The 288,358-nt window shown below is 33.4% G+C and overlaps 1 protein-coding gene across 2 annotated transcripts; it reads right to left on the reverse strand.

The window, feature by feature from the left end:
* Nucleotides 1–22,339: 22,339 nt before the first annotated feature.
* Nucleotides 22,340–186,518, reverse strand: HCRTR2 (hypocretin receptor 2). 2 transcript variants are annotated; one of them, XM_031964706.1, is made up of 8 exons: nt 185,864–186,518; nt 72,952–73,130; nt 65,312–65,555; nt 50,793–50,908; nt 38,020–38,243; nt 33,275–33,396; nt 26,689–26,914; nt 22,340–25,321 (listed from the first exon to the last, which is right to left on the reverse strand). In XM_031964706.1, the coding sequence occupies exons 1-8, from the start codon at nt 186,084–186,086 to the stop codon at nt 25,267–25,269; spliced, it is 1,389 nt and encodes a 462-aa protein (XP_031820566.1). In that variant the 5' UTR covers nt 186,087–186,518; the 3' UTR covers nt 22,340–25,266. The 2 variants fall into 2 exon arrangements, with proteins under 2 accessions (XP_031820566.1, XP_031820567.1); XM_031964707.1 differs by lacking the exon at nt 22,340–25,321 and having other exon boundaries at nt 25,921–26,914.
* Nucleotides 186,519–288,358: the final 101,840 nt, after the last annotated feature.

Consider the following 288,358-nt stretch of genomic DNA (forward strand, 5'->3'; position numbering starts at 1 on the left):
TACCAAGGTTAACCTTTTTTCTTGTTCAAGAAATCTCAATTCATATTTTCTCCTTCAAAGAATTTACCTATCCCATAATCTCTATTCTTACTTGCCAAATCCATTAGCATTTTTTGAGTTCTCATTCTGTTCAACCTCTATGCAGTCTTTAGCACTGTTGATTACTCTTCCTTGCTAGTCCCTTCTCTCTATTTAGAACACCACTTTCTCTTGATTCTTTTCCTATCTATTTGACCATAACTTCTTTGTCTTTTTTGCTGAATCCTCTGGTAGATCATGCCCTCTAACATTAGCTCCCACACAGGATTCTATTCTGGGTTCTCTTCTCTTCTCACTCCAAACTATTTCACTTGGTGATCTCATTAACTTTTATGTTGATTGTTGCCAATTTTACCTATTTTGTCTCAATCTTTCTGTAGACTTTCAATATTGTAGCTCCAATTGCCTTTCAAACATCTCATACTGGATATCTAGTTGACACATTAAACTCATGTCAAAAGCAGATTTCATTATCTTTTCCCTTTACCTTCTCCCCTTCCTACCTTCCTTATCACTATAGAGGGGAATGCAACTCCCAGTCCCTTAATCTTGTAACCTAGAACCCATGCTAAACTCCTTACTATCTCACTCACAATTTCCAATGTGTTGCCAATGCCTATTGGTTTTACCTCTGTGACTTTTCTATACATGTTCCCTTTTTTTTCTCTGCTACTTCTATCTCTCTAGTTGAGGTCTTCATCACTTTCTGCCTGAATTACTTCAATAGCCTGATATTGGATCTGCCCATTACAAACCTTTCTCTTCTTCACCTTAATCTCCATTCTTCCATTAAAGTGATTTTCCTAAAGTTCAGGTTTAATCAATTCATCTTCCTACTCAATAAATTTCAGGACTTCTCTTTTGCTTCTAGTATAAAATACAAAATTCATTATTTGGAATTCTGAGCCCTCTATAATATAGCCCCCTTCTAAAATTTCATGGATTCTTGCACCTTACTTCTTCAAAGTAACTCTTGGATATTGTAACACTGGTGTTCTAGCTGTTCTTCATAAGAGAACACTCTGTTGGTTCTGGATATTTTCTCTGGTTATTCCCCTGAAACACATACTTTTCTTCATTCTGGTTTCTTACCTTCTTACTTCTTTTGCCTCTTCTTGTACTTAGTGCAGTACCATGCATAGAACAGGCACTTGATAAAGGTTTATTGATTAATTGATTAATAGTCCAAACATGAGAAGACGAAAAAATGCTCTAGGTTGGTGGTAATAACAGAGTAGAGGAGATATTGGAATGGTAAAATTAGCAAGACAATAACATTTTGAATATGAGTAGTAGTGGTGGTGGTAGTGGTATGAGAAACAATGAAAAGTCAAGTATCACATCTAGCCTAGAAGCTGGGAAGATGATGGTAATTTTGATAACATATTAGAATGCAAATATATGTGTATGTGTATTTATGCATATACACATATAGAAAAAGAGGGAGAAAGGGGGAAGGAAGAAGAGAAAGAGAGAGAGAAGAAGAAGAAGAAAAAGGAGGAGAAGGAAGAAGAAGAGGAGGAGGAGGAGAGAAGGAGGAAGGGAGGGAGGGAGAGAGAGGGAGAAAAGTTCCCCAATTTTGGATAAATTTTCATATAGGAAGATGGAAATGAGGCCAGATAGTATCTCTTTAAATATCTATTTCTATCTTTATCTAGAAAAATAATTCATTTCTATCCCTACTCTATTCCAATCAGTATTAATTAATTTTTTTTGTTTTTTGTTTTTTTGTTGTTTTTTTTTTTTTTTTTATTAACAGAATCCATGCCTGGGTAATTTTTTTTTACAACATTATCCCTTGCACTCACTTCTGTTCCGATTTTTCCCTCCCACCCTCCACCCCTTCCCCTAGATGGCAAGCAGTCCTATATATGTTGAATATGTCCTAGTATATCCTAGATACAATGTATGTGTGCAGATCCAAACAGTTTTCTTGTTGCACAGGTAGAATTGGATTCAGAAGGTAGAAGTAACCCGGGAAGAAAAACAAAAATGCAAACAGTTACATTCATTTCCCAGTGTTTTTTTTTTTTTTTCCCTTTGGGTGTAGCTGCTTCTGTCCATCATTGATCAATTGAAACTGAATTAGGTCTCTTTGTCAAAGAAATCCACTTCCATCAGATTACATCTTCATACAGTATCGTTGTTGACGTATATAATGATCTCTTGGTTCTGCTCATTTCACTTAGCATCAGTTCATGTAATTCTCTCCAAGCTTCTCTGTATTCATTTTGCTGGTCATTTCTTACAGAACAATAATATTCCATAACATTCATATACCACAATTTACCCAACCATTCTCCAATTGATGGGCAGCCACTCAGTTTCCAGCTTCTAGCCACTACAAACAGGGCTGCCACAAACATTTTGGCACATACAGGTCCCTTTCCCTTCTTTAGTATCTCTTTGGGGTATAAGCCCAGTAGAAACACTGCTGGATCAAAGGGTATGCACAGTTTGATAACTTTTTGGGCATAATTCCAGATTGCTCTCCAGAATGGTTGGATTCGTTCACAGCTCCACCAACAATGTATCAGTGTCCCAGTTTTCCCACATCCCCTCCAACACTCATCATTATTTTTTCCTGTCATCTTAGCCAATCTGACAGGTGTGTAGTGGTATCTCAGAGTTGTCTTAATTTGCATTTCTCTGATTAATAATGATTTGGAACACTCTTTCATATGAGTGGTAATGATTTCAATTTCATCATCTGAAAATTGTCTGTTCATATCCTTTGACCATTTATCAATTGGAGAATGGCTTGGTTTCTTATAAATTAGAGTCAGCTCTCTATATATTTTGGAAATGAGGACTTTATCAGAACCTTTAACTGTGAAGATGTTTTCCCAGTTTGTTGCGTCCCTTCTAATCTTGTTTACATTAGTTTTGTTTGTACAGAAGCTTTTTAATTTGATGTAATCAAAATTTTCTATTTTGTGATCAATAATGGTCTCTAGTTCGTCTTTAGTCACAAATTTCTTCCTCTTCCACAAGTCTGAAAGATAAACTATCCTATGTTCCTCCAATTTGTTTATGATCTCGTTCTTTATGTCTAAATCATGGATCCATTTTGATCTTATCTTGGTATACAGTGTTAAGTGTGGGTCCATGCCTAATTTCTGCCGGTGTTAATTAATTTGATAGAATCATCATAGTTCTATATGTAAGATCCCATAATTGTGAGTTGTAGATTCTAAGTTCATTTGCTTAACTATAGGAAGTTTACTAAAGACCCTTTACTCTTGTTTTGCCTTGTCATGGTGACAGCATGACAGAGCTGACAACTACATGGAAAGTCCTCCAATAATATTTTTATACCTCTGGACTAATCACTTGTCCAATAGTAATGGGTGACCATTTTAGACCACTTTGGTGACTATGATAGCTTCACCTAACTTGTGACCCTCTTGGTCACAAGTTATTTTGACTTATGTATTGCATATTAACCAATGAAATATCCATTCTATATTTAGCATAACTGTAACCTTATAAAAGTTCAGCTCTAAGGGGAGGTGGCATCTCAGAGCATGAGGTAGATCTGAAGTCCACTTCATTAGAGAGAACCATGGCCCCTTTAATAAAGTGCCATTGGCTCAGATTTCTGCCCTAGGCTCTCTTATTGTAGGTGGGATAATTTTAAGCCCTACACAATACACATATGTGTAAATATAGTTTGTATATGTGTGTTAATGTATGTATATACTCTAAACTAGGTATCACACTTGATTCTTTACTATCTCTCTCTCCTCTCTCCTTTTCACATATTGAATCTATGCCAAGATTTGCTAGTTTTACCTTTGCAATGTCTCCGCTTTCTCCTTTGACTTTACACATGTGCATGCAAATATATATGCACATATACAACACACACACACACACACACACACATATATATATATATATATATATATATATATACACACACACACATACACATTCAGAGAATCAGTTCCACTATAATGTACTTTGAATGTTCAAATTTGTCCCAACTTGATTGATATATTAGGGAACATTCTGAGCAAAATTCAGATTTTGATTTTGTTTACTTCTGTTCAAGAAACACATATTGCAGGAAAAAATGCACCACTTCATAGTAACTCATGCATTGAAACTTTTCCTTTAAAAAAAAAAAAAATATATATATATATATATATATATATATATATATATTTATGGGGCAGCTAGGTGCAGCAGTGGATAGAGTGAATGTGTACATGTATATGTATATATAATGTTCCCTCTTTAACCCATTCCTGATTTAAGTTTTCAGAACCACCAATCCTCCTCCCCCATCTAATTCCTCCAGTTTTTCAATCTATAGCCTAATTACGATATTTACCTTTTCCCATAGGGTTTTACTTTTTAAGGGTTACATAATAGCTCTACCCCAATCTTTCTTTTGAAATATCCATTTAGTAATGACAATCTTATACATATGCTTTACATTTCTACATAGAAAACATAAACAGTTTATTCTAATTGAGTCCCTTCAAATTAATCTTTGATGCTTTCCTACTATTTCTCTGAAATCTTATAAGCCAAAATTCCAGGTCTTTTTGCAACAAAATCCTGAAAGCCTGACAATTCACTTAATGTCCATTTTTAAGGGGATCGTGCTTAATTTTGCTTTGTATGATATTTTTGGACGCAAACTTGTTTTTACTCTTCAATATATAGTGTTCCATGACCTAAGATCTTTTTAAAATAGTGGCTGCTAAGCTATATTTGGGTTCTTTCTCCTTTATCTGCTCATTTTTAAAAAATAAGATCTTGTTAGTGTAATTACCTCTAGAACTCTAGATGGGGATAGGGTAAGGGATGAAGCCTCTGGCTTCATTTCAATTCTTCCTTCTAGTATGGAACCTAAAACCAAGAATTTTATCCTTCTATAAGTGGTTGCAGTCAGCAACCTCCTGCCCCCACAGCTTATGTATTTATTCAGAATTTGCTGGTTCCTTATTGTAATGTTCTTCTCTAAAATATAATATTCTCTGTGAGCAGGTTTCTTGAAGGACTTCTGGGAGCAGCCTTTGTTTCAGTTCAGAGGAATAACCACCTCAAATGCAGCCAGGAGTTAAGGTCCAAACCCTTTATTTTCTCTTTCAAGTATTGTCTCCTTCCTTGGGCCTGGTTACCTTTCTTAGAAGCCTATCTCTCTTCTTGGTTCTGAGAGCTCTTGCCGCTAGTCCTTTGCCTCTGCCAGCTACAACCTCTAGCTCCCTCCGAATGTCTCCAGTCAGCACAAAGGTGGAAAAGGGAATGAATCTGTCTCCTCCTCCCAGAGTGGGCTTGTCCTTTCTGAATTCTAAATGTCCCAGACTGAATCCTGGTTGAGGCTCCTAGCTTATATATGCTCTCTTAAAGGTGTGAATCTTGTAGAACTCTAATAAGTACTAACCAGAGAACTGTTAAGTACCAAGCTAAATTAGATAACTGACTTAGCACCTTGTAAGATTTCTAACACCTTATCATCAAGTACCATGTTGCAGCAGCATAGTTGGGCCTGGAATTCCTTATCATTAGAAGTTCCCTCAATATTCCTGATTCAGACCTTTGACTTCTCATACTGTCCAGAAGGTAAATGTTTCTGTGGTTGGGGCTGAAGGTACCTCCTAACCCAGTTAGCCCCAGGATTCTGCTTGTTGTTTCAGTGGATATAGTGTGGAAGTGTTTTCACTTTACATTAGCCAAACTTCCAAACTGGAATCTTTCTACAAATCTTCTCCAGTTGTCCCAGGAGGATCATTGTTCTGACCCAGCTATTATTTACTGTTTCACCCCTCCAAATTCACCATGAGGTCTAATTTTGTTTTGTTTGGAGGGAGGAATCTGAAGAGTTTGGAATTTTCTGACCTATTCTGCCATCTTCCCAAAATCCTCTTCAAATCCTTCAAAATCCACTTCCCTATGAAAACTTCATGTCTTTATTAAGGTAAAATGTCATATACATTTTATATTTTTTGATGAAATAGGGAGTACAAAGGGTGAAGGGCGAATCCTAAGCATATCATATCCATCCATTCTCTGTAAGAGGTAACTAGGTGGCTTAGTGAAGAGATCTGGCCAAGAGTTAAAAACATTTGTGTTAAAATCCAGCCTTAGATACTTGCTAATTATGTGATTATGGGCAAATCTCTTAACCTCTGTTTGCCTTAATCCATGGAAGAAGGAAATGACAAATCATTCCAGCATTTTTGTCAAAAATGAAAAACAAAAACAAAAAAATGTGTGATTACCAAGTTAGTTGCACATAACTAAATAACTGAACAATATGCCCTATACTTTTACCTTGGCCCCAAGAGCCAGCTGCAGACTTGAGCATGCAGCTACTATTATGATATTTGTTATTTCTTATAAAATTTACGTAACTACCATTTTTATTAAGTTGCTCTCATTTTTTATGTCATTGATGAAATTTTTTAGTATTGTGGCCCTGGTTGTTGTCCTTCATTTTTGAAGAGGACCAAAATGATATCACTATGTTAGAATTGAGTTACAGTATGTCCAATTGTGACTGTTCAGACGAACATGAGCTTCAAATGCTCTGTCACTGTTCAGACACAAATAGTCCATATTAATATTTGGAGTAGTTTCTATAATTTTGTGCATCTCATATTTCCTTTGGGCTAATTCAATTTTGCTTTGCTCACAGAACATGGAAGGTTCTCTGATGAGAGCATGCCATTCTGGAGGTCCTGTGCCAGTATCTCCTATATAAGTCAATCAATTCTAAGTTTATTCTTCATAAACTCTTTGATTTTTATTACATTATTTTGCATAGCTCAGAGCTCCTTGGGAATGCATATGTAACATTATAGCAGATTCTCTCTCTGTATATGTGTATATTTATGTACATGTATACATATATATGTATTAGTGCATACATATATACACATACACTCTTCATAAACTGTATTTGCAATATAAACACATTCTATATACTAAATTTGGCATATCTATATATGCATAGATATTTCTTATTGCATATATAATGAGAGAAATGATTATAATTAATAAATTATTGGATAAATATCTAATTTTTCCTCAAAATGTACCCCACATAGATTCATTTATCTAAGTGGAACTGGGGTTCCCAGTTCCCAAACAGGGAACCTTAAAAAGAATTTAATCTAAGACAAATTCTGGTCCATTTATTCCAATATGGTAGGTTTAAGGAGCAGGATAGATCCATTGTTGACTGCCCAAGATTGGGGGTTATTTGGACTTAAATAACATAATCAAAGTCCATTCCCCATTCTCTTATTAGAATAGGTTTGCCTCTCATTATAATATTTATTCTCTCATTACTTGCCAACCAATCAGAGTCCATTGCCATCCTCAGGAATAACCACTCTTCCAAGGAAAAAAAACACTAAATGGGTTCTATGAGGAGGTTTTGGAATTTAAAATTATCATTGATCCTTTTTTTTTATTATTAATTATTGCTTGGGGGAATCTTCTTTCTCTCTATCTCAATAAGTAATAGTTTAAGCTTTGTTTTTCATATTAAAGCTTTGTTGAAATCTCTTCAAAGATTTATTATCTCAAAAGTTCCTTCAAAGAATGACTCATATCTATTTAAAAGCAGAAATAGCTTTTAAATTATATATGAATTATTATGAATTGATTTTAAATTTATCAATCTAACATTCTATAGAATAATTTAGCTAGGGAAGGGGTTTATAGAGAACAAAATATGAGTTGCAGGGGCATAATAGGAAATCTATCAATTTCACAAAGTTCCCTTTGTTTTGTTTTTGGAAGTGTTGTCTCTAGCCTGTGCATAGAAAGATTGACAGGTCATCTTCAGCCTGAAGAATATGACTGGAACTAAGAATCAAGAAATGAGCTCATTTTTTGCAAAAGACCATAGAATAGAGTGTTGTCTCATCTCTACTTGCTGGTTATTTTGACATCCTTCAGGTCTTAATAAAATCTCTCTTTGTACAGGAAGCTTTTCTCAACCCCCCTCAAGAAATCCTAAAGGTCTTCCCCTCTCAGATTCATTCATTCATTTACTTATTTATTTAGATTTTGGGGGGACTAGTTGAAAGAGTAGATTTTTTGCCTCAATTACTTCCTAACTTTCATCCCTGAATGAGTACAGCCTTAGTCAAACTGCGACCTATTGAAGACCTTAGTTTAAAAAGACCAAGTCTCCCATTTCTTCTAGGGCTATCTCCAATTGTCTTGATCTACATTGTGCCCCTGGACCCACATGGCTCTGGAGGGGAAAGTGAGGCCCTCCCTCACTTAAATCCAATTCATTTGCATGTCATGGCATCACTTCATTTTATATATATATATATATATATGTATTTGCATCTTGTCTTTCTCTTGCACTAGCTTGTTAGCTTCTAGAAAACTTGAGAGTTAATCCAATGCCATTTTATAGGTGGAGAAACTAAGACTGAGAAAGAATAAATGACCCCCTTGCAGTTCCTTTCAAAGGATACTCCTTATGCTAAACTTTCATTGTTATTGGCACTTTTCTTGCCTAGAATTATATCCTTCTTCATCTCTAACTTCTATCTTTCTGACATCCTTCAGGTCCCAGCTAAAATCCTGCCTTCTGTGGAAATCCTTTCCTGATTTCCCTCAATGTCACAATCTTCCTTCCAAATTATCTTGTATGTACTTTGTTTATATATAGTTATTTACATGCTGTCTTTCATATCAAACTCTGAGCTTCTTGAGAGCACTGTCTTGTCTTTCTGTGCATATTCAGAGCAGGATCTATGCATTATAAGTGCTTAATAGATACTAGTTGACTGGACTTGCTCACAGACACACATGTAGTCAGTGGCAGCAACAAGAATCAAACATAAGTACTATAAATGAATACAGTACCTACATCCTAGAAAATTAACTCCATGAATCCATTTCTTCATTTGGGAAAGAGAAATAATCCCAAAGCAGTTGTAAGGTTCACATGTAACCATGTAACAAAAAATGTTTGGAATAGATAAAAGTTTTACAAAAATATAAAATTTAAAAAGGGTAATGTATAAACATACAATTAGAATCTGGAGAATTTTTGAATGTATCTGTATTCCTAATTAATTTTTCAAGAATCTGGGAAACAAAATATGTACATTTTTTATCAATGATCTGTTAATTTGTCAATATGTGAACTTTTTCCACCAAAGCTCAGAGAGTTTAAGTGTCATTTAGCTAAATTCTATAGTGGAATGTGTATCTTGGGGAAATTTTGCGGTGACTCTCCTTTAAACCTATTTTTTCTCTTCGTCTTGAACACTTGTTCAGACATCAAGTATAATATTTTAACCACCTTGTTTCTACCATGTTCTTATTTAATTAAAAACATACTTCTTCCTTTGACAATTGGATAGGAGACAATTATTTAGCTTATAATTTTCTGAACAAATTTTATTTTTTAAAAAAATTACATTTTTCAATTAAATAAATAATTTATTCATATGGAGTTCACAATATGGACTATATACTTTTGGATATTGCATAGTAAAATTTAAAAAATCATGCTTGAAGAAAACACATGATTTGAATATACATAGCTTACATATTTATAAAATCAGCATTCTTTTTAAACAGTATTTATTGTCTTGGGTTTATAAAATATACACTGGGACATGTCTCCAAAGTCACATTAAAGAATTTAATTCCCCTTAAAGAATAATGTTTAAAAAATGCATCCAAGTTGCAGTTGGAACTCATATTTTAAATTCAAATGCTTGTAATCTTGTATTTTGACAATTTCACAATAGATATAACTACAATTTAAATTTTTAGGGGCTTGGCCATATACACGAATATTTTATTTACTATTCCAAGTTAAATAAGACCACATACAAATCTCTATTCTCAAACATTCTGCTTTATACTTATGCCAAAAAACAAAAAGGGCCATATTAACCAAAGGGAAGACCAATTAGTAAATCATTACATCAGGCCATGTGTACTTTTCCATTGTGAAAAATAACTTAGTTTAAATAACTATGCTGCCCCTTAATGATAAATATCATTATATGAAACTGTTGACTGTGCCTTGATTCTTGCTTCAAAATTCTTGTGAATTTTGTGGAAATTCAAATTAAATGACTAATGAGATAAAGGAGAGCCCTTTTCTAAAGAAAGAAGTAAATATATGGTTTTCTTTCTTTTTTGAGTGAGAATCATGGTATGAACATGTGAATTAATTTATATAAATAATTTCATTGTAGAAACTCCCTCCAAGGATGTAGACCAGGATTCCTTATTTTATAACAAGTACTGTTTTGCTTGTTTATATCCCCAGAACTTAGCACAATCTTTAGTCTACAGTAATAATATGCCCAGTAAATGCTTGTTGATTGATTCATTGATGTCTTATATAACTTGTAGTCTTAGAGATTATTTGAGGTTCTACTGAGAGATTAAATGACTTTCACATGGCCATGCCCTTAACATGTGTCAGGAAAAGGACATATCCAATTTACATTGTCCCCAGTACATTGGAGGCACAATAAATACTTTTTGAATTAAATTAAAATGAAATTCTTGACTCTAAAATCAACTTTCTCCATGAATGGATAAGCAGAACATGATAAACTGAATGTACAAATTATTCTTGCCTTTTGTGGATATTAATACTTATTTTGTCTTTAATTATGAAATGCATATTATATTCATATTCACAACAATATCCAATATTAATTATATGTATTCATTTGTTGCAATGTCTTACTTTGTTAGGCAGAAATTTCTAGCAGAGCTATTCTCTGTATTGTACTAATGTTGAATAAATATTACAGATTCAGGATTTTTCAGTAAAAGCTTTTTTAGTAATGGTGATGATGATGGTTCAGGGTTCTGTAAGTTCTTAATACATTGTCTATATAAAATAAGTCAAAGTTCTCTATACTACATTGTGAGCATTTAATTATATGGATTATATATTTTGGTATATTAATCACCTGGTAGACTATAAGTTTCATGCAAGTTAGAATCATTCTTTATAAAAACTTTCCTAGCACCTAGAAGAGAATTCTGATCAGAGGTTAATAACTTTTTCTCATCTTGTTCTTGCTCAATACATTGTGTTCCATTTCTGTTTTCAATCACTCACATAGTCTACATATCTGATAATATTGGAGCTCACATAGGATAAGAACAGTGTGATAGTATTGGTCATAGTATATTTTCAGTAGTTTATGACAGAAAATTCATAATCTGTTTCAAACTGAATTATATACATCAGATGAATATCCACATGCCCAGGAACACAACACATTTAATCACATAGATACATGTTTGTGTTTCACATCATTATGCTGCTCACTAACATTGTAACTAGAGCAGAGTGAATGAGTCTTTGCTCTAGACACCAACTTTAAAGGTTCTACAGAACATTTGACACCTTCATTTGCTAGAAACAATAGTTTAGCACCTAGTAAGTAATAACAAGTTTCATTAGAAAACTACAAAGTGACCCTCCCTGCCTCTTCACAGCCTGCCTAGGATTTGTCTTCTCTGCATAGAGTGGATCCCTACCACCACCTCCACTTTCAACTGAAGTTTGTTCTGGGTGAAAAAAAGAATCTCTGATTATAGGTCTGGTTGATATTTTGCCTCCATTCCTATTTTTATTACAAGAAGTCTCACCTTTCCCATAGAAAAGCTAACTCTTATTTTTCTCATGTGTCTTCTATAGACAATGTGCAAGTCACATGGAATGCCAAAGAAAAAATACCACATCTATTGTTCTCTGTTCCATTTGTGATATTTGGAGAATAAGAACCCCATTTCAGCTCTATAACAGAATCTTAATGCTTAAAAACATTTTTTGTTGTTTTTTTTCTTTTCTTATTTTTTAGATTAATCTACAATATTCTCCATTTGATAACTCTAATGTATGTACAACAGGATTTACAAAAACAGAATTGACAGTGATTTGCTTTATACAATTTACAGTAGTTTTCCCTTAAATAACAAGCTTCCCTACTGCATTTTAAATGTGATATGGTTTACACAATTTCAGTTTACATGCAAATTTACAGAAACACACCTAATATGTAAAGCAAGAACATGGTCACTACAATAACATCTTCAAGGGCATGAAAATATTACCACACATTGAAAACATTATTATCATTGGATCTGCCTATCTTGGCTCTAAGCAAATTGAGTCAGAAGACGAACCTGGAGTTCTCTAATTCTTAGGAATACTGGAGGTTAACAGGATGATTTCAGAAAGGCCTGGAGAGACTTACACGAACTGATGCTAAGTGAAATGAGCAGGACCAGGAGATCATTATATACTTCAACAACAATACTAGATGATGACCAGTCCTGATGGATCAGGCCATCCTCAACAACGAGATCAACCAAATCATTTCCAATGGAGCAGTAATGAACTGAACTAGCTATACCCAGAAAAGAACTCTGGGAGATGACTAAAACCATTACATTGAATTCCCAGTCCCTATATTTATGCACACCTGCATCTTTGATTTCCTTCACAAGCTAATTGTACAATAATTCAGAGTCTGATTCTTTTTGTACAGCAAAATAATGTTTTGGTCATGTATACTTATTGTGTATCTAAGTTATATTTTAATATATTTAACATCTACTGGTCATCCTGCCATTTAGGGAGGGTGGGGGGGTAAGAGGTGAAAAATTGGAACAAGAGGTTTGGCAATTGTTAATGCTTAAAGTTACCATTATTATCCTTAAAGTAAAAGGCTATTAAATAAAAAATAAAAAAAAAAAAAAAAACAAAGCAGTAGGTCCCCAATACGAAGCTCATCATTGTGAACCCAGCCAACTGCAGACTCATCAAGGGACTGGACAAAAAGAATTCGAAATTGCAAATTGTTCTGGAGATTGTTACCAAAACTACAAGTAGCCCATATTTTCCATCAAAATACCCATGGAATTGAGTGGGAGTCAGTAGACTCCACACTAGTCCCTGATAAAGACACTGGAAACCGTAAAAGACTCAGTTGGAGGCTACCATCTGAAGAAGAACCAAGTTGGCACTGGAGCTTGGATTTTTTTTTTTTTTTGCATCTGTTAAATTTCAGTGCCTAAGTACAAAGTCCCAATTGCCCCATCTTGTTTATACCTTTAGATAAGAGTTGTATATACCATCGGTGATCTGGTTAAATAAATATGCTATTTTATCTTCAAAAAAAAAAAAAAAAAAAAAAAAAAAAAAAAAAAAAAGGAATACTGGAGGTTAAACACTTTACTTGCATAACCATTCATTTCTATTTTTAAGATCTAACTTAGTGAACTTTATTAAATTGAACAGTTTGAATCAATATCTGACTAGATAGTGAGATATATGAAGTTGATACTGGTTACACTTGCTAGGTCTTTTCAGGGTGACAATACTCTATTTTTAAAAATGAATACATTTGTGTTTCCCCAGTGGGAAGACCTTGATCCATTACCCAGATGGGTAAGGCAAATTAGTGTTACTAGATGAAGGAATATTCTAGAAGGGGGAAGTCCTCATCAATTAATTTATGATGGTGGCTGTTCAGACTATAATAAGAAGGTATTGGCTGGCACCATCTCTCCAGGTAGATTTCAGGTGGGGAGGTTGCATTAGAAACAAATGAAGGAAAAAAAGATAACATCAGAATTTTCCAATGAGTTTTCTGGGAGGAAAGAAGTGTGGGAAAAATATTTTTAATAAAGTATACTGAGTAATAAGAGTGAAGACGGATGAAAAGGAAGATTGTTAGAAATAAAAACAGCTACCTCTCTGTTCTGATACTTGACCTATTATTTTTATGTCATATTTGAGTTTCTGGATAAAGTCATAAAATATATTCTTAAATTAAAGTATGGAAATTTGTTTACCTTTTCAAATAATGGTAAATTATAGGGTCATTATGTTATTATTATCAAGCCTGTCTTGAACATAATTTAGTTTTGATAGATCATGGGAAGTTTTAGAAAACCAGCATATCTCTCTCTCTCTCTCTCTCTCCCCATATGTACCCCCAAAAATATGTGCATGTGTATGCACATATATACACATACACATGTATATATAAAGATGAAAATTTTCAAACCAGAGTTAGCCTGAATGTATAATTGCAAAAATTTACTATCAGCTGCCTTTTTGGGAAGGAAATTGATGTCATAAATTTTTTGGATTCCAAAAGGATCATTATGGATTCTTTTGCTTAGAAGATTCTTTGCTCTATAAGAATAGAGGGATTAATGCCAATATGATTTTTTGGATTGCACCTCATGTCTTATTTTCCTGACCCATCTTTATGAGCCAAACATTACAAATCAAACATTTAAGATGCATTACTATAGATATGTAAATACTGTATGTCCATACTTATTTTATATACATATGAATGCATATATGTGTCTGTGTGTGTGTGTATATATATATATATATATATATATATATATATACAAATCACATTTCAGATGGAGAGGGGTAATAGAAAAGTTATCTCTACAGTTTTGCAGTTTAGAGATCACCTGGGCCATTGAGACATTAAGTAACTTTCCCAAGGTTATATAGCTAGGAGAATTAAAAGTGTGATCTGAATTCACACTTTTCCTACTTCTAAGGCCATCTCCCTATCCACTATGAATTGCCTTTGTAAAACCCTAAATAATCTTAAAAAGATGGCAACCCTCACTTGCTTACTCCAATATCTCATGATCTTTCTTCTGGCTTGACTCTACCACTCAACTGTAATTGTTCTCTGAGTAGTTACCAGTGATCTCTTAGTCTCTTAATCTGATAACTTTTTTCTCAGTCCTCATCATGCATGGTTTGTTTAGAATTTTCAAGAACTTTGACCATTCTCTTTCTTTAGCTTTTAGCTTTTCTTTATTGTAGAATGACTATCATCTCAAGGTCTGACCATCTTTCCCTTTTCAGAAATAATACTCCACTTCTGATTGTCCTTGGTTCTAATAGACTTGCCTCATCTAGCTGGGAACTGCTTCACCATTTTATTTCCTGCAGTGTTCTCTTAGTGCCTGTATTGGTGCTCTTACCTCCTTTATTTTCCAGTTATAAGATTATTTAGGATGGAGCCTGCCCTGCTACCATACACATGTATTCCCAATGTTCAAAATAGGGTCTGGCAAATATAACCTCATTCTTTTTTTCTATCTTTCTTCATTTCCTTCCTTTTTCTTTCTTTTTTTTCCTTCTTTCCTTCTTTTTTCCTTTTCCTTACTTCCTTCTCTTTCTTCCTTTTCTTTCTTTTCTTCCTTTTCCTTACTTCTTTTTCTTCCTTTTCTTTCTTTCTTTCTTTCTTTCTTTCTTTCTTTCTTTCTTTCTTTCTTTCTTTCTTTCTCTTTCCTTCCTTCCTTCCTTCCTTCCTTCCTTCCTTCCTTCCTTCCTTCCTTCTTCCTTCTTTCTTTCTTTCTTTCTTTCTTTCTTTCTTTCTTTCTTTCTTTCTTTCTTTCTTTCTTTCTTTCTTTCTTTCTTTCTTTTTTCTTTTCCTGACGGTTTCTTCTCCTTATGCTTTACTAAAAATGGGTCTAGTTCCAGCTTCTAATTCTGTGTGTTCAGATCTGGATCTTCAACTCTCTTTATATATTATCTGTCTTGGTAATCCCATTTCCTCTGATGGATCCAATTGTAATTTTCACATGATATATGACTCCTAAAGCAATGTATCCACCACTAATCTTTCTCTTGAGTACTGTATTGCATTTCTGATTCTTGGAAACGTTTACTTGGATATCCTGATGATATCTCAAACTCAATATGTCATGTAATTATCAAATCAAGTAAATAATAATTTATTAATCACGTATGTGTTAGGAACTATATTAAGCTATGGAAACATACTGTAAGCAAAAAGAAAGTACCTGCACTCAAAGAGTTTATATTCTAATACAAAAAACCCAACAACATATATTAGGGAACTGTAAAGAGTTGGAAAAGAGGTTGTTAGAGAAGTTAGGGAAAATATGTATAAGGAGAAATGATAGCAAAATCCAGAAGGTAGAGAATGACTGTCCTAATTCCTTCCTTAAAATTGAAATTATGAAAACAACAAACCTACTGGCAAAAGGGGGCTTTTGGGGAAGAGAGTTAAGATAACTGAGATAACTGTGGTGAAGTTCAGAGAGGGAAGGATCATTGGTCACATATTCAAAACACTAAGAACAAATTGTTTTCTTTAATATTAGACTCAAGAATTATTCTTTTCTTGTTCCCCCAAGTTTCTACTCCTCAAAACTCTTGTATTCATTTTGTACATATTCTGTGTATCTATTCACTTATAGGTGTATATTTTGTCTCCTCCCATTAGAATATAAGCTCCTTGATGGAAAAAGCTATTTCATTTTGGTCTCTATCCTAAGCAATTATCACAGTGTTTGGCAAATGCTTGATAAATACTTAATGGCTGCTTCTTTTCTGCACTATTTCCATGTCTAATCTATCCTATTTATATTGTTTGGCACCCCCTTCCAAGTCACATAAATTTGTATCTCATAATTATATAACTCCAAAATATTCCTTAACTGTTCCTTCTCTATATATAAACAATCAGGATACTTATTCTTATCAATTCTATCTTAACATCTTTAATATTTATCCCTTTTGTTTCACATTGACATCTAAAGTCCAGGTCCTGATAATCTTTTACTTAGAACTATCACAACAATTGTTTTTATTGCCAGGTGTCTTCTTATTCTTATGTGGTAGAAATCTTAAATATTATTTTAACTTAGAATTCAATTCATAAATGCTTTCATCTCTGCTGATGTTAGAACTTAAATAAAGCATGAACAAGATTTCACAAATGTTAAAGCAATATATAAATGGCAAGGGGCATTCCCTCTGTCCCCACTCCAAGTTAGACCAATCAATCTTCCTTATGTTTCTCATACATATAACTCTACCTCTCATTTGTATTTTTTGTGCTATCTATTCTTTGGGCCTGAATGCTCTTCCTCCTCATCTCTGCATCATAGAATCAATTTTAGAATTAAGATACAAATTAAGTGCCATATTTTTATTTATTTTCCCATCCTCCTGAATGTTAGTAATCCCCTCCTATACTATGTTATTAGATATTGTATTTAACTACTTTGTAAATATTCAGACTAATTCTCTTTCTTAGTCTCTCTCTCTCTCTCTTTCTTTCTCTCTCTCTCTCTCTCTCTCTCTCTCTCTCTCTCTCTCTCCCTCCCCTTTTTCTATTTCTCTTTCTCCTTGTTGTTTCCTTAATGGAATGTAAGCATTTTGCTAAGAGGGGTTGTTTCATTTCATAGATTTGAATCCCCAATACCTATCACATACTATTAATGGATTATTGATTGATTAATTGATTGCTTTGGAATATGGGATTGTTAAACTTATATATTTGAAATTCCTGAATGCTAAGCATGGTGTCCAGAGCATAGTAGGTCTTTAACAAGTTATTCTTGATTACAATCACCATTATTGTTAATGTTTGAAGTTGTGGGAAATGAAAAGCCTGATCTAGGTTTTAAACCAGATGATCAAAAATTATTTCAAATACTGTGCCAAGAGAAAAAAGACAAGAAATGATGGAGGGATTTGGGGGCTTTTTAGCCAGTAGGCCCAAGCTAAATATGTTATTAATTCCCTTTAGGAATAAAATAATGAAAATTATAGAAACAAAAGCAGCCATTTCAATTTTATTAAAACCAGATTGCAGTCTGTTGGCAGTTCTAGGAAAAGAAGCAGGTAGGTTAGGAGTTTGGACTAGCAAACAAAAGGGTGAAATAGAATTCTAATAAAAAGAGCATGGGGTAACCACTTGAAAATACACATTGGACCAAAATAGACATAGGGTATAGTCAAACCTATGCTTTATATTACATGACTTAAGGAATCAGTAAATTTCTAAGTGTAGAAAATATTGAGCCAACTGGACCTTAAGTGAAAAGTGAAAATTGCACATAGCCTTTGTAATGACAAATGGCAAATCTATGCATAGGCCCTGTGCAGGAATTAGTTATGATCAAAGAGATACAGGCCTAGTTGAGCCAATATCCAGAGCCCAAAATGAAAGCAGACAGAGAACGATAGAGCCAGTAATATCTGCCCAATAATTGCACAGAAATTTCCTGAGGCTATAAGAAAAGGAGATGTCTACAATGGGGAACTTCAGGAGCAGAAGGGGAAAAATAGATAAAAAAAATTTCAGTCATGGTATATAAGAGATTAACAGACATATTATGAAGGGAATCTAACTCCCAGAAGCAGGAATAAGGGAAGAAAAGATAATATACAGTCTGAGATAAGGCTGGATCAAAAGGGAGTAATAAACGAAGAGCCAACAATAGAGAGAAAAGAGATCTCAAAGGCTAAATTATAATGCACAAAACTGGTGAAAAATACAATTTAAAGTAAAAACAAGAAATAAAAATAGAAAAAAAATATCCAGAAAGCTAAAGATGCAGTCTCTGAGGAGTTAAAAGACAAAAAATTAATTATTATTTTAGTAGAATAAAATGATTAAATATGAAAAGGGAAATTAATTTCTCATGAAGAGATTGTGAAGTCATATGAGGTTTGATTTATATTTGCCATGCAAAACATGGATGTTCAAAATGTGAAATTTAGTGTTTACTTCAAGGATTCAGAAGTAAGTGAATGAATGGATATAAAAACAATTATTAAGTACTTTATAAGTTTTAAGAATATAAATACAAAAAAAAAAAGAGATAGTCTCTGCCCTCAGTGAGGTTACATTATTAGGAAGATAAACAACATACAAAAGGAAGTGGGGTTTAGGAAGATAAATTTTGTTTGGAAAGTCAAAGACATGGTGAGTCAGATAAATTAAGGAGTAGGGGAGTAAACTGACATACCCCATCCAGAAACATTGACAGAATTGGTTTAATCCCAATTTCAGAACTGGAAAGGGAAGGATACCAAGGCAGTTGATGAAGTCTTCAATTAGCTGGAAGTAGAGGACAAAATGAAGCATGATTGTAACTTTCCTGAAACAGTGGACTGGGGCAGAAATTAAGAAATAGGACCCCAGAGCAGTTTCATATATGATAAAATTGAAACTTGTAGAATTAGGAATTGGATAAAATTAATTTGTTATGAATATGTATGCACCAGGAAATATGAGGGGAAATTAAAACTATAATATCTTTACTTTTATAAGAAGTAAAAGAATTGGAAGTAACCAAAAAAAAAATGATCTATGAAAGTAAATATGTAGAATTAATCTGTGAGAACACAAAAAAGGAGGATTCCTACTTGGATATAAAACAGACTGATATATATTCATAAAAATGGTTGTGAAATGTACTGTGAAATTGACTAATTTTCTGATCATGCTATGATAACAGATGAAATTAACTTCTGACAGGAAATTTGTCAGAGGCTTATGAAAGAAGTTCAAATTCCTTTGAGATCAGGAAGGAATTTAAAGATATAACTAAAAGAAAGATAAAAAAGTAAACTTTTGTTCCCATTTAAAAAAAAAAAAACATGTTTAAATGTTCTCTGAAGAAAGATATCAATTAAAGGAATAATTAAAAGTCTTTAAAGGCAACCAACTCCAATTCTTCAATAAAGTATAGATATTTTTTCCCCTGAGGCAATTGGGGTTAAGTGACTTGCCAGGGTCACACAGCTAGAAAGTGTTAAGTGTCTGAGCTCAGATTTGAACTCAGGTCCTTCTGACTTCAGGGCTGCTGCTCAATCCACTGTGCCACCTAGTTGCTTCCAATGTAGAAATTTTTAATAAAGCAAAGATGAAGAAATTTTAATAGAAATAGTACGCACAAAACAGAAATTTGTAAAGAAGCTCTAATATTTAGGACAAAATTAAAATCTCAGGCAGACTCAACTACCTAGTCCATATGATGAGAGAAGAAATGAAAAAAAACACTCCCTAGGGATCAGAATGAAAAATAAAAAGGAAGAATCTATAAAATTATTGACCAACTAAAATCTCTCTCTCTCTATATATATATATAGGCAGATAGATATAAATATAGATATCTATCTATCTATATCTATATATTAGGATAGGTGGGGGCACAAGAGATATAACGAGAATAAATAAAACTCCCTGTCTTGAAGGAGTGTATAATCTAACAAAGAGAAGTAATATATAGTTATATAAGCATATGCAAAATATATCTATAGAGTATGGATTGGGCTCATCTTTTTATGAATATAAGGGATTTCTAGAAGCATATATTCCCTCTATCAATGGATTTTTTCCATTTTTTCTACAATTTGCCATTTTAAAGAATTCCCTATACCACTGAGGGTATTATTTCTCTATTGCTTGCCTTGAGTCACACAGGTTACATGGAACAGAGACAATATTTGAACCCAATTCATTTTGGTTTTGAGGCTGCTATCATCTGTAGCATGCTTCATTTCATATGCAAAACATATAAAGAATATTGAAGGAAACATTAACTTCTGGAAGGTCAAAAAAAGCTTCCTGTAGAAGGTGGCACTTGAGCATATACTTAAGGGAACATAGACAGAGGATTTAAGAGACATAGATGAAGAAGAAGCAGTACATTATAGGTATGGGTCCAGATAGTACAAAGGCACAGAAATAGGAAATGAATCACTATATATGAGGAACAATGAGGGGGTAAGTATGGCCAGACCATAGGCTATGTAGCATAGAATTACTCATAAGAAGATTAGAAAGGTAGAATGGCATCATAATATTAAAACTTTAAATGCCAAAAATAGAATAGCTTATTGGTTATTCTAGGTGCAACATGGAGTCTTTATAGTTTATTCAAGGGGGAAAATGACATTGGATGCAATTTGCAATTAGGAAAATCATGTTAGTAGCTTTATGAAGGTTGCACTGAAGTGTGGAAAGACTTGAAATAGTCCAAATTGAAAGAGATGCTTCAAAGATGGAAAAAAAAATCAAAATCTGACAACTAATCTATTAGACATATAGAATGAGAATGAGGAATCAAGTATGAAATTGAAGTTGTGAGCCTGGTTGACTGGTAAGATTATCCTTGACAGAAATAGGGAGGTTTGGAAAAGGGGTAGATTTGGAGAAAATACAATGAGTTCTCTTTTCAGACATATTAAGTTTGAGATCTTTTGGAAATACATTTAAATTTTCGAAAAGACATTTGTTGATATATGATAATGGTTCAAGAAAGAACTAGAGCTAGTTATGTCTATGACATTCATGCTGTGGAGATCAGCTCTTAAATGAGTTGATGGTATTATCAAGGTATTGTGGAGAGAAAAGGGAAGAGTGTCAAGAAATAGAACTTTGGAAAATAATCAGAATTAAGGAGCATAATATGCTCCTTATGATGATGACCCAGCCATTATCTTGGAAAGATTGGTCAGACATGTAGGAGAAGAATCAAGAAAGAGGTGTCATGAACAACCCAAAAATTGAGAAAGTGGTTGTGGTAGACTCAGAGCACCTTTTCTAGACTGTACTTCTGCCCTTGTTACATTCTATCTTGTATCACATTATATTTCTCCATCTAAATTATAAGATGCTTTTAAGGAAGGTTATGATTTTTTAAAAATCTGGATATCCCCAGATATAGCAAACAGTTTTGAAAATATTAGATATTAAGCATTAAATAAATTGTGAAATAGATTCAATGTATGTATAAATAAGTCATGGGACTATTTAGAGAGCAAGAATGAATATGAAGAAGAGAAAAAAGACTTTGGATTAATGGTAGGAGAAGGAATAAAAAGTTGAAGTAGCAGAAGGAAAGTTACATTAGCTTTTTAATTTGTCTCCTCACTTCCATGTTCTCATCTCTTAAAGCCATCTCTTCACCCTTGACAAATTGATATTTCTAAAGCACATTGAAAGAAGATAACAAATGGGGAAGAAGAGAACCAAAGTATATCTAAAAAAAATTTACTACTTTTTGTGCCAGTTTTTGGCTCTGCTTCTTTCTATGCTTTTCAGGGCTAAGATTCTATGGCTCTTTCTAGGTTATTACTATAGTAATTATTATTGTTCTCAGTCCTGAAAAGGGCAAGGAAAGTCATAAAGAACACCAATAATGAAAATTGTAAATTCGTTGAACTTTAGCTTATGGCTAATCAAATTCTTTTAGTATGACAGCAATATAGAACACTCCTTTTTATCATTTTTGAAAACTTTGGATTTAAATTTTAAAAATAAGGTTTCAAATATTTGGTATGTTGATGAAGGAACTATTTGTATTTTTACAAACTGAATCCATGTCTATGGGGAAAACTACACATCAAATTGCTAAAAACTAGTTACAGGAAAACAAAATATTTAATTTTGTTTTCCCTGTCTTTTAGCTTTTTTATGGATATAATTTAATTTAATTATTTTATGTTTGCATTTTTCATGATTTTTATATTTGATTATTTGTGTTATTTGTGACTCAGTATTTATCCTTACTTTTTCATTGTAACAATCATTACAAAAGGAATAAATAATTCAACCTCTCTCCAATCTATGTCATCTGCAATGCCACAGTTCCACAAAAATACAAGAGGAAAAGAGGTAAAGATAAAGGGGGAGAGAGAAAGAGAGAGAGTGAGAGAGAAAGTGCTCAATCACTAAATATTCTGCTTGAGGCACTAATTTTATCCTGTTACTCAGATGTGACCCTAATTATGAATGTTCTTATAATATAATCAACAACAATAATCATTTTATACTACACTAAGGAGACTAGGAAATGTGATTATGGAGATCTAAATCTATTTTTTTACTTTAAAATTATGTATATTAAAAATTGTTGTTATAATCCCATTGGTTTTAATGGCTTTCCTTTTGTGAAATTGTCCAGGTCAGGAATAAGGACTTAAAATTTAGAAATTAATTTTGTTCAATATGTGCCAAAGCATGATAACATGCATGTGGGATACAAAAAAAAATTTAAGGATATATCATTCATACCTCAAAATAGAACTTTCCTGTTATTGTAAAAGGCAACACCATCCTCTCATTCCCTTAAGCTCCCGACATAGACTCCCTGATAGATTCTCAACTCCCCACCATCTTTGCCTCCCAATTTGTTGCTAAAACTTGTTGATTTCATCTTTTCAGCCTCTCTCAAATACGTCTCCTTCTTTCATCTGATATTGTCACTGCTTTAGTGTAGGCCCTCATCACCTTACAGCTAAGTTATTACAATAACCTGCTTGGATCTGCCTGCCTCAAGTCTTTCCCCATTCTAATCTATCTTCCATTCAATCTCCAAAATAAATTTCCTAAATCATAAGTCTTACTACATCAATAAACTCTAATGGCTGCTCATCATCTCCAGGATCACATACAAATGCATTCAAAGACACTCAACCTATTTTCTTTTAACCTTTCAATCATTTTATACCTTAATCCCTATCACATACTCTTGGTTTCAGTGACAATGGCCTTCTTGTGTTTCTATCTACAGGCACTCAATCTATCTTGGCTCTGGGCATTTTCACTGGATACCCTTCATGCCTGGAAGTAATTGGAATACTCTTCATGTACTCTTTCATTTCCATGTCCTCTCTTTCCTGGCTTCCTTTAAGTACCTGAAATCTTTCCAACCCCTCTTAATTCTAGTCTTTTCCTTGTATGTATTTGTTTGTATGACATGTACACATCTATTGTGAAATGCTTGAAGGCAGTCTATTTTTTTGTGCTTTTTTTTTGTATCCTCAGTGCATATCTCAATGCCTTTCATATGGTTGATGCTTAATTAATATTTATTAATTGACTAAAAGCAGCTATTATGACCTAAGCCATATGAGGAAAATGTATTTGTGGTATTACATGAAGGATAGTAGGGCTAATCTACCCTTCTCTTTATTTTTAATAAGAGTAGTTTTTAAAACCAATGTTTATATTTATGATACTATTTTTTAAGGTTTTGGTTCTGCATCTTCTGCATACATACATACACATATAGATATGTACATACATACATGTGCTATACACACAAATATATGCCAGTTAAGCATAGTCTCCACATCTCACTGTCTTTCTATGTTCTCCTATGTCTCTCTTTTTTCCCCTCTGGAACTCCATGAATCACTATCTCAAAACTAGCTGTTGTTAAACTCAGTGGTTCTAGTCTATTATTTGAGAATGAAATTATAAGAATACCAAAAGAATAAAAAGTAAAAGAAAAAATGGCATCTTGAATTGAAGATTTTCTAAAATATAGAAATTGATATGAAGTGGCAATTTCTACTGGAACAGAACCCAGCACAACTATTTTTGAGTACTTATATTAAATATGATGAATTTTTTTTTCACTATAGCTGTATGAAAACAGTGCCAGTTAAAAACCAGATTCATTAAAATTTTTAGGGTTTTTAAATTCTCTTTCTGCCTCAGACATTTAAGAATTTCTTTTAATATATCTCAATTGTGTTTTGAAAGCAAGTTTTGCTTCATTTTTGTACCAAGGTTTAAATAATAACATATATTAGGAATGAAATATAATTGATATGCCTATGATGCCTTTACAATTAGCTCAATTTTTTAAAAAAAAGTTATTTAATATCCAAAAAGCCTTCTGAGCCTTGGAGACTTTAAAAGTCATTTTCCTTAGAAACAGGAAGTCATCTTTTGCCAAGAATAAATGAATTAAAATGTTTAAATCCCAGTTTGGGAAGAAACTTAGAAACAAAGAGTGTCAACTGAATTCTAAAATGGTCAAAATTCACCTAGCTACACTTACCAACACAATGGCAAATTCCTTTCAATTTTTTTTTATTATTATGACAGGAAAGGAGGAATAAGAAGATGTACAGTGTATAAAGTAGAACACATTGACAAGACATTCCTTTCTTTAATAAGTCTTCTCATTTTGTGTCTTTAGCACATAATGATGTAAGTAGTTGACTGTTTTGTTCCATAGGATTGGCAGGGTTTCTGGACACCTGTTTCCTTACCATTTGTCCTGTTATGGTAATCATACCAAATTCAGTCATGTTGGAAGAATTCCTTAATCCATGTGTTGAGAGCTATGTACTGTGGTATATAATTCTATTCCCAGATTTTCTTGTATGTGAGTTCTCTGCCAGTCTTTTGAAAATCTGTCTCCTTCCACAAAACTCAGTCTCTCAGTAAATATAAAAAAGGAAATATTTGGGATTGATAGCTCTAGGAATCTTTTGTCAAATTACCCATAAAGTGGCACGGAGGGGTTTTGGTCCAATCTTTTCCATATTGCACTTATATGGCAGTCTCTGGAAGAATGGCTATTGATTTGAATGAGAAAACAGTTGAGATTGCACATTGGTTCACATCTCAGTGTCTTTCCTCAGGATTCCAACCAGGTTGACAGGAGTGAAGGTGGTGTCCCTTGCTGTAGATACCTGTATAGTAAAAGACTTTGTTTCATATAGATCATGGAAAAGTCACTAGAATGGTATTATCATTTAGGACAAAAGAAGTTCAGGTTCCTGCTTTTATTCTTAATTCTTACTCTTTATGTGTAAGTTGTAAGAATCATACAAAGTACACAAATACTAGCAGAAGATAAAACGTGGAGAGAACTTGATTTACAGATGTTAAACTCATATTTCAATCTGCTAACATTTAACATGTGGTAGAAATTGGAAACAAACTTAAAAATATAAAAAAAACTGCTTTACAAATTCTCAGTAAGAGGGCATATCTTATTCCCAAATACAACATTAGAGAACTGTGATTTTTTTTCAAGTTTTCAGAAATAGATGTATTCTTTAAAAACTAGAGAACTAATAAGGAACTCTTAGTTATTTCAGATTCTAAACTCCACATTCTAATATCACTTTCTCTTCCTAGTTAGATACAAAGAGATATTTCAAGGGAAACTTGAAATAACAGGTAAAGTTCTAATATTCAGAGCATTCATAAAATGAATGATGAAATGAATTGGCAAATGAAAACAAATTATGTTCAATTTTTATGTAAAATAAAAATCAACTGTTGAATTTCAACTTTCATTGTTGTTGTTATTGTTTTGTATGAGATAGGGCAGAGTTGTTGAGGGGCAGCTTTTGTTTTCATTGGTGAAGAAGAAAACTCTTAATGTGGAAACGTTCTATACCAAAATTATTACCAAAATTATTGGGCTTCTCATCTGTACTTATAGCTTTCTAGGGATAAGAGAATGATAAATGGTTATATGACTTCATCAAATTCACCCACCTTATGTGTGATAGAGACAGGAATTTAAGTCAGATATCATATTATTTTAATAGAATTATTTTTTTATTCAGATAGTCCTTTGGAAATCTCATTTCTTATGTTTGAAGTTTAATTTTAAATTATCAAATACATCTGAAGCAGTTAAATAGGATAAATGTTACTTTCTGAAGTGAAATAAATCACTTAACATCCTCACTTTTGAAAGTAAAAGATTAAAAGTATTAGACAATTTAAGGTGAATAAATAAATATAGAAATTATTCATTTAATTTATCCTGCATCTGAAATATCATTAAGTAATAACTCTTTGACTTGTAAGCAAATTGTTGACATTAATGTTTTCAACAATGGTTTCAAAATATATTAATTATCATTAAAATGATAACTTTCTGAAACCTGGAAATATAAATAGGAATCAACTTTGTTAACTCTGAGTTGAAAGCTGTACATTTATGTTGGGCTCATACTCTTGCTTTACCTTTGGATGATCAGATTTCAATGCACATAGACTTTTTATTAAGCTATCCTTGATGTAGGAATAAATATTCTACCAGTTGTGAAGTGGTCCAGCTCCATTTGCTGCTGGGAGTGTGCTTATGCTCGTCAGTACAACATGTTCTGAAAGTTTCGATACATTATCAAAGCTACTGAATTGGGTGGTCAAGGATTTCCGGCTCTCTGTGCTTGTCCGTCCTCGGGCAAGTCTTTCATCCTGGCGAGGGTTAACTCCAAGGCAACAACAAGAAAATGCTGCTTTAAATTCCTCTCGAAATTTTCCTGGCAATTCAGTCAGAAAGAAAGGAAAAGGAATTATGTGCAAATATATTTCAACAAAACATGAATACAGTAAATAGAAGTAGGTGATTTGAGCCAAGTAAAGGTTAAAGTATAACATTGTGTTAGTATCATCAAAACAGGAAAAGGAAATTGAATTTAATAAAATCTTAAAAATTGTGTATTTTTTATTTGTGAATATATATATACTTTCATTTAGATATATGAGGTATGACTAAAAAGGAATGATATTGATTTTTGTATAGACTCATCTCTCTACTTTCTAGTCACACACACAGATGTTATGTATATATATTTGTTTTTTTCCTCCATGCACACATACATGTTATAGAACTAGAAGTCTTTGATGGAAATATTTTTAAAGGTACCTATCCCAATGACTTTATTTAAGAAATAAGGAAATTGATATCTTATGAACAAAGATAAAGAGAAAGAAGTCTCAATAATTATGAAGTAACAAGAAAAAACTAAATATACAATCCTGAAATAAAAATTGTTGAAATGTTTAAAAAGATATTTTTTCCTTTTTTTTTTGGTTTAAATCTCTGAAATGTCAGTCAATTTGATTGAATACTTATCATCCACTCTGGCTTAGTCCTAATATAACCCTCAGTGCTTCACCTAGTAGGTTCACCCAACAGTGCCTTCTCCTCTAGGCTTAACTTCTGAATATCCTTTCTCCAGCCATGTATAGACATGGACTTAGGCACATCTTCCAACTTGATAGAAAATAAAATATTTTGTATATAGAATAACAATAATATAATGTATAATATAACATGTATATGTATAATATGTAATAACAAGCTGAAATGTGAAAAAGTCATTTTGCCATTGTTCCAGGACAAATGTCAGACTGAGAAAAGACCTTAGAGCTCATCTAGTCAGTATAATATAACATATATATGTGTAATATGTAATAACAAGCTGAAATGTGAAAAAGTCATTTTGCCATTGTTCCAGGACAAATAAAATAATTATAGAATGTCAGACTCAGAAGACCTTAGAGCTCATCTGGTCAAGTCTCCACATAAGTAAACTGAAGCCCTGGGATATCGGATGACTTGTTTAAGGTTATTCAATTATACAAAGGCAGAGTTTCTTGAGTCTAGCTCGGTGTTATTTTCAATATATCAAGTTACTCTAGTTAAGACATCTCTTCTCCTTTCTGCAATACAATGATAGTAAAACAAAAGAGATTGATCAGTGATATCCATTAAAAAATCAATTGTTCATCTTTTCCTAAATTTTATAGCATAAATTTTGAAATGGTGATATATCAGAAAGAATGTAGAATTTTGAGTCAGAGATCTAATGTTTCAATTTCACCTCTGGTTCTTCTCTTTTCTAACTCTAATTTCTCTGTTGACCTCTCCTTTCCAACTGCCCATAGGTTATTTTGAACTACATATCTTAAAGAGATCTTAAACTCAGTATATCCAAAATTGAACAAATTTATCTTTCTTTCCAAACCCTTCTCTCTTCCTAACTTCCCTCACTATAAATTGTGCCATCATTCTTGCAATCAATCACACATGCTCACAATCTAAACTTTATCCTTGAGTTTCAACTCTTACATCAAATCTGACGTGAAGGTCTATTGACTTTTAATGTCATAACATCACTCGTATCCTCTCCCTTTTCTCCTTTTCCACTAATATTATACCTATATCACCTCTCACTGAGACTATTAAACTAGCCTACTGTTTGGTCTCTCTCATGAAAAATTCACTCCATTCCATTTATTCTCTAATTAGTTGTTAAAATAATCTTTCTAAAGTGCTAGTCTGACTTCTCTCACCCCTCTTCTCAATAAACTCTTGCATCTCTTTATTACCTGTAGGATTAACTGTAGAATCCTCTGGTAGATTCATTTATTTTCAATACACATTACTTTATGAATTATGTTGGGAAGGAAAAATCAGAGCAAAAAGGAAAAAACATGGGAGAGATAAAAAAACAGAAAAAAAAAAAAAGAAGTGAACATAGCATATGCAGTCTCCTCAGTTCTTTTTCTGGATACAGATGGCATTTTCTGTCCATAGTTTATTGGGATTGGTTTGTATATCTGAACCACTAAGGAGAACCAAGTCTTTTATAGTTGATTACCACACATTTTTGCTGTTATTATGTACAATGTATTCCTGGTTTTGCTTGTTTCACTCAGATTCAGTTCATGTAAATCTTTCCAGGCCTTTCTAAAATCATCTTATTCATCATTTTTTATAGAACAATAATATTCCATTATCTTCATATGCCCCAACTTATTCAACCATTCCCCAATTGATGGACATCTACTCATTTTCCAATTCTTTGTTACCACAAAAAGAGCTGCTAAAAACATTTTTGCCCACATGGGTCCTTTTCACTCCTTTAAAATTTCCTTGGGATACAGGCCTAGTAATGTCAATACTGGGTATGCACAATTTTATAGCCCTTTGGACATAGTTCAAAAATGCTCTCCAGACTGGTTGCATTATTTCACAGTTCCACCAACAATGCATTAGTGCCCCAGTTTTCCCATATTCTCTCCAACATTTATCATTATTTTTTCCTGTCATTTTAGCCAATTTGAGAGGTTTGTAGGGGTACCTCAGAGTTACTTTAATTTTCATTTCTCTAATCAATAATGATTTAGAGCATTTTTTCATATAATCATAGATGACTTTAATTTCATCATCTGAAAATTGTTCATATCCTTTGGCCATTTATCAGTTGGGGAATGACAGTTCTTTATATATTTTAGAAATGAGACCTTTCTCAGAAACACTGGTTGGAAAGATTTTTCCCCCAGTTTTATATTTCCCTTTTAATCTTGTTTCTGTTGGTTTTGTTTGTGCAAAAAATTTTTAATTTGATGTAATCAAAGTTGTTCATTTTGCCTTTTATAATGTTCTCTTGTTCTTCTTTGGTTATAAATTCCTCCCTTCTTCAAAGATGTATATGATAGGTAAATTATACCTTACTTTCCTAATTTGTTTATAGTATCACCTTTATGCCCAAAATATGTACCTATTTTGACCTTATTTTGGTATGGAGATTATAAGCCTCTCATAACACTTTCCCTCCATTTTTTCAATCTACTTTCACTTCTTCCTTTCTATATATTCTGCAATTCAAGGACACTGCTTCCTAGCTGTTTCTTGAATAAGACATTCCTTCTCCTCACTCCAAGCATTTCATTGGCTATGCTTCATTGTTGGAATACTCTCCCTCCTTATCTCTCTCTTTTGGCTTTCCTATCTTAAATCCCAGCTAAAACCTCACTTTCTACAAGAAACCTTTCCTTATATCCCCCTAACCCATTTTTTGATTCTCTCTTATTTATCATCTATACATCTTGATTATACATAATTTTTTGAATGTTGTCTCCCCCACAGAGAGTTTCTTGAGGATAGGGGGTCTTTTTTTCCCTATCTCTGCATACCACACAGTGGCTATCACAAAGTAGGTGTTTAGCAAATGCTTTTTGATTGCATGATTTATTGATGTTTTCTACTTTTGTAACCTTTGGCAAATCACTTAATTTTTATGGGATTTAGTTTATTCATTTATAAAATGATAGGTCTGGGTCAATCAGCCTTAGAGGTCTCTTCTCGCTTTGGATCCATGACTTATCAAGATAAATAACTGCTGTCCATATATGCACATATGAAAATTTCTGTTAAATTCTATTAAAATATAAAATTAAAATATTATAATTTATTATAATTAAATTAAATTATATTAAAATCAAATTTTGACCAGTATTTGGTGCATTGAAAATATTTTTACTTAAAATATTCTTTCATTTTTTTTTTCATTCCCACTAATCCACTTCAAATCTGATATCAAATTCCAGGCAATAGCTTTACATATGTAAGTAAAGTGTGTGTGTGTGTGTGTGTGTGTGTGTATGTTTTAAGGAGGAAGATACTATGACTTTATATCATCAATTTTAAGTTTCTGCTCATTTTCTTTCTTTTCCGTAGTCATTCCTTTGCCATACTATTGTTTGCTTCTATCTCCCTACTATTTCTGGTATATGTTCCTTTCTCTCTACACCCAAATAAGTTCGTTGATCTTGGCTTTTACTATGTCACTCCTGAATGATTGCAATAGCCTAGTGGTCAATCCTTCTATTTCAAGTTTCTATTCACTTCATGCCATCCCCTACTTGGCTACAAAAATTATTTTTCTTAAAGCTCATGTCTACTCATAATATGCCCTTACCTAGCAAGTACCAGTTACTCCCTATAACTTCCAAGATCAATTATAACATTCTCTGTTTGATTTTTAAGGTCTCCTCATAACCTGACCCCTTTCTACCTAAGATTTCTTACTGTCTTCCACTCTTTGATGATCCAGTGAATCTGGTCTCCTTGCTGTTCCTCCTTCTACCGACTTGAAGTTCTTCCCCATTCCTGAAAAGGCCTCTCTTCTTACCTTTTTCTTTGGGTTTCACTGGATTGTGACTAAGACTTTAAGACTAAATTAAAATCCAATATTTTTTTTCCTAGAAGTTCTTTGTGGGTCACCTCCCTCATACATTGTTAGTCTTTTCCTTTTCACTTTATCTTCCATTTACACTATACTCTATCTCTAGATTTTTTTTTTCTCCATCCTCTCTCCCCATTCTAATGGGAGGTCTTTTAGGGCATGGCTTATGATGTTGCTTTTCTAGGATATCTGCTCATAACAGAGTTTATGGCTTATTGATTGACTGATAAGTACCTGGAAAAAAAATACTAGACCTGTGATTTCACAGACATAGAGAATTTTCAAATGTAGAAATTCCCTTTACAATGTCGTTTGACCTTTCTTTACAACTTATAGCCTTGTCTAAACTTCTAAGTTTAATTTCTTGCAGTTAAATTTCTTGCCTTCAATTATAGAGACAATGTTTATCAGAGGCAAGACTTGAGCTAGAGGAGAAAATGGCTCCCATGTCTTTGGCCAAGAAAACCTCAACTGGGGTCACATAGGGTCAGATGTGACAGGTAACAAGCAATTAAAGACTTGAACCTAGCACTTCCTGTCTCCAAGGAAAGTTATAGGCATTTTATTAACATTTGATAAATGAATTAGCTTTAAAAATGTTCAAAATTGCAATTCAAATTAATATAAGATGTAACCATATATAAACTATTGACTTTTAAGCTTAATTTTTAATTTCAAGTAATAGAAATTCATATAAAATAATTTTATTTTTCTACTTAAGTCATATATAATTTCTATTCCTTGAATTAAATCTTTATAGGAGCCTGTCATTGTCTTTACGAGTCATACAAGTTAGATTGCCCAACAGAACTACTAGTGAAGAGAAATATAAATGAAACAAAATATTTTTCCCGGAAATATGGGAGAAGGAAGTAAAAATGAATTAAAAGTAATCTTGTGGCAATTATACAGGTTATTTCAAAAGTTTTACTGGAATTTTAAGCTTAGCTTAGTATATATAATTTCTATAGAGCTATCTTGAATTGTAATTTCAAATATTTTTTTTATCAATCTATTCTGCAAATTTTTATTAAATGGCTATAGATGTCTTTGGAGTCAGGAAGCCAGGTTCAAGTTTTACCTCTGACAAACATTGGTTCTGTAAGTGAAAGTGAGTAATTTAGCCACTAAGTACTTTATGCAAATTTCTTTACTAAATTTAACTAAAACTAAGCTTAAATGTGCAGTAAAGGGACCGCTGCATTATACAATGGACAGAGTATTAACCCTGGAGTCAGGATGATTTGATTTCAAATCAGACACTTGACACTTACTAGCTGTGTGACCTTGGGCATGTCACTTTACCCTGATTGCTTCACCTTCAGCCCTTGCCACCCCCACACAAAATGCAGTAAGAGTTGTAGGAGACCCTGTATATTTTTTTCCAGACACTTGAATGTTTTGTTTTCAAGTAAAAAGCCACATATATTTCTGTAAATAACAGGGTTTTACTCTTAGGTAAGATTCGTGGATTTCTTTAGCATTTTGCTTCAAACATATTGTACTTTTATTTATTAGTACTTACTAAATTCAATGCTATTAGGGATGCTGAGTAAATATATTAAAACAATATATAAATTGATAAATTTCCCACAGTTTATACTTTTTGGCATTTCATGCCACTTCCACAGGGAAAAAAAATTACAAATAAAAGGATTTACTGCATTTCAATTTGGATAGAATATGCATTTTCTGTCACTAGGGAGGAAATACAAAGTAAGGGAAGCCAGGATGAACTGATCTCATTGTGTGGCGACTGGATTGGTCTGGCTTTTCAGAGCCAGCCTCAAAAACCTCCTTTTCATTACAGGCTACATGCTGGCGAGAACTTGGATTTCATAGGTGGAGCAATGGAAAACTTACCACTGAGAAAGTTATAAATAATTGGGTTTGCAGCACTGTTGGCATAGACAAGCCAATGTGAGAATGTAAACCAGGCATACACAGTCTCTCTGTCTTCTGTATAGGAGAACATCCCAAACACCCTGCAAAAAGGAAGGGAAAAAAATTATAGAATCTTTTGATTAGATTAAAAAAAAGGTTTTTCAAGACAGAAGGCCATAATTAACAGAGAGCAGAACTTGAAGTCTGAAAGAATGGTGTACAAATGCAAATTTAGTCATACTTATTGGCTGAGTGACCCTGAGCAAGTCACTTCCTCTCTGTTTTGATTTCCTCATCTGAAAAATGGGGATAATAATAGCATCTATCATTCACAAGTATTATAAAGATCAAATGCTATATTGCTTATAAAACCCTTATCATATATCTGACTCAGAAATATTAGCTGCTATAAAAAATGTTAGCTATTTTATTTTTATTATGAGTAAATTCAAAGGTAAAGATTAAAAGATTTATGAAATACTGTGATTAAAAGCCTAATGCAGATATAGAATATCTCTGACTTAATTCATCCCATTCCTAAATATCTTAGGACAAAATTCAAATGGCTCTTCATTTCACCTTGGACTGTACTTCTTTGCCCTGTATAATAACATCATGCTCTTTCCTATTCTAGAACTCTACTTTTCAGTCTTTGTTTTTGTGTTGTCTCTCCATAGTAGATTGTAAGCTTCTTGAAGTTGAGGAGTCTTTCTATTTATATTTTTTTATATTTGCATGTTGCATCATATTTGCTTACTTCAGTGTCTGGCACATACATAATAGATACTATGAGAGAGAGAGAGAGAGAGAGAGAGAGAGAGAGAGAGAGAGACAGAGACAGAGACAGAGAGACAGAGAGAAATGCCTGGGGTTGGTAATGGACTGGAAATGACCAATAAGGGGCAATGAAGAGTCAAAAACAACAAATACCAAGGTTTTGATCCTATTGTATCAGATAAGCAGCAGTGCTACTAGTAGAAATGGTGTGTTTCCTGCTCATTTCCTCCTATAATGAAGACCAAGTATTGAGAGAAAGAAAAACTCACTTTGAGACATGTTGAGTACAGAGGGGGTTGACAATTTCATGTATTTGTCATCTGACTGGTCAATTTGTGGCTTATCCCTGAATAAACAAAGCTTTTACTAGGTTTTGAAAATAATGTATTTAAAAAAGTTTATTATTACTGGTAAAAGTCAATCAACCAATCAATAATTCTTTAATGAATGTATGCTAAGAGCCAGGCAATGCTAATACTCTGAAGATGAGGTCTTACTCCATTTCTTCATTCCTACTTCCAATTCACCCTTAACTCCTCCTCCCCCAATTCTGACTTTATCACCAGTTGTGTAATCCTGTGAACAATTTCTTTGTGTCACAGATCTAGAGATGGGAGAGAGTTCAGAGACTTTCTAATTGAATACTTCTGTTTTATAGATGAAGGAGTAGAGGCCCATAATGGGGATCATTGATCCAAACATAGGACCTTGGAAATTATAGAGACCAACTTCCTCCTTTGAGAATCAGAGGATCATGGTTATACAGAGAGTAAGCATGGGAGCTGGGATATGAACCAAACACTTTAACTTTGGATTCGTTTTTCTTTCCCCAACATCCTGTACCTCACTCTAGCTTTCTTTTAAATAAATATGATTTTTCTAATATCTATTCTCTAGCATACCTACCTATAGGAAAATAGAGTAAAACAAAGACATCAGTATGAAATAAATGTGATTAACTGTAGAACAGTTCAGAACAGGAGTTCTGAATTTGGAGTTTACAAATTTTTTAAAAATTGAAACTATTTCAATAAAATTTGTTTCCTTTATTATCATAATATTTTATTTTATGCATTTAAAACATTATTCTGAAAAAAAAAGTCCATAACCTTCATCTGATTACCAAAGGGATTCTTGACACAAAAAAATGTTTAGTATGCCTGCCTTAAAGTGTGCTATAACTATATTGATCTGGGATGTCATGTCGTTATCAATAAACATATGATTAATTAGAAAGCTAAAAGGAATTTTTAAAGGCTATTGAGTTCAACCTCTTCCTTTTATAGATAAGGAAATAAGTGGTTTGAACAAGGGTCCTACAACTAATAACTATAGTAGGGTCAATGTGAGCTCAGGTTATGCTGACTCCAAGACCAGGCTCTACCTACTATACAATATTGTCTTCAGCAGTGAGAGTTAAGAAAAAGATTTCACTGAAGAAGTAGGATTTGAAGCCTTTTGGAAAGAATAATAATTTGCCTGGCTAGATCGAAAGGTATTTTTTCCAGGCATTAAAACACATAAGTTTGTATGGGGGTGGGGGGTGGGGAAATGGGAAAATCATATTTTTAAGTAAATGGACATAGAAAGGAGAATTGTTCAAGTTTAACAACTTTAAAAAAGTTAAAAATAAAGAAAAAATGTAGAAAAGAGCAAGATGATGGAAAATCTGATAAGGATAACATATTTTGATTTCAGGTGGAGGGAAAACAGTCAAGTGAATGGAAGATTCTGAAAATCAAGAGGACGAGAGAAAGATTACCAGTATTTGGAATGGACAAAAGGCACAAGTGTTAAGAAGTAGAAAATCCAGAGAGTTAACATGCAGGAAGAGAACGCCAGAGTGTAGTAAAGATTAATTTTAGTTCAATTAGAGTAAATCCTTAAAAATGGAAGCCACCTTACAATACATAAATGAATTTGCAGAGGTAAAACCAGACAGCCAGACAGATTGGAGTGCCTCCAAGGCAGATAGCAATACAAAAGAAAACAAGAACAAGTCTCTTATTTATTCTGTGTGTGTGTTCTTGGCAAAGTGTTTCAATGTCACAATTGATAATAGGAATGAGGGAACTTTCACCTCCTCCTGTTAAAGTTTTATATAAACTTTATCTCTTTATCTCTAGGGTACCACCACTTCCATACCACATCTTTTAAGGCTATCTATGCTATTAAGTGATAATTCTGAATACGAGTTCATTTCCTTCTCCTTCTCTTTTACTGCAAACATCATTAAATAATCAAAACCAAGAAATGATTTTCAAGCCAAAGGAGAGCTAAAGAACTTGCAGCTGGTTATACCACCTTTGGCTTGTCTGATTCCAGCCAAAGCGATCTTTTTTACTCTTTCTCTCCCTCTCTCCAGGGTCCCCAGCTGTGGAGAATCTGATATTGACTCTGAGTCAAAGGAAAGTGAGAGCAACAACTCTCACTTTAGCTTTAGGAATATTGTAAACAGGATTAGAATTGCCTGGGGATTGGTATAACAGTTAGGATAATTCTCAGTAATTTTGGCTGGTCACCAAACTCAGGTACAGCTGCCTACAACTTGGAGTTTGCGGGTGCCACTGCTCTCTTAAGTCCATCTGCAAACCATCCTACTTGCCAGATTTTCAACTGAATTGTGATGTCTTGTAAATGTTATATTTTCTCTTGCTACAAAATCCTTTATTAATAATCAATTTAAGAATTATTCATTTGCTTTTAAAAAGTGAAATCTTCTTTGCTTTTTGAACAAATATAATATTCTAAACCTATCTTGGTTTGAGTTCCTTTTAAAAATTCTCAAATCCACATTCCACTCCAATTCAATGAAATAACTTTGAAGTGTTCTTAACTTTCTGTAAGTATGGATCCTTTCTGTAGTTTAGCAAAGCCTGTAGAGTCCTCCATAAAATAATGTTTTAAAGTGCATATAATTCATAGTATTGTAAAGGAAAGATATTTTATTTAATTACCATTATCAAAATGCACAGGAAGAACAAAAAAAAATGCAAACAAAAAAAAATTTAAGGAACTGGGATTAAGAATCCTTGCATATAAATTCAACCCTGACTGGATCCCTGCTAATATGAAAAGGAAACAAAAACAAAATTATTCTAATTGAAAATAAAGTTTCAGATTTTAAAGTCTATTTTCATGTTGAATCTTTTCTTGCTTCCTCGAAGGCTTAACAATTAATTAAGATATTTGAAAGCACTCATTTTATTTGTCATCAAGAAGGGGATATAAATTGACAAAGGTATATTTCAAGAGTTTCTCAAAAACATCAGTTAATTTGTTGTTGGCCATTGGTTCAATTTTATTTTGGGGGGCATAAAAGTCAGATTGACTTATTTCTGTATCCCAAACCTTTGAAGTATAAGGTGAGTTTTAATTTGAGGAGAGAATGCCATTTATATGTCCAAATATCTTGCAGTTGTTCAGTCGTGTCCAGCTCTTCATGACCCCATATAAAGATTTCATGACAAAGATACTGGAGTGGTTTGTCACTTCTCCCAGTTCATCTTATAGATGAGAAACTGAGACAATGGGATTTAAGGAACATGCCCACAGTCACACAGCTAATAATTGTCTAGGGCCAAATTTGAATTCAGGAAGATGTCATTTTGACTCAAGTCCCAAAGCTCTATCTATGGTACCATCTCTCTGCCAATTGCCTTGAAGCTTCTCAAAATACTAAGATGATTCTAAGAAGTTACAATTTAGAGCTAGAAATCATTTATTCCAAAGCATTCATGTTACAAGTGAAGAAACGTAGGCTACATATGAGTGATTTCTCTGAAGTCACACAGCAAGTTAGTGGCAGACCTGGGGTATAGCTCATCTGTCTTCTCAGTCTATATTCTTTCCACTACACTCCCCTTTCTCCCTTTACGCAAACTAACCCTTTTATTTCTGTTAAGAGATCCATATTCTTTAGTATTTGATTTTCCAGTCAAGGTTACCTCTTTAACATGTTGAGGATACTAATCGGAAGATAACAAATGGCAAACACCAAAAGGACCACCATTAACATCCGTGCTGTTTTCCTCCTAGCTCTAATTTGTTTGATTTCTGCAGTCACAGCACTAATTCGAGATTTAGTCTGCTGGCCTGGCCCTCCCCGGGTGTGGGTAGCAGGATAAAGAGGCTTCCATCTTCTCTGAACCACTGAAGAGGTCCCAGGGATCTGGAAGATGAAGAAGAATTTTATTATTGTAACAGTTTGCTTTAAAAAATATCTCAATTTTGGAGAAATGACTATAAAAAAGAGTAGTGAGGAGGGCTAGAATGGCTAGACTTGTTACACTAAGGTGCCTAAAATCATGGAGGGTCCTGCAAGACCATCTAGCTTAATGTCCTAGTTTTACAATGACTTACTCGAAGTCTTACAGGAAGTGGCATGAACCCAGACCAAATGAGATAACAATTGTAAAATGTTTCTCACTGTACCTAGCACATAGTAAGCACTAAATAAATATTAATTGCTATTATTATTATCATTATTATTTTCATTATCATATCATGCTGAATAGTTATATATATACAAATTGGATTCTCTAAAATAAAATAAACATATTTTGTACAGATGAAATAGTAAAAATATTCCCCCAAATGTTTTTGCTTATTCAGATGAAGCAACAGGATGGACTTAGAATGTAATGCCTTTAAAGGCAGGAGTATTTCATGTTTTTTTTTTTTTTTAAAAGTTAGTTAGAGTATATATTATCATTGTTTGGATATATAGATTAATAGAGAAATAGAAGCACTGTTGTCATTTTCATGGAATATGGTATCCCATTTGGGTTTTCTCTGCAAAGATATTGGAGTAGATTGCCATTTTCTTCTCTAGCTCACTGTAAAATGGACAGATGGGATTAAGTTACTTGCCTAGATTCACAGAGCTACTAAATATCTGAGATAAAATGTGAATTCAGTCTTCCTGACTCCAGGCTTGGCACTCTACCCACTATATATCTAACTGTTCATTATCTAAATAATATGATTTGAAGGGTATAGAGAAGACCTTACTATCTTAAAATTTATCTCCACTTCAGTTTTAACTTGGCCTTCTGTGGTCCTTATTGAAAATTTCACTTTTTCAGGAAGAGAAAAAATAAAAAGAAGTATTTCATATTCAAGTATTGGTGGCTTTATAGGATTTTTTTTATTTTAACTTGAACTTAAGGATAGAGTTCCTTTGATAGAAATAATACAGTGGGAAAGAAGAATTTCTTAGAAAGAAACAGAGGATAATGAGGGATTAAATATGAACTTCACACTCAACTGTGCCCAAGTAAATAAAAAATTCAAAACTTTTTTAGGGGAAGGAGGGCAAATGTATGTTTCACTTTTTTTGCTTATTTGTTTAAAAAATAAAAGTAGCTAATTTAGACTTTGTCTCTTGGAGGCATGTAGATTGCCTAGTGAATAGAATACTAGATTTGGAGTCAAACGGATCTGATTTCAGATCTGACTTCAGATAGTTAATAGCTATTTGATCCTGGACAAATCACTAAACTTCTGATTGCCTCAGTTTCCTAATCTTTAAACTAGACATAATAAGACCTACTTTCTAGACTTTCATGAAAATAAAATGAGATAATATTTGTAAAGCACTACATAAACTCTGAATTGCTATTTAAATATTAGCTCAGCATAAAGATCTGCTTATCTAACTTCAATCTATCTGTCAATCTAGCTCTTTATCTTTACATATATATCTACATATGTGCATATATTTGCTCATATCTATCTAGCTAACATTTTATATAATGCCTTAAAGTTTGTCAAGCACTATACTTATATTATCTATACATATATTTTTCATAAATTGTATTTATTGGACTAGAATATCAACTCAAATGTATAAGCATAAAATGAAACCTCATTTACAATCACAAACCTAACCTGAATGTACTTTTCCATGGATTAACACTGCCACCTGCTGCCAGATATAGCAATTTTACTCAAATCTCTTCGTTTTCATTAGTAAGGGCTCCTTATTCTGAAGATGGGACAACCTTTTGAAAAAAATAAAGTATTACAACTATTCTGATCTCTTTCTGTTATTATATGGGTATTGCTTACTAAATTGAATTAGAAACCAATTTAGTCATAAGTATCTTTAGAACACACATAACCACATAGAAGATCCCATGTGGTTTTCCACTAACATTTGAAATAATTGATATCAATAGCAATAATATGTAATTTGTACTTTTCCATTCCATTTCAAAGTTATTTGATAATACCAGGAAGTTGATCCAAATACAATATTTTCTTAATGATGAACTTGGGAGGACATGTAAACACTTTCTGTTTTTTTTTTTTTTTCAAACAACATCAGCACCAGCAGACAGAACATCTTTCTATTCAGCTGGTTCAGCTGTTTCCTTTATTTTTGTAGTACTCCTGAATAGAATACTATATCTTTTTGGTCTCCAGGTTATGGGAATGGTTAGTTGGAGGGTTCATACAAATCAGGTTCCTAATACTTTCTGTACCGAGACACCTTGAACTTGTATATGTCCTTTGATGGGAATAGACTATTCATTCTTCCAGATGTTAGAGAGGCAGACAAGTGGGACTGGATGAGTGCTTGTTATTTGAGAATTGTACCATCCATCACATCCACCCTCTATAAATTAAAAATGCTATCATATACAAACTCTTTGCTGCGTTGGAGCTGACTTCCTTTTTTAAGGCAGCTTCAGTATCTGACTCATATCCTACTTTTTAAATCCCCTTGCTTTTGCCTTATCATTACAGAGCTCATCTTCTAATGAATAGCACACAGGCTTGTTGAGAGTAGAGGCAATTTCACTTTTTTGCTCACATTTATTCATATTTAACACCTTAGCACAGCTCTAGCTAGCTCAGATGACCTTATTAAATTTTCACTGTGAGCATATACCCTTCAGCAATCAGCTATCACTCCAAATCAAGGCTTGATTCATTGTTTTGTTGATTGTTTAGACTTGTGTTAATCATATAGATTAAAAATTAAAGTGTGTGTGCATGCATTTCTCTCATCTGCACTCCCAAATCAGTTATTAAACATTTCCCAGCACACCTCTATATTGTTTTATAAATATTACTTGAGCTCTGTGGGAGTGCAATAGAAGACAAAGGAAATGAAATCAACATCTAACTAGAGACCTGATGATTGTAAACAAAAACAACTGCAACAAAATTGGCATTTACATAACACTTTAAGGTTTGCAGATTGTCTTATTTCCATTATCTCCTGGAGCCTCAATCTACCCCTTAGTGTAGGTGTTTAGTAGAGATTTGTCGATTGATTGGTTATGGAATCACAGTATTTAATTATTTAATAAGTTGTAATGATCATCTATTAGAAAACTTTATTTTACAAATGAGGAAACTGAGTCTCATAAAAGTTCAGTGAATTGTACAAGTTCACCAAGTAAAATTTGGGTTACATCTTAGGTCATCAAACTCCAAGTCCATTGTCCTTTCAATTCAATGATTGCTATTCACAATGAATAGATTTTCTACAAAATTTATTTTATGATATATCCTCTCAGGCTTACACAGCATCCACACTTGTCATACCTCTCAAAAATTCATTCTGTAGACACTGCTCTTGATAAAATCATAATATCTGAAACATTCAATACACAATTTGGTACAGTCTTATCACTGCCTGGCTATTCCTCCCCTCTCCCCTTTCTTGCATATTATATCTGTGCTATACTATGGATTCCTACTTCATAATAAACTACTACAGAATTGTCTTCTCCAACAATTAGATGGTCCCATATGTCTTAATGCTTCTAGTAAAAAGTCTTAATGCTTCTAGTAAAAAAGGCACTTATTGTTCTGATCTGCCATTCTTAATGTTTAGATAGCTTCTGGTACTTTCTTCCCTTCTGTAACTGTGAAACTAATAAAGTACTGGAAAATGATGAATTTGGTTATAGCTCAAGCAATGAAAGGAAAACTTATAATTTAACTCACTTTAACCATAAGGGTTTATTCATGACAAAAGATCTCCCAAATTTTTTCTTTCAAACACTTCTTTTAGTTTTTATTCTTATTTCTTTGACACCTAATAACTTGTTGTTCTAAATTGCTAATTTTTGGGGGGAGGGATTGAAGCATGCAGTTTTCATCTTTTGTTTCTTTTACATGGTTTTCCCTTTTTGTTTTGACTTTTTTCTTTTTTATTATTATTATAACTTTTTATTGACAGAACCCATGCCTGGTAATTTTTTTTTACAACATTATCCCTTGCACTCACTTCTGTTCTGACTTTTCCCCTCCCTCCTTTTACCCCCTCCCCCAGATGGCAAGCAGTCCTATACATGTTGAATATGTCACCGTATATCCTAGGTACAATATATGTGTGCAGAAACAAACAGTTCTCTTGTTGCACAGTAAATTGCTAATTTTTAAAGTAAATATTATTTAGTTTTTTGTATCCATATCACAAATACAAAGCCTAAAGCCTGACATATATTAGAGACTTAAATGCTTGTTAACTGATTTTTCTATTAACTAAAAAGGATATTGAGATCTGATGCTGAGCAAAACAAGCAGAACCAGAAATACATTGCACACAGCAACAGCAAGATGGCACAATGATCAATTATGGCAGACTTGGTTCTTCTTAACATTTGGATTTTGTTATCCTGGAATAAATTATAACATCTACATAGCCCAGAATGACTTCAATAAGACCTATTGGAATGTTTTGAAGAAAAGTATTCTGTGAAATGAAGTTCTTATGGAAAAGATTTTCCATCAGACACAACTGGTAGAAATAAATTTGAAAATTACTTTTCATGTCCAACTGTTAATTTTTATAATGTTCTGGTTAGTTTTCTGGAGGTCTTTTGGCCCAGCCTTTGTTATCTCCTTCACAGTCTTGTCTCCTTTCCTGGAGCTCGGGCTAGCTTTCTGGAGGTCCTCTGGAATGTGTCTTGGTTTCTGTGGTGAGGCAGGAGGATCACTATGATGGTCTCTGTCTTGAAGTCTCCCTGAGTCCAGGAGCTTGTGCTCTAGCCTCCAGTTCTCTGTCTTCCCCCAGTCTGTTCCAGTCCCCTCCATCTCCCTCTAGGTCTGACTCTGGCCTCTTAAATACTCTATTAAACTTAAATCCATTCATCATACTGAGTATAAACCAGTCATATTACTAGAGAACCATTATTTGTTGTAAGATTAATTCAATCATATGAACTAGAGAACTATTAATCATGCTAAACTAGATAACCATTGTCTTATCAATTCCAGTGAGTCAACACCTTGTTTAAATTAATCATACAGAGTTTCAGCCCTCTAAAGATTTTCATAAATAGATTTGGAGAACATTATATGTGCCACAGACAACATCAATTGAGCCAACAAATGGCCCCTATCATTTTTCCAGAATGAATGAATTATGTGGAATCCAAATCATGCCTTCATTTACAATTTTCTGATCACATTTTTTAAACTAGGATTTTAATAATCTTTTTCTGGTCTAAACATCAGATCTAATTATTAGAAACACCCAACAACAAGAAAAACAATGACAATAGCAACAACAACAACAATAGTAGTAGTCCCTATTTTTTTAGGTTCTTTCAATTCCCCAGATTCCAGGTCCCATGTTCCATGTCCCACTTTCTTCTCCATTTATGATAAAAATTGGATGTATATATTTGTATAGCATGAATGCAAGCATTAATAAGTATATTTATGTTTGAGCATAAGCATGCTAGAATTTATGGAAGCTTCTTTGATAAGAAAGAATATTATGAGAATTCTTATATAACACATTATAATCATTCAGTTGATAAAGTATTCAAAAATAGATTAAAATAAAAAAATTAATGAAGAGGCTTTGGGGATATAGGAACACTTCTAACTCACACAGAGCAAGTGCTCACAAGGTAATCTGAACAAGTTATACAAGGAAACTCTTAAGGTCTTTCTTAAAAATTTTAGAATTGATTTATGATATGGGAGACACTGGTACAGGAGCACTCAATATGGTATGCCCTTATTAGAGAAGGTGTTATGCTCTATAAACAAAACAGAATTGAATTAACTCAGAAGAAACACAAGATGTGCAAAGTTTAAAAAGCCACCCTGAATGTTCATAGGGATTATTTATGTCTGACCTGAGGTAAAACATCCTAAGCTTGTATTGATCTGATCAGCCATAGTCAGACATATTGTAACTTTCTAAAAATGATGTCCTAATTTCCAGTTCTACCAGCAATATACTTGTTTGGTTGATTGTTGTCCTTTTATTCTCAAAGAGGACCAAAATGACATCACTATGTCCGAGTCAAATTAATGTGTCCAACTGGCTGACCAAATGACAAAATGAACTTGGAATGCTTTGCCATATGTTGGACACAAATAGTCCCCATGAACATTCAGGGTGGCTTCTCTAACTGTACATCTTATATGTCTTCTGAGCTAATTAAATTCTGTTTTGCTCATAGAGCACATTATGATAAGAGCACATCATGCTAGGTAGTCCTGTATATGATGTCTCCCATGTAGGCAACCAATTTTGTGAGAATGACTAAAATGCTGGGCTGCTCATAGACTTATCCTATCCAAGCTGAATATTCATTTTCAACAAAGGCAATGGTGGTTCCAAGGCAAAAAGACTACCAGAAGAATTAATGTCAACAGATTAGAGTACTTCTCTGAGAGGTCACAGTTTGTTGCTAACTTGGAGAATAAGTTGAGCCAATTTATGGCTCAGTTGGCAACAGTGGAACAACAAAAAAGTGAACAGCTTTCAGAGTTTTGGTGTACAGCTTTAGTTCATCTGGGTCAGAACATTCACAATCATCTAGACTGATTGATGAAAATGATGGGGTAATTCTGAAGCTAATAAGTGAAAAATAATAACTCCACAGGGTGTACCAGCAGGATAATTCATTCATCTCTAAGAAGGTATGAAAAGTACAATACAAATGGTATGTAAGTTCAGAGGGAAGGCACTTGAGGCTAGGGGGCGAATTGTGCTGAATATAGAGAGCATTGCTTGCGAAAGATTTTCAGAAAGTAGAATTAAAGAGTAAGTGATAACATATATTGTATCTAAGATATACTTTAACATGTTTAACATGTATGAGACTGCCTGTCATCTAGCGGAGGGGGTGGAGGAAGGGAAGGGAACAGTTGGAACAGAAGTGAGTCCAAGGGACAATGTTGCAAAAATTACCCATGCATATGTTCTGTCAATAAAAAGTATAATAAAATAAATAAATACATAAAAATAAAATTGAAAAAAAATAGTAAGTGATAAGGAGAAAGTGATAAGGGTGGAGATGGGGGAAGGGAACAAAACAGAATGAAATACATAGTCCTCTGTTCTCTGTAGATATTGAAGGTTGTATATATTAGCTGATGTCACTGTATTGCTCATTTTTGTTTAATTTTCCCTCCTACTTTACAAAGAAGCATTCATTGATGGAGGAGTCATTATACTGGGAGGATATGATTAAATATAAATTAAAACTAGTTTCCCAAAAAGATTTGGTTCTAAAGAGTAGTCACCTAATTCTGAAATATATAAGAATATTATGAATCAGATGGTAATTAAAATTAGATAAAATATTGATAAGAGTTTAAAATACAAAGGTTAATAGATAATTTTTCTCAAAATGATAACTCAAAGTGCTATTTGTGATGTTTCTAGGTGGAGAGCTAAGAGGTTCTCAAATTCTCAAGGAAAGGAGGATGTACGTTTCAATTTCTGTAGCCTTAGTTATTTTCAGTCATTTATAATCCTCAGTTTCTAGGAACTTTCAAAGACATTGATGTTGAATTAGATGAATGTAGAAAGTATTAGTCATTTCTGATATTTAGACTTAAAGTTCAAACCAGGACATATAATTTAAACCTTAGGTTTTTTGTTTGTTTTTTAATGTGATCATAAAGTTGGAAATGAAAACATAGACTCAATCCCATATGTTCAGTGTTTTTAGACAAATTGGATAGGCCAGCCATTTGTTGGCTTAGTTGATGTTGCCTATGGCACACATAATGTTCTCCAAATCTGTTTATGGGAAGTAACAGTTGGACATGAAAAGTAAGTTCTCAAATGAGTATCTACCAAATCACCCATTTGGGATTAATTTACCTGATTATGGTCATTAAGCAGGACTTTGCTGAAGTTGGAATTTGCTGTTCCAGTCTCTTTTGTGAAAGTACTTGGTTTCACATCCTAGATACTTTACATTGAATCCCCAAATTATTTTTTGTTTAAAAAAATTGAATTGGGTGAAGGACATTCACTAAGAGATTTTATTGAAGATTCTTTTTTTAAACTGAAAATATGCATCATATAGGTACATATATGTATGTTTATACATACACATATGTATGTGTATGTGTCATTTAAAGATATTTCTGTGCTAACTTTCATATTGAAAAGGAATTAAATGGTGCTTGGTATTTCTGAGTATAATTGATTTTCACTTTTATTGAGCATCTATTATCTGAAAATACTGCCAACATTATAAATATAAAAGATGATATTATGCCTTTATCTTATCATCCTACTCAGGGCTTCTTTATACATGAACCTCCAAAAGCTGAGATATACCTAACATGTATCAGAGTTGGATATTATAATAATAATCAAAAAAAGTTTGACAAAGAATATCAGGCTGAATTTTTTTTAAAAATGAACATTTTAAGATGCAAATCTAAGGGCCAATTAATTTCACCAGTGTGAGAAAGGGGGTTGTATGACTACATAGTTTTTGGTCATAAAATATATGAGGCTTTTAAAAGACTGCATCAATATAATTTAAAATTTTGATGGGAATGGCCGAAAGGCTAATGAAATTTCAAGTAATATTAAGAGAGTCGTAATCGGGATGTTATTTTCAATCCTGGATACCATATTTTTGAAAGTGTTATTATAGTGAAGAGCTTCTATAATAGGACCACCAGGATGTAGAGCCTAGAGTTCATGCTTTTGGTAATTGGTTGATGGCATCTTGTTGAGTTAAACAGACTTGAATTGAGAATATATAGACCCCAAAAGAAGAGATTTAATGAATAGATGATAGCTGTCTTCAGCAGAGGAATATATATGGGAGGAGTGTGATGTGGAAGAGGGAAATGATTAGTTTTTCTTGATCCCACCCAGACTATAGAAAAAGGAATAATGGATTGTAAATATGAACATTACTCATGTCATCAGAGATAACTTCCAAATAATTAACTCTATCCAAAGGGATGGACTGTCTTAGGAAATGGTGTGTTCCCCTTCAATAAAAGACTTTAAACAAAGGCTGAAGGCAATATATTAGGTATATGGTACAGGGAATTTTTATTAAGAATTAAGTGAATGAGCTGGCCTTGACAATTACTTTCAACTCCTACAATTATGTGACTTGATTAATAATTTAGCCCTGAAAAATCAATGTGCTGAAGTTTAAAGAGAGTGAACTTTGATATCAGTGGAGCTATGTCTGAATGTTGGCTGGGTTTTTTGGAGTTTTTTTGAGAATCAGTTTACTTATTTTCAAATTGAAAGTTGCTTTAGTTGAAATGCACAATTTCAGAACTTTTTTTCCATAGCAATTTCCTGAAATTCTGCATGTCCCTTCAAAATCATTTCAATTCAATATATATTGTTATATTAATGTTAAGTATATTATTATCCTATATTATTTATTATTAACTTATATGATAGATATAATATTATTATAAAATCCAATTAGGATAAAAGGTAGGATGATATATTCTCCCCAAACCTTTTTTTCCCCCTGGGGAAAAAATTCTTTTTATTTTGTCATCAAATATATTTGGGGCTCTTACTGATACATATCAATCCATCACTTATTTATGATTTAATTCATTTTTTAATTAAAGCTTTTTATTTTCAAAACATGCATAGATAATTTTCAACATTCACTCTTGCAAAACATGAATTCCAAAATTTCTTTCCCTCTCTTCCTCCCATTCCCTCCCTTAAAATGGCAAGTAATCCTATGTATGTTGAACATGTGTAATTCTTTTATACATATTTCCACAATTATCATGCTAAACAAGAAAGATAAGATCAAAAAGGGGAAAAATGAGAAAGAGAACAAAATGCAAGCAAATAACTACAAACAAATGAAAATACTATGTTGTGATCTACACTTAGAACCTACAGTCTCTCTCAGTGTCCAGATGACTCTCTTCATCCTAAGACCATTGGGAGTGACCTGAATCACTTTGCACCTTGCTGTTGAAAAAAGCCACACCCATCAGAATTGATCTTTCTGTTGCTGTGTACAATGTTCTCTTAGTTCTACTCACTTCCCTTAGCATCAGTTTATGTTAATCTCTCCAGGCCTCTCTAAAATCATCCTACTGATCTTATAGAATAACAATATTCTATAACACTCATGTACCAAAACTTATTCAGCCATTCTCCACTCTGTTTCCAGTTCCTAGCCACTACAAAAAAGACTGCTACAAATATTTTTTGTGCATGTGAGTCCATTTCCCTTTTTTATGATCTCTTTGGGATACAGGCCCAGTAGAGACTCTGCTGCATCAGAGGTTATGCATAGTTTGATAGCCCTTTGAGCATAATTCTAAATTGCTCTCCAGAATGGTTGAATTAGTTCCAACAATATATTAGTGTCCCACTTTTCCCACATCCTCCCCAAAATGCATCATTTTCTTTTCCTATGATCTTAGTCAATTTGAGAGTGGTATCTAGGAGTTGTCTTAATCTGTATTTCTCTGATCAATAGTGATTTAGAACATTTTTCATATGACTATAAATGGTTTTAATTTCTTCATCTGAAAATTTTCTATTTAGAACCTTTGACCATTTATATGATTTAATTCATGAACCTTAATTAGTAGCTGAATATTCTCCTTCTCTTGACTTTAGGCTAAAATATAAATTTCTCTGGCTTATAAAACCCTATTGAATCCAGTCTACTTTTCAGAATAATTATACATTGTTCCTCAGACTATTGTATTGTTGCAGCCCTACTCTCTGCTGTAGCCCAAACACGCCAGTTTACTTGTCTCTTCTCTCTTAGATGACTTCCTATTTCAGTAATGGGCTTTTTCCTTATCTAGTCCCACAGAATTGCTAGATTCCTGCAAAGACCAGTTGCAATGTTTTTTTATTCAGAACTTTGATCCTGATCCCCTGCCCTCATGAAAACTATTGTGCACTTAATTTTCTATGCATATGCTATTTTCCTCTAAATAAGATAAGAATCTTGAGTACAGGAATATTTTTTTTTTATTTTCTCATTGCCTGACATATATTAGGCACTAAATAAATGCTTAGGGAATTGAACTAAATTAGTCCTCTAATTAAATTAGTCCTCTAAGGTAGGTGCTACTAATATCTACTTTTTTATAGATATGAAAACTACAATCCAGAGATATTTTGCATCTTTTCTGAGGTCACACAGCTAGTAGGCATCTAAAGCAGGATTCAACATCAGGTCTTTATGACTTCAGATTTATCTTATCTGTCACCTTTAATGAAGGCATTCCTCCAATATTCTATCATGCTACAAGGATGACCATGGAGTCTCAAATGGTTTACTCATGCTACACAAGCTCTACAATTCTTACCATTGTGTAAAGGTATCTTGGACAAAACTGGAAATAAGTTCAGTGGCCCAGGAATGTTGGTTTTGGATTCAGGAAGCTATACTGCTTCTTATATTTATTAGGTTTGTAACTATAGGCAAGCCACATAATTTTTTTTTCAGATCCATATTTTCTCATCCTTAAAATGGAGAAAATAATAGCATCAATCTCATTGGTTTATGAAGACCAAATGAGATAGCTTATGTATAACACTTTGCAAAATTTAAAGGACTATGGTAAATATTGTTTTTATTATTGCTATTATTATTAAGCATATGTAAAACATTTTACAAAGCCTTAAGATACTATTTAAGTGCTCTTGTCATTATTATTGTGGTTGTTATTTCAACCTAAAAATCAATTCAGTAAATTCAGAGGCTCTCAAAAAGATGGGGCACAATACAATATATATTTTTCCTGAACATAGTAATTTATGATGTAATTTAATCATAATCTATGATTATATAGATCTAGAAATGGAAATAACCTCAGAGGTCATCTAGTTTAAATCCCTCATTTACAGATAAGGAAACTGAAGCCCAGGAAGTTATATAATTGGCTCACTAATATAAAAGTAGTGTCAAATGTAGGAGCTAAATCCAGATATTCTGACTCAAAACTCAATGTTTTTTCCAATGTATCATCTTGCTCCCAATTATCTTAGATATAGTATCTTACAACAGGTTGACTATGATCCACAGGATTGAAAGAAGTGCCACACTTAATTATATAAGACACAGTTTAAACATATTTCATTTAAACTTTAATTCATATGCTTATTTATACTTCAGTGCATCAAAAGAGCTGTAATTTCTCCAATATGAGTGCTTTCTCCAACATGCAAACTACATCTCCAACTATTCCTTGACCTGTTTTGGCCAATGTTGCTCTCATAAGTGAAGTCAAGTCGCCAAGAAAATACAATTATGTCTCGAGCTTTGAACCCACTATGACAGTACACAGACTAGATTTCTTAAATATAAATACTAATAAAGCAATCAATAAAATTTAGTTCAATTAGTATTAGCTAATATGTCAACTTTTTATTAAAGCTTGTCATTATCTGCCTTGCATTGTTGAAATTTGAATTTATGTATATTCTTAACAGATCAAATATAAATCAACTGAAATTGCTTACCTGGCGGCACCATAGTTTTCGGAATATTTGTAAATAGGCCAACACCATGAGACATAAAGGTGCCATATATGTCACCAGGAAAAAACATGTGTGGTACATCTTGGGATAAATTTCACCTGAAATTTAAAACACACACACACACACATATATATATATATATAGATAGATAGATAGATAGATAGATAGATATAGATATACATATATATATATTAAAAGTTGAAATTTACCATATTTTAAAATAGTGCTAATTTTTATGTCTTAGAAATGCATACATAGTATCTTTGGGTTCTTCACTGGAAATATTATGTTGCCAGAATGGGAGAAAAATCAGCCTACTCATAAACACATGCATACATGCATGCACACACATATACATATTTAAGGGTTTTTGTTTCTAAATACATATATTCCCATGTGGTCCTTGATATAGTCCTATAAGTAAGTGCTTCTATCAACTCCTTTTGTACGGGAGAATTAAGGTTTAGAGATTAAATGACTCCCCTAGGGTCACGCAGCTAGTAAGTGTCTGAGGCAAGATTCAAAATCAGGTCTTTATGACTCCTGTTTTAGTGTTCTATCAACTCAGCTATCCATTACATAGAGCTTAAAACATTTTAAATTAGAATTATAGTTTTCTGCTAAACGTAGTTTTCCAATAACTTATCATGGCATAAAGATGACCTTGGTGACTGCTCGGCTTAATGTGGATAAGTATCACAGGCTTAAAATTGCCCCAAGACTTTTGGACATTAAGTATATGAATATTATAGATATTCCAAATATAAAAGTCAAATGTTATTTTTTTTTCAAATAAGAACTATCAGCAAGTCATGAATGCCATTAATGCTACTGCTTCTCTTCCCAGAGGCAATATCTAATGTAGCAAAGTGCTTTTGCCTTGATTACATACAGTTATTACAGGGCAGTATGGCTCAGCATTTTCATTTATGAAAGCCTTTGTTTAACCTTTGGGAGAAGTAGAAACTACATTGCAGTTCCTGAATTTTGCTAATGGTGCCTTCTAATATCACATATTAACCAAGTTCCTTTATTGTCTTGGTGTTTGATAAAATGTATTTAACCTTTATAAGCTATTTTTAAAAAAAATTGTTGTAGTTTATTATTATTTTTTTCAGTTATATCTGATTCTTCATGACCTCATTTGGGGGTTTTCTTGGCAAAGATACCAGAATGGTTTGCCATTTTCTTCTCCACATCAATTTAGAGATGAAGGAACTGAGGCAAATAAGGTTAAGTGATTCCCTGGGATCATGAAGCTAATAATTATCTGAGATTGGGCTTGAGCTCATGAAGCTGAGTCTTCCTGAGTCTTTTCTATCTACTGTACCACCCAGATGCACTATTTTATTAAAATATGTATGCTTATATCACATATTTTTCTATTAAATTTATCATTTATAAAAGATAATAAATGATAATTTGCATAATAGCTTTTACTTATATTTTCCTAAATTCATATTTTTAGGATTAAATACATCCTCCACAAATAAAATTTTCTATTAGCTATATTTGTTGCAACTGACAACATATTATAAAGCACACAAAAAAAATCATCAGATGGAAATTATAGCTTGACTCCAGAATATTTGGTCTTGAACTTATACACCAGTAGCTATAGGATCATAGAATGGTAAAATGGGTAGAAAGTTTGAATATGGAATCAGATAATCTGAGTTTTAATCCTTGAATCTACTATTTATTACTTGTATAACCTTAGATGAGATATTTCTCCAATTTGATACTCAATTTCCTCATCTATATGATGAGGAGCTTGAACAGACTGACCTCTGAAATTCCTTCCAGTCCTCTATCTCTGATTCTAAGTCACTTTATCTCTCAGGTCAGAGCCCATGTTTTCTTACTGATAAAATGAGGGTAGTGGGTTAGATAAATATATCTTAATTGCTTGAGTGTGTGGATGGTTTGTGTAATTCAGTGAGTAGTAAATCCTAATGTTAAATGATTCTCCCCAGATCCCTCCCTACCTTTACTTTCTGTCATATTTGGCCTTTTATGATATAGGCAATGGGGGAAATGTCTGTTGTTTGGCTACTATTAGGGAAAAAGGCTAGCACTACATTATTGATTTTTCATACTTTAATGGAAGAAATGCCAATACTTTTATGTTTAATTCATCTCCCTTCTTCTGTTTCCAACCTTCACTTTGCTGTTTTTGTTGTCATCATTTTGTTGTTGTTGTTATTAACCTAATATAGGATTTATTTATTTGGATTTTTTTGGTTGGTTGGTTTGTTTATTTCTGTATAATTATGATGGGGAAGAACAGCAAACATACTTCTTGGAGGGCTGAAAAAGTCATTAGAATACTTTTTTAAAAAATCATTATGTAGGTAGAATCTACCTAGTTTGTCATTTCTTGCTGGGATTCAGGTCTATTTTAAGTTTATTTAATAAAACTGTTCACTTTTGAAAAGAAGGAAAAAAAAAGTAGTAGGAGCCAGGCAGCTAAGATAGTGAGGGCAAAGGCTGGGAGCAAACAGCTTTCTCTTTGAAGTCCTACAGCCTGAGAACATTTGGTGGGCCAATTTCAAAAGAACTCTTACAGTGACCCTGGCACTCCCCAAGCACCTAAACAGCTTTCAACTTTTATATGTCTAGGGGAGGGTCATAGGCGAGTTTTCACATAAAAATAAAGCTTTGAAGCAGATATCTCTGAAGTCCTAGGGTCTACATCAGCCTTAAAAAGACTGAAAGGAAGGAGGTGGGTGTGATAAGGTTGTTATGGTCATAGCCACTAAAATGTTTATAAGAATTCAAAATTGTAGAATTGCAACACAATGCACTGACATTTCATTTGAGGGTTAAGATGATTATATAAAAAACGTTGTAATAATGGGAATTAGAAAATTGTCTGTTGGGTCCATTCATGTGAAAGTATCTTAAAAAGGATTTATTGTAATAGCAAGTGATTTTATATATATATATATATATATATATGGTGATTATCTATATATATATAGTGATTATATTTGTACATACACACATATTCTACATAATCATGTTTAAAAAGCTAGATAGGCAGTGAAGTGATCATCTGCTATTTAAAAATAACCTTAACTAGAAAACAGGGGAAAGAAATTAAATGTTAATATGCAAATAGATGAAGAATTTTTTTGACTTCTATGATCAATCAATTGGAACATGTAAATATGGACCCCATCCTAGCATTCCAATGGCAGCCACTAGTCAGTTTCACTTCCAATTGAACATACCTATTCTTTACCTTATCTCCCCCTCCCTCCCATGTTCTTCTATCCCAATTTCTCCTAGTACAATGACAGGTTTTCAATGATCGATTCCCCTTCTTCACAGTCATTGGGCCACCTCCACACACAATTATCTAAATCTAAATCCCCTCACCCACTGAAAGAGCAGTCCAGGTACTACTGAGAAATTGTCCTGCTCCTCATAATGCCCCTACTACTCCTGCTGGGAAGTGACTGGTAAGAATTCTGTCCCACACTGCACTTTTTTTGTTTGTTTTCAATACCATAAAATGAATTACATAAAATGAGGAATATAGATGGACTGTGTCTACCCTAGCTTCTGTCTGCCAACCCATCTATCTTTTAAAATTCCCTATTTATATTCAGAGAGCATTATCCCTCCAGAAACAGAGGTTTACAATCTGAGTCTTATCCTCTACTTATTCATTCTCTCTCACTCTCCAACTTCCATATATTTACCAAATCTAGTAATTTAATTTTCTACATTATCCTTCATATCTTCCCACTCATCCCTACTTCCTACACACACTTCTCTTCACACTATTTGGCCATTACCCTATGGCCGCTTTTTTTTTTTAACTTCTTACTTGCATTTTTGTAATGTTCTAATAGTTGATCTCCATTCCTCACTCAAACTCCATATATCTTCCAAAGCAAATTTACTGAAATGCATATGTGACCATATTGTTGGATAATGACTTTCCCTGCCTTTATTCTCTGCAGTACTCTGGCACTGTCATCTTAATTACCAATGTAAGCTAAGTATGTCTGAATATTGGGATCTACTCTACCATACTACAATTAGGACTTCTGGTCCTTTCCATGTGCCCTTCAGATGAATTTAAGTACTTACACTTGTAAAGCAGATGAACAATCAATATTGCAAATACATTGTGTTTATTATAAAATCGATATAAAATATACAATATGGTATACAATAAAATATCTATATGGTGATTCATGGCTTCAGTGACAGAAGCTATATTTTGGAAAGGATACATTGATTTGATTTAATTCAAATAAGAAACCTTGAGTAAATAAAATTTATAATGTTCAGTCAATATCATAATTCAATACTAAAAACATTAGTACTCTTATTTTCTTAAAACTTTGTTGCTATCTGAATATACATATTATAGACATAGGACATGCACAGTTTAGGAAGTCCATTGAAAGTTTATAGGTTTATGGGTTTATAGGAACTTAATTAAATTTTTAAAACTAATTTTATATCTTCAAATTTTTATCTAAACTCCTCTCAATAAACATCAAAATTGTATTCTCTTTTTAGTTATATTCTGAGGGTAGTATTTATAAGTTATTGAAGTGACTATAAGAAAGGAACTTTTGGAGACATTTTGGAACATTCATAAATTCTATTGCATAACTAAGATCCCATTTAATCTTGATTGCTTATTATAATAGAGGCAACTAGGTAAGACAGTGGATAGGGCAACAGACTTGGAATCAGGAAGACTCATTTTCCTGAGTTTAAATATGGCTTCAGACACTTAACAACTGTGTAACCATGGTAAGTCACTTAACCTTGTCTGCTTCAGTTTCTTATCTGTAAAATGAACTGGAAAAGGAAATGGCAAAGCATTTCAGTATCTTTGCTATGAAAACCTCAAATGTGGTCATAGAAAGTCGGACATGACTGAAACAATTGAACAGCAGCAACAAAAGATTTTTCCTTCCTCTCGATGTTAAGTACTCTGTATCTCTCTTGTGTTTAGTGTGATATAATTATTATACAGTTATCATGTTCATATCATACTGCTCCTACTAGATTGCAAATTCACTGAGATCAGAGATCATGTCCTATGTCAGAATGCTATAATATGTAATGAAAAGACCATTGCTCTTGAATTCATAAGTCTGTATTTGAGCTGATCCCTGATCTTTTTGATGCACAAGACTTTGGGCTTACCACTCTCTGAATCTACACGTCCTATACTTTTGTAAGCTCATACACAGCTCCCTAGCTAGATGGAACTTTAAAATCCAGCTGGGCAACTGAGATCCAGAAAAATGAAAAAGTATTGCCAAAGGTCACACAAATAGTGTCAGAGCAAGGATTTGAACTTGATTCTCAAGCTCCAGATCAAGTATTTTTTTGAATTTTGTCACAAGGCCAGCTATTAAGAGGCAATGATATTTATATTTATATGTGATTTTTTTCATAGCAATATTGTGAGAAATGAATCAGATAAAATCTAGGAAGTTCTCCTCTTGGAGATAAGATAGTAGAGTGAGCAATAAATTGCCATAACTCTCCCATGTTCACCTCTAAACCAACATAAAATCCCAGAAAAGCAGAATCATAAAAAAGATAGAATAAAACAATCTTTTAGTCCAAGAAACTTGGAAGATGAGTAGAAACGGTCTGTCTCACTCAAGTAAAAGAAGCATTCCTATAAACTAGCAGCAAATTCCACCTCAACAAACATGAAAGTCTCATGCCATCATGTGGTGGAACAGGCAAATACCAACACAAGGACTGCCTCCCCATCCTGTGCCTAAGGGAATGAGCAGACTCCAGCTCCAAGAACTCTCTTCAGCATAGCCCCCCTGGGCAGACAGGAAGCCGCCAGTCATAAGGAGGCCTAACCAAACAGGCAGCAGCCAGTGCAGGGACCCTGCTACATACATCAGTTTATCACTGAGCAAACAGAAGCCTTTAGAGGCTAGGCCACAACATGCTTCAGTATAGCCCTGGGAAAATATAGAAACACCAGGCTCAGCATGTGCCAGACACTAGCACCAGGACACTGAGTTAGTACCAGTTAAGCTGCCAGACATGTATGACCTCCAGTAATGTCAGCCAACCCTTCCACAAACCCCCTCAGTATAGCACCAGATATGTGAGACTCTTGTGGATCTCAGGGCAACACTGGTGCAGCATCAGGTAAATAGCCAGGGTCTTCAGAATCTGGCACAACAATTACAAGACAATGCCCTTTCTACCTAGATCAGAGTTCAAATTTGAAAGAAAGAAAAAAGTAAAAAAAAAAAAAATGAGCTAACAATAATAATAATAATAATAATAAGAAGAAGAAGAAGAAGAAGAAGAAGAAGAAGAAGAAGAAGAAAAAGAAGAAAAGAATCTCACCGCAGAAAGTTCTGATAATAGGGAAGGTAAAGACATAAACTAAGAAGAGGACAATAATGTCAAAACACCTATGGGCAAGATTCCAAGGAGAAATGGGAAGTGATCTGAAGCCTAGAAAGAACTTATAAAAGAATTCAAAAAGGAATTTAAAAATCATAGAAGAGAAGTAGAAAAAATTGCAAAAAGAATTGAAAGTGATGCAAGAAAATTATGAAAAAAAGTTGACATGTTGGGAAAAGAAAATATATTTATATATTTATAAAAAAGAAAATAAAATGTCATTAAATTTATTTTTGTTTGTAAAATGTTTGTAAAAGAGGATAAAATGCAAAGACACAAGAGATCCATTATAGTAGAGGGAAAGATGGAAGGTTGGGGATTGGGCATTGTGTGAATCTTCTTCATATCAGTATTGTTTCAAAAAGGGAATAATATAGAGAATCAGTTGAATATAGAAATCTGTCTTCTCTGACAGAAAAGTGAAAATGGTAGGAGATTAAGTAAGAGGAACATAGAGCTGACAGAATAGAGAACAGACCAGGGGAAGTGGTAAAAAAAAGAAAAAGAAAAAGAAAAAGATTGTTGAGGAAGGGAAAGATGAAAGTAGAGAGGAGAAATATGTAAAAAAAAATAGAATAGAGGCAAATACACAGGTAGTAATCATGACTGTGGATGTGAATGGGATGAACCCTCCCGTAAAAAGGAAGAAGAAAGCACAGTGGATCAAAAAACAGAATCCCACAAACCAGAAGGAGACACAAAATAAAGCTAAGGGACTAGAGCATAATCTATTATGCTTTAGCTGAAGAAAAAAAGGAGGGGTACCAATTCTGATATTAGACAAAACAAAAACAAAAACAGATGCAATTAAAAGAGAAAAGAAAGGAAACTATATCTTACTAAAAGATACCAGAGACAATAAAGCAATATCAGTACTAAACATAGCATGCACCAAATTGTATAGCATCTGAACTCATAAAAGAAAAGTTAAGTGAATTATAGTTTCATGACCAAAAAAAGAGATAGAAAGTATTATGAAATATAAAATAGATAATTTTGAATACATTAAATTAAACAGTTTTTGCAGACAAAAACAATGCAACCAAGATTAGAAGAAAAGCAGAAATATGGGAAACAATCTTTACAAAAAGTATCTCTGATAAAAGACTCATTTCTCATAAATTTATAAGAATATAAACCATCTCCCAACTAATAAATTGTCAAAGGATATGAATAAGCAGTTTTCAGATGAAAAAATAAATGCTATCTATAGGTATATGAGAAGGTGCCCTAAATCACTTTTAATTAGAGAAATGCATATTGAAACAACTCTCTGGTACCAGGGTTTGATAGCTCAGTTTGATAGCTACCACCTCTCAGAATGACTAAATATAGCAAAAAAAAAAAAAGATAACTATTGGAGATGATATGGGAAAACTGGGATACTAATGCATTCTTGGTGAAGTTGTTAACTGATCCAACCATTACAGAGAACAATTTTGAACTATGTTCAAAGGTCAACCAAAATGTGCATAACCTTTGATCCAGTAGCCCCACTACTAACTAAGTCTATAACCCAAAGAGATCATTAAAAAAGGGGAAAAAGATTTATATGTGCCAAAATATCTATAGAAGCCCCTTTTTGAGTGGTAAAATATTGGAAATTGGCAGGATGCCCATCCATTCAGGAATGGTTGAACAAGCTGTGGTACATGAATGTAGTGGAATATTATTGCATAATGAGAAATCATGAACAGAAGATTTCAGAAAAACATGGAATATGAATTTGATGCAAAGTGAAATGAACAGAACTAGGAAAGCATTGTACACAGCATCAGCAACACTGTGTGATGATCAGCCATGAATGATTCAGCTCTTCTCAGCAACATACTGATCTAAGACATACAAAGGATTGACTCATGAAGGAAAATGCTATTCACATGCAGAAAAATAACTGATGGATTCTTAATGAAGTGAAGCATAATTTATTCATTTTATTCTCTTTTTTGCATTTGTTCCTTTTAAATTTGTTTCTTCTTTCACAACTGTAATATAGAAATGTTTTTAAAAATAGCCTATATAACCTTTAAGTTTGATAATCACCTATTATTTTCAGAAGGAGAAGGGAAGGAGAAGAAAATTTGGAACTCAAAATCTCATAAAAATGAATGCTAAAAATTGTCTTGACACATAACTAGGAAAATAAAATACTATTAATAAAAGATAAATCTATAAAGCTCTTAGTACAATATCTGGCACAAGGTGGGTGCCAGAGGAAGGTGTTTTCTTCTTCTGTCTTCCAGTCTCCATGAAGACAGGAACAATATCTTATTTAAATTGCTTCCCTAGCAACTTGCAGTACTCTGTGTTCATTAATTCCTAAATGTTTGTGTGTTGGGTAGAATCTAATACTCATAAATACTTAGGATAATATATGATATGTGGTAGTCTTTTATCAAGTGCTTTTTGAATGAACAAATCTTGAATTATGTAAGAAAGTGTATTCATCCCCATAGGATTTGGAAATGACATGTAACTATACAACAATTTGCTACTGTTCTAATTTATAATCAATCCACAGATATTAATGGATCTCTTATTATCTGCAAGGCACTTTATCGATAGCATAAAGAAATATCTGATAATTAGTAGAATCCTTCAATAAAATGAGTAACAGTGTCCTGTGAAACATTCTCAATAAACAATTGGATTTAATATTTGAAAAGTCCATTTTATAACCGATATTAAATTTGATTTTGTAAAAGCATTATTTAGCTTTATACTATTTTAATTCTTGCTTTTAAAAAAAATTCTTGCTTTTTCAGCTATAGTAATTATGGGCTATTATATAATCACTTTCAAACCATTTTCCTAAATTACTTCAGCAGCCAGAGTGTGCATTTGTATGCATCTCACAATAATTGCTTTCCATAATATCCATGGTTGGGCTAAATAATCAAACTCTCAAATTGGAAATTAGTTCATACATTTGCATCTACTGGTCAAAGATAATTAGAAAACAATGTTATTGCAGACAATCTAAATACTGTACAGTTACAGGTATTGACTAATTCCATAGCTTTGTGATGTATGTTGGGTATTAAAACTCCTTACATTTTCTGGTGGAGTCTGAATCATTTGAAGTTTATAAATAAAACAAAACAAAACAAAAAAACAGAAAAAGAAAACAAAAAAAAACTTACAAAAAAGGAAATTTAATGAACAACATATTTCAGAAAATACAACTGATATTTGTAAAATAACAGGTGTCCCTTTTATCTGCTTGCTAAACATTTTGATTAAGCAAGACAAAACCCTAGAGTCAGGCTAGCAAAGTAGACAGAACTTTTTTGGAATTGGGAAGATCTATATTATACCTGAAATACTATCTCTACATGACCATAAGCAACTCATTTAATCTATTAGAGCTCTTGCAAACCGTCTTAGATTATTGAGAAATTATCTCCCTGTCTGGGTAGATGAAGCTCCTTACCTGAAGCTCCCTACACTAATTAAATCATAGGATAATTCCTTATCCCCCCAAACTCTCAGGTGTTATGAAAAATAAGGCTCTGTGTTTGAATAAGATTGCAAACTTCTAGAGTGGGTTAATTGAAGCCTTCTGTTTCTATTGCACAAGAATAAAATATTTATTCTACCTCTCCATGCTAAACAATGTCTCAGTTCTTCCCTTTCATTTCCTAATAAACTAGAGAATTCTACAAATTCTCTATCTCTACCCATTACCTGTCACCCCTTCATTCTTGTTTTTCCTTAGTGAAATCATTCCAAGACTCTACCTTTGTGGAATCCCAGCACTGAAAAGAATCTTAGAATGTAGAGGGCCAGAACTCTGGAGAAGTATAGTTGAAACAAGGATACTTACAACAAGGTGTTAACTCAGTGTGATTGATGAGATGATGATTCTCTAGTTTACATATACATAGCACTTAGTATGGTGATGTAATGATTCTCTAGTTCACATATACTCAGTATGCTGTGATGATGTAATTGTAATGGGGTATTTAAGGGCTAAGAGAATGGAAACACAGTCAGTCAAAGTGAACAGACTGTGAAAGAGATAATAAAGACTTTAGACTCTATTCCTGACCATTCTCATGGTGACTATCCTGGCTGAGACCAAGGCCTATTAGGAGGACCTCCAGAAAGCTAACCCAAACAGTGTATTAGAAGGTGTGGTCCTCTTTTTCTTTGTAGGTTTACGCCAAGATTACAAATCTTCTTTTAAAGATGAGAACAGTTACATGGAATCAGAGTAGAGCTACATGTTGCAAAAAAGACCTCAAGCAAAAGAAGGAGGATAAAAGCAGGGAGAATATCCGAAATAGGCCTCAAATAGTTATTTGAAAAGATAAAATTATGTTGGAACAGATAACACAATGAATATGACTTACAGAGAAATAATTTTTACCATTATTGACATTTTTTATTCATTTCATTTTTATCTCTATATTTAAGAAAGGCATGTGTGTGTGTGTGTGTGTGTGTGTGTGTGTGTGTGTACAGGGTAACAAACTATATAAAATAATCAAATTATTATAATATTAAAAACCAAAATAAATTTAATGATATTTTATTTTCAAGTAATTCTTTTTAATAGTATAGTTCTCTTTACAAATCCAACAGGGTTGTAATGAAGAAAGTATTACAACCCTGTTGGATAATGTATATAAATTGTCATTATTTTCTTTGTTTAACTGAGACTCAGAGAGATCAAAAAATTTTCCTGGAGTCACATAGCTGATAAGTGTACAAGATGGGATATGAAATCAGCAGATCCTTTCCTCCCACAACAAGACCAATATTATTTTGTTAACATTGTTCAGTATTTCATCTTTACCCTAGATAAACACCTTCTAAGTGGGGGTTCATTCATTCTTTACACCTGCATTATCATTGCCTAGCACAACACCTGGCATAGAGTAGTTACTAATCAATATAACTGACTGATTGAAAAAAGACTGGAAAATTTGTCTCCCTAGCTCTTTTAAAGGTATTTTTCTTCAACCCAATCCTTTTAAATTGAATTTTAGTGGAACTATTCCCCTACATTATCAGTGATTTGTAATTTATTTTGACATTCGAGGTGCAATAAATTCTGTCCAACTTGTTCTCTCTCAATTTAAATAGTGGGTTCTTAATTCCTGGATCCAAGTAATTGATACAAGTATCCAAGAGTAATACCTGACAAGTAGTATTTACTATTTCTCCCACTTTGGCCAAAGCTTTTGAGTATAGCCATAAAATTATATATTTCTAATAAATGCATGACATCTTTCCAAATAGCCATAAGAAGTCAAGTGCTTTACTAACGAAAATATGGCATATAAAATGTATCTCTTTTTTAAAAAGAGGAAGAAAGTATGGAAAACACATTTGTAGGCTGTATCAAAAAGCAGTGCTCTCTTCATTGGCCTGTTGCTAATGGGCCCTGATCACACTCTCTAATGTCATGGTAACTAACACTTTCCTTCTTATTGTCTAATGCACACAATCTGCTGTTGGCATCAAGCCCAGGGTTTATGCCAGTACAGAGTCCTCCTGGAAATAATAGTTTGGATCTTTATAGGAAGAATTATAATGTCTCTGAGGATGGGGAAAGCATTTCAAATGAAGCATACAACTGTATGTCATACAATTGCCAAACATTTATTAAGTGCTTACTACATGCAATATCCTAGGAAATGAAAGGAAGTACTCTAAAATTCTTCTGATTATATTTGAACAGCATGGGCATATGTATAAAGATTGAATGCAACTAACCCAGTAGAGATTGTTTCATCATTCCCATTTTTATCAACAAGGGAAACAAGATCAATGAGTTGTTTTTTGGCCCAGAATTGAAGATGTATCCCTAAAAATGATGATAAATTTGTGAATTTGTAAATTTGTAAAAAAAAATATATATATATATATATATTTTGGCTGAGACAATTGGGGATAAGTGACTTGTCCAGGGTCACACAGCTAGGAAGTATTAAGTGTCTGAGGCCATATTTGAATTCAGGTCCTCCTGATAATCAGGCTCAGTATTCTATCTACTGTACCATCTAATGCCCCCAATTCAGTCCTATTTTAAATCCCACTAATAGTGTTTGCTATTTGAATACTTTTGTGAAGTGAATAATCTTATTTTAAAGTATGTAACCCTAAGGATGTAAGATTTTTGAAGGCTGCTTGAAGGCGTGTACATATGCATATATATTTGTATGTGTGTATATATACATATATTATATATACATATACGTTATATATGGTATCTGTGTGAATGTGCTTAAAAGATGATAACTTGTAGCTAATTGGTGTTCAGACTTCTGAATTCTCCAACCTCCCTCCCTCTCCCTCTCTTTCTTCCTTTCCCTGTTCCTCTCACCCTCCCTCTCTCCCTCCCTCCCTCTCTTCTGTCTCTGTGTCTGTGTTGTGTCTTTCTCTTTGTGTCTCTGTATCTGTCTCTGGGTTTCTATCTCTATGTCTGTCTGTATCTGCATCTCTGTCTCTTTGTACATATCTCTGTCTTTGTCTCTATCTGTTTGTTTGCCTCTCTCTCTTCAGTGATTAGTTCATTTTAGAACTTCTACTTTAAGGAGAGGACCAATGACAGCCATGTCTTATCTCCTCCTTCTTCCCCCTTTTCAGCTTTCTTTTATGTTGTCTTGTCCCATTGAAATGTCAACTACTTGAAAGAAAGAAATGTTTTTCTCCTTGTTTTAATATTCTAGTGTTTAATGCATTGCCTGGTACATAGTGTTTAATAAATGCTTATTGATTTGACTATCGTAAATGTTATGAGACTGTAAATAACTCAGCTCCACTATTTTAGAGATTTAATGAAATAGTGGATCTTGAAGGTCATCAACAAACTAATCAATTAAGAAACATTTATTAAACACCTCCTATATTTCAGGCACTGTGTTAAGTGCTGGGAATCCAAATACAAAGACACATTTTCAAAGAGCAGCTAGTCCAGAAATGTCAAATATATTGAATACAGTTCTCATGTTATCCACAACATTGCCAAAAGATATCCAAACCAAATGAAAATATAATGAGGAAATTTGTGGTTTGTTGTTGTTCAGCCATTTCCTTCATATATGATGCTTTGCAATCCTATTGGAGGATTTCTTGACAATGATGCTGAAGTGGTTTGCCATTTTCATGAAGAAAAGATAAATGGGCTTAATTTACTTGTTCAGGATTACCCATCTAGTATGTGTCTGAGACCCAATTTAAACTTAGAAAGATGGTTCTTCCTGACTCCTGATTTAGCACCCTAACCACTCCATCACCTAACTGCTCAATGAAGGGATGTTTAATATCATAAAGCATAAATAATAATACATTTAAAACTACTTCCACATGAGGCCCACAGGGGTACATATATAAGGCATAGCATCTCTGGTTTCTATTTGAATTTGACACCACTGATGTATTCCATCCTTCTCATCTTAAAAATGAGGAAACTAATGCCCATGGAAGGGAAGTCATTTAATAAAAAAAAATCTTTATTAATTAGTGAATCCAAAATCAGAATGACCTAATGACCTCTTCAAAATATGGTAGACTCACCTCATTAGATAATTTTAAACAAAAGCTATATGTCTTTTTATTGAATATAGTCTAGAGGACACTATTTGGAAGTACAAGTTGTACTAGAGAATAATTGAGATTCCTCAACTTTGAAGTTCTGTAGTTAATGACAGAGTCTGGATTAAAACTCAGATTTTCAAATTTCCTGTTCAAAACTCTCACCATTGCCTTAGAAACATAGATTGTAGAATTATAAACTCATCATTTCAATGTTGGAAGGGAATTTATATGTGATTTGGTCAATGTCATATCAACAGTAATCAAGAGAACCAAGATGCAAACTGAGATACTTTAGTTTCAATGACTCTCACTATTGTGTAACCTTCAGATTATCAAGACTGAATTGTGAATTAATTTGTATTTATATGTTTTAAAAACATAAAAACCAAACCACATGCACTTGGAATGTGTAGGGATCACAGAAAGATATGAAACATGCTTAAAGGTCCAGGATTGAAAAAAAATACCAAGAAGAATGGCAAACCTGGTTAACAGTTGACATGCCAGTAGGTAGATAATAACATACTCACCACCCCAGTGTTCATCGCACACTGTAAACAGAGTGGTTTTATTGGCTAAATCTGGGAGCACATTGCTGCATTCCATGACAATAGCCTGAGGAATCATTATGATGCACGAGACAATCCAGATAATTACAATGCTGTTCCTTGCCCGCTTGGCAGTGCTCTTAAACATCAAAGGGTGACAAATGGCATACCATCGATCCAAGGCTATGCAGCTCAATGTTAGCACAGATACAGAGACTGACACGGTCTAAGAAGAAGAAAAGACAAAAAGAATGCATGAAAATAACTATTTTAAAAATTGAAAATGCTTTAAGTTTTTGACTCAGTGAGAGAGCTATTCACTATTGATAACCAGGGAATCAAGGAAGGTATGTAAGTTCTATCAAGAAATCTTTCCTCAAATCTCTGTGGGAATGAAAAAGTTAAAACATTAATCTGTGGGTTGAAGGAGGGAAAGGCAAAAGAAACATTTGTAAAGGTAGTTCATGCTTTTTATATAAAAAACAACCCCTATGTTTTTATTTCCCATTTCACCTTTGGAAAGAGTGCCATCATTACTTTGTCTTGCTGACTTCTACAGTGACAGAGAAAATCATAGACTCATAAAAATAATCTGCTTAGAGTTACCCAAAATCATAACATTATCTTTCACTTATTTTATGGAAATATAATATTCATCTTATTCCTTTCAATAATGAAGTAGCAATTGAATTTCAATTCCAGTTTCATTTAGTCCTTTTCAAATAGACTGTACTAAAGGAAATTTTTTAAAAAATTTAAAAGAAAGCTCATTATATATTAATTCAAATGACTCCGTATTTTAATAGAAATCCCATTCTCCCCAAAATATAATTATCTGCACTTGATCTCACTCAAGATTCCTGTGTTAAGAGTCGTAAGACCAGATTTCTAAAATATGAAAAGCTTTGTCTAGTTATGAATGACTCACAAGCTTACTATAATCCTGTAGTTTTATAGGCTGCCAAATGCTTAATTCATTGTCACTTTTCTCTTTCATTCACAAGGTTTGGACTGCATTCTGTTCAAGAAATTCTCTATAACCTCTAGTCATCTCTCTATGTTCAGTCCAGAACTACTTGATTGTCTATCCATAGGATTCCAGGATTAGTAAACTGGTTCTGGGTATAACATAGGGGTTCTGATAAATGTTAGAAGAGGTTTGCTTTGACTTGTAATGTTTTCATGAAAGTATTAAAACAATAGCTAATCAGTGGTTCATTGTGGTTTTTCATTCACAAGCCCTGAGAATTAAGGCAGACAAGTAGAAAAATGCTCTGTTATTATGAATCTATTTGCAGTCATTATTCACCTAAAATAAATATCATGGGTCCCGTCTGCCACTTAGGTGACAATTACATCCAATCCACAAGGTTTGGACTGCATTCTGTTCAAGAAATTCTCTATAACCTCTAGTCATCTCTCTATGTTCAGTCCAGAACTACTTGATTGTCTATCCATAGGATTCCAGGATTAGTAAACTGGTTCTGGGTATAACATAGGGGTTCTGATAAATGTTAGAAGAGGTTTGCTTTGACTTGTAATGTTAAATAAAAAGGGTAATAAACCCTTTTTATAGATGAGGAAAGTTTTCCAGGATCATACAGCTAGTAAATGCCAAATAACACTTTTTAAATTCAGGTCTTCTAACTATGGGTATAATTCTCTATTCTCTGAGCCCCTTAGCTATTTCTATTAAGTGTCTCTGGCTTTGTACTAAGTGTTAGATGGTAGAGAGACAAATATAAAAACAAAACAACCTACCCCCCCAAAAAAAACAAACAAACAAGATACCTTAGCTCTCTAGAAACTTAATAAAATTTATAAATGGATAAGAATATTCATGATTACTGGACAAGGAAGAAGTAAATAATAGCAAGCATGGTTGAGGTTCTTAACCATTTTTATCTATCTTGGACTCTTTGGGTGAAGTCCATGGACCCCTTCTCTGGATAATGTCTTTAAATGTATAAAAAACACACAGGATTAGAAAGAAAAACAATTATATTATCAATATAACTGACAAAAAATGCATTGTCCTTGGATTAATAACCCTTGAATTAAGGGATTTAACATAGCTTTCTTATTCAGAAAATGTCAGCAAACTGAATCTTGAGTGTGTGTAGGGAACTAAAGAGACAGAAGTTAGAAGGGAGAACTTCCTAAAAATGAAAGAAAACCTAAGCAAGGACAAGGATATTTGCAACAATGGAGTCTCAAGTCTGGGAATGAGTAGACTGGTTTGTTGGGGAAATGAATGAAAAAGTAATATGTGATATGACTGGGAAAGTATATTTGTATCAAAATGGATTTAATTGGCAAGTAAAAGAGTTTGTGTATTTTGCATTAGTTAATGGGAGTTACTGAAGATTTTTAAGCAGGGAAGAGAGGGGAATAGCTATAATTTGGAAATTAGGAAGATTGTTTTGATAGTTATGTGGCAATAAATTGGAAAGAAGAGAGACTGAAAGCTGAACATTAAAATGGGAGGATGATGCAATAGACCAGGGAAAATATTATGAATAGAACTAGGATAATGACTATATAAATGGACAGAAAAGAGGTGGACAATTGGGGGATACAATAAAAAACTGATATTTGTATTTTGTAAAACCTTAAATTGTAATATATAAAACTACTATAATTATATATATATATATATTTCTAGTTGTGTGTTATTATCATTTTCTTAGATTACATTATATTGGATGCAATTGTCACCTAAGTGGCAGAGGGGACTCCTGATATTTATTTTAGGTGAATAGTGAATGCAAATAGATTCATACTGACATAGAACATTTTTTCTACTAGTCTGCCTTAGTTTTCAGGGCTTATGAATGAAAAACCACGTATTACAAGATATGACAAATAATCAGATCTGAGGAACGAAAGGCAAAACTGAGTATAGGTTATAAACCTGAATGACTCTTTGTTGAAAAGATTAAGGATACAGTGAACTCTAAAGTATGAAGGTTGAAAAAAGGGAAGATCAAAACAAACTCAGAAAAAAAGACAACAGTTGTAAGTCAGAACTAATACATCTACTCAAATCAACATCTTTGTATAGGAGGCACAAATGTTTAGTTAGAGAAATGTAAAACTCAGGAAAATCCCTTTTTCCATCACCTTCAAATAACAATTTTCAAATAAATCTAATTCAGGAAAAAAATACTCCACATTGAATAGCATTTATTCTTTCTTCAATGATTCATAAAGATGGGATGTATTTAAATTAAAGTTATTACTTTTGGAATGTCATTCCAATTGGAAGCTACTCAATATAAAACTAATGTTATAGGATCTACTATTTGGTGATGACAAAAGAAAAAACCAGTAAAACAAAAAAACAGAACTACATTTTTTTAATGTTAGCTTAGGGTTCCAGAAAATGGTATTCTTAAATTTATTTTTCCCCTTTTTCAACTATGAAACAAACAACCTCTCACTCCACAAAAGAAAACAACTTCATCTAACTTTTTGCATTAACAGAAGGATAATGAAGATTTCAAGTTATATATACATGTATATATTTGTCTTTATGTTATATATATATATAATATAATTCTCTTAAGAATAGTGATTTTTGGATAGTATGATTCATTGTAGCAAATATAGCCATATGTATCATTAATTAATTAATTAATTTAGCAATTGATTTTGTAAATACCACATAATAGAGTATAGAATATTTTATGCTTTACATAAATTTTTAAAGTTGTCTGCATACTACTATGGGGGAGGTAATTCGAATTATGTTATCAATAAGCAGAGAAGATTTGAATCCAAAGAAGGTAAAGTGGAGTTACATCTGATGATTTATTTGTTTTTACATTCAGCTTTGCACATCTTGGCTTTTCTAAAAGCAGGACAAATCTGTACTACAACCAAACGATAATTTATCTACCAATCAGGAGTAAATATTTATCAAATGCCATTGGCCTTTCATTCTACAGTTCAACTGCATTTTTAGAACTGAGGAGTATACAAAGTTAGAATTTTTCAGTTTGAAATTAGGTAGAACTTAAATTTATTTCAATACATTTCTAGAGAAGTAATTAAGCTATTAGGCCTTGGAGTAACCATCATCCTTCTTTAATACAGATAGGTTCCAAAGATGCACAGCAAGATGTCCTTCATAATCCAGTGAGAAAACACTTATGAAGCATTTGCTACATGGCAGACACTAAGTTTGATAATGCTCTTACTTCTGTCAATCTGGAGAAGGATAGCATCCTGGAGAAATATCCTTGTAGTTTCCTCAAAATTTTTCTAAGGTCCTGCTCTGACACCATCTGAGAATTAGGTAACAGTTATCATAGCCATACTTCTACATTAATATAGGAAAACCTCCTTACAAAGATTTAATTTCCTGTAGGGGCATAATTTCTGAACCTGCCCTGAGCCATTAGTGACTCATCATAGTATCATAGTATACAATGATGGGAGAAAAGATGACTTTTCCACTTCAGGGGACTGAGCTCAACACAGTTTATTTCCAAATGACTTGTTTATTGATATCAAATGGTTGGTTTAATCTATTTTTCATCAATAATAGAATCTTAATTATTAGGATATTGAAAGGGATTTCTAATTGATTATTTTCTGAATTTGAAATAAATCCCTCAAACCCTCATTGGAGATATCTTTTGATCATGCTGCCATGAGAAATGGAGCAGATTTCTTATATCCTAAAGATGTGGGATAGCTGGTTTACCAACTAGGTAAGTAGCCAAGGAGGCAGCTTTATGTAGTAGATAGGGCACTGGAAGGAAGACCTGGTTTCAAACTCTCATTTAGAAACTTAAAGCTTTGTGATTTGGAGCAACTCGTTAACTTTTAGGTAACTCAGTTTCCTTATCTTTAAAATAGGAGGGCAGGTGAACTTAATGTCCCCTAAATTCTCATCTGACTCTAAATGTATGGCTTTAGGCCCTCCAGAGTCATAAAGGAATGGCTATTATGAGGCTAAATTTCCAGTTTGAATTCTTTAAGAAAATTCTGTTCGTTAATCTTTGATCTGGAGTTTTCTTTAAAAAAAAAAAATGGTTGCAATGAATTCTAATGTTTTAAAGCCTTCCAGAATCTTCAGTTTGTATAGTTTTGCCTTGTTAACTAAAAAGCTGACAAAGTTTATAACTTCTCTGGACTCTGATCTATACCTTTATCAATGATGTCTATAAATCTAGGCATGTGGGAGACTTTCTGGGTACTTTTGACTTTGTAAATCATCCCCCCCCCCTTTGAACAATTATCTTCAGCTATAACATAGCTAAAGGATTCTTAGTGACATTTTAGTTTCAAAAGATCATATAGGCTATTTTCAACCAAAGATCTATATTTGAACTCCCTTTTTTTTTTTATCTCGAGTGTTATATTTGAAGCCCCTGAAAATTTACAATTGCCAGTAAAGAATACCAAGTGAGGGAAAAGGGTAATGTTCGATAGTAGTACAGGTTGTCATTTGGTGGGAGAATATGGAAAAATAATTCCCGTCACTAAAAATCTTAGACAGGCCTTAGGAAATAGTCAATAACAGCAAACTGAGAGATTTTTCTTGCCTTCTGCCTTTAATTACTTTATTAGATTAATGGAATTCATAATTGATAAGTTGGAAAATGCCTTCATCATAATAGACGATGTCATTTGGGTGAGAGGCAGCATAAACACAATATTGAACACAGAGTTTTAAGTACCTGCATTAATATGCCTTCTTTGACTACTATGTGAGCATAAGTGAATTGTATCTCTGAGCAAGGATGTGTGGAGTTAGATTTAATTGGCTCTTGACAGGGTATTGTTAAATTTCCAGGTGATCATTAACAACTTTTAAATCAATATGTGCTACAATTTAGGCTGGATGTATAATTTCCTTGGTTGTTTACACTTAAGAAAATGTTGAAGAAAATGTTAAAACAAAATAATCTTAAAATGTGCCCTTTCTGGAGAGCTGACTGTTAAATATTTATCAACACACCCCTGCCTTGGTTTCTTTAAGTATAAAATGAGAATAATAATGCTACTTTAACTACATTTTTCAGGGTTCTATGAGGCTCAAATAGGATGATATACATAAAGAACTATAAAATATCTATTATTATTATTATTATTATTATTATTACTTACCACCAAGTAATAATGAAAAGTTAAGATTTTTTTACAAAACTCCAACACGACAAAAACATTACCTTCATAGTCAAGCATTTAAAAAAAAATAATAAACAGCATTTATCAGTTGGAAATATAATTTAAAAAATTAACAAGCCACTACAGAATCATAGACTCAAAGTTAGAAGGGACGCGATAGGAGCACACAGTAAGCCTTCAGCAACTATGATCACCAAACACATACTTAGGACTGGAAGGAACCGGGGCAGATCATCTCAGCTCTTCCTTTCACAGATGAGGAAACAAATGCTAGAAAGGTTAAATGACTTTTCCCTAGAACTAAATAGCTAGTAAGAGGCCAAAGAAGAGTTACTTAAGTGGTACAATGGCTAGAAAATGAGTCCGGAGGTCAGGAAGATTCTTTTTCATAAGTTCAAATCTGACCACTGAGACTTATTTGCTGTGTGTCCCTGGACAAGTCACTTCAATATGTTTGCCTCAGTTTTCTTATCTGTGAAATGAGCTGGAGAAGGAAATGATAAACTGCTCTAGAAGCTTTATCAAGAAAACTCCAGTGAGGTCACAGAGTTAAATAAGTGGAAAACAATTGAACAAGAATAAAGGACCAAAGCAGAATTCGAATCCAATTTCTTATACACTAAATCCAGCATAATAGTCAAAGAACCATGATAGCTGTAATTTCTTAATTCTCAAATACAGAGTTCACCTATTTCTAAAATCTTTTCTCTCAATTTTTCTTTTGCATATATTAGCAACAGAACTGACCAGAAGCAATTATTTTTAATAGTTCCTAATCTGATTCCTTTTCCCTTCACCCAAAATATCCCTTTTATTTTTTTAACTCCATATCATGATGTCCAGCAGGGCTAAATAGGGACTGTGCTCCTCTGTCTCTGTAGTGTTCATACCAGATAGTCAAAGGAGACAATATGGTAAAAAGAAAAAAAAAAAAAAAAAAGAATGCCAAACTTGTAATTAGGAGGAAATGGGATTGAACCCTATTTTTTTAATAATAACTGTGTTCTATGAGTAAATTGATTACTCTAAGTTTTGGTTTCCTCATCTGTAATAATAATAATAATAATAATAATAATAATCTATCTCACAGAATTGTTGTCATAATGTTAAAATGAGTTTATAGAGCATCATAGATCTGGAACTAGAAGTGAGTTCAAATACCACCTTGTCTAGTTCTGACACTGTACAGATGGGAAATTGAAACCAATGGAGATAAAAGTGTAAATATAAGAGATTCTTGTGGACTGAATATTGACTTAGAAATATCTATGTATTGTGTTTTCATTTATTTTATGAAATATTTCTGTTACATTTTAATCTAGTTCATATCACATTTAAGAATCTTGGCAGTGGGAATATTGTGTTTGACACCTTTGTACTAGTCCTAGGGTACATTTTAAAAAGATATCGCAGTTGTGTTCAGATACATTTTAAAAAGATATCATAGTGGTGTTCAGAAAGACAACTGAAAACAACCATACCTGTAAGTAAGGGATCACTTTGCAGAGGGATTGCCCAAAGAACCAAGTCTCTGTAATATCCACCACCAATGTTGCTGGGAGACAAGTAATGGTCACAAGCACATCTGCCAGGGAAAGGTTCACGATGAAGTAGTTGGTGACAGTCCTCATGTGATGATTCTTCCACACTGCAACACAAACTAATTTTGAAAGAGAAATAAATAGGGACTCAGAGATGACTCAGTCCAGGAGAAAGCTCAGCTAACTATTTAGTACTCCATTGATAGGAAATGGGAAGGGAAATGGAAAGGGAAAGATGTTTATAATTAGGTGTTATCTTTTGGCAGAATTGGCTAATCAGGTGGTTGAATACAACCATTTAAAATGAATGTGCTTCACCCTTGAGGAGTTTCTGAGAGGAGAGGACATTTTGTCTTCCAGTGGAAATTTTGAGGAGGAGAATGAGGAGGCAGGACATTATAGAATATAACTTCTGACTCTGACCTCTGTAAACTGCAAATGTGTTCTCTTAAAGGGGCATCATCACCAGCTTCTTGCAAGAAACATAATAATAAAGTCTTCCTCCACTCATACCAAGAATTTGAGTTTGAAGTTTTTATTTCTAACTACCCAGAGAATAATTCTCTTCTACTCTAGTGTTTTTGGTGCCATGACCTAGTTGGATTTTATTATCCAAAGTTTTCTGCACATTCACATTTATACTTTCCTCACTTATTCCTATCTTTGAAAGTTGTCCTGGTTTTTTGTTTGTTTGTTTGTTTGTTGTTGTTGTTGTTGTTATTGAAATGCTGTTGTTATTCTCTAGTTCTTCTAGGTATTTTGTTTATTCAAAAAATTACCTAACATTGGCAGTATAATGAAGGTTCTTCAGACAATTTCAATTAGTTAGTAAGAGACAGATTGAGAAAAAGGATAGAGTACTAGACTCTAGAATCAATAAGAAAAGCCTTGGTTTAAATCTTACTTTAGATGCTAACTAGGTGGTGTTGGATCTTGAGAAATGGAAAACAGCCCAATGCTAGGTAAAGGGCATCAATCTAATGTATATCTGTGCCTTGGTGCTGGGGTTCTGGTTCCTACATAAGCACAATTGTGAATATATATATTTGAGGGTCTGAAGACCAATTTCTTGTTGCTATTGTTGTTGCTGAGTCATTTTTCAGTTATCTCTGACTCTTCTTGACCTTTTTTGGGGTTTTCTTAGAAAATATACTAAAGTGATTATCCATTTCTTTCTCCAGTTCATCCAACTAGCCAGGGCACATTTATTTTTTCCTTCCCCATTCTCAGTCTGTTTCTTCACTATAAGATTAAAAAAACCAAACCTTACAGGATTGTCAAAGTCAAAAGAGATGGTATCTGTCAAGTACTTAGAGGCAGGGATAGCTAAGTGACATAGTTCCTAGAGCACTACCCTGGAGTCAGAAGTACCAGATACTGACACTTGCTAACTATGTTTCCCTGGGCACAAGGTCCCAGATTTCCTCCCCTAAAACAAAACAAAACAAAACAAAAACTTAGAAGGCCAAATGTTGTGTTTGTCCTTCATTTCTGAAGAGGACTATGAAATCAGGGAAGTGGTGCCATGGCATGCAAGTGAATTGGATTTAAGGGAGAGAGGGCTATGCAAGATCACCTTCATCCCTTTTCCCTCTAGAGTCATCTGGATCCAGTGTCCAGATATAGATCAAGATGAATGGAGAGAGCCCTGGATGAAATGAGTTGCTATAATAATAATAAAAATAATTATTGGCATCATTACATATTAAAGGATTAGGTTAGCTTCAAGTTAGTTATCTGGGTTTTATTTATCTAATACTATGGCATACCTGTAATCTACATTACCTAAATGAAGTAGTTCCTGGTGATTTCTTAAGTAATAACTCTAAGATAGAAACAGAGGTCTAACTTGTGGAAGACTTGATTCAAGTCCTATATTTAATAAATCTAGCTTGTATTACCCTGAGCAAGGGACTTACCTTCTTGGTAAACCAAACAACTTCCTAAGACTAAAAGTTAAAGAAGAACTTGTGCTATATTCTTGACAAAATCATATGTTCATACCAAAATTAAAATAAATGAGACTATTATTAAGCTGAAAACAGTGAGAAATTTACTTAGAGTTCATTTATGAAAACCCTATTTTTCTAACTTTTGAAACTCAACTCTCCTTTCAGGCCTTATCAAATACTTACCAAAGAATGTTTGAATTTCTGGAGCTTGATTTTAGGGGATTTCACACCTGATTTGAGACTGTAGCAGCACAGTTCTTAAAACTCAGCCAAGCTCAATAAGGGAGAATGATAGGTTTTGAATTTGAAAATTGTAATTCTGCCAGTGTTATTTTTCAGCAAAACTTATATGCACACACACACACACATATACATATATACACACACACACAACTACACTCACATGTTCTTCCTCACACTAAGGATGCATGATTTAGATAGTGCCACACATGTTAAAACAGTCAAGAAAATGAACAGCATTATCTCCAGTTAAAGCTTGTCATTATTCATGTTCAGGTTTCATACTTTCAGGCAACAAATAGCTCACTCCATTCAGGCTGTCCTTATCTGGGGTGAAATAACAGGGCATTCTTTTAAAACACAGTTTTGCCCTCCTTTTTAAATTGGCTCAGTATCACTTATAGCATTTAAGCAGTCTAAAGCATGTTTTGTGTACATGGGGTAAAAGGCAGGAAAGGGAAGATAGTTCTATCACTGGATAAGAGCCACTGAGCTGATATTCCAAGTGCTAGGATACAGATCTTTTTGTTGTTTAACCTTTTCAGTCATGTCCAACTCTTCAAGATCCCCATTTTGGGTTTTTTAGCAAAGATATTAGAGTGGTTTATCATTTCCTTCTCTAGCTTATTTTACAGATGAGGAAACCAAAGCAAATAAGTATAAGTGATTTGCCCAGAATCACAAAGCTAGTAAATGCCTGACATTGAATTTAAACTCAGGTCTTTCTGATTTCAGGCCTGATGCTCTATTTACTGCTACACCTAGTTGTCTCCCTCTAAGGTTTTCAAAGCACTCGACATACACCATCTCTTTTGACTTTCACAATCCTATGAGGTAAATGTCATTAGTATTGTTATATCCATTTTACAGAGAGGAAACTGAGACTGAGAAGAGGGAAAGAGAACGTAGGCAAAATTGTGACTCTGGAAAAATAAGGACCTTAAGACCAATTATTCTGTACATTTTGACAGCTTGAGTAAAATCTATCTTTGGAGGTATTTATCAGGAGCTTGATGAGCACTCTCATCTCTCTCCATTATATCCTCATTTCAGAAATGTAGGATATCATTCATAATGCATCACTGAGAAGCAATACTAAGGAATACTGATTAGACAGGAAAGACAGGCACTAACTACATGTGTGACCTTGGGAAAACCCCTTAATCTTCCAAGGGAAACAGTTACTTCATTTATAAAATGATAGTGGTTTTGGATTAGATGGTGACTAATTTTTTTTAATTAAAGTTTTTTATTTTCAAAAATATACATAATTTCCAACATTCACCCTTGCAAAACCTTGCATTCAATTTTTTCTCTCCCTTCCCTTACTCCCTCCTCTAGATGGCAAGTAATTCAATATATGTTAAACATGTACAATTCTTCTATGCATATTTCCACAATTATCATGCTGCCCAAGGAAAATCAGATCAAAAAGGGAAAAAATGAGAAAGAAAACAAAATGCAAGCAAATAACAAAAAAGTGAAAATACTATGTTGTGATCCATACTCAGTCCCAACAGACCTCTCTTTGCGTGCAGATGGCTCTCCTCATCACAAGACCATTGGAACTAGCTTGAATAATCTTATTGTTGAAAAGTTACATTCATCAGAACTGATCATTATATAATCTTGTTATTTCTGCGTATAATGTTCTCCTGGTTCTACTCACTTCACTTTTAGCATCAGATCATGAAAGTCTCTCCAGGCTTCTCTGAAATCATCCTACTGATCATTTCTTATAAAACAATGATATTCTGTAACATTCATAAAAACTAACATTCAGTTCTTCTCCAATTGATGGGCATCCACTGTTTACAATTCTTTGCCACTATAAAAAGGGCTTCTATAACTATTTTTGCACATGGGGGTCCTTTTCTCTCCTTTATGATCTCTTTGGGATATAAGCCCAGTAGAAACACTGCTAGATCAAAGGGTATACACAGTTTGATAGTCCTTTGAGCATAGTTCCAAATGTTCTCCAGAATGGCTGGATACATTGACAACTCCACCAACAATGTATTAGTGTCCAACTTTTCCCACATCTCCTCCAACATTCATCATTATCTTTTCCTGTCATCTTAGCCAATCTGAGAGATGTGTAGTGGTACCTCAGAGTTGGATGACAAAATTTCTTGCAGCTCTGGAGATGTAACAGACCTCCTTCTGCCCATTCAAACAATGATGTTGACATATCTACAAAATGATCATAGTAACATAGACATAAAGCTATACTAATCCTTAAAAGCCATTGAGTCCAATCTCTCTCCTCATCTCAAAGATGAGGAAACTATGGCAGAGAGAGGTTAAGTCCCATGTCAGGGATCAAACAGCTTGTATGATCTGTGGCAGTATTTAAATTTATGTCTTTCTAATTCTGAACTTCTATCCATTCTTCCACACTGCTTCAAAGCAAAGGCTTTAGTGCCCTGTGGCTCAAAACATGTGAAGGACAACCCCAAGGTTCAAGGAGATAGCAGGGATGTCCTCATTTAACTCCACAGGAAAGAGACTCAATGATGTCTAAGTGGATTTGCCTTTGCCTGCATTCCTTTAATATCTCCTTGCCAGTTACACATTAAGGATTCAGGGAACTCATTCCTTTCTACTGAAGACAAAATGAGAAAGGGACATTTTTACTTTCAGTGCCCATGTTGACTTATTCTTTTGATGCTCTTTCCCCTCTTTTTCTCACTCTTTCTCCTTCAAGAACTTCCATTCTTCTAGACTCATCTTCAATTTAGACATTTCTCAATTTCCTCTCCTACCTGCCTATCCTATAAAAATTTGCCTGATCTATGTATGTTTTTCTTCGGTTTCTGTTTTCTCTTAAGTACAAGTAATCTAAATAATTCTTATTAAAATATTCAAGATGTGCCAATGCATTTTTCAGAGGCCAATTGAAGATACCATTTTTATTTAATGAATAGGTATTTCAGACCTTATGTTAATTAATTGTTAATATGTTAATAACTTTAAATTAAGCCAGGTTGGGAGATTTTAAAGGACAAGACTTGTACTGCCCTTCAAATACTAACATATATGAATTCTTTCTGCTTATATGCTTCTCCATTAAGTTAAGTAGCTAATGATGAGCATTTCAGGGAAGAAAACAAAACCCAAAACATCCTCAATTATTTATAAGAGGAAAGACAAAACCAAAAATTTCCTCTATTATTTGTAAAAATGATGTGGAAGTGGGAATTGATCTTAAGTCCTTCACCTGTTCTTTGCTTAAAAACTAAGTGAATTTGGAAATGATACTAACAAATAGGGAAGTACTTAGCTACTCAATGGTAAGAGGAACTTAGTGAAGTTAGAATTAAAATTATTGAAATTAATTAAGGTTATCAATTGCTTGGAACATGAAATAACACCAAATAGCTAGAAATTAGTGAAATCAAATAAATTTAATAAACATTTATTCAACACCTAATTATTGAAAAACCCATAGCCAGTGATACATTAAAATGAAAAACAATCTTTGACCTCATTAAGTTTATCTTCTACTGGAATTAGGTTATAAAGAGTTGTACCTAATTCTGAACACTCATGGGGATATTTCAACATATCAAAGGATGAAAGATGAAAGCAAAAACAATGAAGAAGAAGAAGAAGATGATGATGATGATGATGATGATGATGATGATGACAGAAGAAAAGGAAGATTGTAAATAAATATGATTTGTATCCCATTGCAAATGCTGGGAGAGGTAAATCAATACTTGATTTATTGTTTAAAAATTGAATAGTTTTTTTCATTAACATTAAATCACATTTCAATATATTTCCTTCTCTTCTCATCAAAAGAAAAGGACGGTGTATGTGTGGAATATTGAATATAGCATCACATGTGCTTAATTTGCTGATTTTTTTTTTCTTTGAGACTTTTATCTTTTAAAAAATATAACAAAGAATGAATGGTTTGCTGAGAAGAGTAGGGGAGGGAAATTTAAAAAATACAAGTGGCAGAAAAGATAAAATAAGCTTGAGCTTGGATTTGGGATTGCATTGTTCTATAAATTTCCTTTATGAGAAAACTCCCTTTTCCAAAAATAGATTAGTGTCTTATCTGCAACTTACACTCAGAAAGTTGTCTAAAGAATGAAGGAGTAGGGATCACTAATCCAAAGTTTCCAGACTCCTGGCATCCTGATCAGCTCTTGCATCTACTATTCCAGGACACCTCTTAATACACATCTATTAAATCACATTTTGTTTGGGGAAAAAACAAAACAAACAAGAAAATAAAACACAATTTTAGGCAATTGTAGACAGAAAGTATTTAAGGCTTAGACTCATTCCCTAGTATGGATGTTGAGTATACATTTTCTGACAGAATTTTTACCTTTCTGTTATGGATTTAATTACAAGTGTACATGAATTTAGCACTAATTGGACTGTTTTAATTATGGAAGAAATCTCAATATAAAGAATTGCAAAAGAATGCAATTCCTATTTTTGCCACAATGGGTCAGTGAAAGCATTTGAAAGCTATTGCTTCAGACCAGGGAAAAACATTTAAAATAAAATTAATTTCAATGTTCATTATAATGTGTAATGAAATTTGATTCAAGTATATTTTCTAAAATAAAATGACCTCCAAAAGATAAAAGAAAATGATCTTTTCTCAGAATTGGATACAGAGAAATGAATGATTCAAGGTGAAAAATACATTTTTTTATTAAAAAAAAAAAAAAGGAAAGCATATGTGTACATAGAGAAAAAGGCTTAGAAAAAACTTCCATGGTAGAGCTAACTTGAAAGGACCAAATAGTACCAATCCTCATTTCAGTAAGAAAGTAAATACATGAATGAAATATCTAGAATTATCACCAGCCGTAGTATTAGGAAACAAGGGAGATGAAAATTAAAAAAATATATATCTTTAAGGGACATCTCATTTAGAGTGGAATGCAATTGTGTGTGTGTGTGTGTGTGTGTGTGTGTGTGTGTGTGTGTGTAGAAAACTGTGCTCTGCTTTGGAGAAATAAAAAGATAAATAACTGAAGGATTTTAGTCCAAGAGTAATAATTTGCACATATAAGGCTTATTCCCCTTGTGTCTCCCTTCAACCACCATACTTGCCTTAGCAATTCTTCTTCTCCTCCCTATCTCCCTGCCTGTTTTACAGACTCAAGAATGGCATGCAACTGTGTAATTCCTTTCTTTGAGACTGACAGATGGGAGGCTGCTGTGGTTGGGCCATGTGCCCCTAAAAGTGTCATTTCAAATCAAGGAAAAGTAATTTTACAAGAGAAAAAAACAAATTAGAGGTGCAATAGGAAAGTAATATTCATTCCATGATTCTTAAAATGGTTTCAAAATATAAAAATCCTTTTTAAAAATTATATTTGCTGTTTCATGTGCAAACATCTTACTTATTGTACTATGAAATGTACTGTCATGAAAATACTTGTTTTGTTCTGTTAATTGAAAATAAATTTAAAAAACACTTTTTAAAAAGCATCCTTTACTGCAATCTCATATAACAGGGTTTCCTATGTTAGAACATTTTGCAAAGCATTAAAGGTGTCACTACTGTGAGAATGCCAATTGAATGAATGTGCAGAATAATTAAAATGCTTCTAAAGATAAGTGTTCTAGGAAAATAAATGTGAGAATAAACAATACAATGCATATAAATATTATATGTTAACAGCCAGAGGAAGTACTCTGTATTGAAGAAAAACATGATTACACTAAAGGGATACAATCTTCCAAAGGAAATCTTTTCTAAAATATTATTCTTTACAAAGAGGAAAAAAACCTAGGTGATTCAAATATTGGGACCTTGGATAAGGATAATCAGGCTTAGATAACCAGTAAGAAGCTGGCATCCTTTAACTAATAGATCAAAACATGGACTGATATCTAGCTTCATGGTGTGCAGAAGGGCAAAGAAGGTAGGAAATACTGCTGTGCTTGTTATTAATAGGTATTCACAAACCGTTAGGAGGTGCCCTGAAGGGATGGTTAATGTGGAAATCATGATATAGAGTTGTTTTTGGCAACTGCAGTCTAATTACTGAATATAACTAGTAAATACAAATTCACAATCATGTTACTCATTCAAAAGGAGCCATATCACTAAGGGCTGAGGCCCTTCATCTGACTCTGTTTCCTTTGCCTGAAAGTATAATAGTTCATTTGGGGGGAATTTGGAGTAACAAGAGTCATTTATCCCATCAAATATGGATAATTAAACATTGCTAACCAGTCTCTCATCTTACAAAGCTAAATTACTTAAATTTACAAGCCTTTCTACTTCTAAAGTAGGAATAAACTCAGTAGCAGTAATGATAAAATTATTATAATTTAATAATTTAATTGAAAATCATTTAATCATTCTCAAGCCATTTTCAGAAACCAACTAGTGTGGTCACATCTTTTAACTAATCATCACACCTGAGCTTGAAGTCAGGAGACTCATCCTCTGGAGTTCAAATTTGGTCAGACACCTACTAACTTTGTAACTCTGGACAAGTTATTTCACCTTGTTTGCCTCAATTCCTCTTCTGTAAAATGAGTAGCAGAAGGAAATGGCAAACCATACCAATATCTTTGCCAAGAAAACCCCAAATGCGGTCATGAAGAGTCAGACCTAACTGAATAACAAAAGATGTGTGTGTGTGTGTGTGTGTGTGTGTGTGTGTGTGTGTGTGTGTTTGTCTTTGGCACCTTTTGGTATTCTAGTATTTTGGTATTCTGTTATGTAACACTTTTCAGGTTAATCAATGTTTTCTACATTTATGTTTAAAGGAAATACTAAATTTTAATTAGAGTTTGGTGAAGTTAAAGCGGTATTTTTTTCCCCTATCCAAGTTCAGAGACCCCACTAAAATCTCTCCATATTCAACAACTCCACTAAGAATACTTGATTTAGTCCATCACTATCTTTTTTAGAGATGAGGTGACTGGTGCTCAACACAGAGAAAATAATTTGAACTTAAATCACATACATAGTAAAGAACAAACATATATAGTGTTCAAATGTAGATCCCTTTAAAGTAAAATCAGTCCTCCAACAACCATGGCCTTTGCAGGACACCATTGTAATGCCTGCTTTTATTATTGCAGTGTTCTTGATGGTTTTCTGGAGGTCTTGGATCTGTCTTTGTTTCAGTAGAGTAATCACCACAAGAATAGCCAGTTGTTAGAGTCCAAATTCTTAATTGTCTTTTTGCCTGGGGCTGGTCAGGTTACTAGAGAACCTTCCAGACCAGGCTTGGTCTCAGTGGGGAAAATGCAGGAGGCCAGCCACCATAGTGATGTGAGATAAAGTGAATGAATCTAGCTTTGAGTCTGTCCCAGCTTATATGCTCTATTTTAATTACATTATCATAGCTGTGAATCTTGTAGAACTATATTAAGTACTAAGTACATGTACTGAACTAGAGAACTATTAATCACTGTGCTAAACTAGATAACCATTGTCTTATTAATTCCACTTAGTTAGCACCTTGTAAGAATCCTTGTTTTAAGTACAAGAGTTCTGGCCCATAACATCTTCCACTTTCTTTTGTTTTAGAACATAGGTGGTCATGCCCTCCCTGACTTCTCGGGAGAACCCTAAAAAGGAGGTGACTACACCTTCCCTGACTCCTCAAAAAAGGATGTGATCATGCCCTCGCTGCCATCTCAGGAAGAGAGATGAAAACGCCAAAGGGAAGTGGGGAATCAAACCAGATTAGTGGGTTTCTGAAGGGTTTTACTTGAAACAGGTATACATAAATCCATCAACATTGGAAGTATTACATAAGCATATAGTAACTACAAGCTAATAGTGATATAACAAACAACATGAATCAACATGAGAAATTATACATTTCCATAGTCCTAGAAATAGTCCAAAACCAATCGATTTTCCATTATTTCACATGTCTCAGGTAATCCAATGATTCTTGCTGATTTTGAAGCTCAGCAACAATCTTACCAACAATTTTTCATCTTAGGGAATCCAATGATTCCTACAGGTTTTGAAGTTTTGTAACAGTCTCATTATCAGCCATGCTCTTTCAGTGTCAGATATTTCTTACGTCTTCTCCTTTGTTTTGAGGTTTTTCTCTTTTTCTATCTCTCTCCAATGGACAAGGTGAATATGGCTTCTTGGCACCCATCTAATTCCTTCTCCATCTGTAGAGATACAAGCAAATCCTCTCCCCCAAGCAGGTAACCTATCTGGTCCCTTCCATTTACCACTTTCTGGATCTCTCCACATCACCTGGAGATTATATTGAAGCTACTTGCACTGGACACTGCCCTTCTATTGGGTTAAAAAGCCTGTATTCTCCCCAATTGTAATCCCTTTCTCCCATCTGATTGCTTCTCTGCATGATAAAGACTCTAAAGACTCTGGGCGTAAACTTGGCTTCCATCATGTCCCACCTGTTTTTTGTTTGAGGTTTTGGAACTGGACCCTACCTCTCATTTCTCTGGGTCAATCTACATTCTGAGGCCCAGTGGAAGCCCTTGTTGCATTTTGGACATGGGATTTTGGGTCTTGTTCTCACATCCTATTTTCTTCCTCTATCTCTATGCCAACATTGAGCTTTCAGATGCTCTACTTTACCACACTGAAAGATGATGAGTCTCTCTGGAAGTCCCTTGCCAGGAGGGACCCTATCTTTCCATGTTATGCATCATAGCCTAAGTATAAACGGCATTTGTGCCCACTGTGGCACAGTGTCTTATGATCTCTTCTAAAGGAGCATCTTTGTGTAGTCCCCATATAATTCTTCTACAAACTTCATTTGTATTTTCTCTAGCGAGTTGTCCTATCATAATTCCCATAGCTGCATTTTCTCCAATCATCCATATGACAGCTGTTTTCAGAGGTCCTACAAAATCAGCAAAAGATTCATTTGGACCTTGCTCTATTTTCATGAAGGCTTTCCCTCTATCTTTTTTCCTGGGAGGGAGCCCCATGCTTTGATAGCAGCAGCAGCACCAGTTTGCTCATATGCTATCAAAGGGTAATTAATCTGTAGTGGTCTGAATACTAACCTTTACCTGCTAGTTGGTCAAAGGTGATTTATATATTAACTCCATTTTGCCTATTTCATTGGGCTTGCATTCTACATAGTTCATTATACTCTGAAAGCTACAACAAGTTTTGTCCAGATTCTAAACATGTCCTTACTATAGATTTCCAATCACTAGGTATTAAAATCTCATAAGCCAAATTCTCTAATACCATCTTAACATAAGATGATGTAGCCCCATGAAGAGTGCAACTCTTTTTCAAATCTTTGATTTTTTTCCAGATCAAAAGGAGTGTATCTTCTCTTTTCTTGACCTGAATAGTCAAACTCTTGAATAATAGGGTATGCATTTATTTAAAAATCAGATATATCCTTTCCTTTTTTAGCTTTAACTAGTGCTTTTGTAATCTTGTCATAAGTTGCTTCATAGGTGGTGGTGATTGTGTCACTGCTCCTCCCCCTCCTCCTCCTCCCTCCACTCATGAAGGGCTAATTGAGGGGGGTAGATTATGGGATGGGGAACAGCCTAATGACTCCTGCTGTGAAGCACCACACTCCTTAATTGTACTGAATCAACACGAGAAATTATACATGTTCATAAGTCCTAGAAATAGTCCAAAACCAATCGATTCAATAATTCCTGCTGGTTTTGAAGTTCAATTTACTTAACTCCTTTCTTATCTAATTCTTCATACTTTTTACCTAGTTTGTCATTATCTTCCCCCTTCTGTTATTTCTTCTTTTTTTATTCTAATACTTATATAATTCCTTAAAGCCAATTATATCAATTTATATGTATATAGTGTTTCTTTAGGAATTGAATTGGTACTATTATCATTGTAATATTTACTTAATTGCTCTCCAACTAATTTCCACTCCTCTAGATATAATTCTTTTTCCTTTGAGATCCAAGGAGATGTGTACCGTACTGTTTCTAAAAGTCAATGATCTGCCCCCAAGTTACAATCAAACCTTGGTTTTTTTTTAACAGTTTAACTAAGCTTTTAACACATTTTCCTTGAGGTGGAAAACAAAGCTGTTTTCTAAACATTTGTCCCATTTCAGCTGAAACACTACTTTAGCCCTTAACATAATTTTCTTCTTGTCTGTTTTTGTACTCATCCTAATTTCTGGGTCAAAGATGTAGCACCTTAGTCCCATGATCAGTTGCCAAAATGTAGTGTTCTTTTTTTTTTTTTTTAAATAGCCTTTTATTTACAGGTTATATGCATAGGTAACTTTACAGCATTAACAATTGCCAAACCTCTTGTTCCAATTTTTCACCTCTTACTCCCCACCCCCTCCCCCAGATGGCAGCATGACCAGTAGATGTTAAATATATTAAAATATAAATTAGATACACAATAAGTATACATGACCAAACCCTTATTTTGCTGTACAAAAAGAATCAGACTCTGAAATATTATACAATTAGCTTGTGAAGGAAATCAAAAATGCAGGTGGGCATAAATATAGGGATTGGGAATTCAATGTAATGGTTTTTAGTCATCACCCAGAGTTCTTTCTCTGGGCGTAGCTGGTTCAGTTCATTACTGCTCCATTGGAAATGATTTGGTTGATCTCGTTGCTGAGGATGGCCAGGGCCATCAGAACTAGTCATCATATAGTATTGTTGTTGAAGTATATAATGATCTCCTGGTCCTGCTCATTTCACTCAGCATCAGTTCGTGTAAGTCTCTCCAGGCCTTTCTGAAATCATCCTGTTGGTCATTTCTTACAGAACAATAATATTCCATAATATTCATATACCACAATTTATTCAGCATTCTCAACTGATGGGCATCCATTCAGTTTCCAGTTTCTAGCCACTACAAAAGGGCTGCCACAAACATTGTGCACATACAGGTCCCTTTCCCTTCTTTATAATCTCTTTGGGATATAATCCCAGTAGTAACACTGCTGGATCAAAGGGTATGCACACAGTTTGATAACTTTTTGAACATAGTTCCACAAAATGTAGTGTTCTTGTTGATTTTCTGGAGATCTTGGAGCAGCCTTCATTTCAGTAGAGTAATCACCACAAGAATAGCCAGGTGTTAAAGACCAAATTTTTTATTTTCTCCTTCAGTCTAGTTTCCTTGCCTGGAGCCTGGGCTAGCTTTCTTAGAGGCCTTCTGGAGTCTTGGTTTCAATAGAGAAGCTAAGGAGGAGAGCCCTGTCATCACAGTGGTGTGAGATGAAGTGAATGAATCTGGCTCTGAGTGTCCCAGATTATATGCTCTATTTTAATTACATTATCATAGGTGTGAATCTTGTAAAATTATATTAAGTACTAAGTACATATACTGAACTATTAATCACCATGGTAAACTAGATAATCATTGTATTATTAATTCCACAAATACAAGAGTTCTGATGCATAACAGATTATAATACCTGAGTTTTCCACTTCTACTGAACCTCTTCTTCATTTTCATCATGACATCTAATTCTTCAGCAGATTAACTTGAAGAAGAGACAAAGGGACCAAGAAAATCTTTAAGGAAATAGAACCTGAAATGAGCTTTGAATGAAGATACAGATTCTAAGAGGCAGAGGTGAGAATGGAGTGCATTCTAGACATGGAGAGGATGTTAACAAAGCAAAGAACTTTGTTTTGGAAAGTTTGTCATCTAATCTGACTAAAATATAAAATTTTCAAAAGGACAAAGGAGATGAATATGAAATAAGTCTAGAAAAGTAGTTAGGTGTCAGACTAGGTTGAGGACTGAATAACAGAAATTACTGTTGAGTCAAATTTTTTCTGAATTTAAGGAACCAAGTAGCTGTTTTGGAAGAGAAAATAAATAAAATACACAAAATAAAAGCAATGGCTTTTATTTTCATAAAGTATCATTCAGAACCAATAAATCACTGAAATAGTAAATTGTTGGAATCCTAGTGTCAACTCAACTTGAAACAAGGTAAAAACTCAAGGGTGATGTCAGAATCCTGATGTTAACTCAATAGAATTGATACAGTGCTTATTGGTTCATACCTTAGATTGAATCTTTTACAAGGTGATAAGCTGCTAATAGCTGATAGAAACAATGCTTGTGTTCAAACCTTTAGAGAGCTCATAAGTATTTAAGTACTCAATGGAGTTCACACTTTTGGGAGATTTCAGGTTTAGTATGAGATATCCAAATTTACACCTCCCTTAAGCCCTGCCTCCAGAAGGAGGAGTTAACCTTTGGGAGATCATATATATGGAGGAAGCTCTTAGAGCTTGGAGGAATTTCTCTGGAACATTGACTGGGGTCGGAGAGGAGCACTCTGGGAGGAAGCCCACAAGCCCTATCTTCGAGGCAAGAGAGATTCATTGCATCTTCCAACTTGGTGTTGGCTGGAGGCTGAAGAAAGCAGAGGCAGAAGCCAAGGATAAAGCTTGGTTCTCTTGGAACCAAACAGAGAGATAGGCCTGAGCTAACCAGGCTATATTGAAGGACACAATAAAAGATCTGAACTTCTTTCAGTTGGCTGCGATTTTGGAGTAATTATTTATTTCAATTGAAACTAAAGCTGCCCCCAGAAAACTTCCCCGAGAAACCAACTCTCTCCCAGAGAGAACTATTATTATTATTTTAAAGAAGAGAAAAACACCGTAAATATTTGACAACACATTAAATGAAGACCAAAACCAATAATGACCTTTTGGCTAATATAATTGGCTACATTAAACCCTGTTTGGCATCTAAACTAGAATTAGAAAGAAATGTATATATTTTGGTTATGAAATCATTATCAAGTTTCTATTTTAAGTAAGGATGACATATTTTATATACAACTTTATATTTAACAAATGAAATTTCAAAGCATTTCCCCTTGGTTTAGCTATTTATAGTTACATGAACTGAATAGATGAAAGTTATAAATATTTTTGTCTCTCGATGATATTGCCAATGTTGGGGCTAACTTGGACTAAAGCCATACTCCCAAAGAATATGACAATAAGTTACAAGAATTTTTTTGAACTTTCTAATCAAAACAAATGCCTTTTTATCTTTAGTCCCCCATTTGGTCCTACCCATTACTTTTAGATTGAATCTCAACTAGTCAGTTCTCCCATTGATTATTATAAACCTATTCAGAGAAACCATCTGCACAATGTTTTTAAGTAACATATATTTTGTCATTCTTTAGGAAGAGGTCTTTGTATTGAACATTAATTTCTATTGAGTCAGACAAAGGTGATATCAAAAATGATAAAAAGTGAATGGAGAAGGAAAAGAACTGTATCACATCTCTCTCTCTCTTTCTGTCTTTTTGTCTGTCTCTGTCTTTGTGTGTATGTCTGTCTCTCTGTGTGTATGTGTGTGTGTGTGTGTTAGAAATAGCTTTAGAAATTATCCAATCATCTAGGTCAACTAAGGCCTAAGAAACTTTGGACTAGAGAAGCAAACTTATTTGATCAAGGTCACATGATAAATCAGAGGCAAATTCAGTCATTTCCACCATTTCCTTCCCTTTACTAAAAAGGGTGCCCTAGATAAGTTTTTTGAAGGCTGATTATGGTCAATGGCTGAACTTTGGGTACTTAGAATATCTGGGTTATCTCTATTCATCCAGTCAACAAATGTCCTCTGAAAACAAGGCTTAATTAGCTAATCTAAAAGAACAAAAATATTCTTATTTGAGAGGGCCCATTTGCTTTGATTTGCTTTGTATAGGTATCTATAGAATAGGGGGAAGACTATATGTCAATCTGATATATAATTTCCTAATATAACACAGTCATTAATTGTAAAATATATTAGTCCATTCAATCCCCCCAAATGGTAATTAACTGGAATATTAGTATTATTTATTATCCAATGGTCTTAGAGTCAGAGAATCTTGAGTTCATATTTTCCACATATAAAAACTCTGTGACCATAGGCAAGTCAACTAATCTCTCTAAGCTTTAGTTTATTCACCTATAAAATGAGAATATTGGACTAGCAAATATCAAAAGTGCATTTCAGCTCTAAATCTATGATACCACAATTCTATGAATGAATCTATATTCTTAACAATTTGGGAATATTTCTGCCATTGGTATAGATGGTTACCTATTTGATTTGCATTTATTGTGTCTTTCTGTAAAGCTTCCATATGTTATCAATGATATTTTCCAGAAGCCTTCCTCTGCATCTTTTAATATTTGGAAGGATAACAAATTACTTCATGTGATGTCATTATTATAAAGGGTATCCTATTCCTCACTAATTCATTTATTTTTATAAATACATATTACTTGATTTAGCAACAACAGTAAAACAAGTAAGTAGTCTCTTTTCTGCCTATTCTCCAGCTCTAAGAAATAAAGCCCTAGGAATCCAAAATTTGTCATCAACTGCAGGATTGTGAGATTCAGTAATCATAGAATGGAATCACGAAAACTTGCATTCAGCTTCTACTTCAAATACAGTGTGATATTGAGAAAATCATTTAAACACTATGTTGTTTATGCAATTCTCAAGAGTATCCGCAGTACACTAGTTCTGGAGTCAGGAGGACATGAGTTCAAATCTTACCTCAGACACTTAAACACTTCTTAGCTATGTGATCTTGGGAAAGTCATTTAACCTCAATTTCTTTGCCAGAAAGAAAGAAAAAAACAAACCCAAAAAGAAAGAAAGAAAAAGTATCTGCCAAGCCAAAAGTTTAGATCTTTCTAAAAGGAAGAGTTCTTATGCTGAAAACAAAACAACAAACCAAAAAACTTGGATGAGATCTTTAAACTGCCTTTCATAATCTTTCATGACACTCCTTATTCAACTCTTTATGTCCAAGTCATCATTATCAGAAAGTCACAATCTATTTATACCCACCCTGCTGCTAACTCCTTGGGTCATATAAAATTTTAAATCTTCAATGATTATGGTATTACATAGTTCTGAGTTCTAGAGCTGGGGAGGAAATGGGCTTTTAAGGCAGGGAGATATTTGAGGGCATTGAAAGGAGCACATAGTATCTCATATGTTTATCAGAATCAAATTCAAACTTTTTTTCCTTTTATCTAGAGATGAGAAATTTTTTATGTTCAGTAGTCCTTAGTGTATTTTAAATGGAATTTAATAAAATATATTCCAACTGGAGTCTCTTTCATTTTTGTGTAATAATCCCTTTGAGATGCTGGAAAGCATCATGTTATAACCAAACAAGTCCTAAATTTGCCATCAGAAGATCTAGTTCAAACCCTAGCTCTTAATTCCTAGCTGTGTGATCTGTGGGCGATTCATTTAGCTTTCCTGGGCTAATTTTTTTTTTCTGTGGTGTCTGCTTCAAAAGTGAGTATTAACTAGGATGATATTTGTGAAGTGGTTTGTTAACTTTATAAGTACTCTGTAGATGATCAATCATTAAATCACTATCAGAAATTCTTATAAAAGTATTATATCCTATTGAAACCTACATCTGGTTTCATTTACCATGATTATGAAAGACCTCTGTCTGGCAGTCAGCTTTATACAAGCTTTTTCTCTCTTATACTGCTTTGTTGTTATTTTGAGAGGCAATATTTCCTGTGGTTTTGCATCATTATTAGCTATAATATTTGAAGAATATGATTTCATTCCAAAAAAATGTTGTCTTTTATTGCTAGTTCTTTCTGCCAAGTCAGGAGATCACATCCTAAACTGGCAGTTTATAGGCTCCTTTGGCTTCCTCATTGTGAGTATTGATACAATGAAAAACTCTAAGAAATTAAATTTGATTCAACAAACATCTATTTGTTGTTTATTATCCCAATTGTATTTACTTTCATCCACTTATATTTCAATATCAGTAGCTTGTTTTATATTGGCTTGATTCTTTAAAATTGCATATAGTATTTTCCTTTCATCATTTTGTCCTTTCTGTTAATACAAATTTTAAGCATAATTCTAGCCAATCAATAATATAACTACACATTGCCAGAAATGACATTAATGCTTTCATGGCTAACATCGATACATAAAGAAACTTTCACTTAAACAGCCATATAGTCTAGTAATAAAGAATGGCTAATTGGACACACCTTTCAGCAGAGAAACCATCTAAATACTATGTTTCAGGAACAAATGTTGACATTTTTTATTGATAGATGATGCAAAAGGTCAGACATTAGGAGATGTGAATACTGACTTTCAGACCCATTTTCAGTGAGTGGTTGTTATGTTACAGGTCCTTGACCTTAAAATGACATATTACATGCTGAGGATCTTTTTAAGGGGATGGGTCGTTATGTTCCCAATTTGTCAATAAGTGCTATAGCTCTTGAACTGCTGCTGACCTATCTGCCACTAGTGTTCTCTACCACACCATAAATATTTATTTTTCCAGGAAGGATCAGACCAACCTGACACAAATATTGAATAAACTGAAAGAGCTTAATGGAACTGCACCAGAGGAACATAAATGAAGATACCTTGTAGAGTCTTGACAAAGCATTAACTGCAACTCAACAACTTCAGAGGAAGTTCTTAACTACTGACGTTATTATCCTCTTTCAAGTGCTTGACAGTGCAGGCTTGTAAATTAAGGCATTCTAATGTGAATGAGAATTTCCATAATCACTGCCCTCTAAATGTGCATATCCACCAAGATTCAACCTGGAGTTTTATTACCTCACCCTTTACAATCTCCTCTGGTGACATTTATGCAAATAGAATCAATAGCTCAAGGGTACAAGTTCCTTGGCTTACATAGATCAGGTTCAGTTTCTGTTGTTGTTGCTGGAGGGTGCTCATATACATTTTGTTTATTTTTTCCCTCCCCAGAATCCCTCTGCTAATAGTAAAATGTAACTAGTGTCTACAATTCCCCTAATGTGGGAATGAAACGTTCCCACAAATAATTTAGGTAACAATATATATCAATTAAATGTCAGTTTTTATTTTACTCAATCAAAGATGCAAAACACATAGGACTCAGGTAGATTATAAACAAGTGTTACCATTGTTAACCTTTTGTTCAAGGAATCCCACCTTCATCTCCAGGTCCTACTTTAAACACCTTTATGGTATTCCAAACTTATAGTAGCATACTAAGATTTGAACTCTCCTCAGAAAGGAAATACATTTAGGGCTAACAGTTCTTCAGGCTTTATTATAAATTCCTTCTCCAGTGCAGAGACTGACATGGTCCTCTGGTTTTTAGGATCCATATTAAGATTTATCCTTAGAGACATCAAGGTGGCACAGTAAATAGAGCACTGGACCTGCAATAGTCTTATAAGATCATTAGATGTATGACAGTAGGCAAGTCACTTAACCTTTGCTTCTGTTTCTTTAGCTATAAAAAGGGATAAACAGTTTCTACCTTCAAGGGTTGTTGTGAGGATCAAATGAGATTATATTTGGAAAGTGCTTAGCATAGTACCTGGAACATAATAGTCACTTAATAAATGTTCATTTCCAACCTTCCATGCCTTTAAGGAAATTCTCTTCTAGTGTCTATAAGCATCAAAAACAAACTGCTAATTTTTGGTTCCTAGAAAAGTAACACATTTTTATAATTGCTTGAAAGCCAGTCCCCTATATTTCATTGGATACGTCTTATCTGAGCAACTCACCATTTTAGCATAAGGCAATGTTCAGGATTTTTGGTCCTTTGTTTCATGGCTCCTTCACCTTCAAGACCCTATAACTATAGTTCAGGAACTTGAGACATTCTTCCCAAAAGTATGGTTGTAGGAACTCTCAATACTAAGACACATGATCCCCTCTCAGGAGATGACATCTATGTATAAGAGAACTTTCACTTCTGCCTCACCACAGCTTAGTCCAAGAACTTAGAGTAAAGTTAAGACAAGGTTTTGAGACTCTCTCACCAAACTACCCATGTAGGTGAGGGCATGTGATTGTGCAAAAATCTTATTGCCCAAGGTTACAATGATGTTTCTTTTGGAGGAGGAAGGGGAAATAATACGGATAGGCACAGGCTTTGCTCACATAATAGGCATTATATAAATACTTTTTCTGTTTCTCTTATCTTTTGTGGATTCAATTATCTAAGTTCTTTCAACTTAGAAAAAATAGTCTACTGTGAATGACCTTCACAGAGACTTCTTTCTCCACCTTGACAATCTAATTTGGGGTCAACATACCTAAAAACTTCTATTTGGAAAAGCTCGCTCCATACCTCTCAGGAAATTTTTAATAAATTTCTATCACCTGTTTCTCTATTCCCTGTCAGAGGTATGCAAAAACTGAATATCAGTTCCCCCTAGAACATCCAACTGATGCTCTAGAAAATGACACTTCTGAATAACTCTGTTTTAGTCAAGTAACATAGTATTGTACTTAGTTTAGAGACATCTGTTTTAGGAAAAACATGGACAAGAAAATATGTGCTTTCCAATGTGGGCAACCAGGGTAACAGAAGAAGTATACACTGTGATGAATCAGGACATGACAAAGGATTAAGATCTGAAATGGACCTGCAATTTAATTGGCATAAAGAAAAAGCTTTTCTCTATCAAAGGAAAATAGCACTCAAATTGTGTTTCATGATTGGAATATATTCCCTCCTTTTTCTCTTTCATAATCTTTTTCTTTCTTTAAGATTCATATCTGGCTATCCTTGATTCACCTTTTTTCTTCCCAAAATATTTTCTTCTACCACTAGTAGAAGTAATTGAGCTTAATGAAGACTTAAAAGGGCTGCAAGCATTTGAAAGGCTCTACCATGGAAGTGGAATTAGAATTATTCATTGGGTAGAAGGTACAGAGAGCCAGATGAATGCTGTATGTAAAAGGGGTGGGGGGAGAGTTCCTAACAATTACAGCTATTCAAAGATAGAAGTGGCTGTCTTTAGCTCTGCTAAAGTGACAGGAATAATATTTGTCAAAAGTGTTGAAAAGGGGACTCTTGATAAAGTGCAGTTCAAACTAGGTTATATAAGATAGTATTTTCATATCTTAAAATCTTTGATTGGTGTTACTCCAATATTAGTTATCCCCTCCTGATATGACATACTCTGCCACTGCCCCCTCCCCCCCACTTCTTTTTTTCTCTGTCTCCTCTGTGTCTTTCTGTCTCTCTGTCTCTGTCTCTGTCTCTCTTTCTCTCTCTCTCTTTCTGTCTCTTTTTCTAAACAACTCTCTGTATCTCATGGCCATGAGAATTCCTGAGAATTTCAATAACTTTTTTGCTTTGCTCCTCTTTAGCTCCCTTAAATGTACTGGAACTAGTAAGATGTTAAACATAGTAAGATATTTAAAAAAAGAAAAAATATATAGCAGAACAAGAGAAAATACTCATATCCAGTTTCATAAATAGTTTTTAAAAAGTATAAAAGGAATTTAAAGAATAGTCCCCGCTACATGCTATTTTTATGTATGGTGCAGAGTTTCTAATACAGTGTTTAATTATTTACCCCAGATGAAATAGACATGTTATATTGAGTAACGCTAAAATTTCATTTACCAAATTGTTGCATTTTTACTTTCTGTTTCTTGGTTTTCAACTCTCTCTGGTCATTGGTTTCATGGTTTTCCTCCTCCCCTAACAATTTTTCCTAAGTCTGTTATATTCATCATGATTGCTAGTCTCTTTTCCATTGTTTCCTTCCCATTTCCATGTTTTCCTATTCATCATTTCTCTTTTGGCATTCCTTTCTTCCATTTCTTTCGTTTTCCTTGTCTCTTGTCAGGACTACTATAAAAACAGTCTATTATTCCCCAAATATGCTCCTTCTTCCTCCCGCCTTTTAGATTTCTTTCTTTCTTCAAGGCTAACTTTATGTACTATCTTCTCCACTAAGTCTTCTTTGATTTCTCTACAATGAAAAGTATTTTCTCCCTCAAACTTTCCTACTGCATTTTGGATGAATATTTTCTTTACCTATATTTTGATTTAGCTAAATTTTCATCATACAAAAGTTCTATCCACCCTGACCCAAGAACAGGGAGTTTTCCCTTCTTTGCAACCTTTATTTACAGAACAATTCTTTGCATACAAGACATTATTAATAATATTTTGTTGAATGATTGAAATGCAAATCCACCATAACATATCTCTCTAGCATGAGTCTTACATTTCCAATTGCCTTCTGGAATTGTCTCTACCTGAATGCATCATCAAGACTGATTATGTCAAAAATGGAATTCCCTTTAACTCTTAACCTTACCCTTCCTTTTCTCTTCCTTATTTGAGTCTATAAATAATGGCTTCATTAGTTTTCTAACTGCAAAACTTATTATTCAATATGTATCTTCTAGGTATTACCCTTCTCCTTTGGATTAAAATCATGAGGCACTTCAGTATACTCCAGTAGACCTCTGATTCCATCCAAGTGCTCCCCAGAATGACACAGATCACAAGCTATACATAATCAAAACATAGAGTGACTTAGCTTGGAGGATCTACCCATTTTTTCAAATTAATTCCATATCATCATTCCAAACCCGCAGGATCACAGTCTAGGAATCATCTTTGACTCCTCATCATCTCTCACTCCTCATATCCAATATCTTACAAAGTCTGTCAATTTCATCCCTGAAAAATCTCTCAAATATATTCCTTTCTGTTTTTCTACATAACCACCACTCTGATGCAGGCTCTCATTACCTCACACCTGAATTATTTAAATAGATTGCTGGTGGGTTTGCCTGACTGAAGTAGTTTCTTATCCCGATCCATCCTTCATTCAGCCAAAAAAAAAAAAAAAAAAGATTTTCTTAAAGTACATGTCCATATATCTAACCATCCTACACATAACACTTCAATGACTTTTTATCATCCTATATTCTAATACAAAAACCTCTATTAGATGTTCAAAGCACCTTTATGATCTCTTTCCTCCTTTTTCAGTCTTTTTATACTCTATTTTTTGCCATATATTTTTTAATTAATGGGAATGGCCTTCTGATTGTTCCAAAAACAAGATGATGCTTTAACTTTAACTAAATATTTTGTCTCATTATTCCTCATGTTTGGAATGACCTCCCTCCTCATCTCTATCAACTGTATTCCCTGGCTTCCTTTAAATCCCAACTAAAATCTCATCTTTTAAAAGATCCTTTCCTAGCCCTTTTAATTCTGGTATTTTTCCTCTTTTGATTCTTTTGTATACATGTATTTGCATTTTATCTTTCCCCATTAGATTATGAACTTCTTGAAAATAAATTGTATTTTGCTTTTTTAATTTTTTCATTCTAGTGTTTAGCACAGTGTTTGGTAGGGAGTAGGTACTTAAATGTTGATTGATTGACAGATGATTTCACTCCTCCATATTCTGCAAGATTTTGTTGGCTAAGCTACATTTTTTTCATAGTGACCTATGTGTAAACATTTGTCCTGAGCATTTCAAAGTGAAATGACCAAGTATCCAGTAAAATGAAATTTCTTGTACCTTTTTGTGAGTAATGAAGTCATTTTTTTTTTCATTTCTATAAATTGACTCTGAGGATATTCCAAGAGATGCCCTGCTACTTAGTTGGAATTTAAGGGTCTTGTGTTTTCATTTTCATTCATTTACACAGATTGAGGAGTTCCAAACCTGGAGTCCATGTATATATGTCAAGTGTTCAAGAACATGGATGGCAAAAGTCTTTGTTTTCACTGATCTCTGACTGAAATTTAGTATTTTCTTCAATAACTGTAAAATCTTACATTGATAGAAGGTTTATTGGCTTCACCACACTGATGAAATAGTCCATGACATATACAATAAAAATAACCCCCAATTTATAATGAGAATATCAACACAGATGTAGCGTTTCCCTTCTACTCCTGTGTGTCAACTCTTTGTTCATTAGATGATTTCATATTAAGAGCACTAAAAATTTAAATACTGCTTATATAAATTAAATAAATTAAAATAAATTTTAAAAATTAATTTAATTTTAAAAATTAAATAAATTAAAAATTAAAAAAAAACATATCCCAACTGGTTCATTTTACAAATGAGAAAAGAAAAGATCAGAGGGATTAAATGACTTGATAGGGGTCACAGAGCTACCTAGGAAACACAAATATCAAAATCCAAAGACTGAAACATTAATCTAGAATATTTTCCCTTATAACATAGTATCCTTGCATTGGAATCTAAAAAGATGAAGAAGATAGAAACTCTGGATTAATTAACAGGAGAATGTGGATGACACTGTAAAATCAAAGAATAGCCAGCAGGTAGCTACTCCAAGCATCCGAGAAAATCCCAGGGAGCTTGGGAAAAGACAACTTCCATTGTTGTATAGTATAAATTACGCGTTCATCACTTACCTCAAAGGGAGGGTGACATTTAAATAGAACTTGCTTTAAACAAAACTGATTTAAAACATAGCTGATATATGAAACAATTTAAACCCACTATTTGTGAATGAAATTTAGGTCTGAAATGTTAATTGGTCTTGCAGGCTCTTTATAAGAAGTAATAATCACAAGATACCAATTTTGCATCTTAGGTCAATTAATGAATAGGATTCTCTTTTTTTTATTTTTTGGTTTTACTTTTCAAAGTTCTTTCATGTACAATTGCATTTTGATCTCATCAAAGTTGTGTAGAGAAGTTAGCAAACACACATATTGTTTACACAAACTTCTGCAAAAAATAAAACATTTAGAATTATAAGGGATGCTATATCATTAAATTTAAACTCCCTTTTTTAGGAGGCCCTAGTTATGTCAGTTGGCCTGGTCAGGGCTATATGAGTAGTATTGAAAACCATCAAAATCCAAAGTCAAATTCTCTTATTCCAAATTTAATTCTCTTTGCACTATACCATGCTGTACAAAAAAAAAATTAATATTTTGAAAATAATATCCCATTGCCAATTTATGAAATTTGCATTAGTAATGAGGATTATGATCTACTACTATGAAAGACCAACTTGTACCTACTAATGAGAGACAATTGTTAAGTTTCCATTGTGTGTATTATATTTAGGAAACTGGAGAATGCTACAAGTCAAGATTTATTTTATTGATTTCTAAACTACTGAGAAGTTTTTGAGAAAATAGCAATAATGTAAATTATACTTTTAACTGCTGTGTATACACTTCCTCCTTCATTGAAGAGTTCATTGTTAAACATTTTTTTAAAAAATTATTTAGTAATTTATTTTTTTCAGTTACATGGAAAAACAATTTTCAACATTTGTTTTTAAGATTGAGTTCTTGATGCTAAATGAATTGAATAGAACCAAGAGAACGTTGTACATAGCAACAAGAAGATTATGTCATGATCAACTGGGTAGACTTGCCTCTTTTCAACAATGAGGTAATTCAGGAAAATTCCAATAGACTTGTGATAGAGAGAGCCATCTACATCCAGAAAGAGGATTATGGGGACTGAATGTATATCACAACATGGTATTTTCACCTTTTTATTATTGTTTGCTTGCTTTTTTTTCATTTTTTCTCTGTTTGATTTGATTTCTCTTGTGCAGAATAATAAATGTGGAAATATGTTTAAAAGAATTGTACATGTTTAACCTATATTGGATTACTTGCTGTCTAGGAAAAAGGAACAGGAGAAAAGGAGGGAGAAAAATTTGGAACACAAGATTTCTTGAAAACTATTTTTGCATGTATGTTGAAAACAAAAAGCTATTACTTAAAAAAAAAAAAAAAAAAAGACTTTGAGTTCCAAATTCTCTCCCTTCCTGCTCCTCTCCCCTATCCTTCATTGAGAAGGAAAACACTTGGGTACAAGTAATACATGTATAGACATGTAAAGCATTTCCATAATGGTCATGTTATGAAGGAGTCATAGATCCCCTCCACTCCCGCTCAATGCTTTCAACAAATAAAGGAAATTTTAAAAGTATGTTTCAATCTGTATTCGGATGTCATCAAAATTTTCTCTGGATATAGATAGTATTTTTCATCATCCGTCACTGAAAAATGTCTCGGATCATTCTATTGCTGAGAACAGCTAAAACATTCACAGTTGATCATCTTACAATATTGTTGTTCGTTTGAATGTGGTGTATATTGGCGGTCCCAAGCTCTGGTATGTGAATGCTCCTCCTTACTTTTGGACTGCCACCTAGGACTGTGAGCCCGATCCAAACAAAACAACAGAGTCCTTCCAAAGTGCTAGCAGCTCTTTAATTTTCAGTTATCCAACCCTCTAACTCTCTGTGGGCTGAAAGCTCTAGAAGGAGGCATTGCCTCTGATGATTCAATGGCTCTCAAGATATGCTCCTATTTTGCTGTGGTTAGGCCTGTTCGGATAAGGTTCATACTGAACTGTGCTACACTATCACCTTGGTGTAATAGATTTTTCCTGCCAACCTTCTAAATTATCTTTGGATAAAAAGTTTTATCATTTCAACTTTTGTATGTTCTGTTTCTCTAGCATTTGTTTAAAGTCATTGTTTAAAGATATTTGGAAAGATTTGGGAGAAAATTCAGGCAAATGCCTGCCTTCACTCTACCCTCTTAGCTCCACCTACGATTGTAAAATGTTTATGGGGACAACTTTGTCTGCATTCCACTCTTTTCTGACTCACTAATAATTGCAAAATAGAATTGATGTCATTCTCCATAAATATGTAGTTCTTTTTCTTGTCTATTTTTTTTTTCTCCAAGCAGGACAAGTTACTCTCAAAACAACTGTAGTCCAACAGTGAAAAGGATGTTACATTTCTTGATACTTTTAGTTGTTTTAAACATCTATCAACATACTTATTGAAACACATTTTCTAGAAGAAAAGTAATAGGAAATGGTATATTTTAAAACATGAACAAGATCAAAGAAACAAACTTTTGAACTGTTCCTATTTGCCTTTTCTACTTTCTAGCCTTTTTTGATCTGATTATTACATTTGCTTTCCAGTTCTCAGTCAATTGAATTTTTCATATTCTACCCACTGCCCTTGATTCTTTGCATTTTGAAGCATCAGAATTACTAGAAACAGAACACTTTGGATATAAAAGCTTTTCAGTTAGTTGAATGGCTGTCCTTAATTGAACTTTCTAGGGGTTTGTCGATAGCACATATTCAGCTTCTGCTAGACCAAGACCTCTGCTCTTTTCTTGATGTATTTGTGATTCACACTGACCTGAACATTCAAAGGCCACAGAATAACAGTCTTTTATACCAGTTTAGTGGATACAGGAGGGCACTTGATGTCAAGAAGACCTGAGTACAAATCTGGGGTCTTATGTTTACTATCTCTGTGACTCTGTGCAAATTCATTACTCATCTTATGCCTCAGTTTTCTTATTTGTAAAATGGGTTCAATATTAGTACTTGCCTCACATAATTATTTTGAGGATGACATGTTTAATATATGTAAATACATCTGCAAACCTTAAAGTATAATATAAATTCTAGTCATAATAATAGTTAATATTAATAAAACTAGTTATTTAAAAGTTTTATCTTGTTCATAGTTTTCTCCTCCTCTATTGCACCAGCTCAGTGTCATCCTTAACTCTGTTCTCTCACTTTTTTATTTTCTTTCTCAGTCTTTTCTTTTCTATCTTTGAAGTTTCTCTTATGTACACTGACTTCTCTCCACATACATAACAGCCCCTTGGAGCAGGCAGTTATCACTTCATGCCTGGACTATTGCAATAACTGTCTGGATTATATCTCTCACCATTTCAGGCCATTTCCTTTTCTGTTCAACAAAATGAGATTTCCAAAGCTCAGACTTATCATTTCTTCCCCAATAACTACTCAATAAACTCCAGTGTCTCTCTATTACATCAAAGATCAAATATGAAATCATCCTATATTAATATCCTTTTAACCTTACCCCTTTCTACAAACCTCAGAAATGGACATAGATAAATAATTAAATCCTAGGAAGAATTAGAGATCGTGTCTTAGAAGCTATAAAATCTTGAGACATCCAGATTATCCTGATTTACTTATAAATTTCTTTCTTCTTCCAGTGTCCTGGGAAAGGAAAAACATTTTTTTTCTGGCTTTTATTTCCATTCCTAAAAATGTACACCTCAAACTGCCCTCATTTTGCTTGACTAATTTTCTTCTGGTTATACCATTATTCATATTGTCCTCTGAGTCTCCATGCTTTTTCTTCTTTGGGATTCTTTTATTCATCACTGTCCTAGTAATCCTCTCTCCACCTCAACCATGACTTCTGCATTTGTTCTGAGCCTTAACTGACTCCTTCCTCACTATCTGTCAGAACCACAGTGCCTTAAGTCAAAACACATTCATTTTCTTCCAGACTATTCCTTAGATCTAGAACAATCCCCTCTCTGTTAAATTACCCATTATTGCTATACCTATTCTTAATTCTTTTCTAATCTCCTTCCCTGAACCCTAAAAATATATTCTTATAAGGATTCACAGGTCCTTGCAAGCTTTCATTTGACTGTTAGTTGGATCCCAGAGTATCATTTCCTCTTTTCCTTCCAATGAACATTTAATTGTTTCATTTTCTTGAAATGAAATCGAGTCAGCAGGAACATTCATTGCAGGAAGCATGTGCCTTAGGTATCATGGACTATGTCTTAAAGAATTACAATCTAGTTTGGGAAATTAAGATTTTAAAGAGCAACCCGAGGTTACAAAGAAATAATGCATATTTTCTACCTACCCTAAAATGGAAATTTCTTGGTGTGGAAACCTCTGCCTACCTAAGTATGATTTAATTGTCCAAGTCATATAAAATTAATTAAATTGCTTCCTCAGAACCACTCATCTAGTTAAATGCCAGAGTTGGCTTTGGATTTATAGCCTATATTGTCTCATGTAATTGCAATAAAGTATGGCTAGTAGATGAGAATAAATGATTCCTGTGAAAAGATATGGAAACAACAAACCTGTGTTTGAATCCTACCTGGACCCCTCCAAAGAACATAATGTTGAGCATATCACTTAACTTCTCTGAACTTCAGCTTCTTTCTCTTTAAAATGAAAGATCTTTACCAAAGTCTCATTCAGCTCTAAAAAGACCATTTCTATAGGAAGACTATTTCTACTTTTAATAAAATACTCAACTTCATAACATGTAAATAGTAGAGAATAGTGTGGAATCAGCATTGGATGGGGCATCAGAAGAGCAGAGTTCAAATACAGACTCAACTATTTAATGTGGGATCCTAACCAGATTATTTAATTTCTCAACAATTTTTTTTTTAATCTGGAAAATGAGGATTTGGAACAGATAAATCTTAAGTCCCCTTCCCACTGGAAATTCTAATATCTTTATTAATGAAGTACTCTTGGGATTTCTATGTCTTTCTTTCCTTTGGTACAGAGAAAAATCTCTTGCAAACTTATATTGGTCCAGGTGTAAACATAGCTTAAAGAGTAAGAGCACAGTAGGCATGGATGACATTCTATTTCTCTTTGACCCTTCAAAATAACTTAGCTTTTTTTTTTTTCAAAGGCTATCTTAGGGATCAGTTTGCCTTATATGGTAAAACACATTTAGTGAAGTTCTTTCAAGACAAATAGGTGAAAAGGTTAAGGGGAAAAAAAAATCACCAAAAAAGGAAAAGCAGAGAGTGACAATGCTATTAAATCCACTATGACCTTTCCATTTAAAATACACACAGGTAAAAACAAACAAACAAAAAAAACAACAACAACAACAACAACAACAAAAAAAAGTGTTCATTAATTGATGTTACTGAACTAGAGTCACTTATGGAGGAATTTCTTTCCCATCTTAACCTCTTACACAAAACCCATAATACCACTCCACTGTTCTAGAAACTTGAAGGAAAATTCCAAGCCCTCTTACTAGCTTTGAATTCTAGTATTAGGAATCTAATAGAGATAAGATAAGTGAAAAAGAATTAAAATAACATAAAAACAAAAAAGGAGGGAGTAACAAAAAAAAAAACACAGGATAGTAAGGATAGTATAATAATTATGTAACATTTTTGTCTTCATATACCATCATCTTAGGCAAACCTATATAAAAAAGAGCATTGAATATTTTACTTTGTAATTTATTTTCTTTTCATATGTTGCATTGATATTTATGGAGTGAAAATAGTTACTATACTTAAGAATAAAGATGTAACAGTCTCATGGCTTTCAAGGTGTAAACTTGGAGATGAAGGAGAATGGCATCTCAAAAGGAAATGATTTATTCTAAATGAATTTGCAAGAAATGTTGCAGTAGCCAAATATGCTGATTATAAAACATACCCATTTCAAATATACACCTATTTATTTATTATCTATTTTTAGTAGATATTTCATTAACAGTTTATTACGTACTGAATTATATATGAACAATTTTCCTCTTTAATGATAATGAAAAACATTAAAAAATAAACTATTAATTGAAGTAAGAACTGTGTTTTTAGTAATTTTTTTCATGATCCAAAAGATGTAATTAAAATCAATATTTAATCTTAAATTTAAAAATGTTCTAAGCATTACAGAGTTTAAAAAAACAACAGCAGAAAGAAACACAGAAATCCTGATTCTAAGATTAGTCCATGAGGTACAGTAGATAGATCCAGGATGTAGTGCTGATTGAAGGCAAGTCCCTTAAACTTTCCATATTCTAGATTACTCTCTAGGAGCAGCAGAGAATAGTTAATCTGCAACAGGCAAGGAATTTTGCTTTTACAGGAGCTATCTATATTAACAAAATAATGAAATATAATAATATATTATAAATTTAATGTAGATATAAACATACAAGTATTTATTTTCATTTCTGAGTTTCATTGTGCTGATTTTTTATCTTTGTTGTTCACAAATATTTTAATTTTATATCAGTTGTAGATTTAATTACCCTAATATTTATTAGTAGATCAAAATATTTTATATCATATAAATATATACATTTCATCTATTACCCCAAATTATTTGTATGAATATATATATACATACACATGCATACATATTTATTTTATATATATATATATATATAAGTAATAAATTTGGTATTACTTTAGAAAATCAAGATTAATCCTGGCAAAAACAAATAATAATTAGAAATAAATTATTTAAAAAAGATAAAATGATTAAAAGAAAATCAAAAAGGAGTTTAGGATGAGATAGAGAATATGTTTAAATTTTAGGATATTAAAATTTTGTCCATTATTATTCAATTGTCATATTTAGTTATTAGTTATTTATAGACAAAGTAGTCAGATAACAGAAAGGATGGAATGAATAAAAACTGAATAGGATTTTCTGTAATTGGCATTATTCAACAAAAATTGTTCTCTTCAAAGTTACCATTGATTGCTTAATTGCCAAATGGAATAGCCTTATCTCAATTTCTATTCTTTTTGAACTTTCTGCAGACTTTGACACTGTCAATCACATCTTCTATATAATGCTCTCTTTTCTCTAGTTTTTTTCATGATACAGCTCCTCATAGTTCCTTTTTCCTCCCTGGGCTTTTTCTATTTCTGGAAATTGAGTGGATTCTCATCAATTAGAGGATGGCTGACTAAGTTATAGTATATGAATATAATGGAATATCATTGTTCTAAATGATGAGAAAACTTATTTCAGAAAAATCCTGGAAAGAGTTACATGAACTGATGCTAAGTGAAGTGAGCATAACTAAGAGAGCTTGTACACAGTAACAAGATTGTGATCATCAATTGTGATAGATTTGACTCTTTTCAACAATGAGGTGATTCAAGGCAATTCCAATATATTTGTGATGGAAAGTTCCATTCACATGCAGAGAGAGATCTATGTAGACTGATAGTAGATTAAAGCATAGTATTTTCACCTTTTGTTGTTGTTTGCTTGCTTGTTTTTTGTTCTTTCTCATGTTTTTTTTTTTTTTTTTTCTCTTTTGATCTGATTTTTCTTGCAAAGCATGGTAAATATGGAAATATGTTGAGAAAAACTGCACATTTTAAACCTATATCAGACTGCTTACTGTCTTGGGGAAGTTGGAGAGAATGATAGAGGAAGAAAAATTTGGAATAAAAGGTTTTGCAAAGGTGAATCTTGAAAACCACCTTTGCCTGTATTTGGAAAAATAGTTCTATTTTTTATAAGCAAAGTGTCAACTCAGTGGAATTGATAAGACAATGGTTATCTATTTGTGAGTTCTCTAGTTCAGTATTATTGATTTAATCTTACAACAAATAATGGTTCCCTAGTGATATAATGATTGGTTTATACTCAGTGCACTGTAAATGATCTAATTATAATAGAGCCCGATGTAATTGTAATAGAGTATATAAGCTGGGGAAAAACTCAGCCAGAGAGAGACTTCAAGATAGAGATCCTGATGGTGGCTCTCCTGCCTCCTCCACTTAAACCAAGACCATTCCAGAGGGCCTCCAGAAAGCTGGTACAGCCCCAAGTGAAGGAGACAAACTGTGAAGGAGATAATAAAGACTTTGGACTTTATCCCTGACTATTCTCATGGTGATTACTCTGCTAAAATGAAGGCTGGTCCCAAGACCTCCAGAAAGCTAACCAGAACTTTACAAATAGGACTTTTCCACTATGAAGTCAGTCTCTTAGCAAAGCTGAGTTCTCATCCAACAATAAACTTCCATTTTTGCCACCTAAAACTATTTGGGTTCGTGAATTCTTTCACAAAGAACCTGCACGTCTGACCAAAAGAGGATTTCCACAACTCTCTGACTGCCACTAGAACCTCATAAGAAACACTGCTGAATCAAAGAGTATACACAATTTTATAGCTCTTTGGGTATAGTTCCAAATTACTCTTCAGAAGGGTTGGGTCATTTCACAATTACACCAACAGTATTGTGTAGTAGTGTCCCACGTTTCCCACATCCTCTCCAATATTTGGCATTGTCTTTTCCTGTCATTTCAGCCAATCTGAGAGGTGTGACATAGTATCTCAGAATTGGTTTTAATTTACATTTCTCTAATCAATAGTGATTTAGAGCAATTTTTCATATAACTAAAAATGGCTTTAATTTCTTTATCTCTTTTGTTAGATATTCATCCAGATCTAACCTAGTAATGTTTGCCATCTTCAAAAACTCTGTGCTAGATTTTCTCTCCTTCTGTATTTGACCATTTCCTCATCAGATTCCAATAAAATATATCTCCTTCACTTTTGTTCAAAGATTGGGAAACTTTGAGAAAGACTGCATATGCTAATAGCCACAGTTAACATATTGACTAATTTTGCCAAAGATCTTGGGAAATTCTTTCCCCTATTTATTTTTTTCTTTAGTTTTCTATCCCTTCCTTTTTAAAAAAGCTTTTTATTTTCAAACTATATGTATAGTTTTGAACATTCATGCTTGCAAAATCTTGTGTTCCAAATTTTTTTTCTCCCTCCCTTTCCCCCACCCCTCCCCTAGATGGTAACACAATATATGTTAAACGTGCATTTTTTCTCTATATAGTTCCACAATTACTATGCTGCACCAAAAAACAAACAACAACAACAACAAAAAAAAAACCAATCAGATCAAAAAGGAAAAAATGTAAAAGAAAACAAAATGCAAGCAAACAACAACAAAAGTTAAAATACTATGTTGTGATCCCCACTCAAGTGCCTATAGTCCTCTCTCTGGGGACAGATGGCTCTTTTCATCACAAGATCTTTGGAATTAGCCTGAATCACTTTGCTGTTGAAAATAGCCACATTCATAAGAATTGATTATTGTATAATGTTGTTATTGCTGTGTACAATGTTCTCCTGGTTTTATTCACTTCACTTAGCATCAGCTCCTGTAAGTCTTTTTCAGGCCTCTCTGAAATCATCCTGCTGATTATTTCTTATAAAACAATAATATTTCATCTTTACATGCAGGTCTTTCCCCCTCCTTTATGATCTCTTTGGGATACAGGTCCAGTAGAGATACTGCTGTATCAAAGGATATGCAAAATTTGATAGTCCTTTAGACATAATTCCACATAGCGCTGTGAGATTGACTATCCTTTGGTCTTCTCATTTGCTTATAATATTACTTCTTATGTCAAAATTATGAACCTATTTTGACCTTATCTTGGTTTAAGGTGTTAGATATGGGTCAATGCCTAGTTTCTGCCATACTAACTTCTAATTTTCTCAGAAATTTTAGTCAAATAGGGAATTCTTGATTCAGAAACTTTGGTCTTTGGGTTTATCAAACATTAGATTACTGTAGTCACTGACTAATGTATCTTGTGAATCTAATTTATTCCACAGATCAACTATTCTATCTCTTAGACAATATCAAATAGTTTTGATGACTAATGCTTTATGATTTAGTTTTAGATCTGTTTCAGTTAGGCCATCTTCATTTACAGTTTTTCATTAATTCCCTTGAAATTCTTGACATTTTGTTCTTCCAGGTGAACTTTGTTATTTTTTTGAGCTCTATAAAATAATTTCTTGGGAATTGAGACTATTGCATATTTTGTCTTTGTACACCAAGTACCCAGTAGAGTGTTTAAAATAAACATTTAGGCAATGTGTGCTGATTTGAATTGAGGTATTCTCTTACATTGTTCCATTGAAGCATTTGCCATTATTGGTTTATTAGACACTTTTAATTATACTGTCAGCCCTGAGGAGATGAGCCAAGACAAGATAGCTTCAGATGAATTCTATAATAACTTAATCTCTTTTTAAGCTCATAGCTAAATGTCAGCAAGGAAAACAAAAAGAAGGAGAAATTATCACCTCAAAGACATGAAATGGGAACTGAATAAAAACTAAAAGAAAAAAAAAGAATAAATCAAGGAAACCAGATTATGTATTCTGAGTTAGGAAAAACCAAAACCAAAACCAAAACAAATGTCAACTAAAGTGTTATGATTACTCAAATCTGAATTTTTCTTTCTTTGTTCTTATTTGTAGGAGTTATCTAGATCTTAGCTGAGCATGGATTTTGGAGTAAGAAAAAATGTATCTAAATTCCATCTCAGTCCTTTACCACCTGGGTGACCTCTGGATAGCAATTTCCTTGTTAGTAAACTGTTATAACTGAACTAGATGGTCTTTGGACTCCTTAGAGCTCTAAAACTATAATCTCAGGAGTCTGTTCAAACACTTGAGAATGACTCTAAATTGGTAAGTGGTAACAAAGATGCACCATATCACGGTGGAAAGAGTATTGGAACTGAAGTTATGACCACTTGGATGCAAAACCACTTTCAAATGGACTATAGAAGGTTAAAAATCTATGAACCCCAGCTTCCCCAACTATAAAAAGTAATAAAAAAGTGACTTTCACACATGGGTTTTCATCTTTTACCCATTTTCCCAATTGCCTCAGGAAAAAAAAAAGGCTCATCTGGGTAGATGATTGGTCTGAACTTCTGTATTTTATATCTTACTACTAAGGGCTTGTAAGTTTTCAGAGCCTCTAATAAGGTACAATTCAGAAAGAGAAATGTTCGCTGTTTTCTTGCTCTAAGTTCTAATCCTTACATAAATAAAAGTCCCGCTTCCTCATGAACATAAATAATCTGCTCTGTCCTAGAACTGTTATGGGTAATGAATGACAAAGATGCTAGATGGCTTCCATTTTGTTACTGGTTCTCGTAGAGGAATCTCTAGGAATTTCTTTCTGCCCAGGTGTTTGGTCTCTTTACAGTCTCTGGGTGCTAGACTGTTTTTCACAGCCTCCTGCACAGTCACTGCCTCCTGCCATTTCTACTGCTATGCTTATGGTCAGCCCCCATACCACTGTCTGCTCTATCTTCCTAACTGGCTCTGGGAAAGAAAAAAATAACTCACTGTGACTTTTTCTTGACTTTATTGATCAGAATTCAGTTTGGTGCAATTGTAAAAGAGGTTCTGAAGGAAATGACTTAGAGTTACTACCTTTCACTATAATCTTGACTCCACCACACACATACATACAAACATGTACACATACACAGCATTTATTGTGAGGATCAAATAAGTAAAATGCTCAGCAAATCTCACAGTGAAATGTGAATGTGTGAAATTATTAATAAAAATAAACTTAGACATTCTTTCAACACATTTATTATGAAATAACCATGTACAAAATAGATATTAGGCACTGGGAGAAGAAAGGGAGAAATGAATGAATCTGTATTTAATAAAGTATCAGTGATTATTAAGGTCCTTTAATTTTTTTTTAATTTTCATATGATTTCATTAATATACAGATATAATCTAGAGGCATTGCAATACATATTTCAGCAAAAAACAGGAACTATTTACTCCATCAGCTTAAAGTATTAAATGGAATTTGACCCACATGATTTATATCAAAATCAATAGATAGTGTGGATAAAACTGTGGGCAACTCTTTCAGTCTGTTTTTATAATTTACAGGCTTGGAATCCAGTCATCAATGAAAGGGTTTTATGGGATATATGTTTTATTGTGGATTTCAGGGATAAAAAATAGAATTCCCATTTTTTAATTAGATAAAGACATGGATTATCTCAGCCAAGCAGGATGCTGCATCATTATCACAGAACTCCACACTTGTTTATAGACTTTCAGACCATAAATCCTCAACCATAATCCATTATGGTTCTGTTAAAGTTCAGATGACTCTAAGAAGAGGTATTAAAGACAATCCAATGTGAAGGCTTTTAAGAACTAAATTGATATTAAATTGTAGACAGACACAAAATATTAAATTCTACATCTGTACCATTCAATACCTATTGTTTTTGTTCAATCATTTTTTAGTAATGTCCAATATTTTGTAACACTTTTGGGATTTTCTTGGCAGGGATACTAGAGTTGTTTTCTATTTCTTCTGTAGCTCATTTTAGGAATGAGGAAATTGAGGCAAACAGGATTAAATAACTTGCCCAGGATCACAAGTTATGAAGTTTCCAAGGCCAGATTTGAACTGAAGAAGATGTCTTCCTGATTTCAGACTGAGAACTCTGTCCATTGCACTATCCAATTGTCCAATTATCTAGGGTTGTGGCAAAGACTTAGAAAGCAAAACTATATCAATAATTTAGCACCAATTATTGAACCAACAGTGTTGTCAGAAACATAGGATTTTAAAGTTGAAAGGAATTATCTGTTTCAATCTCTCAGGCAAGAAAGGAATCTTTCCTAGAGCAGTCCTGAGTTTTCCTCCAGATTACTGAACATGTATAATGTTCTAATAAAATCAAACTTATGATTACCTAAGGCAAACCATTCTACATTTGAGCTGTTCTCATTATAATGTTCTTCTATTTATAGAAACAGACTTGTTTCCCTGTTACTTCTGCTTGTTGTTTATCTACTCTCTGGAAATGAATCAAATAAGTCTACCTATTTCTGTGTTCAAAAAGAGTGTAATAGAAATAGATAGAAAAAGTATTCATGAAATATTCAATTATAAAGCAACTGAATAGAACATGAAAACTTTTAGAAAATTTAAGCATATATAAAATAAGAATGATATAAATAATCTTGCCTCCTATTTCACTGAGACTCAAGCTTTTTAAACTGATTTCCCACTTGATGTCTGCCCCTACAAATCTCAAATGTTGTCTTATTTCCCACTGATTCTCATCCCTCTCATTTCAATTTCAGAGAATAAGTTAGCCTCCCTCTTTACCAAGCTTTAAACATTCACCTCTGATTCAATTTCATCTCTTTCGTACCTTTGTATCATGGATGATATCCTTTAATATCTTCTTCAATATTATCCTTTTTATGGATCTTTCCCCTCTGCTGATAAATAAGTTTAGGTCTCCCCACAATAACAGAAGGGGAGGAGAGAATTCTTTCATTGAAATTGAGACATTTTCTTTTTTTTTAAATTAATTTAATTTTTAATAGCTTTTTATTTACAAGTTATATGCATGGGTAATTTTACAGCATTGACAATTGCCAAACCTTTTGTTCCAATTTTTCCCCCCACATCCCCTCCTCTAGATGGCAGGATGACCAGTAGATGTTAAATATACTAAAGTATAAATTGAATACAAAATAAGTATACATGACCAAACTGTTATTTTGCTGTACAAAAAGAATAGGACTCTGAAATATTGTACAATTAGCTTATGAAGGAAATCCAAAATGCCAGCAGGCAAAAATATAGGGATTGGGAATTCAATGTAATGGTTCTAAGTCATCTCCCAGAGTTCTTTTGCTGGTAGCTGGTTCAGTTCATTACTTCTCCATTGGAACTGATTTGGTTCATTTCATTGTTGAAGATGGCCAGGTCCATCATAATTGATCATCATATAGTATTGTTGTTGAAGTATATAATGATCTTGTGGCCCTGCTCATTTCACGAAATTAAGACATTTTCAAGTAAATGCCCAATATCTTTTCCCGATTTCACTTACAAAGACTGGAGAAATTTGGCTATGTATGGTGCTTTTAATTCCTTAATTTCACATTATAAAAAACCTTATGCAATCTTACTTTTATCCCTACCTTTCCAGAAAAATATCTTTCTGCCACATCATCATTGACTTTTTAATTGTTAGATATGAGGGCCATTCTTAAGTCCTCATACTCTTTAATATTCCTTTAACATTCAAACTGCTAAACATCTTCTCTTTCTTGAGATAGCACTCTATTCTCTTAGTCTTCATTACAATTAGATCTATTAAGTCATTTTCTCATTGTTTGATCATTTCTTTGCAAATCAATCTTTCTCCTTCCACCCCTATAAAAGTCTATTTTTAACTACTTTCTTTTACTATTTTTACTCCCTTCATTATTTCTTTCAGGTTACAATGATCAGAAAATGAAGCTCAGTATCATGTCTAGATTGAGTTTCAGGCCTATTCAATTGCTTGACTGACCCCATCTCACTCCTGGAGATTTAGAAATATTAGAAATATCAGTGCTTATCTAAGATTCTTGAAAATCAACATATTATGGTGAATAGACTATTGGACCCACTCAAGATACTCCATATTGGAATTCTATCTTGGATGCTTATGAGATATATAACTCTGGGCAAATCACCTAATACTTCTTGTATTTAACTTCATCTGTGAAATGAAAGATATTGGCTCATTAACTTATAAGGTTCACTTCAGCTCTAAAATTATGATCTAATATTTTCTTTACATTTTAAAAGCTATGGAAACAAAAATTCAAAGACATCAGTTGCATTACTCACAACCATTCAATTTTTAAGTGTAGCATATTCTCTGGAGCTACTCTCCTAATTGACATTGAAGTCAGGTCCTCTTTGATAGTTAATATACATTCCCTCAGAATTATATGGACCTGAAAGTTTATGATGATTTTCTAATGTTATAGTTCAAAAGTCCCTACCAGTGTGCTTCTTTCCATTATCAGTTTATTATCCAGGCAGATAGGCTGCTTTCAGAAAAGCTTGGAAAAACTTACATGAACTCATGCTAAGAGAAGTGAACAGAACCAAGAGAACATTGTATATAGTAACAATAAAATTCTGTGATGATTAAGTATAGTGAGCTTGGCTCGTCTCAATTATGAAGTGATTCAAAGCAATTCCAATGGATTTGGGAAAGAAAATGCCAATCCAAATCCAGAGAGAGAACAATGAAAACAATATCCATCCAAGGATTGATTTTTTTAAACCACTTTCTGTGTTAGCTTTTTTCTTTTTCATGTTTCTTTTCCCTTTTTGTTTGATATTTTTTTTTTGCATAAGATGACAAATTTGGACATACATTTAAAAGAATTGTACATATTTAACCTATTTCAGATTACTTGTTGTCCTGGGAAAGAGGAGGTAAGGGAGAATGGGAGAAAAATTTGGAACACAGTCATAAAAATGAATGTTGAAAACTATGTGTATTTGGAAAAATAAAATACTATTGAAAATTTTAAAATAATAATGGCACTATTCTCTATCATTCTCTATATCTAATTACCTGACAAATAGTCTATTTGTCTATTCTACCTCTATATTGTACCCTATATCAATCCCTTCCCTTTCACTCCAATAGTCACTATTTCAATTCAAGTTCTGTTCACTCCTCACTAGATATGTTATAGCAGCCTCTTATTAGATTTTCCTGCCTCTAGTCTATTCTGAATTTACCTACCAAATTTCAAAATGTCACTCCACTGCTCAAAAAGTCTCAGTGGCTTTCTTTGCAGTATATTGAATTGTCTATGGAAGGCAATGACTCCAAAATTATTTCCTGCCACTCTGACTTTATTTGATACTGCCTCTTTTCACAGCTTCAATAACCCAACCAACACAGCAACTTCATTGTTCCCTAATCTCATTGTCCCTTTCCCCCCTCTAACCATTTACATAATATAGCCTAAATTACCTCACTATCTCTGATAAAAATCCATCTCATCCATAAAAGATGAGATCAGCCATTAGTTCCTTTAAGACTTTTTCTTCATGTTCCTCTAGAAATTTACTCACAATGCTTTCACTGGATGTATCCTTTGTTCTCATATCATTCTACTTTACATCCTACTTATTTGTGTACAAGCCATTCTCCTTCACTGCTCTTTCCTCATTTTAAAATCCTTAGGAAAAGCTTTTTATATTTCTTTTATGGTTTTTTTCTATATTTATTTTTTTTAATTGGTTGTATGTTCAACTCTTGGGAAGACCTGGTAGAAAGAGTATTGTATTTAAAAATCAAGGTTTGAATTTCAACCCTAGGTCTACTATTTGTTACCTGTGACTTTGAGTAACTAATTTTATTGGTCTTCATCTTTAAAAGTAGGAGACTGAATCATCTGATTTCTAATATTTATTTCAATTAAAAAATCAGACAACAAACAAGCATTAAAGTTAATTGTTTGTGTATAAGGAGATCTTTACAAAAGACAAATAATACTCATATAAGTTTGGGAAAATTAAAGTCATTGTCTAATCCCATCTATTCATTTAACCAATATTTTTAAAGCAGTTTCCATATGTAGAGAATTATACCAGTTGCTCGGACACATTTAATAAAAAAAACATTTTTTTTTTTACCTTATATGGGTCACAATATAATGGGGGATAATTCTATGTACATAGATAGATAATCAAAATCATTTCTGATCTTATCAATTTTGTTATTCCCTAAATAGTGGAAATCAATGCTTCCTAATCCTATGTGACTATTTTCCATGATCATTTATAAAAACATATTGAAAGACATGGACAAAAAAAAAAACAAAACATGGACAAGTTCTAAAAACTGTAAATAAACATTCACAGGTTTTTCAAACTACATCACAGTATCCCATTTAATTTTTGGTGAGTATGCACAAGTGTTTGGTACAAATCTGAATGGTCCTATACCTTATAAAAATATATATATCTTTACTCTAGCTCCCATGACTTCATTAAGCAACTCAAAACTTGAAGATCACATAGACATTTCATCTACTATCTTAATGAGCAGAGGTATGTTCATCACATTTTTTTCATAACCTGAGAAAATTATTTGAGCATTCAAAATGTCACTGTATCAATTGCTCACATTACATAATTATCCCAACTTCTCCTTTAATGAAGCATATTCCCAGTGACATACTTTGATTTAATTCCTATTGGAAAAATAGAACTAGGATCTAGGTCTCCCAAATCACGATTCATTGCTGTGTCTGTTTCTGCACAAATTTCTAATCATGAAATTCTGGGTAAAATCATATGCTTCTAAGAAACATTATTGATTAAAGAGTATTTTCCCCACTCCTGGATTTGTTGTAAAAAGTTGTTAAGTTAAAGGACAGACTCCTTTGATTACATAATCACAAATTTTCTATAAATCTTAGGATATTTCCCATTGCTTTTATGTGATTTGTTCTTGCTTGTGACAGGAAGACTGATCCTGAGTTCACAAAGACTATGTTAGTTAAATGCTAACTTGGAAAGGTAATACCAAATTATAAAAGCTTCAGTTAAAAACTGGATGACCTCTATGTTTATTATGCAAGGACTATTCTGCATAAATTTGGAGAAGCTCATTGAGAGGAGGTTTCCCTAGTGACTCCAGGCAGTGGTTGCATTCCCAGGATAGAATGGGTTGTAATCTGCTTTGATGGAGTAAGTACTTTCTCTGAATGAATGTCACTAGTTCTTTGAAGGAATTTTGTAAGAATGAAGCCTCTAAAAGAAGCTTTTTCCACTGGTATATATTTCCTATCTTTTCCCCCTTCTTTTGCTAAATGTCTTGCAAGAGTTTTTTGGTTTAAATTAACTACCAATGAATGTTGAATACTTAATACACTGATATAACTTTTATTATTTTACATTTTCTTTTTGAAAGCTTGCATCATTATCCATTTTGTATCAGTTCATCTTTGGAACATATGGATGATTTCATTAAATAATTATAATTAGTGATTAAATATTTTGCTTTCAACAGAGATCAAGAAAATTCCCAGGTGGAATCTAAGCCAAAAGAATATTTTTCTGTTTATAGTTATTCTGTTATTGTATATTTTTGTAAATGCTGCCAGAAGCTAGACAACTTTAAAATTGATTCAAATTCTGGAAATTCATACATGTAATTTAGCTAGAGCTGACATATACCTGCATTTTTTTATCTTTTTGATTGATAAGATAGTTTTCCCTTGTTTAGGAATGCTTTCTTTAAGCAGAAACCTGCCTACTGCCATGTTGGTGGTTTTCTTTGGAAGACAGCCTTAGTCTCAGTTGAAATAAATAATCCAAAATCGTAGAGCTGGTAAAAATTGCAAACGTTTTATTTCTCCTTCCAAATTTAGCCCTGTTAGTTGAGGCCTATCTCTCTGCCTGGCTCCAAGAGATCTTGCAACTTTGTCCTTGGCTTCTGCCTCTGCTTTCTTCAGCCTCCAGCCAGCTCCAACTCGTGGCTTCTCAATCTCCAGTCTGTGGCGAGTAGTCTTTTCTTCCAGAGTATTCTGTCTCAGAGCCCTGTTGATGTTCCGGAGAAATTTCTCCTTCGCTCCAAGAGCTTCCTCCATATATATCATCTCCCAAAGGTTAACTCCTCCTTCTCGAGGCAGGGATTATGGGTTATCTCCCAGAGTGCTCTCTGGTCCTAAGGGAGGTGTGAATTCAGACTAAGCCAGCCCTGAATTCTCATGTGAACTCCATTGAGTACTTAGATACTTGAGTTCTCTAAAGGTGTGAACACAAGCATTGTTCAATCAGTTCTACTTAGTATCTTGTTTCAAGTTCTGGCCCAAAATAACTCTAAGATTAAATTAACTCAAATGTATTTAACACTTGTAAAGAAATGTCTTAACACTTTAGTAAAGATTCCAACACTGCCAAGGTCATATATTTGCAAAAAAAAAAAAAAAAAAAAAAATCATATAAAAATGTACTGCAATGAGAAATATCTAATGTTTAATTTTTTTCTTTATCTAAAAGAAATAGAATAGAATAAAGACACTATAGTAGAAGTTGGAAAAGCTGGATCCTAATTCTAGTTATACTACTAAACTGAATTTATCCTGTAATTTATAGTACTAAATTAAATTTATTCCATAGACTTCATGCAATTTCTTTGAGCCTCAGTTTCCTTAATAGTTGAATAGAGAATAAAACAATTTCATTATTTACCTCAAAGACTGGTTCAAATCTGCCAAGCAAACATTTTTTAAAAATAATTAATTAATTAATCTAATTTTTTTCTAGTTACACTGAAAACTTTTTTTAAAAAGATTTTTGAATTCTAGGTTCTCTCCCTTATCCCCACCCACAATTAAGAAACCACATATGAGGTTATGTAAAACATTTCCATAAAAGTCAAGTTTTGAAAGAAAACATAGATTTCCCACCCCAAAGAAAATAAAAACCCTCAAGAAAAATTAAGTTAAAAATAGACATAAAGAGCAAAATAGTGGATGCTTTGAGCTGTATTCAGACACAATTAAGTTCCTTCTCTGGGTATGGATAGAATTTTTCATCATAAGTCTTTCAGAGTAGTTGAGGATGATTATACTTCTGAGAATAACAGTCATTTATAGCTGGTCATTCCAGAACATTGCTATTATTTTGTATACATTACATTTCACTTTGGTCATAAGGACTTTCCAGTTTTTTTTTTTTCTCTGAGAGCATCCTGTTCATCATTTCCCAGAGAATAATAATATTTCATCGGATAAATTTGCATTGATTTTTTTTTTAACAATTACTACTACTAATTGTATTTCTCCCTATTTATTCTCTCTTTCCTTTCACCCTATCCCTCCTCAAAAATGTTTTGCTATCAACCACTCCCTCTCCCAGGATACCTTCTCTTTTATCACCTTTCCCCTTTCCCATAAACCATTCCTCTCCTATTTTCCTGGATGGTAAGATAGATTTTTATGCCCCTTTTGGGTATGTATGTTATTTCCTATTTAAGCCAATTCTGATGACAGTAAGGTTCACTCACTCACTCACCATCTCTTCCCACTTTTCCCCTTCACTGTAAAAGCTTTTTTTGTCTCTTTTTTTATGGCAGATTATTTGCACCATTCTACTTCTCTCTTTTCCTTTCTCTCAGTATATTCCTCTCTCATCCCTTAATTTCATCATTTAAAAAAAAAAAGATATTATCTCTTAATATTCAACTCACACACAGACTCTCTCTATATAAATATTCCTTCTAACTGCAATAATAATGAGAACACTCTAATGAATTACAAAAATTATCCTTCCATGTAGGAATGTAAACAGATATTATTATGTCCCTTACAATGTCACTTTCCTGATTATCTCCTTATGCTTTTCCAGAATCCTGTATTTGAAAATCAGATTTTCCATTTAGTTCTGATCATGAATTAAGCAAACATTTATTAATATTATTAACATTTATTAAGCCTACTTTGTGAATAACATTTACTTAAGAACTGAGAATGTTCAGATTACAGAAGAAAAAAAAAGATATAGATCCTGACTGCAGAAGGCTTCTGTTCTCTGAGAAGCAGCATATAAGCATGTAAATTAATACAAGATAATTAAGAGATATAGAAAATTAATAACTAGGGGAATCAAGAAAGGTTTCATGAAATAAATAGCACATTAATTAACCCTTAAGAGAAATTCACATTTTCAAAGAGCATGGTTGCAGAGAATGTTCATTCCAGAAATAAAAGATATCATGAACAAAGGTTAAGAAGCAGGAGATAGAATTCTGAAATTGGAGAATATTAAGTAGTCAAATTGTCTGCCCTATGGAATTTATTCAGAAGAAGAAAAGACAATAAGCCCCAAAAGTAGTCTGAAGTCAGAAGCTAAAGGGATTTAAATGCAAAATTATGGGGTTGTATTTATCAAAGAGTCAAAAGGTAGCCATTTAATATTTTTAAAGATATAATTTAGTCTTATGCTTTCAGAAGATTATTTTAATAATTTTGTAAAAAATGAATTTGTAAAACAGAAATATTGGTTTTGGAAATCAAAGGAGACAACAGTTTTAATTGAAATAGAAAAATGGGGGGGTCAAGACAAGATGGTAGAGTATAGGCAACAACTCAGTTGAATTTTCACAATAATCCAGTACAAGATTTTAAAACAGTACTTAAAATTGAATTTAGAAGTATTAATGCCAACAAAATGATATTTGTTCTGCCCCAAACAATTCAGTAGGTTAGAAAGAGAGTTCTGTGACATTATGGTGGGGGTTCAACTAGGGAGTAGTACATGCCAAACCAATATGAGTAGCAGATCTATTGCAATAGCAATTGGTCACACAGTTGGTTAGAAGGAGATTATAGGGGAGGGGACCTTGGTTGACACTGGGATTAAGATCTTGTTGTACTGCCCATATAAAATTCCAGGTTACATATTCATGGTAAAGAAGAGCACTAGAGTTTATGACCATAGACTCATGTCACAGTTTTAGGGCAGAGAAGAGTGCTTGTGGTCTCTCACAAAATAATAGGGCACTAGACCCAGGTTCAAGACAAAAAAGAACATTAACTCTTGTGGTTGCAGGGAAGCAGAGGTCTTGGTCATAGTTGTAGGATCAAGACAATTGCTAATACTTGTAGCTGCCAGGAACAAAGTACTTTTTTGGAAATAGACCAGATCACAGATCAGGAGAGCAATGATCACACTTCTCCCAGGATCATACCAGTCAGAAACACCAGAAAATTTCAGATTGACAAAACCAGATCTAAAAACAGCAACATAAAAACCTCAACACTGGAACATAAAAACAACAAATAATTTCATCAAAGAGAATGACAATAATAAGACAACATACCGAAACTTATGGGATATGAAAATTTTATATTTCTAAATGGCTACATGAGTAAAATAGACAAAGAGGAGATAAATGAATTGGGCATTCAATTAAAAAAGCTAGGAGGAAAAAAAAATCCCAATTAAATACCAAATTAGAAATTCTGAAACTCAAAGGGGAGAGTAATAAAATAAAAAAGAAAATAGCCAATAAATAAAGCTAAGAGTTAGTTTTATGAAAAAAACAACAAAATAGATAAACTTTTGGCTAATTAGATTAGAAAGAAAAAAACAAATCACCATCATTAAAAATAAAAAGGGTGAACTTACCACAATGAAAAAGAAATTAAAGCAATAAATAGGAACTATTTTACCCAGCTGCAATGAATCACAATCTAAATGAAATGGATGAATATTTGCAAAAATACAAATCTCACAGATTAAGATATGAGGAAATAAATTGTTTATATAGTTTTACTTTAGAAAAAGAAATTGAATCAAGCCATTAATGAACTACCTAAGAAAAAATTTCCAGGGCCAGATGGATTCACAAGTGAATTCTACCAAACATTTAAAGAACAATTAATTCCAATACTGTGTACACTATTTGGAAAAATAGGTAAAGAAGGAGTCCCGTCAAATTCCTTCTGTGACACAAAAATGGCACTAAACCAGAAAGAGACAAAACAAAGAAAGAATATTTCAGACCAATCTCCCTAAGGAATATTGATGCACAAAATTTAAATAGAATATTAGTAAAGAGATTACAGTAACTTATCAGCAGGATAATACACTGTGACCAAGTAAGATTTATACCAAAAATGCAGGATTGGTTCAATATCAGGAAAACTATTACCATAATTGACCATATCAATAAAAAACTAACAAAAAATCATATGATAATCTCAAAAGAAGCAGAAAATACTTTTAACAAAATATAGCACACCTTCCTATTAAAAACACTAGATAATAAAAGGATAGATAGAGCTTTCCTTAAAGTAATAAGCAGTATTTATCTAAAACCAACAGCAAACATTATTTGTAATAGAGAAAAGTTGGATGGATTCCCAATAAGATCAGGGATGAAATAAGGATGCCTATTATCACTACTATTTTTCAGGATTGTACTGAAAAGGTTGACTTTAGCAATAAGAAAAGTAAAAGAAATTAAAGAAATTAGAATAGACAACAAAGAAACAAGACCATCACTCTTTGCAGATGATATGGTGATATACTTAGAGAATCCTAGAAAATCATCCAAAGACTACTCGGAACAATTCACAGCTTTAGCAAAGTTGCAGGATAGAAAATAAACTCATACAAATCATCAATATTTCTATATGTTACTAACAAAGCCCATCAGCAAGAGATAGAAAGAGAAATTCCATTTAAAATTATTGTAGACAAGATGAAATATTTGAAGGTCTACCTGCCAAGACAAACTCAAGAACCATATGAATACAATTACAAAATACTTCTCACAAAAATAAAGAACCAAACAATTGGAAAAAATATCACTTGCTTATGGGTAGGCTGAGCTAATATAATAAAATTGACAATTCTACCTAAATTGGTCTACGTTTTCAGAGCCATAACAATAAAATTGCCAAAAAATTATTTCATAGAAGTAGGAAAATTAATAACAAAATCCATCTGGAAAAACAAAGGGTCAAGAATATCAATGGAATTAATGAAAAGAAAATACAAAAGATGATGGCTAGCAGTATGAAACATAAAATTATATTATAAAGCAAAGGCATCAAAATCATTTGGTACTGGCTAAGAAATAGAATGATGAATCAGTGACCTATAGTAATCTAGTATTTGATGAACTCCAAAACTCTAGCTTCCATCATAAGAAATTACTATTTGACAAAAAATTTCTGGGAAAACTGGAAAATAATATTCCAGAAACTTGCCACAGAAATCTCAGTCCATACCAAAATAAAGGCAAAATAGGTACATGATTTGGGCATAAAGGTGATAACATAAATGAATTAGAAGAGCAAGGGATAATCTACCTATTAGATCTTTGGGGAAGGGAGGAATTTATGACCAAAAATGAACTAGAGAACATTATGAAAAGCAAAATGGACAACTTTGATTATATTAAATTAAAAAGTTTTTCACAAACAAAAACAACAGAAACAAGACTAAAAGGAAAGTACAAAACTGGAAAAAATTTTACATCCAGTGTTTCTGATAAAGGTCTCATTTCTAAAATATATAAAGAATTCTGTCAAATTTATAATAATATTACTAATTTTCCAATTGATAAATGGTCAAAGGATATGAACAAACAATTTTCAGATGCTAAAAGTAAAGCAATCTATGGTTATATCAAAAAACACTCTAAATCACTATTGATTAGAGAAATGCAAATTAAAACAATTCTGAGGTACCATCTCATAATTCTCAGGTTGGCTAAGATGACAGGAAAAAATAATGATAAATGTTGGAAGGGATATGGGAAAACTGGGACACTAATGCATTGTTGCTGGAGTTGTAAAACAATCCAATAATTCTGGAGAGCAATTTGAAACTATGCCCAAAGGACTATAAAACCGTGCACACAGTTTTGATCCAGTAGTACAATTACTGGATCTATATACCAAGGAAATCTTAAAGGAGGGGAAAAGACACACATGTGCAAAAATGTTTTTAGCAGTTCTTTTTGTGGTAGCAAAGAATTGGAAAATGAGTGGATGCCCATCAATTAGGGAATTGCCAACCAAGTTTTGGTATATGAAGATCATGAAATATAATTGTTTTATAAAAATGAAGAACAAGGTGATTTTAAAAAGGCCTGGAAAATTTACATGAGCTGATGTTAAGTAAAACAAGCAGATCTGGAATACATTGTGCACAATTACAGGAAGGATGTGCTATGACCCACTATGATAGACTTGATTCTTCTCAGTGGTTCAGTGATCCACAGAAATACTGATAGACTTTGCATAGAAAATACCATCTCCATCCAAAAAAAAAAAAAAAAAAAAAAAGAATTAAGGAGACTGAATGTAAATCAACACATGCTATGTTCAACTTCTTTTTTCTATTTTTTTTCCTCTCCCATGATTTTCCCTTTTGCTCTGATTTTTTTCACTCAACATGATTCATAAAATAATGTGTATTAAAAATAAATAAATTTGCTAGGAAAAAAAAACATTGGAACATGACATCCTCAACCTAGAAACAAAATATAATTTTAAAAGAAAGTCAAGAAAAGGCTACAAAATGAGCTAAAAGAAAACCCAACCCTAGACCACAAAAAAGCTAAACATCAGAGAAGATTAAGACACAAATTTAAAAAGGGGTATTGATGTCAAAAGAGCAACAAACAAAGCCTCAAAGGGAAATTATGCCTACACTAATTTACTTATTCAGTGTTACACCAATGTCACTGTTAAAATTATAGAGCTAGAAAAAATAATGAAATTCTTCTGGAAGAAATTTCTTTTTTTTTATTATTATTATAGCTTTTTATTTACAAGTTATATGCATGGGTATTTTACAGCACTGACAATTGCAAAACCTTTTATTCCAATTGTTCCCCTTCTTCCTCCCATCCCCTTCTCTAATGGCAGGTTGACCAATACATGTTAAATACGTTAAAGTATAAATTAAATACAATATGAGTATACATGTCCAAACAATTATTTTGCTGTACAAAAAGAATTGGACTTTGAAATAGTGTACAATTAGCCTGTGAACAAAATTAAAAATGCAGGCAGACAAAAATATAGGGATTGGGAATTCTATGTAGTAGTTCATAGTCATCTCTCAGAGTTCTTTCGCTGGGTGTAGCTGGTTCAATTTATTACTGCTCAACTGGAACTGATTTGGTTCATCTCATTGCTGGAGATGGCCGGTCCATCAGAATTGATCATATTGTTGTTGAAGTATATAATGATCTCCTGGTCCTGCTCATTTCATTCAGCATCAGTTCATGTAAATCTCTCCAGGCCTCTCTGAAATCATCCTGCTGGTCATTTCTTACCAAACAATAATATTCCATAATATCCATCTACCACAATTTATTCAGTCATTCTCCAATTGATGGGCATCCACTCAGTTTCCAGTTTCTGGCTACTACAAAGAGGGCTGCCACAAACATTCCTGCACATACAGGTCCTCTACCCTTCTTTAAAATCTCTTTGGGATATAAGCCCAGTAGTAAAACTGCTGGATCAAAGGGTATGCACAGTTTGATAACTTTTTGAGCATAGTTCCAAATTGCTCTCCAGAATGGTTGGATGTGTTCACAATTCTACCAACAATGTATTAGTGTCCCTGTTTCCCACATCCCCTCCAACATTCCACATTATCTTTCCCTGTCATTCTAGCCAATCTGACAGATGTATAGTGGCATTTCAGAATTGTCTTAATTTGCATTTCTCTGATTAATAATGACTTGGAGCATCTTTTCATATGGCTAGAAATACTTTCAATTTCTTTGTCTGAGAATTGTCTGTTCATATCCTTTGACCATTTATCAATTGGAAAATGGCTTGATTTCTTATAAACTAGAGTCAATTATCTATATATTTTGAAATGAGGCCTTTATCAGAACCTTTGACTGTAAAAATGTTTTCCCAGTTTATTGCTTCCCTTCTAATCTTTTCTGCATTTGTTTTGTTTGTACAAAAACTTTTCAATTTGATATAATCAAATTTTTCTATTTTGTGATGAATAATGACCTCTAGTTCTTCTTTTGTCATAAATTCCTTCCTCTTCCACAGGTTTGAGAGGTAAACTATCCTATGCTCTTCCAATTTATTTATAATCTCATTCTTTCTGCTTATGTCATGAACCCATTTTGACCTTATCTTGGTGTACGGTGTTAAATGTAGGTCAATACCTAGTTTCTGGAAGGCCATGAATTTCAAGGGAATCAGTGAAAAAAATGTCAAGGATACTTGTATTATATGATATGATAGTTGTATTACAAAGTGGTAATCCTGAAAACCATTTAGTAATGGCTAAGGAAAAGAGAGATGAATTAGTAGAATAGATTAGGCACAAAATATGTAGTGGTGATTGATCGTAGATAAAAAAAAGTTGTGTAATTCATCCAAGATTAGAAGGAAAGCTGGAAACTGGAATACTTTTTTACAAGTTTTCTCTGACAATATATAGAGTACTGAGTCAAATTTATTTTTTAAAAAATATGTTATTCTTTATTGACAAATTGTTAAAGAGTATGAACAAGCAGTTTTCAAAAGAAAAAATGAAATGTATATAAATTCAGATGACAAAATGCTCTACATCAATATCAGTTAAAATGCAAAATAAATTCTGAGGATCATGAAATTTTAGGAAACACAATTTTTGATGTTCCTTTTCTTTAAAATAATACTACATATTTTAGCAACCAAAAAGGACAGACTATTTAATTTATGCCCTTTTTATATTTGATCAGGTTAAAAAAAATTATCCAAACAACTTTCTGTTCAACATGAATACTATTTGTCAATATGATGAAAAAGGAAAATGAGAAATATTGAAGAGGCTATGGGACTATTGGGCCACTAATGCACTGTTGGTGGAGTTGTGAACTAATCCCACCATTCTGGATAATAATTTATAACTCTAAAAGGCTTTGTTCTATTTGCCTCAGCAAAACCAATGCTAGGTCTGGATCCTAATGAGATCAAAATACATAAAAATGGTAAAGGACCTAGAGATAAAAATGCATATAATATGTAATTATAAATAATATAATTGATATATATATATTGTATTATATAGATATATATCAGCTTTTTGTGGTGGCAAAAAATAGAAATTGAAGATATGCCCATCAGTTGGGGAATGGTTGAACAATGTGGTACATGATTGTGATGGAACATTATTGTGCTATAAGAAAGGACAAGGGGGCTAGCTATTAAAAAAAAAAATTAGACAAGACTTATATGAACTGATGCAAAGTGAAGTGAGCAGAACCAAGAGAAAATTGTGCACAGTAATATCATTATTGCACAGTGATCAACTGTGAATAACTTAGCAATTGTGATCAGTACAATGACTCAAAATAATTCTGAAGGGCTTATGATGAAAAATGTTTTTTACTTCAAATGAGAAAATTGATGGAGTTTGAGTATACATTGAAGCATATTTTCCCCTTCTTTTTCTTTCTTTTTTTTGACATATGCAATATAAAATATGTCTAACATGATTTCACATGTATAATTAATGACATTTTGCCTTCTTAGGAGTGGAAGAGGAGCAAGAGATTTCAGAACTAAACATTAAAAAATGAATATTAAAAGCAAGTAAGTAATTAAAAGAAACAGACAATATATGAATAGAATTTGTTACTTATATTCTTTCACATTGTCAAAATAGGAAACTGTGCTGTATTAGATCAAATGGTAGGCCTGGATGTAAGAAAACAAGTCCAATCTAGCCTCTAGTAAGTACTGTGTGCCATGTGCACTCTCTGATACTTATTTTGTAGCAGAAAAAATGTAGTTTATAAAAAAAATAGAAAATATACTATCAAACAATATTTCTTCATACTGGAGTGGTGAAATAAAAAGTAATGTCTCCTTATTCCATCTCTGATACCTAATCAGGAAATATACTAGCTTCAGTCAGAATCATGATATCATATAGCAAATTTGAGTAGAGTAAATAGGTAGTCAACAATAGATAAATCAACCTCATTTATCCACTGTAATTTCTCTAAATATTAGGCATTTGTTTGTGTTCAAATTCTTTGAAAAGGTTGACCAATATGAGCTTTTTCTGAGCACAGGATATTAAATCTATTACTAGATAGTCAGTATATAGAATTTATTTTGATTTTGTATAAATCCTAAATGGCATTATGTTTGTCACTTTATGAGTCCATATACTTTTATGAAATACATTTTTTGATGTTCCTTTTCTTCCAACTAAAATAACACAAGATTCTTAGCGACCAAAAAATGACAAATTAAGTAATTTCTCCCCTTTTATGTCTGTTTTGGGCAGGCAAAATATTGAAAAATATAAAGAGATTTTTGTTGAAAGTGACTATTACATATCAATATCTTTTATCCAAAGCTTATATTAAATTTTGTGGAGACACAGACACCATATTCTGTTGCACATGGCATAATATAACAATGTATAATGAAGTAATTATAAATGAAATTATTACATTTTTGTGGACTAACATTTCATAATATTTGTGAATGAAAGAATATTAGAGATAGTAATTAGAAAAAGTCATCTATTTTATGCTATACTTAATTTAGACCAAATCTTCAATAATTTGTCCCAATGAAGTAGGTTGCAACTCCATTAATGAATGTTAATCTTATTGTAAAGATATTGGTCTTCTTACAAAAGTGTCTTACTAACCATTTTAGGCATCTTCCTCTATGTTTGTTGTTATTGCAAGATAGCTATGGTCATTCAATAGTTTTTTTTTTTTCTTACTCCTCTTATAGTACCACTTAATGTTTCTTTTTTCAAACATATTGGTGTTATCTTTTTCTTCAGCACTTCTTCATAACTCTTAATATGTTGTTTTACACTCTTTTTGAAATGAGCATGTAGCTCTTTGCTTTCCTCTGGGTGAAACAAAATTTTGATTCTTCAAAAAAAATAGTTTTCCATGACACACTCAATGCTAGAGGTTTGAGGCCATTAATAGAGTTGAAATTTCAGCCAACAGGCTATAAAATTGTGCATAATATTTGATTAAGAAATGATGTTACTAGGTTTATATCCCAAGGATATTAGGTAAAAATGAAAAATACTCATATTTGTAATAATGTTTATAAAAGATTTTGTTTCTGGTGATTAAAAAAAGAAAACAGAGAGGATGCTTATCAACCGTAGAATGGCTGGACAAGTTATGGCATATTGTTTTGATGGAATACTATTGTGCTGTAAGAAGTGACAAAGGAAATGATTTCTAAAAACTCAGAAGACCTATATAAACTGATACTAAGTGAAGTGATCAGAACCTGGAGAACAATCTATTCATCAATAGCTATTCTCTGACATTTTCCAAAGAACTCATGATGAAGAATGTAATTCTTTTCCAGTGAGAAACTGATAAATCCTCAGTGAACATCAAAATGCTTTTCACTTTGTTTTCTAGCTTTTTTCTTTGCAATATGGTAAATACAGAAATAGTTTTCATTATTTCAATTGTATAATGTGCATGATATTGCTTGCCTTCATAATAGAGGGAAGGAGAGAATTTGGAACTAAAGTTAAAAAAAATCAAACATTTAAAAATTGATTTTTAAAAACAACAACAATAATAAACAACAACAAACATAGGTGTCCTTTATCCACTTGTTTTATTCCTATATCAATAGTCGGGCAAACACTTTTTGAGCACTTGTTTATTTTATTGAAGAAGTGTAATATTGTTCAAAGCTCAATATAGCTAGCAAGATGTCATTTTCAAACTAAAGGTCAAGGGAAATCTTCCTAAAATAATGCCCCTCTCCCCCTTTAATTAAACCTCCTCCATGATAGTTGCAATCACCTTGGTAATAAAAAAAAAATCTCACTGATTTATTTATTAGTGATCAGACAATACATTAATAAAATTATTACAGTTTTCAAAGAATCTTCTATAATTTTGATGTGTGTATAGGAAACTGTTAAGGGCCAGAACTCTGAACTTGAAACGAAGGATTCTTACAAAGTACAAAGTCAGTGGAATTGATAGAGACAATAGTTATCTAATTTAGCATGGTTCAGTATGATTGATTTAATCCTACAAGGAGATGTTATGGGCCAGAACTTGAAACAAGGTAAGTGGAATTGAGGAGACAATGGTTAAATCTAGTTTAGCATTGATTGCATCCTACAACAAATAATGGTTTCCTAGTGATATAATGATTGGTGTATACTCAGTGTGGAACATATAAGTAAGAAGCTCTCAGGTCCAGAAAAGGCAACCGCACTAGAAGATCTCAGAGGCCAAGGCAGATTCACTCCAACATCCAGCTTTGTGGTGGCTGCAGAGAAGGCAGGCGAAAGCTCAAGCTCTTGGAACCAAGGAGAGAGATAGGTCTCCAGAAAAGCTAGCCAAGGCTCAAGTGAAGGAGACAAGACTTTGAAGGAGACAATAAAGGATTTGGACTTTAACCCCTGACTACTCATATGGTGATTACTGAATTGAAACGAAGTCTGCTACCAGATACCCCAAGAAAACCTCAACAAGGAACATTACATTTTAGAGAGAATATTACAGGAAACAATCTCTTTCTGTTCCAGTCACTCATCTCTTAGCCCTTTTCCATCTCAATCTCAAATTTTGATTTTTCTCTTTTTTTTCTTTTAATCCTTCTTGATTTCTTTTTGATTCAGACTACTTTCTTAACTATCCTGTTGTCCCTCTTAACTGATATACCCTCCTTCACTGCTCCTGTCCTTTCCTATTCCTTTTTAAAATTTCATTTAAGATATTTTTTTAAACATTTTTAATTACAAATTCTATCCATTCTTTTCCCCCTTCCCCACCACTGAGAAGGCAACCAAAATGATATCAAATATTTATGTTAAATCCTGCAAAAAAAATAGTCAGGTAAGAGAAAGGAAAAAAAATAAAGTGAGAAAATTATAATTCAATTTCTATTCAGAGTTTAATCTCTGTGGAGGTAGATAGCATTTTTTTCTCACAAGTCCTATGCAATTGTCATGGATCACTTGATGAGAGTATTTTTGATCACCATTACAGAATTGTTATTTCTGTCTCAATGATCTCCCAGTTTTTTCATATTCCTTTGCATCAATTTATATATATATATATATATATAGCTTATATATATATATATATATATATATATATACACAGTGTCATGAAGAAAATATGACTGTATATATATAGTCATATTTTCCTCATGAAACTGTATTCTTTATCATTTCTTATAGCACAATAGTAATCCAGCACATGCCACAACTTATTTTATCATTCACCAATTGATGAGCATCTCATCAAATTTACAACTTTTTATGAACACAAAGCTGGCATCAATATTTTTTATATGTAAGTTCTTTTCCTTTGACCTCTTTGGAGTACAGACCTAGTACTAATATTACTAGGTCAAACAGTGCATAGTTTGACAGCCTTGGGCAAAGTTCCAATGTTTTTCTTCAGAATGATTATACCAGGCCACATCCACTGACAATTTATTAATTGTAGCAATTTTTTTTTTAATTCCTTCTAGCATTTGTCATTTCTGATAGGAGTGAGGAAGTATCTCAGAGTTGTTTAAATTTGCCTTTCTCTAATCAAAAGTGACTTAAGGCACTTTTCCAAATGACTACAGATAGCTTGATTTCTTCTTTTGACAACTGCCTATTCGTATTCTTTGACTATCAATTGGGTAGTGGCTCTTATTTTCATAAATTTATATAATTGAGACTTTTAAATGGAGAACCTTGGTTTTTTTTTTTTTAATATTAATTCATTTGCAATGATATCTGTTAACAAAATGCTGTTCTTTTGACTATCTCTTTTAATTAGGTTGATTTTTGCTTTTGCTTTGTCTGGGATTTCCATTGCTTCCTTTTCCTTTTTTACTTCAGTTGAAGCATAAAAGATGCTATTTCAGTCTTCTATTTTAACTTGATATGTCTATGTTTGAAGCATCTCTCTTCTTTTTTTCTAAACAAATTAACTAAAGTTTTATCTATTTTTTTATAAAACCAACTCATAGTTTTATTTATTAATTCAATAGTTTTCTATTAATTATTAATTTCTCCTTTTATTTTCAGAGTTTTAAATTTGGTATTTAATTGGTGGTTTTAAAATTTGTTCTTTTTCTAGCTTTTTTAGTTGTAAAACTAATTAATTGATCCTCTCTCTCTCTATTTTATGCAAGTAAGCAGCTAGAGAAATAAAATTTTTCCTAATAACCGATTTGGCTACATCCCACAAATTTTGGTATGTTGTCTCATTATTGTCATTCTCTTGGATAAAATTATTGATTGTGTCCATGATTTGTTGTTTCACCCATTCATTCTTTATTATTAAAGGTTTTTAATTTTCAAAAGATATGCATTGATAATTTTTTCATTATTAACCCTTGCAAAGCCTTGCATTCCAATTTTCCTCCTTCCTCCTATCCCCTCCCCTAGCAGTAATCCAACATATGCAAAATATGGTAAAATAGATGTTAAATCCAATATATGCATACATATTTATATAATTATCTTTCTGCACAAGAAAAATCAAATCAAAAAGGGAAAAGATGAGAAAGAAAATAAAATGCAAGGAAGTAACAACAAAAAAAGTAAAAATGCAATGTTGTGATCCACACTTAGTTCCTTACCTTTTCATTCTTTAGGATTAGATTATTTCGTTTCCAATTAATTTTTGGTCTATTTTGCCCTGTCCTTTTATTACATGTAATTTTTATTGTATCATGAGCTGAAAAAAAATTGCATTCACTCTTTCTGCCTTTCTGCATTTGATTTTGAGGTTTTTATGCCCTAATATAAGGTCAATTTTTGTGTAGATTCTATGAACCACTGAGAAAAAGGATACTCCTTTCTGTCTTCATTTAATTTTTTTCAAAGATCTATTATACCTAACTTTTCTAAAATCCTATTTACCTCCTTAACTTCTTTCTTATTTATTTTGTAGTTCAATTTATCTAGTTCTGAGAGAGCAAGGTTGAAATCTCCATAGCATCTCTCAAATACTCATTATCATATATTTGATAGAAAGATTGTTATCCCCTGTAATCATTGTTTTTGATATACTTGATGAGATTAACTTTTTTTCAAAGTTCTTTGTATTTATTTACATGTTGTTTTTATTTTGTGTTTTTGTTCTTTTGGTTTGGCTCACTTTATTGCATCAGTTAATGAAGTATTCTCAGGATTATCTGAAATTGTATCTTTTATGTATTCTGTCACCATAACATTGCCTTAAATTCATTTTTTTTCAATCATTTCTCAATTGATGATCAACTCTTAGACACCTCCTACTCCTTTGCAAAGGTGAGGGCCCCAGATATGAGACATCAGAATTATTAAATGTTAATTTAACTGATTTTTAAAAATCTTATCTTTTAAATATAATTATTTTATAAATGATAGCTCTTTTGAAGAAGAAAGAAAAATGAGCTATGTACACAACACAGAAATGAAAGATAAGAAAAGCAATAAAGTTTAAAAAAATAAAAATTACAAAAACCTTCGCAATGTGTTTCTATCTTTTATCCATTTTTTTTGGTCTTCTGGCTAGTTTTGTATATCAATAACCTCAGGATGGTTTTGGTTCATTGATACTCACTTTTTAAAGAATTGTTTTATTTTCTTGTATTTCTCTACATTTTCTGAGGTTTTCTATTATGATTTCAATGACTAGAATTAATCTAATATCATTTGTTATTATTGTTTGTTATATATTTTTATATTTTTATATATCCCAGTAAAAGTTCATAAGATTCTAAGCTACTGCTATCATAACTTCTTATTAAAAAATGTCATTCCTTATTGATTAAAATATTTTCAACATTCTTCTGGTCTCCTTATAGACAACTGATTTACATTAGTTGAATTATTGTAAAAAATATATAAATTTTAGTTTACATGATTTCCTCTATTTATATTCCATTTTTCATCAATAACCAATTTAAATAGGCCAGGTTGGAGTTGTTTAAATTACATATCATATCTCCTCCTGTTTTCATTTTTTCCTCTAGTTTTGTACTAATTTTGAAATGTCAGTGATATGATGAAGAAATGACTTTCTTTATCATTTGTTTCCTGCTTGTGAAAATACAGTCAATTTCATTTTTTTGATGTAATTCAGTGTTTGTCATCAGAAGTGTTTGATTCTTTTCTCAAATAAATTTTTTCATAAAGTATGGATGTTAGCTTTCTGAGTAATTTACAATTCTTTGTCATCTTTCATTCTTCTTACATGGTGCATTTTTTTCCCCTAACAGTTTTGATTATGTTTATTGATACTCTTGTTGCTGATTTCACTTTTTTATTGAAATTCATGACTATCATAGAATGTGGCATTTAGGGCATTTCATCTGAAGTATCTTACAGTTTTTTGTAAGAATTCCTCTACCTAATCAATTTTTTCAATATGTATTAGTATACATATTAGTATACACATAGCTATTATTTTCCTAAAAGTCATTTTGTAAATATTTAACATGTAAATATGAAATTACCAAATATGCCATAAAATTATGTTTTTTTGTTTCTTTTAGATATCTGATAAAACAAACTCTGTTATCTCCTTTATTTGCCTTTTCAAAGAAAATACATAAGCCATTATTTATTTAGTTCCTTTATTCATTATGGACTTCTACCAGATTTCAATACTCTTTCTGTTATTGACTCAGCAAATGCAACAGTCTTGTTTTCAATTACCACTTATACTTAGATAATTCAAATGCAAATGCCATGACTCTAATTCTAATCATTGTTTATGTAACATCTACACTGTTTCTTTGTGTACCCAACCTTGAACCCAGTATCTGGACAATGTAGACATTTAATAAATATTTGTAGAACAAATAAATAAGTGAATGGCTTTTAATTGATTCTAACAGGAAAAAAATGAAACAGAAAGAGAAGAAATAAAAAGGAAAATCCAATAAAATCCAAAGTGATTTAAGAAAGATGAAGTATTCCAAAGATTAAAACACATTCCATTTGCGAAGAAAAATGAAGAAGAAAAAGGTGGCATTGTTTCACAGTAGGAAAATGCTTTGATTATTAGTCAGAAGATAAAAGTTCAAATTCTGGTCCTACAAAAGAATTGCCAATATTTTCTGGAGGTATTTAGCAAACCTACTTGGTTCTTAGTTTCTTACTATAAAATGAGGGGTGAGGACAGGTGACTTCTAACATCCCATTCAATTCTATAAATTTTTGCTTTTATGAATTTGATCAAGAAAAAAGCCTTAATAACCACCATACTAATATGTGTGTGTGTGTGTGTGTGTGTGTGTGTAACAGAGAGAAAGAAACAGAGCAACAGAGATTTATTCAGTGAAGTAGAAAACATGAAAAATATATATTGAAAAATATATTAAAGAGGTGGTTTATATGAGATTGTTGAGCTTGATGACCTATAAATTTCATTGCAGTTCAAAATCTATGAATTTGTGATGTATACTCAAAGCCTTTTCCTGTTCAAACATTTTCTCCATTAGGAAAAAAACTAAAAGATTCAGGAATACCTTTCACCCCTAGTCTATATTGAAGAACATCAGAGTAATTTTAGTTTATAGTAACATGTTTAATGAAATGGCATGTTTAACATAACTTATACTTACTGAATTGAGGTGAATGTGTGTTAATTCTGGAAGAGAAAGCATGTTACTTATTAGCAAAACCTCCTTTTTTTGAAACTATTTATCTATGAAATGAATCAACTCAAGAGTATCCATTCATCTGTATAACCAAGTTCTGACATCGATTTAGAATGGAAAGGATCTCAGAGGCCTTATTATCTGACAGCCCTTCATTTCACAGACGAGAAAACTGAAGAACTGAAAAGTTAAATCACTTGTCCTTTATGTCACTCAATTAGTGAGTAACAGTAATAACATGAGCTGAGGTAAACTGCAAATGAATTTTTTTCCCCCATGGTATCCCTTTTCCTTTTAAATGAGGTTCAAGGTCCTTTTAAATTACAAAACCTATAATCCTATGAACAGTAACAATACAGAAAACTGGTAAGCAATTATGATACTTGAATTGAAAGCTTGCTTCTAACACAAACTAACATAAACTGGCTGTATAACCTTAAACTCTGTGTCCTTCAAGTAAGTCTTTAAGGCTACAAACTGCAGAATCATTGATGATATACACTGATAGAGGGAATTTAGAAGTAAACATACTTGTTAGTCAGTTTGGCATAGGGTTAATGACACAGGGTTTTTTGGGATTAGTGTCAGTATCATAAAGCCATTTAAAAATAATACCTAAATTGTCACGTCTAAAACTTTGAGGAAAAAATACCTAATACAGTCATCCCTTGAAATTCCTAGATTCCACATTTGTAGTTTTAGCTATATATAGTTGGTCATGGATAATTATATGGGGATTTTTGAACATTTTTATCATATCTATTAAAAATGGCAAATGATAGGCATGGGAACAAAAACAAAACAAAAGTTAAGTCATAAATGCACATATACTGTATATTATTAATTTATTTACATGGGAAGATTTACATGAACTGATGCTGAGGGAATCAAATAGAACTTGAAATACATTGTGCACAATAACAGGAAGAATGTGCTATGATCAACTATGAATTAGTTGGTTCTTCTCAATGGTTCAGTGATCCAAAACAATTCCAATAAACTTTGCACAGAAAATGCCATCTACAATCAATAAAGGAACTAAGGAGATTGAATGTAAATCAACACATGGTTTTCTCTCCCAACGTTATTCATAAAGCAGTGTGTATTAAAAATAAATAAATTTACTACAATAAAAAAGAAAGCCCTAGAAAAAAGAAACTGCAACTTTTTTTGGATGCAGTATGTTGTTTTACTTGTTTTTTGTTTTAAATAAATACAAATAAATAAATACAAATATTATTAAAAATAAAATTTTAGGGTTGGAATCTAGTTATTTGGAGTTTTTGTATTCATGGGGGTCTTGTACCCCCAAGCCCTACAAATATTGAGGCATAAATGTGCTTTTATATTCCTTTAAATATAAGTGGTTTACATATACTTTTTCTTGTGATTCTTACAGCAGTCCTGTGATGTTGTAAATAATTCCATCTTACAGATTTGGAAATTGAAAGTGAAAAAGTATATAACTTCCCCAGAAACATAGAGCTGGTATGTGTCTCAAGCAAGATTCAAACTCAGGTTTCCCAAATTCCAAAGCTATATTTACTATGCCACCTAGAATCCTCATAAAATAAACTTTTGAGTAAAAGGTTGATACCTTTTCAGCAAAACATTTTAATCCTTTACTTTTAACTGCCTATTAGAGGAAATATGAATAAGTAAAATGTCTCTTCACTTTCAAGTCAGAAGACTGCTTGCATCTTAATCTCTGCAACTCTGCTACTCAAACTCAACTTTGCTACTCAAAGGTTATGAAACCTTGGAAAGTTCACTTCCTTCCCTTTTTAGCTTCAAATTCTTCATCAGTAAATCAGAAGGTTGGACTAAATGACTTTTCTGTTCCTTATATCTCTGAAACTATGACGTTTTTAATTCCTAGAAAGTATTTTGGGATACTATATTAAGAAATATAAATTCCAGTTTCAATGTAAACTAAATATTGCCAACCAGTATTTTAAATTATTTTATTTATTTTCAGCTTCATTGGAGACTGAGAACAATTAGTTCATTATTCTTTTAATAACTTTTTATTTTACTTGAAGATTATTATTAAATTAGTCTTAAGATAATTTTGATATTTTCCTCTTTTTTTCTATAATACTAGAATTTTGTTGTTTTCCTCATTCTGCCTTTTCCCTTTCACTCAAAGACACCTAGTTATAGATTCTTTTTCTTTTAATCTAAATCCTGGTAGTTTTTTTTTTTTTTTTCATTTTCCCTCGGCTAAGTCTCCTTGTTCTCTTTTGTCATTATGCTTTGTTATTTCATTCATTATTTTCTCTTTTTACCCTTTACTCTGAAAATGAATATCTTGACAATTATCACTTCAAAGTCCTTTTTGGGAATTAAAAAAAATTGAGAAATACTGAGTATTTCTCTTTGTAGCAAAAAACTAACTATAACTCTACTCCAAATTGTTCTCTTCAATCTTTCATATGAATTATTTAAAGGTTATTTCTCTTAAAATATCTAATTTGGCCTTTTCTTATGACTGGTTTTCAACAAGAGACATGCTGTTTTTTAATGTTGGAGACAAATAGTAAAGAGAAAAATGTGGAAATATTTATTTAATAACAAGTACAATATATGTACTAGTAGGCTGCATGTGTCATTCTGTACATTTATGCCTCATTACTAAGGAATCCCAGTAGCAATGATTAGTTAAATGAATGCAAATGCAAGGATGTGATGAAATACTTTTCTATAAAACTTCTCTCAAATAAAACTCCTAAGCAAACATATTTCAGTAGCAATTCACATATTATACTTATAAGTACAAGAACATAATCAATGCTAAATTAGATCAGAAATTGATATGCAACTATGCCTTTAACAGTAGAGTACTCTGGAAAATATGCACTGAAATCTTTGAGGCTTTCAAAAAATTATTTGTTGTACAACAAAATGAATCATGACTCTTGTTTGAAAGGAAATCATATATCAGGCTACTTACTATGTATTCTTTCTTTCTATTAAAATTTAAAAATAAATAAACTTACAAACAAAACATCTCTATAATAATATGATGAATATTTTAAAGAAAGTATGAAGAAATGGAGTTTAATATTATTAAGCCATTTTTCTAATTTCTTTCTTTCTTTCTTTTTTCTTTTTTTTCTTTTTTTTTGTTGTTGAGGCAATTGGGGTTGTGACTTGCCCAGGATCACACAGCTAGGAAGTGTTAAATTTGAGACCAAATTTGAACTCTTATCTTCCTAACTTCAGGGCTGGTACTCTATCTACTGTGCCACTTAGCTGCCCCTAATTTTCTGAATTCTGATCCTGTGATTTGTGGTGGTTTATCAAAATCTGATTTACAAAACATCTAACTGTGTTTCATTCAATTCATTGGGAATAAGATGAGCTTGGATAAATAAAAATCATCCTCAAATCACTGAAAATCCAACTTTTCCATAATGTATTCAACATTTTCTTCCATATTATTTTATCATAATTATTACCAAGTAGGGAACTTAGTGTTTTTATAACCCTTCTCACTTCATTTGCTGACCCTTGTTTCAAAAGTCTTAATGAACAAAAATAAGTACCCAAAAAGGATAATAAAGGGATCAAGAAGAAATACCAAGGGCATAGATTTTATGTAGACTAAATAATAACTCCTTAATAGTCAAGTTAGGAGCTATTAATTCATAGCTACCTTATTCACCAAATAAGTGGTCTTTACTGAGAATATATTACTTTATATAATATGGTGGACTTTACTCTCTTTTGGAGACTGCTCTTTTTGGTATGGTTCTTCATAGAACTTTAAATATGCACTAACAGAAAATGAGCATTCCTTTATAAGGGAGCTTGAACCCTCACCAGTGCTGCTGGTGACAATAATAATTGGAAATGTTAGCCCATAGTATAGGTTAAATTGATAGAGTACTTTGGAAAAGTCCTCTGGAAGACTGAACATGGATTTATATCATATATGATATATTTAGGTCAATGAATAAGTAGCCACTACTCCCCCAGATTTTTAGAGGTAGTGAAGCAAGAATTGGTGATTTAAGGAATAATGGAAATTAAAAGACATTTCCTTAATATTGATAAGGAAATGATTCAAAATTTGAAAAGGAAAGAGGATATATGAAGCCAAAATCAGTGGGTCGATGATCTGAAATATAGAATGTAATTGCTTTTGAAATTAATGCCAAAATTGTTCTCAAATCTTTTTTGCTGAATTGTAAAGCCCAAAGACATGAAATTGAGCAACTTAATTGCCTGAATTTAATTATAGAGGATAATCAGTTTAGTTATAATTAAATGCAAGTGGCCAGCCCAGAGTGGGAAAGTTTTATGAAAGAGAAATTTCCTTGAAGAATTTTGAAAATTTCCATATTCAAAAGCAGAGTAAATATGTTTCAGAATGAAATTATCTGAAATCTACAGAAACCAAATATATCTCAAGTTTTAGAGATTTTGTACTGCATTTTATGATAACATCCTCCCTTAAGAGGTAAAATATTTACAAACTTGTACTATATTAAAAACCAGAATAAGTGTCCATCTGTCAGCTGTGGATTAGAAAAAGCCTGCTTAAGGCCTTATTGCTTCTTTAGCTTCCAAACAGAAGATTAAAGCAATTTCTATAAAAAATCACATCATAGAAATATTACTATAGAAAAGTTCTTGGAAAAGAACTCTTATTCTTAATCTTAGGAGATTATACTCATTGCTGAGTTTAAGAGAGAATTAATGTATTCTAGTAGATAGTGCTGGACTTTGTGTCAGAAAGACCTGAGAAACTACTAGCAGTGTGAGATAGTGAAAAAAATTTAACATCATTTTTCTCATCTATAACAGCAAGATGATGATAATAATACTGATAATGTTTACTTAACAGGGCTATTGTGGTGATTAAATGTGATGACATAATAGGTAACATTTATGTTATGTATAACAGTTTCAGTTTTGCAAATTACTTTTTAAAAAATATATCTCATTTGATCATCAAAATAACTCAGTGGGATAGATATTATATTATTATCACATTTGAGGAAAACGAAACTAACAGAGGTAAATGACTTGCTTAAAAACTTATCCAGAACCAAAGAGCTAGTAATTATTTGAGTCAGGATTTGAACTTAGAACTTTATGATTACAAGGTGCTATTGAAATGCTAGATGTTATATCATCTTTTCAAAAAATGTAGAAACAGAGTCAAAATAGTAAAGTAAAAGCAGAGCTTCAGAATTGTGAGTGCATGGTTGCAGTTCCAGTGTGGAGAAGAATACTTGTGATATCTTACAAGTCAGAGCACAGGTCAGTAGAACAATAATCATACCTCTCCCTAGATCATACTGCTTTGGAAGAACTGAAAATGCACAGAATCACAAAACTAGCTATGAAAATAGCAGCACAAAATATTTGAAACTTGGAACTGTGCTCTGTCAACCCTAGGAGCAAAGCCCAATTGGAATGTAAGATTAAAAGTAAAAAAAAGTCTGCTGGAAAAAATTACATTTAATTAACAACAATAATCTGACGAAAGTAACTTTGGTGACAGGAATGATCAAAACAAAAACTCAGAAGGAGTCAAAACAGATACATGCAAATCCTCAAAGAAAAATGTAAAATGATTTCAAGCCCAAAAAAGATTCTGGAAGAATTTAAAAAAAACTTTAGAAAATCAAATAAGTAAAGTAGAGGGGGGGAAAGGGATGGCAATGACACAAAACAATCAGAGGGAAAAAGTCAATAGTTTGATAAAACAGGTACAAAAATACTGAAGAAAATATTGCCTTTACAAAGAAGAATTGTCCAAATGGAAAAGGAAGTAAAAAGGTTCTACGAAAAAAATAATTCCTAAGAAATTAGAACCAGAAAAGTAGAAGGTAATGACTTCATGAGATACCAAGAAATCATTAAATAAAATCAAAAGAATAGGAAAAAAGGTGAAAAATATTTTTTGAAAAACAAATGACCTGGAAAATAAGTTGAGCAGAAATAATTTAAGAATTATAGGACTCTGTCCAATTGCTAAGTGCTCCAAATATGTGAATGGACAGTTTTCAGACAAAGAAATCAAAATTATCTATAGTCATATAAAATGCTCTAAATCGCTTTAAATCATACATAAAACATAAAATAAATCACTATAAAATCACACAAAAATATAAAAAACACTAAAAACATATCAAATATAAGGCATTATTATATATCTATCAGATTGGCTAATATGAGAGAAAAGGAAAATACTAAATATTGGAGGGACTGTGGGAAAATTGAGACACTCATATATTGTTGATGGAATTGTGAAATAATCAGAATCATTCTGAGGAACGATTTGGAACTATGCTCAAAGGGTTATAAAACATCATGTTTTTGACCCAGCAATAATAACACTAGGCCTGCATCTCAAAAAGCTTTTTAAAAAGGAAAAGGATCTATTTGTATAAAAATAGTTCTAGCAGTTCATTTTGTAGTGGCAAAGAATTAAAAATTAAGAGGATGTACATCAATAGAAGAATGGCTTATCAAATTGTGATATATACTATGAAATACTACTATGATATAAGAAATGGCAAGAAGGATGATTTAAGGAAAACCTGGAAAGATTTATATGAACTGATGCCAACTGTAATGAGCATAACCAGGAGAATATTGTATACTGTAACAGCATTATTGTACCATGATCAACTATGAATGCTATTCTCAGTATTACAATGATTTTTTGGTATTTTCTCTTTTACAACTCTTAATTCTTTTCCTAATTTTTTCTCTATCTCTTATACTTAATTTTCAAAATCCATTTTGAGCTCTTCCCTGGGCTGAGCCAATTCTTATTTTTCTTGGAGGCTTTGGGTATAGAAATTTTGATTTTGTTATCATCTGAGTGTGTGTTTTGATTTTCCTTGTCACCATAATAACTTTCAATGGTCAGAAAATTTTTCTGTAATCTGGTGATAGTTCACTGTCCCAAGCTTCAGGGATTTTGTGCAGCTATTTTCAGAGAATCTTCTAGGGACCTGACCACAAGTCTTATTTTCTGTCCTATAACTGCTGTGTCCCTGACCCATTGTAGCTGTAAGAGCTAGTATGCTAAAGCAGCAGAGTCCTACTCTGCTGATGCTCTGCCTGGGGTTGAGGCCAGGGCTGATCTGAAATGGCCTGCACTGAGACTACATGCCAGACTCTACTCTCTTGCCATAGACTCTCTCTGGTGACCTTTCAGTCCTCCCTGGTGTCCCCAGATTGAGACGTTCAGAAGCTTCCAACATTGATGCTGATTCTGAGATCCCATCTTGCTGAGGGATGGTACTGGAGCGAGGGCTGCTCTAGTGCAGCCTGTGCTAGAACTGCATGCTGGATTGCTCCATCCTTGATGTTACAGACCTTTTTTGCTGATCTTATAAGTTACTTTCAACTGGAAAATGTCCTACTCCATCTTTTTGGATGTTCTGATGTTCTAAAATTTCTTTAGAGTCATTGTTTAAAGAAATTTGTAGTAGTTTGGGGGAAAGGGTGAGTGAGCTCCTGTCTTTACTCCACTATCTTAGCTCTGAATCAGCAATACAATGATCACAGACAATTCTACAAGACTGATGAAAAGTATCATTCACATCCAGAGAAAGTACTGATGGTGTCTGAATGTAGATAGAAACAACGCATTTTTCCATTTCTTTATTTTTTATGGATTTATTTTGTCTATTTCCTTTCACATGACTAATATGAAAACATGTCTTATATGATTATATATGCATAACCTACATCAAATTGCTTACTTTTTTAGAAGGGATAGATGATGGGGGAATAAGAATTTGAAAGTCAAAATTTTAAAATACATTTTATATGTAATTGGTAAAAATGATAAATATGTATATATATTTTAAAAATTAAAGTTATTTCATTAAAATATTAGCCTACCTACAAGCCATAATAAATAAAAAATCTAGAAATCATATTTCAAGAAATTATAAAAAAAATCCTGCCCTATTATCTTAGAATCAAAAAGTAAAATAGAAATTAAAAGAATCCACTAATCATTTGGAAGAGATCCTAAAATGAAAACTCTCAGGAATATTACAAATTCCAGAAGTCTCAGGCCAAAAAGAAAATATTTCAAATAGTCAAAAGCAAGCAATTCACATGTCATGGAGCCACAGTCAGGATAACTCAACATTTAAAGGAAAAGAAGGGTTGTAATATGATATTCCAAAGGGCAAAGGAACTAGTATTACAATCAAGAATCATCTACTCAGCAAAACTAAGTATAAGCCTTCAGGGAAAAAAAATAGACATTTAATGACATAGAAGATTTTGAAGCACTCTTGATTAGAAGACCAGAGGTGATTAGAAAATTTGACTTTCAAAAGAAGACTTACAAGAAGCATAAAGAAGGCAAGCAGAAAAAAAAAAAAAAAAAAAAAAAAAAAAAAAAAAAAAAAAAAAAAAAAAAAAAAAAAAAAAAAAAAAAAAAAAAAAAAAAACATAAGGGATTCAATAAGATTAAATTGCTTACATTCCTAAATGGGAAGATGATATTTGTAACTCCTAAAACCTCTCTTGTTATTAGGGCAATTAGAAGCATACATTAACAGAAAGCATTTATGTGAATTGGTAACAATAGGATGATATCAACAAATAAATAAAAGGGTGAGAAAGAAGGATACCTGGGAACAAAAAGGAAAGGAGATGTAAAATTCGGTAAACTTGCTCACAAAAAGGGGCTTAAGAAGCTTTAACAACGGAAGGAAGATGGAATAGTAGTGATAGGCAATACTTGAACATTTTATTAGAATTGGCTCAAAGAAGGAATACAATATACACTTAGGTATAAATATCTAGTTTATCCTACAGGGAAATGGAATGGACAGATGGCAACAGAAGGGGAGGTGATCAAGGGGAGAGCAGATTGGAGCAGGTTATGCTTAGAAGCAAACAAAAATTTTGGAAGACACAATGAGAAAGAAGAATGAGACCAAAATAAAGTCAAAATTGGCACATAATTTAAACATATAGTGTGATACCATAAGCATTTTGATAGAACATATAATAATTTAACTGTCAGATATTTGGATAAAAGAAGAATTTACAAACCAACAAGAGATAGGATTATAGGATATAAAGTGGATAATTTTGATTCCATTAAATGAAAAGGATTTTGTATGAACAAAGCCAATGCAGCCAAGATTAGGAAAAAAAATTGAAAACTAGGAAGGAAAAATTTATTGAGTTTCTCTGATAAAAGTCTCATTTTTCATATACATAGATAACAGTAACATTTATAAGAATCAGTTCAATCTTCCCTGATAAAGTTAAAAGGCAATTTTCAGAAGAAGAAATCAAATCTATCTGTAGTCATATGAAAAAAAATGCTCTGACTCACTATTAATTAAACCTCATTCAATCTCCATAATTCTCTTGCTCGATGTGACTGGCACTTTCCCTCACAATTCTATTGGAAGTGCCTTGAATCACCTCATTGTTGAAAAGAGTCAAGTTCATCACAACTGAGCAGCACATAATCTTATTGTTGCTGTGTACAGTGTTCTCTTGGTTCTACTGACTTCACATCAGTTCACAAAAGTCTTTCCAGGCCTTTCCTAAATCAGGCTGCTGATCATTTCTTATAGAATAAGATTCCATTACATTCATGTACCATAATTTAGTCATCCATTCCCCAAGTGATGGACATCTATCTATTCAGTTTCCAGTTCCTTGCCACTCAAAAAGGGCTGCTACAAAAAAAAAATAAATAAATAAATAAATAAAAATAATAAATTTGCATATGTAAGTCCTTTTCTCTTTTTTAATGTTTTTGAAAGATTGACGTTTTTTAATTTATATAATACTTTATAATCTATTTGTCACAGGGACCCAGGGAAGGCACTGCTGAGTCAAAGGTTATGCAGAGTTTTATAGCTCTTTGAGCATAGTTCCAAATTGCTCTCGAGAAGAGTGGGATCATTTCACAACTCCTCCAGCAATGCATTAGTGTCCCAATTTTTCTACATGTACTCCAACATTCATCATTATCTTTTCCTTCATCTTAGCCAATTGAGCAATATGCTTTTGGGTAAACCTGGAAAGATTTACATGAACTGAATGCAAAAGGAAATGAGCAGATCAAGGGAAGCACTGGATATAATAAAAATATTGTACAATGATCAATGTAAATAATTTACCAATTCTTAGTAATGATCCAATGATTCAAGACATTTCTAAAAGACATAATGGAAAATACTGTCCATTTTCAGAGAAGAAATTGAGAAGTCTGAATGCATATCAGAGCATACTTTCTTTTACTTTGCTTTGTTTGTCTTGATTCATTTTTTTGGGGGGTGTCTCTTTTCTTTCATAATATAAAAATGTGAAAATATGTTTCCATGACTAAATACATATGACCTATATCACATTTCTTGCATTCTCAAAAAGGAGAAGAGTAGAAAAGGAAGAGAAAGTATTTGGAACTTTATTTTTAAAAAATCTCATTTTCTCTCTTTGTGTCTCTGCTTCTCTTTTAATCTTCCTTATTCTGTTTTCTACTGTTTTTCTTCATTCCCTTTCCGTCTCTTTTTTACTTCTTTTCTCTTCCTCTTGTCATATATATAAAATACATTCTCATTCTATGAACCTTGTCCCAAACTTACAATCCAACAATCATTCTCTTCCTTTACAGCCACATTTTAAAAATATCTGCCAGCTAATTAATCCCTTTAGTAAAATAGCTTCCATTCCACAAAATTCTATGGAAACCATTCTCCCCCCCCCCCCAATAAGTCACCATGGAATTCCTTGGAATCAAATATATTTTTTTTCATTTTTTTTTTTCTGTTTGATCTTTTGAACTGTTACCTACTCTTGCCTCCTTCATATTCTGAATTTTCTTGTCTTCTAAGATACCAAATTTCCATTCCTCTATCCATCCTTCTCTGTATCTTTATTCTCTTTCTGAAGTTAGATGTATCTCAAGATTTTGTCCTTGGGTCTCTTAAGTCTTGCTCTTAAGGCTTCAGCTTAACCATTTGCATGGCTATATCCCAAATCTATGCCATTAGAGTTGATTTTCCTCCTAAGCACCATATCCACAATTCTAACTACCAATAAAACACGTCCACTTGAAATTGCTGCCAACACCAAGTTAATAGATATAAATCAAGATTATATTCACCATTCCCTCCAACTCACCCACATGAGGCTGTTCTTTTTTATGAAGTCACTGTTTCTGTCAATGGCACCATCACTTACCTAGTCTTTTGAAAATGTTACTCTTCCTTCTTGCTCACTTTAAGGAACCAGTTAAATATTAGGTCCTATAATTTCTTCCTTTCCCACATTTCCTTCATTTGCCTCCTGTTCTTTATTATTTTTTTTGTTTTCTTTTTGTTTTTTTCAGAATATCAGTAAAAGTTTTAATGTTTTGATAACTTTTTCATTTCTTTTTTAAAAAATATAGTTTTTATTTTTATTAAAGCTTCTGCTGTTTATTCTTACTGCCACCATCATGTTTCAGGTCACCAGGATACTATTTTCAGCATATCATTTTCATTCTTAAACTTGTCCAAAACATTTTTCATCTCACTGCTAGAACAACCTGCCTTTTGCATAAATGTTGTCATATCAATCTTTGCACCAAATATTTAGGAACATAGAATCATAGATTTAGATTTAGAAAAGACCTTCAGAGATAATTGACTTTTCTAAAGTCACACAGGTAATGACAAAAAGAAGACCAAACATGTATTATCATGTGCCAGACATTGTGTTAAGCACTGTATATTCATAGAAAAAACAAACAAACCCTACCCTAAGAAACTTATCTTTATAGGGATGAAATTGAATATATAAGCCAAGAAATATAGGTTAAATTTAGAGTACATGAAAGGTACCCTTAAAGGAGGTGGAACTAGTATATGGGGTTGAGGGAAGATCCTCAATATACCTTCCACTGTGTTCTACTATATATCATTGTTTTCCTATTTACTTCTCCCCAAAATGGAGACTTCTTATGATGTCATTCAAATGAATCCACAATCTGTGCCTTTCCTTCATTTCCAATATCACTTTTTCCTATTCTCTTCTGCCTATTCATCATTATCCTCAATCTAAACTATATGGGTATATACCATATGCTCTCTACTTGACCAGCTTTTTTCTACTTCTGCCCCTTTAATTTTTCACCACATGTTCCTCCTTGCACTGACTCTTCTCCAATACATTTTTGTAGAATTCTTAATTTGTCTTTAAAGATTATCTCAAATGGAGCCTCCTTCATCAAGTCCTCTCTGACCCTGAAGTTATTAATGACCTTTCCTACCTTCTACCTCTGTGACATATATAGACTTGTCTTTGTGTACTTAAGAAGTAGAATTGGCACATGTTTAATCTTTAAAAGATTGCTTGCTGTGTTGGGGAGGAGTAAGATAATGAAGGGAGAGAGAAGAATTTGGAACACAAAGCCTTACAAAAATATTGAAAATTATCTTTGCATGTATTTGGAAAAATATACAACTAAAAATAAAATGTTTAATTTAATAAAAATTTAAAATTTAAAAAGTAGAATTGAATTTTCTTTTTGAGGGGATAAAATGATTTATGCAGGGAGATAGTTATATGTGTATACATGTATATATGTTCATTCATATATTCTATTTCTCCTTAGAAAGGACATACACACACACACACACACACACACACACACACATACACATAGAGGCAGAGACAGAAAGACAGAGACAGAGACACAGAGAGAATGTAGTCAGATAAAGTAGTAATTAGGTAGGATGGTATAACACAAGCAGAATCCAAGCAAACTTCCTAACCTAATTTCACAATACTTCTGTCACATTGCATATTATAGATAAACTGATTTAATTTCTATCCCTAATCTTATTACACTTTCCACATTGACCATACTGCCAACTTCCCCTTAACTACTCTCTTATAAAGCCACTTAAGTGGGGCTTTAAAGTCAAGAGAAAAGTGGATAAAATGGTCTCTGAAATCTCCTTCAAGTCTAAAAGTATAATGTTGGGAACAAAGGCAATCCCTTCTCCACGAGGCTTTCCTCAATTTTTTCAACCCCTGTGCAAGACAAAAGTCATTTCTTTTCCTGCATATTACTCAGAGAACTCTGAACCTATTTTTTTTTTTTTACCTATTACCTCCCTATTTTCATAGGTCATAGATCATAATATACCATAATATAAGAGACCTTATAAACCATTTAGTACCACTTGGGTCTAAGAAGAATCTGATATGAAATATCCCTTTCATCCAAATGGGCTATCCCGACTTGAATATAAATCCCCAGTTATATGGTGAACTCATTACCTCCTGAGACAGACTATTCTACTTTTGAACAGGTCTAATTATTGTTATTATTGTTGTTGTTGTTGTTGTTTATTCATAGATTTTTCTTATTTTATTGATTTTTAAAAATTTCTCAAAAAAGTAAGACACATATTATCTGTGTGACTTTATTTTAGAAAGAAATAAAAGAGATAATTTAACAAAACTAAACAACTCATCAGCTCATATTGCCAATATGATAATATAACACATCAGTAATCATCCCCCCCCCCCTTTTTTTTTAAATCATCCACTTCTAAAAAGAGGAAAGGCAGCTACATTTTCACAGTTCCTATTCGGGTCATTATAATTCATCTTTGTTATTACAAGTACTCAGCCTTCAATTTTGGGTGTTTTTAATATCTCTAATTCTTAATAATTTTTTACATAAATGAACAGAAGTCAATTCTTCAGATATCATCTGAACTAGGGTTAATTTCATCAAACTAATCACCTTCCTCATTCTGAACCTTATGCCTCTCTAAGATGAAATTAACATTTGGCTTCTTTATCATGTTAAATCATATTGAACTTTCAGTTCATTAAAGCTCACAAACTATTATTACAAATAGAGTTGGCTGTCTCTCCAACTTCTATATTTGTGTTTGTAAAAAAAAAAAGTCTATTAGTTATTTTTATAAAAATTCATTTATTTAGATTTTATTTTTTGATTAAGATTCTATCATAAAATGTATTAGCTATTTTTTAGCTTCATGTCAACAGGAAATTTACTAAATGTTTCATCAAGGTCTTCATCTAGGTCACTGAAGGAATATTGAAAAGAATAAGCATTTTATGGCATTTTTACTAGAAATTTCCAATCAGATTGATGTCAATATATTAATCATTTGGGGCTATGCATATTTAATTAGATAAAATTAACCCAATTCTACTGTTTTTCAACCAACATTTGATCTACAATGCCTTTTTAAAATGATTTGTGTATATGAATCTCTTCTCTTTCCACTCTGCAATTTGTTAGTAAGGTCCTTTCAAAGAGTAACTGTCACATCTATCTATTGTATGCCCAACATATAATTTAGTGTCTTGAAATATTTATTTAACTGAGTTGAATATAACAAAAAGCTTCCTGATTGAATGATAGTGGATCTTGAATTCTACAAAGTTTGAATGATCTAGATCCAATATGTTTACATTGGCAATTCCAAAAAGAGATCTGGAGTGTTGTGGAAGAATGACATAAATCTCTCAAAAGGCCACATAGTATTTAGACACCCCTAGCTCAAGAATAGGGACAGCTAGGTGGTACAGTGGAAGTGGTGAGCCTGGAGTCAGGAAGACTCATTTTCCTGGAATTTAAATCTGGCCTCAGATACATATTAGTTGTATGACCCTGGGTAAGTCACCTAACTTGGTTTACCTCAGTTTCCTCAACTGTAAAAATGAGTTGGAGAAGGAAATGGGAAACTATTCTAATATTTTTGCCATGAAAACCAAAAATGAAGTCCCAAAGAGTTTACAATGAAAATTAATAGTCAAATGGAATGATAATAAAGATTAGAAATGTCATTTTTAAGTAGAGAATGGTCAGTAGGAATCATCAGATTGAAAAATAATACTTTAGTATCCTTAAATTAATACAAAGACACATATTTACACACAAACACACACACACACACACACACACAAATCCTGTCCAGTCTAAAAAATATAGATATATTTTTATTATAAGATATATAAAAATATATTATATATGCATATTATATATATTAATATATACTTATATATTATAAGATATATAAAAATAAATCACTTTATCCAATTCTAAAAAGGAAAGAACTTAAATCCCGCCTCTACTTTTTTGTTCTGTTTATTAAGATATCATAATTTTTGAGGTGGGGTATTAAATGATTTTGTCTTGAGGAGGTTAAGGCATAGGACCTTAACATAGACTATAATATAGAATGAAAACTAAAACAGTGACAGCCTTGAAGCTAAGAGTCTAGCAGGAAAACAGTAGGAGATAATTATAGTGTTGACTATCAGTCAAGAGTTGAAAGGACCTCAGACTATTCTACCTCACACCAAACACTTCTACTCTAGGGGACTCTCACATTCCAGATTTAAGGAGCTGCTGTTGCAGTGACTTCCTATGGAATAGAAATATGTGCTTAGGAAAGAATAAAATAACCCCAGAAAAAGGGGTCAATTGACCCTTTATACCTACTTCAGTAACTTAAATTTATATATGATGGAGACATTTGCTATCATTCAAAGAAAAGGAGAAATGATTCTTCTAATGAATTATCAAAGTCTGCTCAATTTTACCTCTGTAACTTCTCTTGAGAAATCCTTATTATCAATAAAATTATGGGTCCAATTTTAAGGGAGAATGAAAATATTATTAGACATGTATTCATGTTCTAGGCACTGTGATAAGTAGTGGATCAACTGTGGAAACTAAGGCAGATAATGGCTAGGTGATTTACCTAGGATTGTGCAGCTACTAAGTCTCAGGCCAACTTTTACCTCAGGTTTTTCTGATTCTGGTCCAGGAACTCTACTGACCATGTCAACTAATTGCCTCAGTTTATAAAGAAAAGTGAGTAAGCCTCATATTAGGTACAGGAGCTACTAAGAGAAAACTCAAAAGTCCCTGTCCCCAACAAGCTTATATTCTACCAGGGTAGGAAGAAACAATGGAGACATGGATAAAGCAAATATAAAAGCATTTGTAAAGGAAGAGAGGACTAATTATTGGGAACACTAAAGAAGGTATTCTATTGAATGAAGCACATGAGATAAGGCTTGAAAGAAGCTGAGGATTACAAGAGACAAAGTGATAAAAGATCACATCCCAGGTATATGGGGCAGTCTGTGAAAAGGTACAAAAGTAGCAGATGAAATGCAGTTAGAGTACAGCAATTAAGCCAATTTGGCATAAACATAAAGTCCATTAGCAGGAGAAATATGAAATGTCTGGCAAATAAGATAGGAATCATTCTATAAAGGACCAGGTTGAAGAACTTGTTTTATTCTTGAAGCAATAAAAATAGTAATAATTCTTGAGAAAAGGTATAGAATAGTTTGGTCTTTGCTTTAAGGGTGTTGTTTTATTCTCTAGGTGGATGAGGGGCTCATGAGCTATGATTTTGAGTGAATGATGACCTATACATCCTTGACCTGGAACTTTCTGGGTTCCCATATACCAGAGGTATTTGGAAGCTACCTATATTTTCTTTAATGTTGAAAAAGGACATATATATGTATATATATATAACACATTACACACACACATATATATGTATATATAGATATAGATATATATTTGCTGAGGCAATTGGGGTTAAGTGAGTTACTCATAGTCACACAGCTAGGAAGTGTTAAGTGTCTGAGGTGGGATTTGAAATCAAGTCTTCCTGACTTCAGGGCTGATACTCTATCCATCGCACCATCTAGCTGCCCTGAGTTCTAAATATTTTTAATGTCAACAAAAATAATATCAGTTAATTCATTATGAGTCCTCAAAGTGTATTATGTGAATTGAATATTTCCTTTTGAAATACTTCATGTCACTATTCTCTCTTCTTTTCTTCAGATAGTTTTGATCCTCTGCCAAAGGTTGGTTTATAAAGTTCATTGCAGCTAGAACCTTGTAAACTAAGGTTATGTTTTAGGTAACTTTAAAGGTAACTTTTTAGGAATCTATGAGTCACTACAACTCTTTTAAATGAAACTGAAAAAATACAATGGCCTTCTAGGTTTATAAACCAGGCATATGTAAATTGATTACACAAGGACAAGAAGTAGCTTCATATAAAAGAAGACTACTGGGATTAGCAATTTGAGTTTGGATAAAAGTTATGAAATTTAATGACTATGTGTCACCCATAAAACATTTAATCTCTCAGATCCATGTTTTTTTCATCTGCAAGCCTGTAGCTTGCACACAAGTAGCTGTTTTACAGATATGTTTTTACAGTCGAATGTAGTAAATCATAAAGCCCTATAAAAAAAATATATGGCAGAATTTTAAAAAATATCTATTATTTCATGCCAGAAATTCTGACAGAGACAGATAAAGACAGAGAAGAATATAGAGAGACAGAGACAGACAGAGAAACAGAGTGAGAGATAACAGACATACACACACTCATACACATGCATACACATAGAGAAAATTATTTTAAAAAGTTATTCATTCCCATCAAATATTAGCAGAACTGATGCATATTTTTAAAGACAGAGCATCTTCAAGATATTATCTATAATAAAAAAATGATTCTCTAACAGATGAATGATTCATTAAATTCATTCTGAAGGGAAGCAATAAATTATTAAAGTTGGGGCCTACACCCACATTTTTATAACACTAAAATTAAATCTAGGTGTCAAAATAACTATAAGTTGGGTAATTTATTCTAATGCTACATTAAAAGAAAAAAATGAATGTTGAATATTTAAAGAAGAATATTACATTTGCTCATTACTTCTATCTTATATGGATTTTAGTACCAAAAAAAAATCAAATTGAAAAAAAATTAGGTTCATCAGGGCAATGATCAGGACCTATTGTAACATTTCTTTCTATCTTCCTCTAACCTCCCTCCTTCTTTGTACAGAGATATATTAGGGACATATCAAACACAACAAATTCTCTTAAAAGATTGACTAATTCTTAGGTGAACTTGATTATTAATAAGCATTATTTGACATCATTGCCTATGAACATGGTCATGGCAAATTCCCTAGAAGACAAAATGCAATACCTGATTAAGAATTATTTTAGGGAATTCTAGTAAGTAAGGAATCTTTAAGTAAGTCTTGGTCATGTCTTTTGTGTAACTTTTTTTTTTTTTTGCTGAGTACATGAGAATGTACTTGCAGTTTTCTAATGGAATGCCAAGGAAGCACACAAGAAGGGTGAGCAATTCATTAATGAGTATCCTTTATTACAGGCAAGTGTTTACCCTGGAAAAAGGAATGAAAAAATATTTTCTTTGTTGGGCTTCTTGTGATGGAGCATCCTGTACCTGGGAGGCTGCAACATGTCAAGAATCATATATGAGTGAGAATACTTAGTTTGGTGACTTCTTTGTTCTCAGGCTATAAAAACCTCTTAGTGGAAAGAGACTTTGAGGATTCAGGATAGGAAATATTGCACAGGTTAGCTAGCAATGACTCCCACTTGAGTGTGAGTCCTCCCAGCCATAGAATTCAGACATTGACGCTTCCTTGTAGTGATGATGACATATGTTGTATGTTGTTTGTTTGTTGTGGTGTCTTTTTTGTGGCTACTCTGTTTGTTAATTGTATATTACTTTTAGGTTATGAATTTCCTTTTTCCTTTTGTCTTATTTAAATTAAGGTTCTGAGTAATAATATAGTTGGGGTTCCTGAAGCAATGAGTAATAATAGCCAATGACTATAATATCCCTGGATTAATTTAGTTAATAATTCTGGAAGGATGGATCTGGAAGGAAGAGTCATCCCTCTTTTTTGGCTTATAAGAGTAACCTTCTAGGTCTGCTCAATATTTTGGCTTCTTTTTTACTTTCTCAAGAAACCTTGAGATAACAGCAATTTCTACATTTAGGGAAAGTTTATTGTCAAGTCGTTAATAGCAGAAACACATGGAAGTTGAATATGTTCATCTTTGGAGGATAAAAGGAAAGTTTTCATCTTCTATTTGCCTTTCTTCTTTCATTTTTTGAGCATATCAAAGACCAGAGAGCTTATAATGCACTTTATCTCCCCCTAAAATAGCAGAAGATGATATGGTGTAGAATTCTGATGAAGCATAGAATGTTTATATGCTTACTCATGTAGCCGGAGAAGGATATTCATGAACAATGTTGCTGGAGTCTAAACCCTTGTAGTAAAAAGGGATGATTTTTATTTATCATACTTCATGATTTCACAATCTAGACTTCTGGATAGAGAAGGGAAATTTGTTGAGAGGCAACCATTGAGATTTGCTTTGAGAGGGACTTCAAATTGAAGGGAAAAAAATCTTACCAAAGAAGGTTATTTCTTGTGCAGCATTTAAAAAAAAATAGTATCCTACACAAGAGTCTTTCAGAGGGAGTAGAGGAAATAATTATCATAATATGATGGAGCAACCAATCTGGATTTTGCTGTCTTTCCCATTTAAATAAGTTATTCAGGAATTATAGCTTAATGGGGAACATTTTTAAAGTGTATTTGCCTTTTGGAAGGAAGATAAACCCCAAGGTGGACAAATAAGTCTGGTGGCAACCAGGTACAAATCTATGGAAAGGAGCATTCATCAGAATGTTATGGTATTGCCTTATTAGCAAACCCTTCCAAAGGGAGGTCAAACAATAGTGCAGACTTGAAAGAAAATTAGAATTTTGGAGGGGAAATGGTTCTTATTCAAGAATAATAAGAATTGCACTGGTTCTTCACATAGGCTAGTGTTTTATGTGCCTTCCATGCCTATCTATAGATCTCAAATAATTATTCTTCATATTCTACATTTATTTTAAGTTAAAGTAAAGGTCATCCTTTACCTGATATACATTAATTACCTTTAGTTACTGTGAAGGAGTTAGATATCCCATTATCTGAATTTGTGGAAATCTAAACATGAATAATATAGCATCTACATTTGTGGATTTACCAGTATATGCTTTCAATGAGGACCTATCAGCTTAGGTTGATTCAAATGTTTTGGAAAGTCCATAAGAATAGACTTTGTATGAGGTCATAATTTGAGGAGGTCATAGACAAGGATTAAATTAAGAGAAATTCAACTCAGTGTTGCCAAAAGTTGTTGAATATCACCTCTACTATATGACATTAGATATCCTTCTGTACCTTAATTTCCTCACCTCTACACTGAGGAGATGGAATATTACTGCCTTTCAGCTTTAAAATTCTTTTTTTTTTTTTTTTTTGAGGGGGTGAGAGGATACTTGGATTTAGTTTGAGGGAATTCCCAGCGTTGAAATTTCTCCTACTATACAGATCAATATTTTTTTCAATAAATTTTAATCTTGAAAAGTTGCCTCAGATTTTGAAAGGTTAAGTAATTTGTTCAGGATCATGCATCTAATTCTTCTATGGGGAGGTTATAAGTGCAAGTCTTCCTGAAATTGCATTTTATCCACTGTGATTTTGTCACAAAGAAAGGATAAATTGGATTGGCACTAATCTGAAAAGTTAAACCAGTATAATAGCATGTCTTTAAAGTTAGAGCAATCACTGAAATTCATTTTAAAAGTAAGATGTTTTTTAAAAAATGAATTGAGTTGCTACAATGATTTTGAAGCTGAAATATAGAATAAATGTAGACAAGAGTAGTAATTGTTTTCCTTAAGAGAGAATAAAAACAGGAATCAAAACCCAGGTTTTTTCCTACAGACATTCTTTAGGGGGAAAATAACTTTGAAACAACATCACAAAAAAAGAAAAAAAAAACACGCTTGAAACTTGAAAGTGAAATAATGAATTTGTACTCCTTCCAACATCCTAGACACTAGAATCTTCCTAAAACACATCTGGGAAGACAACAGTGTTCAATATAAGATAGATCTAACCTACATCTTAACAAAGGAGATTTCAGTATCAAAGTCCTTTTACTGAGAGATTGAAACTCCTTTGAAGTGGAATTTACTACTCAAGATTCAGCTCAGTATCTCTGAGTAACATTCATTTTCTGTCAACAATATGACCTTTGACAATCTTGATATGTTTAGCTAGTGAAATTTTATTTCCTGAGGGGCCCATTTAGAAAATGAATCCTCTGAGCTGATGGGTAGGTTTTGCTAATAATATAGCTGACAACAAAGTTCTTTCTATGAATGAATGAATGCCAGAATTTACATCAAAATAAACTACTGCCCCCAGTAGTGACAACCTTCTAGGGAATAGAGGGAAAATATTTTTACAATCACTATGCACTAAGAAAATGGGCATTTACCTAGTAATCTCTCAGTCAGACTTTTAGAGGTTAAGAAGGGCCAGCTATAAAATTGGTGACTTGAAGAGAGAGAAAGAGAGAGAGAGAGAGAGAGAGAGATGCATAGGAAAACAACCAGGATAGGCAGGAGTCTCAAGTTCATGTCTTATGCGGATTGGTAAGAGGAAAAAGGAATGTTTCCCTTGGCAAAGAGAAGGCTAGGGACGATGGGGTAAGGAGAAAATGATAGTTGTCTTCAGATGTTTAAAGGATTGCCACATGGGAGATATACAAACCTAGTCTCTTTGGTTGTAGAAGACCAAACTAGAAGCAATGGATGAAAGTTACAAAATCAGAATGAGTCTCAATTTAAATTCAATAGATAAAAGGTATTAGAGATTATTTAATTGAGAATGCGATCTTAAAAATCATCTACCTGTTAGAGCATAGGACTATATATCTAGAGGAGGAAGGGACGCCAAAGGCTATCGAGACAAAATCTCTTACTGATGAGCAAAGTGAGTCAGGGAGGTAAAGACACTTGTCCAATCATTTAACACCATCATTTTCAACTGAGGAAACTGAGATCTAGAAGAAATAAATTTACTTATGCAAAGTTTTATCCTGAGTAAATATCAGATATTTGAACCTAAGCTTTTTGCTCCAAATATAGGGTTCTGTCTACTAGCTATTCAAAAGTGGAATATGATGCTCCAGGAAGCAGAATGTTCTTCATTTCTTTAAAGGCCTTAGCCTTTAAATTAAGGATCTGCCACCCATGGAAAGTATCTACAGTTACAGACATTTTGACAACTTGGTTTATAGACATTATATGACACAGATTTCATCTGTGTAGGAAGAAAGCATGCTTCATTGTTCTTTTAAGCATAAATGAAAATGGAATTAAAAACAATAGTATCTAGATTTTATGTGTACTTATAATTAAAATATTTTATTAACATAATTAACAGTTGATATATTGAAGAAAATGCATTTTAAATATAGGTGGGTGGATACATACATATATACATATTTGAGTTCAACAAATCCTCTTTACTCCATTAAGAAAATCATTGTATTCCCCTAACTGTTGGCTCTTCATAATGGTTTTATTCTAGGGGAATATTTTCTATTTTCTATAAATTATGCCTATACAAAAGTTTGAAAAAAGATCAGAGCTGAAAGTGACATTAAAAGTCCACCTCATTATTCAGGTGAAAAACTGAAGCCCCAGAGAAGCTGCTATTTTTTTCAAGTCCACAAGATAAGAAAGTAGTATATCCAGTGTTGAAGCCCAGGTCTTTTGACTCTAAATCTAGTATTCATTCAACTGCAAGATACTACCTGTCAGAGTTAATATCATTTAAAAAGTTGGCATTTCAACTTTGGAAGATTCACTTCAATGAATTTCCATAAAAGTTGATCCTAGATCCATTTATAACTTGCATTACTCTTCTAGATGATAGAAATTAATGTAATATTTTACCTCTTCCTTTTTTCCCTCTTCCCTCCCCAAAGCTCTATGACCCTACAGGTTCCCTTCCTTTTCCCGCTTCTGTCCAAGACCTCCTAAAACATATAATACTATCTCTAGAGATTATAAAACTGACCAAATAAATAACTGACCACACTTTAGAGTTTAAAGTCATATCAATATTATTTTTTGCTTTTTGTAATACTAAAGAATTGCTAATTCTATTTGAACTTGGGTTGAGTTGACCAGTAAGGCTATTTTTAGGTCCCTAACATTTCTGACTAAAATACCTTATTGGGAAAGTAAAAATCCAAGAAGGGAAGATACAAATAAAACAGAACTTTCTTTTAATAAAAAGGGGATGTCGAGATGGTTAAAGGAGAGGAAAAGGGAGAATTCACTTATATGATAGCCCATCAGAGGAGAGTAGCCTAAATTCCTGAAATGCAAGTGTCTATGTCTTAAACATTGGATCATCATCACCATCAAATAATGATGATAATGGTGAGTATGATGTGTGTATTTGTGTTGGAGGGAGACTGTGATTTAATGAGTCTTGGGGAACTCCTACCATGGAAGGTGCCTTAATCAGATGGAGATCAGCAAATTCTCAGATGGTCTGTGTCACTTAACCCCAATTGCCCCAGCTTGTCTTCCTCCCTCCCTCTCTGCCTCCACCCACCAAAATCGTCATTTCCTATACAACACATCAGGACTTGCACGGAGAGTGGGCAGGGACCATTCTTTATCCAATCATGTATATTAATAGAGTATAGCCCAATTACTATCTAGCCTCATGTACTTGGGACCTCAGTGCATCAGCTCAAACCTTCCTCCCTCTCTCTCTGCCTCCACCCACCAAAATCGTCATTTCCTATACAACACATCAGGACTTGCACGGAGAGTGGGCAGGGACCATTCTTTATCCAATCATGTATATTAATAGAGTATAGCCCAATTACTATCTAGCCTCATGTACTTGGGACCTCAGTGCATCAGCTCAAACCTCAGCCCATTACAGTCTGGAACAGGAATGGGTAAGTGATGAATGCAAGATCACAATGTGCACCAGAGGCAGGACTTGAACCCATATTTTCCAAACTGAAAAGCTCTCTATGCAAATATTAGTCATCTTCTCCTGCCTTTCATGTAAAAGGTGCATCATAAATATTTTGCTTTCAGTTGTTGATATTGCTTCCATGAAAATAGCTGATGTGTTATTATATTAGAAGGAATATGGCACAACAGAACTAAAAATAAGCCTTTTCTAGGAAAGGAACAATAAACACAAATATATTTATGTGTTTTATACAAAACTGGGAAACTGTTTGACACAAATATATTTATGTCAAACCCTTCCCAGTTTTGTATAAAACATATGGCACATACACACATAAGCTTGTACAAATACAAAACAAGATAAAAAACAAGCTGAAGATAATTTGATTTTAGCTGAATCACCAAGGATATTCAATCCCAATTGTGTCTCCCAAACCACACTCAAGGAATGGTTAATTATAGATGTTAACGAGACACTTCTTATCTATCATTTATTCTGTTTTATTAGCAGATTTAAAAATAAGATTTAAGCAGGGAATAAGAACTTCTATCTATTTTTAAAAATCTATTTAATGTTTTTGCTGAGGCAATTGGGGTTAAGTGACTTGCCCTTGGTCATATGGCTAAGAAATGTTAAGTGTCTGAGCCCAGATTTGAACTCAGGTGCTTCTGACTTTAGGACTGGTGTTCTATCCACTAGGTCACCTAGCTGCCCCCAATTTTTATTTTTTAAAAACCTTTTGTGGGAGCATATTTATTCCCCCTCTCACTCTCTCTGTGTCTCTCTGTCTCTGTTCCTGTCCCTCTCTCTTACTCTGTCTCTTCTCTGTCTCTTTTTTACACACACACACACACACACACACACACACATTCACAAAGTCTCCTAATGTATGATATGGTTTCAGTGCTCAGGCTCCACTCCTCACTAACAGTATGATGTTGATCAAATCATATAACTTTCTGGGCCTCAGTTACATTAATAAAATGAAGTTGTTGGACTCAGCGGCCTTTTTAGGTCTACATTTATGCTTCTATATCTACTATGTATGGCAAATCATGACAATATCATTATTACTGAGTGCAAGGTCAAAAATGCTACTACATTTATAGGTGCCAAGAGCAGGAACAATAAATTCAAGGAGAAAATGAGATGGGAGGGATGAGCCAGTAGAAATTTAATGAGTCAAAAGAAAAAGACAAGCATGGGTCGTTGATAGGCACAGACAGAAACTGAAAAGACGAGGTAGATAAAGGAAATTTTAGGGAGTGATGAGTCTCAAGTACTACCCAGAGATATAGTTTCCCCCATATGTGATTTTGATCAGATAATAAAAAAGGTCCAATCCACAAACATTTATTAGGCAACTAATAAGTGCCTGGTACTTATCCAGGCACCACGAACAATAAAAAGACATTTAAATATAGTATCTGCTCTTATAGAACCGATTATCTATTTAAGAAGGGCTAAGATATCAGTTCTTAAAAGAAGTAAATAATATCCAAGAATATATAATATACATATGATATAAAATAATTTATAGTTAATTATTATAAATTTATAATAACATATTTAAATTTATAAAATAAATTTATAATAAAACTAATAAATGCGATAGTAATCATAATAGTTAAAATGAATAAAGTGTTCTGAGTTTTTTCATTTTAATATTATGTCATTAGAGACAGTTTATTGGGTCAATGGATCCAAACCTGAGTAAGTCATTTAACATGGGCCTGCCTCATTTTCCTCAACTGTAAAAGACTGATGATAATAGAACATACCTGTAGGGGTATTATGAAGATCCAGTAAGTAGTATCTGTAAGTTCTTAGCACTGTGCCTGGGATGCTTGTGCTCATCTACCTTCTCTTGAGCCTTACAGCAAGAATCATGTGACATAAAGCAATATAAGTATTATTAGGCCAAATTTAAAGATGTGAAAACTGAAGTTTGAAGAAAGAGGCTCCTAAAAAAAGATATTGACTTTTGGAGTGAGACATATAATGTAAACTCTGACAAAAAGTTTGGAAGGAATACTCTATGTACCAGAGACATGGAGGTCATCCTAATATGACTAAAATATTCATATTGGAGAACAATGGAAAAAAAAATAAAACAAACAAACCATAATGACTACAACTACCACCACAACACTATCACAACAACAACAAAAAACTTGCATAGGTAGAGATGGCAGACCATTTATTTTTAAACCTAATCTTATAGGCAATATATACAATTTTATCAGTAAATCAATAAATAAATGTTTATTTAATTGCATACTGTGTACCAGGATGATAATGGGGATTCAAATAGAAAGAGAGAGACAGTTTCTTCCCACAAGAAGTTTACATTCTATTGAGGCAGTCAATAAATTCTTGAAAAGTATATATAAGAAAGGAGGAGGCAGAGCCAAGATGACAGAGAGAAGCCAGGAAATTTTTTGAACTCTCCCTAGTCTCTAGGAAACAACATCAAATCAAGCTTCTAAACAGATTCTGGGGCAATAGAACCCACAAAAAGATGAAGTGAAACAATTTTTTTTTGCTTTTTAAAAATATGTAGCTTTTTTATTTTCAATATATATATATATGGATAAGTTTCAATATTCATACCTACAAAGCCTTATATTCTAATTTTTCCCTTCCTTACCCCATCATCTCCCCCAGTCAGCATGTGATCCAATATATGTTAAACATAGGCAATTCGTTTATATATACTTCCACAAATATCATGCTAGATGAGAAAAATCAGATCAAAAAGAAAAAAAAAATGAGGAAAAAAATAAAATGCAAGCAAACAACAAAAGAGTAAAAATACTATGTTTTGGTCCACATTGACTTCCCACAGTTCTCTCTTTGGGTTCCAATGGCTTTCTTCATTACAAGAACATTGGAACTGGTCTGAATTGCCTCATTGTTAAAAGAATCATGTCCATCAGAACTGATCATCTCATAATCTTGTTGCTGTGTATAATGATCTCCTGGTTCTGCTCATTTCACTTAGCATCAGTTCATGTAAGTCTTCCCAGGCCTCTCTGAAATCATCCTGCTGGTTATTTCTTACAGAATAATATTTCATAACATTCATATATCATGACTTGTTCAGCCATTCTCCAATTGATGGGCATCCCCTCAGTTTCCAGATGAAACAATTTTCTAGCTTAGGATACTTATAAGATTTCAGGAAAGGTCTGTCTTACTTGGGTAAAAGGGAAGTGTTCCTAAGTACAGAAAATGTTTACATATGAAAGCAGGAAGCTTTTAGCTATTGCACAGCACAGATCAGCAACTGAGGCCCCTCTACCCTAGCTCAGAATGCCATTGTCAGAGAAGGCTAGGTGGGAGGCCTCCAGCTACAGTGCTGAAGACAAAATGCCATCCCTAGGACCTTGGCACAACAGGTGCAACCAAACCACGCCACCCTCACACAATGTACAAGATGCAAGCCTTATAGGCCTCAGCACAGAAAGGCAGCAATAAAGCTCAAGCACGAGAATCTTAGGACAGCCCCTCCTGTTCCCCAGAAGCACAGCCCAACTTTGAAAATCATGAAATAGGCTAAAAAAAAGTAAAAAGAAAAGGAATCCTGACCATAAAAATTATGTGACAATAGGAAAGATCAAAACACAAAACTCAGAAGAGAACAATAATGTCAAAATCCCTACATATGACATTTCAAAGTAGAATATTAATTGATCTCAAGCCCCAAAAAACCTTTTAAGAAAAGCTTAAAAATTGATTAGAAATCAAATAAGAGAAGTAGAAGAAGGGTTAGGAAATTAAATTTAAGTTATGCAAGAGAAATTCAACAACTTAGAAAAGGAAGGAAAAAATTGACTGAAAAAAGCAATTCCATTAAAAAAAATGTAGTTGGCCTAATGGGGAAAAAATCCACTGAAGAAAATAACTCCTTAAAAAAAATTGAATTGACTAAATGAACAACAAGTTACAAAAGTTCAGTGAAGAAAATAATTCTTTTAAAAGTAGAATTGGACAAATGGAAGCTAATAACATTATAAGATATCATAAACCAGTCAAACAAAATCAAAATATTGAAAAAATAGAAAAAATGTAAAATATTTTATTGAAAAAGCAACTGATCTGAAAAATAAAACCAGGAGAGATACTTTTAGGATTGTTGGACTACCTAAAAGACATGAGCAGAAAAAGATCTAGGCAGCATCTTTCAAGAAATTAGCAAGAAAAATTGCCCTCATATCCCAAAACAAGAAGGTAAAATAGTCATAAAAGAATCCACCAATCACTTCTTGAAAGAGATCCCAATATGAAAACTTCAAGGAATATTGTAGTTTAATTCCACAATTACCAGGTCAAGGGGAAAATATTCCAAGCTCCAAAAGAAATAATTCAAATATCAAGGATTCCCACTCAGGATTACATAAAACTTTTGATCTCCTACCACAAAGAATCAAAAGGCTGAGAATATGATATTCCAGAAGGCAAAGGAGCTTGGATTACAACCAAATATCAATTACCCAGCAAAACGTAGCACAATCTTTTAAGGGAAAAGATGACAGTCAATAAAAGGCAGAAAGAGAAAAATTAAAAATCCCCAATTAAATACAAAATTAGAAAATCTAAAAATCAAAGGAGAGATAAATAAAATTAAAGGAAAAAATATTGAACTAATGAAGAAAACTTTGAAGTGGCTTTAATAAGAAAAAATAATAAAATAGATAAATTTTTGGTTAATTTGATTTTAAAAAGAAAGAAGGAAACCAATTACTTTGTCAAAAATAAAATATATATATATATATATGTAAATTCATCAACAACGACAAGGAAATTAATGCAATCATTTGGAACTATTTTGTGCAGCTGTATGCCTTTAAACCTGATAATTTAAGTGAATTGATGACTATTTCATATATACATAATTCATTTATATATTTATTATTTACATCATAAATATATAATATACATGTTAATAATATAAGTATTAAAGAATATTATATATATAGTGCCTAGATTAAAGTAGAGAAAATAAAATACTTAAATAACCCCATTTTAGAAAAAGAAATTGAAGAACCCATCAATGAACTCTCCAAGAAAAAAATTTACTGGACCAGATGGATTTACAAGTAAATGCTACCAAACATTTAAAGAACAATTAATTCCAATGATATATAAACTATTTGAAAACTAGGTAAAGAAGAAGTTCTGCCAAGTTACTTTTATGACACAAATAAGGTGTTGATACCTAAACCAGGAAGAAACAAAACAGAAAAAAAATATTATAGACTCCTTAATGTATATTGACACAAAAATCTTAGGTAAAATATTAGTAAAGAGGTTACAATAATTCATCACCAGGATAATACATAATGATCAAGTAAGATTTATACTAGGAATTTAGAGTTGGTTCAATAACAGGAAAACTATCAACCTAAGGATCCATACCAATAATAAAAATAACAGAAATTATATGATTACCTCAAGAACTAAAGAAAAACCTTTTGACAAAATACAGCAGTCATTTTTATTAAAAAATATTTGAGAGAACAAGAATATAGTTTTCCTTAAAATGACATAAATAAAACCACCAACAAGCAGTATATAGAATCAAGTTAAACTAAAAGCCTTCCCAATAACATCAGGTGTGAAACAAAGATACCAGTTATAGTCATTATTGTTCAATATTGTACTAAAATGTTAGCTCTAATCTTAAAGAACAGAAAGGGACCCATATGTGCAAAAATGTTTGTGGCAGCCCTTTTTGTATTGGCTAGAAACTGGAAATTGAATGGATGCCCATCAATTGGAGAATAGCTGAATAAATTGTAGTATATTAATATTATGGAATATTATTGTCGTGTAAGAAATGACCAACAGGATAATTTCAGAAAGGCCTGGAGAGACTTGCATGAACTGATGCTGAGTGAAATGAGCTGAACCAGGAAATCATTACACACTTCAACAACAATACTATATAATGATCAATTCTGATGGACTTGGCTGCCTTCAACAATGAGATGAACCAATCAGTTCCAATTGTTCAGTAATGAAGAGAACCAGCTACACCCAATGAAAGAACTATGGGAAATGAGTGTGGAACTCAACATAGCATTTGCACTCCTTCTATTATTGTCTGCTTGCATTTTTGTTTTCTTTCTCAGGTTATTTTTACCTTATTTCTAAAGCTGATTTTTCTTGTGCAGCAAGATAACTGTATAAATATGTATACATATATTGTATTTAATATATTTAATATGTATTGGTCTACCTGCCATCTAGGAAAGGGGGTGGAGGGTAGGAGGGGAAAAGTTGGAACAGAAGGTTTGGCTAGGATCAATGATGAAAAATTACCCATGCATATGTCTTGTAAATAAAAAGCTATAATAAAAAAAAGAAGAAAAAAAAAGAAATGTTAGCTCTAGCAATGAGAAGCAAAAAACATTCAAAGGAATCAGGATAGCAAATGAGGAAACAAAACTATCACTCTTTGAAGATGATATGATATGCAATTTTGCTAAAATTGAAATTTTTTCAAGTAGTTTTTATAGTTGATTTTCTAGAGAATATAGTTCTTGTCTGGATAGAGACTCCTAAGTATTTTATAGAGTTTACAGTTAGCTTAAATGGCATTTCTCTAGAAAAATAGAGATTCTTTAGAGAATCAGCTAAAAAAAAACTACTTGAAAAATTTCAACTTTAGTAAAATTGCAGGATATAAAATAAGCTCACAGAAGCCATCAGCATTTCTATCTATTACCAACAAAGCCTAGTAACAAACTATGAAAAAATAAACTCCATTTAAAGTAACTGTAAACTCTATAAAATACTTAGAGATCTACATGTCCAGATAAACCTAGGAACCATATGAACACAACTAAAAAATACTTTTTATACAAATAAAATTGAATTTAAATAATTGAAAACTATCAATTGCTCAGGGTAGGGTGAACTAATATAAAAATGACAATTCTACCTAAATTAATTTACTTATTCAGTGCCATATCAATCAAACTACCAGAATGTTTTATAGTACTAGAAAAAATTAATAAAATTCATCTGGAAAACAAAAGTTTAAGAACACCAAGGGAATTAATAAAGAAAAAATGCAAAGGAAGGTGGCCTAGCCATACCAGACCTAAAATTGTATCATAAAATGGTAATAATTAAAATTATTTGGTATTGGCTAGGAAATGGAGTGGTGGATCAGTGGAATGGATTAAGTACACACAACACAGTAGTAAATGATTATAGTAGCCACCTTTTGATAAAACCATAGACTCCAGTTTTGGGATAAGGATTCACTATTTGACAAAAACTGCTGGGAAAGTTGGAAAATAGCATGGCGGAAACTAGCTATGGACCAACATTTCACACACGCTATATGATGAGAAGTCAAAATTGGTAGAGGATTTAGACGTAAAGAGTGACCCTTGCAAAGCTTTCTGTTCCAACTTTTCTCCTCTTTTCCCCCTACCCCTCCCCTAAATGGCAGGTAGTCCAATACATGTTAAATATGTTAAAGTATATGTTAAATACAATATATGCATACATATTTATATAGTTATTTTGCTGCTCTAGAAAGAAGGTAAAAAAGCTAGAGAAGGAAAACAAAAATACAAGCAAACAATAACAGAAAGAGTAGAAATGCTATGTTGTGGTCCACACTCTCTTCCCATAGTTCTCTCTTTGGGTGTAGCTGATTCTCTTCATTACTGAACAAGTGAATCTGATTTGGATCATCTCATTGTTGAAGAGAGCCACGTCCATCAGAATTGATCATCATATAGTATTGTTGTTGAAGTGTATATTGATCTGAATTTCCAAAAAGATGGAAATAAAGATGTGCATTCTAAAGCTTTCCCATTTGCAGATTTGTTTGTGTAAAAGCACAAGAAATTGAATGTCATATAGGTGTGGCAAAAAGCAGACCAATTTGTAGCATAGGATTCACTTTGGATAGCTAGGTCATACAGTAGATAGAACACCAGGCCTGAAGTCAAGAAGACTTGTAATACAAACCAGGCCTGTGACAGTAACTAACTTTGTGGCCCTGGGCAAATAAGTCTCATCTCCCTATTTGCCTCTGTTCCTAATTAGTAAAATGAGCTGGAGATGAAAACCTCTCCAGTAGCTCTGCCAAGAAAAACTCAAATTGGATTAAAGAGTTGGACTCTACCAAAAGAGAATGAATGACGAGAAGAATTCATTAAAGGAGTAATATATAATTACTTTCACTTCAGAAAAAAATTAAATGACAAATTGTGGAGTTTGTAGTGTAGCCTAAAAGCAATGAGAATCAATGAAACTTATGGAACAGAAGAGTGACATGTCTACATTTTATGAATATTACTTCAGCATCTATGTTGAAAATAGACAGAACAAAGCAGAGTCTGGATTTGAAGAATCTGGATGCAAAAAGAAGAAAGAAAAAGATATTCCAGGAGTTGATGGGAAAGGTTATAAGGTAGAAATTAAAAATTTAAAAACATGTTTGGATATGAAATATGTTGGTGAGAGGGAAATGAAAATATTTCACAATAGTTTTGATATATGAGAGTGGAATGAAATGCAGATAGTTATGAAATTGTCCTTAGTTTAATTAGAATATGGAAGAATTGAAATGGCTTGAAAGACTATGAAGTAATAGTAATAAGCATAGAAATAATGGAAAGATTAGTGGATTTGGAATCAGAGGACCATGTATGAAATTCTTAAAGTTCTTCTTACTATCCATATGAGCCTGGGAGAATTAATTGAATTCATAACACTTCAGCTGTTATATCTCTAAAATGAGGATATTGTATGAGATGCATATATGTCCCTTTTCATCTCTAAATCTATGAACATATGAAAGAAAATAGTAGAGGGCAGAAAAGTCTAATGGCATTGGTGAATATATATATATATATATATATATATATAATATAATATAATATAACTCAAAGAAAATAGTGCTAGAATTAGAGGATTTAGATTGATATCCCTCTTCTGATAGAACCTGTGAGACTCTAAGTGAGTCACTCTACTTTTTGGGACCTCGTTTCCTCATTTATAAAGTGAAGGGGTAAAATGTCCTATATAATATAGTCAAACTAAAATATATAATCTTTTTGTATCCAATACCTAAAAGTTTGATAGACAAATGATACCAACGACCTGTTCTTGAAAAGCAATCCAAAAAAAGCAGAGGAAACATCTTAAATTACAGAGCAATTATTGTTAAATTTTGTTAAGTACTCTAAGAAGTCACACAGAAGGACCATAAGAATATTCTTTTCTAAAGATCTTTGAGAAATACATGCAATTATTTTAGATGGTTTGTTTCCCAATCCAGAGAAAGGAATTCAATGGAAGATTACTTAAAGTTATAAGGTACACCTGTCAGAATAAGCTTCTTCCCCCAGAGAAAGTTGGGAGGGGGAGTATAACATAGAGAGGAAGAGCCAGACTGACAGATGATTCCATAAATACAAACCCTGGGCAACAAAACAATTCTATTAACCCTTCTGTTTATCCTTATCAAGCTTACTCAAGATTGGTTCATTCTACAGTGCCTTAGGTCAGCTTTATCCTTAATTGGTACATTTGTAAAAGATTTCAGCTTTTTAAAAAATTTTCCCAAGTATAAAAAGAGTGTATTTTCTAACCACCATCTTTTGCCAATTTGAATTAAATTAAAATCCTAGACAACTCATGAAATAAACTCTAGTCAGAGCAGCAGGCTGGATAGAAGTGGCTATATGGTGTTTACAGAAGTTGCTGTGTTAGCACTTAGGGAACCTTTTACAAGTGTATCAATATAGGAAAAATATGACCACAGGCCTCATTTCTCAGGAACATAAAATTGGGAACTATGTGTATATCCACCAATCTTGTGTGTGTGTGTGTGTGTGTGTGTGTGTGTGTGTGGTTGGTAATTAAATCACATAATATCATTAATAAACATCATAGTTAAATTAATGACTGAAAAATTGTTTTTTCTTCCTGAAATCCTAAACTATATTGGTATAATTCCCTTCCAAAATCTAACCAGTTTTGGGAGTTAGTGATTCAAATTTTTATTGTAATTTAGAAGTGAAAGTGAAATGAAGAGTTAAATTTTTCTAAGCAAGGTATTCAGAAAATTTTCTAATATGTTATTATAAATAGAGTATTTTTCATCCTGGAACAGATCAGGTTTCCCACAGAAACCTGTAAAATTAAGGACATGGCCAGTTAACTAATGGAGAATATAATACAATAGAAAGTAACTCTGGCTGTTTAATCAAGAAACCCAAGTTGAAATCCCATTTTGATACTTCCTGGCTAAATGATCTTCTTAAAAAATATATTTTTATTTAATTAAAGATTTCCCAGGTATGGAATTTTAAAAATCATTTTAAAAAATTTTGAATTCTAAATTCTCTTTCTCCTCTTCCTATTCCTCCCTAACCATTGAAGAAACAAAAACAAACAAAGAAATAAACCAAAAAAAAAAAAAAAACCCAATTAAATGTACAATTGAAGTTCTGGAAAACATATTGCCATATTTGATTGAGTGATCTTAAGAATTAACCTCCCTGGATATTTCACCAGTATTTCAAAATCATTTCCAAACAAGTCTTATTATTTTCACTTTTAAATTTTCTTTTACATCTGATTTCCTAATTTTCATCAATATTAATCTGGAAAAAGGGAAATATGTCCAATGGTTCCTTGGATATAAATTCCAGGAAGAATTATCATATTTTGCTTATGGTTTTTGAGATTCTTTTCAGTCATTCCTCAGACTCAAGGTTCTTACATTCTTAGAAGATTTCCTAAAGTCTGGAGAAGTAGGCTAGGTTCCTCTAAATTGACAAATTCCCCTTTCTTTGGGATGATTCAGGGAACTCCTTCATAGAAAATGATTGGGTTAATAAAGGAGAGTATCTTCCTTTCTGATTTCAAGGAAAGGTTAAATTGTTGCTATGTAATCATGGTAAGTGTATATTTACTTGGAAGAAAGATCCATTAATTTTCTTGGTGGTTGTTTGCTCTTCATTCTCAAAGATTACCATGTTATCAATGAGGTGATGCCATGACAAGCAAGTGAATTAGATTTTAATGGCAGAAGGCTGTGCAAGATAACCAGCTTGACTTTCTCCCAGAGATCTATCTGGGTCCAGTGACTATATATATATGTAATTACAATTTATATGTATGTAAATTATAACTACATATATAATATAATTATATGATAAATATAACATGTATTACATATATACATACACACACATTATATAAATGAGAATGATCCCAGATGCAAAGGGAGACCATATCCTTTTTAAGTTTTAAAAGGTCTCAGTTTGACTGAGTCAACTACGTATTCAGTGATTAAGACCAGATAAGAAAGAAATGAGGCAAAAATGGCCTTTCTTACCTAGTCAAAAACAGCAAATAAAAGGATGAATACATTTTTAAAAAGGAATCCATCTGGGAGGTGAAAACTCTCAGAGTTTCTGGCCAAAATGACAATTGCTGGGAGAAGATTCTGTGAAGATGGCAGAGTAGGTCAGATATACCCAAGCTCCCCATATTTCTCCCATAAGCAAAACAAAATTGCATCTCAGGGCAGATGTAGACTGATGAAAAATAAATAAAACTTGGAGCAGAACAGTGGTCTTCATTGGACAATTGAAAAAGATCCTCAGAAAGACTCCAGGATGGAGCTTTGGCCAATTTGAAGTATAAACACCTCCAGGCTAGCTCCCTTGAAATAGAAAGTGGTGAGGCTGGGGCTAGCTGGGTTCATAAGGAAGTATCAGTCTAACCACAGGAACATTAACTTCCTGGACAATATGGGGAATCCAGGGACTGAGTCGGGAAAGATTGAGGGAACCTCTTTTAGTGAGGATTGACAGGTCCAGCTATGCTGCTGAGATATAGCCCTAGGCAAGAAGGAACCAACACAGGCCCAGTTAATATAGAAGCACGGGGGCAGGAAAGTTGCTAGCTGTGGGCACTTATAGGAGGACAGAGTTCTTGGTTTTAGATTCCAAGTTACAAGGAAGAACTAAAGGAAGACCTGAAGAAGAGTTGACATCCTCTGTACCCCAAGACTAGAGATGATTATACTAACAAGTTCTTATTTTTTAAAAATTGAACAGGCAAAGGAGAAAGATTCCAACTATAGAAAATTACTATAAAAATAGGGAAGACCAAGATTCTTCAGAGAAAGATACTGAAGGGACAAAAAAAAAAAAAAAAAAGATTTTCCTACTTCAAAGAGTAATGTAAAATGGCTATTTATGCAGAAAAATTTCATAGAAGAAATAAAAAAGACTTTAAAAATCAAATGAGAGAAAAAAGAAAATCTAAAATAAAATAAGAATAATCCAACCAAAAACTTGAATTTTATGAACAGAAAGTCAACCAACTACAAAATGAGATCTGAATTCTTAAGAAAGAAAGTGACTCTTTGAAAATTAGAATTGGGCAAGGGGAAGACAGGGAAGGTAGAAGGCAGAAGAAAAATAAGAGAATTTGAAACATCTCATAAGAAAAACAATAGATCTGGAGAACATAGTGAGAAGAGAAAATATACAAATAATTGGACTACTGAAAGCTATGATCAGAAAAGGAGCTTTGATACAATTATACAAGAAATAATTAAAGAAAATTGTCCTAAAGATAAAACAGGAGAGGAAGGGAAAAAAGGGGGGGGGGGAAAATCCAATGATAACCAACTAAAAGAGATCCTGCAAGAAAAACATACATGAGTGTCAAAGTTAATTTCCAAAATCCCAGATAAAAGAAAAAAATTTACAAGCAACAACAACTACAAAACAATTCAAATATGCTGGAGATACAATTAGAATTACACAAGACCCATTAGTGATTACAATAAAAGTCCTGCAATACTACACATTAACAATCAAAAGAACTAGGGTTGGAGCTCAAAATAGTATATTTAACAAAATTCAGTGTAATACTGCATGAAAAAAAGGACATTCAATGAACAATCAGATTTTCAGAATTTTGTTGCAAATTTGAATTCCATAGAAAATTTGACATATAAGAGACAATAAATTTACTGTGCAATAAGAGAACTGTTTGGTTCTGCATACATATATTGTATCTAAAATATACTGTAACCTATTTACAGTTAACTTTGTTAACTTTAAAGACATGATATCATCCATCACATGGATCTGATTATGGGGCTTTGAGACTTAGTCTCTCTGAAGGAGAAAAAAAAGGCTTAGAACATCTGTCTTTCACATTTATTCACATTTTTTACCCTTTCCTTCTTTTTCCTAACTTAATTCTATCTAATTATTTAAACGGTGGAGGGTCCTTTAGAAAATCATTAGTATCTTGCTATCATGTTTAAGGACAATGTTTTTCTGACACACTTTTCCTTATTTTGACATCTTTCTTCCTACCACACAATGAACCTACAATTTCCTTTGGCTATATTTTCCCTAGTGGCTTGCCCAGTGAAACTTCACATCATAAATCCATTAACCTGATCAGCCCCAGATTCTCATACAGAGATCCCTGGTTTAGGTCCATATATAGGCCAAGTTATGTGTGTTCTGTGGCTCTAAGATCTGTTTGGTAACCAATACCATGCAAGTCACTATAACTGATAAGATACTGAGAAGACACATTTCAAGACAGAAATGGGTGGAATATTTTGAGAAGCCAAGTGTCATTACATTCTTGTTGCATAACTTGTTGTATTAGGCCAATATAAGCTTCCTGTCTTAAAGGTTCAGTGATATATGAGTAGTCTATTTCATTCCAACACTGAATCTAAACTAAGGAAGTGCTAGTTTTAGAGTCATATCTATATAGTATGCCAGTTATAAACTGTAGATAAAGACAGTATTTCCAATAACATTATACTCATGTATAGAGCCGTATAGCACTCATTCCTTTAAGAGACTAGAATGTGTTTGGAAACACTTACTTCATCTTGCAAATGCCTTTAAAAATCCTAACTCAGATTAGACTTTGATTGCTTTATAAATGAGTTCATTCCTTGGTTGTAAGAATTTAGTCTACACTTTTCAATTCTTGACTGAAAATTACAATTAAAAAGTAAGTATTTAGGAATTGAGTTTCACTTTGATCAGAGTGAAGTGCTGGCAAAGAAGTATGTACATATTTAGATATTATTTAGTTCTTGCATTCACAGAACTTCGTATCAATTAGATGAAAAAAAGGCAAAAATACAAAGAGTTAAATGAGATATTCCAATGCTAAAAATAATATGATCTGCCATTGGTGAAAAATGATATTAATGATATCAATAATTTTTATGGCATTTTAAGTTTTATATATTTTATCTCATCTTATACTCTAAACAACCTTGGGAGTTAGACATTCTTATCACCATTTTATAAATGAAGAAACAAAGGCAGGCAGCTAGAAAGTGACTTGATCAGTACCATATAGTGGGTAAAAGATGTAGAATTTTAAATTAGATCTTTTTGACTTTAGATTCAGTGCTTTAAATGCTATGCAACCTATATTTGATAAATGGCCAAAGAATAACTATAGGCAGTATTCAGATGAAGAAATTAAAGACATTTCTAGTCATATGAAAAAATGCTCTAAATCACTATGCAAAGTAGAACAATTCTGAGATACCACATTACATCTATCAAATTACAGCTAAAGATGATGGTATATATTGGAAGAGATGTGAGAAAACTGGGACACTCATGCATTGTTAGTGGAGTTGTGAACTAATCCAACCATTATGGAGAGCAATTTAGAACCACACCCAAGAACTATAAAACTATCCAAAGCCTTTGATCTAGCAGTGTCACTACTGGGTCTTTATCTCAAAGAAATCATATAAAAGGGAAAAGTAACCATATGTGCAAAAATGTTTGTAGTAGCTCTTTTTATGGTGGCAAATTGGATTTGGAAATTGAGTGAATCCCCATCAATTGGGGGATGACTGAATAAATTGTTTTATATGAATGCAATGGAATACTTTTGTTCTATAAGAAATCATGAACAGGTTGATTTTAGAAAAGTCTGAAAAGATTTACATGAACTGATGCTGAGGGAAGTGAGCAGACCTAGGAAAGCACTGTACATAGCAATAGTAAACCCTTCTCAGCAATACAATGATTCAAGACAATTCCAATAGATTTTGGATAGAAAATGTTTTCTGCATCCAAACAAAAAACTATGAAGATTAAATACAGATCAGAATTAACTATTTTCACCAATAAAAATTTGTTTTGTTTTGTTTTTTCTTTCTTGTGGTTTTCCCCTTTTGTTCTGATTTTTCTTTCCAACATGACATATGGAAATATGTTAAAATGATTGTACAAGTATCACCTATGTCAGATTGCTTGCTGTCTTGGGGCAGGGGGAAAGAATAAAGGGGGGAAGAAAAAAATGTAGAACTCAAAATCTTACAAAGACAATTGTTCAAAATCATATTTACATGTAAGTAGAAAAAATATGATCAAGAAATACCTTCATCCAGGAGGCCACATTCTGCTGATGAGCCTTTCTGAAAGCTAACTAAACTAGTATTCATATAATAAACATGTCACTTCAAATATGTACATTTTAGCTGTTAAAACATAACAGGTGAAACTCGACATGCTTAAATACTATTACTATGTCTTTTTTCAAACTATGTCATTGACAATTCTTTCAAGCAATATTCATTCATTCATATGGAATTATCTAAAGGCTACAGACTATCTTTACCTAATTTCTCCAGTTGCTATCCCATTTGCCAATGTCTTCTTGCCCCCAAATGTTACACCATGAATTGAATGAAATCTGTCAAATGTGGTCTATCCAAAGCTGACTATAATAAGACAATTGCTTTCTTTTTTTCAATACTTTTGTTCATAGAGGTTTGACAATTGTTAATGCTGTAAAGTTACCCATGCATATATCCTGTAAATAAAAGCATTTTTTCATATGACTAGAAATGTCTTTAATTTCTTCATCTGAATACTGCCTATAGTTATTCTTTGGCCATTTATCAAATATAGGTTGCATAGCATTTAAAGCACTGAATCTAAAGTCAAAAAGATCCAATTTAAAATTCTACATCTTTTATCCACTATATGGTACTGATCAAGTCACTTTCTAGCTGCCTGCCTTTGTTTCTTCATTTATAAAATGGTGATAAGAATGTCTAACTCCCAAGGTTGTTTAGAGTATAAGATGAGATAAAATATATAAAACTTAAAATGCCATAAAAATTATTGATATCATTAATATCATTTTTCACCAATGGCATATCATATTATTTTTAGCATTGGAATATCTCATTTAACTCTTTGTATTTTTGCCTTTTTTTCATCTAATTGATACGAAGTTCTGTGAATGCAAGAACTAAATAATATCTAAATACGTACATGCTTCTTTGCCAGCACTTCACTCTGATCAAAGTGAAACTCAATTCCTAAATACTTACTTTTTAATTGTAATTTTCAGTCAAGAAAATATGAGTATTTTTGTGAAAAAAAATACTTTTGTTCACGCATCCTGAGATACTCTTGTCATGTTGAATACTTATATCTCACTCTTGACTCATATTGAGAGTCAAAACCAAGGAAAATTCACACATTATTTTCAAAGGATAAATTATCTAATAATACCTCCTCTATTTCTACTATGTAAATAGTTTTATGGAACCCCAATGTAAGACTTCAGTCTTTTTTTATAATAAACATATTGTTTTATGATTAAGACATTAAAGGCATGAGGGTGTAGGATAGAAGAAATGAATAAATTTAATGATGAAGAAGAACTCAGGAACGTTCCCATGATCACAGTGTAACATTACCTGTCATAATATACATAAGGCAAAAACAATAGAAAGCCAAGGGACATATGAGGACATTGTATAATCAGTTATTTATTGATGGTGGTATTAGATTTATAAAGTACCACTTCTGGCCTTAATGCAAGTATTCTTTATGGGTCTCTATACAATGAATTTCTCTGACAGAAAATTGTAGGAAAAGAAAATTGAGAAAAGAGATTGAATTGAAACAAATAAGAAGAAAAGGGAATTAGGGAGTTTATTTAGAAAAATAAGACTCATGAAGCTAACAAAACATGAAATTTGAGGAGGAAAATTTTGGAAAAATCATTTATATATGAAGGCAAAAAAGACTCCATGTTTAGATTTACTTCTAGCATCTTTGAAAAGAACTTGCAGAAAAATAGAATTAAGATCTAAGGACATAAGAGAAGGATCAAGAAGTCTCAGGTTAGCAAGTCAAAAGATGTTAGAAAAGATGAGGAAATGAGGCTCTTTAATGCTTAAGAAATAAAAAAATGTAGTTACAAAGTTTTTAAGTCATTTTATCTTCTACATTTAGAATATAAGCTCCTAAAGGGAAATTACCATTTGATTTTTTTTATACTTCTAGGGCTTAATTGATGTCTTGCACCTATTAAACACTTATAAATACTTATTGATTTACTGATTTAAATAAAATATATTAAATATTAAATATGGTATCAAGGTATAAAGATATGATAAAATGTTAAGAAATTAAAGTGTTTAGGAAGTTAATTATAAACACTTATAGTGCTTTCAAAAGCATGCCTGAAAACTTGCCGTGACTCCACAAAATAATAGATTTAAAAATTGAACTAGGATTCAAACACAGATTCTTTGAATATAATATTAACAGTTCAAGTTCAATGTTCTTTCCTGTCTACTGAGTATTTGATGGTTAACTTTATTCTATAGCTAATTACTGTTTATGTTCCACCTTCAGGTTAATATGCCTTTGAAAAGAGAGGGTCACTGAGTGGAGGAGTTACTGTGTGAACAACAGTTGTCAGAGACAATGAAGCCTTCCTTTAAACAATGGAAGCAAGGTTCATTGAGGAGAAAAATTAAAGATCTGAAGTGCAAGAGGTAAAAACAACCCTGTCAGAGATGAAGAGTAAAAGAATAGCACACAAAGGGAGAAGAGAAGAAAAGAGACAATAGAAATTTTGGTCAGAAAACCAATTTTAGTCTTCCATTAGAGGAAGCTAGGTGCTCTGCAGAAGTATCTATTTGTCCTTCAAGAGATGAAAAGTAGAAGCACAGGAGTTAGGACTTGATGAGGCCTTGCACTTACAGCTTCTTTGAAAGAACATTATATGAAGAGAAGCTTGAGAAGAGAAAATTACTTGAATCCAATAAGACAGAAAAGGAAGTTTTTTATGGGGAATTGGACTTGTGAAGAAATCCAGATATTAAACTTGGAAAAGAAAAAAATGGGAGAGGGGCAGTGGAAAGAAATTTAGGAGCATATGAAGGGAAAAAACCCAAAACTCCATCTCAAGATTTTTTTTCCTAGTTTCTTTTTTAAAAAAAAAAAAGCTTGCAGAAGTTACAGAATTAAGAACTAAAGGCTTAAGAGAAGGATTCAAGAATGTAGGTAAAGAGATCTCATCAGAAGAAGATAGTAATAGTGGCTAATGAATCCTTGAATAGTGCTACCAAGGAAACTTTTGGTCAGCCTAATAACATCTATAAAAATGCTTTTTTGCCTTCCTAGAGCATGTATCCAAGATATGGTCGAGAACCTCAAAAGGACTTACCAGATGACTAATCCTGGTGATTCATATAGGCACTACTGCCAGAAACTATCTAGAAAGTATTGGCAAAGATTACATAGCTTCAGGAAAGAAACCAAAGACCAGAGGGGCACAAATTGTTTCCTCACTGCTGCTTCTTAAAGGAAAGGGATATGGAAGTGAAAAAAAAAAAAAAGACAAATAAAACATCTGTATAAGAAATTTGTGGCTAAAATTATGTCTTGGATTTCTGAAATCAAGGTTAAAATATAGGACAGGAAGACTCCTGACCAGGACTCCTTCCCAAACTGCTAAGAATATATCTGCCCATCAAATTTAACTCTTATCAAAGTGTTTAAAGCTGAATACATGGGGAAAGAAAAAAGTAATCACACTGACAGAAGAAGGATATCAATTCAGATATGTAGAAACTCAGAAAGAAAATTCAGAAATTATCACGTCTCATTGAAACTTGTTGGGATGAATCAAGAACTAGAATATAGCTCTAAAAATATGCCTTATTCATCCAGAGCATGATACATAAAAACCTCAGGTGGATAGTATGCTATATTACAATTAGTGTGTTACCATCATTAACAGCAGAGGGAAAACACGGAAAAGAACATTTGAGTAAAACTGAGTGGGGTGGGAAATAGAAGTTATTTTGTCATCAGGATATATTACAGACTACTTGGCCAGAGGTCATAAGCCTCATACAGAATATGATACTGTAATGATAGAAAAAATCAATTTTCCACAAAGCCAATGGAGGATGCTCTACTCAAAGCAAAATATCTTTCTGAATTCTTTTATTGAAAAATTTATCCTTTTATAGATGGAAGGACCAATGAATAGAAATTCTACTCTGGATGTGATTATCACTACTAAGGAAGAAGTGGTTGATATACTGGGGTAAGTGGAAGTCTTGAGGGGAAAGTGCTCACCCCTTCCTGCAGCTTGTGATAGAAGAGCTGAAAGGCAAGATACAGTCTAAAAAACATCCTAGATTTTGGAAAATCAGATTCAAGATAGTAAGATTCTTCAAAGTATAAAATCTCACAGGGAAAATTATCACAACTAAGAGAACTCTCAAGAATGAAAATATGATGACACAAAAGTAAACCATACTAATGAGGAGGGAAAAAAAACAAAACAAAACAGAAAGAGGTCTAAAGAGAGAGCCCTAGTGGAGGGAACTCACCAAATTACTTAGATAAAAAAAAAAGTGCAGAAGGTGGAAATAGGAAGAGATAGAGGATAAATACAAGATAATGTTACTATCTTACCAAAAGTAATACCAGTATATCTGAAGCTTGAAATGGGCTGAAGCTGGATAAGAAAACTAAGGATAATAAAATAAAGTTGCTCTTTTTTCCCTTTTGAGTTTTATTGGGAAAAAAGGAGGATTAAAGACAGCACAAGTTCACTGCTTGGTGTGATGAGAAATAACTGACAACAAAGAAAAGACAAAGTCATTCTATTTTCTTTTGAATCTATTTTCTCTAAAATGGAGATTAGCTTTTGCCCTTGAAATCACAGGGAAAAGAACAGTTGAACAAGATAAATAAGCAGATAGTAAAAACCACTCAATCAATATCCATTTATTAAGTACCTGCTGTGTTCTAGGTGCTGTACTAAGCCTAGTTGTTCTTATTGAAGTAATTTGATCTAGAAAAAAAATTTATTTCTTTATCTATATATACATATATACATATATCTTTGGATTGAAATAATTGACCTATGTGATTGCTGAGCAACTGTAAGTCATATTTTAGATAAATTGATAAAACCAATGAAATCATGCATTTGGTCTAAAAATTTCACAAATTATATTATTCTGCTTTTATGGACAAGATGGAATCATGCTCTACATAGTAATGCAGGTTAATACTGGTTGAAGAACCATATCCAATATATATTCCTTAATGGTTCAATGTCAACCTAGTATGGGTCTAGCAGAATGTTCCAGGGACTATCTTTGACCCCAGGCTGTTAAAAATGCTCATCAATGAGAATACTTTAATCAAATGCTTTTATTAATTTATTAATTAATTTAGTTAAATGCAAATGGCATATTTATCAAATGTAAAACCACAAAATCTGTGGGATAGCTAACAACTTTGGTGATTGAGGAAAGTTTTTAAAAGATTATGACAAATTAGTGCATAAGATTGGATCTCATCAGATGAAATTTGATAAATTCAAAGGTACAAGTTTTACACTTAGATTCAGAAAAACCAGTATGGATTTATTAACTTACTACATGCTAGATTAATCTAATTTTTTATACAGGTAGACCAGAAAAATGACATGAATGTATTGAATCTTTATTTTTTAAAATAAATATTTAATGTGCATAACAGAATTAGATGAATTCAGCATTAAATACAAGACTGGATCCAAAGATTTCAATTTGAATAAGTCTTTAGTGAGTGTCTCAAGGCTCTGTCTTTAAGCTATATTTTTCATTGATGATTTGGAAGAAAGCACTCTGGCATACTCATCAAAATTTGTAGTGACAAAACTAGAAAACATACTGAATTACCAAACAATGAAGATATTTTGTTGTAGGAAAAAATAAATAGATGCAATTTAAATTTACTTAATGTAAAACTTTTTATTTAGATTCAAAAATTAATTATACAAACAGAAAAGTTAAACACAGGTTCATTCAATTCAATGCCCACAACTGGGGCAGGGGTGGATGATGTAGAGCAGGATTTTTTAATTTTTGCACTTATGAACCTTTTTCACCAGAAAAAATTTGTGTGACTCCAAGTTTATAGATATATAAATAATTCTTCAAATCAAACATCTACTGATAATAAATCATAATTTTGAGACCCTCACTTTCAGTTACAAATCCCATATAGAGTTTTAAAAGCTGAAATGGAGAGGGCTAGTTCAAGATGAGTCATCAATGCAAAAAATATAATATTACGTTTCAATATTTCAAAAATCTGTTATTATGTTGATATATATACCCCCTCTACTGACACAGATTGCAACTATGTTGTCACTTAATAGATAGTCTTCAACAGTTGGTATAGATTAAAAATCTATCATCTGGTAGCCAATCAGGACATTAATCTCTTTGATTTAGCAGGAACAATCTTAAGACTGTCTTAATATTCATATATTATATCTAGATTGAGGAAGGTGATAGGTACGTATTATCTTGTATTAGAATTTCACTTCTGAACACAAGCCTTTAGAAGGAATACAGACAAACTGGAATGTATACCTACTGAAGAGAGCAACAAAGATCATAAGCAAAATCAATCTGTTCTAGTGGAGAAAAAACTGTATTAAGATTGAATGCCCTTTTTCCACTTCTTAGTGATAGGGACTTAGGTGAATCACTGAACTTCTTTAAAGGTTCAGTTTTCTCACCTTAAAAGAAGGAATTGGGCTAGATGATTTGAAAAGTTCAGCTCTAAATTGATTGATTTATCATGAATTGATTAAAAGTACACTCCTTTTAGCTAAATGAGAAAATTGTAGCAAACTCTGTCCTAAAATAGTGGAAGAATTGTTGTGTAGGATTATTACCATTATGTTTATTCTATGTAATATCATAGAAAACAATAGGGAATATTGTAGAAGTTGTAAGAGAAAGTACAACTGGGTTTAATAAAGTGATTGCTGATAAATACAGTTCTCCAAAATTACAATTGTTATGTTGGGAGGAAAAGAGGTACATCAGGTTTTCAAGAAAAATGTATATGACTATTTTTTATTATACTGGGCAATTTGAGCTTTAGTTTGGGAGTTAATTAGATGAGTTTACTTTTGAAATTCTCTAGTTCAATGATCTCTCTGTTTCCAAGCTCCTCCCCTTTCCATTCTAATCAATTATGAATACAATCACTAAACTAATTTTTAAAAATTTATCTTTCATCATTTTATTCCCCTCCTAAAAATGAAATGGCTTTATATTGATTATAAAATAAAGTTCAAACTATTACTTAACTTGACATTCAAGCCCTATATATCTTATTACAATTTATAGTTCAAATCTCATCCACTAGCCCTCTGCTCCACCCAGACTGCCCTATTCACAGGAAAAAAGTAATTCATATTCACAAAACACAAGTTTTTGTGTACATGACACTCCAAATGTAGCACTTATTCCCTCCCTGTTTGCTTAACCAAAAGCTTACATAAAACTTCCTCTATGTATGTGTGTCTCTTTCTATCTGTCTCTACACACACACACGCGCACACACATACACACACACACACACACACACTGTGTGTGGCAAAAGGGTGGTGCAGTATATAGAATGCCTGGGCCTAAAGTCAGAGTACTCATCTTTCTGAGTTCAAATATGGCCTCACAGTTTCTAGCTATGTGACATTGGGCAAGTCTCTTAACCTTGTTTGCTTCAGTTCCTCATCTATAAAATGACCTAGAGAAGGAAATGGTAAACCACTTTGGTATTTTTGTCAAGAAAATTGCAAATAGGATCACAAGTAGGGTTACAAAGTGTTGACTACAACTGAAACTACTAAACAACAATAAATATATTCATATTTACATGCACGTGTATATAATAAACTAATATGTATATTATATAATATAATGTATATAGATTATATGTACATATGCACATATGTGTATATAATCATATACATATATACACATATATACATGCATATACACTATAATCAAGTTCCACCTCTTCCATGAAAGACTCTCTGATTGCTCCTTTCCACAGTTATCTTCCTTCCTTTTAACTCAAAGGATTTATAATCTGTTCACTTTTCATGATAGTTATTTACAATTGCATTTTAAAATTATATATACTTTGCCCTTGTAAGGTAAATTAATATTTATGTGCATTACTGACTTCCCAGCATTTTGGATAAGAAACTAGAGTATGATGACTTTCCCATGAGTACCTTTTACAGTTTTAGCTTCCTAACAACTTTTCAATATTATTTGCTGAATGGATGGATGCTAATTGCTACCTAAGTGACTTTGAACAAGTTATTTTACACCTATGCAATCCAGTTCCCTCATCTATAAAATGAGAGTTGCACCAAATACTTTTTTTTCTCTAAGTCATATGATCCTATGATATGAAATGAATGAATCAGTGAATGAATAAGGATTCATGAATGAATGACCCATACTCCTGTCATTGGCTTCTGGGAAAAAAAAACCCAACCAACCAGTATTTGCATCTTGGAATCTGATTATAGTTGAACAGGTTGAGATACAAAAGTATTCATGGAAAGAAAATATATAGAAAAGATATTATATGTGCATAATATATGCATTTAATATATCACATTATGAAAACATTCTAGACAGTATAGTAATTCAAAGACATTGTATAATGATAATGAAACAAAAATCACAGGAAAACATATTGAAAGGAATGCCTGGAAACACCATCACAAAATACTTGGTTAGCAAACTTTAATAAAATTAATAAACAAAAGAATTGTATACATGGTATTAACACAAACAGTTTTTAAGATATGCAACGTTTTTTACTCTTCATATAATACAGAGATTGATATAATACAAGATTCTTAAATGTCTGCATTATGCATTGAGTCTATGAATAGCTTAAGCTAATTTTACATTTCTATTTCTTTTTATTTCTCTCCTTTTAAGACAGGGGAAAGTAAAAGCTACCTGATATCTAAGTTTCATTGTAGCTCAAACTCTAAGGATCCCAAAATATTGTCTTGATATTATATATAGAGAAACCTAGTACTTGGAAACAGAAAACATCTAGTCATTTTCTGTTCTGTAATTGGTTAGTTATTTGACCTTGAACACGGAACTTAATTCCTCTAAACTCAGTTTCCTAATCTCTAAAAAAAAGAAATTAATATTTCCCCTACTATTCACACAAGGTTGTATTGAGGAAAACTATTTAAGAATGATAAAGCCTACATAAATTTAATCCATCATCATCATCATCATCATCATCATCATCATTATCATCATCATCACCATTACTACTGCCACCAACAACATAATCATCATCAAAAGATTTGGAACCAGATGGTTCTGTACAGTCGAGCTAATCTGTCACTTTTGCTATTATGCCTCCTATCATATATGTCACTTCATCTCTTGCTTTTATATCTTTCTACTGATATTCCTTTCATTTATATTGAAATAGTACTTCATCCCTACTTCTTAGAATCCATTGTTTCCTTAACAACACAGCCCAAACATTTTATATGAAGTTTTTTTTTATATCTTCCAGTTATAAAGATTCTCTTCCATAAAAATTTAATTGAATTAATTTCATATATATGCACACACACATATATATATGTTCATATATGTGTATATAGATTTTTTCATGTATGTATAATTACCTAAGTATGGGCTGCTTTTCCTCAGTAAAATGCACACTCCTTTGGGCAGGGATTGCTTCATTTGTGTCTTTGGATTCTTAGTACCAGCAATATAGTAAAGGCTTTTTCAATGCTTATTTAGTGATTTATTTCTTGATTGACTCATGAAGGTCATTTATAAGGCATTCAGAATCTGTAATTTAATGCTAGGAGAATATATACAAATGAAATTTTAAATCTCTAGTAAGAATGACATTATTTTTCAAGGTCACACACTGAGGGAACACTAGAACCCAGGTTTCTTGATGCTCCTTATCTTTAGTTTGAGGAGAAATAACATTAAGAGCTGACATTTAGTCTTTTAAGGTTTCAAAGTATTTTACATGTATTATCTCAATTGAACATCACTGTTATCTACATTTTACAGAAGAAGAAACTAAGGCTAAGGAATATGAATCAACTTTCCTGTAGACATAAAACTAATCAGTGTCAGAGAGGGGTATTCAGACCCAGACCTTCTTGAATCTAAGCTCTTTCTATTATGCCACCTTGATAAAAACTATATCTGGCATTTTGTGTCCTCCACAGTACTCAAAAGTATTTGTGAGTGTGGTAATTGTTTAACTAGTGTTTGTTGAATGAATAAAGGAATGACTCTACTTCTGTGGTTTCACTCAACGATTGACTTCTGAGTTGGTAAGGAGGTGGTAATTTATTTTGAGAAATTGGAGGGTACTCATAAGATTCTTTACTGAAAAAAAGACCAACTTATCTATTTATCTCTCCCTATGGCCAGCTCTGTAGTGGGTGAAACTCCATGGTTAGAGGTGCTCTTCCCCTCCCCTCTTCACTCCTCTTTCCCTCCCAGCCCTCCTCTCCCTCTCCTCCCCCAGCCTGAGAAAGATAACACATCTAGTCTTAATAGTCATTTACACCTTCATGAGAATGGATTGATCTGATCCTCCCTCTCTTGACAAAAGTTGGTTATAACAGATAGTAGAGAAGGAAGAGAAATAATAAAGCACTGAGCTTCTGAGAAGCAGAGATTGGGAGCCTCTGGGAAATGAAGAGGTCGATGACAGAATTCATCTGCTTCACTAATATGCAAAGGCTAGGTCCTGATACACTGCTTTCCTAGTAGAATGTTATGAAGGAAATTTTTTTTTAGAACATAACATTAAATTAGTGAATTCAACAAGGCTAAAATTTATACACTACCCATTTATTTGAAAAAGAAACAGTGAATGGAACCTGAAAAGAGGTTGATTAAATCTTCCTACTATACTGTGATATTTCACCTTCATATCTAATGTTGTCTCTTTATATTGTTTGAATGATGTGCTTTCTTGTCTTGTCACTCTCTGCATAAAATTACTTACACTAGAGGCAAAAAAGAGGCAATGCTCTATCTAATCCATTTTGCAAATTTGACAGTGACATCAAAGAGCAGGAAGTTGCTGGTGAGTAATGACACTGCTCATTTGTTTAAATGTCAAACCTAAACCCCATCAACTTTCAGAGAATAGTCAAGTAAAAAAGAGGTTTTTAACTCAGCTAGAAAGGATTTCTGTATTTTGAAGTCAAGAGGAAATAACTTCAGAAATTCTGAGAATGAAATAATTCTAAGTATTTTTTTCTTTTTTTTCTTCCTCCCACCCTCTTTCCTTTCTTCCTTCTTTCTTTTCCTTCCTTCCTTTTTTCCTTTTCTCCCTTTTACTGTACCTAGTTGATCTCATCTTTTCAGCACTTAGGTTTGTGGACAGTGCTCTCTATTTCCTCAAGATATTGCCAACAGGCAGTATTACTGTAGTATGCATTTCCTACATCTTAAAATCAAAACTTTCCCAAGCTTACAAATATTCATTCCCCTGTCCTCTCCCCTTCCCATCCCCAGCTTTGAGGGGACTCAGAGAGGAGGATGGAGAAGGGAAGAACTGGAGTAGAATATCAATTTCCATATAAATATTAAAAACATAAAAAACAAGGGAAGGAGTTGGCTAAGTAATAGCTCAATACCTTTTCATCCTTACTTGTGTCCTCAAAATAGTAAATTCTCAATGCAGATCATTCATATTCCTCAATGGTTAAATTTCATTAGTAAGGAAATAACCCAGATATTCAATGAAGGCCATTCATTGACAGTAGCTGCACATGGGTATAGGGGAATCCTAAGAACTCATTACCACATCAGGGAGATTGTAGAGCCCAAGAGAGAATGGAGACCTTCATAAACTCTTTACTTTTATGATGTGTTATCATCATTCAGTGATCAAATGGGACTACACTTGAATCTTTGTAATTCTGAAAATGAATGAAAGGAAGATGGGAATCAGGGCAAACATCATTCAGTTATATATAGTCAGAACTATGACAATGCCCATCTCCATCAGCACTGCAAGTAGCTGAATGCAAGTAGCATCATAGCTGAATACAGCTTATAAATACATTTGTATTTAAAAATTAATATATACATATGTGTGCACATATGATGGATATATATATGTATATATATAGGTATGCAGGTATGCAGGCATATGTGTATGTATGCATGCATTAAAAAGGGAAATTGTTCAACTTGGAAATATACTAAAGGCATATCTATGTATACCTATAGGCATTTCAATATAAATATATTGAATATATAATAAGCCTGCCATTCTTTCTAGAGTACAGGTCTGTCACTTATCTTTGTCCATGAATATGTCACAACTCAAGGTTGTTCATTTTAGAGACAGAGAGCAGCATTAGATTAGTACTGAAAATTTGATGATAGCTTAACTGTTCTCTTCAATCTTAGGTCATTCCTGACTTCTGGCTTCCCATGGACCCAATAGTTCACCCTGTGTATTTCTAACATTTCCTTATCTCCATTCAGGGGAACCTGTATCTAAATCACCCTTTCTTTTGACTTCATTCTCCTTAAACCTCTCTCCACCCACCACAGTCCTGAACATTTGAACAGCATCCCATTGACTATATATACCTGTCCCTGCAAGTTTATCTTCAATCTTATTTGTTTTCTTCTTTCCAGCCCCACCCCAATCTCACCTACAATTCAAAGGTTTTCTTCTTTAAATAGAAGAACATTGTAGGTTTCCACAGATCAAAAACATGCTCTGTCTCCCACCCCTCATTCCCACCTGCACCAACACAAAAAGCAAGGAAATTAATGTTTCCCTCCTTGCTTCCTTTTCCAAGCACTGGGGTCTGTCCTTTCTGACTCCTGTATCCTGGACAGTAACTACCACAAAGCCAGAATTCTCAAAATAGAAATCAGATAAATCTAAGACAGAAGGAGTGAGACTTTTTCACAGATATCTTTTCTTTTCCTCTTCTCCTCTCCTAACCCTGTACTATTCTCTTATTTAGTCCTTGAAGGAGACACTCCCTAATATTCCCTTATTTCCCACTCCCATTAGTCTGTCTGAGCAGGTGCTGCTGAGAGCTAGAAACGGGCAATCTGCCTTTGAAATCGCATTATGATTTTAGCAGCCCAGGTGAGCCCTTTCCTTAAGAGGGCAGGTCTGGGCTGCAAGTAGCACACAGCTTTGGTTATTCAGCCTAACTGGAGAAGTACTCAGCTTCAATAAGAACAACATGCCTAATTTGCTTCATTTAACAGGGTCCAATCTTTAGACAGAGTCACTTCTTCTGTCCCCAGAAGGTTTCATGCTATGTAAAGGGCAATGGGTATGGAAAGGGTGAGGGATGAAGGCGGGTTGGGTTGGCAGGCACGGTAAAGGCAACATTTCAGTGCAATGCCCCCTGATTAGTCATACAGGAAACTTTTTTTCCCACCAAACTGGGGAAAGCCCGCACTGACCAAAGTCATTAACATTCAGACCTCTTTGTGTCAATTACCCAGGGAAGCACAGTGTGATTAAGAGACTTTGCCCAGGCTCTGGCAGAGGGACGTCTTTTGGAGAGCTGCGGGAGGGGGACTTACCCAGGACATTGCCAATGAGCGCCACGATGAATACGATGATATAGCCAGCGATCAGAACCCATTCATATTCTTTGGGGTGTAAGTATTCTCGCCACACGTAGCGCAGCAATTCCTCATCGTCATAGAGTGAGAGATTCCCCAAAGGTTCCCGAGTCCTGTTGAGCTCCGGACAAGATGACCAGTTCCGACAAGGCAGGGGAGCCTCCAGTTTGGGGCCAGACATCACGGGCTCCGGGTCCGGGAGATCTCAACGCTGCAAGCTGGGTTTCTTCTTCTCCACCTGCTCCATGGGCGCTCCGAGTTCGCTGAGGAGGGGGAGGGGGGTTGAGGGAGGGGAAGGAAGAGGGAGGCGAGGGGAAGCAAATGACGTGAAAACTTGCCGAGCCAATGCCACTCTGAGACTTTGCCAGGGGAACTTCTCCTCCCGCTACCCTCTTTTGCCTCTGCCTCTGCCTCTGCCTCTACCTCTGCCTCTACCTCTGCTGCGTTGATTTTCCAGACGGGTTTGCTTTGGAGCACGGAGCCAGCAGAGGGAAAGGGAACTAGTATTCAAGGCTGCAGCAGTGACACTAAGAGGAGAAGAATGCAAGCACAGCCCAGCCTGAAGGAGACCATTCCAGCACAGAGTTCTCAGCTCCCCCGGCTCTAGCATCCTCCCTAGTGGAGAAGGGAGGGGTAGGAGGGGCGCTGGGGAAACAATATAGAAGGCAGAGACAATCTTAGTTGTCAGAGGCGAATTCTCTTTCGAAATTTTAATACCTACCTTATTCTCCCGTTCTTTCACATACAGTTTCTGCACGCACATACGTCTTTAGATGCAGGTGGGCATGACAAGCATATACATGCAAAATTAGCTTTAGGTCAGTTTCATCCAATTCATTGGATACAACATAAACATTGTGACCCAAGGTTCTTCCTCAATGATTAAAGAGCCACTTAAAGCAAACATTTGAAAAATAAGACATGCTTGAGTTTCCTAACTTAACACTTATCTAAAGCTTGAGTGTTTTGTTTTGTTCTTTTTTAGTTGTTTTATTTTTGCTTTTCTTCCTTCTGGTAGGTGGAATTATTTCTATGCTAGAAAAGTGATTTAAGATGAATATATCTTAGGCAAAGGCGAGTGTCAAATGCCCTTCAAGGACATTAAGGGGGTCATAAATATGGTGACAGTTTTGCTTTGCTCTCTAAAGAGACTATAATGCATTGGATCTGAAGGAGTACCTCAAAATGATATATTTGAATGAACAAAAATTTTTCAATGGTGAATTCAGGTAATAACTTGATTTATCCCCTCATTGAAATATCCACAGCATGTCATTCAACTGGGGCAATGAAGAAAATTCCACTGCCATATAGAATTTCCTTTCACAGGTTAAATGTTTTCAGATTTGGCAGAAAATACTTTCATAAGCTTTTTACATTTTTTTTACATTTTTACATTTATTACTTCAAAGTATATGATCATGATTTACATTTTTCCTACATGATTTGCTTCATGATTCAATTCAATTCATTTTCACAAATATTCAAATGCTTTCAGTGATGGGGAGTTCATTATTATTATGTCAACCAATTACATTTTTTTCCCAAAAACTCACATTACAAAATCATTTCTTAGGGGGAAATGAAATTTGCCTCCCTGTAAGTCTTATCCAATAATATTACTTTCTGCAGCAGAATGTAGTCTAAAGAACTTTAAGCTTGGTGTCTCTGAGGACTTGAGTTCAAAGTTCTACATCGCAACTTAGTATCTCAGACACTTGGAGTAATTCATGTGATATTTCTGGCCATGAGTTTCCTCACATGAGAAATGAAGAACTTGGTTTATGTTCCTCTGTGGCTGCCAAAGAAAGTCTATTTCATGTTTTACAAGTTATTCCTTTAACTATGATTTCTTCCTGTTCCCTCTTACAATTTTTATCTTTTTCAGAGTCAACTATGTTCAATGCAATTATGTTCAATGCATTCAAACATTGAGGGGTCCTCAAGCTTTTTAAATAGGGGGCCAGTTCACTGTCCCTCAGACTGTTGGAGGGCTGGACTATAGTGAAAACAAAAACTTTGTGTTGTGGGCCTTTAAATAAAGAAACTTTATAGCCCTGGGTGAGGGGGATAAACGGCCTCAGCTGCTGCATCTGACCCTCAGGCCGTAGTTTGAGGACCCCTTCGACAATCCAATTAACCAACTTTATTCTTGGAATGTACAGAAAATCAAACAGTAGTTAGAGTATAATGAGATTCTCATGGACAACATTTTAAACACTATTTCAAATTAATGCAGTCTATAAAGGCATTAGCATTATAGAGGAGTGTGGTATTTTTCATAAAAACTGTTGTATGGTAATGTCATAAGATCAATAGTTATGGTTTAGAACTAGAAGGAAGCTTAAAAATTATGGGTAGTTAGAGAAGCTTGGAGAGACATACATGAACTGATGCTAAGTGAAATGAGCAGAGCCAAGAGATCATTATACAGTTCAACAATACTATATGAGGATCAATTCTGATGGATATGGCTCTCTTCAACAATGAGATGATCCAAATCAGTTCCAATTGATCTGTAATGAACAGAACCAGCTACACCCAGAGAAAGAACACTGGGAAATGAGTATGAATCACAACATAACATTTCCATTCTTTCTGTTATTGTTTGATTGTATTTTTGTTTTCTCTTCTCAGATTACTTTTACCTCCTTTCTAAATCCGATCTTTCTTGTGCAACAAGATAACTGTATAAATATGTATACATTTATTGTATTTAAGATATACTTTAACAAATTTAACATGAAGGGGACTACTTGCCATCTAGGGGAAGGATGAAGGGAAGGAGGGGAAAGTTGAAAAAGAAGTTTTTGCAAGGGTCAGTGTTGAAAAATTACCCATGCATATGTTTTGAATATAAAAAGCTATAATAAAAAAGAAAAAGAAAAAAAAAAATTATGTGTAGTCAAGCTTTTGATTGAGGAAACAAATTTCAGAGGTGCATTGGTAAAAGTTCAATTGTAGTCTCTTTGAATTTGTACACTACATGTGTTTAAATTTAATCATCATAAATCTAGAAATTTAACAAAATAATAAATTAATCCCCGATTTATATATTTATTTGTTGGTTTTGGATGTATAAACTTTCACACTGAAATGTTAACATCAAGTGGCACTAGTTAGATGGCTTAACACACTTATTGACATGCCAAAGATGGCACAAGGATGAAAAAGGAAGAGCTGGCATTTTTAACTCAGGTCATAGAATTCAGTATCTTGTATTCTTTCCAGTGAATCACACCATCACCCCCATTCTGTACTTGTTGACTTTTGAACCTATATATATAATTTTACATTAACCACTGCCAAATTGAATGTCATTAGATTTGATCCTATCTTTCAATCTTAAAAATTCTGATTTTGCTTTCTTAAATATGAACTACTTCTCTATTCTAGTATATTATATAAATTTTCTAGGACTAGGTTTCTCATTCTAATTAAAGTCATTGATAAAAATATTATATTATTTTTCTTCTTGTGGAAGGTATTGTATTTACTTTTTTTTTTTTACAGTAGTACTTTTCCCATCTATACAAACTCAAAACAGGTTGCTCTATGGTGATATAATTAATTGATTTTTAATGTGATTTTCTGTTAGGGTAAAAAGGGAAAAAAAGAAATTTACATGATAACTTTATTATATATTCAAAAGAAATAGCAAATTGTACACAATAGATTTGTATTTTTATATACAATCATCTGTTTTAATAATACTAGGTTTGTTTTGTCCATACATTAAAAAAAAAAAAAAAACAACCAATATGTAGGGGTTCCTTTCTTTTAACTTTAATGAAAAACATTGAATTTGTGAAATAAGGTACATTTTGAATTGGGATTTCTGTTTTTCTTGATATTTTCAGAACAACTGAGTGCTGATAATGAATAAATGATCTCTCAGTTGTTTTGTTGGCATTTGGGAGGAATTTGTTTTTTTTTCTCTTTAGGAATGAAAATAAAACATTAAAATTATGTTCCTTTTCATCTTACCTCTTTATGTCTTTCTTAAAGATTGCTATTGTAGAACATTTAGACATCCTCTTTCTTCCCTCCTTTTTTCCCTTGCTCCCACCCTCTTTCCTCCATTTTTCCTTCCTTCTTTCTCTGTTTTTCTGTTACTCTGCTTTCTTCCTTCCCTTTTTCTCTTTATTTTCCTCTTTTTTCTCCATTCCTCTCTCTCTATGTACCTCACTCTCTTCTCTTACCTGTTATCTTACCCAGTTAACTTGCCCCATCCAGTCAGAACCCCATATTCTCTCCCCTTTTGTATACTGACTGATCTAAATTATGGTCACTTTCTCTAGGGTTAAATTAAGTTAGAGTATCAAATTGAACATCAGAAGAAATAGGTAAAAAATTTGTCTTCAAGATTGAGGAACACACTCACATGTAGAAGTATGTTAGTCTAAGGATCAAATGGTGGTTGCTGATAGTAAATCTAATGCGATTCCATACTTTGCTGGAGTTATATTTGACTTATTATTTACATAATAAATATGACTATATTTCTAAAAGTCAAATAAGTACCACTATAATGCATTTGTATTATACATATATGTGTGTATGCTTTTTATTTATAATTTTTATTACATATTTCTCTATGTTTTTCAACAAATTATGATTAAAAATCATTAAACTATAGAATCTTTATATTCAGCTAATCTATTTCTTTATCAAAGATACAGATGGCAGAAAAATCAAAAAGTTGTATATGCTCAAAAGAACTTGGATTTCATTTAAGTGATAAACTTTCTAAGTAGGAACTTCCTCCATCAGTGCAGAATGTAACTGTCTGTAATTTAATAAAATTCTAGGAGCATTTCTTGGGGCACATAGAAGTTTAATGATTAACTCTGGATGCAAAACTAGGTGAGATTATTACTTAGGTCTTCCTGAAAGCATCCCAACTCTCCCTCCACTGCACCTTAATGTCTCCATGTATACTTACCCATTGAAGATAAAATGTTTAAATGGTGAAAATGGAGAGTCTTACAATAAATACTTGGACTAATTAAATATTCAGGCTGGAAAGGTTGTCAGTTCTCACTTAACAGGTGAAAAAATAGAGACACACAATAACTATAGCAATCTAGTGTTTGACAAACCCAGAGACCCCAGCTCTTGGGATAAGAACTTACTGTTTGACAAAAATTGCTGGGAAAATTGGAAACTAGTATGGCAGAAACTAGGCATCGACCCACACATAACACCACACACCAACATAAGGTCAAAATGAGTTCATGACAGGCATAAAGAATGAGATTATAAATAAATTAAGGAACTCAGGATAGTTTACTTCTCAGACCTGTGGAAGAGGAAGGAATTTATGATCAAAGAAGAACTAGAGATCATTACTGATCACAAAATAGAAAATTTTGATAATATCAAATTGAAAAGTTTTTGTACAAACAAAACTGATGCAGACAAGATTAGAAGGGAAGAATAAATAAAACATTTTTTACAGTCAAAAGTTCTGATAAAGGACCATTTCCAAATATATAGAGAATTGATTCTAATTTATAAGCAATCGCCATTCTCCTATTGATAAACAAAAGGATAGACAAGACAATTCTCAGATGAAGAAATTGAAACATTTCTAGCCATAGAAAAGATGCCCAAGTCATTATTAATCAGAGAAATACAAATTAAACAATTAAGATAATCACACCTGTCAGATTGGCTAAAATGACAGGAAAAAATGATGATTTTGGAGGGGATGGGAAAACTGGGATGATGCATTGTTTGGAGTTGTGAACGAATCCAACCACTATGGAGAGTAGTTTGAACATGTCAAAAGTTATCAAACTGGCATATTGATCCAGCAGTGTTACTACGGGTTATTCCCAAAGAGATTATAAAGAAGGGAAAGGACCTGTATGTGCACAATGTTTGTGGCAGCCCTTTTAGTGGCAGAACTGAAACTGAATGGATGCCCATCAATTGAGAATGGTGAATAAATTGTTATATTAATATTATGGAATTTATTTGTAAGTGATCAAAGGATGATTTCAGAAAGGCCTGGAAAGATTAAGAACTGATGCTATAAAATGAGCAGGACCAGGGAGATCATTATATACTTAACAATACTATATGATGACCAGCTGATGGACTTGGCCATCCTCAGAAGGAGATCAACCAAATCATCTCCAATGGAGGTAAAATCGAACTACACCCAAAGAAAGAACCTGGGAGATGACTAAAACCATTAATTGAACTCCAATCCCTATATTTATGCCCACCTGCATTTTTGATTTCCTTCACAAGCTAATTGTACACTATTTCAGAGTCTGATTCTTTTTGTAGAGCAAAATAACAGTTTGGTCATGTATACTTATTGTGTATCTAATTTATATTTTAATATATTAAACATCTACTGGTCATCCTGCCATCTGGTGGAGGGGGTGGGGGGTAAAAGGTGAAAAATTGGAACAAGAGGTTTGGCAATTGTTAATGCTGTAAAGTTACCCATGCATATAACCTGTAAATAAAAGGCTATTAAATAAAAATAAAAATAGAATCCAACAAAAAAAAAAATAAAAATAAAAGTAGAATCCAACAAAAAAAAAAAAAGAAAAAAGAAAACAGGGGCACTAATACATTGTTGGTGGAATTGTGAATACATCTAACCATTCTGGAGAGCAATTTGGAACTATGCTCAAAAAATTATCCAACTGTGTATACCCTTTGATCCAGCAGTGTTACTACTGGGCTTACATCTCAAAGAGATCATAAAGAAGGGAAAGAGATCTGTATGTGCAAGAATGTTTGTGGCAGCCTTCTTTGTAATGGCCAGAAACTGGAAACTGAGTAGATGCCCATCAATTGGAGAATGGCTGAATAAATTGTGGTATATGAATATGATGGAATATTATTGTTTGGTAAGAGATGACCAACAGGATGATTTCAGAAAGGCCTGGAGAGACTTATATGAACTGATGCTGAGTGAAACGAGCAGGGCCAGGAGATCATTATATACTTCAACAACAATACTATATGATGACCAATTCTGATGGACCTGGCCATCTTCAGCAATGAGATTAACCAAATCAGTTCCAATGGAGCAGCAATGAACTGAACCAGTTACACCTAGCAAAAGAACTCTGGGAAATGACTAAAAACCATTACATTGAATTTCCAATCCCTATATTTTTGCCTGCCAGCATTTTGGATTTCCTACACAGGCTAATTTTACAATATTTCAGAGTCTGATTCTTTTGTGTGTGTGTGTGTGTGTGTGTGTGTGTGTGTGTATAACGGTTTGGTCATGTATACTTATTTTGTATTTAATTTATACTTTAATATATTTAACATCTACTGATTATCCTGTCACCTAGGGGAGGGGGTGGGGAGAAGGAGGGGAAAAATTGAAACAAAAGGTTTGGCAATTGTCAATGCTGTAAAATTACCCATGCATATAACTTGTAAATAAAAAGCTATTAAAAAAAAAAAAAAGAAATGGAGACACAGAAAATTGAAATGATTTCCCCAGAGAAACAACTGGTTATGGGCAGAGTTAGGTCTCCTGGCATAAAAATCTACTATTTATCCTTTTTACCATTGTACCTTTAATCTGAGATAAGTAGAAAGTTTAGTAACTTAATATTATTCATCTTTGCCTAACCTGCTCTTATAAAATAAGCAGTCATTTTCCTTATAATTAACAAATGCAATTCAGCACTTATCAATAAGTGACTATAGATTATTTATGTATTGGTACAAGAAAAATGAATTACCAAAATATATTCATTTGTATGACTCTGCTATTAAAATGATGAATTATTTATCATTCTACATGGACCCGCATTCCCATTTAATTCTAACTCTTTTCTAAGTTTGCCCCTTTGAGTATTCCTACCCTTGTTATGAACTTTAATGTTTCTCAATATTCTAGTTCTTTCCCTGCTGAGTATAAAAGTAGCCAAATCTTCTCTATTACTAATATAGGTTAAAAATTTATTAGCAAATCCAGAGACCTTTTCAAAAATCCTCATTTTTCCTGACCTCTGCAACTTTTGAAACTACTAACCACCTCCTTCTTTTGGATAGTCTCTTCTCATTAGGTTTGTTTGTTTGCTTTTTATTATTATGATCTTTTTGTTCACAAAACATATGCATGGGTAATTTTCTATTTTGTAATCAATAATGATCTCTAGTTCTTCATTGGTCATAAATTTCTTCCTCTTCTAAGTCTGAGAGGTAAACTATCCTATATTCTTTTAATTTATTTATAATCTCATTCTTTATGCTTAGATCATAAACCCATTTTGGCCTTAACTTGGTATATGGTATTAAGTGTGGGTTAATGCCTAGGTTTCTGCCATATTAGCTTCCAATTTTCCTAGCAGTTTTTTTTAAGCTTTTTATTTTCAAAATATATGCATGGATAATTTTTTAACATTGACCCTTGCATAGCTTTCTTTTTAAGATTTTCCCCTCCTTCCCTCCATGCCCTGCCTTCAATGACAAGCAATTCAATATGTATTATACACATTAAAGTATATGCTAAATCCAATATATGTAAACCTATTTATACAATTCTCTTGTTGCACACAAAAAAATCAGATCAAAAAAGAAATAAAATGAATAAGAAAACAAAATGCAAGCAAACAATATCAAATAGAGTTAGAATGTTATGTTGTGATCTGCACTAAGTTCCCACAGTCCTCTCTCTTGGTGCAGATGGCTCTCTCCATCATAAGATCATTGGAACTGGCATCAATCATTTCATTTTTGAAAAGAACAATGTCTATAAGAATTGATCATCTTATATGCTGTTGCCATGTACAATGATCTCCTAGTTCTGCTCATTCTATTTATTTATTTATTTATTTTTATTAAATAACTTTTTATTGACAGAACCCATGCCAGGGTAATTTTTTACAACATTATCCCTTACACTCACTTCTGTTCTGATTTTTCCCCTCCCTCCCTCCACCCTCTCCCCAAGATGGCAAGCAGTCCTATACATGTTAAATAGATTACAGTAGATCTTGGATACAATATATGTGTGCAGAACTGAACAGTTCTCTTGTTGCTCAGGGAGAATTGGATTTAGAAGGTATAAATAACCTGGGAAGAAGAACAAAAATGCAAGCAGTTTACATTCGTTTCCTAGTGTTCTTTCTTTGGGTGTAGCTGCTTCTGTCCGTCCTTGATCAATTGAAACTAAGTTAGATCTTGTCTTTGTTGAAGAAATCCACTTCTATCAGAATACATCCTCATACAGTATCATTGTTGGGGTATATAATGATCTCCTGGTTCTGCTCATTTCGCTCAGCATCAGTTCATGTAAGTCTCGCCAATCCTCTCTGTATTCGTCCTGCTGGTCATTCATTTTCCAGCTTCTGGCCACTGCAAACAGGGCTGCCACAAACATTTTGGCACATACAGGTCCCTTTCCCTTTTTTAGTACCTCTTTGGGGTATAAGCCCAGTAGAGACACTCCTGGATCAAAGGGTATGCATAGTTTGATAACTTTTTGGGCATAGTTCCAAATTGCTCTCAGGAATGGCTGAATGTATTCACAATTCCACCAACAATGTATCAGTGTCCCTGTTTTCCCACATCCCCTCCAACATTCTGTGTTATCGTTCCCTGTCATTCAAGCCAATCTGACAGGGTGTGTAGTGGTATCTCAGAGATGTCTTCATTTGCATTTCTCTGATCAATAGTGATTTGGAACACTCTTTCATATGAGTAGTAATCGTTTTAATTTCATCATCTGAAAATTGTCTGTTCATATCCTTTGACCATATATCAATTGGAGAATGGCTTGATTTCTTATAAATTAGAGTTAATTCTCTATATATTTTGGAAATGAGTCCTTTATCAGAACCTTTGACTGTAAAAATGTTTTCCCAGTTTATTGTTTCCCTTCTAATCTTGCCTGCATTAGTTTTGTTTGTACAAAAACTTTTCAATTTAATATAATCAAAATTTTCAATTTTGTAGTCAATAGTGATCTCTAGTTCTTCTTTGGTCATAAATTCCTTCCTCTTCCACAGGTCTGAGAGGTAAACTATCCTATGCTCTTCCAATTTGTTTATGATCTCATTCTTTATGCCTAGATCATGAACCCATTTGACTTTATCTTGGTGTCACGGTGTTAAGTGTGGGTCAATGCCTAGTTTCTGCCATACTAATTTCCAATTTCCAAGCAATTTTTGTCAAATAATGCATTCTTATCCCAAAACTGGGTCTTTGGGTTTGTCAAACACTAGATAATTAAAGTTATTGGCTGTTTTGTCCTTTGAACCTAACCTATTCCATTGATCAACTAGTCTATTTCTTAGCCAATACCAGATAGTTTTAGTAACCACTGCCTTATAATATAATTTTAGATCTGGTACAGCTAGGCCACCTTCATTTGATTTTTTTTCATTAATTCCCTTGAAATTCTTGACCTTTTATTTTCCATATGAATTTTGTTTTATTTTTCTAGATCATCAAAATAGTTTTTGGGAGTCTGATTGGTATAGCCTAAATAAATAGATTAGTTTAGGTAGTATTGTCATTTTATTATATTCTCCTTAATCTAAGAGCATTTAATATTTTCAGTTAGTTAGATCAGACTTAATTTGTGTGGAAAGTGTTTTGTAGTTTTGCTCATAAAGTTTCTGATTTTCCCTTGGAGATAGATTCCTAAATATTTTATACTATCAGTAGTTACTTTAAATGGGATTCTCTTTGTAACTCTGACTGTTGGATTTTGTTAGTGATATATAAGAATGCTGATGACTTATGTGGGTTTATTTTATAATCAACAACTTTGCTAAATTGTGGATTATTTCTAATAACTTTTTAGTAGAATCTCTGGGGTTCTCTAAGTATACCATCATATCATCAGCAAAGAGTGATAATTTGGTTTCCTCATTGCCTATTCTTATTCCTTTAATATTTTTCTCAGTTCTTATTGCCAAAGCTAGCATTTCTAATACAATATTAAATAGTAACGGTGATAGTGGGCAACCTTGTTTCACTCCTGATCTTATTGGGAATGGTTGCAGTTTGTCCCCATTACATATGATGCTTACTGATGGTTTTAAATAGATGCTCCTGATTATTTTAAGGAAAAGTCCATTTATTCCTATACTCTCAAGTGTTTTTAATAGGAATGGATGTTGGATTTTATCAAATGCTTTTTCTGCATCTATTGAGATGATCATATGTTTTTTCTTAGTTTGGTTATTAATATAGCCAATTATGCTGATAGTTTTCCTAATATTGAACCAGCCCTGCATTCCTGGTATAAATCCTACTTGATCATGGTGAATTATCTTGGGGATGATTTTCTGTAGTCTTTTTGCTAATATTTTATTTAAGATTTTAGCATCAATATTCATTAGGGAGATTGGTTTATAGTTTTCTATCTCTGTTTTCAGCCTACCTGGTTTAGGTATCAGTACCATGTCTGTGTCATAAAAGGAATTTGGTAGGACTCCTTCATTCCTTATTTTTCAAATAGTTTATAAAACATTGGAACTAATTGTTCTTTGAATGTTTGGTAGAATTCACATGTAAATCCATCTGGTCCTGGGATTTTTTTAGGGAGTTGATTAATAGCTTGTTCTATTTCTTTTTCTGAAATGGGACTATTTAAGCAATTTACTTCCTCCTCTGATAATCTGGGAAGCCTATATTTTTGGAGGTAGTCATCCATTTCGTTTAGGTCATCAAATTTATTGACGTAAAGTTGGGCAAAATAACCCCTTATTATTTCTTTAATTTTCTCTTCATTGGTGGAAAGTTCTCCCTTTTCATTTTTAAGACTACTAATTTGATTTTCCTCTCTCCTTTTTCTAATCAGATGTACCAAAGTTTTATCAATTTTATTGGTTTTTTCATAAAACCAACTCTTAGTTTTATTTATTAGCTCAATAGTTTTTTTTTAGTTTCAATATTATTAATTTCTCCTTTTAATTTTAGAATTTCAAGTTTAGTAATTGATTGGGGGTTTTTAATTTGGTCTTTTTCTAGCTTTTAAGTTTGCAAGCCCAATTCATTGACCTTCTCTTTCTCTATTTTGTTCAAGTAAGCCTCTAAGGATATAAAGTTTCCCCTTATTACCGCTTTGGCTGCATCCACAAATTTTGGTATGATGTCCACCATTGTCATTATCTTGGTGAAGTTATTAATTGTTTCTATAATTTGCTGTTCACCCAATCATTCTTTAAGATGAGATTATTTAGTTTCAATTACTTTTGGTTTGTTTACACCTAACTTTTTGTTGAATGTAGTTTTATTGCATTGTGATCTGAAAGAAAGCATTTACTATTTCTGCATTCCTGCATTTAATTTTGAGGTCTTTATGTCCTAATATATGGTCAATTTTGGGTAGGTTCCATGAGCTGCTGGAAGTTATACTCCTTTCTATCACCATTCAGTTTTCTCAGAGATCTATCATACCTAGTCTTTCTAATATTCTATTTACCTCTTTAATTTCTTTCTTATTTGTTTTGTGATTTGGTTATCTAGATCTGAGGAATGCAAGTTGAGGTCTCCGCTATTATAGTTTTGCTGTCTATTTCTTCTCTAACTCTCTTACTTCTCCTTTAGGAAGTTAGATGCTATACTATTGGTGCATATTGTTTTAATACTGATATTTCTTCATTGTCTATAGTACCTTTGAAGATATAGTTTCCTTCTTATCTCTTTTAATTAGATTAATTTTTGCTTTACTTGATCTGAGATAAGGATGGCTCCTCTTTTTGACTTTACCTGAAGCATAATAGATTCTACTTTAGCCTTTACCTTTACTCTGTATGTTCTCCTTTTTAAATGTGTTTTGTAAACAACATATTTTGGGTTCTGACTTTTGATCCAGTCCTATCCGCCCTCCCTTTTGGGGGTTCATCCATTCACATTTACAGTTAAGATTACTAATTCTGTATTTCCTGCCATCCTAATATCCCAGATTATGCTTTTCTTTTTCTTGCCCTCCTTCCCCACTTCCTTAGTATTAAACTTATTGGTCCCACTTGTGTCACCCAGCTCTCCCTCTTTAGTATCCCTCCCTCCTCCCTTTGAATCCTTTCCCTTTCTTGTACCCTTTCCTTATTACTCTTTTCCTTTCCTTTTCCTCTCCCACTTTTTATGGGTGGAAGAAGATTCTCGTAAAATAAATGTTCAATTATTTCTTCTTTGAGCCAACTCGGATGGAGTAAGATTCATATTTCCTCCCCTCCTCTAAATTCCCTCAGATATGATAGGTTTCCTTTCCTCTCATTTGAAGTTTCCTTTTTTATCTCCCCTTTCCCCTTTTCTGACACTATCCCTTTCCATTTCTATTTCCCTTTTTTGCTATATCAGTAAATCAAATTATACATGTGATTTTTATGTATATCCACAACGAAATACAGTTCTCAAGGTTCCTTTTACCTTTTTCTGCTTGTCTTGAGTCCTGTTGTTGGAATCAAATTTTTTAAGTCTGGTTTTTTTGCAACAGATGGAATTGCTCTGTTTCATTAAATGTCCATCTTCTTCCATGGAAAAAAATGCTCAGCTTAGCTGGGTAGTTTATTCTTGGCTGCATTAAGTTCTTTTGCCTTTGGAATATCAAATTCCAGGCCCTTGATCCTTTAATGTTGAGGCAGCCAGATCTTGTGTTGACCTTATTGTGGCACCTTGGTATTTGAACTGTTTTTTCCTGGATGCTGGTAGAATTTTTTCTTTTAATCTGAAAATTCCGAAGTTTTGGCCACAATATTCCTGGAGTCTTTATTTTAGGGTCTTTTTCAAAAGGTGTTCGATGGATTCTTTCCATGCTTGTTTTACCTTCCAGTTCTATTACTTCTGGGCAGTTCTCTTTAATAATTTCCTGTAAAATAGTATCTAGCTCTTTTTTTCATCATATTTTTTGGGTAGTCCGATGATCCTTAGGTTTTCTCTCCTTGATCTATTTTCCAGGTCCATTGTTTTTTCAAGTAAATTTTGACTTTTTTCCAATCTTTCAGTTTTTTGGTTTTGTTACTGTTCTTCCTGTCTCAATGGTCAGTCATTTCTATTTGTTCAGTTCTGATTTTTTAGCGAGTTATTTTCTTCATTAGCTTTTTTAACTTCGTTTTGTATATGTCAATTGGTTTTTAAATGAGTCATTTTGCTATGGAATTTTTTTCCATTTCACTAATTTTTTTTTTTTAAGTGAGTTATTTTCTTTCTCCAATTCACAAATTCTGTTTCCCTGCACTTCTTGGGAGTTTTTTACCTTTTCCAATTCACATTTCAGGAAGTTGTTTTCTTTTTCCACTTTGTCAAATTTTTCTTTTAGTGAGTTATATGTCTTTTCTGTACTCTCTTGTGCTTCTCTCTTCCCATTTTTCTTCTAGTTCTCTTTTAAGGTCTTTAATAGTCTCTTCTAGGAGAGCCTTTTATTTGGGGACCAACATTATCTGAAACTGTCTATTAGTCTCTTCAGGGTTGAAAGCTTTCTCTTTCTGAGTAGAAACTATCAATCATCCTTTGATTTTCTTACTCATTTTGTTAAAGACCATGGGTCTGCCTTCAGGCCAAGAGGTTACCAGTTCCTCTGCAGAGAAGTGAGGTGTATGACGGGTAGCTGTCCTGCTGGCCCGCCAAAAACAGCGAGGTACTAGTGCTCTGGGAAAGGTTCCCCATCGGGAAGTAACTCAGGCCTGCAGGGCAGAGCTGGAAAGTGACTGCAAAAAGACCCACTGTGTGAGATAATGATTGGCCTGGGGCTAGACGCTGAGCAGTGAGAGTTTCACTATCCCAAGCCAAATCCTGCCCTGGGGCTGTGGGTCTTAGCAGTTGAGCAGTGAATGGATTTGCAGGACAGGAAATGTCTCTGCTCTGGGAAGCACAGTCCTGTTGGGGAAGTTCTATTGCCCCAGGCTGAGCCCCCCACTGTCCTGATTAGAGTCTGCCCAGGCTGTGCCCCCCTGCCATGTGGGTTTGTAACTGTCCCCACAAAAGCCCCGAACTGCAGGATGTGGCTGCAGGGCTGTTTCAGTCTCCTGAGTCACTTCCGGTTTTGAGTAGCTACAGCCAGTGTTAGGTTCTGGCGTTTTTTAAGAGTACCCTCTGTTCCAGGTTTTAATTTCTCTGCCAGTTTACTGCTTTGTAATAAAGGCAGAGCAGTTAGCCTATAGCAGAGTGGTCTCTATAACTTCTCTAGTCACAGAGATCACCCCCGCCCCTGGTCTGCTCAGGACGCTAGCCTCTCCCTGCCTGTGCTGGTCTGTTTCTGGCCCCTCAGGACAAACCTTTCCTGGCGATCTTCCAGATTGATTTCAGCAGGTAAGTTGTATGCTTCTGATCTTTATGAATTTAAGCAGTGAAGAGCTATTTCTGAGGCTGGATAAAATAGTTGGTTATGAGGGGAATGAGAGGAGCTTAGAAAGTAGCGTGTGCCTTCTCCGCCATCTTGGCTCCCTTTCCTACCAGTTTTTGTCAAACAGTGACTTCTTATCCCAAAAGCTGGGGTCTTTGGGTTTGTCAAACATTAGATTACTATACTGATGGACTATTTTGTCCTGTGAACCTAACCTATTCCACTGATCAACTAGTCTATTTCTTATGATTTTGGTGACTGCTGCTTTATAATATAGTTTTATATAGGGTATAGCTAGGTCATCTTCATTTGATTTTTTTTTTTATTAGTTTTATGTTTTTCCAATTGTTTGGATCTGACTTTATTTGTGTGGAAAGTGTTTTGTAGTTTTGCTCATATAGTTCCTGACTTTTCCTCGGCAGATAGATTCCCAAATATTTTATACTAGGGACAGTTATTTTAAATGGAATTTCCCTTTGTATCTCTTGCTGTTGGATTTTGTCAGTGATGTATAAAAATGCTGATGATTTATGTGGAATTATTTTGTATCCTACAACTTGGCTAATGTGAATTATTTCTAATAGCTTTTTAGTTGATTCTCTGGCGTTCTCTAAGTATACCATATCATCTGCAAAGAGTGATAATTTGGTTTCCTCATTACCTACTCTACTTCCTTTGATCTCTTTTTCATCTCTTTTTACCAAAGCTAGCATTTCTAATACAATATTGAATAATAATGGTGACAGTGGGCAAATTTGTTTCACTCTTGATCATATTGAGAATGTTTCCAGTTTATCTCCATTACATATGATCCTTACTGGTGGTTTTAAATAGATGTTACTGACTATTTTAAGGAACAGTTCATTTATTCTTATACTCACTAGTGTTTTGAATTTAATCAAATTCTTTTTCTGCTTCTATTGAGATGATCATATGGTTTTTGTTAATTTGGTTACTGATATAGTCAATTATGTTAATAGTTTTCCTAATATTGAACTAGCCCTGCATTCCTGGTATAACTCCTACTTGCTCATGGTGTAATGTACAGGAGATGATTTTCTGTAATCTCTTTGCTAATATTTTATTTGAGATTTTTGCATCAATATTCATTAGGGAGATTGGTCTATAATTTTCTTTGTTTTCATCCTTCTTGGTTTAGGTATTAGTACCATGTCTGTGTCATAAAAGGAATGAGGTAGAAGTAATTCATTTCCTATTTTTTTTCCAAATAGTTTAAACAGTATTGTAGTATTAAATAGTAGTAAATTAAATAATTATTGTTCTTTAAATATTTGGTAGAATTCACATGCAAATCTATCAGGTCCTGGGGCTTTTTTCTTAGAGAGTTGATTAATAGCTTGTTCTATTTTTTTCCCCTAAAATGGGACTACTTAAGCAATTTACTTCCTCCTCTGTTAATTTGGGCAATCTATATTTTTGTAGGTATTCCTCTATTTCACTTAAGTTATCAATTTATTGGCATAAAGTTGGGCAATGTAACTCCTAATTATTGCTCTAATTTCTTCTCCATTGGTAGAAAGTTGTCCCATTTCATTTTTATGACTAACAATGTGATTTCCTCTTTCCCTTTTTTAATCAAATCTACCAAAGGTTTATCTATTTTGTTTTTTTTCCCATAAAACCAACTCTTAGTTTTATTTATTAATTCAATAGTTTTTTTAACTTTCAATTTTATTAATCTCTCCTTTTATTTTTAGAATTTCAAGTTTGGTATTTGTTTGGGGGCTTTTAATTTGTTCTTTTTCTAGATTTTTTTTTTAGTTGTAAGCCCAATTCATTAATCTTCTCTTTCTCTATTTTATACAAGTAAGCATCTAGAAATATAAAATTTCCCCTTATTACCACCTTGGCTGCATCTCACAAATTTTGAAATGTTGTCTCTTTATTGTCATTCTGTTGGCTGAAATTATTTTGTGTATGATTTCACCCATTCATTCTTTTGGATGATATTGTTTAGTTTCCAATTACTTTTTGGTCTTTTTTCCCCTGAGTTTATATTGAATGTAATTTTTATTGCATCTTGATCTAAAAAAATGCATTTACTATTTCTACCTTTCTGCATTTGATTTTGAGGTCTCTATGTATTAATATAAACTCCTGAGAAGAAAGTGTACTCCTTTCTGTCTCCATTCAGTTTTCTCCAAAGATCTATCACACTTAACTTTTCTAGTACTCTATTTACCTTTTTAACTTCTTTCTTATTGGTTTTTTGTAGTTTGAAATAACTAGTTCTGAGAGAGCAAGGTTGAGATCTCCCACTATTATAGTTTTGCTGTCTATTTCTTCTTGCACTCTCTTAACTTCTCTTTTAGGAATTTAGATGTTATATTACTTGGTGCATACTATAGATAATATAGATAAATATACTATTTATAATTTAGTATTGATATTGTTTCATTATCTATAGTACCCTTTAGCAAGATATAATTTCCTTCCTTATCTCTTTAAATTAGATCAATTTTTGCTTTTGCTTGATCTGATATCAAGATGGCTATCCCTGCTTTTTTTTTTTTTTTACTTCACCTGAAGCATAATAGATTCTGCTCTAGCCTTTTACCTTTACTCAGTATGTATCACTTTGCTTTAAATGTGTTTCTTGTCAAAAAGTTATCAAACTGTGCATACCCTTTGATCCAGCAGTGTTACTACTGGGCTTATATCCCAAAGAAATCATAGAGAAGGGAAAGGGACCTGTATGTGCACAAATGTTTGTGGCAGCCTTCTTTGTAGTGGCCAGAAACTGGAAAATGAGTGGATGCCTATCAATTGGAGAATGGCTGAATAAATTGTGGTATATGAATATTATGGAATATTATTGCTCTGTAAGAAATGACTAACAGGATGATTTCAGAAAGGCCTAGAGAGACTTATATGAACTGATGCTGAGTGAAACGAGCAGGGCCAAGTGATCATTATATGCTTCAACAACAATACTATATGATGACCAATTCTGATGAACCTGGCCATCCTCAGCAATGAGATGAACCAAATCAGTTCCAATGGAGCAGTAATGAACTGAACCAGCCATGCCCAGTGAAAGAATTATGGGAGATGACTAAAAACCATTACATTGAATTCCCAATCCCTATATTTTTACCCACCTGCATTTTTTATTTCCTTCACAGGCTAATTGTACAATATTTCAGAGTCTGATTCTTTTTGTACAGCAAAATAACGGTTTGGTCATATATACTTATTGCATATCTAATTTATATTTTAATATATTTAACATCTACTGGTCATCCTGCCATCTTGGGGAGGGAGTGGGGGGAAGGAGGGGAAAAAATTGGAACAAGAGGTTTGGCAATTGTCAATGTTGTAAAGTTACCCATACATATATATAACCTGTAAATAAAAGGCTATTAAAAAAAAAGAAAAATAATAATAAATGTGTTTCTTGTAAACAATACATTGTAGGATTCTGGCTTTTAATGCAGTCTGTCATCTGCCTCCACTTTATGGGCAAGTTTACCCCATTCACATTTACGGTTAAAACTGCTAATTCTGTATTTCCTGCCATTTTATTAATCCCACATTATACTTTTCTATTTCCTTTCCCACTTATTCCCCTCCCCAATATTTAATTTATGAGCACCACTTGCCTCCAGCAGCGCCCCCTTTAGAATCCTTTCCCCTTTCATATACTTTTCCTCCACTATTTCTGTTTTCCCTTCTATTTAGCCAGCCCCTTCCTTTTTCACCTTTCCTCTCCCACTTTTCAATAAGGTGAGTGAGGTTTCTCTGTAAACCACATATGTCTAATATTTTCTCTTTGAGCCAAATCTGATGAGAGTAAGATTCACACAATGTTCACTCCCCTCCCTTATTTTCCTCAGATACAATAGGTTCTTTTGCCTCTTTGTGAGCTGTAATTTCCCTCTTTTTACCTCCACTTTCCATTTTTCTGGTACAATTCCCTTTACACTTCTAGTTCCTTTTTTATATTATAATAGTAAAATCAAATTATACATACACTCTCTTGTTAAGTGTCACTCTCACACTTAACTACCACTAATTGATCCTGATTCCTAGGTCTAATCAGAGAAACTCTGGTAAATATTATAAACCTTACCTCTTTTTGAGGTTTCTAGAGATCCTCTGGTCGCTATGCTATATAGACTCAATTTGAGCATAACAGAGCACCCAAGAATTTTGGCAAACAAGCTCAGACTTTATTCACGTGGTTTACACCTCACTCTATGACCTCACTATCTTAGTATCTCTCCCCAAGACTGAGCTCCAGGTGAAGAAGGTGCAAAAGAGATGGAAAAAAATAAAAATGGTCAAGCCCTTCCTCCTCTGAGCTTATATAGGGTCTATGAGGTCATAGGCACGAGCCAATTAATGATGGAGATTACATCCCGTTCCTGACGTGATTTCAGAGTGTTTAGGATTCCCACCATGGCTGGAGGTCCCACCCACAAAGGAAGTCCCTATGTACTCACTCCATACATCCGGGGACCTCGAGACCATAGGCTTACTTACATCCCAATTGCACTTGCCAGACCTTTCTAATGGAGCCTTACAAATCCCCTTTCTTTCAAAGTGGGGACTGCTCATCTCATCAAGCTATTTAGCATCAGCTATAATTTGCTTGATCAACGAGATCACCAACGCTCAAGGAGGTAGGAAGCAACAGACCAATAGGCAAAGGTATGACAGTGAAAACTAGGCTCAACTGTTGCCATAACCAAACATGGGTAACACGATATTTAACCTACTCAATAGTGACATGCCCAAGGAGAGAAGATACCAAAGAGGCAGAATGTCAATGAGATAGGATGTCACCATGGTAGACTGTCACAATTCTCACAATTCTAGTATAATTGTCACAATTCTTGTTCACAATTCTAGTCTTTCATAATTCTAGTGCAGTTGCATACATGACACTTGTCACAATTCTATTGCACTTTTCTCAATTCTAGCTCACAATTCTAGTTTGTCACAATTCTAATGTACTTACATACATGACACTTGTCACAATTCTATTGTACTTGTATACATCTTTTGAAAGAAATCACAAATAAAAGTGCAAAACACAAATAAAGGTGCACATAAGCAAGTCATGTTCAGTAACATTGGCAGGTGGGCATGTTGGTTTTTCACCCACTAATTTAAAGACTTAGTCCTTAAATAAAAAGCATAGGATAAAGCCTCTCCCCAGGCCACCATATGGCGAGTAGCCATGGGAGAAGCAAGCAGGCCCATTGTTCATTTACAATGTTTATATTCCATATCACCCAAGACAGTCCATTTCAACTGCTACACTGCAGCTGTGCCTGCTGACTCTGGTGTCACTGTCAGGAGGGATATTGCTGCCATCAACATCTGGAGGGCTGCTAACATCTGGCTGATCCCTCTGGGCTGTTGTCTGGTGCTTCTCTTGGGTCCCCAGGTCACAAATGTCTCTGGTGGGGATCCACTCCTCTGCTGTTGGATCTGCATCTAGAATGTACCCCAGGGCCTCAAACCTTGACCCAATTTGGGCCTTTCCAGGTGCAATCTAAGTCTTTCCACATCACTGTAGAAATAAAGTTCTTGTCAACATGACAAACAAAAGTCAGACAAAAGTCAGTCAATCTGTCACTTAGCTGCACTTTCTGTGTGTGCCAGAAGTGCATTGCTAAGGTAAAATCCAAAGAATTTAAAAATGTAAAACCAAAAGAATTTAAAAATATAAAACCAAAATAATTTGAAAATGTAAAATCAAAAGAATTTAAAAACTGCAAGCAATCACATATATGTATTGTCACATCTTGTGCATATCCCAAAATTCCCTTCTCTTGTTTAAAAGGTAACATCTTGCGGGTATACATAGTAATGACTTGGCTAGTAGGATTATAAGAAATGCCAATGGAATGGGCAAAAATCAAATTCAATGCAAAAAGATTTAAAGGCAGAAGATTTATAAGCCAATCCATAACCTGTCTCAAATGCATGTGAGAATCCTACAATGGAAAGATGGTTGATCACATACCACTGCTTCTCCAGATTGGAGTGAAGCCATAAAGAATTGAGAATGTATATCCACAGTTACATAGATGCTCTACCTCTTAAAATGAGTAATGTCTATTGGTCTTAAAACATTAAATTTCAAACCATAAGTGTTTTGTCCTATAGGGAGCATAGGAGAGTGAAAAGAAAGATAAGCTATACAGCCTTTTGCTGTGCTCCTAGCTTCCTCTTTAGTTATCACAATTTGCAGATATAAGGTTATAGCAGCCTGATTATAAAAAATATGATTTGAAAGTCCACTTTGAAAATGGACATATAGGATATAATATTTACCTGAGCACTTTCCCACTCACTCTCAAAATTCTTTAAAGAGCTGATAATATATATTAAAAACTACAAATTTTATTTGAACTGTGGCAATTCTTTGAACCACATCTATTGAACAAGCCAAATCAAATTTTATTTTTGCAAACCCCCGTGCAAGGCTTAGAGCTGTAGCAAATAAATTTTTACACTCTGGGATGGTTTGACAATACACATCAATTTGTGCTTTGATATGAGAGATATATATTTCACCAGGTCTTTTCCCAGATAATTTTACTACTTTCTCAATGGCTTTTATTGAAATTCTAACCACAACCACTGGGTAAAATTTAAATTTTTTATCTGATTGTGCTGGGAGGTTTACCCACTACATGCTGTCTCCTTGATGAAGAACTGCTATGGGTGCCTTTTTTGTAACAACATTTGATATTTTCAATACTTTTTTAGTTATTTTTTCAGCCATATTAGATAAAGCAAATTCAATCTCTTTTAGAACTTCTAGAGCTTCTTTTTTTTAAGCTAGCATTGTGAGTCTAAAACACTGTTTTCTCTTAAAGGTAGTACCAATCTTAATTCTTGGAGATATTTTTCTCACAGAAGCAAGGTCATCAGCCACATGCCTTTGACTCAAAGTAGAACAGTTCATTATGCCATGTGGCAAGGCCATCCATTCAAATCCTTTATAAGGCTCAGCTGAATTAATGCTGAGCACTGAAAAGATAAATTCCTTCATATCCTCCTTATCTAGAGGGATATAATTCTTCATCCTAAAAGACCATTCCTCAAGCAATTGAGGAGATGGAAACCCAAGCTGAAGAGCTTCTACTGTCTCCACATGCCCATTTATGTTTTTCAGATCAATAAACATTCTCCATTCCCCAAATTTCCTTTTTATAACAAATTTAAGGGAATTCCAAGGACTCAGAGAAGCTTGTAAATGTCCTTGGTTAAGTCTTTTCTGTCCTATGCCTAATGAAATTTGAAATTTTTCATTTTTTAAGAAGTCTCTTCCCCACTGATCAATGGGGGACCTTTTGACTGTAAAATAAATAAATTTTTTTCTGTCTTAAATTTAAATTTCCATTTCAAATAGATAGCACTAATTTTAGCTATCATAGATCCTTTTATACCAGACACATAGGTATTTGCTGTGGTCTTTAACCAATTACTAGTCCAGCTGGCACATCTGATAGCTGCATTATTTACATCTGCATCTACCATCCTTTTCAATGGCCTGCCATTCATACAGATAATGAGCAAAGGACACTTGGCCATGAAAGCTTCAATCCATAATATCCTTAAATTCTTTTGCCTAAAATCAAAGTTTAAGTTACTAATACTAAATTGTTTTTCAGGAGTGTGAATCAGTAAATCTGATGTTACTTCTCCTCCTGGGTCATAGATCACACACTATCTATCTATACTAGTGATTAAGACAGCAGTTTCCCAAATCATTCTATAAACAAACACTGTTTTAGAAATACTTATAGGGGGTTGGACAATCAAGCCAACCTGAGGAAATGAAAAATCCACAAGGTAAGCAAAGAGGAGTTCCAACTCTCCAGAGACTATCCTTGTAGTTCTATAGGTATAAAACTCCATTCTCTCTAATTGCAGTGTCTGCTTAGAAACTAACTGAACTGTATTTTTAAAATTTTTCTGAATACTACTGTCCTCGTGACACCACTAGTCTTTTTTGGCTTGGTCCATAAATCCTATTCCATTAACTGTTACTATTTGAATTTGAATCAGCCATTCAGGAGGCCAATCAATTTTTATTGTAACAGATATATCAGCCCCTGATCAATCATTCCTAAGAATGGCCTGTTTTCTACATAAATAGTACACATAGGTTTTTCTTGTCCAATCATTTGAATAAAATCACCTCACCAAAAGAATGTAATGGGAGTGTTTTAGCAATTGGATGATCTCCTTTTAAGTTAAATGATTCCATATGTTTTAATATTATAATATGTACAATCACAGGTGCCTAGTCTGAAAGTCTGATTACTAATCTATCTCCAGGCTTGGGTTGTACCTCAGCACGTTCAGGAGTCCATGGGTTAATGCTAAAACCCTCAACTGCATTCACCAAATACTATAAACATTTCTCATCAAGGCCTGATCCTAATCTATCTAGTATGTTTTTGGGATCCTCATGGGACCCCCTCAATAGTTTCCCTGAACCACAATATTATTTCTCTTCTTGATGCTACAAAATTTTGCCATGTGGCTGATCTTGCCACAAGTTATTGGCCACCTATGGCATTGGGCTTGGAAATGTCCCTTTCTGCCACAGTTATAACATTTCTTTCCTTCTATCTTCCTGTCCTTCTGTGCGATTCCCTGAGATATAGCTGAGACCATTGCCTCTGTAATAGCAGCCTCATGATCTGCTTCATTACATCTATCTATATTTTCAGCAATAGGAATTTCTATAGAAAGATCAGCCACTATATGTCTGCATACCTTCTTCATTCCCCCTTTTAACAGTTGCCTGAAAAGAAGGTCAGAAGCACCATTTCCCCCTATAACTCTGTCAATTGTTTCTAATTGGGACACCTAATCTTGAATAGATTCTTGGGAGTCCTATTTTATTGAAGTAAGATGTTGCTATACCAGTCCCTTCTTATTTATTCTCTCCCAAGCCTGCATGCATAATGAGATAGGTGCAAACACACTCACATCATATAATATCTGAGCTTGAGTTGTAGACTAGCGGCCTGTCCTGGTAATTATAAGCACAGACTCTTCCAGGTCCTGATAGTCATTGGCTATATCCTATTTCCAACCTGATTTAATAAACTCTGATAGCCATACTACTGATTGACCAGGAGTAAAACAAGCAGATGCCGTACATTTCCAATCATTCAGGGTAAGGGCATATCTACTTGATATCATCTGCATAGTACATGGTGAGTTCAGGCCATGGCTTTTACAAGCTTGTTTCACATCTTTTAACATTTTAAATGGGATCGGACCATGTGTCTGACCTCCTGCCCCATTGTCCTCTACAGGATAAGCCTAAAGGCCCCAGTCAGAATCTGATGGCATTATATCTTCCTCTTCAGCAGCTGCCTTCATTAAACCTTCCTGTAAAGCTGTGTGAGTATGTTTTTTTCTATGCTCAATAGAATGGTCTTTGCAAAGCAATCTCCTGTGTCTTTTCCAGATCAATCTGTGGCCAGAGCTCTTGCTTTCTTCTCTGTTCTAACTTAATCCTTTCTTTGTCTTCTACCTCAGTTTTTTGTTGGAACTGTTGCATTTTTTTGTTCTAATTGCTGTAGTCTGACCTTTGCCTTGTCTCCTAATTCTGCTTGAAGGCCAAATTCCTGCATCTTTTGTTCTGTTTAATCCCTTCACCCATCCTCTCTTGCTGAGCTGTACTTAAGTGGTGTGGAAGGTGATTTTCTTTATTGCCTTGATCAACTGGAGGCACAGCTATCCTGGTAAGCCTTGTAATGAAGGATAAATGCTCTTTGGCATTGGGGAGCATTCCTCCTGCTTTTCTTTTTCTTCGGGTGTGTTTTTTATTAAAGAATCGCCCGTTCTAGTCTCTTACTCATAAGCTTGCTCTGTATTTACAACTCTACTCTTCAGTCTGGTCACAGTTTGACCCATAATGTGTCTCTACCTTTTCTTCCAAACGAGGAACTGTTATGCCTTCTTGAATTTTATTTCAAGGCTTAGTGATTTATTATTATGCCCCGCATTGGGCGCCATATGTTAAGTGCCACTCTTGGACTTAACTACCACTAATTGACCCTGATTCTTAGATCTAATCAGAGAAACTCTGGTAAATATAAAGCTTACCTCTTTTTGAAGTGTCCAGAAATCCTCTGGCTGCTCTCTCCTATGGATGTAATTTGAGCACAACAGAGCACCCAAGAGTTTTGGCAAACAAGCTTAGACTTTATTCATGTGGTTTACACCTCACTCTATGACTTCCTGCACTATCTTAGTATATCTCTTCCCAAGGCCGAGCTCCAGGTGAAGAAGGTGGAAAAGAGATGGTAAAGAGTAAAAAGGGTCAAGCCCTTCCTCCTCTGAGCTTATATAGGGTCTATGAAGTCATAGGCACAAGCCAATTGATGGGAGATAACATCCCATTCCTGATTTGATTTCAGAGTGTTTAGGATTCCCACCGTGGCTGGAGGTCCCACCCATGAAGAAAATCCCTATGTACTCCACTCCTCATATTCGGGGACCTCAAGACCTGTAGGCCTACTTACATCCCAATTGCACTTGCCAGATCTCTCTAATGGACTGTAACACTCTCTATGTATGCCCATAATGGAAACACAGTTCTCAAGAGTTCCTTTTTACCTTTTTATACTTCTCTTGAGTCCTATTTTTGGAGGTCAGATTTTTTTGTTTAGCTCTGGTTTATTCATCAGAAATAAATGGAATTCACCTGTTTCATTGAATGCCCATCTTTTTCTCTGGAAGAAAATGCTCAGTTTAACAGGATTGTTTATTCTTGGCTGCATTCAGAGTTCTTTTGCTTTTTGGAATATCACATTCCAGGCCTTAGATCCTTTAAGGTAGATGCTGATAGATCCATGGAAATCCCTATTGTGGCTCATCAGCATTTGAATTTTTTTTCTGACTGCTTGTAATATTTGTTTTCCTTGGTGTGATAGTTCTGAAATTTAGCCACAATATTCCTTGGAGTTTTAATTTTGGGGTTTCTTTTAGGAGGTGTTCATCAAATTCTTTCAATTTTATTTTCTGATTCTATGACATCAGGGCAGTTTTTTTTTTTTTTTTTTTTTTTGATGACTTTCTGAAAAATAATGTCTAGGCTTTTTTTTTTCATCATGATTTTCAGGGAGTCCAATAATGCTTAGATTGTCTTTTCTAGATCTATTTTCCAGGTCAGTTGTTTTCTCAGGTAGGTATTTTACATTTTTTTCAATTTTTTCTTTTCTTTTTTTTTTTTTGGTTTTGCTTGTCTGATTCTTGATGTCTCATCTAGTCATTCATTTCCAATTGTTCAATTCTGATTTTTAGTGAATTATTTTCAATTATTTTTTAAACTTTTTGTATTTGTCCAATTGAGTTTTTTAATTAGTTCTTTTGTTCTATGGAATTTTTTCTATTATACAAATTATGTTTTTTAAAGAGTTATTTTTCCTTTTCCATTTCACAAATTCTGTTTTTCAGTGAGTTGTTTTCTTTTTCCACTTTATTGAATCTATCATTTAATGAGTTATATGCCTTTTCCAAACCTTTTTGCAAAGTTTTCCTTTCCTTTCTCCATTTTTCTTCTAGGTCTCTCTTGAGATCCTTTTTAATTTCTTCTACAAGAGGCTTGTGTGATGGGGACTAGGTTATATCATCCTTTGGGGCTTCATCTAGAGACAATCTGCTTTTAGTCTCCTCAGTATTTGAAATCTATTCTTCTCTTTCACCATAGAAACTATCTATGATTAGAATTCTCTTTGCCTTTTTATTGATTTATTTTAAAGTTGGAACCTGCTTTTAGTACAAGGGAGGTTTTCTAAGCTTCCTCTACAGGTAGCACAGAGTGGCAGCAGAGTAGAAGCAGCTGCACTGGGATTGTGCTGATTCACAACTGGTGCTGGGTGGGTATAACCAGATCTCATGAAACTCTGGCACTTTGGGGTTTATTCTTTACCTTTTTTTGTTTGTGTTGGATGTTTTATAAATTCTCTGTTGATCTACTGCCTTGCAACCAGGGCAGAGTACCCAACACTGTGGTAGAGTCCTCCCCATAGATTCTCTACCTAGCAGAGTCTACACCCCCTCTGCAGAGATCACCCTGTCCCATCTGCAAAGCATGGGCTGGAATCCTGCCCCTGGCCACCTCCCTGCACCCAATCCAAACAGATCTTTTCTGGAGATCTTCAAAATTATTTTCTGCTGGTAATTTGCTGCACTCTTAATATTCATGAATTCTGCCAGTCTAGAACTAATTCAAATGCTGAATTTGGTAATTAATTGAGGGTCCTGTGAGGAGATAAGAAAGAAGCATGTGTCCTCTCCACCACCTTGGTTCCACTGACTTATTTGGTTTTGATGACCCTACTTTTTCTTGATACTCTTACTACATGTTTGAATATTCCTCAGTTTATTTGCTGAATTATCATATATAGCCCACTCCCTAACAGTGGTTATATCCATAAGGATCCATAATGTTCCACAATTTCTCTGGATATTAGTCTTTACACATAAAATCTATTTGCAAAATAAGTCAGTCCACCAAAGAAACATTTTATTAAAACTTTCTAAGAATGATCATTTCAAGTTCTGAATATGTAGGCTTTTCTTATGATAGCTATTTTCAGATGTTTCTGAATGTCATTCCCAGCTCCTTGTCTCTGGCTTTCTGATATTGGATTGCCTCTATTTCCATTTATCCCTCTACAGTTCCCCATATCATCCTCTGTAATTTCTGATCTAGCTCTCTGGAGGATCTTGGGATTAGCCTGAGTCCTTGGTTTTAGTGGAAGAGTGAAGGAGGCAGGAGAGCTACCACATGGCTGGTCAAAGATGGAGTCTGGAATCTGGCATCTTCTCTTGTGTCTGTGACTGAGAGCGGCTGAGAGAGCATTCCCAGTTGTCCCAGCCCTTAAATACTTCAGTACACTTATATCACTATACCACACTGAGCATATGCAACCATTACATCACCATAAAGAACCATTAAATCACACTGAATAGATACTTAACTATAAGCACCATGCTGACCAAGATTTAAATATACCTTTTCAGAGTTCCAGCCCTTTAACTCTCCTGATTTATTTTGTTTTAGAACAAAGGTGGGGATACCCCCCCTGATTTCTCAGGAAGGGAGGTGAAAACACCAAAAAGGAAATGATCACACCCTCCCTAATTTTTCAGGAAGGGAGATGAAAATGCCAAAGGGAGATGGGGAGTCAAACCAGATATTGTTAGCAGGTGTCCTCTTGGCTGAAATTGAAATAGGTACACATAAATCCATCAGCATTGGAGGTATTACACAAGCACATAGTAATATAACTCGGGCTAGTAGTGATATCACAAACAACATGAATCAACATAGTGATATAATAAACAATATGAATATACATGTCCATAAGTCCTAGAAGGAGGGTATATAAATAACAATTACATATACACCTCCTTCAGCAGCCAAGAGATAGTCCAAAATCAATCTATTGTCCATTACTTCACATGTCAGGGAATTCAATGACTCCTTCAAGTTTTGAAGTCCTGCAACAGTCTCATCATGTGTCAGGGAATCCAATGATTCCGCCTAGTATTAAAGTCCTGCAGCAGTCTTATTAACAATTTTTAATGTTCTTAGCCAATTGCCATAATTGCCATGCTATTTCAGTGGTGGGCACAGTCAGTGATGGAACCACCTGATGTTTCTTGGGTGTTCTCCTTCATTTCAAGGGTCTTCTCCATCTCTCTCTCTGATGGACAAGGAGAATATGGCTTGCTGGCACCCATCTAATTCTTTCTCCATCTGTAGAGAGACATAAGCAAACCCTCTCCTCCAAGCAGTTAACCTAACTGGTCCTTTCCATTCACCACTTTCTGGGTCTCTCTCCACATCACCTGATGATTATCTAAAGATAGTGGAACTGCTCTCACTGGACACTGCCCTTCAGGTGGGTTATAAAACCTGTCTGCCCAAACCAGTGCATCTTTGTCGAAAATCAAAAAGTTAATAGTATAAAGAGCTACATTTATAAGTTCTCTAGGGTTACCCCTAGAGGGGTCCCCTCCCCTCCTTTTGTTTTTGGAGGAGCATCTTAATGTCTCTTTTTCTCCTCTCTACTATTGCTTGTCCTTGAGGATTAAAGGGTATGTCAGCGGTGTGTAAAATCCTATATTGTGCACAAAAGTGTGCAAAATGCTTAGAAGTGTATGCAGGTCGATTATCTGTTTTTATTGCTTGTGGCACTTCCATAATTGCAAAAGCTTGTATAAGGACTTCAATGACCACTCGGGTTGGCTCTTTTGCTGCTGGTATTGCAAAAGTAAATCCTGACAATCCTGTCTAAAAAGACAGGCGACCAAAAGATTTATAATGGGTCACATCATTTGCCAAATTTCATTGGGTTTCAAACTATGAGGGTTTTTCCTGGAGAGAGTGTAGGACTGTGGAAAAAAAGGCAAGCTGTGCAGTCTTTTACTATGCTCCTAGCTTCCTCTCTTGTTATTCCAAATTGTAAACGTTAAGCTCGAGCAACCTGATGATATTTAAAATGAAATTCTTGGGTTTCCTGAAATAAAGGAGTATTGGCAACATAGTTAGAAGGCTGCCTTTGAATTACCATCAAAAATAGGACCTGGAAGTCCACTATGAGAGTGGACATGCAAGATATAATTTTACCTGGATGCTTTCTCACTTGCTCTTGAAGTCCCTTAAAGAGTTGATATACATTAGAGGCTGTGGCAAATTTTTGCCACACGTACTGAATAAGCTGAATCATATATTATATTTATACCTCCTGGATAATAAGTAAGAGCTAGCATGATTGCATACAATTCATTCTGCTGAGTGCACTGAAAAGTAGCTCTTTATAGTTAAGTCGTGAGCATATACAGCATAAATGTTATGTTTGGATGAATCTGTAAAAATAGTTGGTCTTTTAAGAAAAACTTTAGAAAGGTTTTTTTCAAAAATCCATTGCCAATTGTGTAATAGCCAGGTTATCTTTAAGGGAGACCCGTGTGTAAAATTTGGAGCTGTGGACAATAAAATTTACCACTCTGGGATGGGCTCACAGCATACATTAATTTGTGCCTTGATATAAAAGGTATATATCTTGTCAGGTCTTATCCCAGATAATTATACTACTTGCTTAATGGCCTTTAATAAAATTCCAATCACAAGCACTGAGCTGGGTAAGGATCAAGGCTTGTTCTAGTTGTGCTGGGAGGTTCATTATCACACTGTGTCCTTGATGAAGTACTGCTGTGGATGCCTCTTTTGTAGCAAAAATTGATATTTCCAACGGTTTTTGAGTAACTCTTTCAACCACATTGGATAAGGCCAGTTCAACCTCTCTCAAAGCCTCTTGAGCTTCTTTTGTAAGCTGGCATGATGTGTTTAAAGCAGTGTCTCCCCTTAAAATGTCATATAATGGTTGTAATTTATAGATGGCTAAGCCTAACACTTGACACAATCCATTGAATATCTCCTATAAATTTCTAAAAATCATTGAAGGTGTTCAACTTCTCTCTTCTTAAAGAAAGTTTTTGTACTGTAAGTACCTTAGATTATACTTCATAACCTAAATATTGAAAAGAAATGTATCTTTGAATTTTTTCTAAAACTATATGCAATTTGTAGCTTCTTAGTGTTTCTATGGTCTTTTGTAGACATGCTTCTAACATTTGCTCCTCAGGTGCACACCTCAAGATATCATCTATATAATGTAACAATATTACTTTTGGACATGCTTTTCTTACTGGAGTAAGAGCAGCAGCAACATACATTTGACACATAGTAGGGCTGTTTTTCATTCCCTATGGCAAAACTGTCCATTCATATTTTTTATAAGGCTCAGCTGAATTAACACTGGGCACTGAAAAGGCAAATCTTTTCATATCCTCCTTATCCAGAGGGATAGAATAGAAACAATCCTTAATTTCTATAACCCAAAGAGGCCATTCTTTAGGTAACTGAGTAGGAGATGGAAGTCTAGGCTGAAGAGTTTTCATAGTTTCCATCTGTTCATTTACTTTTCTTAAATCAGTCAACATTCTCTATTTTCCAGATTTCTTTTTTTACGACAAATACAGGGGAATTCCAAAGACTTAGAGAAGGTTGTAAGCATCCTTGGTCAAATTGCTCCTGTACTATATCTAAAAAGGCCTGAATTTTTTCACTTGTTAGTGGTCACTGTTCCACCCACACTGGTGTATCAGTTTTCATTGAATGGGAACAGGTAAGAGTTCAGGCAGGCCTTCAACAGCAGCTCTGCCTCAAAAGCCAAAGTTCTCATTTGTAATCCTAACTTTTATAAGGTATCTCTTCCCTATAGATTGATGGGGATTTTATTTACTAAAAAAGGAGTAAAAACTCCTGTTTCACCTTCAAATATCCATCTCAAAGGGTTAGCACTAAGTTCAGTTGCTATTGATTCTCTTATGCCAGATATATGTGTCTGCTTAATCTTTGGCCAATGACTAGGCCAATTGTCACTTCTAATGACTGTACGATCTGCACCCACGTCTATCAACCCTTTCAATGGTATTCCATTACATAGATTGTGAGCATAGGACAGTTAGTTGTAACAGCTGCAGTCTAGAATATTCCTGTATTCTGTTGCTGGGAGTCAAAATCTGGGCAAATATCAACAAGTTGCCTATTAGTAGTATGTATCAGTAAACCTGTTGCTACTAGTTCTCCTGGTTGATAAGTCACACGTTGTCCACCTGTATTAGTGGACAATATTAGCTATATATTCCCCAGTTTCCCAAATCAGTGTATGGATAGACACTATTTTGTGAGCACTCTCAGGAGGTGAAATGGTCAAACCTACTGTGCCTGGAGGCAAAGAATCCATAAGTCTGACAGGGACAGATTTCACCTCTCCAAGTGATATCTCAATAGTCCCAGTTGCATACAACTCGATTCTCCCCAATTGTAATCCCTTTCTCCTATCAGGTTACTTCTCAGCTGATTGATCATGTTGGAGTACTGAATTTCTAAAGACTCTCTGGGTGTAATATCAGCTGCCAGCATGCCCCAAGTTTTTTTTTGCCTGGGGCCCTAGAGCTGAGCCCCATTTCCTGTTTCCCTGAGTCAGTCTACATTCTGATACCCAATGGAAGCTTTTGTTGCTTTTTGAACTTGGGGTTTTGGATATTGTTCTTCCACCCCGTTTTTTCACTCTATCTTTATGCCAGAATTGAGCTTTCAAATACTCTCCTTTACCACATTGAAAGCATTGACCAGTCTCTCTGGAAGTCCCTTGCCAAAAGGGACCCTGCCTTCGCATATTCAGATCTTGAGAAGTCTGCATCATAGTCTGGGTAAAAAAGGTATTTGTCTACTGTGGCACAGTGTCTTATGATTTCATCTAAAGGAGCATCCTTGTGTAGTCCTAGTATAATTCTTCTATAAACCTCATTAGCATTTTCTTTAGCAAATTGTCTTAACATAATTTCTGGTGCTGCATTTTCACCAATAGTTAATATGACAGCTGTCTGTAGACATGCCATGAAATCAGCAAAGGGTTCATTTGGACCTTGCACTATTTTTGTGAAGCCTTTCTCTCTATCTTGCCTTTCTTGGAGGGTGCCCCATTCTTTGATAGCAGCAGAAGCAATTTGCTCATATACTACTACAGGGCAATTAATCTGTGCTAAAGGGTCTGCATAAGGACCTAAACCTGCTAGTCGATTAAAAGTGACTGGTATATTAACTCCAGGTTGCCTATTTTGTTGGGTTTGTATTCTACAGAGTTCACTATACTCAAAAAGGCACAACAAGTTTTGTCCATTTCTTTGCTATAGGTTTCCAATCACTAGGGGTTAAAATTTCATAAGCCAAATTCTCTAATACCATCTTAACATAAGACAATGTAGACTCATAAAGAGTACAAGCCTTTTTCAGAATTTTGATAATTTCCAGATTAAATGGAGTGTATTTTCTTTTTTATTGACATGAAGAGTCAAACTCTTCAATCACAGCGTACATTTCTATTCTCAAATCACATGTATCTTGCCCTTCCTCTTTAGCTTTAATTAGTGCCCTTTGCAATTATGTCATAATGGGTGGACAAAGCTGCTGCATGGGTGGTGCTGATAGTGTCACTGCCCTTCCCCCTCCTCCTCCTTTCTCCACCCATGAAGGTGAAATTGAGGGAGGCTTGTCAAGAGATGGGAATGCCCTAATAGTGCCTGCTTGGGTGTACCTGAACTGTAAACACCCCTTAAGTTCATCAGCACTGTTGTTTAATACTCCATGCTTTTCAGCTGCTTTGTCAGTACCATTCCTCTCCTCCTCTTTCTCCTCACACTTCCTTGTCTGGATGTTATCCTTAGAACTTTTTCTTTTCTTTTTTTTTCTTTTTCTCTCTCTCTCTCTCTCTCTCTCTCTCTCTCTCTTTTTTTTTTTTTTTTTTTTTTTTTTTTTTTTTAGAATTTATGGGATTCTTTAAAGCCAATTGTATAAGGAATGTTTCTTCAGGAATTGAATCAGGGCCCATAGCTTCATAATATTCAATTAGTTGTTCTCCCACTAGTTCCCACATATCTGGCTCTAATTTTTCTTCCTTAGAGAGCCAAGGAGACAAGCACTCTAATATATTTAAGAGTCCAGCGATCTGCTTCCAAGTTACCAATAAACCTTGTTTCTTTATTAACCTAACTATGCATTCTGAATATTTCCACTGGGGTGGAGGAGACTCTTTTTTTAGTATTTCATCCTTTTCAGCTAAAAAATGAAAGTGACTAGTTTAGGCCTTATCAAAGTTTCCTGCTTATTTATTTTTATACGCACCCTATTTTGGGTTACAGGGGACTACTCCACTGAGCTTACGATCCCATCAGTCAAACTAATTTGTGCCCTGTTTTTCAAGGCCCTGCATTTCAAAGGCCCCACATTTGGCCACCAAAATGTAATGTCTGGGCTAGTTCTCTGGAGGACCTTGGGATAAGCCAAGTCCTTGGTCTTAGTGGAGGAGTGAAGGAGGCAATAAAGCTACCATGTGGCTGGTCAAATATGGAGTCTGGAGTCTGGCATCTTCTCTTGTGCCTGTGGCTGAGAGAGCATTCCCAGTTGTCCCAGCCCTTAAATACTTCAGTGCAATTACATCACTACACCACACTGAGCATATTCAACCATTATATCACCCTAGAGAACCATTATCTCAAACTGAATAGAAACTTAACTATAAGCACCATGCTGACCCAGATTTAAGTACCTTTTCAGAGTTCCAGCCCTCCATAATCCTCTGCATGCTATATTGTTTTACTTTCTATTGGAGGTGATTCTGTAGGTCCTCCTCATTCCCAATCAGTATCACTAGATAGTAGAATCCTCTTTTTATTTAATTTTTGTTCTTTCAGTGGTATCTTGCATATCTCTGTATGGAATCTTAGATGCAACTCACCCATTCATTTTGCAATTGCCTTTTGCTTGGTAGGAGCCAATAAAATCTTACTATCCAGAGGAAAAATAGACTAAATAAAAGAAGAAAAAAATTCCCCCCCCCAAAAAAAAACAACTTTTTTTTTTAAAGCATTTGGCATGACATTTACCATTAAGGAAATAAATCCAAAAAGGTTACTTTGGTAGGAGAAATGCAGCTCTGTCTGCAAAGTATTATAAGTGTTCTATGTATAACCAGAACAGTGACTTTTTATTATTATTAAATGTATTCTATTTTATCATTGCCATTAGAAGTCTCTGGTGTGATAACATTTTCCCCCAGGAAAAAAAATATCCCTTTATTCTCTATTTTGAAGAGAATCAATTCCTCATCTCTAAGACAAATTAGGCTGACTATAAATCTTGAGGTATTTTTCCTTTGACAGCTGATTGGTATATCTTCCCTCCAAGATCATTTCCATTTATTTAGGACAAAAGGATTCTAGGACCATTGGTAAGGAGGTGAAACTGACCTTAGAAACTCAAAATCAAGTCATTTTACTCATTCTCATTTTATAGATAAGAAAACCCAGGCCCAGAGAAACTGACACTTTCATTGAGGTACAAAACTAGTAAATTTCTGAAGCAAGATTTGAACCTATATTCTCGATTTCTACTCAGTGTGCCATTGTTCTTCTTAATAAACTCCATATCATCAAGGATGGAAAACACTCTGTTAATTATAAATCCTTGTAAAAATTGGTTGTTATTTTTGTGATGATTCCACAAACATAGGGAAAACATTCTTTTTCTTAAGTTGTTCATGTGGTAAGGAGAAATCCAGTAACCATTCCATAAATAAAAGGAAATGACCATATATGACAGTGTAGTATATATAAAAAAAGTTTATTATACTCAGAACTCCTGGTATCCAAATTTGCCAATAAACAAGTGTGTTTCCATAAATAAGTCATTTCCTTTCTCTGAGCATGTCTCCCTTTTCCCTATACCAGATTTAAAGGAAGGGGTTTGGTTAGGTGAACTCTGAAGTCCCTTCTAGTTCTATGACCAAGTGATAACTTCCAGATAGATTACTGTTTATTGAATTAATTTCTTTGTTAATCCAGGAAATTGAATTGTTTTCTTCCTTTAAGGTAGTTTATGTCACCTCATTCGTGAAATATTCTCCTTTCAGCTGCAATTGAATATCTTTCTCTTCTCATTTTTAACTTAAGCATTTTATCTGTATCTATTCTTTGACCAAAAACTCTATCAAGTATTATATTTTTGAGGGGTGGAGCCAAGATGGTGGAGAGGACATACACTTTTTTCTGAGCTCTCCTACTACCCTCACATTAAATATGAAACTCAGCCTTTGAAATAATGCTGAACTGACAGAATCCATGAATATTGGGAGTGCAGCAAATTACCAGCAGAAGACAATTTTGAAGATAACTAGAAAAGGTCTGTTTTGATTGGGCATGAGCATGGGAGGTGGCCAGGTGCAAGCAGGGAGACAGAGCAAGGAAGCCAGCTCTTCTGAGCAGATCATGGGTGGGGGTGCAGTCTTCATGGGGCAATATAGACTGGATGTGGTGGAGAATCTACCGGGACGACTCTACCACAGAGTTGGCTACTCTGCCCTGGTTGCAAGCCAGTAGAGCAGCAGAGAAGTTATAAAACATCCAACACAAATGCAAAAGGTAAAGAGCATACCCCAAAGCACCAGAGTCTCATGGGACCTGGCCACACCCATCTAGCACCAGGAGTGACTCAGTATGATCCCAGTGCAGCTGCTGCAGCTTCCTGGTCTGTAGGGAAAACTTGGAACCTCCTTGCCCTAGAAGCAGATTCCAACTTTTTAGTAAAAAATGAGTAAAAAAGAAAGCTATCTCTAAGTATATACAGCTTCTATAGTGAAAGAGAAGAACAGATTTCAAACCCTAAGGGGACTAAAAGGAGATTGTCTCCAGATGAAGTCCCAAAGGATGATATAACTTGGGTCCCACGACATAAGCCTCTGCTAGAAGAAAGGATTTTAAAAGAGAGCTAGAAGAAAAATAGGGTAAGGAAAGGAAAACTCTGCAAGAGGGTTTGGAAAAGGCATATAACTCATGAAAAGAAAGATTTGATAAAGTGGAAAAAGAAAACAACGTCCAGAAATGTGAAATGAAAAGGTAAAGAACTCCCAGGAAAACAGAATTTGTGAATTGGAAAAAGATAATAAGTCCTGAAAAAAAAAATTGAAATGGAAAAAAAATTCTATAGAACAAAACAACTTATTTAAAAACTCAATTGGACAAATACAAAAAGAAGTTTAAAAAAAAGTAAATGAAGAAAATAATTAAAACTCCAAGGAATACTGTGGCTAAATTTCAGAATTAGAAGACCAAGGAAAAAATATTACAAACAGCCAGAAAAAAACAATTCAAATACTGAGGAGTCACAATAAGAATTACTCAGGATCTAGCAGCTTCCATCTTAAAGAGTCTTTCGACTGGAATCTGATATTCTGAAAAGTAAAGGAACTCTGAATGCAGCCAAGAATAAACTATCTGACTAAACTGAGCATTTTCTTCCAGAGAAGAAGATAAGCATTCAATGAAACAGGTGAACTTCATTTATTTTTGATTAAAAAAAAAAACAGTGAAACAAAAATTTTGACCTCCAAATATAAGACACAAGAGAAGCATAAAAAGATAAAAATAACTCTTGAAAACTGAATTTCTGTTATGGACATACATAGAGAGTGCATGTATAATTTGACTTTACTGTTATAATATTTAAAAAAAGAGAATTAGAGGTAGAAAGGGGATTGTACCAGAAAAATGAAAAAGTGGAGGTAAAAAGAGAGAAATTATAGTTCACAAAGAGGCAAGGGAAACCTATTGTATTTGAGGGAAAGAAGGAAGGGGGATGAACATTGTGTGAATCTTACTCTCATCAGATTTGGCTCAAAGAGAAAATATTAGACATACGGTTTCAGAGAAACTTCTCTCACCTCATTGAAAAATGGGATGGGAAAGGTGAAAAGGGAAGGGATAGACTAAATAGAAAGGAAAACAGAAATAGTAGGGGAAAGATATAAGAAAGAATGTGGGACTCTAAGAGTGAGGGATTCTAAAGAGAGAGGGCTACTTGAGGCAAGTGGTGCCATTAAATTAAATACTGAGGAGAAGGATAAGTGGGAAAGGAAAGAGGAAAGTATCATTTGGTGCAAAGACCAATTTAGCATCCTGGATACCTTAGAATCAGCCAGGAGTCAGGATAACCAAAAGTCCTTGGTCTTTATGGGTAGATGTGAAAGGAATGGACACAGGATCTCTGCAACCTTACTTTTCTACCTCTACCACCAAAGTGACTATGGCTTGTCTTACTCCACCCCCTAATCCTTCCAACAATTTTCTGTATACACCAAAAGATTGAACCAGCATAGAATAGTGGGAAGGGCCATTTTCCAAGCATAAGCTAATAGAGTATTGTCCAATGGTAGTTAGCCTTAAGTGTTTGGTTGTCCAACCTCAGTGCATCGACTCAGAGTTTCAGCCCTTTACTATCTGGGGACAATAAAATGGCATGAAATACAGAATTAGTAATTTTAACCATAAAGGTGAATGGGGTAAACTCTCCCATAAAGCAGAGGCAGATAGCAGACTGAAATAAAAGCCAGAATCCTACAATATGTTGTTTACAGGAAACACATTTAAAGCAAAGTGATACATACAGAGTAAAGGTAAAAGGCTGGAGCAGAATCTATTATGTTTCAGGTGAAGTAAAAAAAAAAAAAAGCAGGGGTAGCCATCCTGATCTCAGATCACGTGAAAGCAAAAATTGATCTAATTTAAAGAGATAAGGAAGGAAACTATATCTTGCTAAAGGGAACCATAGATAATGAAGCAATATCAATACTAAACATATATGCACCAAGTGGTATAGCATCAAAATTCCTAAAGGAGAAGTTAAAAGAACTGCAAGAAGAAATAGATAGCAAAACTATAATAGTGGGATATCTCAGCCTTGCTCCCTCAGAACTAGTTATTTCAAACCACAAAAAAACAATAAGAAAAAAGTTAAAAAGATAACTAGAATACTAGAAAAGTTAGGTATGATAGATCTTTGGAGAAAACTGAATGGAGATAGAAAGTAGTACACTTTCTTCTTGGCAGTTCATGGAACTATACAAAAATTGACCATATGTTAGGACAGTAAAGACATCAAAATCAAATGAAGAAAGGCAGAAATTATAAATGCATTCTTTTCAGAACATGATGCAATAAAAACTTCATTCAATAAAAAGCCAGGAAAAAAATAGACCAAGTAATTGGAAACTGAAAAATCTCATCCTAAAGAATGAGTGGGTAAAACAACAAATACATCATAGACACAATTAAGAATTTCATTCAAGAGAATGACAATAATGAGACAACATACCAAAATTTATGGGATGCAGTCAAAGCGGTAATAAGGGGAAATTTTATATCTCTAAATGTTTAATTTCATAAAATAGAGAAAGAGAAGATCAATGAATTGGGCTTGCAACTAAAAAAGCTAGAAAAATAACAAATTAAAAAACCCCAATTAAATACTAAACTTGAAATTGTAAAAATAAAAGACAAGATTAATAAAATTGAAAGTTAAAAAAAAACTAGTGAATTATAAATAAAACTAAGAGTTGGTTTTATGAAAAAACCAACAAAATAGATAAACTTTTGGTAAATTTGGTTAGAAAAGGGAAAGAGGAAAACAAATTATTAGTTTTAAAAATGAAAAAGGGAGAATTTTCTACTAAGGAAGAAGAAATTAGGGCAATAAGTAGGAGTTATTTTGCCCAACTTTATGCCAATAAAGTTATGCCAATAACTTTGATAATCTAAGTAAAATGGAGGAATACCTTCAAAAATATAGGTTGCTCAGATAAACAGAGGAGGAAGTAAATTGCTTAAATAGTTCCATTTTAGAAAAAGAAATAGAACAAGTTATTAATTAACTCCTTAGAAAAAATCCCCAGGAATTAATGGATTTATATGTGAATTCTACAAAACATTTAAAGAACAATTAATCCCAATACTATATAAATTATCTGAAAAAAAATAGGGAATGAAGGAGTTCTACTGAATTCCTTTTATGACACAGACATGGAACTGATACCTAAATCAGGTAGGATGAAAACAGAGAAAGAAAATTATAGACCAATCTCCCTAATGAATATTGATGTAAAAATCTTAAATAAAATATTATTTTTTTTTCCTTTTCTTTTTTTTTTTTTTTTTTATTTAATAGCCTTTTATTTACAGGATATATACATGGGTAACTTTACAGCATTAACAATTGTCAAACCTCTTGTTCCAATTTTTCACCTCTTACCCCCCCCCACCCCCTCCCCTAAATGGCAGGATGACCAGTAGATGTTAAATATATTAAAATATAACTTAGATACACAATAAGTATACATGACCAAAACATTATTTTGCTGTACAAAAAGAATCAGACTCTGAATTATTGTACAATTAGCTTGTGAAGGAAATCAAAAATGCATGTGTGCATAAATATAGGGATTGGGAATTCAATGTAATGGTTTTTAGTCATCTCCCAGAGTTCTTTTTCTGGGTATAGCTAAATAAAATATTAGCAAAAAGATTACAGAAAATTGTCCCCAGGATAATACACCATGGCCAAGTAGGATTTATGCCAGTAATGCAGCACTGTTCAATATTAGGAAAACTATTAGCATAATTGACTATATCAATAATCAAATTATCAAAAGCCACATGATCATCTCAATAATGCAGAAAAAGCATTTGATAAAATCCAATACCCATTCCTATTAAAAACACTAGTGAGTATAGGAATAAATGGACTTTTCCTTAAAATAGTCAGTAGCATCTATTTAAAACCATCAGTAAGCATGGTATATAATGGGGATAAACTAGAAACATTCTCAATATGATAAGGAGTGAAACAAGGTTGCTCACTATCACCATTACTATTCAATATTGTATTAGAAATGCTATCTTTGGCAATAAGAGATGAAAAAGAGATTAAAGTAATTAGAGCAGGTAATGAGGAAACCAAATTATCGCTCTTTGCAGATGATATGGTATACTTAGAGAACACTAGAGAATCAACTAAAATATTATTAGAAATAATCCACAAGTTGAACAAAATTGCAGGATACAAAATAAATCCACATAAATCATCAGCATTTTTATATATTACCAACAAAGTCCAACTGCAAAATTATACAAAAAGAAATTCCATTCAAAATAATTGTTGACAGTATAAAATATTTGAGAATCTATCTGCCAAGAGAAAGTCAGGAACTATATGAGCAAAAATACAAAACACTTTCCACACAAATAAAGACAGATCTAAACAACTGGAAAAATATCAAGTGCTCTTGGACAGGCCCAACGAATATACTAAAGATGACAATACCCCCTAAACTAATCTATTTATTTAATGCTATACCAATGAAACTCCCAAGAAACTATTTTACTAACCTAGAAAAAATGACAACAAAATTCATCTGGAAGAATAAAAGGTCAAGAATTTCAATGGAATTAATGAGAAAAAAAAACAAATGAAGGTGGCCTAGCTATAGCAGATCTAAAACTATATTATAAAGCAGCAGTCATCAAAACCATTTGATACTGGCTAAGAAACAGAGCAGTTGATCAATGGAATAGGTTAGGTTCACAGAAGAAAACAGGCAATGACTCTAACAATCTAATATTTGACAAACCCAAAGAGCTCAGCTTTTGGGATAGGAATTCATATTTGACAAAACCTGCGGGAAAACTGAAAAACTAGTATGGCAGAAATTAGGCATTGACCTACACTTAACACTGTTCACCAAGATAAGGGCAAAATGAGTTCAAGATGTAGGCATAAAGAATGAGATTATAAATAAATTAGAAGAACATAAGATGGTTTACACCTCTCAGAACTGTGGAGGAAAAAGGAATTTATGACCAAAGAAGAACTAGAGTTCATTATTGTTCACAAAATAGAAAATTTTGATTATTTTAAGTTAAAAAGTTTTTGTACAAACAAAACTGATACAGACAAAATTAGAAGAGAAGCAGTAAACTGGGAAAACATTTTTACATTCAGAGGGTCTGATAAAGGCCTCATTTCTAAAATATATAGAGAATTGCTTCAAATTTATAAGAAATCAAGCCATTCTCTAATTGATAAGTAGTCAAAGGATATGAACAGACAATTCTCAGATAAATAAATTGAAACTATTTGTAGTCATATGAAAAGGTGCTCCAAATCATTATTGATCATAAAAATGCAAATTAAGACAACTCTGAGATACCACTACACACCTCTCAGATTGGCTAAGATGACAGGAAAAGATCATGATGAATTTTGGAGAGGATGTGGGAAAACTGGGACACTGATACATTGTTGGTGGAATTGTCAATGCATCCAACCATTCTGGAGAGCAATTTGAAACTATGCTCAAAAAGTTATCAAACTGTACATACCCTTCGATCCATCAGTGTTACTACTGGGCTTATATCCCAAAGAGATTTTAAAGAAGGGAAAGGGACTTGTTTTTGTAGTGGCTGAAACTGGAAATTGAATGGAGAATGGCTGAATAACTTGTGGTGTATGAATGTTATGGAATATTATTGTTCTGTTAGAAATGACCAGCAGGATGATTTCAGAAAGGCCTGGAGAGATTTACATAAACTGATGTTGAGTGAAATGAGCAAAACCAGGACTTCATTATACACTTCTGGGAGCAGCCTTCCTTTTGGTTCAATGTAATAATTATTTCAAATGCAGCCAGGAGTTAAAATCCAGATCCTTTACTGTCTCCTTCAAAATGGCCCAGTTAGTTTTCTTAGAGGCCTATCTCTCTTCCTTGTTTTCGAGAGCACTTGCCACTAGTTTCTTCCAGCTTTTTCCTCTATCTCCCTCTGAATCCAAAGCCTCCAGCCAGCACAAAGGTGGAAGTTGGAATGAATCTGACTCCACCTCCAAGAGTGGGTTTGTGGGCTTCTGACTTGTGAATCTCCTGGATTGAATACTGACTTGTGAATCTCCCAGACTGAATTCTGACTCTGAATCTCCCGAAGTCCCCAGCCAGCACAAAGGTGGAAAATGAATCTGACTCCACCTCCAAAAGTGGGCTTGTGGGCTCCTGACTTGTGAATCTCCTTGACTTGAATCCTGGCTTCTGAATCTCCCAGAGTCCCCAGTCAGCATAAAGGTGGAAGTTGGAATAAATCTGACTCCACCTCCAAGAGAGTGGGCTTGTGGGCTTCTGTGACTTGTGAATATTCCCCACTGAATCCTGACTTGTAAATCTCCTGACGTGCATCCTGGTTGAGGCTCCTAGCCTGTGTATGCTCTCTTAAAAGTGTGAATCTTAAAGGTGTGAAAGATTTGAATTCTAATATGTACTAAGTACATTTAGAGAACTATTAAGCACCCTGATAAACAACCATTGTCTCTATCAATTCCGCTGACTTAAGACCTTGTAAGAATTCTAATAGGAAGTCTTATTCCCTCGATAGAATATAAACTCTTTGAAATCAGGGTCTGCTTTTTTTTTTTTTATCTCTATGTCTCTAATGCCTTGACATAGCACCTCACATGCATCATTATTTAATTATACCTCATGTAAGCAAAGGTAGTGGATAAATGCACTTTCCCCCTCAGATATCTTTCTTCTTAAACAAATAGTCTCTTCCCTGACTCACAAATATTCAAGTAACACAGTTCCCTTAAATTCACATTAATTGATTTTGGTTTTTTTGTTGTTGCTTATTTGTTTTTTTAGTGTTTGTTTTATAATTCCTTCAGAGAAGACCTTTCACAAAATACTTATAAGTTGTCTGGTGTGGACCATTTAACAATCATCCCACATATTTATCTAAAAATCTGCTTTTAAGCCATGATTCTTTATGTATATATTTTGTTTTCCTTAAATATTTCATATGCATAATATACTTTTAACTCATCAGATCAATGTTTGCATTCTCAATCTAGTAGTAATATAGAGAAGGCACACTATGCTAGACTAGTAAGTACAATAACCAGGTGATTACCTCTACCTCTTACTTACCTGTGCCCACGGGTGGGTTAGGCTGCTTTTTGTCAACAGTTACACAGCCCCTACTCTATAAAGGTGTTTTTTGTTGTTGTTACTGTTGTTCTAACTTGAATCTTGGAAACAGTGAAAAAAAGAAAAGAGGACAAGGCCTCATTTCCTCATGACAGTCAACTTATAACTTTCCCCAGCAAAAATTACAAACTTGTATTTCTAGAAAGATCTGCATCTGTTTCTCTGTGTGTCCTACAAAGTTATGAGAGAGAGAGAGAGAGAGAGAGAGAGAGAGAGACAGAGAGACAGCGAGAGACAGAGTGAAAGAGAAAGAGACACAGAAATACAGAGAGATGATCAATAATTCTATTTCTACAGCTTAAGTCCACGAAAGATATTTGGCAAGATATATATCATATTATACGGTTTATTTCTTTCTCTTTCTGATTGCTCCCCTCTCTGTTGTCTGTGCCTTATTTATTCAAGGAGCATATTCATATCAAACATTTATCATACATTTATCAAACAACATTTATTACACATTAAAAGTCAGAAAAGAAAACAGACAGGCAAACAAACTGTTAAGATTAAAGGAATAGGAAAACATTCAAAAAAGAGAAAGGAAGGGGAAGAAAAGGGTAGTAGGGAAGAAAGCACTCGCAAACTCTGATTTCACTAATAGGAACAGTTCTACCAACACAATATCTGATACAAATGTTTTGTGCATGAAATGATTACAAAAACCCTGCCCTAGACTTCAGTGCAGAAAATCTAATGGTCATCATTACCTTTCCATGTTTCCTGAAGTAATCAGCTATATTTTTTTTCCAGCATAATGATATATCTTTCTGTGCATGTCACTTTTTAAAAACATCATTGGATAATAGATTGCTTGATTTTGAGTAACATGAGTTGCTGTCATTCTCCATATTGGAAATAAATAAAACTATCTAAAATTGTATTAAACTTTCTAGGAGTCTAAGACAAGATTGATGGGGATTTACACTTTGGCCCTTAGGCACAATTTTCACTGTAGATATTTCTTTGGTTAGCTCAAGGGGCATTATAATAGTCATAAAAGAAATTGTACTATAACTTCTATTGGATATATTTTCAGTCCTGGAATTTCCAAAATATATCTTACCATTCTTTCACTTAAAAAAATTAAGTTCTATATAAAACATATTGGGTTGCTTGCCATTTAGGGGAGAGAGTAGGGGGAAGGAAGAGAAAATCTGAAACACAAGGCTATGCAAGGGTCAGTGTTGAAAAATTATCCTTGTATATGCTTTGAAAATAAAAAGCTCTAAAAAAAATTAAGTTCTAATGTGGTGGTGTACTTTTACTTAGATGTTTCCAGCTATATTATCTCCATCTAGTAAGCTCTCCCTTATTAAAATAAAGCATAGTTAAGCAAATTGAATAAACACAATGACCATAACTGACAGTGATTAGTATGCTATACACTTAATTTATTATTCCTCTACATAAGAATGAAGATTGATTCTTCATCTTTTATTCTGAGGCTAAAATTGGTCTTTACAAATGTAAAGCATTACAATGCTTTTTAATGTATGCAGCATTAAATTCCATTTTAGTGTTTATTTTGTTTACATTGTTGTAACTACTGCATATACAATTCTCCTGGTTCTCCTTATTTTAATGTTTATCAATTCAGACAAGTTTTTGAATCTTTTTTTTGAATTCTTTATATCTCCCCCTATTTCAGGGAAATTATATTTGTATCTCCTAATTTCTTTAGCCAATCCTTCAATCCACAGACACACATGCTACAGCTTTTTGTGCAAAGTCATAAAGGGTTATCATGAATATTTTTGTATATACAGCATGCATATACCTATATTTAATTGTCTCCAATCTCCATCTCTTATTTTCATTATGCAAGCTTATTGAAATTCACCCATCAATTAGGATGTTGCTAATATAAAACTAATACAATATTTCTGCACATTAAAAAACAAAACAAATTTTAAAAAATACAAAAAACTTAAGATGTGTTTATATTACACTTTCATGCAAGATCTGGTGGGTTGGGGGACCCTAGTTTGAAGAAAATAAATATAACAACTAAAAGAAAGAATTGTAAGAAGCTAGGGGAAAATTTTGAAACATTACAAAGTATAAATATAGGCATGTCTGCAAAAAGATCCTTAGAAATTAAAAAACAGGCTCATGGTGGGGTATTAAGGATGCTGTGGTGTAATTTTCAATTTAGCACAGTTCACCTAAGGAAGAACAACAGCATGGCCAAATGCTCTTCTTCAATACTGGTCTGAGTGATACTTTTATGTTTATATGAACTAAGGAGAAGGATGCTAAGTAACAAGGACTAGGAAGGTTAGGAAAAATACAACAGTAAAATATGAAACAGAAAAATATATTCAATGATTGTATTCATTTTTATATTATTTTCTTGATACATTCTGTATTATAATTAGATCTATATTTTCATATATATTTCCACATATATTAATACATATACATACATGTGTATTGTACATATATGTGTGTATATATATATTCATGTATAATCACAGGTTCAGTCCCTATCCTATATCCAAATTCATCCATCCATCCATCACTCTATCTAAGGAAATAGATGTTCATATATATGTGCATGTATATGGGAATAGATATAGATATAAGTATTAATTGATAAAATTAATATTGGTTAGGATCTGGATATTTACGTGTGTCTTTGTAGCATAGAAACTAGATGTATATCTTACATTTATAGGAATTAACTCAAGAAAAGAAATTGTTTCCCAGTGCAAATCTCAATTTCTTAGCATTTTATAGTCTTAGAGTTAGCAAAGGTAACCTCAAAAGGTTAAATAAGGCTAAGTGACATACCCAAGATCTGATGCCAGAAGGAAGGCTTGTATCTAGGTCTTCTTGGTTCCAAGGCAAAATATCTATACATTACGCCATATTGTCTTCAGATATATGAAACAGCATGATGTAGCAGATAAATCTATCTATTTAAAAAAAAGAAACAAAACACTATTAGGAAGCATTTCATGTGCTTTTTCATCATTTCTGGATAATCATCCCTATAGGTCATTTGGGGACAATATTGCAAACTCTTTAAAATGGTTGTCTCAAATAAAATTTAAATGCTTCAGACCTAACACCTTTTGTCTTCTTTTTAAAAATCAGTTTTCATATTACTTCATTTAATTTCTAAATTTATTATTCAATTATGTATGACCCATCAAATATTTGGCTTTCTCCAGAATTTTGGATATGTCCTCTCTTTGTCCTTTCTTTCAAGAGAAAATGCATAGGTAGAGTAAATCTTAATAGGGTTTTCCTTCACTCAGAAATGGAAAGACTGTTTTCCCTAAAACTTGTTTTAAAAAGGAGCCAATGTAAATTTACCATTACAACTCTGGGAAACTCTGAGAAACATGGAAAATCTTGTACTAACTGACATAAAGAGAAGTAAGCAACTCCAGGAGACCAATATACACAGTGACTAAAATAATCTAAATCGAAATAATACAAAAGAAGGTAAAATTCTGATTAATATTAATCAGCACTTTAGTCCTAGATACCTGATGTTTCAGACATCTCTCTTTAGCAGGGAAAGAGTAGAAGAAGACTATGGATGTGGACTTCATATAGCTTGAAAGATAAAGTCTCTATGTCTATTATTTTTCCTTAAATGTTTCATAACAGAAGTTTTACTGGGGCTAGGGGAGAGATTTAAGGGAAATACTATAATATAATGACATAGACCATGAATAAAACTTTTTTGTAATAATGGAATCTTTTTTGAAAAATAAAAATATATTCTTTATTAAAATAGTACTTTAATTAGATTGGGAAGATTTCAGTTGTTCGATAATAAAATGCATTATATGCCACATTAGCTTTGAATATTTTGGTGACTCCATGATGTGTAAAAGAACAAGACAATTTTGTAATCTTGTTATTGAATGGTTTTCTTTTATAGAAAATAAGAGTCATATCTGATTATGGAAAATTAAACTCAAAACTTTGGGGGATTACAAACATTAAAAAAAAGAAAATGAAAAAAAAAATCATGAAATTTCCCTGACAAGAAAGGTTCCCTCCCCCACCCCACCCCACAATCTCTGTTGGCTTTAGTCACACTAGAGCAATCAATCAGCTAATTGCCCCAAACATTCAACAATTCAGGCAAGCATTCTTTAAATAAAAGGCCATATCTTCCCATTTGGTCATATTATCTGAATTGCAGTCTGGGATATAATATATAGTTTCAAGAAGATCTGAGGTTAGATTCTACTAAAAAGCTATTAGAAATAAACTACAACTTTAGCAAAGTTGCAGGATACAACATAAATCCATACAAATCCTTAGCATTCTTATACATCACTAACAAAATCCAACAGCAAGAGATATAAAGAGAAATTCCATTTAAAATAGCTGTCAATAGTATAAAATATTTGGGAATCTATCTGCCAAGGGAAAGGCAGGAAGTATATGAGCAAAAGTACAAAACACTTTCCACACAAATAACGTCAGATCTAACCAATTGGAAAAATATTAAGTGCTCTTGGATAGGGCAAGCAAGTACAACAAAGATGACAATACTACCTAAACTAATCTATTTATTTAGTGCTATACTAATCAGACTCCCAAAAACTATTTTAATGACCTAGAAAAAATAACAACAAAATTCATCTGAAAGAACAAAAGGTCAAGACTTTCAAGAGAACTAATGAAAAAAAAATCAAATGAAGGTGGCCTAGCTGTACCAGATCTAAAATTATATTATAAAGCAGAGGTTACCAAAACCACTTTGTATTGGCTAAGAAATAGACTAGTTGATCAGTGGAATAGGTTAGATTCAAAGGACAAAATAGTCAATAACCTTAATAATCTAGTGTTTGACAAACCCAAAGACCCCAGCTTTTGGGAAAAGAATTCACTGTTTGACACAAACTGCTGGGAAAATTGGAAATTAGTATGGCAGAAACTAGGCATTGATCCACACTTAACACCATACGATGTAATGGGCTGAGGTTTGAGTTGATGCACTGAGGTCCCAAGTACGTGAGGCTAAATAGTAATTGGACTATGCTCTATTAATATACATGATTGGATAAAAGAATGGTCCCTGCCACTCTCCATGCAAGTCCTGATGTTGTATAGGAAATGACGATTTTGGTGGGTGGAGGCAGAGAGAGACGGGAAGAGAAGCTGGGAGAGATGGGGCCTGGGTTCGATACTCCTAGCTGCTGGTCGTGTGGCTGCTGGTCTAGCTAGCTTCTTGACTCAGCTACACACATTGCTATGGCCGATTCTCTTCCACCTCCGATCCTTCTCCACTGAGAATAAAAATAGACGATTTTCCCCTAACCTGAATTCCTGACTCCTGCTGATTTAAAAATACACGGTCTTCACAATACACTAAGATAAAGTCAAAATGGGTTCATGATCTAGGCATAAAGAATGAGATTATAAATAAATTAGAAGAACCTAGGATAGTTTATCTCTCAGACCTGTGGAAGAGGAAGGGATTTGTGACCAAAGAATCAGAGATCATTATTGATCACAAAATATGTAATTTTGATTATATCAAATTGAAAAGCTTTTGTACAAACAAAACTGATGCAGACAAGATTAGAAGGGAAGCAATAAACTGGGAAAACATTTTTACACTCAAAGGTTCTGATAAAGGCCCCATTTCCAAAATATAGAGAGAATTGACTCTAATTTATAAGCAATCAAGCCATTTTCCAGTTGATAAATGGTCAAAGGATATGAACAGACAATTTTCAGAAGAAGAAATTGAAACTATTTCTAGCCATATGAAAAGATGCTCCAAGTCATTATTAATCAGAGCAATGCAAATTAAGACAACTCTGAGATACTACTACACACCTGTCAGATTGGCTAAGATGACAGGAAAAAATAATGATGAATGTTGGAGGGGATGAGGGAAAACTGGGACACTGATGCATTGTTGGTGGAGTTGTGAATGAAGCCAACCATTCTGGAGAGCAATCTGGAATTATGCCCAAAAAGTTATCAAACTGTGCATACCCTTTGATCCAGTAGTGACTACTACTGGGCTTATACCTCAAAGAGATACTAAAGAAGGGAAAGGGAACTGTATGTGTCAAAATGTTTGTGGCAGCCCTGTTTGTAGTGGCTAGAAACTGGAAAATGAATGGATGCCCATCAATTGGAGAATGGTTGGGTAAATTGTGGTATATGAATGTTATGGAATATTATTATTCTGTAAGAAATGACCAGCAGGATGAATACAGAAAGACTTAAAGAGACTTACATGAACTGATGCTAAGTGAAATGAGCAGAACCAGGAGATCATTATATACTTCACCAACGATACTGTATGAGGATGTATTCTGATGGAAGTGGATTTCTTTGACAAAGAGAAGATCTAACTCAGTTTCAGCTGATCAACGAGGGACAGAAGCAGCTACACCCAAAGAAAGAACATTGGGAAATGAATGTAAACTGTTTGCATTTTGATTCTTCTTCCTGGGTTATTTTTACCTTCTGAATCCAATTCTTCCTGTGCAACAAGAGAACTGTTCAGTTCTGCACATATATATTGTATCTAGGATATATCATGACATATTTAACATATATAGGACTCCTTGCCATCTGGGAGAGGGGGTGGAGGGAAGGAGGGGAAAAGTCAGAACAGAAGTGAGTGCAAAGGATAATGTAAAAAATTACCCAAAATTTACCCAACTTTATGTCAAAACCAGGAGATGGAATAATGGGTTCTGTCAATAAAAAGTTATAATTATTTTAAAAAAAATCAATTCACTTGTATATCATGGCATCACTTCCTTGATGTCATAGTCATTTTCAAGAACACAGGACAATGCAACAACAACAAGGGAAGTTATTAGAAATTTCAGGTTCTAATGTTTTATTTATAAGATATTCTCATCACAAAATAATAGGTTTGTCATTTTAAATATAATTATTGATATTCAAGTTATTTTTCACAGAAAATTGATTTTTAACTTAGCAATGTTTAACTTAAAAATTAGCATTAATGAATAAACTCTAAACTTCAGCCAATGCCCATTTTCAAGATATTTTGTCTACATTAAAATTACTTGATTAATCAGACTTTAAAGATAGAATAATTAAAAAATGGACAGGAAATAGCTTGGAAAATATATACGTGAAAAGCAGCATCTGATAAATATACACAATTAATTTTAAATAAAAGAATTTCTTCCTTAAAGATCTCAACAGAAAAAGTAATAAAATAAAAATAATTTTATTATGAAAAAAGAGAAGAAATGGGAAGGTTCTTTTTTTTTTTTAAATTTACCTCAGTACTATACAACTAAGGTACTTCCTCCTCCTTAATTTTTATCCCTCTCAATATAGAGAGGAGCCTGCAAAGAAGTTTTTCTCCTTCACAATAAGTTTTCTTTTCCCTTTAGGTCATAGATGGTTTTTTGTCTTTTCTTGATTTTCCTTGTTTTTCTTTCTTTCTTTCTTTTTTGTAAAACCTTAGTTTTAAATTCTTTCAATTTTATTTTAAATCTTCATAGTAGTTGCCTCCCAACCCACAGCTCCTGCCCCATCTCTCTCTTTCTCTCTCTTTTTTGCCTCTCTTTCTTTCTATTATTGATTCAGGAAGTCTTCTACTTTTGCTTTCAATTTTTTTACCTCAATTTTTTTTTTAAACTGCTGAAAATGGTGCCTGTATGTATGTATATGTATTTACATTTTTATCCCTTAAAAATAAAGATGTTATTTTCTATTTGTCTATAAGATGAGTTGTTTGATAATTCATTTATTTAGTAATGGGATAGAGCTTGGCTCTATTTTTTTTTCCCTTCTACCTTATCATCTTAGCCCTTTTTAGATATATTTCTTAATGTTCTATGAGACAAATAGTAAGTATAAAATAAATGTCACTTTGTTCTAACTAAGTATTGTACTGAATTTGCCTCCTGCTACCCATAATTTGAAAATTCTAAAAACCCACTGATGGATTACATTCTATTAATTTTGTGTCAAAACATTCATTACATAGTTATTCTACATATTTTTCTTGATTTTTATCATTGAAGAAGTTACAAAAGGAAAAATAGACCTTGTTTCTTATGAGTGAATAATCTCTTTGAGAAGAAATACATAAAATAGACTAATTTCTTTATCTATTATTGGATTGGTATCCACATTGCAAAGGAGATTTAAGATTCTTGGTCTAAATATCAACTCAAATTCCAGGAATATGGCAAAAAAAAAAAAAAAAAAAAAAAAAAGGTCAACTTTACCACTATCCTGATTTATTTCTTCATTTCTCATTACCACTATCCTGATTTATTTCTTCATTTCTCATTCCTAATTAAGAGGATGATTAGAGAAAGAAAATAAATATGAAAGAATAGTTTAAAATTATTAAATACAATTTTAATGATACCTGAAGTATCACAAATATTTAAGTGACTTTAGACCTGTAAAGACAGCTCACTAATCCATCCATATATAAATGACTACACAGTAAAATAGGGGTAAATTTTCTAGCTAAAGTACAGGTGGGGTTTCTGCAGTTAATTTGTACTTGTACTATTGATAGAATTGAGAATGACAAAAGCTCCTTCAGTATAAATGCTAACTAAGTATCAGTTATGCAAGCCACATCTAGAGTCCCAAGAACCTGAAAAGCAGCCAATACTATAACCTTCCATGCACTCCAAAACCACTCAGTCTACATTATATTGAGATTGCTGACAATTCCTGTTTAAAACTGAGCTTTTGGGTGCATCCAACTTTATGTCAAAACCAGGAGATGGAATAAATATAGCAGCAGGTTTTGTTTCTGATGCCCATTCATTTGAAAATTTCTAAGACCTGCTGCTTACCTTCCAATAGTGCAATAGGTTTTGTACAAAATCATGCATTTTATTAAAATAAGTGCAAGAAAGATGATATGATTACTTTGAACACAATGTTACATTTCTTTTTTTCGCAGAATGAGTCTCAAAGCTAAGTAAATAAAAATATTACCTTGAGCAGTTTGGATATAGTCTAGTTTTGAGTGTAACTCACATGAGACCAAATTTTTATCATTTTGAGGACACAAGAACTGAAAAATGAGCACTACCATAGAAGACTCCTTTAAAATTCTCAGCTTGTTTTCTGGCAGGATGGCTGAATGAGAAGTTGTGTACAAGCCAAATCCTTTTCATCATTTTAAGACTGCAAGAAATGTGCCTGAAAAAGTAAAAGAATAATAACTGGAAAAGAGGGCAAAGGATAAAAATCTTTACAAGGAAATCACCAGCTAAGTCTGAAAAAAAGAAGTAAGAGAACTCCTAATACTAAGAAAAATAATTTTGAAATTACTTCAAAGAATCCAAGAAAATATGATAAATTTTCTATAAGAACTGTTTTCTTCCACGTGAATAATTGAAAAGGCTAATGAAATAAATGAAAGAAGTAGAAGAGAACCTGAAAAATTTTAACAAAGTAGTAGACACTAAAAAGTATTTAAAATACAGAAATCAAACATTCAGTAATGAAATCATAAATATCAGAACACAGTCAAAAGATAGAAAAGTTGAATAACTGTGTGAGAATTCACACTAGTGAGTGGAACTAGATGACAATCACTGGATATTATTTAAGCACATACTTTGTGACAAATACTGTTCTAGCCTTTGAGACTGAAAAAAGAGGGAAAAAAAAACCATAATTTCTGCCTTCAAGGAATGTACAATCTAAAGGAGAAGATAATATTCAGATGAATATAAACAAAGCAAACTATAAAAAGGAAAAATAAGAAATTTATTAGGAGAGGGAGGGGTTGGGAAAAACTTCCCATAGAAGATGGAATTTTGATTGAGGCTTAAAAGAAACTATTAAGATTCAGTATTCAAGTGGAAGAAGGGAGATCATTCCAGGTGTGGGAGACAGACAGAAAGAAAGCCTAGAGCTAAGAGATGGAGTGTCTTCTTTCAGGAACAGACAGAAAGCCATTTTCACTGAATTAAAGAATACCATCTAAGAGTAAGGTTTAAGGTTACCTTTCTTTTGTTTTTGGAGGAGCATTTTGATGTCTCTGTTTGTCCTCTCTACTATTGCCTGTCCTTGAGGATTAAAGGGTATGCCAGTGGTGTGTAAAACCTTATACTGTGCACAAAAGTGTGCAAAATGTTTAGAAGTATATGCAGGTCCATTATCTATTTTTAGTGCTTGTGGCACATCCATAATTGCAAATGCTTGGATAAGGAATTCAGTGACCACTCAGGCTGTCTCTTTTGCTGCTGGCATTGCAAAAGTGAATCCTGAAAAGGTGTCTACTATAACATGAATAAGGACAGATGACCAAAAGACTCATAATAGGTCACATCTATTTGCCAAATTTCATTGGGTCTCAAACCACGAGGGTTCTTCTTGGAGGGAGTGTAGGAGCAGGGAAAGGAAGGCAAGCTGTACAGTCTTTTACTATGCTCCTAGTTCTCTCTTGTTATTCCAAATTGTAAACATAAAGCTGAGCAGCCTGATGATATTTAAAATGAGATTCTTAGGCTTCCTGAAATAAAGGAGTATTGGCCAACATAGTTAGAAGGCTATCTGCCTTTGAATTACCATCAAAAATAGGACCTGGAAGTCCACTATGAGAGTGGACATGCAAGATATAATCTTACTTGGATGCTTTCTCACTTGCTGTTGAAGTTTCTTAAAGAATTGATATACATTAGAGGCTATAAATTTTATTTGGTCTGTGGTAATTCTTTGTACCACACCTACTGAATAGAATGAATCAGATATTATATTTATATCTCCTGGATAATAAGTAAGAGCTAGAATGATTGCATACAATTCATTCTACTGAGTGGATTGAAAAGGAGTTCTGACTACTCTCTTTATAGTTAAGTCACAAGAGTATACAGCACAAATATTATGTTTGGATGCATCTGTAAAGATAGTTGGTCCTTTAAGAGGAACTTTAGAAAGCTTTTTGTCAAGAATCCATTGCCAATTATATAATAGTCTAGTTATCTTTAATGGAGACCCATGTGTAAAATGTGGAGCAATGGCTAATAAAATTTGCCACTCTGGGATGATCTCACAGCCCAGATAATTGTACTGCTCTCTTAATGGCCTTAAATAAAATTCTAGCCACAAGCACTGGATAAGGAGTAAGGTTTTGTTCTGGTTGTGCCAGGAGGTTTACCCACTCTATCACACTGTGTCCTTGATGAAGTACTGCTGTTGATGTCTCTTGTGTAGCAAAAACTGATATTTCCAAGGGTTTTTGAGTGACTCTTTCAACCACATTGGATAAAGCCAATTCAACTTCTCTCAAAGCCTTTTGAGCTTCTTTTGTAAGCTGATATGGTGAATTTAAAGCACTGTCTCCCCTTAAAATGTCATATAATATTTGCAATTTATAGGTAGTCAAGCTTAATATTGGACAGATCCATTGGATATCTCCTATCAATTTCTGAAAGTCATTTAAGGTGTTTAGCTTCTCTGTTCTTAAGGAAAGTTTTTTGTACTGTAAGCAAGTTAGGATATACTTCATATCCTTAATATTGAAAAGGGAGCATATCTTTGATTTTTTCTGGAGCTATATGCAATTTGTAGTTCCTTAGTGTTTCTATGGTCTTTTAGAGACATGCTTCTAACATTTGTTCCCTAGGTGCACGTGCCAAAATAGCATCTATGTAATGTAATAACACAACTTTGGGTAATGCTTTTCTTACTGGAGTAAGAGCAGCAGCCACACACATTTGACACACAGTAGAGCTGTTTTTCATTCCCTGTGGCAAAATTGTTCATTCATATCTTTTATAAGGCTCAGCCAAATTAATGCTGGGCATTGAAAAGGCAAATCTTTTCATATCTTCCTTATCTAGAGGGATAGAATAGAAAAAAAATCCTTAATGTCTATAACCTAGAGGCCATTCTCTAGGCAATTAAGAGATGGAAGTCCAGGCTAAGAGTTCCTATAATTTCCATCTGTTCATTTACTTTTCTTAAATCAGTCAACATCCTCCATTTTCCAGATTTCTTTCTTACAACAAATACAGGGAAATTCCAAAGACTTAGAGAAGGTTGTAAGTGTCCTTGGTCAAGTTGCTCCTGTACTATATCTAATAAAGCCTTAATTTTATTGTTAGCCAAGGGCCACTGTTCTATCCACACTGGTGTATCAATTTTCCATTGGAGAGGAACAGGTGAGAATGCTGGCAGGCCTTCAATAGCAGCCCTGCCTAAAAAACCAAAGTACTCATTTGTAACTGTTGTAAAATGTCTCTTCCCCACAGATTGAAGGGGAGTTTTTAAAACTATAAAAGGAGTAAAAACTCCTTTTCTGCTTTCAAAAGTCCATCTCAAAGGGGTAGCACTAACTTCAGCTGCTATTGATCCTCCTACACCAAACATATAGGTGGCCCAGTGACTGAGTCAGTTCGCATCTCTAATAAGTGTATGATCTGCACCAATGTCTATCAATCCTTCTGATAGTATGCCATTTATATAGATAGTAAGTATATGGAAACTGAATGGATGTCCATCAGTTGGAGAATGGCTGAATAAATTGTGGTATATGAATATTATGGAATATTACTGTTCTGTAAGAAATGACCAACAGGATGATTTCAGAAAGGCCTGGAGAGACTTACATGAACTGATGCTGAGTGAAATGAGCAGGACCAGGAGATCATTATATACTTCAACAACAATACTATATGATGACCAGTTCTGATGGACCAGGCCATCCTCAGCAACGAGATCAACCAAATCATTTCCAATGGAGCAGTAATGAACTGAACCAGCTATGCCCAGAAAAAGAACTCTGGGAGATGACTAAAAACCATTACATTGAATTCCCAATCCCTATATTTATGCACACCTGCATTTTTGATTTCCTTCATAAGCTAATTGTACAATATTTCAAAGTCTGACTCTTTTTGTACAGCAAAATAACGTTTTGGTCATGTATACTTATTGTGAATCTAATTTATATTTTAATGTATTTAACATCTACTGGTCATCCTGCCATCTAGGGGAGGGGGTAGGGGGGTAAGAGGTGAAAAATTGGAACAAGAGGTTTGGCAATTGTTAATGCTGTAAAGTTACCCATGCATATAACCTGTAAATAAAAGGCTATTAAAGAAAAAAAAAAAAAAAAAAAGATAGTAAGTATAGGATGGTCAGCTGTAACTGCTGCAGTCCAGAATGTTCCTGGATTCTGTTGCTTTGAGTCAGAATCTGGGCAACTATCACCAGATTGCCTATAAGAAGTCTGTATAAGTAAAGCTGATGGTACTACTTCTCTTGGTTGATAACTCACACATTGTCTACCTATATTAGTGACTGGGATATCTATACATTCCCCAGTTTCCCACATCAGTGTATAGATGAAACACTGTTTTGTAAGTACTCTCAGGAGGTGAAATGGTCAAGCCACTGTGCCTGTAGGCAAGGGATCCATAGCCTGGAGAGGAACAAATTTCACCTCTCCAGGGGTATCTCAGTTGTCCCAGCTGCATACAACTCTCTTTTCCCCAATTGTAATCCCTTTCTCCCATCAGGTTACTTCTTGGCTGATTGGTCATGTCTAAGTACTGAACTTCTAAAGGCTCTATGTGTGTAGCAAAGGCTGCTGTCATGCCCAAAGTATTTTTTTGTTTGTTTTGGTCCTGAATTTTGCCAGAAGGGACCCTGTCTTCCCATATTCGGATCTTGGGAAGTCTGCATCACAATCTGGCTATAAAAGGCATTGTGCCCACTGTGGCACAGCATCTTATGATCTCATCTAAAGGAGCATGCTTGCATAGTCCTAGTATAATTCTTCTGCAAGCTTCATTAGCATTTTCTTTAGCAAGTTGCCTTATCAAAATGTTTGTCACTGTATTTTCATCATTAATTCTTATTAGTACAGTAGTTCGTAACTATCATATAATAGCTGTCTGCAAATGTCCCACAAAATTAGCAAAGAGTCCATTTGATCCTTGTGCAGTTTTTGTGATATCCTCACCCTTTTTGTTTTTATTGTAGAAAGAAGCCCATGCTTTGATAGCACCAGCAGTAATTTGCTCATATGCTGCTATGGAGTAATTAATCTGTACTGAAATGTCTGCATAAGAACCTGTTATTTGGTCACAGGTGATTGAAGGATTAACTCCACTTTAACTATTTTGTTGAACTTGTATCCTACAAAGAACTCACTATATTCAGAAAGCCACAACAAGTTTTGTCCAGGTTCTAAGCATACCCTTGCTGCAGATTTCCAGTCACTAGGGGTTAAGATTTCATAAGCCAAATTCTGTAATAACATCTTAACATAAGCTGATATAGCCCCATAAAGAGTGCAAGCCTTTTTCAGGACTTTGAGGATTTCTATATCAAAAGGAACATATCTTCTACTTTCTTGACCTGAAGAGTTAAACTGTTGAATCACAGGATATCTTTGTACTTTCAACTCAGCTATATTCTTCCCTTCCTCTGTGGCTTTATGTACTACCTTTTGCAATCTATTCATAGGAGGGGGTGGTTGCTTGGGGGGAGGTGCTAGTGGCTTCACTGCCCATCCCATTATCACTCCTCCTTCCATCCTGGAAGGTGGAATTGATGGGGTTGTGTCAATTATCTGCTTTGCAGGCAGGGTTGAAGTTGCCTGGTGAGAGGGAAAATCACCACACCCTTGAACCTCATTTAAATCTCCATGCTCTGTGGCCGTATGTCATTAAACTGTTCTGTGTCTTCCTCTTTTTCTTCACATTTCCTCATCTGGATGTTCCTAGAACTTTTCTTTTTTCTATAATTTGCAGAATTTGTTAAGGTCAATTGTATTATGTTGTATATATAGAATGCTCCATTAGAAATTGAAGGAGGACTTTAATAGTTGTAGTATTCACATAGTTGTTGTCCTATCAGCTTCCAATTATCTGATGGAATTTCTTCTTCCTCTAAGAACCATGGGTACGTGTGTTCTAATGTACCCAAGAGTCTAGCAATCTGTTCCCAAGTTATAATTAAGACTTGTCTCTTGATCAAGTTAAACATGCTTTGTATAGTGCCCCTTTGGGGCGGGGGTGGGGGTGGGGGTGGGGCTGGGGATGGAAGAGAATCTTTTCCCAATATCTGTCCCATTTCAGCTAGCCCTTAACAAAGTAAGTTCCCTCTTTTTCTATTAAAATACTCACCCAATTTCCTGGTCACCAGAGATTTCTTCAGTGAAAGTAGGGTCCTTGGTTCCATGTTGGGCACCAAATGTGATGACTACATTAGCACCCTGCATACTTTAGAATCAGCCAGAATCAGGATAAGCAAAATTCCTTGATCTTTATTCTTTGTTGAAGGGAGAGGAGAGAGAGTGGACACAGGAATCTCCTCTTTCTTCTACAGCCCAAGGTCAAACTCGCTTGTCCTACTCCATCCTCTAATCCCTCCTCCAAGTCTCTCTATATCTAACAGATCGAGCCAGCACAGAGTAGTGGTCAGGGCCATTCTTTCTCCAAGCATATGCTATTAGAGTATTGTCCAATTGGTAATTAGCCTTAAGTGCTCGGTTATCCAAGTGCATCTACTCAGAGATTCAGCCCTTTACAGCTATGTTTACTTTTTTTTTTTTTTTTTTTGAAGAAAATGTTTGTAATATAGCCTTTAAATTTGTTCCATTTTGGTATAAATATCAAGGGAAAGAAAAGCAAGTTAGAGGGACAAATGTAATTTGGCCTTTTACTTATAGTGCAAGTTATGTGGAATATAGACATCTAAAAGAAGGGCTTAAACAACATAATTCCCTGGAGCATAGTTATATATAGGTATACTCATTTCCTTTCTGAGAATTGAGTCCATGTGGATAAAACTGTCTACTCTCAATACAATCTCTAAGTTTTTGATTAGTCTCTACATAATACTTCTGACTTATTTTATATGGCAAAATAAAAGATATCTCTCAAATGAATGAATTGTTGGTTTAAGCAACATCAATTTAGTATTGGTAGAGTAGTACTTGTAATAGGGATCTGGCACATGTGCAGATCCTACAAGCTTGATATAATATTGTTTTCATTTTAGGGCTATTCGTGAGTTACTTCCAGGAGAATCATAATGATGATTAAATAAATAATGATGAATAAATAAAGTGTGTATATGCAAGAATGTTCTATAACTTATTCTGGTTAGCTTATCTCATAGGAAGATACTTTTTCCATTGACTTTTCATAGAAATTTTCAACTTCTTTAAAAGGGCCAGAATCAGCTATGTTTGTTTGTTTGTTTATTTTGTGTTTTTATTGATGGTAGTGGTGTTTTTTGCTATTAATTTCTTTTTTTTTGTTTGTTTAGTTGGTTTTTGTTGTATGTGTATGTTTGCATATGGGGAGTGAGATGACTGATTCATTCATGATAAGCAAATGAGAAAACTATGCTGCCTAGGGAAGGTCCCTGTTACTGTGCAATAATAAGGCCATTTGGACCCTGAGAAATAAATGCTCCTTGTACTTGAAAAAAGTTTTAAAATTAATTTATTTATATATTTTCTTTTATACATGTCCATCCTTTTTAAAATATAATTGCTTATGAATCATGTTGGGAGGAAAAAAAAACAACATAAGAGGAAAACCATAAGAAGAAAAAATAAAACAGAAAAAAGTAGAATTTTGTTTCAAAACTTAGCTCATTTCTAACATTGTATTGATTATACAAATTTCATACCCAAAGATGACATTACTTCAAAATTCTCTGAACAGGTGCCTGGAAAAATCACTATGAATAAACACCATGTGTTTCTCATGAAGCTGATGCTGGACTATCTACAATGTTCACACTGAATTTCAGAACTCCAAAATTTCTATGTTTTTTAAGCTCCCCAAATCAGAGACTATATTGCTTGAACATAGAATGTAAAAGGATTAATAAAAAGTACAAGATGACACAAATGTGATACTGATACCAGAACCAAAAAGAAGCAAAACAGAAAAAGAAAATTACAGATCAGTCTTCCTACTGATCAATCCCCTAGTTGATGCAAAAATAGCAAATAAAATATTATCAAAGAGATTATGGAAACTTATCAGCAGGAAAATACACCATGACTATGTGGGATTTATACCAGGAATAAAGGGCTGGTTAAATGACAGGAAAACTATTGCCAAAATATATTTTTTCCTTAAAATAATAAGCAATGCCTGTCTAAAATCATCAGCAAGCATTCTCAGTAAGATCAAGGGTGAAATAAGCGTGTCTATTATCACCATTATTTTTCACTATTGTACTAGAAATGTTGGTGTTAGCAATAAGAAAAGAAAAAGAAATTAAAGGAATTAGAATAGGCAATGAGGGAGAAAAAAAATTCCACTCTTTGCAGATGATAGAATGGTATACTTAGAAAATTCTAGAAAATCATCCAAAAACCTATTTGAAGCACTTACAGCTTTAGCAAAATTGAAGGATATAAAATAAACCCACACAAATTATCAGAATTTCTATATATTACTGACAAAACCTAGTAACAAGATATAGAAAGAGAAATTCAATTTAAAATAGCTCTAGACAAAATAAAATATTTTGGTGTCTGTCTGCCACAGCAAACCCAGGAACTATATGAACCCAAGTACAAAACAATTTTCACACAAATAAAGTCAGATCTATACAATTTTTAAAATATTAATTGCTCATGGGTAAACTGAGTTAATACAGTACAAATGATAATTCTACCTAAATTGTTCTATTTGTCCAGTGCCATACCAAACTGCCAAAAAACTTTTTACAAAGCTAGAAAAAAATCAATATTTCGATATTTTTCTGTCTTTTCATTGATAGGAGTTATCCCTCTGATGGTCCATATCACAACTCAGCCACATCTTATTCTGTATAAATTTTATTCATGATCTTTTATACATCTTCCATAGATGATTAATTTAATATGCTTTCTCAAGTTGTCATGACATTATGTGGGCATTCATGGATTGCATGAATCAGGCAGCCTAACATCCTTTTATTTTTGGTGCATGACTACTTCTGTTTCTGGTTATTTATCTATTAGACTATGTCTTTAGCATTTCTTCTGTTTTACAATATTTCACTTGGCTATGCTAAATATGGAACATGCCTATTGTGGAGGCATTTTGCCATATAGATGGAAATATTGAACAGATTTTCAGAACGATCAAACTATAGTCCCAGTTTAGTGTTGTTCTGTCTGTCATTGAAATGCAAGAGAAGTTAAAAAGAATCATCAGTTCTCTGGCTATTTGTAAGACTTCTGTTTTATTCCTACCCATTTAATGATGCCTTCTTAGCCTCCTTTGCTACATCATTATCCGTAGTATACCTCAATCCACAGTTTACTTTAGAACTCTGTCCTGTTGCTTATCTTCTGACTATACTGTCTTACCTGGTGTTCTTGTCAGTTTTGGGGTTTCATTACCAAACCCATGCAAAAGATTCCAAAATCATTATTTCTAACTCTTCATTATTATTTATACATTTTAGTCTGTATGTCCTATGGGCATCTTCAACATGTCCAAGAGAGAATTCATTATCTTTTCCCTAAAAACCATCCCTCTCCAAAAAAGCTATTATTCTATTAAGTACACTACTATCTTTCCAGTCACCTTGATATCATTCTCTACACTTCACTCTCCCTCAACCCACATATACAATTATTTTCCAAATTTTATTTCTATCATCACAGTATCTCTTGAGTCATCTTCTCTTTACATGATCACAAATAACTTTACTTCCCATTATCCCCTCTCTTGACTGTTAAAACAACCTTTTCATTTATCTTGCTCAAAGTCTTTCCCTATTACACTCTATCCTCAACAGTTCTGTCAAAATGCAGGTCAGATTATGTCCCATCCCTACTCAAACTCTATTGCCTCTAGGAACAAAAACCAACCAACCAAAAAAAACAAAAACAAAAACAAAAAAAAAAACACCTCTTTGACAATGAAAGCCTTTCATGACCTTTCTTTTCTTGTTAAACATTATACTCTGTGGCATAATTAAACCAGCCTTCTTACTTTTTCTTATACAAATTTTAGTTTCTCACCTTTATACTTTTATACTAATTGTTTCTCATGTTGGGAATGCATATCTTGATCACAGATACCTAGTTGCCTTCAATATTCAGCTTAAATATCAGTCTCTATCAATCATGCATACAACAGGCATTTATCAAAAAACCTATTATGTTCTGGGCACAAAAGTTAAATATAATATCTGACTCCAGAATCTTAAGTTCACCAAGGGAAGACAACATATAAATATATAGGTAAATGTCAATGTCTGATAATTCCAGAACAAACTGGTGTTTGTCATTTGAAGGATATACAAAGTTTGAAAGGCAGCAGTGGAAGTATGACCAACAGTTAATTAATTCTTTTGCCCATTGCAACAAGTTAAAACTATTAGGACATAGAAAAACTATGATTTGTACTTATAGTGATATAGGGTTCCAAATGGACTTGATATTTTTACTTGGAAATTAGTCATTTCTAACTTTATGCACACTCTTGGTATATTTATAAGACTCATTGCAGTATGTATACATACATACATATGGAAGAAAAGCAAGTGGGAGGGCTGTCAGTTTCAATCATGTGAGCATAAAACTGGAGAAGAGAAGGTCCTGAAAATATATGCACAAAAATACAGAAGATGTCAACCTTGGTATAATATATATATACTCTAAAAATAAGCCCTACCATTGAATCCATTGCTGCTTAATTTAATTTCAGCTTCAATAGAAATGCATTTTGTCTATCAAGATATCAAATATAGGCCTTTATCCCACCCAAAAGTGACTAAACCTTGCTCCACAGACACAGGCTTACCAGGATGTGAAGTCTCAGTATTCATTTAGGAAATAAAAAGAGACTGCACAGCATTATATTGTAATATATTGTTATATGATTTGTTGGTTTATACCTAATATTGCCATGTCCTTCCCCCTAAAAAAAAACCCTCATGGACTGCAAAGCTGCCTCAAAAAAGTGGACAAATTTCTAAGAAAAGGAAGCATATTATACTGGAGAATTTTGAATGTGGAATCAGATGGAGTTCAAAAGCCAGCCCTACTTTATAAAACTGATGTGACCTTGAAGAAAAGAGATTGTGTGGGACTAGATGGCTAAGTAATTAGAACACTGACTCTGAAATCAAATCTGGCCTCAGACATTTAACTCTTACTATCTGAGTAACCCTGAATAAATCACTTAACCCCAATTGTCTTGCCCCCCCAAAAAAAAAATAAATAAATAAAAGAAGAAAAAGGGCTGGGACACTCTGTAAGTTTACATTTATAGAATTATAGACCTCCATTTTGAAGAGGCCATCATAACTTTTTTTCCATATAATATTTTCCAGATGAGAATATTCAGAGTCAGAAAAGTTAAATCATGAGTTACTCACATATCTATTGAGTGTCTGAGGTAGGATTTGAACCAGAATTTGCCTAAGTCTTGAATGAGGGATAGGCAAATCATAGCCCACAGCTAGTCCTGATAATGTTTTAGCAGATAGCAGTATAGAAACAGATAGCAGATAAAATTTTGCTTGTAAATTGTAGTTTTCCATTCTTGCAAGACTCCATTTTGCTCCTCCATGAATGGCTTAATTGAACAGAAAGAACAGGCTCTAGAATGATAGGAGATGGATTTAAATACAAGTATCTTAACCTTTCTGGGCTTTTATTTCCATTTTTGTTAAAATGATTAAATTGAATTAGTTACACAATAAAATTCCCTTCAAATTAAATGATTGAACCTATAAACTACATCAGTTTCTCCTAAATATGTTACACTCACAAATTAAGAATAATTCTATCAGTCCACCTAATAGTTTTTATAGTTTTCCCATGTTTTTGTAAATCCAGGGCTATCGATAAACAGAAAAAACAAGGTGATTTATTTTCACTTCACTTCTTGCTGCTTTCTCATGTCTGTCAGTTATTTCCCTACCCCAAATAAGGTACCAATGTTGCTTCTAGTTGTTCAGGGTCTTTTTTTCATGCTATTACATTTCTGAGTAAATTTACAGCAGGAGGATATTTTTTATTTTCTCTCCTTCTTACTCTTATTTGCTTTTGGCTTCCCTCAGGTCCATGTGTCCTAGATAACTAACATAAAACAAGCTGAGGTGTTAGCAGATCAAATCCCTCTCAGTAAAAATAAATAAATAACTAAAACTACTTAACATATTTTTTCCTGAAGATATAATTTTCTTACTTACTAACTGTGGGTCTAACTGTGAGGTTGGAATTTTCATGTATCATGATGGACTATTGGGAGGAGGGATTATATAATTTCTTGAAATTGGAATTTAGAGTACTCTTGGAATCACAAATTTCACTTTGTATTTTTCTTGTAGTGAACTTTTTTTTTATTATCAAAAGGGAAGGCTAAATAAATGTTATATTGGCCAAATTACTTAAATGACTTTGTCAAATTTAATGAAATGTCTTCACTCATTCTCCCTCTTTGAAATACTGAAGACTAGTATCAGCCTTATGATCTGAGAACTTTTGTTTTAAGATTTGCAACATCTTTTTAAATTCTGAAGTTAATTTTTATATCTGTGGCAGCAAGCAATAATTACCTAAAAATAATAGAATTTCTTGTGTAATGGGAATGCTCATATATGGGTAGGTGTTAAATTTTAACTGTAAAATAATAGCAGCTATTCCCCCCAAAAAAAGTAATTATAATTTTTTTAAAAATTCTTTGAATTTTCCTTAATGATCTCTTGAAGAATGCAATCCAGGTTCTTTTTTTAACCTTGGTCTTCAGGTAGATCAGTAATTTTTAAACTGTCTCTTCTGGATCTACTTTTCAGTTTGGCTATTTTCCCAATGAGGCATTTCACATTTTCTTCCATTTTTTCAATCTCTTTAGTTTTTTTGATTGATTTTTGATGCCTCATAGAGTTATTAGTTTCCATTTGCCCCATTCTAGTTTTTAATGTGTGATTTTCTTCAGTTAATTTTTATATCTCTTTTTCCATTTGATTAATTCTACATTTAAAAGTGTTTTCTTCAGTGAATTGTTTTTTGTTTTGTTTTGTTTTGTTTTGTTTTGTTTTTTGCATTTGACCAATTTGACCTATTTTTAAGGAGTTGTTTTCTTCAGGCAATTTTTTTCTCTTTTTTTTCCAAACTGTTAACTCGCTCTTGCATGCCTCTCATTTTTTCCCCTCATTTTTTTCTACCTCTCTTATTTGCCTTTTAAAGCCTTTTATGAGAAGACTTCATAGAAGGCTCTTTGGGTTCAAGATCAATTCATATTATTCTTTGAGATTTCCTCTGAGGACATTTTATCCTCTTGAATCTGTGTTTTGGTCTTCCCTGTCATCAAAGTAGCTTTCTATGGTCAAGGTTCTTTTCTGTTTCTTGCTCATTTTCTTTCCTTTTTTTTTTTTTTCCCCCTCTTCTTTTTTTCACTTTTATGGTTGAGCTCTGCTCCTGAGGTAAAGGGGGCACTGAGTCAAGCTTCCTGTGAAGTTCTGAGACTTGGCTTTGAGCACAGGGTCCTTTTGCTCTTGCAGAGGGTAGCTTTGCCTGCTCTTTTCAGGAAACAGTCTCATTTCCCAAATATGCCTTCTAAGTTGGGACTAGAGGCTGCCCTAGTGATCTGCTTCTCTGTTGAGCCAGGAATGAAGGTCATAGTTGCTTATTTGCTTTGATTAAGACCCTCTCACTAATTTTCCCAGAGTCTGTTTAAGCTGGGCTGAACATCCTTTTTACTCCAGTGAGACTTTCTTGAAGTTTTTCTAGTCTATCTTGAGCTGGAATCAGACTCTGCTCAGGCTTGGTTTCATGTGGTTTTCAAGGAAAACTGGGAGAGCTTGAACAGCTTTCTGGCTTACTCCGCCATCTTGAACCTATCCGCAGAAGTCTTTTTAGGAAAATGCCTCAATATTCTAGAAACAGAGGTAGAAATATTTATTGAAAGAATTGGGAAAACCTAAAGGACATTGTTGCAAAACTTTAGAACTACAATCTCAAAGAAAAAATACTGCAAACTGTCAGACAAAAACAATTAAAATATCAAGGAACAGTAGTCAGAATTATCCAGGATCTGGCAGCTTCTACAATAAAGGATTGGAAAATATGGAATGTCATATTTTGGAAGGCAAAGGACCTAGAGTTACAACCAAGATTAACTACCCAGTGAGTTCAGCATCATTTCTCAGGGGAGACAATGGATCTTCAATAAAGTAAGAGACTTTCAATCATTTTTATTCAAAAAATCATAACTAAATAGAAAACTCAATCTATAAACACAGGACTTAAAAGAAGAACAGGAAGGTCAGCAGGGGAAATTCATATAATTTAAAGATTTAACTGTTTACATCCCTAGATGTGAAAACAATATCTATAACACTTGAGAACTGCATTTGTTACTGGGACAGACAAAGGGAGGTATCACAGGGATAGAGGGTGTGGTGGTGAATGGACTCTGATGTGATGATATTAATGAAAAAGACATTAAGTGGTGGAAAAAGGTCTGTCTTGGAAGAAGATGAAAGAGGAAGTATAAAAAGATAAATTAGATCACATGAAAAAGCATAAAAGACCTATTACAATCTAAAAAAAGAAGAAAGGGGGACGAGCATTGTCTGAAGCTAGATCTCATTAGTTTTGACTCTAAGGGGGAATAACTCAATCATTTAGTTGGGTATAGAAATTTATATAACACTAAAAAGAAGTAGGAGGAGAAAGAGGAAAGAAAAGGGAGGGGCAGGATAGAAGGGAGGTCAGAAACAGTAAGGTAAAATGTAAGAGAAGGGGGAAGAGTTAATAGAAGATAAGATAGTGGGTGAAATGGGTAAGAAAAACATTACTAAGGACAGGGTAGAGAGAGAAAATTTAGATATGAGAGACTTCTGGAGAAAATTTAATAGGGACAGAAAAGAATACACCTATTTTATGAAGTAAATAGCATCTACATAAAAGTTGACAATGTATTAGGGCATAAAAACAAAATTGGTACATGATTTTAGCATAAAGGATTATACCTAAAACAAATTAGGAAAGGAATAATTTACCTATCGAATCTTTGGAGAAGGGTGGAATTCAAAGAATTATGGGCAACATTATGAAAGGCAAAATGGACAACTTTGATTACATTAAAGTAAAAAGGTTTTGCACAAACAATACAAATAGAAACAAGATTAAAAGGGAAGTACAAAGTTGGAAAAATCTTTACAGTCAGTATTTCTGATAAAGGTCTCATTTTCTAAATATGAAAAGAACTGTGTCAAATTTAGAAGACTACAAGTCATTCCCCAATTGATAAATGGTCAAAGGATATGAACAGACAATTTTCTGATGATGAAATTATAGCCTTTTGTAGTCATATGCAAAAATACTCTAAATCCCACTATTGATTAGAGAAATGCAAATTACAACAACTCTGAAGTACCACCTCACACATAAAAGATTTGTCAATATGACAGAAAAACATAATGATAAATGTTGGAGATGATGTGGGAAATGTGACACTAATGCTTTATTGGTGGAGTTGTGAAATGGTGCAGCCATTCTGGAAAGCAAACTGCAACTATGCCCAGAAGCCATCAAATTGTGCATACCCTTTGACCTAGCAGTGCCAATCCAGAGTCTGAATCTCACAGAAATCATGAAGGATGGAAAAGGACCCACACAAAATATCTGTAGCAGCTCTTTATGTGGTGACAAAGAATTGGAAAATGATTAGATGCCTTTCAATTGGGGAAAGACTGAATAAGTTGTGGTATGTGAAGATAATGGAGTATTATTATTTTGTAAAAATGAACAAGCTGATTATAGAAAGGCCTGGAAAGATTTTCATGAACTCATGCTGAACAAAATAAGAAGAATCAGGAATACATTGTACATGATAATAGAAATAATGAACAATGATCAACTATGAAAGACTTGGTTCTTCTCAGTGGTTTAGTGAAATTAGAAATCCTAATTTGGACAGAAAATGCCATCTGCGTCCAGAAAAAGAACTATAAAAACTGAATGTAAATCAACACATGCTATGTTCACTTCTTTTTTCTGTTTTTTTTTCCTCTTCCATAATTTTTCCCTTTTCTCTGATTTTTCTCTCCCAACATGATCCATAAAGCAATGGGTATTAAAAATCAAGAAATTACAAAAATTATTTAATTAAAAAGTTGTAGATTAAAGATTGCAAATGCCTTATGAAGGCAGGAATAAAAAGTTTAGATTTTATTGTTTCATCCAATGCACTTTTGGGAGCAGAGTACTGATAAGATCACAGGTCTAGTACTACAGGAATTGTACTTAAGGTCAACACAATTAAAAATAGTTTAAAAATTCTATTAATTAGAATGTACTTTAGATAATATTAATAGAATTGCCTCTTTTTCATGCATAGACTAACTTTAGAAAAATATATGTATGCATGTATGTATATGTGCATATATGTGTTTTTATGTTTATGTGTCTTTACATATGTAATGTTGTACATATGTATGTTATATATTTGTGTGTTATCTCTCACACTTATATACACATATACATACTCACACACATGTTGAAAAGATCTAATCCTGTAGGAGAGTAATATAAGTGCCAAAACTTTCAGATAATTCCTAAGGGTCTTGTTTCCTTGTTATACTTCAAAAGTAGGCAGTAAATTTCAGAAAAAGGTAAAATGATGACATACTAGTTGCTATATTTAAGCTTTCCCAGATGAGTCTTATTGATAAAAGATAGAAGCATCTAATATCAATTTTTTTTGTACTCTCTCCCTCACTTTGACCTAATCTTTAGCTTTAACTGGAATTTGCATACTTTTCCAATAATTTCTTCAATAGTCTGGTCCTTTGTTAGTTATAGTCCCAGGTCTTTTTCATAGAAAAACTTGATTCTTATGGCAGAGAGAATTATATGAGGTGTTGTATATCTCTTTCCAATTGAATAAACTGGATTGGCTCTGTTTTAGACATGCTTTAATATAGATGATTTTGCAAGTTGGCTATTGATTGAGGCAGATGGACTAGCTTCAATCAATAATAAAATCTCCATGTTTGCTCTCCTTTTGGACTGCATGGGTATAATGGTTCACTCTCTCAGTAAGATAATAAAAGAACATCAACCTGTCCTTGTTATAGGATACCTGTATGGCACCTTAGTAAATGAGCAAGGAAAGCATAAAATGGTATTAAGGAACCAAAGTCTCACAAATGGTAACAGAAAACAAATTTATGATTAGAGACAATGTGATGGAGAATAGAAATATAACAATTAAAAAAAGATGATACCCTACTCAGTGGAAAATGAGACATAATGCTGAGAAGAAAATAAATGAGTAGAACCACCAGAGGACATTGCTAGCTTTGGAGCATTGGAAATGTCAGCAACTCTGGCCATTTGTTTACAATTTGGCTACATCTGGCCACGTTTGCCCTATGTATGTGCCTTACATATAGTTTCCTCACACATGTGACCTTCATACATGTTTATTGGCCCAAAGTATTTTCTATATGTCTGTCTTATTTATATGCTTCCTGATCACACATATTCTTTGAGTTTATATCCTTTCTCACTCTGGATAATAATTAATTATTGTATTTCCTAGCTGTTTCTCTTTCTGTGTGGTAAATTTAAAGTCTACAAAGAGAATCCACAAGTCATCACTTTGGACGGGTACTAATCCAAATTGTACTTTGAACCTAAAGTAGATTTTCAGGGGATTTACACATGAGGGGAAACTTAGGCACGAATTCAGAATTAGAAGTGACATTAGAGTTTATTCCAAATCCTATTTCAATTTTGAGATCTTTAAATTATCAGGGTATTATTTTAATAATAATTAGTTTAAATTTACTCTTGTATCCATTTTTGTTGTTGTTGTTGTTTTTGCTAAAGTGATTTTCTTTTGTTGTTGTTGTTTTTCATGTAATAGTATTTTTTTCCAGTCAGATGGAAAACATACTTTTTAAACATTTTTGAACATTCTTTTTTTGTAATATTTTGAGTTTCTCTTCCTAAGGCAAAAAATTGGAAATTGAAGGGATACCCATCAATTACAGAATTACTCAGTAAACTGTGATGTATGTTTGGTTTTTTGTTTTGTTTTGTTTTTCTTGAGGCATTTGGGGTTAAGTGATTTGCCCAGAATCATACACCTAGGAAGTGTTAAGTGTCTAAGGTCATATTTGAACTCAGATTCTCCTGACTTCAGGTCTGGTGCTCTATCCACTGAGCCACCTAGCTTCCCTATGATGTATGTTTGTGATGGAATATTAGTCTGGTGAAATGATGAGCAAGATGCTCACAGAAAAATATAAAAACATCTGGAAAGTTCTCCATGAACTCAAGCAAAGTGAAATGTACTTTATACAAAGCAATAATAATGTTCTAGGATGAACAGCTGTGAAGAAATTTGGTATTCACAGTAATATAATCATCCACAGCTACTCTGAAGGACTTATGATGAAAAATCCTATCCATATCTAGAGAAGGAACTGATTGTGTCAATACAGATTGAAGCATTCTCTTTCTCACTCTCTCTCTTTTTTTAACAACTTTTCTTGAGGGTTTTATTTTCATTAGGGTGGAGGACCTTTGTCTTTTTCCACAATTTGACATTTATGGAAATGAGGGATTTCTTAATTGTAAGTGGAGAATAAGGAGTGAACCTAGAACTCAAAAGTAAAAAAAAAAAAAAAAAATGTAAAAAATGTTTTGAATGTAATTGGGGGAAAATGTTAAATAAATCAAATAAAATAAATGATAATATTTCAAGTTCCAAATTTTTCTGCTTTCTACCTTTCTTTCCCCTCTCCCCAGGATAATAAACAATCTGATTATTAGGTTATACGTGTATAGTCATATTAAACATTTCCAATTAATCATATTGGGAAAGAAAAATCAGAATAAAGGGGGAAAACCATGACAAAGAACAAAAAGGTGAAAATAATATGTTTTGATTTGCATTTAGTCTCCATAGTTCTTTCACTCTATGTGGATGGAATTTTCTCAAGTCTACTGGAATTGTTTTAGTAAGAAGAACCAAGTTGATCATCATCATGATTGCTCATCACACAATGTTGTTTCTACATAAAATGTTCTCCTGGTTCTGCTCACTTCCCTTAGCATCAGTTCACACAAGTCTTTTCAGGTTTTTCTGAAATCTTCCTGCTCATCATTCTTTATAGAACAATAGAGTTCCAGTGAGTTCATATACCATAACTTGTTCAGTTATTCCTCAATTGATCTATCTATTGCTCTTGATTCTTTCTTAAGTGATTAAACAGGACATATACAATCCCTTTCCCAGCTTGTAGCCTTAAAAATAAAAGGCATTTTGTTAATATTTTAGAAGTGGAAAAATAGGCAATTTAGCATAACTAATCTACACAATAATTCCCATAGTATATATACTATATAAGATGTATAATTATGATGCAGTTAGTGGCAGTGCAGAAAGTTGTGGGAATCCTCTTTTGGTCAAAGTTGCAGGTCCAATGTGAAAAGAATTCATGAACCCGAAAACTGTGGCAAAAGGGAAGTTTTTATTATTGGCACTGCAGAAGCCAGATTTGCTAGGAAGACAAACTTCTGAGTGACAAGGTCCTGGCAGAAAAATAACAAAAGGTTTTAACTGAGAGAGGGTCTCTTCACAGCATACAGAAGTCTTGGCAGGCAGCTATGCCAAGGAGAAAGGTTCCTTGACAAGGCACAATCCTGCTTCTGACATTCTGCAAGTTATGAGTTTAAAATTGTGTTTTTTATAGGAAATCTGAGACTGAGGTTTCAATTGAATGAGATTTTTTATAAGTTGTCACTGCCCCCAGGCCTAGATTTCCAATTCTATGAGACCACTTGAGTTCCAGATACTAGGGGTGGTCCTGGACTAATTTTCAGCTCAATAGAGGGTGATGCTAATCACCACCAAGATAACATTTGTAACCACCAAGAAGTCACTTATCTTGATTCCCTGAGGTGGGCCTCAGAGTTCACTCCCATGGCTTCCTCCCCATAGTCAGGGAGGATAGTTCCAGGGTTCCCCCTGTCAGTTATATATATCTCCAAAGAACAGATTGTAGTGAATTCTTTTATTCCTCTTTGGGATCAAACTTGGTCTTTATAATTGCCCAGTATTCAAGGTTTTTTGTTTTGTTTTGCTTTGCTGGATTTTCATCTAAAGCATACTCCTATATTTTGGATGTTTCCTAAAGCTCTACCTTAGTCTCTCTACCCTACCCATACTATATTATTATATATATTACTATATACATATATTACATTACTATATATCTTTGCATCTTTAAAAAATGATCCTAAATTCTAAGTATCTAACCCTGATTATAGTCCTCTATCACCAACTTTATTTTGAACATCTTAATCTGGATGCTCTGTAGGTATCTCAAATATATATACAAAAGAAAATTCATTAATGTTCCCATTTCTCCACTTATACAGTCATCATCCTAATTCACAACTTTTTTTTTTTTTTACCTCTAATAGAATAGCTTCTTAATTTTTCTCTATGGCTCAAGATTCTTCCTTTGGATCATCTTTCACTCAACTACTTAGGAGTAAACTTCCAGTAGCACAGGTCGCTCCATCTCATCCCCCTATTAAAGTGACTCCCTGTTACCTCTAGGACCAAAGATAGGCTCTTTGGAATTCAAAGCTCTTCAAAGTCTCAACCTTTCATTCTCAAAATTCTCATCCTTCAATTTTCTGGCATTTTACTCCCCTTCATACCTTCCAGATACAGTTACTCTGCCTCCTTTGCTATTTCTTACTTTCCTGTCTCTGGCTTTGTCCTTGTTTTTCTTCAAGTCTCTTCTTCCTCATTTCTGCCTCTTCCCCTCACCCCTCCCCATTATTCTTTCAAGTTTCAGTGCAAATCAAACTTTCTTCAAGGAATCTTTCATAGTCAGTATTTTTCTTTGAAATGATGACACATCTACTCTCTATATCCTGCATATAGTTAGTTGTTTCTATGTTGCCTCTCCTCCTAAAATGATAAATCATTGAAGGAAAAGATGGTTTTGATTTTTCATTGCATCCCTGATTATAGCTCAATAGGAGACAAATATTAAGCAGTTAATAAATTCTTTTTTAATTTATTGGTTAATTGATTGATATCATAGACTTCTCAGTACTTGAAGATAACTATCATGTTTCCACTACAGATTTTTTTTTTTTCAGGCAAAATATCACTAGTTCCTTCAGGTAATTTTTAAATGGGATAAAGTCCTTTATAAATCTACTCTTCCTACCTTTCTAGTATTTTTATTCCTACCCACCCCAACCCAAGTCTTTTATGCTCTGTTACAGACTTCCTTGCTATTTCTAGAACAAGGCATTTAATTTCCTTACTGGTGATTTTCACTGAGTGGACACAATGCCTAGAATGCTCTCTTTCCTCATTTCTGTTTCTTGGCTTCCATACATTTTACAGGAAGTTTTATTCTCCTTAATTCAAGCACCTTCCCTTAATTATTTTCTGTTTACACTTTATGTAAATTGTTTGTATGTTCTCCCACATTAGAATATGAGTTTTTACCTTCTATTCTTGGAACTCAATACAGTGCCTGACATATAATAGGTGCTTAATACATGCTTATTGCTAGACTTCTTCAGTCATTTTCAGTCATGTTCAACTCTTTGTGACATCAGTTAGGGTTTTCTTGATGAAGATATTGGAGTGGTTTTGCCATTTCCATCTCTGGCTCATTTTCAGATAAGGAAACTGAAGAAAAAAAAAGTTACATAACTTGCTCAAGATAACAGGGCTTAAAAATGTCTTAGACCAGATTCGAATTCAAGATGTACTCTCTCTGTGCCATTGAATATATTCTCATCCCCTGTTTAGAAATATGTATTTCTTTTCTTTCTATGTTCTTATCTTTCCTAGCCCTATTTCAATGCTTTCATTATGGGCAGCCTCTTGTTGCTCCATTTCACATTTCTAAAATAAAATTTCCCCTATCTTTCTTGAAGATCCAACTCACATGTCCCCTCCATTCAAGTCTTTCTTGACCACTCCAAATAAAGTAAACTTTTTCTGACTCCATAGCATCATAACACTTTGCTTGTATTTTCTATTTATCTTATTCTCTTTTATATCTGGATCTCTGAAAAGATATCAAATATAATTTCTTTTCACTCCATCCTTTAGGATCCCAAGCTTTCTTCAAAGCTCATTTTAAACCAACCTCCTACATGAAGCTTTTCCTAATATCCCCACCAGCTGGTACCAATTCCTCTCTAAATTAATCTTGTATTATTTGATATATATATTTTATATATACTTCATACACTGACTTGCTGTTTTCCTCAATTAAATTAAGCCCCTTGAAAGTAGAAACTAATTTCCTTTTGGTTCTGTATGCCTAGAGACTAGGTTTGTACCAACACATCATAGGAGCTTAATAAATGATTGTTGATGGATTATTTTGGTAGTGAACTGAGACTGGAGTAAAACACTTTAAATAGAAGAATCTTCTACAAAGAAGATGTTATGCCTTTAAAAGTCTGTTTTAACCTCTAGATAAAATAAATCTTTGTTGTTTAGAAATTGTCTGCACAAATACCAACAAATATTATTAATAATCATAATGATATGCATTTGTGTAAGACCTTTAAGACCTACAAAAACACTTTGGATGGTTTATTTGTTTGTTGAAATAAGGTTTTCTTTTTAATTCCTTGAATAACTGTCTTAAAAATATAAGGAAAGTACTTGAGATGAAATGAAAGATGACATGAGACTCCTACCAGTGTTAATGATAGAACTAGCTGAACTTCTCTTTGCAAGTATTCTTGTTACAGTTCTTTTTCTCAGACAGTATTAATTTTAATTTTGATAAATGGAATGATTTGACTGTTCAGGATTAAGTTCCAGTTTTCATACATGCCACTTAATTGGTTACTGGATAGAATATTCTCCTCCCACCATATCTTACCTTTTTTTTTTTTTTTTTTATAATTCCCATTTTCTCAAGTGAAATCTTGCAAAATATATTTCCATGTTAGCCACGTTACAAAAACAAACCAAAATCCCAGCAATAAAAGTAAAAAAGTAAAAAAATTATATTTAAATTTGCACTCAAGAATTCATCAGTTCTCTCTCTGCAGGAGCATAGAATTCTTCATCATGACTCCTTTGGAATTGTCTTGGGTCATTGTATTGATCACAATAGCCAAAATTTTCACAGTTGATCATTATTACAATATTATTGTTACTATGAACAATGATTTCATAGTTATGCTCACTTCCCTTCATCAGTTAATATAGGCCTTCCCATGTTTTTATCATACTTTATAGAACAATAATATTCAATTGCAATCACATACTACGTATTTAATCATTTCCCACTTGATGTGCATCACCTCAATTTCCAGTTCTTTGCCACCTCAAAAAAAAGAGCTACTAATAAATATTTTTGTACATAAAGGTCCTTTCTTTTGTCTTTGAATTTCTGGTATTCAAACCTAGTAATGGTATTGCTGAGTCAAAGATTGTGCACAATCTTAATGGCTTTTAAACAGTTTTTCATTGTTCACTAGAAAGGTTAGACCAGTTCATTCTCAACAGTGCTTCAGTGTATCTATTTTCCCCTCATTTTCTCTAGGATTTGTTATTTCTATGGTACTGAATAGTTGTTTTGATTTGTTTTATTTCTATTTCATGTTTACCTATTTAATTTGTCTTTTATCAATAGTAATGTACAGAATTTTTTCATGTCATTATATATATCTAGTGATTCCTTTTGAAAATTTAATATTCATATGCTTTGACCATTTATCAATTTGGGAATAGCTTTACACACACATTCAAAATAAGAAGATATATAGGCATGCATGTGTATGTGTGTGTGTATATATATATATCTGTGTATATTCGTTTTTGTTTGAATCAAATCTGATGAAAGTGAGGTTCAAGTATTTCCTAGAACTATTCCATTTTCTCTTCCACTGAAAAATTTCTTTTTGTGTATTTCTTTTATGTAAAATGCTTTTTCCCATTTTTCTCTGCCTTTGATTTCCACCCAATGAATCCCTCTTTCTCACTTCTTTATTTTTTTCCTATTTTGAGATCATTTCAACATATTTGACTCACATTCACATTCTCTCTTTATATGCCCTAATAATGACAATGTTTTGATAAGTTACATGCAATACAAAGAAATACACACTACAACATAAGAATGGAAATAATTTAACCTTAGTAAATCCCTTATGATTTCTATTTCATGTTTACCTATTTATGCTTCTCTTGAATCTTGTATTTGAATGTCAGATTTTCTAATCAACTTCAGGCTTTTGATCTTGTTGAAGTGTAGGAATAAGGGGAAGAGATCTCCTCTGCTCCAAGAGATGCAGGTCCAATGAGAAAAGAATTCATGAACCCAAAAAATGTGGCCAAAAAAAAAGGAAATTTTATTTTTCACACCAAGAAAGAATTCTCTTAGTAAACAAACCCCTAATGAGGAGATTTGTAAGGAGTGTGTTGGCAAGCCTCTGTTTTATGGTCAAATCCTGGTCTGAGACTGGGGGCAGCTTGAGCTGATTATCAGACCAAGATTTCCAATTGAATAAGCTACTAGGAGTGGTCTGGACTAATTTTCAACTCAATAGAGGATGCAGCTACTCAATAGAGGGTACAGCTACTCAATAGAGGGTGTAGCTAGTCCTACTAAGATAACAGAATGAAACCAATTATCTTGATTCCCTGAGGCGGGACTCTCCTAGAGGAAAGCTCCTCAGAGTTTCCCTCCAATCACCCCAAAAGTCCAAGGGGAACACTATTTGCATCAATCTGAAATGCTCAAAAATTCATTTTATTAAGTGTTCATACCTCCCACACTCATGCCTTCCCTAAAGGGTTCTATCCAATTTTGCTGATTAAACTATTTTTTTATTCTAATCTAGTTCCTTTACTTTCTAGGATGTCATATTACAAGCTCTGTGTTCCTTTAACTTGGAAGCTTCTAAGTTTTGTGTGATTTTTTTATTGTGACTCACAATATTTTAATGAATTCTTTCTGGCTTTTATCAATATGCCATCTTGATCTAGGAGCTCTGGAATTTGTCCATCATATTTCTGGAAGTTTTTATTTTGGGATCTGTTTTAGAAAGTGGTAAGTTTTTCAATTTTTCCTCTTGATCTAAAGATCAAAGTGTTTTTCCATTATGATTTTTTTTTTTTTTGAAATGTGATATTTAGACTCTTCTTGATTATGGCTTTCAGGTAGTCCAATCATTCTTTTCTTTCTTTTTCTTTTTCTTTTTTTGCAGGGGTAATTAAGGTTAAGTGTTAGGAAGTGTTAAGTGACTGAGACCAGATTTAAACTCAGTTTTTCCTGATTTCAGGGCTGGTATTTTATCCACTGCACTATCTGGCTGCCCCAATCTAATCATTGTTAAATTATGTTTTCTTGATTTCTCTTAAAGTCATTTATTTTTTCAAAGAAATATTTCATAATTTCTTCAATTTTTTTATTATTTTGACTTCCTTTTATTATTTTTTGAGGTCTCATTGAGTCATTTGCTTTTAGTTGCTCAATTTGAACTTTTAAAGAATTTTTTCACTGAAATTTGGTATCTCTTTGTATATTTGCTTTTTTAAAAAAGCAGTTCTAACTCCAAAATTCTTGTTGAAGTTGAGTCCAATTAGCATTTTTTTCCTTCTGAATTTTTTCCTTGTTGCCATTTTGGTTGCAGCTCATTTTTCTAATCTACTTTTTGACTTTGAACTTTATATTAAAGTTGGGCTCTGCTGATCAGGGTGTAAAGAGTCACTGTCCCAATCTTCAGACTTTTTCAAGCTGATGTTTTCAAAGTTAGATCTAGGGGTCTTCAAGTTTATGGTATTCCTAAGGCATTCTGATCTGGGGAGAAGTATAGTCACTATTCTTCTGTTCTACACTCTGGTCTTCCCCCAGGAAAGACTCTTTGTCCCCTACAGCCCAAAGTGCTAGCAATGCTATTGATTTTGAACTTTGACCAGATCCCTTGCTCTCCTGCAATAGCAATATTAGTGCTCTTTTGTACTTGGAACTGACCAAGTCTCATGCTTAGTTCTGATGGACCATAGGTGCTCCTTTCCAGCCTGAAATTGTGACTCAGAATTGTGTATAGCAATAGAATTGCCAATCAGGGCCTGCATCCAGTTCCAATAAAAGTTTCCTTGTAATCTCTTTATAACCAGTTGTTTGATCCTGATCCATCTCTAGGCTGAAATGTAATGTTCCAGCTGGTTTTCTGGAGGTCTCAGGACCAGCCTTGTTGTCAGCAGAATAATAACCACCAGAATAATCAGGGATAAAGTCCAAAGTCTTTATTGTCTCCTTCAGTCTCCCAGTCTGAACCAGTCTCTCCCAAAGTGCAGGAGACAGGAGAGCCACCAGAGGCTGATCAAAGATGGAATCTCTGTGGCTGACTTTATCCTGACTTTAAATAACCTATTACAATTACATCAATTGTAGAACTATTCCATCACCATGCTAAATACTAAGTATATGTAAACTAGATAACCATTGTCTCAGCAATTCCACTGAATTAATACCTTGTTATAGGATCAAATAAATCACACTGAGACTTAAGTATACCTTTTCAGTGTTCCTGCCCTCTACAGAATTCTTGAAATTTTATAAACTGACTCTAACCTACCTGTCCAGATTTATTCAAAACCAACCCTACTCTTGACTCTTGTGTTGCAGTATAATTGGACTACTCATGACCACTTTGCTTTTCCAACTCAGTGAGTAAAAATTTAAGCTCTTTGTTTTAGTCAGATTGCCTTTTTTCTTTCATTTTACCATCTTTTATTTCATGTACTCTACAATCTAGTGATAGCAGTTTTCTTGCTGTTCCTCAACCAAAGCACTCCATCTTTCAGAAAGAGAAATTTTGACTGGTTATCGCCCATGCTTTGATTGATCTTCCTCCTCATTTTCATTGACAGACTTCCTTGGCTTTTTTCAGATTGTAACTGAAAGCCCACTTTTTTCAGAGACTTTGCTGACCCTCTTAATATTAATGCTTTCCCTTGGAGATTTTCTTCAAATTTTCCCATGTAATTCCCACTTACTCAATTGTTTTCTTGTTGGAAGATTGTAAGATTGTAAAATCCTTGTGAACAGTAGTTTTTTTCTCCTCTTTGTAATCTCATCATTTATTGTAATATCTATTATGGAGTAAGCATTTAATAATTGCTTTTTAACATGACTACAATGCATCCTTCAAGATTAAACATTTATGTTCTGATTTTTCTCTCCCAACATAATTCATAAAGCAATGTGTATTAAAAAAATAAAATTTGAAAAAAAAAGATCCAGCCTTTGAGCATAAGGCATTTAATCCTCATGAAAGCTGTTCTATTCCCATGAACTGATGTGATTTGGCATGCCTTTAAAATCTCTTAGTCTTTTATTGTAGATCTTAATCAGTAATTGAACAAGTATGTTTACTCTGTGCTAGGTACTACACTAAGAACATGTGATACAAAAAGACAGGCCTTGTCTTCAAGGAACTCACATTTCAATGAAGGAAAGTCAAAACATAAAAGGGAAGTTAAAAAGTAGAGGCATGGGGAGATTCATTTGGGGAAAGGACATGGTAACTACCTCAGAGAGTCAAAATTGGCTGAATTGGACACTTACCCAAAAGGGAAGTTCTGGAAAGAATTTACTAATAGGAGAAGGGGTTTGCAGAATCATAGTTATGAGGCAACTGAGATTGTACTACATCAGAGAATTAGGTATGGCAGTTTGGGGAATGTTTATCTAAATGGACATTTAGGAAAGAACTCACCAACAGGAGAAAAATCTGGAGTCAAGAGGCAGCTCAGATGAAATTAATAGATCCTATTTACTATGATTATTAGTAGCTTATATCCTTTCTAGATTGTATATTTAATGTTTCTCTCTCTATATATATATATATCATATTCTATATCTATATCTATTTTTGTCCTTTCCCCAAGTTAAGTATTATTGATTCTCTTGTTTGCAGAGTAAAATGTGATAATTGCATAAATAGAGTAAATAGAATATATCAGATTCTCCTGGATGAGCCAGATTAATTCTTGAAATTATCCTGATCTACCTAGAAAAATCCAAGTGGATGAAACAGCTCTATTGTCACAACTATGATATTTAGTAGCCAACTTTTGGTGCTTCAATAAAAAATGAAAATAGACAATGACCTGTGCACAAGAGTAGATGAGAAAAAAGGATATCAGATGAAATTGCTTTGGGGGATATTTCTGTTCTAGTGATTATAAAGTTTCTTGTAAAACAAAGAATAACCTATTTAATACAAATATTCTTGCTTTAATGCCGTATAATTGGTAACAACTCTTACCACAGTGTCTGGAAACTGTAATTGTGGGTCACTAAAAAATAATGAAAACCCTATTATGGGCACAATCATAAATGATGACTTATTCAGGGAAAGCATTCACAGATGTGTTATTGGAAAACATATATCCAGAAATCAACATTGGTGAGTCACATAGTGAGACTGAAGAATGAAAAATAGACAGTGCTTCATTGATAGCTTCAAAATATCAAGAATACTAGATTAAGGCATCAAACATTTTTAGTGGATTCTCCAGATAAGGACAAAATTGAATATATATATGCATGCAGTAAAGAAAGGAATCCACCCACGCCCAATATATTGTAAGGTAAGTGGTTTGATATTCAACTATCATTTAGAATTTTACTGACATCAATCCCACACTATCCCTTATGACTAATCTTAGGTAAACAATTGCAGTATTGAACAAAATCCTGTTTCCATGGAGAGGTGGAAAGGGTGACATTTTAGTGGTAATAATGGGAGAGTGAAAGGACAAATCTTTGCCTATCTTGGTTTCAAAGTTCCCAGGGAATAAAATTGTAAGTATTCTCATTAGTGGGCAGAAATATGAACACTTACTTTCTAACAAATACATGCAAATGGCAAATAATATTTCTTATAATTATGTCTTTCTGAGCAAAATCTTAGAATAATAGATTTTAAATGAAAAGAAACTTTTGAGTAAGTGCAACTCCCTGATTTAACAAATAAAAACACTGAGGTAAAGAATTGTAACTGACTTACATAACTAATAAATGACTAAGGTAGAATTTGAACCCAGGTCTTTCTGACTTTCAAGTGTGGCATTCTTTCTGGTAGAGCATGTTCCTTCTCCTAAGAAAGGATTATAATGTAAGAAGAACATTGGATTTATAATAATAACTCCTGAGTATAACTCCTGGTGCTGTTAAGAGCAACCATCAATCAATTTACAATTATTTAAGCAAGTACATAGTGCCAGACACAGTGGAAGAAATGTAAAAATGGAAGAAAGGTATCAATTAATCATTTAAAGGAGAGGTGATATTCAAGGATTTTAAGGATGAAAGTGATTAGTAAGTTTAAGGATAAGTATATTTGAAGGTAGAGTAGAGAATGGTAGACAGAGGGTGGTTGGAAATTTAGAAAGGGGCTGAATGGTGATGCATTTGCTGCAGCAGATGGGAGTGGATAAAGTATGAATGTAAAAGGCTTACATGTTTATTAGAAAATGAGGGAAAAGGAGGAGAGTGAGAGATGATATTCTGTTGTTTTGAAATAATGAGAATGGAGAAGAGGAGGCTAAAAATGAATTGCTTCAATTTTCTCAGTAAAGTAGGAAGTGAATTCATTAACTGAAAAAATTGAGGAGGAGAAGTATGGAGGCTTGAAAAAGGAAAAGAAAGTTTGAAATGGCTAGTGTGTTAAGTTAGAGAATCAAGAAAAATAAAAATATTTCCTTGCTACTTTGATGATATATTTTCAATTGAATAACATAGACTGCAGTGTAGTTAATCAGCATAGTTGTGACATTTGTTCCATCTATATTCAGTGACTTGAGAATAAATGCAGAAGAAAATGATGGAACAAATTTAGTACTGGGACCAATGAAAAGCAGAAATTGGACAGGGGAGGAAATGATTCAAGAGAAAAAGACAGTAGAATGTCAAAATAGATAACCATTATACTAAAATAGAGGTCTTCAAAACTATGTGATTTGGGGCATGTCCTTTCTCTATGTCTCAGTATAGTACCTCTTTGTAAAATGAAGGTATTGAACTAGCTCAATTACATGATTTCAAATATATGTTTTGCATGTAGTTAATGTTTAATAAATGTTTCTTAAACTGGATTATATTTAGTAGAAAAACTCCTAAGCTGCTCTTGTAGATGTATGTTCCCCCATCTTCCACGATGCTATTTATGTTGTCATCTTCAAATCACAGATATTCCAAAATCTTTTTCTAAAATCTTTTTTGATCTTATGAGTCATTATTAATATGAAAAATAAGGTTTCTATCAGAACACTTATAGTTCTTAGAATTGGGAGGAAGTAATGGGTTCTCCTTTGGTTGACCACTTGATATAAATGCTGTATGAAAACATTTTGGGCTTACTGTAAAAGGGGATACTAAAGGGATTTTGAGTATTAATTTAAATTATCATTAATCGTCAAAATTTGGAGACTCCAGAGACCATCTACACCAACAAAAATCTGGACAAGAACCACATTTGCAATTCATATTAGCAGCAAATGCCAATCCTTTGGTAGGCTACAATTAAAAGAACCCACTACCTGGGAAATCTTAAAAAGTTGCTTCTAACTCGAAGGTTCTGTGGTAACTATATTTTTTAAAAAATGAATACACATAGGGATGTGGACTTTGCCTGTGATTTTATTGGATTAGAGGAAAAATACCTCTACCCATGTAGAATGACATGTTCATCATCATGGAGACTTATGTAGAATAGTGATGTTAAATAGAAATTATTAAACCATATATAAAGATCCCTGTGGGGGCATATTGACTTAGATCACCATACATTAATATTATCAATGTTTTACTATGTTTTTATTTATTTTGATAAACTAACATATTTTAACATATTAAACTAACAGATAAACATAAAGTTTAACTAACATATTTCCCATTATTCCTAGTCAAATATTTCTCACAGGCACTATGTTTGATATTGCCTCCCTAGAAGATTAATTTCTGAATTGTCTTAAGCCAATTAGGCTTTAGCCTAACTGGAATCTGCACTAAATATAGTACTACATACACTTTCATGTATAGATGATAGCTAAGTGTTGCAGTGAATATAATTTGGGATCTGGAAGAACTGAGTACAAATCTGTTCTTGGACACTTTCTGCCTCATTTTCTTCAACTGTAAAACAGGTATCAACATAGCACCTATTTCATAGGGTTTTGTGAGAACCAAATGAGATATGCAGAACATTTAATGCAATGTCTGGCACATATTTTGCTCTTAATAAATGGTTGTTTTCTTCCTTAAAAAAATAAACAAACAAAAAAAAAAACTAAATATAGTACTATTTTGGTGAGATCCTAAGAGTAGAGAGACAATGATCTTTAAGCCAGGGCAAATTGATCAAGATAAGAAAAGCTGAGTTTCTTTATCAATGAATATTTGGATAAGGTTTTTAAGTGGATGCTAGAATTCTTATCTGAGGGGGTGGGGAGGAGGAAATCCTTTCTCTGATTCTCTCTAAACAAATATAATACAGCTATACACATATGTATATGCATGTTTATATGGTTTTCTCCTCAAATATGTATGTCATACATATATATATATGTAAATATACATGATATATATATATATATATATATATATCATGTATATTTACATACACATGCACTTACATATATGTGTATATGTATATACATATATTTTGGGTGTTTATTTACATATACATGCACTTGCATATATAAGTGCATATATATGTACATATGTTTTGGGTGTTTTGATTCTATAATGTGAAATTCCAAGTAGTCTAAAAATCCCAATAATGATTATGTCATCCAGGTTTATTTTAGGCTAGTTAATACAATAAATATTTTAGTAGATTACATCATATAGGTCTGCTATAGTTTCCCGATTCAGTCTTTACTACTTATCACCTTGGGGTCTAACTATAGCAGACAGATTGTACCAGATTTCTTTTTTCAGATTTATGCTACACTCCCAGGTCTAATATCCAATGAGTAGAGAAGAAAAAGGAACAGAAAAGAAATATTTTGAGATCATCAAGATCCACTGTCTGTGGACTGTATGATTTATCTGCACTTTCCTTTATTCTATAATTATAGCACTGAGAGGTTTTGAACCAACTTAATCATCAGAGACTTGTGTCATTTAGATTGTTAGGACCTTTCACAATTATGACCTTTAATAGAGAGTTTCTAAAGCACTGCTGCAATAGTAATAGCTGGACTCTTCCTTTTTACAGGGCTATTTGAATAATGACTGTTTTTGATATAATAATTTGAGAGCAGTTGTAAAGTACTAATTGAATAAATCTCTGAGAATTCCTTTTGGGCCAATTTTCTTTGTACCATTTAAAATAGAATCATTTAATTAGGCTTACTAAAAAGATTTTTTCCCTTTTTTGCCTTGATATAGTCTCTGCTACTTAGGGGAACCAAAGGTAAAGAGATATTAACCTTCTAAAATATGTCACAAAGGCATCCTGTAGAGTAAGTAGACTGATTGGCCTGGTAACAAAGAAATATTAAGAAAAACACTTGGAGAAAACTTTAATATGCATAGTAGTGGTGAATAATGTTGTTATGCTGCTCATTCCACTGAAATTTTCAAAGAAATCTGGCAATTAGTAAATTGTCTTCTATGTCTAGAAAACTTGGGTTCAAGTCCAGCTTCTGACATATGCAGCTCTGAGCTATCATTTAGCTTTTTAGTGTCCCAAGCACAACTCTAATTCTACTTAAATTTATCAATTGAGTTGCTAGAGAAGCTCTTTGGAAACTTAAATCAGACTCTCAAACAGAGGTTGAAAAGATATTAAGACCAAAAAAGCTAAAATAATATTTTTTAGTTAAGATTGGAAATTGAAGGAAAAATTTGAGTATTTTTTTGTTTTACTGGTACATTGTTCTTGAACCTTTGAACTAGCCAATCAATCTGAAAATTAATTTATAACTGTGCCCCAAAGTTGCCAAATTCTGCATATACTTTGACCCAGATATACTACTTCTGGATCTTGAACTTTAAGGAGAATAAAGAAAGAGGAATAGAATCCTTTTTGTTGTTGTTTTGGGTGGTTTCAGTTGTGTACGATTCTTCCTGACCCTCTTTGAAGTTTTCTTGACAAAGATACTGATATCGTTCAACATTCAACTATAGAAACACTTGTAACAGCTCTTTTCATGACAACCCAAATTGAAAATTAGGGAGTGGTATTGTCATATTAGGGAATATAAAAACAAAATACAGTATATGAAGATAAAATAATGTTATTGTGCCATAAAAATGACAAATTTTGTAGTTTAAGAGGAAATTGGGAAGATCTCAACAAATCAAACAGAATGAAATAAGACAATTTATACAATAAAAAAAGCATAATAGGGAAAAACAACTTTGAAAGACTTTAGAAGTCTAATCAATGTAATGATGAACCTTATGTTCAGAAGACTGAAAATAAAATATGCCACTTATCTCTTGCCAGAGAGGTAATGTTGTCCCCCTGCCCCCATCAGATTATGAACTCCCTGAGAATAGTTTATTATTTTATGTTTTCTTTTATGCCTAGGGTTTAGCATTGTATTCAGCACATGATTAACATTTAATAAAGGTTTATTTGTTGACTAATGGATGGAGCTAAAATGCATATAGAGTAATGTATTTTGAGTTATGGTCAATATGGAAATTTGTTTTTCTCTACTATACAAATATCTTTATTTTCCATTGTAGTTGCTTAGTTGATGCTTGTGGTGGGGATGATAATGGTAGAAACAGTCCATATTTATGAATGTGTATATATATATATATATATATATATATATATAATTTAAAAACTATTTTTTATTGTTTTAATTGCTATATGTCAATAATTATATAGTTTATGATATATATACTATAGTCCATTTTCTTATATATATATATATATATATATATATACGTGTGTGTATGTATATGATTGTATATAAAAAGCTGGATGAGTTAAATTCTTGAATTTCACCTCCTACTCCCTTTACCTTACTGGTGACAATGACATTTCAGTTGTTTGTGAATAGTCTTTCATATATTTTTCCATTTATATTGTACTAGTAGATCTATTAACACATAAATATATCTTATAAATATCTTACAAGAAGTACATTTGTAAAAAGTCTTGTTTCTGAGTCTTTTAAAAAATATGTGTGCATATGCATAAACACATATACAAAATTACTCACATGCATATATATATATATATATATATATATACACACACACACACAAACAGAAATAAGCTTAGAGTCATCTTCAATAACTTGAAGTGGTATTGATTTTTTTTCTTAAAGTTAGAATCCAATGAAATGCCAAAGAAGCCTTAAGAAGACAACACTTGAATAGTCTGGAATGGGGTTGGCATTTGAAGAACTCCAAAGGCTACTGGCCAAACCTACCATTCTCTAACCTTTCGCCATTTCTGCCCTGCTCCTCATGCAGGCATTTATCCCTACCAATAAAGAAAGTCTCACATCAACAAAGTTTTGGAGATTAATTACATGCACATGGCTATATTCTATTAATGTTAAACATTGTACAAATCTATTCCAGTTTATTATCATCCCCTCGTTTGGGCTTCTTTTTTATTGTTTAATATTTTGTTTTTCAGTGGTTACATGTAAAAACAATTTTAACATTCATATGTAAAACTTTGAGTTCTAGGTTCTCCCCCTTCCTCACTCCCCAAACCCCCGTTATTGAAAATGAAATTATTTCAATTTTATACATATATAGGGATGCAAAATATTTCTGTAATAGTCATGTTGTGAAAGAAAACATAGACACTCCTTTAAAAAAGGTTTTATATAAATCTCTCAACTTTCATTCAATCATCATCCGTTCTTTCTCTAAATATAAATAACATTTTTCATCATAAGCCCTTCAGAGGTGTGTTGGATCATTTTATTGCTAAAAATAGCTAAGTCGTTCATAGCTGATCACCTTTACAATGTTGCTGTTACTTTGTATACAGTACATTTCTTTTGCATTAACTTTTTCTGTCCTATTAGTCCATTTAAGGGTATATGCTGGTGGTTCAGAATTGTTTTAATTTTAATTTCTCCAGTCAATAGCAAATTAAAGTATTTTTTTTTCACATAAGTATACATAGCCAAGATTACTTCATCTAAAAGTTGTTAATATCTTTTGATCATTTATTATTTGGGGAATGGGTCTTATTTTCATAAATTTGACTTGGTTCTTTATGTTTGAAAAATAACATCTTGCTTCAAAATTCTTTTCACAATTAGTATTGCTAATAGTATACCAGCCCATATTTATAAACTCCTTTCCTCTTCTTCCTCCTCAAAAGGATTTTGCTTTTGACTATCCCTTCCCCTTATATGTTCTGTTTTATATAAGTCTACTCTCCTTTTCTTCTTTATCTCTTAACTTGTCTGTTTCCTAGTATTCTGTAGGGTAAGGTAGATTTCTATATTCCATTGAGTATGTAGGTTATTCCTTTTTTGAGCCATTTATGATGAGAATAAGATTCCTCACTCCCCCTTATAAACTACCTCTTCCCCTCTAATGTAAAAGCCTTTTCTCATCCCTCTTATGTGTGAATTTATGCCATTTACCTCTCCCTTTTCCTTTCTCCCAGTACATTCCTCTCAGCCTTTAATTTTATTTTTTTTTAAGATTTTGCTTCACATTCAACTAAAACTATGCTTGTTGTTTATATGTTCTCCCTCTAACTGTCCTAATAAATGAGAACATATTTATGCATTTAAAATATCATATTTCTATGTAGGAATGTAAACAGTTTAACCTTATTAAGTCCCTTATGATTTCCCTTTGTTGTTTACCTTTTTATACTTTTTTTTTGGGGGGGGGCTCTTGTATTTGAAACTCAACTTTTTATTCAGCTCTGGTCTTTTCAATAGGAATGCTTCAGTGTCCTTTATTTTACTGATATTTATTTTCCCTCTGAAGGCTCATATTCTCTTTTGCTGGAGAGGTGATTTTTTTTGTTGTACTCTAGTTCCTTTACACTCTGAAATATATTTCAGGCCCTCTGGTTCTTTTAATATAGAACCTGCTAAACTTTGTGCTTTTCTGACTGTGGCTCCATAATACTTGAATTGGTTTCTTCTGGCTGCTTGTAACATTTTCTTCTCAATCTGGGAGCGCTGAAACTTGGCTATAATAATCCTGGAAGTTTTCACCTTGGAATCTCTATCAGAAGATGATACTTCTCACTGCTCCCAGAGACCCCAAGAAAACTGAACCAAGAAGAACATTACACTACAACAGGAGTCCTGAAACTTTTTAAATAGGGGACCAGTTCACTGTCCCTCAGACTGTTGGAGGGCTGGACTATAGTAAAAACAAAAACTATGAACAAATTCCTATGCACGCTACATATATTTTATTTTGAAATGAAGAAACAAAATGGGAACAAATACAATATTTAAAATGAAGTAGTTAAATGAACAAACTTACCAGTATTTCAATGGGAACTATGGGCCTGCTTTTGGCTAATGAGATGGTCAATGTCTGGTTCCATATTTGTCACTGCTAGTCATAACAAGTGATGCAAGTGTGCAACCATTAGTCTTGATCTGGTTGGAGATTTCAAATGTTTCATTCTAGAAAAAGTCTGTTCACAGACATAAATGCTGCCAAAGATGGTTGCCATTTTGAGTGCATAGTTTCTGAGATGAGGATATGTCTCAGAGAGAAGAGATGCATAGAAATTATGAAGGCTGCTTGACTTAAATGCATCTTTCAGAGAGTCACAATTCTGCAGTTCAGCCAGTTCCATTTGGTAAATTGTATCTACATTTTCAATGTCAATAGAAAATGGGTTATGAAAAAGCTGCATGTCCTGTTCATGAAGATGAAGCTCTTTAAATCTAAATTGGAACTCCTTTTGCAATTTTTCCAGTGAATCCACACATGTTTTGTTTGGGAATGCAATCAGCGGTTTTTCTGCTAACAGATTTTGAGTTGTGGGAAGATGACAGAAGTTTTCCTCCTTCATTTGTTTGATGAGGAGGCTTAATTTTACTTCAAATGCTTTGACATGTGATTACATATCACAGATGAGCTTTCCCTTTCCTTGAAGTTGTATATTGAAATTGTTGGGTAGCTCTGTTACATCTGTCAGAAAGGCAAGGTGCCATTTCCATTCTGCATCATTGAGCTCTGCACTTCTTTGATTTTTGAAAGCAGAAAAGTTGTAATCTGTGGAAGTAAATTATAGAAACGTTTCAAAACTCTCCCTCGACTCAGCCAGTGGACTTCTGTGTGATATAGGACATCTTCATACTCAACATTTAGCTCATCTGTCAATAAAAAGTTATTATAATAAAAAAAATTAAATTAAATTAAGAAACCTGAAAGAAAAAAAAAGCATTTAGCTCAGACTGAAATTCCTGAAATTGTCTGTGATTTAGTGCATTAGCTCTAATGAAGTTAACCCAAGATACCACAATTTTCATAATAGAGTCCCACTTCAGTGATTTACTACACAGTGCTTGTTGGTGGATGAGGCAGTGTATGGTTATTGGATGAGAATGGTTATGTTTGTTCATCTCTTGGTTAATGCGAGCAATTACTCCTTTCTTAGACCCCACCATTCTAGGAGCACCATCAGTTGTCACGCTGGCTAGTTAGCCCAGTCCAGCTCCAAACCATTCATAGTTTGGCGAACCTTTTCATAGATATCCTCTCCTGTAGTTGTTCCTTTGATGCTTTGCAGTGCAGCAAGCTCTTCTATGACTTCAAAATAATTATTCATCCCACAAATAAAAATTAGAAGTTGTGCAGAATCACAAACATCATTGCTTTCATCAAGTGCCAAGGAAAAATATGAAATTTTTTAATGGAGTTTTGCAAATGCTGATGAAGATTGTCTCCCATTTCTTCAATCCTCCATGTAATTGTAGGTCCTGAAAGACTCACTGTACTAAATAAATCGGCCTTCTCTGGACCCATCTCTTTGGCAACAGAAAGAAGGCATTCTTTAACAAATTCTCCCTCCATGAATGGTCTGCCAGTGCATGCTATTAGTTTGGCAACTTGAAAACTTGCTCGCAGTGATGAAATATTTAGCTGCTTCTGCTTCACAAAAGTATTTTGCTGAGTTGTCAATGTATTTTTCAGTTTTAATATTTTATCTTTTCTCACTTCTCCAACCAAACAATCATATTTATGTTTATGTTGAGTTTTATAGTGTCCACCCAAATTATATTCTTTGAACACAGACACTATATTCTGGCATATCAGACACACAGCTCTTTCCTTGTACTGCATAAAAAAGTAATCATAAGTCCACTATTCTTTGAATATCCTACACTCCAAGTCAATTTTTCTTTTTTTTTCACATCATTATTTCCTAGGGATTCCAAAGTGCTATTAGTAAAATACCAGTATATATATACAGCGCTACAAAAACAATATACCAGCAATAACTTTGCCCATACAGAGACATACAGACTGCAATGCCCAACTTCTTCCAAGCTGCCTCTGCTCTGTGATACCTCCGTTTCCTGCACTCTCTCTACTGCTCTTCGTGTTCTCACTTCTGACCTTCACTGCTGCAATGAATTCCCCCTGCAGCGGCCGTGACATGCGCAGCATGCATTGTACATCCCCTGCGCCTGTCTGTTGTGGTGGCTGCCCTTACTGTACAAGGACACGGGCCGTCAGTTTTCCATCTTCTGCATCTCTCTCCCTTCCCCACACCATACACCCGGGCCTGAGAACTCACCTCACCTTGGTATCGCCTCATACTCTGTCTCCACCCAGTGCCGGAAGTGTGTGTTGCTAACGTGAGTTTAGGTCGAACGTCATTTCCAGTCTAATTTTGCCATAACCCAGAAGGCTGCATAAACGTCCTCAGCGGGCCACATCTGGCCCACGGGCTGTAGTTTGAGGACCTTTGCACTACAATATCAGGACAGTTGTCCTTTAAAATCTCTGGGAAAAATGATTGTTTTTTTTTTTTTTTTTTTGATTATGGCTTTCAGGCATTCCAGTAGTTTTGAAATTATCTCTTTGCAATGTAATTTCCAGGCCAGTTGTTTTTTCAATGAGATATTTCACATTGTTTTCTACTTTTTTTCCCCATTCTTTTGGTTTTCTTTTATTGCTTCTTAACTTCTCAAAATGTTCTTAGGTTCCATTTGCTCAATTCTAATTTTTAAGGAATTATTTTCCTCAATGGACTTTTGTATTCATTCTATACCTGTTTAATTCTACTTTTAAAGTTGTTGTTTTTGACTGGATATTTTTTCTTCCTCATTTGGCCAGTTTTGCTTTTTAAGGCATTCTTCTCCTTATTGTCTTTTTGTACATCCTTTGTTTTTGGCCTAGTATATTTTTGAAGCATTATTTTCTTCAGTGTTTGTGTGTGTATATGTGTGTTTGTGTCCTTTACTTATTTTTCATTATTTTCTCGAATCACTCTCATTTCGCTGCAATTTTTTTTCTATCTCTATTACTTAATTTTCAAAATCCTTTTTGAGTTCTTCCATGGCCTGTGAAAAATTCTTATTCTTTTTGGAGGCTTTGGCAGTAAGAGCTTTGACTTTATTATCTTCTGAGTGTTTGTTTTGATCTTACTTGTCATTATATTCACTTTTTGTGGTCAGAATTTTTTCTGTTGTTTACTTGTTTTCCCAGTCTATTTCTTATCTTTTAACTGGCAAGCATTTTATGCAGCTGTTTTCAGAGATACTTGTAAGGACCTGTAAGTTTTCAGTTCCTGCAAGGTGATCTCATCTGAGAAGTGTTTACTATTCTCCTGGCTTGTGCTCCAGTCTATGAGTGATCACAAGCGCTCTTTTCTGCCCTGGAATTGTAAGACAAGTTCCCATCTCATGTGGCTGTAAGCTCTGGTGCATTAGTACTCCTCCTCATCCTGGGACTGCCACCCAGAATTGAAACTAGGATTTGAATATGGACAAAGTGCCAGAACCTTGCTTCAGTCCTAGCAAAGACATCCCTGTAATATCCTTCTGACCAGTTTTGAAAACCTGAAAGTTTTGGAAGTTGCCACTGCTGCTGTTGATTTAGTAGTTTCCAAGGCTGTCTCATCATTATATGTGGCTCTGCTGGCCTGTGCGGGATTATGCTCCACAAAATTTCCTTCTGTTCTTATAAATTGGCTTTGCCATCTATGGGCTGAAAGGTCCAGAAACCACCATTGTTACCACTGATTTAGTCACCCCCAAGGCCTGGTCCTAAGGTTGGCTGGGATCTAGTCTGAGATCTATGCTGATGTGGCCCTCCTGGATTATGTTTTAGTCTCATCCTGATGTAACAACCTTTCTTGTAAACCTTCCAAGTTGTCTTGGGCGAGTCAGTTGTTTCACTTTATCTTTTTGTGGGTTCTACTGCTCTAGAATTTCCTTCAATTCATTATTTAAAGATAATTGGAGGAATTAGGGAGAGAGCTTAATCAAATCCATGCCTTTACTTCATCATATTGGTTCCATATATCCAGCCTTCTTATTGTATTACTGAAGGAAATAATACTAGATATCCTTTTTGTTGGTTATTCTTCATTCCTGAAGAAGTTATGTGATACTATGAAATGCAATAACTTGTATTGAAGTGAGTGTGGGTTGGACAAAGCCATCAGCTTCCCTTTCTCCTCCATATGGGTCTAGTGGCAAGATATAGATCAGGAAAACTAGAGATAGTTCTCATCAGGTAACTAATCATTCTCTAAGGATTTTCTATCATGAGTTCAGTGGGTCCTTCTTCTGTATCTTGCATCTTGAAAATAGAACAATATCTAGGAAAAATGATGAGATGTGGATGGCTTCACTCTTGTTACTACTTTATCCCACTTTATTCTAAGTAGCTAGATGGGTAAATATATCAAAAAATTACCATTTTTAATTAAGAGCATTTGAGCACTGTCTAAGCATGTATCTGCATATGTCTATATATACACATACACAATCTATATCAGCATACATATATATGTCCATATCACACACACACACACACACACACACACAGTTTGACATGGGTATCAGTACATTTGTCTTTAAGGCTGAAGACATTATTTTTCTTTCCTGAAATTGTGTTGCAAGACATCAAATAAAGGAAAAGGAGAGACACGGCAGGAACTAAGCAAGAGTAGTATATAGAATCCAAGTAACCTTGGATTCACATCTGAAACTTTTATCTAAGATTTCTTCATTAGTGAAAAGGATAATTTAATGTTGAAGGCCTGATACAGACATGAGAGCTTGAGTGAAGAATGCTGCTCTTTTTGCCCTGCAATAGGACATAGGCGATCACAAACCCATTTTATGAAGAAATCTAGAAGGAACAAATTTTTGTTTGGGGAAAACTAGCTCTCCGGCAATTACCTGGTTTCCACCTTTTCTAATGAGAAACTTCAGGTAATTTCTCCTTGGACAATGTCAGAGACTACAGTTTAAGCTGAGATAGCCTATTCCCAAAGGGAGAGCTCATTTAATCTTTTTTTTTTAATCATCTGAGATATTCTAAACTGTCTAATTCATATTTGCTTTCATTTTGTATGAGATTCTTCACATATCCCTATTAATGAAGGCCTTTTGTATAATTACATTTGGTCAGAAGGGGCCAAATATTCAGATATAAGATGTGGGCATCCCCTCCCCTTTAAGTGTGGTAACCAAAAAAATGGCTTAAATCTAAAACAACAACAAACAATAAAGCAAACAAATAAAACACCCAATAATTTCCTCTAGAGCAGTAATATTTATGGTATATGTGTGTGTATAGATGCAAAGCAACAACAACAAATATAGATGCACACATATGTATGCATGTCCTTAATTAAAATTATGTGTACCTTCTTAAGAGAAAATAAGTCCTGTAGTCTTGTGGCTCCTTCTCTCGTTTTAGCTAGGATTCAAAAGGAGTGGGCAAGATTACTGATATATCTATCAACCAACCACTCCCACAGTGCTAAGTCACATTTGAACATATCCATTTTTAAAATAAAATAAGAAGCCTAGAGGTAGAAATATCTTAGAGATTAACTGTTCCAATTCACTAGGGAACAGAGAGATAACATGATTTGTCTTACTTATCAAAAGAAGTTAATGGAGATAGAGATTAGTGGATCCTAACTAATTCTTAGTCAATAGACTCCAAGAAGTCAAATCTCAAAACTTTAGTAAATGAACATCATGCTGGGAATTAATGGAATGAATAATAACTACTGTCCTCTGCAGGTACTAATGTTGAAACTTCTTTAGATATTTGAGATTGAACCTGCCACATGTGTCAGGTTGAATTTGAAATTAAATAGTCATTCTTAACAGTAAAAAGTGGATTCAATACTTAAGTCCTATCAATCAAGTCAGCATATCTACCAGTATTAAGACAATGTTTGTTGTGACAAATATTTTTTAGATACGTGTGTTAAATGGATTGCACAAAAGTACTTGAAAATCAAATCATAACAATGTAAATGGAAAGAACACTAAAACAAAATATAATATTGTTCAAAGGAAAAATGCTTCCCTTTTTTTAATCAGACAAGTGCGGGACTATGAGTATTGAAGTTTCCTATACTGTCAGTCATGGTCAGTGTGTTGTTGGTTTTTCTTGACTTCTTAAAATATAAATATGATTTTATTTTTTTAATTAACAGAATTTGTTCTCCCTCTGATGTAGGAAAAAAAGAACAAAAGAAAAACAAAATTACTGTAACAAATATGTATAGGTAAGCAAAACAAAATCCTTCATTAATTGCATCCAAAAATACATGTTTCATTCTGTCCCATAAGTCTATCACCTCTCTGTCAGGAGTTGTATGAGATGCTTCATAATCAGTTCTGATGGAATCATGAATATACATTACATTGATTATCGTTCTTACAGATTTCAAAATTTATTTTATACCATTGTAATTATTGTATAATTATTCTTTCCTTCTTTCTCATTCATTTTGCAAGGTAAAATTGCCCAGGTATAGTAGTGGAAGAAAATATTTGGAATTAAGTGTAGTATAATGGGAATCGATATAATTTTTAAATAATCTAAGAATGGCCAGCTGAATTTTAACTCTTAAATGACAAAATTGCCAATTGATCCTCACATAATACTGTACAGTATAGGTTTCAAACTCAGTGGAAATAGCACTGAACTTGGACTAGGGAATTGAATACCAATCCAAACTGAATACAAATTCATACTCTACCACTTAACTATCTTGGTGACCTTGAACAAGTTACAATTTCTCATTCTCCATCCTTGCACTGGTAAAATAAAAGGCTGCAATAGATGAACTCTAATATCTTTTTCAGCTTTTAATTTATTATCTTCAGGACCTTTCAGGTCTTATAAAGCATCTATTCTATGATTCTATGTGACCAATGTTAAGTTGATATTTTAGGTAACATTTGACGGACCAACCATGTATTGATATTCATATCAGTAAAAGAATGACTCCCCTGGTTTCTAAGCATAGAAAAGGACCATGGTGGGAATTCTACTTCTTTAAAATTGATGATGGGGCAATCCTGCTAGAATCTTGTTACATTTCCTTTTCTTACTCAATCAGTTTAGTCCTCCATGGAACCCAGAGGAACACTTCTAATTTGCTGCTTTCCCAATGCCCGCTCACCCTGTTGTGACAAACCTTTCCTGTCAGCTTGCCAAATTGTCTTTAGTGTCTGTGAGCTGAGAAGTCTGAGGGCCACCATTGCTGCCACTGATTCAGAGGCCCCAATGTCTGATAGTAGTTTGCTGAAGCCAGGACATGCTGGCTCCATGTGTACCAGGACTGGGTTGTCTTCCCATTTTGGTGCAACAGATATAATCCTGCTGAATGTCTAAGCTGTCTTTGACTGGAAAATGTTTTCATTTTGTCTTTTTGTGGATTCTAACACTCTAAAATTTGTTTAATTATTTCAAGATAGTTGAAGAGGTTTGGGAAAAGTTTGGGCCAATCCCTGCCTTTACTTTACCCTCTAGGCTGAACCTCCATGAATATTTTTCAACTTTTTCAGGTGTGTGTGTATATATATATATTCTTTTCTCTTCAATCCAGATGAGAGGAACATTTTAACTTTACAAGTCATCTAAGCCCACTTCTTTCCTCTTCATTAGTTCTTCCTTTACTGCTCCATTTTTACAAGATAATTATTTTTTTTAAACCTTTTCCTACCCAATTTTGTTTTTTGGAATCATCACATCATATACAATATAGTCCAAACTTTCTTTTACATAATCTTAGTAATAATGCTTTAAAGAATATTTTGTTACTGATAATAACTAATACTAGTAATTAATAACACTTTATATATCATCAGAGCTTTATCTTAATCAGTGTATTATAATCAATCTTTAATGATATCCTTATATTTCTTGGTGATCTTTTATATCAAATTTTCCATTAAATTTGTCTTTTTGTGACAAATATCTAAACATCTTTCAGTTCATCAAATATTTGGGTTTTTTTTACATTGAGGATTGTACTCAACTTTGTTGGAAAAGTTATTTTTGGATGTAACCTCAACTCCTTTGCTCTTTAAAATAAAATGCACCAAGGTCTGTAGCTTTTTAGTGTAAAAGTTTCCAGATCTCATGAAATCCCTATTGTATTTTTCCAGGATATAGTTTTTTTTTTTCCCCTTTATTGATTGCAATGCTCTTTAATTTGAGAATTGTGAGATTTTGCTAGGAAATTCCTGTAATTTTCCTTCCTAGGATCTCTTTCAGGTGTGAATAGTAAATTTTTTTCTGTTTCTACTTTGCTTTCATGTTGTAAAAATTCAGGACAGTTTTCTTTAATAATTTCTTGGAATATGGTATTCAAATTTTTTTTCTTTATCATAACTTTCAGGGAGTCAGACAATTTTTATATTTCCCCTACTTGATCTGGTCTTCAGACCAGTTGTTTTCCTATTTTTTTTTTTTATTTTATTTTATTTTTATTTATTTTTTTTATTTATTTTTATTTAATAGCCTTTTATTTACAGGATATATACATGGGTAACTTTACAGCATTAACAATTGCCAAACCTCTTGTTCCAATTTTTCACCTCTTACCCCCCCACACCCCCTCCCCTAAATGGCAGGATGACCAGTAGATGTTAAATATATTAAAATATAACTTAGATACACAATAAGTATACATGACCAAAACATTATTTTGCTGTACAAAAAGAATCAGACTCTGAATTATTGTACAATTAGCTTGTGAAGGAAATCAAAAATGCATTTGTGCATAAATATAGGGATTGGGAATTCAATGTAATGGTTTTTAGTCATCTCCCAGAGTTCTTTTTCTGGGTATAGCTAGTTCAGTTCATTACTGCTCCATTAGAAATGATTTGGTTGATCTCGTTGCTGAGGATGGCCTGATCCATCAGAACTGCAGACCAGTTGTTTTCCTAATGAGATGTTTATATTTTCTATTTTTTCAGTTTTTTAAAAAATTATTTCTTGGTTTCTTATAACTTCATTCAATTCTACTTGCCAAATTCTATTTTCAAGGAGTCATTTACTTCCTTAAGATTTTGTATTTCACCTTTCCAATTGGTTAGTTTTCTCTTCATGCTAATGACCCACAAATCAATATATTTAATTCCAATCTCTGCTGACTACTAGTCTCAAATCTCCAACTACCTTTCAGGTATCTGACATGTCTGTTAGACATCTTAACTTCCATATGTCCAGGGCTGAACTCTCCCCCTTTCCTCACTTCTTATTTATTCTTCAGGGTAGCACCATACTTCAAGTTCTTTAGGTCCTCTACCTAGGTGTCATCTTTAACTCCTTAATAACTCTTATCCCACATACATAATTTCTATATTCCTAAGGCCTGTTGTTTAAGTTTTGTAATATTAATAGAAAATATTTCCCTTTGTCCTCTCATATTATCTCCTCTCTGGTATAATTTATGATATATATGAAATGGTGTAATTTATGATAAATTTATGACTTATCAATTCATGAAACTAAATTCATGAATTTAAGATTCATGAAATGTGAAGCTATTTCAATAGCTTCAATAGAGAGCTTTTCTTATACTTACATTTTCTTATATTTGCATTTCTTTCTTATTTCTTATTCTTACATGCCTTTCTTATATTTTCTTCTACATACATGCCTTACACATCACACACACACACACACACACACACACACACACGCAAACACACATATCACCTGTTTGTTGATATATTGACACTGGCTTCTTTGCTTTTCCTCAGAAAAGGAAATATTCACTGATAATCCTCCATATAAAGAATGCTCTTTCTCTCTTATATTCACCTATTGGCTTCTCTGGCTTCCAGCAAATACCATCTAAAATTACATTTTCTGGATCCAATTTCTCCCAGTTTCCCTAATGCTAAAGTCTTCTCTCTCTCTCTGTCTCTGCCTCTCTCTCTTAGAGAATATCTACTATTTATTTTGTATAAAACTTTTGTACACTTATTTGTTTATGTGACTCCCCATTAGATTGTGAGTTCCTCAAGGATAGGGATTATTTTGTGCCTTTATTTACATCCTCAGAACATGGCTTAGTAGTTGACAATTAAGCACTTATTAAATGACCATTAATTGACTGAGTTCACCTCACAAGATTTACTCACTAGTATTAATACCTTCAGCCTCAATAATGGAACTACCACCATAATCCCTAGATTGGAATTCTCAGCTTTATTTTACTGCATGCCCCTCTTTAAAAATTAACTGCTGACCATCTTGATTTGAATGTTACATTGTCATCAGAAATTCTGCATTTCCCAGATTCAACTTAATACTTCAAAAATGCTAAAAGCAGATAAAAAATAAAAATAACATGTTACTAAAAATGACATAGATGTCTGCATGTATTATGGCAAGTAGCTAGTACAGAGTCCTTTTGGAAAACCAGCATTCTATAGATTGTAAACTTCTTTATCATTCTTTTTTTGTTGAGTTGGAGTTAAACATTTATTAAGCTAAAAAAAACTTTAGAAAACCTAGAAAGGAGGGGGAAAGAGGATGAGGAAAAATATCTGGATTGTTGGAAGTAGTGTGAAGATGTATGAGTTTCATCTTGCAGAAAGATGCATTTCTCATGAAGTCCAATAAAGTAGCTAGACAGGGGAAAAATGAAGAGCATTCTCTAGGCATCACCTTAAAAAAAATTCATGAAGAAGCTCAAGGATGCATACCTCACACCCTCTTGAATAAGATATAGGAAGGAGCCCCAGGCTCTAGTGTTGCTGAGGAGATGTTTTTCCAAATTGAGTTCTACCTGTAGATTACATTATACTGTTTGTAGCAAGTCCCGACATCTTGTGGAGCTCCCAAAGGAAATCTGAAGTCACTTAAATATCTCCTATCTAACTATCTCAAAAAGAAAACTTAAGTGGATGAATAATCACTGAGGACCAGACCAAGGTATTCAGGTTAATTAATATCCCATAGAACCAGCCTATCAACACATATATTATAGATAAAAACTTGCAGAAGGACCATAAACTGGTTCTAGAATTAAAGAGGAAAGAAAAACAAATGTTTTCAGTGAGACCTAGTTTCTCCTTGAGATAAAATTCAATCTATTAATAGGATTTTAAAATTTTATTCTTGTATCATAACATTTAAAATATTTATTAAAATGTATTCCTCAATGTTTCTATCTACTTGTCCCCCTCCCAGAAAGCAAATACTTATATAAAATAATGCAAAAAGGGGACATGGATATTCAGTTGGAGAAAATATTCAGTTAAACTAACAGATGGGAAAAGTCTGATATTACATGAAGAAATCAACATTCTACAAATTCTGGATTATTGTATTTGTCAAGGAATAAAAATTTCAAGTCACTCAAAGAGCAGGGGAGGAATGCATAATGGGCTTTTTTAGTTAACAATCTATTGCTAATCATGAAATAGCCACAAGAAGCCCAGAAAAGATCACATTAAATAAATAAATTATAAGTTATGGGAGAAGGTGGCCAATAATGTAAAATGAAAAGGTAATGATAGATGAATAGTCTGAGTACCACATTAGCATACATATAAGAAGCTATTGCTTATACTTAAAACTTCTGTGCTCTTAGGCAAGTTAATTTAATCTTCCTAGTCCTCCCCTTATCTATAAAAATGAAGGTTTTGAACTAAATGTGGTCTGAGGTCCCTTCTAGCTATATCTATTGTCCTATGACCCTATAATCAAGAGATCAAAAAAATGGGTTTGTGAATATTGAATTTATCCCCTTGTAGCATTTATGAGAACAGAGAATCAGATAGAACTTGAAAACATGTATAGGTTAGCGTATATATTGTGGGAGATAGTATCCTCATCAATAAGATGAGAAGATGTTTAAGTATTAAATTACAAAAAAATGACATTAGAAAAATTAATTCAGGGAAAGTGAAAGGTTGAATGGCATAAAATATCTGAAAGCAAATGCTTTTATTATGGAGGGTGACAGGAGGTGAAGTGAATGAACCTTACTGTCATCAGAACTAGCTTAAAAAGGAAATAACATATGTACTCAATATTGGTATAGAAATCTATCTTATATACGCAATGTATAACATTTCAAAAGAGTAAAGGGAAATGTTTTAACATTGTCCTCACAAGTATCCATAAATGAAAAATTTTAATTAAAATAATGCAAGTTGTGAAGGTTATCTCTCTCATTTATTAATGGTGTATTTTTCCTTTAGAAAAAAAATTGCACTTATCATTTTCATCTCATAATTTTGAGTGAGTAATTTACATTTTTATAATTGCATGATAAAAAAGTGATTTTCAAGAAACTTTCATATCTATTTTATGTTTTTAAATGATGAGTTTATTTGTTAACTTCCTTAGTGAGTGATTCTTTTTTTAAAGATGACTTTCAATATAATGAAATGACTTTTAATAATTATGAAATGACTTGCAATGTGAATCTGATGAAATGTGAATTCTGCCCTCACCCTTTCACCTACACTCTTATTAAAATACAATTTGACATTTTGGAATTCAACATATATTGTTCCTAAATCTTGGGGACACCAATGAGCTGATTTCTTTTTAGTTTCCAGGATGATAAATCATTATTTTAATGACTAGATAATTTTTTCTAACCATTTTCTCCTTATGTTTGCATTTCTAAATAGCTATTTCCCTGACCTGGAAAGAAGTATTTCCAAGTAAATATTTTTTAGAATCATGTGATTTAGTTTTATAATTAGTCTAGTCTGCTCATTTTATAATATATGAAACTGAGATCCAGTCATCAAATTATTCCAGGGAGTTCACATAAAGAGTTGGTTGAAGAGCCAGGGGTTAAAGTCCAAATCCTTTATTATCTCTTTGAATGTCTTGTCTCTTTTCCTAGGGCCTGGTTAGTTTTCTTAGAGGCCTATTTCTCTCCTTAGTTACGTGAGCTTGAGCTCCTGCCTGCTTCTCTGACCTCTGAATCTCTCTGAATCCAAGGGTTTGTGCTTCAGCCTCCAGCCACCACAAAGGTGGACAATGGAATGAAACTGTCTCAGCCTCTGAGAGCTTCTAGTGTACTTGTCTTCCGAATGTCTCTGAATCTCACTGGCTGAGGCTTCTAGTTTATAAGCTCCACACTGAGTACAAACCAATCATTATATCACTAGGAAACCATTATTTGTTGTAAGATTAAATCAATGCTAAACTAGATTTAACCATTTTCTTCTCAATTCTACTTAGTACCTTGTTTCAAGTTCTGGCTCATAACATCTCCTTGTAGGATTAACT

The sequence above is a fragment of the Sarcophilus harrisii genome, chromosome 4, assembly GCF_902635505.1.
Source record: "Sarcophilus harrisii chromosome 4, mSarHar1.11, whole genome shotgun sequence".
Classification (NCBI taxonomy): Eukaryota; Metazoa; Chordata; class Mammalia; order Dasyuromorphia; family Dasyuridae; genus Sarcophilus; species Sarcophilus harrisii.

Excerpts from the sequence above, each read along its gene's own strand:
- HCRTR2 (XM_031964706.1), bottom strand. The coding sequence starts at position 186,086 with ATGTCTGGCCCCAAACTGGAGGCTCCCCTGCCTTGTCGGAACTGGTCA. Across the intron at positions 73,131-185,863 it reads GCTCATTGGCAATGTCCTGG|TTTGTGTTGCAGTGTGGAAG; the intron begins GTAAGTCCCCCT and ends TTTCAAAATTAG. Across the intron at positions 25,322-26,688 it reads GCTGGACCACTTCACAACTG|GTATCTACAGCAAGGGACAC; the intron begins GTAGAATATTTA and ends TTTACTATACAG.